At 39.7% G+C, this 288,358-nt stretch overlaps 2 protein-coding genes across 3 annotated transcripts; both read right to left on the minus strand.

Moving 5' to 3' along the window:
- Positions 1–888: 888 nt before the first annotated feature.
- On the minus strand, positions 889–31,861 carry MRPL3 (mitochondrial ribosomal protein L3). Of its 2 annotated transcripts, none has more exons than XM_086614837.1 (10): positions 31,797–31,861; positions 30,135–30,313; positions 29,036–29,127; positions 28,094–28,192; positions 24,163–24,262; positions 22,158–22,218; positions 13,362–13,470; positions 11,306–11,383; positions 10,177–10,254; positions 889–1,493 (listed from the first exon to the last, which is right to left on the minus strand). In XM_086614837.1, the coding sequence occupies exons 1-10, from the start codon at positions 31,859–31,861 to the stop codon at positions 1,344–1,346; spliced, it is 1,011 nt and encodes a 336-aa protein (XP_086470963.1). In that variant the 3' UTR covers positions 889–1,343. The 2 variants fall into 2 exon arrangements, with proteins under 2 accessions (XP_086470963.1, XP_086470962.1); XM_086614836.1 differs by having other exon boundaries at positions 31,761–31,861.
- Positions 31,862–38,552: 6,691 nt separating this feature from the next.
- CPNE4 (copine 4) lies at positions 38,553–239,619 on the minus strand. Its single transcript, XM_086615143.1, has 15 exons — positions 239,440–239,619; positions 162,103–162,282; positions 146,257–146,328; positions 142,640–142,714; positions 135,484–135,567; positions 134,499–134,588; positions 98,234–98,332; positions 89,160–89,246; positions 88,497–88,556; positions 81,818–81,951; positions 65,426–65,480; positions 52,249–52,300; positions 47,552–47,685; positions 45,158–45,394; positions 38,553–38,684 (listed from the first exon to the last, which is right to left on the minus strand). Exons 1-15 carry the CDS (start codon positions 239,617–239,619, stop codon positions 38,553–38,555), a joined length of 1,671 nt encoding a protein of 556 aa, XP_086471269.1.
- Between the last annotated feature and the right edge of the window lie 48,739 nt (positions 239,620–288,358).

Consider the following 288,358-nt stretch of genomic DNA (forward strand, 5'->3'; position numbering starts at 1 on the left):
CTACACATATGGGCTTTTTGCATCACATCCACTGTGTGTTTGTGGTATCTGCACTTGCAGTGCCAGTGTTACTGAAGGGGAAGCATGAAGGTAGCGCTTGTCAACCATATTGACAAGAATATCACCTTTTAAATTGGATAGTATTAGTAAGGTCTTTAGAAATCTCACCTTTACTTTAGATATTTGATGTCCTGTGATGAAGCTGCAAAGATGAGTAGACGGTACTGCTACAGTATCAACAGTAGCTCGGTATATGCAAACTCTTGAACTACAGCAGGGCTTGTAAGCAAGTGCTCTGATAGCACTGACAGTTATGCAGGTACTTTCTTCTGCACATGAAAGGATTTACAGCATTCAAAAGACCAGACTTACAAATAGTAAATCACATAAGATGAAAAAATAAAAGAAGTTTATTGATTACAGCTATTATTGAAAGGTGGGATAGAAGGAAAATAAGCATTGTCATAAAGACAAATCCTTCACATTTGGCCTGTTTTCCCTGCAATAGCTCTCCTGTAACAGCATAAGAATCTAGTATAGAGAGACCTGTAGATGCTCAGATATTGCTCTGGAGACCATGCAAAGGATCCTCTGTGAAGTTCAGAACAAGCTGTCAGAGAAGGCAACAAACAGGTGGCTCCTGTAGTCTTAGTGCTGCTTTGTTACTGAACATTTCCCATCCGAACACACTCTCACCGTACACGCTGCCAGAACTCTCTGAATAGACAAAGAGTGGTTGAGCATCATCTTTCCTCTAGAAAGTTTGTTGGGTATTTGCTGTGTTAAACTCAATACAACATTACAGCAAAAGGAGAGAAAGAGCTCTGGTGAAAAGAAAGAAACAAAACACGTTCATGCTGCTACAGAGAAACACATTTTCCTATTTTATTTTGGATTATTCTTCACAAAGTTGGACTCACATCTGATTTACCCATCCCTCCAGATGCCTAAGCAGATTTTAAAGTTTTTTTGATTAATGAGAGTTGGCCAGAATACTTTCCCCAAAAGAGAAACAGAGTTTGGCAGCATTCAAAAAATTAAATGGAACCATCTTCAAAACAACAGTTTTTCAGCAATGTGTAAGTTTTCACAGCCTGAGACAGAGGACAAAAGATCACTGAAGACAAACTGTTTGGTGTGCTTTACAACCTGCCCCTCAGACTCACCTGCTGCTTTAAATACAGGTTTGAAATTGACAGCGGTATATCTTATTACCTGACCAAAATGGCAGTATCTGAAGGGTGCAAGTCAGTTGGCCAAACTGCTATTCATAGGTTTACTCTTATGCAGCATTGCAAAATTTGTGAAAATAACATTGTGTTTTTTCAAAGATGTGAAGAAAGTTATGCATATGTGACAGATGGATCTGTGAACTGGAAAATCTCCTCATCATACAAGTCTTCTGGTAGGTTTTCATCTCCATCAGCAAAAAACGTAGGAAATGGAGGGTTTTTATTGCAGTCCTTGTAAGTAGGCAATTTGCTATCTTTAACCTAAAAAGCAGGAGGGGGAAGGGTGGGTTAATAAATCTTCTAGAAGACTTTCAGACAGTGATACAGGAGAAATTAAAGAAATCATCTCGCATGTACAAGAAACAACAGCATTCACGTTACACTTGTTTATCTGAAGAATTCTAGGTATAATCATCAGTTATTTTAATATCAGCCCTAGCTATTGAATTTAACATTTTGTACCTGTCATTAAGGAATTTTTTAAAAAAACAACAAAACAAACCAAAAAACCCGAAGAGACAATATGACTTGTGTGATAAATTTATCACTACTGTGACAGAATCAAAACCTACTCTCATGAATTCATTGCTCAGTATTATGAAATGTTATTAAAATAAATGTGTGTAAGTATGGCTTGTCTAAACCGTGTTTATATCCCACAGCACTTTCCTACATGACATACCAAGTTATATTATGCAGTTTAATCACCTCTTCAACAACCAAGACATGCTTTCGTGTTTACAATACAAATTCATTATGGCAACTAATTTCGCAGAGATATGTGTATGTGCTGTATCCAGTCCCTCTGGCTACTGCAGAGCTAATCAGTGACTGCAGAGTTAAGTATCTGAAATTCTTCACCCAGGAATCAGTACGCAAGTTTGCAGACCACGAGTCTTTAAGAAAGTTCATTTCCAAGAACTGTAGTGCCACAGAGAAATAACTTTACTGACCTCTCTACATGTGGAAAGATTTAAAAATCTAGCCTCTGAAACTCCAATCTCTGAAGAAAATTAGTAGTTAGAATTATCAGCAAAAAGCAGTTTGTCTGTGGTAGAAGATAGAAAGCTGGTATCTCTGAAGAAAAAAAAAAGAGCTACAAATTTCCCAAGTAATCAAATTTTATTTAAAATTAAATTCTTCATTTCTATATTGTTACATATGATCTTCCTCCTGAGCTGTAATAATCCCTTTCAGCCACTATACTCAACTGAATTTAAAAAATAAAGTACAAATAGATTAGATGAAATCTTAGTATAGAGAAGATAAGCCCTTCCTCTCCTTTTTTTGGTGGGCTTTTGAAGAACGGAAAGCTTGTTCTTACTTGGCTGGACAAAAACCTCACATACGACAATTGTGATTTATACCAGAAATTAAATAAAACAATATTGTGGCCAATGACAGTTCTGTTCTGACAGCACTATATTTACCAGACTCATATCTGCTATTACTTGAGCCTTTCCCAAAGTCCATGAGGATTCCTGCAGATGAAGTGCACAATAAATTTGACTTAAAATTCAGTTTCTGAAAAACTGTGTTTGCTTTTTTTTTTTTTTCTTTCTCTCTGAGGAAGTTCCAACAGTTTTCTAACTGTGGGTTTGATAAACAAAATAAAACCTTTTGCTAAGAACAAGACTGTGAAGTGCTCAACATGTTGTATTGGTTAGGATGGCTACTTAGCTTTTCAGGTAGATCACTCCTCTTCTACCAGACACCTCCCTATTAAAAATGTTCTCTACTCACTTGTAAACTGCCATGTATAACTACTGAAGTACCTGCAGTGCAGGCAGACAGCAATTTTCATGACATATCTACATGGAATAAATCAGGCAGAGCTCCAAGTCCAAAGACCTTTGCTGCCACAGTTCCAGCAGCAGCGAGTTCAGAGAAAACACAGTCAGATAGCTTCAACAGTGCCACTTGAACTACTGAGGCTGAGAAGTCATTCTTCCCTTTCAATATGTTGCTGTTTCTATGTGAAAACATGTTTTAATAACTTCACCGATTACCCATTATTTCCCTTGCCCCCTTCTCTTTTTTTCCCTAATCCTATTACACATCATAAGCCTTCTTTGTCAACAGCAGAAACCCCCATGGTCTCTACACAAGTTGCAATAATATTGGGAAGATAAGAATAAATAATTTTATTTCTGATAACTTATTAATTTCATCTGTATCTTATTAAAATGTTTTTCATGGCTACTTTTTTGTTATTTTGGATTATTCTCATAATGAAACAATATGTGCTGTTACATACAGTCTGTGTCATTACAGGCAGTTTTGGACATCTGGAAAGTGAAAGTAATTTATTTTTTTTTCCTTTTCTTAAAGCAACTTCTTATCGTAGGACTTCGTGGTAAGACATCTGCTCTTAACTGAAGGCAAACCCAACAGTCTAATCTTTGTCCTGTATTAGTTTATCTAAATAAATGTAAGATTTCTGTTCAGCCTTAACATTGCATTTTACATATTACTGTCAAGTGGCATTTTGCAGATAGTGCCTCTCATGCGATAAGGAGAATTCTTAAAGTAGATTCTTATGAAATATTTTCAACAGACCATCGTTGCTTTCAGAGGAGTACAATACTGTTTCATTTTGCCCCTCCCAAAATCCTCAGAAGCTTGACAGATCCCAGAAGCACGAGTCACATCTGATGTTAAAATTATTTTCTTCTGATATGCTCTTTCTTTTGACTGGTATAACTGACACAGTGTCTCTTTTGACTGGTGAAAACTAGTCAGTCTTTCCATCTTCTTCTACAGCGAATACTGCTTTCAAATGCAATTTAAGTTCTACTCTTCAAGAGAATTACTTCCTTTATATTTACGAAGGATGCAGCATACCAACGGTTTTCTGTATGTATTACCTCAGATTCCTGCACAGTAATTTCACAACATTATAAGGGAGCTAGATAGTGTGCAGCAGTAGTTACACTTGTCTGTATAAGCGTGTACATAAGACAAGAAGTACGTGTGACCCAGGGCAGCTGCTCTTGCTCTCCCCATAACCTTCTAAGAGCATCTCTAATAAGGAAAAAAACTGCCACTGAATGTCTTTCACCTTATTCCAAGTCAAAAACCCAAGGCTCCAAAACTCGATCCTTATAGGTCCCTTCCAACCTAAGATATTCCATGACTCTACGAAAACAAAGCAAAGAATACAAAACTGTACCAAACAATATTTCACTTTCCTCTTCCCCAATCATTCGAAGTTCACAAAGCATTTTTTACATTCTATGCTGAAACTGCATTATAAGCAATTGCTTTGGTAATCTTTTACAGTAAGGCTGTACAAATACTTAACCTACAAACTTCTCTCATAACTGCTTTTAGGCCCTAAGGAAAAAAAAATGATGTCTACAACTTAAAATCTTGGACAAGACATCGATAAACTTTAAACAAGTATTTTTCTGCAAGTTTCCTGCTAATATAAATCCAATGTGATCTCAAGGATAGCACTGATTCTATTCAATATATTAGTAAAAAAAAAAAGGAGGGAGGGGAAAGGAGAAAAAGAAGACGAAAAAGAAGAGAAAAAAGAAAAAAAGATTTATAAAAGAAAAAAGAGAAAAAAGAAAAGAGGAACCCCATGACATCAGAGTTAGTTTTAAAGCTCTGTGTTACTAAAATCTTGGTAATTTAGCTCTCACTCACAGAAGGAATCAGGCTGGGAGTCCAACTGGTTATTACAATCCATAAAAGCATTCACTGCATAACTCAATATTACACAAATGCTTGGCTTGCTTAACTACTATATTAATACTGCTATATATCATAGTACACTAGAATCATAGAATGGTTAGGGTTGGAAGGGAGCTCAAAGATCATCTAGTTCCAACCCCCCTGCCATGGGCAGGGAAATCCTCCACTACACCAGGTTGCCCAAAGCCTCATCCAACCTGGCCTTGAACACCTCCAGGGATGGGGCATCCACAATTTCTCTGGGCAACCTGTTCCAGTACCTCACTACCCTCAATGTAAAGAATTTCTTTCTTATATCTAACCTAAATCTGCTAATGTAGACAATATATATATTAGTAGTAGTATATAGACAATATATATATTAGTATTATTATATATATATTAGTAGTTTATATATACTACAGTATATTATCTGTGAAGATTTTATTTAGAAAAACACTAGAGAAAGCTGAAATTGGAGCTGGTCAGGATTTCATCACTAAATCTTTAAAACAGTCATAAAGGGTTTTGCAGACACTTAATGAACTGCACATATGCATGTCCCATACATTGATAGCATAAAAGGTAGCGTAAACAAATACAAATTCAGAAATCTATCAACACAAAATACTTAATACAGTCTTAAAAGGGCATGAAAACTTGATGCTTAAGCCACAACTCACATTTGCAGTAACGAACAGGGCTTTATTTATTTGCAGTTATAAACAGGGCTTCAGGCTGTGTTAGCAACCATAGCAAAGAATGCAAGTTGTTTGCTAAACAGGAAAATGTGTTTAAATATACAGAATGTTAGAAATTACCTCCTCAGGTATTATACATTACCTAGCTCAGCTTCTATGCTATTTTTGAAAGTAGACAGAAAATTGAGTTCAAGAACTATATCCATTTCTGATCAGTCTTATTTTGTCTTAAAAAAGCATAATACTATAATAAAGCAACCATATACTTAAACTTTAACAGAGTACAAAAAGTCCAGTTCAGTATCTACCTTGCTAAGCAACTCCTATGGGTTACAAGATTTGCCAGAATTTCTGCTTTCACTACTAGTGATGTATTCAAACTGATTAACATCGAATATCCTAAGAAAATCAGCTGCCTTAAAATTAGGACAGGTATAAAACACTAGCAAAGATAAACCATAACATCCGGAATTATAATATACCATATTAAGGTATCCTATCCATTATAAAGCATCTAATTAAAAAAGGAAATTAGTCTTGTGTTTGTCTCTTGAATGACAGAAGAGAGAACTTTTGGTAATATACTTGGGAGAGAAACTGAGAGCCATAAGCTTTCAAAAGAAAAAACTACTAGCATTTTTCCTAGAGGATCAACACTACAGATGGTAACTATAGGCCCTATGATCTAAGAAGATACACCAAGAGAAACAGGTATTACCTGAGGTAGGTTACCTCGACAGGCGCAACATACTAATTTACAAATGTGTACTCTGTGATGTTACTCTTGTAACAGAAAAATTCTATACACTTTAGCATGCTGCTGAAGTTTCTTAATTTTATTAGACCTTGTCATTGAGAAAGAAATCCATGCTAAAGTAATCTTTTTTGATTAGTTTTCCAGTTGGCTAGAAACATTACTTATGTCAGTTATTTACCTCCATGCTTCAGTGTGCAGTATCAAATGAAACTGATTTCTAATTAAACCAGGAATCCACCAATCCTATTATCCTGCACTTTTATTCTGCTGAAAATGAAACTTGAAAAATCCAAGTCCTTCATCACCGCCTGGATATGGTGCTGATGCACTAAGTTTCCAAAAATAGATCACGTACAGAATAAACATATGGTTTAAGGTGCACTATGGTTTTAATGGTTACCAAGCAACACAGAGTGGGTACTGAACACAAATGCCTTCCTCTCAGACACACAGACAAAAAAGTATTATGCGATAACCTCACTTTTTGAGCTCAAAGACAAACGGATTCAAATCCCCTAGACATTAGTCCTACCTCATTATAGGCAGGTATTTAGTGGAATGAACAGTAATTACAAATGCTAATATTCCATAATCTCTCTCCCCAACTACAGACCCAAACAAATATATAACAATGCATAGAAAGTCGAAATCAGGACATACATGAAAACAAGGAAACACCCTGGAAGAAAGGTGAAAGACATGAGCTAAAAACACCACAAATGAGTGCAGTATGATTAAACAGAGAAAGAAAAAAAAGAAATTAGGCAACACACACCAAATAGTATTGCTCTGCATGCTTTTTTAATTACAGCTTTCTCTACTTTTCAGAGATGTTATTTGAAAATATAAGGAAAAAAACTAATTAATACATGCAATTCACACAGCTTATGGAAGAAAAAAAACACAACAGAATGGATTCGCCAGCTCAAGGAACTGGAATGAACTGTTGCTGACTACCTACTCCCTCCAATCACCAAATACGTGAGTGGAGGCAATTTTCAAAAATCTACTTCTTAATAGTAGTAATACCGGCTACTGTGCCTTCATCTCACTGTTATTTATCACTAAAAAGCCATGAAAGTTTGAGTCTGGAGCACTTCTGTCAAGATCTTTCAAATATTGTACCATGTTAATCAAAGAGCTCTAAGGGACAAAATCTCTCACTCTTCCCATGGATCCTCAAGCCACATTAATGAAATTAGCTGCAACTCTGAAATACGTATGCCAAAATGCATACTTGAAGATACTTAGACTTCTAAATTGTAGGTAACTATGACTTGAAGCATTTTCTAATATAGCTAACTCACAAGTACAATTAATACAGATTCTGTATCTTGCAGACATCACGTACAAGGATTAGTAAAGCAGTCAGAAAAGTGCCTCGTGCCACTTAGTTAATACTGACGGATTAAGTTTACTTGAAAAAAACAACGGAGCCATTTTAACTTTTGGTCTTAGGATAAAGTTCCAATGATCATCCATAGTGAGCGAACGGAACAGAAATCACTCTGGGACATGGCAAGCATTAAATGGCATGCAGCAGACTGCCATGGCAATCAAAGTCCATGACCCTCTTCACATCACAGATGTCAACACGGCTGTTTTACAGTATGTGCTCAGATGGGTGGGCCCAGCAGCCTCCTCTTAACAAGGCTGTTGACTATGGCAGTACTGCTGCCTCAAGGGTTTTTTTAAGCTCACAGCAGGACTGCTTTCAGAACAAAACCAGTAAATCCAAGGTATTAAGGGGGATGCTTTCCCATCTAGGCAAGAGTAGTGTCTGAGTAAAGAAAAACAGAGGGTGGAAGAAAAAGGTGAGAGTGATCGACTCATGGGAGAAAGGGAAAAACACTTCCAGTAGGTTCTTCTCCAAGTGGAGGTGTGCAGTGTCTGATTGGCAAGGGAAAATTGATATGTTTAAATGAGATCTTCATGGTGCACATAAGAATGTGCGGTATTAACACACACAACTTTGCTTTTAAGAACAGTTTATATTACAGGTGTTTAATAAATGTTTGTTTTCTTAATTCACTTAAAACCAGAAATCAAAAAATGAATATTCTGAGTCGAGTTAGACTAAAAGTCATGAGCTGCTAAAATTAAGGACTGTATTCAGTCTCCACAGCTTCATAAAATGTTGTATCCTTGCAAGTAAGACATCTGAGATCTGTACATGCAGCTGCCACTGAATCATGCAAGTGTGGATTTCAACAGCATGACCAGGAGAACAAGATGCACGACCTTTTGCAACTATTAGCTCTTCCTTAAGAGTACCATTATGATCAAAGAGTAAAGCCTGGGCATCGTTTTTCAGCTACATTATGTTGCTTGTATACATATGTTATAACTTAAAAATAACATCCAACAACAAATTCACACTTAGTTAAAGCTCAGATTAACAAATAGCAACTAGGTTCATGGCTCAGGATCAGAAAAAATACTTAGAACACAGTTGAAGAAAAGGTCATTCAGTTCAATATATAGATGAAAAGCCAGTCAAACTAGTGCCTTAATTCTATGTCACTGATGTCACATCCAGTAATTTTGCAGAAGTTATCCTGAAAACTACTTCTCCGGGACATCTGTTAGCTGGTTTTCACTATCTCGGGAGAGAAATGGGTAATGTATTTTCTAGGCATGGGCTGGGCATTACAATCAAAGCAGTTTAGAGATACCACACTCAGAAAAAAAAAGCCAGTGAGAGAAACACAGCAACAAACTTCATTTTTCTGTGTGTAAAACACCTACTCGAAAGCTAGGACTGCTTTATTTAATGTCCAGTAACTGTGGAGTTCTGCTCCACAAAACAGAAACTGGATGCCCATAGTAAAATATGACAAGAACATTATGAACTAGTTGAAAACATCTGAACTTGATGAACTCTGTAACTTTTCAAGAACTGGATCATTTAAATCCCTACAATACTTCTGAGGATTCACAACTATACATCGGATATATAGGTATATGTACAACAAAATCTTTATAATCATTCATAATAAAGATGCCTGATACCCTGTACTCTATTAAGTCAGAAAGGAAACAACTTCCTACAGGTAATTTGTGCTTGCAGATGTGTAGAACATACCTAATTCGAAAGAAAAGTCTGTTTTGAAAATAATCTTTAAAAATACTTTGCTCACTTTGAATTGGATTATTTACATTGTAAGAACACATTCTAGACTTTTCATTGTTTCAGTTCTTCATAGACAATCCTGAAACAATTTCCATGAAATTTGAAATTAATTCTGTAGAATGCCCCAGAAAATAACACTGACACATTTATATTGATTGTAAAGGGAATCCATATCATTATTGTGCACTCCAGCTGTTGTCTCCTGGACATCAACTGCTCCTTGGAAGGGTAACTGCTAATGTGCATGGGAATGGTTTGAATAACCTCTAAAGCAGTGCTTGCTGTATATTTCTGTTTAAGAATACATCCCTTAAATAATATTCTGGAAATCTCACCACCATGCTATTGACTCAGGTTAGTGTTAACAGGGAATGGACCTAGCCGTAAGACACTTACCACAAGGTTACAGCGACTGTGTTGGTTCATAATCTGCTACATGGCTGCACAAACCCAGTGCAAAGCTACGAACGAGCCATTCAGAGTAAGTGGTGACCCACTGTCCCTATTAATTACTCTCTTTTACAGAACCGATACCACTGCCCCTTAATTTAAGAGTACAAGATGGGACTCTGAAGAAAAGAAGATTGCATTGAACCAATGTTTTTCCTTTTTTAAGAGCTGTAGAGAACTTAGGAATCACTAATACCAGTAAGTTGAAACTAGCAAACGTACCTTTACCAGACAATTTGTGTGACCTGGAACAGATCCATTTACATAAATAATGTTATGTTTTGTGTTGATCCTCCACACCTAGGAAACAGAAGAAAACAAGACATTGAGCTCATTTTAGAGACTATTCCCAGTTTTATAAACAGTAGTCCAGCAACGCACAAACTGATTAACTGGAGGTGGTACTCTGGGGAAGACAAATGTTCTGCACAGGCTTAAACTTGCCACAAAATTCAGTCACATGCTACTCTGAGGGTACAGTTTTCTAATGCAGGAGTCTGTTAAATGGTTTTAAAGGGCTTATGATCAGGCTATATTTGGTGGGGCAGATCTTTTGTTCAGCATAACATCAACCAAAGCTCCCAAGTCTCTTTTCCCTCTAACAGCAACAGCTGTTGAAAAACATCACTCGTGACAAATTTGAACAAATATGCTCAAGAAAATGTTACCACGACCATTTGTTAGTTTCTTAATTCTATGAGGTGCTCAACTGAACATGCACATTTTCTGTTACAAAACATTAGTAGCAGAGTTTTAGCTAGCAGAGAGCAGCAGCACACTTTTTGTCAACTAGAGGCTAACACGCCTTTTGTGCAAACTGCAGAGGTTGCCTTCAGAGACAAGAGAATAGTAGCTGTAACAGCCCAGGAACTGCTACAGCTACGTACACATCAGAATCTAGACAGAAACTATACTTCCCTTTTTGCACATAGAAGTGAAGGACCATGATAAAGTTGGGACTTCAGACAACTCAGACTTGGGTTAGGTTTGAACAAGCGGAATAAGCATTAAAACATTAACTGAATGTCACTAAGAGCCTGATTGTTTTCCCACTTCAAAGGCAGAAGACAAAGGACACAGTGAGAAACATACCAGATGTGGAAGAATCACCTGAAATCCCAGTCCCCAAGGACTGCACACACTCAAAGGGAGTTCAGATAATTTTGTAACCCACAAGAAGACAGGAGCACACATTTGCTGCTCTTGTCTTTCTAGCTTGCTTACTTCAAGATGCACCTGTCTGGATTCTGACAGAAATGAGAGACAGTTCGCCACCACAAGACTACACAACTGAGTCCATTGCTTGGCAATAAAACCACTTTATACACACTCTAGTACACTCAGAACTCACCTTTAATCCCAAAGACGTCCTATAGATGTTACCCATTTTACCAGGCATTTTCTTTCCGCGATAAACTTTGGAAGCTTTCTAGATAAAAATCAGGGCCAAAAAAATCATGTAACTGCAAGAGGTACATCTACAAACTCAAGAAAAGCAGGAAAGAAAATATGCTGGTATTTCCAAAGTCGAAAATATCTAATATTAAAAATATCTAATATTGATCAGCATTTTAAATACCTCCTGCTGGAGGTTAGGTATATTATCTGAAATACTTGTTCTCAATCATATGATTGCTATAAATACTCTTGTATCAACAAAGAGATTCTAGCTTTGCTTAATAAAAAAAATGTATCTAGATTCAGAGCAAAATCTTCACTCATTCTATATTTTCACTTAGTGAAAACCAAGAAATGTTTTTTTTTATAAAACTACTGTCAACGCAAAACTCTCACCTACACCACAGACTGCAGCAACTGGGAAACTTACCTTAACTACTTGTGGACGATACCACAGAGCTCCAGAGCAGTTCTGCCCCGGAAAGCTGCCAAAATTAAGACATACCATAGCTTATCCTCTCTCCCTAATCCATGAGTTTTACACTGATGTAAAACATATTTTTTTAAAGCATGTATTTTTGAGAACAGAATTTTTTATTACATTCCCTGCTATGCGTAGTTTCTGTATCTCATTTTTGTTTGGTTGAGTCTAACCTGGAGAAGAAAGGCGGCAATAAAAAGGCAGAAATAAGTGCAATAATTTTCAGTTTCACAGTATTATCCTGGGATTTGACTCAGTCTCCTGCACTACTCTGCTATTCATTAAGAATGTCTAGGTTTTTTTAACTTGTGAGAAAGTAATGATTTCAGGGAACCAACGGTAATAAAGTTCTGGGGACATGATTCTGTACTAAACAATGCAGGATTACTAAAATAACTGAGGTGGTCAATACTACACGGGAAAATAAAAATCAAAGCATTGTTCTTCCCCTGTTGCATCCTTTCACCTTGTTTCCTTTTCATCATACCTATTTCCAATAGTATTTCCCATTCTATATACTTTGTGAAATTATATGCAGTGTTACTGCTTAGGAGATTCTAATTTACAGAAAAGTAAAGGGGTTATTTTGTAATGATGAATACCATCTGCTAAAACAAAGTGTTGTATGTTCAAATATTTACATTCTTCGGTCTTCAGAGAAAACAGTGCCAGGTGTAGAATTCATTTTCCAGTTGAAATGAAGCACTACAAATCAGTACTGTATACTTTTACAGTCTCAATTACTTTAACTTTGTTGCCCAATATCTTTTTGCTTTTACTATTCTCTTAAGTTTTATTAATCTTTTTGATTTTTATTGTAATTTCTCCAGGAAAATTCAAGACAATTCAGGTTCAGTACTGTGACTCAGTTGCTCTTAATTCTGTTCAACAAAGCTAGTTGGCAAAAATCTTAGTTCTGCTTAAACGTTGTGCAACCTTTATAGGGAAAAATTTTAAACGCATCTGTACCAAAGATGGTACCAAAGAGCTTTTGAACTAGTATTGTTTATAGTTTGAAGTTTAAAAATATTACTATCTACTCTGCTTAAAAATGCTAAGAAGCCAACACTATTTTGGGAATGAAAGAGTTCATAAAGCAGCTGCATATCATACCAGGCAAGGGTAGTATGAACTAGGGTTCCAAAGAATAGTACAGTATCTGCAGCATAAAAATAATGAGTAAATCCTTTCCAAACTAATTTCCAATTCTTAGAACTCTCTTTGAAGCATTAAGACTATTTTTCTCAGCTATACTACAAAATACTGCAATTTGTTCAGCTAAAATATGTTTGCTCACTTACCACCAACATAGAATATTAATAAATTGAGGCATAAGAGAATAGCTATTTGCATTGCTCATTATACAGGTTTCCAAACTTCCTTTGAAACAACTGGGATCCTCTGCTACCAAAGAACAGATAGCAACATCTACCTATTGTGAAATTGTTCATTTCTAGTAAGCAGTTCTAAAAATTCTGAAGAATGTTTAAACAGATAAGAAGAAATAAGAAGAAATAAGAATACTCACATTGGTAGATAATGCTCCAGGACGTCTGTGAGTTTTTGTCTGGCCGTGGCTCGCGGGCTGGCCTTTAAATCCCCACCTTTTCATGACACCTTGAAACCCTTTACCAATTCTAGAAAGAAAAATAATTAAGAAACAAACCTGGGTTAGTCAGACTTAGGGTTTTTAGCAATAACCAGTAATTTCAGTCAGGCTCATCATCTTTTTACCTTTAGTAAAGCTCAGCAGAGAAGATTTTTTTTTTTTAAATAAAAATCTGTATTTTATACCATAAACATATTCTAGTCCAATACTTAAAGGTTGCTTTACAGAAGAAGCAGCACTAGAAGAGAGTAAAACAGGTAAAGAGAATAACATAGAATACTCCTTTCTGTGATGGTCCTCAATACATGGTACCATAATGAAGCTTTCATCAAGTGAACACCAGAACAAACAAAAAAAACAACCAAAAAACCTGATAAAAATCAACTGTATAACAAAACATACCAAAACTTAATGACAGGCTCCAAGCATCAAGGGAGGAAAGAAATGGCTGCTTAGACTACCATAAAAATAAATGAAGGAACATTTCTTTTCCAAGCTACAATAGACTCATCTCTTGAAAACAGTTTTATGTGAAGTAAAAACACTTAATTCTTTTCATCTGTGCTCATCTGACAAGTAAGGTCTAAAACACCGCAACAAACAAAACATATTTTCAGAGTCCATGCCTTAATCTTTGAGGCACATATTAGTATTACTGGTTTTGGAGTTCTCTGTTTACTGCAGGCACAGACTCAATAAGGAAAATTGCCTCACCACTGCATCGGAAAGCTGATTAAAGTGTGTGTTTAAACCAGCATAGTCTGTTTCCAACAGGAAAAGTCTGTCCACAGAGTTTATGGCTGCACTGATTATTTAATTAATTTAGCAAAATGATCTTTTCCTCCAATTTACAGAAATCTTTTCTCTACTAATGCACTTTGCAATGTCATTGTCCTATTAATTTGAGCATTAGAACATTGCGGCTAAACATAGAAAAATAAAACCAGGTACGAGCATCCATATGGCACGTTGTATAAATGGACCACCTTTTGCTGATTCCCCTGATCTGAAAAGTAATGCCATTAAAAACTAAAGAAAATATACAAATGGGGAAAACACCTACATTCACAAAAACTGGATTCTTTCCGCTTCCTCTTGAATAATTCTCCTCTGATTGCTGGCCTAGTTGCCTAGATCAAGTCCAACTACAGTCAAAACTAGCCACAAACGGACAGACTCCCTAAAGCTACAGAACTGTAAGGAAACAAGACTTGTGCAATTGTGGTGTCCATCTTTTGGGTTTCCCTTCCCTGCTCTGAACCCAGTGGTCAATAACAGTTAAATCTGGCACAGAAGACAGACAGCTAATTGTTTGAAATCAAAATCATTCATTAGAAAGTACTGAGAGTTTTTTTCTCCTTTCCTACAACTAAGGAAACGCTAGAACATAACTGAAGTAGTGATCTCTTCCTTTGGCTTGCCAGCTGGCCAGTTGGGCAAGTGCTTGCCACCAGCAAGAGAGTCTTTCCAGCCCAGTAGACATTGGTGCAACACAGTGATAAGGAGAGAGTCAGGGCTATGAGAAAGAGCTCAAGGCATCTGCGGAAGGGAGGACCAGGGTTATCTGGGATCAGAAACACAAGACAGAAATCTAAAGGAAGCAATGTTTTGTTACACCAGTTTCTCATGAATTAGCTTATTTTAAAAGCTTGCAGTAATGAACAGCGACAATTGTAAAAAAACGGTTTGAAAAACACGCTTTAAGAATGGCTCAAAATTTGTCTTTTTCTATGTCTGCAGATTGATGAGGGATTAGTAACTTTGAAATACGTAGCAGAAACTAAGCTACAGGAAAACTTGTATCTGTTCTCCCAAAATGCTATTTTTTCCTTAAAACTTTCTATTATTGTCCATGTTTTCCAAGCAGGCTTCTGGCGTCTCTAGCTGGAAGATGGAATTAGCAAACTCTCCAAAACCAAGGGCACGTGGGTCGCATAACAACAGCTGTGCAGTTACTAGAGCAAGCAGACTGGGGGCATGATTAACTCCTTAGCTGCAGAAATGTACTTGCAATTCAGAGAAAAACATCGAAAGCTGCCATTTCAAAAGAAAACAGTACTGTCAACTTTAATCAAGAAGCATAGATCCCTGATGTCATTAAACCACTTCAATATTTCATTCAGATTGTCCAGTTTTAGTCATGAACAATTCAGAATATTGTAAATGTAAGAAATTGTTAAGACACGCATTTTGAAAAAAAAAAAATGTTTACTTCATCAAATGCTGTAAGGTACCTTCAAAAGAAGTGATTATTTCACAAGAGAAGAGTTGCTAGTGTTTAATGATTTATGCAATAGACTACACTCATCTGCTTCTTGGTCTTTCAAATTACACACATATTTTCTGTGAACAAAGACTCAGACTTTACAATACCAAAGCCTTAGGAAATTCATAGAAAGTGTAGTCAGACTAAAAAAGAGCACTCTGATAAACCTGAAAATTCTCATGCATCAGTTGATCTGGAATATGGAAATAAATCTCCAACATCTGAAACATTCTGGCTAAAGTCAAGGAAAGATATCTCAATGCTGAAATTGAGTATTTCATAACGTGTGATGCTTCACTATGTATCAGGGTTCTTTCATCATATTAGTTCAATAATGTTTTAGAATAGTTTCATTTTTTATTTGTGAAAAATTGATTGAAGGCCTCTGAATACACTCTACAATCTCTACAAATACACTATATCTTACAACTTTTTAAACATTGATTTTCTATTCAACATGACTCAGTCACCATTATGATTGAACATAAAAACAAGTTTTTATTAATTAAATAAGAAGCTATAGTTTTATGTAATTTTGGAGGTTTTGATTTTTTTAAAAGAATAAACAATGTATAATATTCTTTAAACAGATGTCAAGATGAAAAACAATTACACAGACAGTGTATATTTCTTTGTAGACTCATGCTCTATCTGAAACAAAGCTGGAACCAGAATAAAAACTACAGGATTATCTAAATCAAACGCAAAGTTTAAAATAAAGTAAGGAACTACTAACATCTGTTTAAATGAAATTCAGGAAGGAGGACTGTTCAGCTAGACAGTTAGAAGCTCAGCCAATATACTTGAATCACACTAGAAGTGTTTTTCCAGCCTAAATTCACCTTGATGCAACTGAGATCTGTTCTCAGACAAGTCATGGATTTCTCTACTATATGCAAAAAATAAATACTATGAATAAATTTTCTATGACTCAAAATTTATCTGTATTTCTAATGCAAAGATTTCACGTTCTTCCAATTGTATGAAATACAAAGTGCTTTCGAACTAATATACATCTTATATAAACAAGGAAGAGAACATAAGATGCACACTGTTCAAGAAATACTATGGAAAATCAGAGAAGGATTTATAGGGTTTAGTTTTCTTAAAATTTAATTCGGCCAAAAAATTGACAAATATTTCTAAGAACGTATTCTTGTTGACTTCTGAACAGATGCCAGGGCCAGCTATTAGTATCAGTTACTAATTTCAAATTGTTTAATTGTCCTCTTTGTCCTTCTTAAAAATTACTAGGGGTGAATGCATTCAGCAAGTATCACCAATAAAATACAAGAAAAATAATTAGTGAAACCAAACATAAACCAGTATTTTGCAAAAGTGAACGAAACAGAAAAATCCCTCAAAAGAATACCGGATCTTTTATTACTCAGAAAGTCTCATGAGTTCATTTCCAACAAATATTTCACAACACTAAATTAGTGTGAGCCAAATCAAAAGATTAAAACATATAGTTATCAGGTCACAAATGTTTAAATACTGTTTTTGTATACTATACACTATTTTATGTAATTTCACATTAGTCAAGACATGCACAAAAGACATCAACCAAAAACATACCTCTCCTGGAGTTACTTTTCTTATGATGATCGGCATGACAATTTAATTTAAGAATGCATCAAAAGAATCCCCGATTCCCCCTCCTCCCCCAGAAGTCCTAACTACTGGCATCCCACTACATCTTGTTCATTAAAATCTGCGAAATCTTTAAAAAGAAACACAATGCAATTTTAATTTAGAACAAACTCAAGCATGCATAAGAAGAGGTACAACTCCAAAATCTCTTAATAGGCATAGTACTGACAGCTTCAAATATTTTCAAAAAACAGTAAGGTTTATCAAAGTGGGATCTTAATCCAGAACGACACAGTAACTAAACAGAATTAATATCTAGGTTCCAGTCTGAAAGAATCAAGTTGTGCGTGCAGTATCTGAGACACAATAATTGAGAACCTACATTGAAGCAGAATGTTTGTCATCCCACTCACGCTGTTGCGATTTCTTGATAAGACATCTTCTACCTGCTGACTTGGCTTGAATCAAGGACTATATATTTTTGTTTTGACAACTAACATTAAACACCATGTCTGATCAAAAAACCATGCACCAGACCTATCTATTAAGACTTGATATGCATAATGCCACTGCTCCTCAATACATGGAATTTAGGCACTTAATTTACTTAGCTTCACTGAAGTATGATTACCTGAGTCCCAGAAAGGAATCACAGGCAGCAATGATGATATGCAAAACTAAGACACACAAATGCTAAATGAAAAGAATATAATATTTCTGTAGAACTAAAGACAGAGTTTAATTACACACAGTTGTTCTAGTCTCACCTGCAGGAAAGCAGCTGTTCAGGTGAACCACCTAATATGGCACAAAATCTCATTTTCCAGGTTTGATACAAGTAAAGTGACAGTACCTAAAGAGTCAACTTTCATTTAGAAAGCTACTGGAACAAAGCACTCTAACTAAGCAACAATTTAGTTTGCTGCTAACTCTTCAAACTTAGCTAATTCAAAAGACATTTAGATACTGTAGATGTAAGGATTCCAACTACTTAGTCAAATAATTTCAGACAATTGTAGAGCATATTTTCAGGCTCAGATTACACTGTTCATTTAGCATAAACCATAATGCATCAGAATCACCACTTAATCCTGTTGTGCTTCAAACAAAACTACTGTTGGCTTTCTCTTCAGAGTGACAAAATTTCTGATGTTCCAAAGGTTTCCTGAAACGTTTGTGAAACAGGTTATGACGTGGCAGAAAAAGGAGGTATAATACAGCTCCACCTCCATATAGCATTGGGCTACCACGGTCAGGCATGGTCCCGCCTCTCCCCCTCCCCACATTTCAGTCATCTTTGTACTAGTGCAGAAGCGCACTCAGCTGATCAGCAAGCTGGGACATGCAACTGATCCCACTGAAACGTAACCCAGTGAAGAATACAGGTATCTCACACTGATCTTTTCCTTCATGCAACGCAGGACGCCAGTACCAGCGAGAGAAGGTTGATGGGAACTCCGTGGGAGCAAGCACCACCTTCCTTTGGGCAACAGCCTCTACTATGTCAGCTTAAAGTGGTCACAGAAATGCAGCCAGAGAGAGAAGCGCTTCTGGACAGTGCCATAGCATATGGCATATGGTATTTTACCCCAAAGCATATGAGGGCTAAACCAGACCATCAGGCCACAGGAATGATGAGGTTTTTAGTCCCCAAAAAGCGCACCAAGTCTTTACATATTTTTGAAACATACCTCAAACATCAAGGAAAAGTCTTGTCGGTAAAGGCAGCTATAAAACTTCAGGATTGAGCTTTTAAATTGCTGAAAATAAGTACTAAGGAAAAAACTCAGCACTAAAGGAATACTGACAGCATGGAGATGCAGTGCCTACTGTCAGTGCTCTAAAAGCTACTCATACTGTGCTGAACAAATGATGAGACTTGAAATAAAAACAAACTTCATACATCTTTAACCGAACCTTCTCGTATCTCTGAAAGTGTTTTTCTTCACAGATGTATAAATGAATCAAAACATTTCAAAAGACTTCGACAAAACCATTTGCAAGGAAAGTTTAAAAGTAGATAGTCATAAAAACCCAGCCTACACTTTGGTAACCAAATCGAGATGCTAACCAAGACTTCTGAAAAGTAGTGCAAGCCAGCTCAAACTGTGATAACTAAGAAAAGCTTGCTCATTTTTAAGGAGTGTATTTTTGATTTATGTCTTGGTAGAAGGAAGCATACAAAAGGATATCTGGCTCATCTGAATCATTAAGAGTTGGTAAAAAATTAAAATATCCTTTATATTCCTCTATATTATCTTGTCATTGAGGTGACAGTTTTATTTCCTTTTTAAAGGAATAATTAGAATTAATCACGCTATTAACAACAGCACTGTTATTTTCATCTATATGATTTCAAACATTGCACACTTCAGTGTTTCCTCCAGTTAAACAAAATTACTAACAATCTTAAAAATTTAAAGTACATGTTCATGTAAAAACATTTCTAAAAACTTCACAAGTGGTGACAGTAAGTTTTTGGCGATGACCATCTTTTAAGTCCAAAATGGTTTGAATCGGAAAGAGAGAAGTTGCAGGAGGAAGAAGAGGAAGTCAATCTGTGCTCCCTACTGTAACTTAGCATTAAATCCTTAAGTACCTTTCAAAACACCACTATAGTTTAGCATCTTCCAAGTACCTACATTATTTCTGAAATTGGGACTTTAGAGAGGAATGTACAAAGGCTCATTTCAGCCTGTGGACCAAACCTCCCCAGGTTCCCTCCTTGTTCAGTAGGGAGAAGCTGGCTCCTCTTGAGGGGGGGTTTAGAACACAAATATAACATGAAGTACATTTCCTTTTTTCCCCCCACAGTGCAGCTGAAATGCTATAGCTCAATGCTATAATCATTCCCAAAATAACATTTTTTGCCCTCACTGAAGCATTTCTTGGATATTTTTGTGACATTGTGAAATCTGTACTTCTAGGTACACTAACTAAGAATGACAGATAGACTATTCTGAAATATAATGAAAAAACAAACCCCACCCAAGTATGAGACTAAGCAACACTGAATGAAATTGCATGGATTAAAGTAAAAGACCCAAAGAAAAATGGAAACATAGTAAAATAATCTAATTCTTGCCCAAGAGTTAAGGGAGTATGATAAATGCAGTATTCCAGAAAAGTGGAAATTAAGAATAAAGAAATATTAAAAGTAGAAATCAGAATGCAAGTGAGCCACAGAGAAAAGTTAAAAAAATCCCTGGATACAGAAAGACTGGAATGATTAGAAAATCATATTGACAGAAAACTCCTGATAAAAAAATATAAATCTGATCTTTCTCTTTAGCTTAAGAATTTTTTCTTCTCCTTTTATATTTGGCACCTGTATAGTAGGATTTCACGTAATATGCCACCAAAATCAGCAGTACAAACAAAAAGCTAATATCTGAAATGGGATCATGCAAATATCAGGAGAAAATAAATTAGAAACACTGAATTAAAAGATAGGATGGATTCACTGAACACGACCAAGAACCCAGTCTATTTTTAGCTTGCTAGTATTTTTAAATACATATAACAAGATACAAATTGATATCCTGTGACTGCTTACCAGTATCTGTTACATTGCCAAAAAAACCTTCCCTAGTTCTTGAAATACTTCTAGAAAAACAAAGCTCTCCTGCATTAACAAAGCGTGACACTTAATCTACACGGAATGACTGTGTTCCTAATGACACTGTGCTTTGCTTTGCAAACCAGCTACTGTCTCTTATGGGCTGTTCACTGAATGCAATTTAGAAGCAGAACGAATAATACACCATATGTAAGCATCATGTAAGTAAGTTTGACATAGAAAAATACTAATTCCAGTGAACTCCTTGACTTCCTGTTCTCAATAGGGTGCTCTCATAGTGTAGTCAGGTGTAGCTATATTGGAACCGACTACTTGGCTGCACCAATACAGTTGGTTTCTCCATAAATATAGAGCCCTGTGAATAATACTAGACATTTAAGTATTACACATGTGAGACAACCACAATGGATGGTATTTCAACAAGGTCAGTTGGGTATAATCTCCATTACATAAAAAATTAAACATCAAATGGAAAATATTATTCTGGTATCACAACACAACAAAAATACACTTCACTGAAATATGGAGATAGGAGTTCTCTTGGGCAGTGGAAATCATGGATGTAATAGAAGAGGCATGACTAGTCTTCGCGGCAAGATGCCAGTTTTCCTTTTGACACCCTCTACCACTTAAGCTCTAATTTGGCATTCACAGTGGTCTGAGAGGAAATCATTCCTCCCACGTTAAGTAAAAGATCATTAGCCATTGCTGGCAGAGGAGATGAGCTGGAACATGAGAGAAAACAAAAAAGGAATTTGACAGCTCTGTTGTTCAGCTAAACGTATTCACTATCTTTTCTCTTTTTTTTAGTCTGTATGATACATCTCTCTCTGCATCTCTTCACCAAATCAAAATTAAGCTGTCTTTCTGGGAATTGATGTCTTTCGTAATTTATTTCCCACTTCTACATACCACAGATGCTGCATTATAGACCTCTTTGCCCACGCTAAGATTGAGCACCTCTTTCTCAAGCTATTTGTCAAGCCCTTCCATGCTAATCATGTACGTGTGACAGACAACACAAGCAGAACTATAGCACTAATAGTAGTATTTGTTTACCTATGCTCAAAATCAAAAACAAGCCTCAGAGAAAGATAATTTGATATTTTTGACCCAATGGCTGATTGGACTTCTATTTTCTGCCACTACCCTTGCAATTGTATTTCAGCTTTTGTGAGCCATGAGCTCAAGCTAACGTGGAGGGGGGGTGGGGGTGAGAAATTCAACCAGACTATTTAAAAGATGAACCATACGTGTTAAATCATTAGGAACCTACGTTTTTGCAGTAACGTCCACGAACTGCCCTGGGCGGAAGTGAGCAGCATACAAAGGAGTACCTTCAAAAGAAGAGGAGAGATCATGTTCAACTAAGTGCTGAAATCCTCAAGACACTATCCAGTCATTACCATCCAGGGTAGACTACAGTCATAGGAACGGAAACAAATCTTTGTTTTTATTCACATATTATTTGTTTTTCTTTATAAACCTCACTGACTAAAATAGATGCTTTGTAGTTACTACTTAAGCACATTTCTCAGTTCCTAGCCCAATTACAGATGAGCAGGAAGGGAGCGTCAGGGCCTTACTCAGATATGTTGCACTTTAGACACTGAAAGAGACAAAGCCCAAAATGCTTAATTAGTTAAGACTCACAATAAACGAACTTGCCAGGAAAACAGAACATGCTCCACTTATAACTACTAGCACTTCACAAGGTGAAGTTTGTTTGTTTTTTTTTTTTTTTTCAAAAAAAGCAAAGCAAACCCAAAACACTTCCTTTAATGAAGCTGAGAATAGAATAATATTTTCCAATGCTTCCTCTCCGTTAAGACACAGTGTTTCCAAACTAAAGACTGTGAGAAGTACAGCTTCATCCACTGGGGTATTACCTATACACTAGCCTTTAGTAGTAGTACTACTGTCAGACAGTGACATCACTCACCTGACTACAACTACACTCATTCCCCTAAGTGCCTGTAGTATCAAAGTTTTAATTTTAATTACAGATTTATTTTGTCTTCAGCAATTTTTTTCATTCAAGTGCAATATTCTTTTATTAGCAGCTTTTAAAAGAAAAACAGAATTGATAATTTTGTTCATTATAATGAACTTCAATCTGAAGATCCACACGGTTGCATCTTTAACAGTTTCCAGACTGTTTTAGATCAATTAAAAAAATGAAATGTTAATTGCTTCATGTCCACACTCATTTTCATGCTGTTTTCAAATCTGTAGGAATGCAACCTGAAATGATGTAAACCTCTTCTAAGCTTCAAGCATAAAAATCCTCATACTATTTCATGTTATATTTATATGATCCATACGTATCTGGGGTAAGATGTGTGTCAGCAGCAAGCAATGGATAGAATATTATGTACATGAAGTATGTTATATACAAAATACACATACTGCAAAATCAGTTTATTGAAAACTTGAAATTCTGCTTTAAGTTTTTGCTTGCACTTATCAGTCCAGACTTCCTCTTCATGACAGAAATAGTTTTTATCAGTTACTGCACTGTCTTAAAAAGGTCTTGCAAAAACCTTCTCTAATGGCGAATAAAGATGTAATATATTAGAATTTCCCACACCACATAATTCTTGGGAAAATACCTATAACTGTTAAAAAACACAAAATAAAAGCAACCTAAATATACTATCTAACAAAACCTTAAAAAGATAAAAACTTTTCCTTAAATCTCCAAATCTCTAATACTAATTTTTAGTGAGATCATTTGTTATAACATGTTTTAACACATTTTACTTTGTAAGTTGTAAGAAAAAAAATCATCTATGACAGCCATCAAGTCCTTCTTCTGAATGCAGCAAGAAGAAACAAACCTCAAACTGCAATTTTAGGCTCCTGAGAAACATTACCACAAACTTCTCAGTGCCTCTCTCATAAGGATAACTGGAGAACTTCTAGTATATGCATTCATATTTATTCCCAAGAAGTGAGTCAAGGTTAGACACATTTATTTCTTAACCTAACATTCATATTAACTAGTTTGGATCAGATTAATTTTCTAAGCTATGGAAACATACTACCAAGGAAAAAGGAAAAATCCTACTTCCCATGACCTTGAAAGTAAGCTTTCAAGCATTTTCCAGCTTCTCCCTAAGAAAAAGAGTTTGTTTGTGCTCAATGACAAAGAAATAAGAATTTCGCAATTTCCATGGAAAACAGAAACGAAATACACATCCTAACTTGGTTTAGATTGACAAGAAATGGTAGACCTTAAATGATTATGCAGTTAATACTCAGTAGCTCAAAAAGATTACCCGGTTTAATTATGGCATCATCTGTTACATTAAATGTTGTAACTTTCTGCTTCCGTGGTACTCCAGCTTCTTCAAAAATTTCCATTGCAGACTTTGATTTCTGTAACAAAGAGCAGCCATAAAAAGAAGTGATCTGAAAATACCCAAGGATCAACCTAGCACACAACACCATTAGACTGTCAACACCACTCAGAGAAACAAATATATCATACTACACTTTTATCTTGAGACTAGCATTTTAACTCTATAAAACTAATTTAAAACTCATGTCTGTATTTTGTCAACTAGTTACCCTCCAACTACATCATATAAACAAGAGATGTATGACGATTTCTAAGATCAGAAAAGGGAAAACAATCATTTTGAATGTATATAAAACATATTACTGCTTTTTCATGACTTTCAAAGAGTTTTATAGTAATTTAAAAGCATTTTCTCTTTTTCAAAGCTACTAATTACTTAGTTTCAGACCACTACAAATTGCATTTATTTGACTTAACTAACAAAACCAGAGAAATAAACCTGGTCTTCCAGAAACTTCTGGAAATGATTAATTTCCCACAGAACAGAATCTAGAGTCTCTGGACAAAAAAAGGAAAACTTAAGAACAAGTTTATGATTCATGTGTTTTTAAGATATACCAAGTACACTCAGTGTCAAACCACTACTGGCTTACTAAAGAAGGGCTCTTCTTTTTAGAGGATTCTGACAAAGTTTAAAAGACTTAAGATTGTTCTCAGCTGTTTTAAATAAGACAAACTCACAGAACAGCTGACCACTGAGATGACACCAAGCAATGGAAACAGTGATGTAAGAAAACTGCAGTCATAGGAAAAAAAGTAATGCAGTTGATTTTTCTTCAAATGAATTATCCTAGGAAGCAATTTAAGCATCTGACAATACTGTCACACTTGGATAGCCACATCTCTGAGCTTCACTTATCAAAAGTTCTGTAGAGTTCTCTCTCTTTCAAAACCAGTTTTTTGTATTTTTAGCCAAAGTAATGTGAATAACTTTAAAATCGTTACTTAGCTTATTTTGAAAATCTGCATGTTGCTCTTCCTTTTTTTTTAAAAAAAAAAAAAAAACAAAAATGAGAAAAAAATGTTTAAAAGTGTTAGGAGAACAGAGGAAGTTTTGTGAAGAATGAGGGAGCAAGACAATGAGGATCTCTGACACAAACCAGAAATTTTAACTTTATTAATCTGTCCTTATTTGAGGAGAAAGTGTGGACACAAAGTCTTTGAGAGTGAAAAGGTTTTTCAGAGTGATTAGTTAAACTGAGTTCATAGTACAAAACACTTCAAACACTCTTTTTTAAAAAAAAAAAAGTCATCAACTACATGTAAAATCTCCTGTAAGACCACAAAAACTTGAAGGATCAATGGAGCACAGGTGTATTAAACTGTAGTACCATGTGTAAGAACTAAAAATAAAGAAATTCCCTTTCTACTAAATGCCTGCGTATCGATCCTTTATTTTCACTGTTACGTCAAACCGCCTCCTCAGATGACAGCAAGGGGAGCTCTGTGCTCAGCATGGGTGCCCGGAAAGAGCCACCATAGCTGCAGAAAAGCACAGGGAAGTCCAAGAGTAAAGATCGCATACGCCTCAGGAGTCCTACAGTAGCCTTGCACTGTTCTACTTCAAATTTTCTTCAGTCAAGTCAGAGAGATGTATTTCTACGAATAAAACACTGAAGTCTTTACAAAGCCTTCCTAAAAAAGCGATACTGAAGAGAAGAACGCTGAGTAAATTCTCAGATGATAAAATATTTTTGACAAAAGATTTTTAGAACACTGACAGAATTGTACTTTTGAGAATAATTTTGCATTAAAAAAATAATGAAAAATCTGTTCACTTGTAATAGACTGACATACATCAAGCTAAAATGGAAAAAAAATCTGGCTAAAAATGCAATACCTTTTATCATTTTTTAAGCAACTTGACACTCAAAAGAAACACATGAAACTCTTTGTTAGTAAAATTACTGAAGGGATAATTAGATTAAATTCATTAAAAATCAGTAGCTGTGAGGAATCTGAGGAAGACAGATGTTCCTATGAGGAATTAGCAGAAGATAAACTGCTTATGCTAATACAATACAGTATAACTCAGCTTTCTTTTAATTCTCACTTTCAGACACTTCAGAGAGAAAAGTAAAACACAAAAAGATTGATAAATATAGGAGCTAAACCACAGAAAGACATAGAATTGTTAGTAACTTAACAATTAAAATTGCTTCAAATCAGCATGACATTCTTTTAGAAGTTACACAGTTTATACAATGATGATGATAACAAGAATAATAATACACAGCTCAGGCTCAGGCCAGGTCCTCACCACAGACTGGTCTAAGGATATTTAATTAATTTTTTTTACAATGAGTCTAAATTCAACCAAATTAATAGGAGCTAACTTGAAAAAAGTTATATCCAAGAGAATCTTTAACATAACTCAAACTACTAAAAAAATTCTTGAGTTGACTTTTTAGGTAGTTTGGCTTTGAAGAAATTTTCTTAATTTACAAGAGCTGGTTAAATAGAAATTTTCTATATCCCTCCTTGCTTCCTGCACATTTTTACTCTGACAACATATTGAATCACTGATGATGTTATCAGTTATCTTTATGGAAAGACCAACTGTAACGAGTCTAATGTGCATAATACAACTTGAAAATTATTATGCAAAGGATTCTTGCATGTCTTAAACCAAGGTAACAAGGAAGAAAAAACACAGCTGTAATTTCTCCAGGAAAAATGTCACACCTGGAAAGTGGAAATGGACTAAAGTGACAGGACAGACACCTGAAACGTACAAGCAATGACAGTGAAACATGGCATAAACCCACTGAATAAAAAGAAGGATACCTTAAAATACAAGCCTGTTCAAAATCAGTAGAATATACTATAAAAGCCAAGAGATTTATCAAATGAAAAAAGCTCCTTCTTCCCTCACCTCTGCTAAAGCAAAAACAAGTACACAGATAAATTTTGAGGCTCTGGGACAACCTTCTGTCTGAAAAGGGGAAACATATGCCCTCAAAAAGCCACAATCACCAACTGAGATAATCTGCTTAGTAATCACCAGTCTTATTTTTTTATATTTGCCTAAATCAGATAAATGAGTGTCAGGATACTGCAAGAAGTGAAAAGTGATATTTTATAGAAATAACAGGTCATAGAAACTGCAATCCTTTGAGGGAAAGCTTTGATCCTGCCTTGATCTAGAATTCAATTTTCCTCCTCAGGAATGACAGCTCTGCTAGACAACCTTAGCCACTGGTGTCTGGGAATTCCACATTAGGCATTTGGGATATCTAAACAAGCGAGTAGTTTTGACATTGCTGTTGATGAGCTATAATCACAAAGCTATCTTCCTGAAAATTTAAGTCTTAAACTTATTCATCAGCAAAACTACATGCAAATCAGACAATCTCAACAGACGTGTGGAAAAATTACAACTAAAGCTAATAAAATACTACGGAACAGCTAGAGAACAAAGTCTTCTTCTGAACAACCGATGAAGCTGGATAAGTTTACAACCAGCCACTAAAGCGTGTATCTTGCAGTCCTCGTCTCGTATTGCATCTCCACAGATTCGGCAAACGCAAATGTTTCTACACTGCTAATGGCCCTCCAGACCCTTCCATTGGCATGGGACACTGCACATCAAAGCAACTTCCTAAGCCCATACTTTCCTAGAGAATCAAGAGGGAAAACTTTCAAAAAGTTCTTCTTGCTAATTCTCTTAACCAAGAATTGACACTAGCATTAAGGAAATAAGCAAGGGTGAATGCAACAAAAGAACAGTTCCAAAGCACGCACATCTGCCAGTTAATCTTTTAGAGAAGTCTACCTGTGCTGCTTTTGTACTGTAATCACAACAGAAACAGCTACTCTAATAAAAACACTCAAAGTGGTTCACTTACAAAAAAAGGAGATGCGTTTTTGCCTCCAACAAGCAGCTTAGATGTTTTTCCACCCGACTCTTCCTTTGAAACATATCTTAAAACATGGCAATCTTGCACCTTAAGAAAAGAAAAATAGTGTTTGAGTATAAGCTGTTATGTATGCTTTGAGACCATAGTAACAGATTATCAAAACAAGGGAAACAAAGTCAGTCCCTGTTTTCGTTTATATCTATACAACAGGAGATACAGCCTACAAGTAGGGGAGTGTGTTACCTTTTTACCATTGACATTGTTTTTCCAATCAATTAAAGGCTTATGTTAGAAAAAAAATTTAGTAAAATATAAACTATATTTTCATAAATGCTCTAGAAATCAAATAAACTTTTGTAGTCATCTTCTGTGTGCAAGATCTGCAAAATCCCTACTGTATGCAGCCACAAAGCATACAGTAAGACCCTATATTTTAGAGTCCTGCTCCTTTGCCCTGCAAACCTGATGTCCCTCACAGCACTGGCTCATGATATGGCAGCAACAGGTCAGCGAACCACTTCATCACAGTCGTAGCTAGCTGCCAGAGAATACAAAGAAGCAGTTTCAGGGCTACAAAGGCTCAGAAACCAAGGGGAAACTAATCCCAAAGTGCCTGAAGGTGGCAAAATAAAAAAGTGAAGTGGGGTAGTGAACCCCAGCTTCATGTTGTCTCCCATCTTCCCTCACCTAGGTAATATTACGCACAGCTCTGCAGCACTTGAATAGCTAAGGCAGAAGGCAGACTGCTCCTAGAAAGTTCGGGATATAAACAGAGAATAGACATGGTGTACTAAGCAAGGCTGAAAGAAATCTTTCTTTTCCTTAGGGATTACCTACTCTGTACAAGTGGTAAGTTTCATTTTGCTTGAAACTTCTGGTTAACGATCTGAATACAGCATAGGAGATTAAATTCATTATGATTGATTTCACCTTAAGTAGCGTGACAGCATGTTTTTTTCCTGACTTGGTCCATATCGGCATCATTCCCAGTTTCACTGCAACAACACCAACTCTGACGGAATCTGTAGATCAAAGCAGAATATGGATGCAACTCCAAACTTAATATTTGAAAGAGCCCATCTCATCACCTGCAAAGTCCCATTAACTCTTATCTTTCCGAAGGACTTGAAGAAGGAGAGAAAACATCGCTGACTCCATGCAGGTAGGCTGGGACTAATCTGTTAATTGTTTTTAATCCCACTACTAGTAAAGTTCTATCTGTTCCAATTGTGTTTGATAGAACATACAAACTAGTTTTCCATTAAGATTAGAACAACCAATGCTTCAGACTCATTTTGTTTAGAAAATACAACACCCATGTAGAATATTAGAGCCAAACTATGGAAAAGTTTACTGTAGGAGGTTCCTCCCACCCCAACCTTTGCACATTTTTGTCACTGTAACTGTACAGCAAAGGCAACCTGTCATATCTGGCTTCTGACAGCCTATGGTGTGAAAAACAGAACACTTAAGATGAAGACGAAATGCTTTAAAGTTTGTAAAATGCTCTTTGTTCCAGTTTCCACTGTCATACCTGAGGATCTTCTCATGGATTTGCAGACTGTCAGGTGGCTGTTTGCTGTCAAATGATACAACCCTTTTGAAGGCTCAAAAACTTTATACTGTGTTCTAGTCCACAGGACTTTGGAATCACTGAATAAAAGTGGGATGTGTTATATACTACAGTTTTTCTTCAAAGTTCAATGATATTAGCAAGAACATTTGGAAGTTCACATACTTTATAATCTAGGGAGTCTTTTTGATGAATTCTTACTTTATTGTCTTGTCATTGTGCAGCAGTGGGACTGGCCAAGTGCTAATTTGGACTAAAACCAAAGCTCTTACAAGGTTCTTAGCACCCTGTAATATTTTAAATGCTTTTTAGAGAACTGATGCATTACATTTACTTTTTTAATAGGAGATGCATTGGATGATTGAGGTAAAAGCAAAAAGGAGAGTACTTTACAAGACACAACCCTGATGTTACTGAGTGCAACAACACAACAACAATAATTTCAGCATTTCTCACCTGGTTTCCACTCATTCAGTGGCCACGGCTCATCTTTCAGAGGGCACAGCTTGCTGGCTGTCTGAGCTTTGATTTCCTCCGCAGTTATCTTCTTGAGGAATTGCAAATTCTCTTCAGAGAGATGCTCATGCCACCACGTTGTACTGTTAACATGCCTGACTACAAAGCCCAGCTGTCCCCTTTCCAGTGGTGGGAAAAAGTTTTAAGCATCTTATCAGTTCAAATAATGCCTCGTAACACACATGTTCATAATGTAATACATACTACATAGTTATATCATTACATTAAACAGTCATAAAGACCTAAATTATACTAGCAAGCTATTTAGCACCATCACTCAAACTGGCCACCCTTGACCAACAACACCTGATTATTTGTCATGTTCTCATCCAACTTTTAAAGTATTCTAAAATACATCAAAGAGGGACAAGCAACAAGAAATCAACCAACCACTCCTTCTATGACAAAAAAAAAGCACTAGATCTCTGAATGAAGAAATAGCACGGGGTGTCGTTTACTTTGACTTTAGCAAGGCTTTCAACACAGTCTCCTGTGGCATCCTTCAATCCCAGCTAGGATGTTATGGCACGGATAGCAGGGCTATCAGATGGGCAAAAACCTGGCTGGATCATCAGGCTGAAAAAGTCATGGTTAATGGTTTGCACTCTACCAGAAGTAGAGTTCCCTCAAAAGTCTATTCGGGGACCTTCCCTGCTCACTATCTTTATCAGTGACCTGTGAGAGGGGATAAGTGCACCTTTCTTAAGTCTGCAAATAAAACTGAACTGAAGGGAGCAGTTGATAATGCTCAAGGGTGTCCATCTGCCAGAGAGACAGGCCAACAAGGAATCTGATGAAATTAATACAGGAAAGATGCAAAGTCCCACACCTGGGATAGAATAACCTCTTGCAAGGGTAGAGGCTGTGACTTCAGCAGAGCTGCTTCCCAGACAGGCAAAGGACCTGACGGGCAAAAGGTAAAAAAGGAGCCAGCAAGCTCCTTGCAGCAATGAAGACTAACAGCAGCCTGGCCTGTATCAACAGCAGCGCAGTCAGGAGATCAAGGGAAGCAGTTATCGTCCTTCCTTCAGCACTCCAAGCAGACGCCATCCACAATACTAACTTCCGGTTCGGATCCCCAGAACAACAGGGGCGTTTATAAACAAGCGAGTACAGCATTGTTACACAAAGACAGAAGGGCTGGAGTACTCGTCCTATGAGGAGGACTGAAGTAACCCGGCTTGTTTAGTCTGGAGAGGAGGATGCTTAGGGGAGGACCCGACAGCAGCTTTCTAATATCTGCGAGAAGGTCCCCAACCAGACAGGGCTAGGCTATGTTTACCGAGGTGGATGCCAGGAGAATGCGAGACTTGGGGCTATCACCGAGGCCCGAGTGCCGCGGCAGTACGCCGGGGCCCGACCGCCTTCGCACGGCCATGCTCCCCGGGCGCTGCCGACGGGCTGCGCCCAGACGCCTCTCCAAACAGCGGTGACCAGAGCGCAGGGGGCCGCCGCGGTGTCCCTCACCTCGGGGCCGCGGCAGGCTCCGAGCACGGGGGTCCTCGCCGCCCGCCGCGCCGCGCCCGTCTCCGCAGCAGCCCTTTCCCCTCCCGGGCCTCCTGCTACCTGTCGCCGAAAGCCGCCGCCGCCGCCACCAGGCACGGCCTCCCCGGCGCTGCCGCCCACAACCGGCCCCCGAGCCGAGCCAGCAGCCGCCAGCCCGCCATGCCGCGCCACTCTGCGAAGCCACCACCGCCTTCCGGCGCCGCCAGGTCCGGCGCTGAAAACCCTCCGTGCTGCCGCGGAAAGAAGGTTCCGGCCCGCGTCGCCGGCCGGGGGAGGAGGTTAACTGGAAAGTTAACGTAACAGCTCCCAGACCTACCCAAAGACGGGGCCGGGCGTCAGACTCTCTCCGCAGCGCTGACCCCAGCGGCTTCCCAAACCGGCCGGGGGGACAGGTCACCCCTCCCGGCACAGGCACCTGCGCTGCAGCACGACCCGCGCCCTGGCTGCTGGCCCGCTGGGCTCCTGCGTGCCCAGCGGCGAGTGCTGCCCGACGGCCCCGCGGGTCCGGGCTGCAGCGCTCGCGGCCGACGCGGCTCCTCTGGCACGGGGGGAAGACCTCACCCAAGGGGCCGGTGGGAGAGGATGTGCAGAAATAGCTGCGAGCCCCCTTTGCCCTGACCCCGCTGGCACTGCCATCGCTCCCGTGCCTCTGCTCCGGCTGCGAGTGGGCAAAACCCAACAAATAAGTGCCAGTAAGGGAGAGCGTCATGGGCGGGTGAAGTCTATCGTTGGCAAGTGCCGCAGGGGCACGTGGGGTTGCAGGACCCTCGTGCGGATTCAAAACCTTCCTGCACGGACCAGGCGTGAGCGGATGTCGAGGGAGGTTTGGGCACAAATCCCTGCTTTATCAAACACTGCGGGGCGTGGGGCTTGACTGCTTCAGGCGCTCCTGGTGAGTGGGTGGGCCGTGTGAGGGGAGAGGGCAGCGTTCCTTGTGTTATATTTAATGTTACAGCTAGCGACATCACAGGTAAAGCCAACACAGGTGGGCCAGGCAGAGGGTTTCTGGACAGCCTGGCACAGGGCTGGTACCTCTGCCTCTCTGGCTTCTGTGAGATCAGGCTTTCATCAGTATTCAGAAATAATTCACCCTTTTTTTCTGAGCAGGGCACTATCATGGCTGACAGTGCACTAAGTAGGATAGTGAATGAGTGTGAACCCAAGATTTCCTTTTGGTTTCAATGGAAATATTGTTTTTAAAGATATGTGACTGTCCAGTGTGTGGTCAGCTGAAGTCTGTCATTGCTTCTCCTCTTTACTCTGATGCTCTGTTTTCTTTCCCACTGTGTGTGTGGGAGTGTGTTGTCTTGCACTCAAGGCTTATGGCCAGCTAAACAGATCCAAGAGAGGCTGTAGGCACCTCAGAATGGGTAACAGCAAGCAGAATTCTGGTGTTCACACCCAAAACTGTGATCCAGAAAACTACTAACAGCTTTCACACACACACTTCTTGTCCTTGTGTTTACTTCTTGTCCTTTCAAGAAGTAAGCACATAGTGTGTTCAGAAATGCATCTCTCAAGCTCATAGTCCTACTTACATTCCCTCCCTGATGCTGGTTAGTCATCTCTGCTATCACAGTGACCACTGCATCTTTTTATTCTCTCCCTGGCATCAAGAACAGCAAGACCACACCAACATCCCTGTGGTGTTGCTAAATTTCATGTAGACTTGTTTTCTAGTGGGGACCATCTGTAGCTTATGCTGCTGCTCTGTCAGGGACTTCTATACCAGGAGGAAGAAAGGATCTAAAAATGTTACAAGTGATATCTCCAGATTTCTAAACACTGTATCAACTGTACTATGGTCCTTACCCTACCAAAGTCCCCAGGAAGTAGGAAAATGCTGTTTACCCCCATTTTAGCGATGTGGAACCAAGGCACACAGCAAGATTAAGTGACTTGCCAAGTCATGATGGATGTTCCCAGCTAGAGAAGAGGGCTCTTGATGCTAGCTCGCCTTCTTGCCACAGGATGATGCTTTTCTTATTTAGCATGCTGCACTGCTGAGGTGACGCAGGATTTCGCATACCAGTAACTTTACAGTAATACTTAGGAGTGCACACGTTTTGGAGAGGAAAGGTTTAATGTTGTACTTCTTTTCTCCTTCTTTTGAACATGATGATGCAGTACCGAAACATTTTTTTTTTTTAGAGCATGCAGCTTTTCATCATGCTAAAGAGGCATTGACTCATCAATTTGTGTGTGTGCTGGGGGCGGGGGGGGCATGTGGCAAGATGGCTGCAACTCTCAATGCAATCAGATTGCAAACGGCCTGCTCTGTAATCAGTGGGACAAGAATTCAAGTGCCTCCTGAATGCAGCAGTAAAAGGCTTTCTGCACAGCAGTAGAAATAACTAGCACTTTTTCGGAGAAAAGAGAAAGAAACAGTGCCCGTTATGATATAACCTGTGCCAGTCTGCTGCCTTGGGCGGTCCTCAGAAGTGCAGGAATGAGGAGAGGGAAACACTGCTTTTGAACTGGCAGCCTTCACAAGGCAGAAGCCATCTAGGTTTTACCTGGTCAATTTGGGGGATCTCCAGTGAAATGAGAAAAACAGGAAAGAGGAGCTGTGAGTGCAGCCAGCTGATGGTTTGCAGTGAATGTTGCAAGCAAACGTGCAGCTGGGCTGACCCAGTATCACTCACATAGCTCTCTTAATTGCTGAAATTGCCTCTAGTAACATGCAACTCCTCAGCCCAGGGCTGCAGGTACAAGTAAAACCTGTGAGTGAAAGAGGATGGATGGTGCTGTAGACTGTATTTTCCTTGTGGCAAAGTGGCACTTCCTGTAAATAAAGGGAAAAAACAAGAGAAGTGTAACCCTATCCTAGGAGTCGTCCTCCAGCTCACCCTTCGCATTCCAAAAAATATGAACATAAATGTACCTATACTTTGTTCCTGGAATGTCCATGCTGCTTAGGAGTGAAGGAAATTTGTCTAGTACCTCTTTCACTCTGGGAGGGTTGGGTATAGGTTTAGATTTACGTAGCAAGTGTGGCTGAAGACCTATAATCCCAAGTGAGAAAGGTCAATCTGAATAACCAGTTAGGTTCTTTCTGGGAGTAAGCTGTGTCCTGTTTTTGCAGCCAGAGAGCCAAGCTGAAGGACACAGCTGTGTTTAAGTTATCAGCAAAGATCTTACTGCAATAAGGTACTGAGGCTCACTAAGCCACACGCCCTTCCATCACAGTATTTGGTGTGTGGGTAAACCCAAGGGATGTAGGTGAGTGTTGCAGACCTGTAGGGCTCTGTCATGCAAATCTGCCCAGAGCAGGGGCCTCCCAGCTGTGCGTTTTTGAGTACCACCTCTGCAACCTGCAGCAAGCTTTGGCTTGGAACATTGTTCTCCATCGCACGCAGCAGGTCTCTAATGGATCAAACTGTAAACCTTTCAGTTGTCATCAGTTGTCTATGTTTGATATTGGAGACTAAAAGACATGTTTTAAAGCGATACTATTATTATAATTTCGTTTTCATTTCATACCTGTAGGCTCTTTCATCAAATGCTATAGAACACTATATTGCTTATCATGGTAAGAACTTTACACAGCTAGGTTTTACCTTAGAGTAATAAGCAGTGTATTAGTGCTTTTTTTAATTTTTGTAGACTTAGTTTCCCCTGTGCAACTAAAAATATAATTCATCTCAGTATCTGGCTCAAGAATTATGGATGTTAATGTATTTTGGGCTAATAGGGATCATGAATATCTTTGAGTATTCTGGGGCTTCTGGGTTTTTAATCGGATTTGCGAAACAGTAAAAAGAAAGGCAGGACTGCAGTATGCAGAGAAGATATTTTAGATCATCAGTTAGCTCAAAAGGACAAGATATAATTTATTTTAAAGGAGTTTTCAGAATTTAAAACGATCCATCAAAAAGGCAGTAGAAGTTTAAATTTGCATTAAAAAACCTACAAGAGAAATTGATGGCAGTTCAGCCTAAAGGCAGAATGGCCTCACTAAAGCCCTGAGTAGATAAGACAGTAGAAAAAAATGCCATTTTAGAGATATATTCATATACTTAATGATATTACTCTGCACAAAGCCCATGCTATCTTGTTGCACTGAGTAACTTAGAGAAATGAAAATAACATTCAAAGCCTCCTTAGAAAGCCTTTACCATATGGCTAGTTTTGTCTTCTGTGCATTCTCCTACATCAGCTCACCACACTATTACGTGTTCGTTTTACATGCTGGGATCTGTATAGATTGAAGGAGATTTCCATTTGATTTTTCAGTATCATGGAGGTGTCTTTTCAAATACCTTGAGGGCTGCTATGAAATTCCTGATCTACATTACCACCAACAATGATTTGTTTTTAAGTAGAAAACATTTATAACCTGGATTGTGTGAAGTAAACAGAAAGATCTCCAGCAACTGGGATTCTCTTGAGACACCTATATAGACCACCTACCTGCATGGAAATGAGTGATGATTTATATAACTCAGCATACAATAACCATTGAACAATCACCCGTTGATCTCTGCACTTTATGTGATGCTACATCATAGAAGCACCTTGTAACACCTCTGCTAGTGAAGAACTGTAACTGCTCAATTCCATGTAACCATAAACACGTCAAAAATCAGTTTAGCCAAAGATCATATGTACCAGAAGAACAATTCATTTGATTCCTAATTTTTCTTGCTGAAAGCTTTCTTTTACTTTCCTTCAGTCTGGCAAATAATAAAGAAAAGGCTTAACCCCTCCTCAGCTGTACATTACCTTCTTAAATCCATGCCCCAGGGTAAAGTAATATTCTTTATGTGGCAAGAGCACTATCATGCCTCTGAGGATCTCAAATAACTTTTCAAATATTAAAGTCTCCCAGTACCATTGTGAGATATTTATGAATACGTGGCAGCAACCTTCATTTTGCAGATCAGGAATCTGAGGTGCAGAAAAGTTAAACAACTTGGCCAAGATTACAAAATAAGATAGTGGAGGAGCAAAGAACATGGAGTCATTGACTTTCAGTCATGTGCTTTAAGAGGTAGAAGATGCTCCTTCTGAGAATAGGGAAGGAAAGAAAAAAAGAGGGGAAATGGGAATAAGAAACTAGAGATGTTTTAGGTAAGAATTAAGATACATTGGCAGAGTGGTGTATGAGATATAAGGGAAAATCACAGTAGCTTCCAGCTGAAATACATCCATAGAGGGAGAGATATGCAGCCTGCTGGAATAAGCTCTCAAATGATCAGTCAGCCTTCAAATGGAAATGTGGATTTGAGACCTATCAGTCGGGACATCTTCAGACAATTTATACCTATGACCAAGTAATACTGGCTGCTGTTCAATATCCGATCAGCTGAAGGAATCTTTACTAGCGAGCGTGAATGATTGCGCTGCGGGATATAGATGGAGCAGAACTGAATGTGCTGGGGAGACAGCCCCATGCATCTTAGCTATCTCATTGCCTTCGTTTTATGGTACAAAATCATCAATCAAAGCTGATCCCATGGAAGTTACTTCTAAAGGAGAATCAGGGAGCTAGAGTTCTACATTACCTGCAAACTCATTTAAAAATATATATTTCTAAACCCAAAACCCCTTGCTTACAGGTAAGCAACAAGAAGGTTTTCAATTCAGTGGGAGCACAACTTGTTCAAAGCTGTGCCCTTTGGACAATCCCACACAAATTATTTTTGGTCAAATTTTGTCCTTCTAACAAGTCACATCTTTCACTACTGTCTTTTAGCAAATGAAGAAGCCAAAATTCAAACACTAACAATGATCTAATTTCTTCATTTATATACATAAATATTTCAATCAAAAGATCGATTCACTGCCAATCTGTTCTTGTGTGTCCTCTTTAAAAAAAAAAAAAGATGGCTTGAATAGTCTTTCAGTACAAAACCAGTTTTTGTATCACATACCAGTGATCTGTGTGTGCGTGAAGTTAGAAATCACTGGTTGTCACAAAATCAGGCTGTGCAAAATTTCTTTCGGAAAACTCGTCACACAAACTGGGATATTGGGTGTGAGATTAAAAAATACAAATGAAACAAAATAAGAATTCCCAAACGTAAGAGATTATAAATTTGGGTAGCCAAAATACAACCCATTCAAAAGCCAGCCAGATCGTTTGGATTAAGTAGGCATATTTTAAGACATGCAATCCTGATGTGATGGATCATGCCCTCCACGCCAGATCTGTTTACAGCTACGGTCTGAACCCATCGTAACAGCTGGACCTGTCAGGCTTTTGAAAAATTGCTACTCAGGCCACAGACTGAGTGGGCATGTTCAGGTGCCCATGGTATAAGGTGCTAACATTAGAAGTGCCCATGCTTCAGGCCAGGTATCTCTTGAAACACTTGATTACCCTTTTTCTCAGAATATGGAAGTTGAAAGCAGGCAGCCTTGTGGCAGAGAGAGAAATAAAGACAACAACTGCAAAACCGTGTTGTTTTTATTTTAAACATGCAAAATACAGTTCATGCATCTGCCATTTTGAAAAATCTCTCAGTTCATAGCAGATTAAACCAAAGACATTTTGGCTATCGACTCTCAATAAATATTTCAAAATGCTTTACAGTGTAAAGATAAGAAATTTAGCAAAATTTCAACAAACCTGTATAAAAAACAGATACAGATAACTTTTTATTTCAAGGCGACATGCTGTAATGTAAAGAGTTCACTTTTTTTTTTCTGGATTTTTTTTCTCATAAAAAGTTTTCAACAATACAACTGCTTAATAGATTAAAGCCTTCAGGCTACACATGCAAAAAAAATGATTATTTTAGTTAAAAATCACCAAAACGTGCTATTTTTTTTGTTTCATTTTTAAGTACAGTAGTTGTGGACGGTAGCTTTTTTCGTCTTTAATTTTGTAAAAGAGTGCAGGCAGGTTCATGGAGCTAGTGTCCTGGAAGACTCGTACTCTGACATACATTTTGGTTTTATCCCTTTGCCATTGTAATAGTCCACGACTTGGTTTGGAACTTCAGCCAAAACGCTTTTTGCTAGAGCAGCTGGGGATGCCTGCAGGAAATGGTAGAAAACACAAGTGTTAACCTGTCTCTCTGCTAGAAGTGCCATGGGTTTTAGAGGCATTGGTGCCGTGAGATCAAGGTAGGAAGTATGGTACAGAAATGGAAGGCAAAGAAGACTCAAAGAGAGTGGCACTATTGCTGGAAACTCATTTTGTGAGTGAGTTTGGGCATGTAGTGGTAGCTGCATGAAAGTACACTAAACCCAGAAGTGCTCTGCATGTTTTCCAGGTCCGTTTGGACTATTTTAAGTTTAGGGTTAACTGAACTTCCCTGCACTAGAGCACTATATCACAATGAAAAGGGCTGCAAAGACTTCGTTAGTCAGGACTAGGTGAGGAACCCTGCAGAGCTTCAAGGTGAATATGAATGGATGTCACTGTAAAAGGGAGGCCTTCGTCACCCCTCTGCTCTTCAGGATCTGGCATGGTATTTTACTGGCTGGGGAAGTTTTTGGTTCAATAGAAATGGTAATGAGAAGACTTCAGTCCTAGGCTTTGTGGTGGCTTTAAACTTTTTCCTGCAACGTATAAATGGTGGCTGTCAACCAGACTTAAGAACTGATGACTCTGAAACGTAGAGATGGATATAGAGTTGGCCACTGGCTTTTGCCCCAGGCAGAGAGGAAGGCTACCTCTCAGTGCAGAGAGAAACCACGTCCTCCATCGACAACACACAGGTGCTGCCTCACCCCTGGCAATGCTTCACCTTAAACAGGGGGGCCTGTGTATGTTTTGTGGGCAGCCCTTACCTGCATGTGCTGCAGGGATTTTCCTCAGCCCCTGTGTACAGCAGTGGCAGAAAGGGGCTCCTGCTCTTCCACACAGCTCAATAGCACCTTCCTGCTCTCTGTTTTGCATTTGCTTGTTTCTAGGTATTTAGGTAGAGGTGATTCCAGCCTGCCGGACTATGTTCCCTCTGAGCCCACCATAAAAATGCAGTAAAAATGCAAATGCTTAAACTTCAGTTTGAGAATTTTAAACGAATGTATTTATCCCCAGATAGAGCACACATGGATCACACATTGCAGCTCAGCAGATGCACAGCAACTCCTCAACGGGTGGCTGGGTCACAATTCTTCTGCACACCAAGTACCTTTTCCCACACTAATGAACACCTTCCTTCTCACTATCTGTAACATTTTCAGCCAGGTTTGAAAACTATCATGTCACAAAGTATTTGTATTGACTATTTATTGCCCTACTCTATTTAATGGGGTAGGGTTCTTGTCTTTCCAGAGTCTTAAAATTAGGCTTACATAGGATGGTAAAGTCTTCATAGGCAAGCTAATCCAGGGGTGCAGAAAGCCCCTGGACCATTATAAATTCCAGTATCAGGTGTTACAATATTACAAATAAAAAGATAATGCTAGCAAAACTAGAAACAAAACTATTTTTTGTATTTTGGTATTTTAAGTCACTAATGTGATTAGTAATGAATAAAATGAACCCTTATTTCCCTACTTTGACATTTATACCAAAATATTTGTGCAGGCAAAAAAGCCTGGAACATTTCTGCATGAACAAAACAGCGCAGCAACTGTTCTCAGGTGTTACATGTAACAGAACCCATTTATTTTAATCCTTCAAACTTAAATGCGTGGGTTTCCACAGTTGTTGCCTAAACCATTTTTCACTGAAATCAGTAGAAAATACCTCTTGGAGTCTGGCAAATGGCTGATTTCTATGTTGCTACCGAGAATTACTGTTTTTTTGATCTCGTCCCGGTGTGCTAAAGCTGCATATACCTTAGCCTGCTGCTGTGCCCTCTTACCAAAACCACAACCCTACTTTATGTAAAATAAAGTAAAAATGGAGTGGTGGAAGACTCCTGGACCATCGCTGCACACTTAAGCCCTAGCAATCAGGAAACTTCCCTCTGCTCTATCTTTAAAAACGCTGGGCAGAAGCACTTGTCACCAGCTTCTCTGGATCACGTGTAGTCAACATGTTTGCACATCGGGCCAACACTCATCTCTCTGCATCACCCTCCAGTCACCACTTCTCTCTCTTCTGACACCACATCCATTCTTCCTGAGCGAAGGGTCAGTCCTTCAGAACAGGCTCTGTCAGGGCTCAGGTGCACGGCTGAATCACCACCACTTGAGGAATCAACTGTGCTACATGCTCCTCGCCCAGTGTCCACGTGCAGTAAAAAGCCTTTCTCTGAGGCTTAATCTAACATGTTTACTGTGCCCACAGGCTCGCAGGCTACGTGTGGCCCCACATAGGGTTGCCCCGGGCTAGCTCGCTTGACTCCCCGCTTCAGTCTGAACATGGACAACTGTTGCGTTACAGAGTTTCATCATTCCAAGAGATGTCTGTTGGTCCTGGGGCTCTGTCTAGTAGGGAGCATCCCAAAACCGGGGTAGGGGTGACTTCTGCCTGACGGTTCAGGCCACCTGCACCTTATGTGCTTTTGTGGTGGTAAAGCACTCTCACTTCTAGACCAGATAGTACAAAGCAGCATTTGTAGAAGTGAGAATCAGACCCAGTAACTTCTGAACTAAAAGGCAGTCCCAGCTCAGCTGCACTGTGTAAGGGTTACCTTCACTGGGTTTTTAATGCAGATGTTTTACTTAATACATTAATGTTTTACTTAATGTTTTCTCCACTGTTTAACTGCTATGCTTGAAGAGCATCCTATCAATAATCACCTCAAGACAAACAGTTCTTAACTTACGGCTAATACACAAAAATCAGATCAGCCAGCAGCAGGAAAATAATCCCTTATGATGATAATTGGTGTATATTACAATGACTGTTGATTCAGTTCTATAGCTTCACCGTGCTTAATCTTTAATTACAATGCATCATGCAAAACATCGCTCCTTGCAGTGCTTAAGAACTGCTTTCCACACTTATTTGTGACATATGTGCTATTAAGTCACAGTTGTTAGTCTTTATGATTAAATACAATGCAGAATGGAATACAATCTACCTGTGGCATCAGAGTTGGGCACAGGAAATATATCATGCATCCTAAAGGCAGAGAATGTCAGCTCTTAAAATATGACTGTCAATGGATTGAGACAGCTGATTTTCTTCAACTACATTTCAGTGATTGTGAGCATCACTGTTTTACAATTTCAGGTGAAACATTGCGGGGGTGGTGATAATTATAGAGAGAAGAAAGTCACTTGAGTTCAGGGAAAATATTTTTGCTTCGTTTGTTACGTTCCTCTGTAATGAATCATACATGTCACCCTCTATACAGTGGGACCTCTTTTTTAAGCAGTAATGGTTACCTTGATTTTATCAAGCTTCTGCAACTACAGGATTTGGCACGAATCACTACAATTATTATGATTATTTTGATGCCTTCAAAGATATTCCTTAAAGAGAGTCAAAAAGGTAAGATGTTTTACTGAAGTACTCCTGATACACTAAATCATGTAGGAGATTAAACCCCTATAATAAAGCTTTCTGTCTACATTGTGTCTTGAGCTAGTAAAACTTTGAAGTGAGTAGAGGTTTTAGGTATGTGAATAATTGTAACTAATTGAAATGTGCTAAATGCCTGTATGAGTGCCATGCAGGATCAGGACCTTCTTTGAAGCCAAGCTTATAAAAGATAAGGGATTCACTCTCTAGGTTATTTTTACAACTTCCTTCTCCCTCTTCTCAATTTTCTCACAGGAGCAGCTTTTGGATAGATTATTTTTGGTCTGTTTGGATAGATATGAGATTTTGAGTTCCAGGTTGACCTGAGAATTGAAGTAATGAAAAAAAATATTGTTTGGATTGACTGCAAATGCATTTTGGTTTACTGTTCCAGCAAAACAAAAAATAATTGCTCACAAATAACATCTTCCCTCCTTCCATCAGTAGTAGAGGTAATACGGATTTAGGCATAAATAAATACTCAGTTTACCAGAAAAACCTATAAGACTTGTACAACTTCATTTGTGGTCTTTCTAAAAAGCCCCTTCAACTTTTTTTTTTTTTCTATTTAATGGCTGAACAACCTAAATATCAAAACTAAACACAAGGTACATTGGCAAAAGGGATGTGACTTTTGACTAAATACATCTTTTACTTAAAGCTGTCAAATGTAACATGCTGATTTATGTCAATTTTCTTGTGTTTGATCAGAACTGTTCTGACAAAAATCTCCCAAATGTGTTAAATCCACATTTCTCTGTGGGGAAAATTAAGTTTGAATCAAAACATCACACTCATTTCTCGCACGAAAAATTATTTCACTAGTTGATGCAAAAGGCATGGTCTTTTGTTTGAGCTGAGGATAATTAAGCTAGATAGCTGTGAATGTCACTTTGTTCAGAAAGAGAGAGATTATTTGGGATATGACAATAAAGAAATTCAATCAGAAGTGGCTATTGTTATGGGCACTCATCCATTACACTGACATTTGTTGAAATGCTGAAAGATGACAATGAACAGACTAAATATCGAGTTGCATGATATATTGACATTTCTGATCTAGCAAATACATTATCTATCTCTATATCTATATTATCTCTGCTACTGAGAGAAAGGGGGAGAAAAATATCACTATTTAACAAGAGCAATAAATTTTTAAGATTGCTATCCTCTCCCATTACTGGGGAGGTTAATCTAAAACAGCTAAAAATAATATATGCTTGTCATTTAACCAATGCTAGCAATTAAAATTACACATAGACTCACTCACAAGTTAACACCAGAGGCACAATATATTCAGTGCCCAGAACTGCATCTGTCAGCGTTAATCTATTCAATCAAGGATGATTTCAACTTTGTTATAAAATCACAAAATGAAACTAAAAATAACAAATGCAGCTGGCTTTGTCAGTTCCTTGCAGAAACATGTTTTCGGCTAATTGAAAGTAGGTCTAGCACTAGCCCACAAATAACTTGCCTCTTGACACTTTTACAATAGACTACAGTGCCGCGCTACACACTTGTGATTATGTGATGAAGGAGAATCACAAGCTACGAGCAGGTCATCCTCATACTTCCTTCCAGCAGATACTTAATAGGTGACTGAGTGGCGCTGTCAGCGTAGCGTGTCATATGTATGTATGTATCTACAATTCAGTGGCAAATCTGCAGCCATTTGGCATGGTAACGTGGAGCTAATAGCATAAGGTGAGTTTTACACCATATCAGGACCCATTCTTTACATAAAGGTAGAAGGAAATGAGGAACAAGTCTGTTTCTCTTACTCCTTGGCAGAGTTTGTGAAGGTCTAGATCTAAGACAAGTACAGCGGAATTGTATTTTGAAGAGAGAAAAAAGAACAACTCTTGAGGAAAGGAAAATAAAATGAAGGTATTTTGGAACTGGCAAAAAGAAAAAAAAGTCTCCCGCGGTAACAAAAAGCCTAGAAAAACTAGAGAAATGTAAGCACTGCAAACCCATACGTGGACCAAAACCAACCCAGAATTGAAAACTTCTGTGTGACAAATCCAGATCTAAGGATCATGGGTGTATGAGAGCAGATTGGAAAGGGCAATCTCATGAGACGAATGAGTCAGTTATGCTGCGGGGTAAAGAAATTTTCAAATCAAATACCAGATATCCTTCCTTGAGACTCGGGTGAGCAAAAAAACAGCCTGGAGGACCACTTAAATATAACAGAAGGAATGTGGGAAAGGAAGGGAGAGAAAAATGGAAAAAGAGAGGGAAAGGGATGTGATCAGTATCACAGAGGAACACAACGGCCATTTCGTGCCTTCATATGCAGGAAAGGGGCCCTGAAAAACCTGTCTGTGAGTGGGAAAGCTCCTTCTGTGGGTGAACACTGTCTCTACCCAGCTGCCGAAAAAATCCCAGGGACAGATGCTGCAGTGTAGGGCAGGTGACTTAGGAGAAAAGTATATGGCCAACGGATTATTTCAAATTTGGCAATTTAATGCTGAATCCCTTCCTCTCCTACAGAGTGTCTCCTACACTATGCTGGGCTCAGACAGGAACAGCTGGCTGAGGGCACAGGGAAGCTCTTAGTATCAGCACTTCCTTGGATTTTTTCTTGTACAGAATTTGGAGAAAGGGTTTGGAGGCAACTAGGATGCGGGTTGAGAACGTAGGGACCTAAGTTTCAATAAGGAAACAGCCTCCTGGGGAACACCATGAGTGCAAATCCACAGCCATTTCAGCTGCCTATGGAAATGAAGGGATAGAAAGGAGAATACAGAAGTCCTAATAGAACAGATACAAAGAGAATGGAAAATAGACACCAGGAAAAATAAGTCAGGGAGGGCAACCAAACTAAAATTAGGGAGAAAATGGAGGTAAGGACTGGGACCACAAGAAGCACATGGATTCTACCCCATCTCTTCTTTCCCCACCCTCACCATCTCACTAATGGAGCACATTTCATTCTGTATTCATTTTTTCTTAATTTCTGACACGATAATGCCATAGGTTTACTAAACACTTCATGCTCAGCTAAAGTTAGGACCATTCACTATATGTTATATATGTTCACTCTTCTGCAGAATGGATGGAAAAGTCAGCTTACATGTTTGAAGTTCCTAAATGGCACAAACTGGACAATGTCTCGAAGCACAGGCTCGCCCTTGGGAGACCTCAGGATCCCATCATCACCGTCCAGCATCTGCATGTCACTAAAATCGGCGTTCCCCACCCCGACGATGATGACTGACATGGGAAGGTGAGAGGCGTGGACGATGGCCTCTCTGGTGTCAGCCATGTCTGTGATGACGCCATCCGTCAGAATCAGCAAGATGAAATATTGCTGAAGTTGTTGGACAAGAAGTGAAAAATTATGTCATTAGTTAATCTTCCAAAGGTGCTTGCCCTTTTCTAACTGTCACTCATGAACTTTTTAAATAGAAAAGACGCTTTATATTGACTCAAAGGTTAAGTGCATTTCCCATCCAAAACTCCTCAGCTACTAATTTCTCCTCTTCAGGAGTTCAGCTCTAGTTCAGGTAATTTCCAGGAGCTGGAGGAAGCCAAGGGATGCACAGTGTAGAAAAGGGGGTTTCTGGCTGCTAGGGCTAGGAGAGTCAGGACTTTGGCTGGGAAGTCTGGAATAGTCCTGAGATCCTCGCTAGCCCAATTTTCCATCTGCTGCACAATCACTTCTGCTGACAGTTTCCAATTACACTTTTTTTCCCTTTGGGAACCAGTGAGAAGCAGGGAGGAATGGGGTACTGAAGCGTTACAAGCCTGTAGCAGAGCTGTCAGGGAGGTTATGACAGCACTTTGCAGAGGAGCTTTGCTAACAGGCAAGTGGGATGAGTGTAGCCATCTGCAAACTGGAGGGTGACCCACTGGTGCCTGTGGGAGAAGCACCACACCATAGCAGGTCTACTGCATTCTGCAGAGTAATGAGGTCCTCAAGGAGAGCAAGGGCATGTGCAGGGAGGAATATGTGCATTTTCAAACACTTCATGCAGAGCCCTGAAGAGAGGTTTTGTCATTCTCTAAAGGAGAGTAAGCAATTTTGCACGCTTGTCATTTCTTCCCCAAAACTCCAAATCCTGCTGAACTGGGATCATGGGCTATGACATCTTCACTTGGTAACGGGGAAGAGTGACTCTCACTTGGATCCTTTATGAATTGTTAGGTAACTGGAGTCATTTAACAAATGCACATTAATAGGAAAAATGAACAGGTCATGGAATTTGGTCACTCCGCAATGCCAACACACAAAACATCATTAAAGTTTATGTATACACAGCTATATAAAGTCACACAGAATTCTGTTCATCATCTCCTGCCATGGAGAAAACAAAACATGCAGAGAGAAAACTTTATCTTGAAGACTCATGCTATAAATTAATTTGTTCTTCAAATGGAAAGAGGGGAAGCTTAGGTTTAGTAGAATGAATCAACTTACTCAATATGACATACTAGTTCACAGGCAGCACTGGGAACAGAGAAAGCCACCTCAGGATTAGATGGGTATGGAAATTCAAATGTAGCAATTCCCCATTTTAGGACTGGGACCCTAAATAGTAGCAAGATCCTGGAAATAGTAATGGAGTGACAATCCCAAGTCCGGATGCATGAACAGAAACGTTTGGGAACTGCTGCTTTAATAGGACTTAAAAAAAGGCTCAGCACATGAAGAAAGCTCAGAGAAAGCTCCAGGTCTGGCAATGAGATGTACAGCTCTATTCTGTTCCTATACATAGGCATTTTTCTTCCTGCAGTTTACAAGTCCTCTCTTACATCTTCGACTCCCATAGCACTGCTCTTGTAAACGTTTCAGACCTACTCGCTCACATACTTTCTCCAGTTCTCTCATTCTCCCTTTCTCCCATTCTGTCTGGAGGGCAGGAGAAAAATAAGCCTAATCCATTTCAAAGACATGTATTTAAAACACCAACTATGCTTAAGTCTTTTAGCCCAAGAATCTGTCACGGGTTTTGTCTCCTAATTTCTAAAAGGCACATAATACTCGGTGTCAGTAACAGCAAGTTGAAAACTCTATCACTGTAGTTTTCAAAGGAACGGTTGTAAAAATCCGCTAGTTGAACAAAAAAGTTTTAGTACAGCCTCTGCAAGAGACCTGAAATTGGGTAGTCTGTGTAGGGAATCATTTGAACTTATCTCCTTATATCATCAACACTTTTAGGGCTTGGCCTTTTGTAACCTTAGTGGTGCCATTTATGTTTCCACTGTGAAGAACTGGCTGTGTTACAGTAGAACAGCTCTAAAAGCAGGAAACAGAATAGTAGGGGAAGAGTTTAAAGTTGTGACTATTGAAGTTATAAAGGGTATACAGTGCTCCAGCTGACACAGACTCAGGTTGCCTTCTGTGAAGGCAGCTACTGAAAACTGTGAAGGCATGGTTCACATACATGAAAAGGCCTGTTCTGATGGCCTGCAAGAGATCCATCATAAGACAAGAAAAAAGCCAAACACAGCATTGTGCCCTTACCGAGGCTTCCTTGGTGTTGGTCTCCTCAGATGCTGATTTTGCCACCTTCTGGATGATGGGAGCGATGTTTGTGGGCCCATACAGCTGCAGCTTGGGAAGGCAGCTCTGATAAGCCTCCACAACACCCTGTATTCCTGGCATGAAAAGCCACACAAAAGGCAAATAAATGTGGAGCACATCACCGATATCATGGTTGTTTATAACGTAAATAAAAGGCACGTTGTTAATGAATAAATTAAAAGTATCACATGATTATCAAGGACTAACAACTTCAGATAATTTCCAAGAAGCTCTCTCTAGCTGCCTTGAATCTAGTTTGTAATATATAATTCATTATACCATGCTCGTCCTTCCCAGCAGTTTTTAATGTCTATTTATCACGTATCAGCCTGCAACGCAATAGCTTCCATCCTCCTCAGTTCAAGGTGTAAGTGACCACTCCCTGATCACCAGCTAAGATTCATGCTAGAAGGGTAGACACAAATTAAAAACACTTCAATGCTTTTCTCTCTTCCTATTCAGACAAATATTTCTTTCTGTTTATCATGGTAGTTACCAACAAATTTGACCTTCGTGCTTAGAATCTAGTACTGTCAAAGACTTCAAACATCTTTACAAATACCTGACTCCCCCGTGCTACGAGAATAATTTTTCAGGGTGAATTTGCATAATTGCTCACAGGTTGAGTTCGACTATGACCAAAAGCTGTGAAATCCTGGAAGAAACAGCAGGATGCTTTGCAGTCTACAGAAAAATGAGCTTTAGTCAAGAAGTTTTGATGGAGAACTAGCTATTTTGGCTTTTTCATTTCAGGACATATAGCCAGACCAGGGAGAACAGACTTCTGCTGACACACTTGACAGATCACAGGATGGAAATTGGCATTTTCAATCACTGAGAAGAAGGATTTCTTGAAGTGATGCACGTTAGCCTCTGCATTCAGAACTCCCAGCTTACCAGACCTAAAAGATTAGAGGTCTAAAGTTGGAAAGAAAGTGATAGACTAAAGAGCTTTGTAAAGGATGCTGAAGAACGAAATGACTTCAATAAGGTCCTAAGCCAGTTTCAGTTTGCTCTGAGACTAGCTCACTCGTGGGATTTTACTCAACCATGTTTATAGGATATATGGGTGCCGATCTGTTACTACCAAATCACAGGGAGTTGTAATTGCTTTACAACAATACACCTGAACCTCCTACAAAAAAATGGTGGAGAATGCAGTCTCTCTCTCTTTATAGATAGTTACAAACATATTTTTCCATTGCATTGCTCACAGGCAAAAGAACATGCACCAATTATATCTATAATTGGCTAAAATGTAGAGTAATGTTACAAAATTTCCCTTGGTAATTCCAGTCAGTAAATTACATATTGCAAAACTGACCTTTTGTTAACTCCCAGTTTTAAACCTGCTAAGGATTTCATTACATGTACTTACTGATCTTGCATGAAGGCCCCATAAATCTTCCCTAAGATGATGACAAGATACACTGTGAGTTTTTTTCTTATGCATTAAAATAGTATGAGATAAACCTTACTCCTTGCATTCCACACAGGTTTAGCACGGCTCATGTCAGAAAGTTGCTTTCATCTTAGAAAAAAACATGTTCTAGAAACATAAATTTCTTGTTCACTATCTCAGATTAATATATTTTAGAAATACCTACTGTCATTATGTATCCAAATCAAACAGGATATGCTAATGTTTTACTTTGTTGCTTACTTTTCTTGGACTCTTTTATTTTAGGGAGAGCCAATGTGCATTTTTCTGCACAATTCAACTCTTTATATTTTTATTTATAATCCATGTTCAATAGCTCTGATGAAATACAGTGTATGCATATATACATGTGTTTAAGATGCATGTAAAATGCATACATTTGTAGAAGCATTCGTTCAGATTAGAGGTTGTCACACTTTCTTCCTCAGACAATAAAGACTGAGTATGATGTATAAGATTATAAATATACTATACTATAAATACATGAAATACAAGGCTATAAATACTAAAATTTTCCACAATGGAAATGGTAATAGAGGACGAAAGGTGAGAATATCACTATGTTCTGGTAAACTTCATATCTTCACACAGTTCTTATGGAATGCAGAGTGATGCTTCACACTACCTTGTGCCAGCAAAAGCTCACTGCTTCCACAAAAAAAGGGATTTCATTCCTCAAAAGCAAATCAGACACATATTTTTTATATTGGATCCAACCTCTGTTTCTTGGTTTAAAGCAAGATACTCTTCAGCAATTCTTCAGCAATTTTCCTGGCAAGCATACTTGTTTTCTGGCAAGTATGCTAAATATTACAAGGAAGAATAGTGTGGTCACTTAAGCACTTAATCTCCCTCTCACTCTTGCATCCTGTCTTCACATGATATGCTGGTGTTACTGCTCTCTGTGTCACCTAATACAGTGAGAACACCTAGAAAACATCACAGAACAAATTTGCGGTAGGAACTAATCAAGTATCCATGACAGGCAGGTGATGGGCAAGCTGCAGCAGAGGATTAAACAACATGCTTTCTGATCTGTCTCTTCTTCTTGCTTTCATCCAGATGGATATTATTTTAAATGGTATCATTTAGGACAAAGAAGTGTTTTTTATACCTCATAGATGCATGTGCAAACACTGCAAAAGTTCTTCCCTGGCCGCCTTTTGTGCTGCAACCATCTTTTTATGTCTTAGCCCTGAAACTCCTTTTACGTGATGGGTTAACTTATTAGATAACTGAGTCTTACGCAAAGAACCAAATCAAGTTTAAATACATAAAGAATATTAAGTGACATAAACCAAGGCAAAGCTCATAGAGCAGCTCCTTCCTTTTTTTTTTAATCTTCTCTCATTTCCATTGTTACTTTTTTTTTTTTTTCATACATAGTGCAGGAGAGTAAGTTCTTCACTTGTAGAGGGTTTGTCTGTCCGACTCCTGTCCTGCTGCTGGCACTATATACACGTGACAGCCTTTTCAAGTACCAGTCAATCAATACAAATCATCATATAATGATGTCAGTGTGATAAAAGAATTAGCCTTGGACTCAAAAGAGGCAGCAAAGGGAGGATAAAAAAAAAAGGTGTTCTTTGCATGGACTGCTAGGGCTTTTTTCTGAGGTATGCAGAAGGTCACAAATGTCCTGCATTTAGACTGGGAAAGTTACATTTGAACACAGCATGCATAAACACGCTATCACCTAATGCTGACCATTGTTAACTGAGATGTTTTAAACAGATCAGCCCCTGTGTAGATGCCAATGTGTCTGTGTTCAGAAGCAGACAAGCTGACACATTTTATAATATGATGGTCCAGACAAAATTCTGAGGTCCGTTTTGCATCTCCACCTCATCCTCACAGTCTAAGTGTGACTAAAATCTCAACTTTAAGCTGGCACACAAACTTACAGGCACATCTAGATCCATACATGTAATTTCTGCTTCTTTTAACTCCTCAAAAGCAATGTGAAAAGCTGCATGAACACATCAAGCAGCTGTAGGACTTATGCCCAATTACATTTCAAGCACATGACCTACAGAGGCTGGGGCAGACAGTCCAACAATCCAAGCGCAACAACAAAGCAGGAAAGCCCACTGAACCGAAATCAGAGGTCTTGTATTTAAGATGCGTGAACTCTGAATTCTTTTAATGTCTCTTTCCTTTGAATTGCTTGTCCTCTCTTCTTTTCCTCACTTCATTTCTTGGCATCTTAACTCTCATCTTGAACATTTTCCACTGACTATGCCTGAATGCAAGCCACTAATAAGCCTGAGAAGGGCTGAATGGAGCAGCTAGAGAACTGAACAGGAAAAGCATTCTGAAACACCGATTTCAGTGTTTGGAAGGTAGTAGAAGGATAAGGAAGAATAATAACCTGTGGATTTTAGACAGCAATGATCATCTGACCAAGACTCTCAAATAAGTGTTAGTCTGGGATTACTTGTTGACTATTTAAAGATTATTGTCCTGTTATTTTCACCTTTTCCAAAATGTGTGAATTGTGGCAGGAGATTCTACGAAGACAGCATCAGTCACTGCAGACCTCACAAATACAAGACATCAGCAAGATCTGCTACTTGAATCTGACCTCCGACTACTGAGGATTAGTGACTGTTGCTAGAACACACCAATATTCTTACACTGTGTTAAAACAGCCTTCTGCTGCATTTGCTGTCATGAAAGTATGCTTCCTTCTACCACAGTAGTCCAGAGCTGCTGCCCTGACCCTTTGGTCTTGGACATCGCTGGGTGACTTGCAGCAGGCTACTGTTGCTATATGTCTGGCCAAAGAACTGGCTCTAAACCAAGGGAATCTTTGATCACAGAAGTGCACATCCTGCTTTTGCACATCCTGCCCTTCTTAGCTGCACAAGCTATGATGTTGCTGTAGCTGATGATCTGGAACAAATCTAAAAGACACGGCTTTAGTTTACAGAAATGCTAGTGATTTGAGGAAGTGCAAGTACTGAATGTCTAACATGGTGTACTTTCAAAAGGACATATTTTTCAGGAAATTAATGTGTGGCACTTTCTAAGGTTTCTAAAGCTAAGCGCAATGGCTTGGAGTCTGTCAGGTTTTGAAAATCCTGGCTGCTTTCTTTAAAATAATTTTGAATAATACTTAGGGGATACAATAAAAAATGCAAGCACATTTTGCACATAGCGAAAATATGGCAGTCTGTCCTAATGTGAGTGTTACCTGCACATTCTGGGTTGTCTTCATTGAAATTGATTGCAAAATCATGAGAGACCTGCAGATAAATGGAAAGAAGAGAAGACAACTGTAGTCATAAAAGTGATTTCAAGAGGACTTGCGGTTAAACACCCTTTACATTCTTTCTGTATTAAACCAGGGATCTTTCAAGCTTTCAGCCATTAAGTGTGAAGTACAGTCCCAGCTGGAACTCTCTGCAGAAACAAAGTAACAAAAGTGGAATCAAACTTGTCAATAACAACAACAAAATGAAGAAAAAATAGCACAAACACCCAAGTACACGAGAAATCACATAAATATGGTGTCAGGATTGGGCTACCAATGCCAGGCACAGAAGGGGGATCTATTGCTGAGGAGATTTAAAGGCCATTTCTCCCTAGCCCAACATCTCAGATGGCAGGAGAGAGAAAGCAGGTTGTGATATGGCACTGAAAGCACAAACTCAGCCCCCTTCTGAATCCTGCATTCCCATGGGTGAACGGTTCCTCATTTGAAGGCCATGGGAGTACTAGTAAAATAATCTCCAATGAGATCAAGGCAGTCATCCAGACTCACTGTGAAATAATAATATATGAAATGTAAGGAGTCTAAGCTGGTTAAGAAATTAGATCAGGCTTGAGGGGAAATGAGTAAGAAGAAACCTGAAGACTCTTGTTTTTCCTCAGATTTAGTGACTATCCCATTCTCTCTCACTCTCTCTAAATCCATCTGTAATAAAATACCACAGAGGTGTTTTCTATGAGAAATGACTGTGGTTACAAAAACATTGCTGATTTTCAAAAAAACAATGTATTGTATCTTTAATGGCTTGGGAAAATAATACAAGACTTCCATATGCACAAATAATGCAAGTCAACATAAGTTGCAGGTTCTAGACTTCCTCTGTCCGTCTGTCACTTACAGATGTGACAGATGGAACATGCCTTTCTCAGAGGGGAACCAGGGTCTTAGCTCAAAAGCTAGCAGGGCTCATTGGCAGGGCTTTAAACTAGATTTGAAGGGGGAGGGGGGGAATATCAAGAATGATAAAGATATGGTGGAAGTACCCGTAGAACAGAAGAAGGGAATTCCAGCCGCTCCAGCCAAGAAGTCAGATTCATACTGCTGTCAGCATGGCACCAGTGCCAGCACTGAGGGTCCAGAGGCTGGGGAAGGATCGCAGGTATGTTCAAACGAACTTACACTGCCGTCCAAGAGAACCCCTGTCGCTCCAGCCAGCGAGTCGGCTTTGTCGGAGGCCCAGCTGAAGTGTATGTACACCAACGCACGCAGCATGGGAAATAAACAGGATGAGCTGGAGATGCGTGCACATGAGCAGGGCTACGACCTTATTGGCATCACGGAGACGTGGTGGGACGACTCCTATGACTGGAGTGTCAACATGGAGGGGTATAAGCTTTTTAGAAAGGACAGGAAGGGGAGACGAGGAGGGGGTGTTGCTCTCTATGTCAGCAACCGGCTGGAATGCGTGGAGCTTCGCCTGGGGTCGGAGGAGGAGCTGACAGAGAGCTTATGGGTCAAGATTAGAGGACGGAGACGGATAGGGGATGTTACGGTAGGGGTCTGTTACAGGCCACCTGGCCAGGAGGACAGAGCAGATGAGGCGCTTTATAGCCAGATAGGAGCAGCCTCGCGGTCACAAGCCCTGGTCCTCATGGGGGACTTCAACCACCCTGACATCTGTTGGAGAGACAATACAGCAGGGCACAGGCAGTCCAGGAGGTTCCTGGAATGCGTGGATGACAACTTCCTCCTGCAGATGATAGAGGAGCCGACAAGGAGGGGTGCCATGCTCGACCTTGTGCTCACCAACAGGGAGGGACTGGTGGGTGAGGTGAAACTTAAGGACAGCCTTGGCTGCAGTGACCACGACACAGTGGAGTTCAAGATCCATGGGGCAGCAAGGAAACCATTCAGCAAGCTCTGTACCCTAGACTTCAAGAAGGCGGACTTCGGCCTCTTGAAGCACCTGATGGGCAAAGTGCCGTGGGAGGTGGTCCTGGAGGGACAAGGGGCCCAGGAAAGTTGGTCCACATTCAAGGAGCACCTTCTCCAAGCTCAGCAGAGGTGCATCCCGACGAAGAACAAGTCGGGCAAAAAGACCAGGAGGCCGGCGTGGATGAGCAAGGAGCTCCTGGACCAACTGAAAATGAAGAGGTTAGCCTACAGAGGGTGGAAGCGGAGACAGATAGCCTGGGAGGAATACAGAGAAGCTGTAAGAGTGACCAGGGATCAAGTGAGGAAGGCTAAAGCCCTGAAGGAATTGAATTTGGCAAGGGATATAAAAAGCAACAAGAAATGCTTCTATAGGTATGTAGGGGACAAAAGGAAGTCCAAAGAGAATGTAGGCCCCCTCCGGAAGGATACTGGTGCTCTAGTTACCCGGGACATAGAGAAGGCTGAGGTACTTAATGAATTTTTTGCCTCAGTCTTCAATGGTAAAGCCTCTTGTCTTACCACCCAAGCTGTGGAAAGAACTAGCAGGGACTGTGAGGATGAACCACCGCCCACTGTACTTGAAGACCAGGTTCGAGAACATCTGAGGAACTTGAAGGTGCACAAGTCCATGGGACCTGATGAGATCCATCCGCGGGTCCTGAAGGAACTGGCGGATGAAGTTGCCAAGCCACTGGCTATTGTATTCGAGAAGTCGTGGCGGTCTGGCGAGGTCCCCGATGACTGGAAGAGAGGGAACATAACCCCCATTTTTAAAAAGGGGAACAAGGAGGACCCGGGCAACTACAGACCGGTCAGCCTCACCTCTGTGCCTGGCAAGGTCATGGAGCAGATTCTCCTGGGAACCATGCTAAGGCACATGGAGAGCAAGGAGGTGGTGGGTGACAGCCAACATGGCTTCACCAAAGGCAGATCGTGCCTGACCAACTTGGTGGCCTTTTACGATGGGGTGACAGCATCGGTGGACAAGGGTCGACCAATGGATGTCATCTACCTGGACTTGTGCAAAGCTTTTGACACTGTCCCGCACGACATTCTTCTCTCTAAATTAGAGAGTCATGGGTTTGATGGATGGACCACTCGGTGGATAAGGAATTGGCTCAATGGCCGCACTCAGAGAGTAGTGGTCAACGGCTCAATGTCCAAGTGGAGACCGGTCACGAGTGGCGTCCCTCAGGGGTCCGTGTTGGGCCCGGCCCTCTTCAACATCTTTGTCGGTGACGTGGACAGTGGCATGGAGTGCACCCTCAGCAAGTTCGCCGATGACACCAAGCTGTGTGGTGCCGTTGACACACTGGAAAGGAGGGATGCCATCCAGAGGGACCTTGACAGGCTGGAGAGGTGGGCCCGTACCAACCTCATGAAGTTTAACCAGGCCAAATGCAAGGTCCTACATCTGGGTCGTGGCAATCCCAGGCATAAATACAGACTGGGTGGTGATTGGATCGAGAGCAGCCCTGAGGAGAAGGACTTGGGAGTACTGGTGGACGAGAAGCTCAATATGAGCCGGCAATGTGCTCTTGCGGCCCAGAAGGCCAACCGCGTCCTGGGCTGCATCAAGAGGAGCGTGGCCAGCAGGTCGAGGGAGGTGATTCTCCCCCTCTACTCTGTCCTCGTGAGACCTCACTTGGAGTACTGCGTCCAGTTCTGGAGCCCCCAACATAAGAAGGACATGGACCAGTTGGAGAGGGTCCAGAGGAGGGCCACGAAGATGATAAGAGGGCTGGAGCACCTTTCCTATGAGGACAGGCTGAAAGAGTTGGGGCTGTTCAGCCTGGAGAAGAGGAGGCTCCGGGGTGACCTTATAGCGGTCTTCCAGTACCTCAAGGGGGCCTACAGGAAAGATGGGGAGAGGCTGTTCAGGAGGGCCAGTTATGATAGGACAAGGGGTAATGGTTTTAAAATAGAGGGAGGTAGGTTCAGGTTGGATATTAGGAAAAAATTTTTTACTATGAGAGTGGTAGAACACTGGAACAGGTTGCCCAGAGAGGTGGTGGATGCTCCATCCCTGGAGACGTTCAAGGCCAGGTTGGACAAGGCCCTGAGCAACCTTGGATATCTCCAACCCTGATCTAGTTGGAGATATCCCTGTTCCTTGCAGGGGGGTTGGACTAGATGACCTTCGAAGGTCCCTTCCAGCCCTAACCATTCTATGATTCTATGATTCTATGATTCTATGTGCATCCACAGCACAAATCTGTGGGGACCAAAACTTTCTTCAGATACTCTTTTCTGGTTTTAAGGTTTGTTCTTGCCTGCATTTAATCCAAATTCCTTTTTACTCCTTTCTTTGATCACTGAGAAGGCTTGATTCCTTTTAATATCTTCATCTCTGAAGCTTAGTCTCTTAATTCTCCTGTCTGTCTTCAATTGTCTTGAATGAAGCCCAACTTCTCTCTTGCAAGGCACAACATATAGATATATATTTTGGTTTGCAAAAAGTGGATATGGCTGAGAGTTAGGCAGGTGATTTGCATAATTTAAAGTTGTATTTAAGTATATCATAGACATATGGAAAGTAGCCTGTTTACTTTCTATGCAATGGAACTTGGATTATTTGCAGAAAGAGATTTATTTGTTGGATGTCACTGTTATATTTCCTAGTTTAGATGACATCACGGCACAGCACAGATATTGGTCTATGACTAATAGACCCACAGATCAAATATGTGATTACAGAGAAGCTTCTGTAAAGGCAAAGTGGTATAAGTTGGCTAATTACTGCCAAAGAATTTCTCATAGAGAAATCCAATTTCCCCATTATATGCTGGCCTTGCTCACCACAGTGATGCCTACCATTACTTATTAAGGGGTTAAATACAGCAGGACTTCTACCATGATGGTAAAGGACTGAAGCAAAAACTCACTGAAGAATCTGCAGCCAGTTCAGCCCAGCCAGAAGTTTGCTGTGTCTACACCAAGCGTCAGTGGCCTCTTACAGAGGGTTTTACGTGGGCCGTTCAGGCTACCCTACTTGGCCATGCAAGATAACACAGAAAGCCACGATGTATGTTCCTCTCTGAGCAGGCACGGAAGAACAGTGCTGCCAAATACGCTTCAGAGGTGCTCCAGAGCTCTTCTGTCTGGCTGCTCTGTACATTTCTTGGCCCAGCTGGTATCTGCCAGTCTCATGACCAGCTGCAGGGCAAAGGTAATTGCAGCTGTCAAGAATGGTTATGCAAGTTTTCACTCACTGATGATTTTTTTGTTGCTCAATAGCCTTTCATCTTCCTTCAGGCTTTCTGTATTTTGTATTAACTGCATCTCAAAAGCAACAAGGATGGTGATGCATGCTTATGTATTACAGGCTGATTCGTCTAACATTGTGTTTCTTTGGTGATTTTATTTCTTTATTCCAAATGCATTTGAAATTATAGCAAAAGGAGTATCACAATTCTTTTCCAGAGCGATGAATACAGTATTCTAATCTCACAAGCAAGCATGGGCTGGATGCTTTTGTTGCTAGATGCTTTTGTTGCTACACCTCTTTCGGGATCACACTATACAAACAATTTACCTGGTTTAGAGCTATGGCACCCAGGCTATTTTTTAAGAAAAATGTAGGCAACGGTTCAGGCCAATAAGGAAAGCCCAAGTCTAGTAAGTGTACACATGATCTAAAAAAATAATGCTATCTGAGCAACCGCTGCTGTTCTCTCAAAACAAGTGGCCCTCATACATTGTTACCTTGATTCAACAAGAACAGTGTTAAAATTTATCCTGAAGGCAGGACAGGAAACAAAATGAATGTAGAAGTACTGGGTTGTTTCCTATGCTCTCTGAACAATATATCATGATTTAAACAAGATTAAAGTATAATGTGAAGGACAGAAGTTCTTCGAGCAGCTCAGTGATGGTTCACAAACAGGAAATCCTTACTCGAGGCAAACCAACAGCAGATATTTTTAAAGCAGAGTCTCTCCAAATGCTCAGAACTCATTCCACGCCCAGGTGAGTACACCCAGCTGTGCTTCAACCCGCCCCTGTGCTGTCTCCCATGTGGTAGCCAGAATCCAAGATGGTCCAAACCAGCAGAAACTTCAGGCACATGACATGTCCTGAAGGCCTTACTGAACTTGGGCTGCTACTTGATGGGATTCCATGTGAAGTCCACCCATGTCAAAAGGTGGTTTGGATCAAACATTCAATGCTTTTGTTTTTCAAAACCGATCAAGGTAATGAGCCTCCTTTGGTGTGGGGTTTTTTTTGGTTGTTTTTTTTTTAAATGAAACATGCAAGGGCCTTTGTGGCTGAAAGGCAAACCATGCTGATGACAGAGGACCAAAAGCTGGTATATTCTGGCATCTTTCTGATATTGAATGATACAGCCCTCATACACTCCCAGAACTGATAAACTAATGGGGAAAAAGAGGCAGTAGTGTGAACATCCAAAATGCTGAAGACTGGAAAATCCTCAGGGGAAACAAGACGACACTTGTCTGTTCAGAAGCAAGCATGTTTATATAATCTACTAGAAGTTTTTGTATGATGGATCAATCTAACAGACAGGAATTCCTGGAATATGTCAAGCTATGCAAACACAGAATGACTGCTTTACATTAGCACCTGACCCAGAGAACTTTGCAAAGACCTGCAGACCATGATTTGTGGTGGAAGTCAGCCTCACAAGGAATGTCCTCACAGAACCATGATTGTGTCACAGACTCTAGATTAAGTTTCAAATATGAAGCTGACCCTCTGCTCAGCCCTCCTCTCTCTTAACATCAATCCATAAAATCAGTCCATAAAAGGAACGGAGAGAGAAATTCAGGAGAGCAGAGGTGATTACATGTGATCAGCCTGGCATTACCTGGGCTGCTGCACAAAACACCACTCAAAGCCTCTATCTAAGGACATTTACTTGCACTTGGCTATGTACATCTTATCCCTCTGCAGGATTCCAGATAAATTATTTAGCAGATACCATCACAGATGTGGGATTATTAAAATACAGCTGTCCAGGAACTTCCTGCACCAGGAATATATTATTTCTTAGGTAATTCCTTCAAGGTTTTTAACAAGCAAAATAAGTATCTCTACCATACATCATGATGTAGATTACAATGACAGCACTTCTGAGGATACATGAAGTAAATAAGCAAGTCTAAAATATTTTTTCAAAGGCAGATTATAGTGATTTTTTTTAGCCACTGTACAACGCCTCCATTGCCTGCACATACACAGTGACAAGCACCTGCATACAGAAAGGCAGTTGTCCATCAATGTGATGATGCCCATGAGACTTCTGCAAGAATCACAATCATACTTCCACATTTTAGTAGAAAAGCCACCTTGATTTAAGGTAGCAGGTAACTTATTTCCCTAGTATTGGGACGTAATGAAATTCATCCTCATAGAATGGCCCTTGATAAACAGGTTTCCAGTTAAGGCTGAAAGGAAAGGACAATTTCTGAATTCATGAGAATTTTTGAGTTTTGATTAAAAAAAACCCAAAACGGTCTTCTAGACTAAGATAGAAAACTCAAAACACAAACAAAAACCCTACCTTGGAATCTGACAAATAATAAAACCCCATGAAAGTCATAAAACAAATTGCTGAAAAGCTTTTGGACTATGCAAAGGCATTTTATTTAAGTTACATCAAAACATGTTATTCTATTTTGGCCTCCACATTTTTTTAAACCCTTTTCACTCTAATGGAACTTCCATTTTTGAAATAAAAAGCTGTTTTGACTCAGAAACCATGTTTCATTTATTTTGCAAATGCTGGAATTGAATGCCTCAATTCTGAAAATCAGTAATCCTTTTCCTCCCCTCTAGATTGTTGAACTCATTTAAATTAACTTCCCTGTCCCAAACAGCTCCAGCTTTCTAGAAACTTTTATAGTGATGATACTGGGACTACTTGACAATCCATCTGACAAATTCAGGCATGTTTAGGAATGCTTTCTTACTAATTTAAATAGAGATTGTCAAAAATCCATGAACCATAGATGCATACAAGTGTAAATGCTGAGATGCGCAATGTTGAGCACTTATCTGTGAATAAATTGAACACTATTAAGCCGCGGCCAGTCTGAAAATGAAATATGGAATGTCTGTGTATTCTGCAAAAGCTTAGGACACTAACAAATTTAAAGAACCGTTGCTCAAAAGCTATTATTTTCAGGATGCTCATTAATCAAATAGTTTGGGAGCTGGACAGCTTGTGTCTCTGACTAAGACCACATTGTAGACATTTCTGCTTGGCAAAGCTTGGCCATTTATTTTCCTTTGTACTTGATTTTTGAGCATGCTGTCCAGTTTCCAAGCCTAAATTCAGGTTGCATGGATAACGTGATAAATTCCGGTTTTCCTCTTGGTCTGTTACACATCCTTCCATTGGTTCTTTCCTGTCAGGTTTGCATATATGTTTGCCCTTGAGCTCCTGAAAAGTGTAGGAATCACAAAGACCACAGCACTTTTCAAGTACCTTACCTGTCCAGCAAACCAGACAGTGCAGGTTAGGGTTGTAAAGGTACTGTACTTCCTGTAACTGCAGTGAGGTTCTCTCCAGTGACTCTTCCCAGCATAAGGAGTGAATGAAGCTTTCATTAAAAATGCAGAAATAAGCATTTCTGCAAAGTTAAAACAAACTGCGAGCTGTTTCGTACCTATTCAGGTGTCAGCTTGCAATTCTTCTTTAGGAAAGAACACTTCATTATTGACAATACACCTGTCATGGGACTGACACAATTCTAACTTTCTTTTCATTTCAACAGTAAGTTTTGTACTGCGGTGTGTTTTCAGCTCCTTTGAGTTCTGCCTGCTAAGAAATAAGTGTGTGAGGTTCAGCTTTCTTTCCTCCTCTTCACTGTGACCTTTCGCAGCAGTGTCTGAGTCCATATTACCTGCCACCTCTTCACTTTACATCAGACTTCTCAGATACTTCTTGGTGTTGCAAAAAAAAGTGATGGGTTGGAGACACTGCTGTGGAATAACTGGCATGTTCTGCAAGTTTCATGTGTTAGAAACTCCAGAGGGCAACATTGCTCTCAGAGGTTTACTTAGATCAAGGAGCAGGGTGAAGTATTTGTCAGGCCTTGGGGAAAAAGATCATATTGCTGAATATTAGATGAAAGATGTCTAGAGTGATGAGGAATGTTATATATGGCATGTCTTGCTTCCTTCACTCCCACAGATTCCTTATGCCACTAAGAAACTGCTGTTTTTCTGCTAACAGCTAAAGTGTTTCATTTAGAGTTGAAATGAGGGAAAATAAAGTCAGCGTAACTTAGCAGTGTGCACTTGAAATGGAAATTCTGTAGAAAGCATATATAAAAACATGTTTTTAAAGGGGTTCATCCTCAAGAGATTCATGAAGAACCTGCAGAGGTGGATATAAGCATTGTTCTGAAGTGCTAATGTAAAATGGAGGTGTATTTTTTCATGGGGACCAATAGTTGACATAGCAAACATCGCTTTTCCTATAGCATCTAGAAGGATGTGAGGATGATGGAATCTCCCTAAACGGACAGGTAGAAACTGCCCTCCAGCACCCAGCCCAGGCTACTGGCAGGAACTCAAGTCAGTATGAAAACAAGGCATTAGTGAGATGTAACACCACGAAATGAAAACCTTTCTCCCATGTGGTCTAGTGCACCAAGGTAGTCTTGGCAAAAACATTTAGAGCTTATGGCCAACCTTCAGCTGGTCCTTAAACAGTAATTGATCATTACATGGAGACTTGATACCATTGATTCATGCTGCATACTGAGTTACAGGCCTCATTTTTTGACAGCTTGTGACCAAGTATGACATAAATTAGACCTGAGTCCACTGGATCCACTTATTTTGCCTACTGTTTTTATCAGGCTGCTTACCTCTGGTGCTCCCTCACTGTGTTACTGCCATGCATACATTGGTCAGCTTTCATTTAGACTTTTAAGGAAGCTACGTTGTTTTAGTTGTGTGGAGGCTTTCATGGTTACTTAGAAATCCTTGGCAGTGAAGTCATTCCTTCCACAGCTCTAGCAATTTGTCATCTACTGGAAGAAATAAAAGGGCAGCTGCTGGTGTGCAGAGACCAACTTGCTATGAGCAGGCTAGATCACCTCATTAGGATTGAAGACTTGAAAGCAGGCACTCTAAATAAAAATTAAAAGCTGATTTATCCACATCATGGGGCCAGAACTTCGAAGTTCTTATAATGATTCAACCTAAATTTGAAGATGTGAATTATTAGTTATGACACTGCTGTCCTTTAATAAAACAAAGATATGTATGACTTGTAATACCTTTGACTGAAAGCATCAAAAGAACATTTGAAAAGCATGAGATCTCCATTGTTGCTATGGTGTCTATAGTGTTACCATATTTTTGCAGCAGAGGATAAGAAGTTAGAGGACACAAATTGGGAGCACTTTTTTCTACAGTCTTTGTTACTTTTAAGTATATAATTTTTTTCACTATTCCCTATGCATCTTGGCTATGTTCCACATCAAACACTAATCATCATTGGCTTTAAATTAACTTTAAATTAACTTTATAATAACAGTGTAGACTCAATTACTGAAGGACTTTCAGGTTTCTTGGCCTTGACTTATTAATACCTGACTCTTCACTCTCTTAGAGGATGTATCTTTCAATTCAGAAGTGCAGCCAAAGCCAAGCAGGGACTTGGAAGTGTTGATGCAGTTTATTTTAAGAAGCAGATACTTGTATGAACTGTGTAGAGTATCACAGGGAGAGACTGCACAATAGCACAGACGCCCATTAATTCCTAATCCAGTACCAGTTGGATGTGCCCATGATAGACACCAAGCTAATTATTTGTCCCCATCTGTTGCACAGAAGGACTAGTTCCCCCTGCAATGTGGTTCTCTTCTTCAAAGTTTTATTACATTAGTAAGCTGGTATGTCATTTTGTCTTGTTGTTTTCTGTTTCCATAGTGGAGATTAAAGATGTTCTGGCCCTCACTTGCATCTCCGTTTACTCACACATATGTAATTGGGGACATATTGGGACTTGCTTCGTTTACTCACACATATGTAATCCACATGCAAGTATCCTCATCTTCTTAAGTTTACCCTTACTTTTCTTGAACTTCTCAAAATTTGAAGGTCCAATTCATCCATTTTCTTGCTTTGTGGTTAGTAACATATAGACTCTTCGGGGCAACTCATGCTATTGGGCAAGACCCTACATCCACTCATGAGCTATTAAGTTCAATGCAAGTCTCCGACTTTCTTAAGAGTACTTGTCAGGAAATTTTCCATGCATCAGTTCTGCCAAAGCAGAAGATCAATTGGTGTGGTGATTGTAGGAATATCTGGTTATACAGTCCCCCTGAAATCACTTTCTGGCATGACATGTGTTTTTCAGCTGACACCTGAGATATGTTCTCACAGTCAGGTGAAGAGGCTGTTGCTTGGGACTAACAAAACTGGTAAGTTGCCAATATGCTCATGTGATCTGAAGCATCAATGACAGTAGCTGATTATTTTGGCTGAGAAAGAAGCAGTGTTGTGCTGTGAGTTCTACTTTAATGCCATCATCAGCAAACCACTGAAAAGACTTCAGCCAGCACAGTAACATCTTCCTTCCAGCAGTCCTTGGATAAGTAGGTCTCTCTGCAGCTGAAGGAATTGCAAGTTTTTCCTCATGCAATGACGGTCACCTTGCAGATGATGGAACAACCAGCCCCTGGCACACCACCAGGCTGGTACCTTTGTTTAGGACAATCACAATAGTACATGGCATTGTCAGTGATGGCAGGACTGGGTTTGAAAGATCAATCTGTTGTGATGTATAGTCCAGCTCATCCAGTCAACATTGCTATACAGCCATGGGTAGAGATGCACATATTGGTGGCAAAGGGATGGACATTTGAGGAGTAGCTATTGTGTTTCACTAGCGTGTCTGGAGGTAGAGGCTGCTCAGTATGTTTATTCTCCAAAACACTCCCCCTTACACAGCAGGGATCGTTGTCAGCTGCTGCAGTTGGAACAGATACACAACAGACACCGATGTTCTGTGTGCATTTACAACATTAAAATCTGTATCAAAGTTCTGGAAGCTGTCTCTGATTTTGGAAATCATTAACACTGGTGTTACTTTTCAGGAACAGAGCGCTGCAAAACACATTGTCAGGAACAGTCCACCTTTTTATAGCAGTGCTTTTTAGCTTAGAAAGCAACGTTTTAAGACATACGTTGACTTACCTTAGACACCTGTTTGCAAGACATTTATCAAATTTGCTGTACAACACTACTGTTATTCTTATGCAGGTATCAAACCTACAAGCCATCAGGAACACACTGGTACACCTTTTTTCACCTGCTGATTCATGCTTTACAATGCTGAGTGACACACGATCTCTCTCTGCACAGAACTGTCCTCACCTGGCCAGTGTTCACCTCCCTATCGCAGCCATAGCACACAACCCAGAGCAGAGGACATGAGGATACTGGATGAAGTCTGCATGATCAGAAGTCCAATGCTGCTCCTTTCCAGATTGAATCTGAGTTGCAGAATCCTCAGCTAGCTTTTGGTTATTTATTTGTGCAGAACTACTCTTCTGCCCACACTACCTCTGAGTGTGCAACGCAGGATTTGAACTTCTGTCTATCTTCTTGGCCCTTTCTCTGTTGAGTGCTTCTTCTTTTACTCCACTGTCTTCACTCCAGCCCTGCCAGACTGTGTATGTATGCTCACAATTGCACCACTACTGTGACCACTCTCATTTTGCTTTGTTTATAAATACCACTTCTCTCTAGCATGGATACATGCTCTTTTACTTCTCTTCCTGGTATTGCAGATGTCCACTGTGACACAGAAATTTGCCACAGAACAAAACTCTTCCAAGGTCTTTATTTTCAGGAAGATGTTCAATCTCTTCATCATTAAGCATAGACACTAGGCTGCTCACTGACCACATCTACCAAAAATGGATTCTGTCAAATCAGGGCTTGCAAAGCTTCAAAACATGCTTGTCAAGTACTGTTAAAAAAATTGTTCTCTTGCTAGACTAGCATTCGTTAACAAAGTTTTGCCAATATGATGAAATATTTTGGGTGCAACGCAACTATTTTAAGTCTAACCTTGATTTCTGGTTTCAGTGAGGTAGCACTGGGTGAGAATGCCAGATGAAAGAAAACAAGCAGTAGGATCTGCTCCCCTTAGCCTCAGCCCTGCACTGAACAATTTCTCCCTTATTTTGTGCCTCATAAACCATAAAATAGCAAATGTCATTTATGTACCTACTTTGTATTCTGGGGGTATCCTTGCTCCAAATCCAAAGGCTGGGAACATTTTGTCACTGGAAAAGAACAACAACAAAAAAAAGAGTTCCCACAGAGAAATGCATTTGGTTACAATAAACATTTCTTCTTCTGTTAAGTGTTCATCAAAAATGCGAAGCAGCACAACAGTACAGAAATGGCTTTTACGTCAAAAGTGTTACATGGCAGACTGGAAGGGTATCAGATTAGAGAAGACGGGGTGTGTGCTGACCAGATGGGGGAGTGATATGGGAGATTTTTCAGGCGAACTCCTGAAAAATTTCCGTTTTGGGAAGTTAGAATCATTTGGCGAATACCAAGGGATCAAGACACCTGGCGCTTCTCCTACAAATGCAATAACAGGTCTGTATTACCCACTTGTTTGCTCTACCTGGCTGCAGCATGAGAGTGGGTTGTCTTAACAGCCTGTAACAACACTGATTTCGTATAAATAAGATGTGCTTCCCCAGCTTAGAAAATGGGTGTAGTGAAGAGATGACTCTGTCATGAAAAGCGTTTGCAAATTTGGGTTCTTACAGTTGTTCACGTGCAAAAGAGACTTCCTAAAATATCTGAAAGGGGCAATTTCATGCCTCCAAACCTGCAGGCTCTGTCAAGTTTTCCACCTGCATCTTTAGTAGTTCCACTAAAACATGAGAGTATTTTAATCAGCATAGGTTGACTGATAACCTAGCAAATACTGTGGCATGGTCATTTTGCTTTCAAACACTACAGTGAGGTTGTTCTACCCTAGTTAGATCTGTAGAGACAAATATTCCTGATTCAGAGGACCTGGAAACTTCCAGGCTGTTAATACCCTTTCAGAAATGCAATAATGTCTCACACAGCCCACGTGCTGTCAAGCTGCTTCTTCCCAGATGGCAAAGTGGAAAACAACAAGCCGTAAGGAATGTCTCGTCCCTGAGTCAGCAAAGCACTTGAACACACACTCCAGGTTAACAATTCACCCAAACATATGCTTAACTCTAAACACATCCTGAAGCCCCGCTGAAGTCACTGAACCGTACTCCAGTGCTCTGATGAATCAAATCCCTCACAGGTTTGTCCCATTCTGCTTACAGGGTTTCAGGGCCCTTGGAAAAGTTGAGTTCCTACTACCATTATTGGCACTTTCAAAAATTCCCAAGAGAAGCCAGCAGCTTCAATTTTCTTTGTGTAGTTCAAGACATTGCCACTCCAAGTATCAACTGAATAATTCACTTCTCACACATACTCAAGAAAGATAATATCACCCATTAAACCTGCTGGGCTATTCTGTCTGGCATAGGCTGTGAAAGGCCCTGTGATATTTCTGATACAAACTAAAGAAAAATGGAAGGGTTTAAAAGAAAGCAGAAATAAGTGCCCTCCTCCCCGAAGTTAAAGTAACCATGAGATACAGAAATATTCACCAGCTCATTGGGAAACAGTGATGACTGTCATCTGACGGTCTAGCTCTCACGATTGTTGTTCTGCTATGAAATGTAGTTGCCGCATAAATCTTGGGAGCACAATTCTGTGTACCATATGTTACACTGTGTGACAATGGATGTTGGAAAGGAACACTAACATCATTTGCATGGTAATGAAACATTTTTTCAAAGAGATGTCAGAAATGAAGTAGCTGCTGACATTTGATGCTAACCATCTGCTGATAGCCTTCTCTTTGATTAAACACTCCTGGAAGCAGGGAAGCCCTTATAAGTAGATGCAGAGAATTCAGGCACACACTTAGAGGGCAAGAAATACAAAGCTATTAGAAAAGAATCTGAGGGGAGAAAAAGTCTTGTTTTACATCAATGATTAAGCTTGGTTAGATTAGAAAATCAAATCCTGTGGAGCTGCAAGTTATTCGATTGTGGGCAAGAACGAACGAAGACTAAAAAAGAATTTTACTTAGGTAGAACATAAGTGTCTAAGTTCAATAAAGCCATCAAAAAATCTGATGTTTCCAACAATTACCCATCCTGGGAGATCCTTAGACATACAGTGCCTGCGTTTGCACTGCAATGTTTCTCGAGTGTAAACGAGTGTGGGCACTCTTGTATCTGCAGCTCCATCTTCTGCTCTGCAGCAATTCAGAGACATCACTAAGTGATACCTCCAGCAGCCTGGATTCTTCTTCTGGTGGCAAGACTCCCACATTCCCAGTCACACAGTGGCACAGCTCCCACTGTTCTTCTGCACTCAGAATACCTTACCACCACAGTCAGGACACCTGCCTTTATGTCTCAATCTTCTATGTCTCCTTTTTGAGCAAGTGCTAGCTACTGTTACCATTGTCTTGTGAAAGAGTAAAAGCTTGATCACGCGCACCCTCAAGACAGGATTCCATGTGGGTGCTTTTTAGAGGGAAGTGCATGAACTCTACAGAGGAGGGGTATCCTGGGGTCTACACCTGTGTTTAGTACTTTCTCTTGCCTCACTCAGAATAGCTCCCCACTCTCCTTAGGAAGCTCCTAATTTTCCAGAATTTAGGTACATACCTTTGATATTCTGATTTAAGCTGCTAGGACCAAGGAATTAACATACGTGTGCTCCTGGAGTTTCATCTTTAAGGTAAGAAGAGAACCTTTTGATTATCACTTATGGCATCCCTTGCATAAAAAAGATAATCATGTTATTCCCTGACCACACTTCAAAATTTGTGGCTGACAGCTTTCAGAATTAAATAAAATTTTAACGTAAGCAGTCCTTTTCATCCTATCACACAAAACAAGGTGTTTGGCTAATATAAAGGTCTCGCTCTTTAGTAAGTATGGAGTTTAATGGCTTAGTGGTATTTTACAAAGTGACCCTCTCTAGTCTTCCCATCCATCCCTCACTTGTCATATGAGAAAAAGCTCAGCAGCTGAGCCTGCTGTCCTCATTCTGCTTATCCTGCACTACTGAGACACAGCAACAAAAAAGTGACGCAGAAGGGCAGCCAAGGATTCTCTCACTTCGAGGACAATCCCTTATGGTATAGAGGCGTGACCGAGCTGCTCTATCAGACCCAGGGCTATCACAGCAGCATGCAGCAGAAAGCAGAGCAGCTTTCCAGCTTCTTGAAGCTATGTCAAGTGTTAGGCCATCCAGAGACTGAAATTATGGACAGAAAATGAAAATAAGTTTTCCTCCTGCCTCAGGGGTGAATTGTATGCATCAGAGACTCCAGCCCTGTTTCCTAACCTGGCATTCCAGCAGGAAAGGCATCTGCTCTAATGACTTTTCTTCCTTTGTAATTTAAACTTATTCAAAAGAAGAAGAGTGAGAAAGTTTTATTTTCCTTTGTGCCCTTTGTGCAGGCATTTCAGTTTCATTTATACCAGGAAATAGGACTGAGACCCTGGCTGAAGCACTGGAGTGCCAATAGACATGGTCTGCTAGCACCCTCCCTGGCATAGTGCTGGCTCCTGTCAACCAGCAGCCCCCAGAGACTTCCCAGGGACAGTACTGGGCACAGATGTGCTTGAAACTGCTCCCAAATGGCAGTTTGGGTATCATCAGTTTGTGCTGGGAGGAAGAAAGCTGAGATACAAGGACATGGGCAGTGTCACGTCCTTGGCCTCAGGCCACATCAGGATCTTTGACTTGTTTTGTTCAAATCTAGCCAGAGAGTCCTTAGCATATGTGAGGAAACTGCCTGCACTGTCCTCCTGGAGACAGATTGCTGAAGAGACAGAAGAGAAACACATAACTGGAAAAACAAGCTGGTTCTATAAAACTTGAATTTTACAAAATCAAGTAAGAAAAAGAGGATTGTGGCTTGGCAGAATCTTTACAAAATTACTCCATCACGTCTACTTCACATCTTATATTGTTCTTTGGTTTACATAGGTTCCCTGGAAAATTAAAAATTGGCACAATTTTCAAAAAGCTGAAGTACTTGAAATGAAGATCAAAAAAGCAAAAGCATCAGACTTTGATTTTTATACCTGGTTATATACAGGCCATAGATGTACATGGCTTCTGGTACTTTTTCCAGTCAAACGGGCAGATATTACTGAAAAATACCAAAGACTGAGCAGATCTAGGTTATACCCTAAAAGTAAAATCAAGGAGATGGCTCAGGTTCAGTGTTCATATTGGTAAATGTAGATTAATGCACACAGAAAGGAATTGTCAGAACTCCAAGACTGCAATCTTCCAAACAGAAATACAACCAGTTAAAGTCCCTCAGTAACACCTCAGCTATAACATAACGCACGGCAGAAAATAAATTCTGAAAATATCTCATATTATCCTTTCGGAACATTGCTCAGGTTTAGTCACCCACCCTTCAAGCTATCTAGTGGAAACAGAGGAAGCGCAATGACAAATCAATACATTGATAGGGAGAGAGAGGAGAGAGATTTCAGCGAGCTGTACTGCACAGGCAGGAGACAAGATGAATAGAGGAAATAGTAAGGTTTTGTAAATCAGTAAGTAACACAGATAATGATACCTTTTTCTGTTTCACTAGAAAGCCTAGTGTTACTGGAAGCTAAGACATATATTTAAAATAAAGATAAGGAGATAAAATAACGAACATTTCAAAATCTTGTCTCATTAACCAGTGGTGCCCTCTGACATGTAGTATCACTGAAGCCTGGAGTTCAGCTTTACTCTGAGAAGGATTTGCTATTCCTAGGAGGAGAATTCAGACAAAAATGTTCCACCAGGTGAAATTAATTATTCATACATTAGAAAGTCTTTTGCAACTTCCTCTGAAGCTACTGGCAGAGACAATGCTAGAGATAGAGCTAGATTTTCACCCGTGTGGCATACCTGTATTCAGAAAGGAAAACATGAGCTGCCAGGACTATGTTCTCTGAAAATTAGTTCCTTTATAAAATCTAAATTAGGAATCTTAGTTCTTAAGTGTATGGAGTAACTGTAGGGGAAAAAAGGTCTAAGTCATTCCATATGCCATTTATTCCTTCTGAAAGATGAACTTCTAGCTGACCACTTACACAGGTTGTTTGAGACTCATTTTACTGGTGCTCATGAAAGCCCTTTGGTATGAGATGTGCTTACCTTTAAGCTTCTGAAGTCAATGCAGCAGTTTGTATGGATCCTACTGAACTGACCTTGGAGACCCTCAGCATGAAAACCTGCTCACTTTATGCTGGAGCAATACAGTAGCAGTCATGGTACTAATGATGCAGTGAATGGGGGAAAGCGAAAGAAACATGGGGTGAGAGGGCAGGGGAGGGGGAAGAAACACTAAGAACCCATTTCAGAATCTTAAATTTACAGCTCTTTGAAATTCTTGCAAGGAATATACCTGACTAGAATCCCTGGATATTAAGCTGTCACTTGTAATTTTGATTTTGGGTCAGATCGAATTACCAGGGAGTTATTTTTAAAGTACTATGCTGGACACAGCAAAATCAGTTACTGTGTCTTTCATTTTCAATTTCAATCTTAAAAGAATAAACTGTGAATCTGTTCTGCTTTACATACTTTTCTTGTGATAAAATCAGATATTTTCCCTGCAAAAATAAAAGGGGAATGTCCATTACACATGTAATTGAAAAAAGTGTGAACGTGAAGAGGGAGAGAAGGAAGAGGAGGGGGCAAGGGGAGAGGTCAAGGGAAATGAAAGAGGAGGAAGGAAAAGGATAAAACAGCAAATGCCACAAACAAAATAGAGTCATCTTTAAACTCAATTAAAATTGTAATCTTTCATGTTCAGAGAGTGTACTGGAAGAAAATGAGATGAATAAAGTGTTTCTTTTCTAAAGCATATGAAGGAATCATGTTCCTGAGTGTATATTATTTAGTACTTATCTGAGAAGGGCTTGATGCCAGTAAAATCTGAATCATAACAGCTTACAGAGATTAGCAGTGGTTCCAAAGAAAATACAGAAATCATCTGAAATATTTAAACATTTTCAGTTCCTTCTTTGCAAGCAGAGCTAGGTAAATAAAGGACATGATCTGTATTATCGAACAGGGATGAGTAAAACCATTGAAGTGAAAGGGATCGGAGTCCGTCCACTTCACCCCTTGCAGTCTTGCACAGCTACCTGTGCTCCTCCAAGATGGGCCGGGGGTAGAGCCAGGCTGTGGTCCAGTTCTCAGCCTGCTCCAGTGAGCAAGACTGCAAGAGTTCAGCAGCAGCATCATCTTCTCCCCCTAATCTATATTCTTCTCTGGGGGACCGCTATGCTGTCACCACGCATTCACTGTGCGGTTGTGCCTGGTTCAATACAACCACGTCTCTGGTTTTGGTGAGGTTACTGTGTGTTTAATCAAACCTGCGCTGTACCTAACAAGGCTTGGCATCTAGTCCGTTATGCGCAGCGATTTTTAATGGAGCAGCAGGAATGAACTGATTATCATACATCTTGGTTACAAAAGAGAGCTGGGAGCACGCAAATCCGTAGTAAATCACTGCAACAGCTACATTGTTTGGTCTGTCGCAGGCAGAGATGCTACACAATCATCTGCAAAATCCTGACATTAAAATTCATTCGCTATCTTTAATTACAGCTCTTAGTCACCTTAGGGGAGCTGGAATCTGCTGAATACTGAGGAATAGATAGTGTCATGTAATTGGGTTTCAAGAATATGAGGGAAATGCCTGCCTCACCTGCGAGGGAAATAATTAATGAAGCAGGGGAATACAAATTCCCTGAAGCTAACCACCAAAAGGCATCAACTCATGAAATAACTCACAAAGCCAAGTCCAGGTACAATAGATTTAAACTTCCTCTTGTCAATTAAAAGAACTGCAAAAGAAGCTCTGCTGAATAAAAATGTCAATTGAACTCAAAAATTCCTAGACTGGGGAAAAGTAAATACCCACAGAAAAAAAAAAGTCTTCAGAGCTTGGGGGAGGAGTAAGTTAAGCAGGATGAAATGGCAGTGAGATAAATCACTTGCTAGAAGGATAGCCTAATAAAATGGCATACTCAGGAAGGTAAGACAAAATGTCACGCTTCCTTGCAAGATGACAAATAAATCGCAATGATGTGATTTATACTTACATGAATGACCCAATTCAGTAAAATGTATCTTGAAAAAGAAATGGGACTTTATAACTGGGAATAAACTAGAGAAGGGAATGCTACAAGAGGCTACAGCAAGTTAAATATAATTTCTGAATTCAGGCAATTTCCAGACAGTCCTATGTATTTTAAGAGGTTGCACATATGTCCCTGTACCTTCCAAAACCTTAACTCTATGGTGAATTGGCATATCTGTGGGATCATATATAGAAAAGCGTACTATTGCTGAAAAAGTCATTCTCACATAGACTATAATCTCAGATATTTAAAACTTGACATGGCTTGAAGATGACACTGCAGGCAGCAGGCTGAATTCCATTAGATAACACGCAGATCATGAAGAACCCCAAAGTGAACAGCAGTGGGGTCCTGGCCTCTCGAAACACCAGTGTGGCTTTCAAGTTTCAGGGTGTACTCCACTAAGCAAGCACAAGAACAAAAGCTTTGCTACATATGCACATAATTTTGTCCTTTTTTTTACAAATTACAGTGGAAAGGGTTGGTCAGAGACCTTCCCCTGCAACAATTTTCTATCAGAAAAAATCTTTCTATAAGGGGTGTGCTGGGAAGAAGGGAATACAGGACTGTGTTGGCATATGTATGCAGAGGGGTGCTGGGAGAGGAATTTCTCATAAAATGATCTCAAGATAAACATGAGCTTTCTAGGATGAGCAAGATAAAACCATTACAGATACTATATTGTGATTTAATGTGACCAAATGAGCTGTTGATGTGATTTTACCAAAATCAGATGACATTAAGTCAAAATGATGAACACTATCAAAACAAGTTAGAGCAAAATTGTAAGTGAAATATACTGATGACTAAACATTCAGCTATGCATCACTGAATATGCAGGAGGAAATGGGCTACTATCCTCTGTTCATCTGCTGATTTGAAATCTCTGATCGAGGTTAATTTGACAATAATTTGGGGAAGATAGTAAGTGGAACCTAATTCACAAGAATTGCCTAGCTTTTCCTGAGAGCAATTTGACCCACAAATATCCTGTTAAGATCAACTCAGGCAAAAGGTGTCCACGTTCTGCGAAGGAGGAAACTTGCATGAGAAGATTTAGAACAAAGTGTTCACTTATGGATGGATGGATGGGTTTCTGAATGGAAATAATTTCCTTCTCAGCTATATGCTAATATAATGGAGTAGATAACTGGAATAGTAATATCCTTAACAAAGCAAGGAGGAAATTCATGCTTCTGAAATTGCGGAAATGGTTGGGTTGACTGAAGATACTGACCTGCTGTCACATTTGGCATTAGTGGCAAGATAAATTGCTGTCTCCTTTATTTATGCTTATTCACTTATTAATACTTATTTATTTACACAGATGTCTAGTCTCTACAGTAGTAGGTGGTATGCAATTTCAAATAAAGTTTGTAGGGTTTTGTACTTCAAGTCATTCTCTTCAGGAAGAAATGCTGACAGAAATCCCAACAGTATCAGTCTGCCAGAGAAACGTCAACTACTGCACAGAACAAAGCTCTTCCTCAGAGATTTCAAGCCAAATAATTGAAAAATAGTAAAGACTGCATAGAAGAGTCTTGCAGAAGGTTCAGATTTTGATGCATCTACCAGTTGACAGAATGCAGCAGAGGTCTCTGAAAAGCACGTGGAGAAAGCAGTTGTTTTGCTAAGAAACTTGGAAGGGATTGCTTGTGACTGCTCTACTGACATAGGAACTGAGTTACTGGAAGAGGAGGCAGCATAAAGAGGACACAAAGATGAAAACTTGGTAAGGAAAAAGGCAGAGCTATAAGAATTGATGCTATCTGCCCAGATAAAGGGCTTGCAGATATACACGTATATGTACAAATACATATACAGGTCTACACACCCACTCACACACATATATATGTTATGTATGATTTACACATGCAAAAGAAACTGCTATAAAATCACCTTCCCAACACAGTTCTTGTACTAGACTAATTCTCTTGTACTGATTCTTAGGATAAAGAGTGGTAGTTGTAGAAACCTCTGTGTGGCAGCAGTCTGCAAATGCAGGTTCTGCAAAGGCAAATATGAAATACCTGTATGTGTATATTATGCAATTAAGCCTAGGTCCTCAACCATTAAATCCAAGCATTTTCCATCCAGTTTGGTGATTAAAAGTATTAGCAATTCCATTTTCCCAGTGCAGATCTAGTCATGGGTTATCCAAACACTTCAGTATATGTTTACCCACACCTGAGCTTATTGATAAACATAAGCTACAAGTTTTTCTGTATAGGTTACTGTTTTTCTATTTTTGTCTATGCAAATTTGGTCCTATTAAAGTGCTAAATAAAGAGATTCGTGTCTTTTCCCCCATGGTTTTTAAACTTGTTTAGATATGCTAATCAGCTTTTTTGCTTAACACCCTCCAGAAAGGTTGTTTCTGTAATTAAAGTGATAAAGAGAGATGCTTAATAAATAAGCATATTTTTATTTATTGATCTGCATGGGTAGATTAAATTTTAACATCTGTATCTCTGTGTAGGGATGTCATGAAATATTTAATGTCGCATATAGTGCTAGTTATTCTAGACTTCATTCTTTCACCCCAGTTTTAAAGAGCTACTATTACACTACCATCTCAACTAAAGCAAGTTTCTGCTTTTCTACTTGTGTCTGGCAGAATCACCTCAAGGTATTTCATTCAGACTCCTCCAGCTAAGGTAGCCCTCTGAGCCTTCATCCACAAACCCAGAGGTAGCTTCAAGATGAATGATCTGTGAAGTAGTTCTTGGGGATGAGGCTCTGATTAATAAAGCAGACTGCAAAGTGTAAACTCTGGGATCTCTTTTCCGCTTGAAGTTGCAATCCAAACCAGAACATTTAAGCATGTACTGATCTTTGTATTTGGGACCGATTGCACTTATTTGTATATGACTTCCCATTACATGTACTGCACTATACACACCTTGTCCTCTTTCTCCTCCCTAATTGCCCTCTGCTGGGCACTTCAGGAAATGTGTTGCTGGGACAGATGGACCTTTCATCTGACTTAGTTTTTTTCCCTTCTTAGATCTACATTGAAAGTGATGTGTTGGACTGGGAACCCTGGTCTTTTTATTTTCTCCTTTCATTTTTTCCCTTCTTAATTTTCAAGTGCACTTTATTGCATGAGGGAAGGAAGGTTTTATATGCGGTTTTCAATCAGAGTGAGCACACTCGCTCAGGCCTGAAATACTGAAGAAGAAATCATAAAGAGGAATTTTTGCATCTAGTCAGCTACTGCTGCAATTCATTGATTGCAGAAGATAATGTTGAAACTCAAACTGACTTCAGGACTTTCATACTTTTTGTGGAATGTCACCCAGTTTTTAAATTTTCAAAATTTTCACTGTTAAGTATTTTTCAGAGCTCTATATATAAATAATTTCTGCACTTTGCAGGAATAATGTACTCTTTGCTCATTAGTGGCCTTTGGGGAGGTTGCTAGACAAGTGTGTTTCACACAAGCAGTTTATATGGTAACATATGATCTCAGCGTGAATGTCAGTTTTAAGTAGCTACTTGAGCATTTAGAGCTAAGGAGGCTATTTGCCTAAATGGAAAAGGACGTTAGTGTCAGGTAATGTAGTATTTTTCTTCTGTCTGCTTCAAGGGCTCTTGGAAATAACCACCACCCCTCCGCAGCATCTTTAAGAGTGAATAAACAGAGGTAGAAATTTAAAATAATTAAGAACTTGTTTTTTAAATAGCTTTGAATACAGATAAAATGAGATCGATTTTACGACATTATTTTACAAAACGATGTGATCAAACGCATGGAATCATGAGTTGTGTGTGTAAATCAGAGCGGGAACGGCCCATGAAGAACAGGAAGTTCCACAAATGTCCAATGCAACAAATACTTAAAAGTATTTCATAAAATACATCTAACCTTTGTCTTTTTCAAGGTATGAGTATTGATTTGACCACAGAAAAGTTGATTCTCACACATTTGTGTGCACTTTTTATTAATTGAGTGAAGAACTCTGAATGTATGCTACAAATAAAAAACTATGTGTAAAAATCAATCATAAAGATCATCCAGGTAAATGGGAGGCACTGAACATTTGAGTGTGGGGTGAACAATTAACAATGAAGTCCAAATTCCATAAAACTCTTAACTTCGTCTTAGTGCCGTCTATATTTTGCATAATACTTCAGTGTTTGCTTGAGTCAGACTGAATTCAATGGGATTAGATAATAAGCTTTAGTGTCTTGCTGAATCAGAACAGATGTTTTAAGGCAAAGATAAATATTTAATGTAATATAACGAGATTCTTAATAAGCAGAAGATAAAGGAAAGCTACTAACTGCAGAAATCAGATTTCAAACTGAGGAGCAGGTATGCAAGTCCTGCCATGGGCTTCACTCACAATGTCATCATTAAAACCTGTAATAATGTGAGATCGTTTAAGAAGTATTTCAGCCTTTAGCATTGTGTGCATGTAATAGCATTTATCCTTACAAACAAGCTATTTACAGACCCATTCCAGGCCTCCTTCCTTTGCCAGAGGCAGCAATCACCACAGAATGAAAGACGAGCTACGCTCATGGCTAGCTGGTTGTATTCCAGCACTGGTAAAACAAATCATTAAGGTCAAAGGACCAGCCATTTTAATAAACTGTGTGCACTGTTGTTATTGTGACTTATGGCTTTGCTCTGCAGAGAGGAAAGCTATAAAACAGCATAAAAGAGAAAGCAATTTTTCTACTGCATGGTTAAGTGTTAACCATATACATGATACATACATAAGTATATATAATACCTATATATTATATGCATACTTATATATTTATACACACATGAGTACAACTCTAGTGGTGTATATATATAATATATATGTGTGTCTAGATATATAGCTCCAGGTGCTTACATGAGAGATTGACAGCATACCTGCACCTACCTTGGGAAAAGTACTTGGTTTATCTATAGATACCAGTTTTCACAGATGTCTCCAGATTTTAATAATGGAAACAGACTTGTCAATGTGCATGCATGTGTGCTGAAGGCACATCCCAGTACTATTTGGGTGCTGGTTCTTACCCGCACAAGGCAGCTGTGCTGCTCTGTGAGTCTTGTAGGCGCAGTCTCCCTGCCGTTATTCAGATGGTACATCCTCCTGCAGAGCAGGGGAACTCCTCCCTATCCACATGCCTGTGTTTCCTTTTGATGGAAGCCAGGATGTATGAAGAGGAAGGGAGAAGAAGTAGGTCAGGTCCTGACTTGCACATGGCCAGACCTTATGTTGGGACACAGAGGAAAGGAAACAGTCCCTGATTCCCCAGTCTAGTCATAGGCTTCTCTGGCTTACAAAGTAGTGCTGATCTGTGCTGAGCAGGTGGTAATTTTGTAATACAAATGAAAAGTATTTGGGGAACAGGACACATTCAAAATTACTACTATATAACTTAAAGAGTTTCATGGCTTTTATAAGATCCTGGTTCACAGGTCTGATGTTTCAACTAATGAATGAGTTTCATAGATTTCATAGATTTCTAGGTTGGAAAAGACCTTAGAGATCATCCAGTCCAACCGTCCCTAATCTCCCATTAAACCATATCCTTAAGTAGTTCATCCACCCTTTTCTTAAACACATCCAGGGATGGGCACTTTGCCTTTCCTCATATCTGGGTATTCAACCAGCAAAACCACCTGCCATCTATCCTTTGAAAATTGCATTTTCTTGAAGGGATCTCCACCAGGCTCTAAAACAAGAGTGGCCAAAACCATTGTTCAGAGTTGCTGAAGAAGTCCTAAGCCAGCCACAGTGCACAGAGAGCTAGGTATAAACTCATCTGCCTTAAATATACTTGCTATCTCATTGTTCAAAACACGTAGAGGGAATATATGCACATTTGGTAGTGATGAAATGATTTTTCAGGATTCCAGCTAGGCTGATATTGCTGGTCATCAGAAACCACTTGACTTGACTTCTGATCCAGACAACTCAATACTGAAATTACTAAGGTAAAGAAGAAATATCATAGAATCATAGAGTGGTTTGGGTTGTAAGGGACCTTAAAGATCATCTAGTTCCAAACCCCCTGCCATTGGCAGGGACACCTTCTGCTAGATAAGTATATGGAATGATACAGAAGCAGGTCCTTTTAATATTAAATACTTTAGTGCCCAATGATTTTTCATCATTTTCATTTGCTTCTCTATGCTACAAAAAGGTGGAGTAGACTTGCTTAGTGATAGATTTTACTTAGTGGTAAAACTATACCAATGAATATAATTCTTAATATAAAAGAAAACTTGTGAAAATGTTTAAATGGAAGTATATATTTTACAATTGTTGCTTCATGAGGTCATCTTTAAACATTCATGAGACGTTTATCTTAAAATAAATTCTGCTCTATGGAACTGTCTGCTTATTTTACAAAATATTTTCAATAATAAGTTTTTAAAGTGTTTTCCCCTTTCCAGTATTTCTAACTACATTTTAGAGCCTAATTCCTTAAAACTAATGAAGGTTTCTCCTTCCTTTATGATCCATTGCTGTTGTTGCTTAGCCACTGATTATATCACATACAAACTTTATCTTCTCTCTTATGACAAATGTTGTTATACCCTGAAACAATTCCACCATACAGATACAGTATTAAGTCTTCTGTGCAAGTGAACAGCTCTTCTATTTCTCATACCATTATCAGATTGGCCTATTCCTACAGGACTGCAGCATTTCTACAATCAGGATAATAATCAAAGTCTATTTCTCATTCTCTGAATATTGCTGATGAAAGAATGAATCTTATTCTTTCATGCTTAGCTACGCAGAACAGCACTATTCATTTAACTGTGTAAAGAATCTCTGATCCATACAGATAAATGGGCTTTGGATGAGCAGGGATTATTCCACTGTATCAAGGGATGTGAGGGAGCACTTAATTTGGAGCATTAATTACTTAGGGATACATTAGGCTGATATGTATACAAACCTATATTATGAGAAGATTTGGCTTGATTGACAGAACTAGCTGGAGTATATAAACGAAAATTCTGGATTTTGAATGTAGTCTCTCTGTATATTACTTGCCAATCCAATTAATCCCAAATTACAAATAAATCTGAATGTTTCTAATTACAACATGGGCTTTCCCCGTCGCCCAAATATAAAAAAGTAGTCTTTCAGTATATAAGTGTAGCAAGAGTACTTAGCATTCAACAGCTGTGCTTTTGGAATGCAAAAAAAACATTCCAAACAACACATTTTACTTTACTCCAACTATTCTTTCATTTGATGTAAATACATTAATCTTGAGACTCAAAAGAAACCGCTCCACTTTCCTTGGTTTGGATCGAAATCAGCGGGTTCTGCCTATTTGGGATAACTGGTGGGCACAAACTATAAAACTTCAGGTAAGACAAATGCCGTCTTCATGGGCTCATATTTTAATCTTACTAAAGACATGCCCCTATGCAAGTGGTGACAGTCTGGCTCTAAATAGCCCTTAGGTTCAGAATGTCCTTCTCTTTTTAATTCTGGCTGATCTTAACCTGGAAACAGAAGTCCTGCTCCAGTATCTGGAGCACAACTGAGCTCATTGGACCAGTTACGGATCTGTGCCACATTTTGGATTTGTAACTGAATTTGAAGCTCTTTTTTTTTAGTGTATATACACAAAAGATTTTCTTTATAGGTCATATATACACATATGTCTCAAGGCTGCAAGTAATCACAAAAAGAACTCCTATATAGAACCTGCAGATTATTTTGTGCGAAAGTTTGCTCCTCATAATTTCTTTTATTCTTCAGAAAAATCATAAATTTTCATTTCCAGTTTGTTGGATTCAAATCGTGCAAGTATAAAGAAAGGTTCTCACTTGATATTTTGATCAGAAAGCATTGACCGTGCCGAATCAACTTGCCCATAGGAATGCATTTACAGTGTCAAAACTTGAGAGCATGTATAGGTCAAACATGCCAGAAAGGTGACATTTCCCTGAGAAAGAAATTCTGGCTTTTGCACAGCCTGAGTCCATAGCTCATACAACCTTAGTTGTGTTGATTAGCATCAATAGGCATTTTCTGCAGTACAAGAGAACTGAATGATGATGATGATTTCATTTAAAAAATGACTGGCCATCATTTTTTGTACTGATTGGAACATGCTATATTGAGAGGAGAATCCTGATTTGGGATTGATATCTCCATACAGAAGGGCTTGTGCCACTTAAGTATTTCATTTTCTTAAAAAAAATACATCTTAAGTGACAAAAAAAATCTGTGTGCATAAACTAGCCCTTTTTATTCCTTTCTCTATTTGGAAGGATATTTACCCGAATTATTGCTGGTAATTATTAAATTACTGGATAATCACTGCAGAATTATCAGCTCACTTAAAATAAAATATTGATTTTCTCAGACTCATTGACTAAGTTTGACCATCAAATTCTTACAGAAATTGTATCAGGGCAGTATTTTCCTCATTCTTCTCAAAGAAGACATTTCATTACCATGCAAATGGAAGTGCCTCTGAGCAGGCTAATTGGTGTATGTGACATGTAACAGGCAAACCACAGTATTAAGTCACTCCACAATTTATACAGAAAGTATAATTCAAATTTGACTGAAAATACCATTGTTTTTTTTGAGATCTGGTATTTACATATGGCAAAGTGGTGGGTGGATGTCTATTGCATGTGCAAAGATTAGAAAGAATAATTGTGTAAGATACTATGCCTCACCAACAAAAAAAGAACATTTAAAGGAAATGCACTTGGTAATTAGATTAATAACGGGCAATTAATTTGATAGAAGCAGGCAGCCTATTTGAAAGCAACAGAATTACATAATGTAATCAAAGCATATTTCGTCCAACTACTTGCATTTGTTTATTTATTTAAAGGCATGTTGCATGCACGCCTTATCACTATCTTTTAATATTTATTTTAGAAGAGATGGTAATATTCAATGGGTCAGGAGAACACTCAAAAAAAAGTACACATTTACTTCTAAGAATAGACACAGCCACTAAGCAGTTTAGGCAACCACAAATTCAGTTTCAAACACATCTTGGGAACGCTTTTCTGTAGGAAGGGACAGAATCAGACTCAAAGCGTATCAGAAAGGGATGCTATCAGCATCTGCAAAACAAGCTTCAAGTTTAACACAAATGAAAAATCCACTCAAAAATGCAGTTTTGGCATGTGAATACAAACCTGAAACTTAACACACTTATCTGCCAAACCGTCAAGAACCAGGCCTTTCATTCCCATGAGGCTAATATAAACTGTCACTCTCAAAAGCACGTTAAGGTACACTAATCTTTCTGATGCGCAGTCGTTTCTCTTAAGTGACTAAACATGGAGCTACTGCAGCTGGCAGCAGGCAGTCATTGACTTCACACTGTGAAAACACTTTCTAAAGACAACTCTGTTATGAAATGTGGTTATTTACCTGTCATAGTCTTGGCAAATCTCCCCAACAGCTACCAATGCTTTCAAGTACTCATTGGGTTGGTAAGGGTGGATGTAGTGCAGTGAGCAGCTGTTCCTAGGATCACCATTTGACGCAGTGAAATCTATAGCTACCTGGAAAAGGAGAAAAGTCAATGTGTTGTGGAGCTCTTCTGGGCATGAGTATACCCACACCAACCATGTATCATTACCAGAAACAGTTTTCTGCAGAGATTGCAGCATTAAAGTAAAGGTCATTTTACAGCATACTTAATCAAATTTGAATTAGGGTAGTATAGATAAATATGTCTAAAAGTAAATGACAGCTTATAAAATAAGAGATAATAAAAGTAAAATGGCATAATTAGGAAAAAAAATCAACTGCATTATTATTCTATGTTGAAAATCATGTTCTAATACAGATGAATCAAATTAACTATCTCTAGGTTCTCATAATTAAATTATTCCAGCTGAGGTGATGTTCAGGACATAAGAGATGTGCAGCAAAAACGTCCCCAGAGAGTTAAAAGTCCTACTAAAACTATAAATTAAAACTCCAGTTAGGGACATTTCTTAGGTATTTTAAACATTACTGTGGCTGTAGTAATAGTAGATACTGCCTGTCTGGTATTTTTTATCTTCAAAACATCTAAGCATGAAATAATTAACCCTTTCAATTTCATAGATGACAGCAAGCTTAAAGGTGAGCTGCACAGTAAAAATAAAGCTTGATCCTGCAAAGATTTTTGTGTTGAAAAGTCTTAGAGAGGATTGTGGGAAGCATTCAATGTAAAAGCAAATATTAATGAATCCTCTTAAAATTCATTTCGCCCTTTTAAAATGCTCTTTGTACTTCTCACTGAAGATATCCTCTGGCATGCATCTTCCTGTGATATGACTGTCATGGACCAGAAAGCCCTCTTCTGAATTTTTGATGCTGCTTTCTAGCAATTCCTAAAAGGTGCAACAAGAAACACAAAAGGTCTCATAGAGGGAACAAAGTCATTTATAAAATTCCTTATGATTTTGCCCAATGACCTCTTCCTCCAAAATACCCTTTGTCCTGGTTTTAGCTGGGACAGAGTTAGCTCTTCTTTTTAGCAGCTAGAAGAGCTCCGTGTTTTGGTTTTACTCAGAGGCTCGCTCTGAGAAGAATGTCGATAGCACACTGATGTTTGTAGTTGGCACTGAGGTCTCAAGGACTTTTCAGCTTGCCGGGTTCTTGCCAGTGTGCAGGAGCACAACAGGATAAGGGGGGAGCATAGCCGGGACAAGGGGTCCACGACTCTCCTTACGATTTGTACTTGAATTTAAGATTGAGGGCCAAACTGGCCAATTAGTATTCCATATCATGCAGCGTCATGCCCAGTATAAGAGTGAGGGTCAGTCAGAAAGAAGGGCTTTTGCCCTTCCGGGACTCTCACTTTCGGACTCTCAGAGTGCTTTCTCTCTCTCTCTTGCTCTCTGTCTCGGGGCCTCCCGTTCATCCGGGATTGTGGTATCGAGTTTTATCTGTTTCGGGATTGCAGCTTTGGAATGAGATGGGCCTTGGTCAAGGGGTGGTGAGAAATTACACCGCACATCACTCGTTTGTATATGTTTATCCTTGTACATATCTGTATATATATACATTGGTAGCGGTAGTAGTAAATTGTTCTTATCTCAACCCATGGGTCTCTTTTCTTTTTCTTCTTTGATTCTCTCCCTCATCCCTGGGGTAGGGGAGGGTGAGAGAGGGACTGTGTAGGGTTTAGTTGCCAGAGCGGCCTAACCCACGACACCCTTATATCTGGATCTTCAATAGATACAAATGCACAGAGTTCAATTTCAGTTTTACAGTGCAGTTGACAGGTAAGAGCCTTGCTGAACGCGGCTAAAAGAACTTCAAAATCCCAGCTTGCCTCTGCAAATGTGCAGCTTCCCCAGATGGAGCCTTTGCTTGGCACAGGGAAGACTATTTTACACAGCTATAAAATGAAAATGAAACATGCTATTTTCATTTTCCCTTAAAAAAGGACACAGTTCTCCTGAAACTTATTTTTTATTGCTAAAAACTAAAAGAGAAAAATCCTACTGGGTCAACCCAACATGGCTTTTCCCCACTGTTTCTGATTTTCCACCTCTAACTCTCAGCTGAGAAAAAATATTTTTCACTGGGCTCTAGTTAGCTTGGAAATCTCTTCATCACCTTGATCGACTATGAATCTCCTTACACCTCATCACATTTCAGTCAGGAGATATGAGCTTGATTTGGCTTGCAAATAAAGTAATCTTTCACCTCCATTCCCTACTTGCTGTTCATGCACTAAAGCAGCGAGTCTGTTTTCCACATAGATGTTTTTCTGAAACTGATAGCTTGATTTAACTTGATTAAATTAATGGCATATCTCTCATCTTCTCACTTGCATGCACGTGCATAACTGAGGAAGAAAGAAACACCAGTGGTTGTGAAATTCGAGGTAAATCCATAGACACTTGTATGGATTAGCTTAGTTTTGGGACACTTATTTTTCAAAAATCTTGGCCAAGGTGTGCATATTTTCTTAAAAAGATGCATATTTTCTCTGATACTAATTTAACTTTAGTTTTTTGTTCTGATTATAGAAAGTGCAAACATTCCACTGTATGACAGGGAAACATTCCTCTAAAATTGTTAAAAGCAAGTGTTTTCATCGATAACCTCAAAACAGACATTAATGAAGCTGAAGCAACACACCAGAAAAAACTGGAGAAATCTTCCTTCATGTCTGTTAGTCACAGCAAAATGCTTTTAAACTGAAAACAAGAGCACAGTGTAGGAATAAGCAGTGGGTTTCATGAGCTTGGAAAAAAGTCTGTGGCTAATGTTTGGGAAAGAACACCCCCCCCCCAACCCCCGCCAAAACAAGCCTCCTTTTTTGAAATGGTCCTTGCAGTAGAGATCTACTGATAAGTAAAACATACCCTAATTTTCTATGATGAAGTCTTTATGAGTATTTGTACTTGGATGCACTGTACTTGACTTTGATCCAAATCTCTCTTTGATTCCCAAGGGAAGGACTTTTAAGAAAAACGTTTGCTGTTACTTGCCATGATTTCAAAACAACAATGCAGAGCTCTGCTCTTTTAGCACTACCTGGCAGTACCAAGATCTTGTGCAAACAAGTAGGATAAGGGTTTGTAAAACTAACATATCACAGAAGCTAGGCTAATATCACAACTGAGCTAATCTTGCGGGCAGCAAGTAGGAATCTTTCTTACAGTGTGTACATTTGATTTTTATCAGTGTATCTTTAAATGTATCAGTTTGAATGTACCAGTCATCTTCCCATAGCTAAATAAGAACATAACACAGCAATAACTACACTCTTAGTACTTTTTTTCCTCAACCTTGTAAAAGGGCAATTTTCATTGCACCAAAAACATCTTGCATAGGTTGGAGCTCCTGCTAGATCTGTCAGCAACAAATCAACCTGTCCAATACTGTGACCTGCCTAAAACAGAATCTGTCCAATATATCTTTCTATTACAGTTCCTTTTATGCATGTTACCCATCCTTTCCGCTGTATTTCCTAAAGTGACGAAAATGTCTTCTGACTACAGACCCATTTGCACTGCCAACTTCTGAACATTTCTTCTGCAGCAGGGAACAGTCTGATAAGAGACAGAGCGTTTTGCAATAAGCAGTGCATAAAAGTAGCGGACTGGAATCAGCACTATTGATCTCTATAGATGAAAGCTTCTTAATAAATGGGTTTTGAGGTAAAAGTTTACCATTGTTTTCCAGAGACGAACTATGTTCCTACAATAGATACACAACGCATCCCAAGAACACACAGCATGATGTTACCAAAGCCTTCATTAGTGACTTAAATTAGCAGGTACATCATACTACAGCTTTTTGTTGTCAAATGTATGCTTAGCATCCCAGTTTCCCTCCCCCAGTGGGGGCTCTTTCAAATCGCAGTTGTATTGTACTGCCTGTACACAGCACGAACTCAATAGAAATGTCATTAGCATTAAGACAACAACAACCATACAGGTACCGCAAGAGTTTCAAACAATGCCAGATCCATTCCAGTTAAAAGAAATGGAAGTCTGGGAAGGTGGAAGGAATAGGCCTCCTCTATTTCAGTGGTCTGAACTAACCAGTTTAGGACTATGTGAAAAGAAGATTCTATGATGTGTGCAGACAGTAAGGGAGCATTGAATATCTCTCCTGTAGCCTGCACTCTTTTGCTTCAGAGCCCACTGGAGAATCTCTGATATGTTTCTGGAAACAGCAGCACAGCTCACAACCAGTCTGTGCTATCAGCACTGGGGACTGGTGCAACTGAGGCAGGAGGAAGTAAATACGTGGTCAGCTTGTGACGATGTTTAAGTTGAACACCTGGGTTATGCATGAACAGAGCTATAGGCACAGAGACATCCACAATGACTTCCCCTGAGTCCATGTAGGTTGAAAATTGACAGTGATGAGTTTACACAATTCTGAAGCTGGTGGATTTACCACTGAAGTCAGCAGTAATTTAGGGATCTCTATAGTTCACAGTATAATGGATCTTTCATTTCCTTTATGTCGTCACTGCCCATCCTTGCAGATGAGTATACCTAAGTTTCCTATTATCAATGGTTTTGTTTCATTTCAGCAAAATGAAATATTAAAATAGGAAAATAGAAGAATAGAAAATAGTAGAAGCAATACCACCCATTTTAGCACATTTTAACATGGCAGTTTCCAATTTGTGGTTCACAGCCTACTAATAGGAAATCTGTGACTAGTAAACAGAAGGCAAGCAGATTGCCATGACCCTTCAGTGCACTGTGGAAGGACTTGTTCTTCCATTGGAAAACATTTAGGAGGAATCAAAAAGAGTTTGAAAAGCACAGCTGTACATAATAATATGTATATCCCTAGACACTTTCTAAGGGTTACAGTGCACTCGTGCTTGTGCTAGAGTTGTGGGAAATACGTATTAACCAGTGTTTGCATGTGCTTAAGCATCTGCCCTGATTAGAAAAGATTTTAAAATATTACTTGAAGACATTACTGTCTTTCAGCTAATGACCTTGAACACACTTGATAATTGAGTTCTTCCAGTCAGATTTTTAGGGAGAAAATGTCAGGAAACAGATTAAAGGGGTTTTGAGAGATTGGCGAGCTTCAGATTTGGAGGAGAAATGGGCATTCCAGGTATGTGAGGATAACAGAAGAAGCAGCCAGGTAAGGCAGAGAGTAATTACAAAGGATGCTTTGCTTCAGAGAAGACAACTATAAAAATCTTTGTCCCCTACATTAGGTATTTCCTTCAAAACCAGAAACACGGTCCTCAGTTCTGGCTATTATTCAACGAGTTTGCGAGGTGTACTGACAAAGTGCATGTGTACACCTCAAAAAGCTGCTTCATACATCAGAAGACAATCCACTACTGTCTATAGCTGCTGCTGTTGCTGGAACTTTCTGCTGGGACAAAAAAAAATCTTTCTTTTTTATGTTAAAACTTTTTGGAAAATGAAGGCTTATCTGGAAAAAGTAAAATGGAACATTTCAGTAGCATCCAATGTCTGATACTTGATATCTGGAAGCAGAAACAGGGCAGGGTGCTACAGGAAAAGAAGAGAACTCCAGAAAAAGACTATTACCTTGGAGCGTTAGATTTTACCCCTGTAATTGGCATGAAATTAGAAGTCACATAAACCAGACTGGAACTAAGCTACAATCTGTATTCCTATGCTACGGGAAATACCGATATTTTATTTATATTATTTTATTTTATTTTATATTATTTATTTTATTTTATTTCCCAGATTCAAAATCAGAAAAAGAAAAAGAGAAAAAGAAAAAGAAAAAGAAAAAGAAAAAGAAAAAGAAAAAGAAAAAGAAAAAGAAAAAGAAAAAGAAAGAAAAAAGATCAAACTATGCAGAATTAAATGTTTCCAAAAATTATTATTTGGAAACGCAAGGTGTTGTATTTCTGTTTATGAAGCACTTTGCAAATAATTTTACCCCCTTTTCCTTGAAATTAATAGTGCCATCTTACTGTTGGCAGCTATGTCTAAGGTATGAAACATCAATATTTTCCCTAGCATTTACCCCTGACTGACAGAGAGGTCCCTGGCTGGACTATCTGCCTATGACTTTCGTATGGCACCATTAGATGGGAAACAACTTGCTTTAATGGAGGACTCATTCTGGAAAGCAAGACTGGCCCATAGGATTGATGAACAGGACATCTAACATTTAAGCAGCTAAAGACAGATGAGATGAGCTTCACCCCTGTGACAGTCGCAGCAAGGGGAGTTATTAGAAATTCTTGTGAGAAAACTGAGGCTCAAAAGCCAAAGGCCATTCAGGACTGTCACAGGGGCTTATTCATTTCTCCACCTTTTGGGACTGGGTATAGCTCAGATGAAATCAGTGGGACTACACCAGCTTAGCTTCTCATCCCTCTATGAAGTTGTCTCTACTTTTTGCAACATGATTGTCATTGCTGCAAAAAATAAAAAGTAAATCAGCATGTCCAAGAAAAATCTTACTGCATTAGCATAGTTTTATTTTCTGAGCTTAATACATTTTACAAGAAGACCTTAATAATTTACCAAGGAATGGCATGTAAGAATCATTTCACGATGTAAGTAATGAATCAGTATCTAAAGGGATTCTCTTCCTTTAAAACCAGTTAGAGAAATAAGACACTTACTGTAAACTGTATTTGGCAGCCTCCCATGATATAATCTAGGAAAGAATGCATCTTGTGGATCTGCAGACAAGAAAGCAAGGCATTTAAATTAGCTGTGTACTGATAAAACATCAGAGAACTGCCTGAAAACAGTAAATTGGAAGGAGAGAGAGGACTAATTGAAAATAAGGTAAAGGAAGAGAGCATTAAATATAGTCTGAGACAGAAACAAAAATGTAAACAGAGAAAATAACAAAATTCTAAAACTACAGAAAGGAAAATTCACACCAAAAGTAGAACTGAACTCTGCTCGTTCTCAGTGGGAAGTCAGTGGAAATTTTGCTCTTGGTTTCGGAGTAACAAGAGCAATTTTGTAGAAATGATAGGAGGGTTAGAAAGGAAACACACAGAAGGCCAATAGGCAAGCCTGTAGGTGTAAGAGTTTAGTACTGCCTACTCCATTGCACAACAGCAGGGATACGGCAAGAGAAATCAAAGAAGAGAGTTGGGGACAGTCAGCTTACTTTTGGGACCGAAGTCCTTGTCTTTACTTTTTGTAGTGGATCAGCTTCCATTGCTATTCTACAGGCAGTTTCACTTTGTTGTGGATTTGTTTCACGTCATTGAAATATTTTGGTGACAGCTTAGTAAAGAAACAGCCAAAGAGCAAAAACATGTATTTACCTTGCACTGGTTAAGGATGACAATGCCTGAGTTCTTGTAATTCTTCTTCTTTGCTTTGTACTTGGGGTTAATGCATTCCCATTGTACCTACGAGAAATAGCAGTCACTGCTTGAAGGAAAATTTATGTACAAATTGAATAATTAACAAAAATGGCACTGATTTCCACGGTTGACTAAATCCTATAAAATAATGGTGCAAATAGAAGAAAAAATGAAAACCATGAACTATGCAGAGAATGATCTTAACAGAAAAAGGCCCAGGGCAAACATCTGTCTTCAAACGTATACGTGTGGAGAGGGATATCTAGATTCGTGTGTTGTAGTCTTCCAGTCTTGTAGGTTCAGGTGTTACATAAGTGAGATTGAGAATCTTTTGAGATCATTTAAGACGAGAAAAAAAGAGAGAATTTAATACAAATGAAAATACTTGAGAGAGCAACCTGATGCATTGTATTAACTGCAAAATTACCTATGCAGTGACACTGGTGTTTTGTATTAAAGTCATGATCAGAGAAATTCTGACCAGAGATCATTTCACTCTCTCTTGAAAGACAGCAATAGTTTTTCCTTTAAGTCTAATAGTAAAATAAAAAGTTAAGAAAATCATTAGAAGTGCACAAAGATGCAGTTAACTAATTATTGATAAATTTGAAAATTATCCTTAGGAATATATTAAAACCCTTTTTTTGAAAATGTTCTGGTTATTTTTATTTACAAATAGTCAATTTTACAGCAAAGTAGTCCTACCTTGTTACTAAAATACGTTGTCTTGTTCCCATCTGTCCTGGTTTTGCCTAACCACAACACCATCATAACATCTCCCTGAGTCTTACTAATTTCTGCTTCAAGTGTTCTGCCCTCCTCTGGTTCATGCATATTGATAAGGCCAAGCTTTCAGACACTGACCTCTAATGACTACATATTATTGATGCCTCTTACTGCAAGACTAAAATATACGCTTGTATATGCAAGTATCTATTGGCATTTGTAAATTCAGATTTGTAAAGGTAATATGTTATTAAATATGGTTAAGAACATTACTATTTTCTTTCAGGGCATTATTTGCAAACTCTAGGAGAAAACACGGGAACTGCTAATGTTATGTTGGATAACATAAAGAATATACCTCCAAACTAGGATGGTCCATTATCTAAAAATCCCTATTAGATATTTTGAAACAAAACATATCTGTCTTAAGTGTTCCAATAATTTGTGTATAGTGAAGACCTGCACAGAGGATCTGTCTGAGCAAAGTGTTTGAGCACATAAAATCATTTTTACCTTATGAACAGTCCCAGCGATTTCATTGAGCTTCAAACTATTGCCTAACTGCAACTATTTGGATGTCTCTGAAGTATTTTAAACTTAGAGCTTTTGTCAAAAGTCAAAAAAGGGGAGGCAAAACATATAGCTTTGGAGCAATATGAGACCTCATATGCTCAAGGGAGAGGGAGTATTTTCATCACTGTGCTACTGGAGACAAGTGACAGTGAAGAATGGGAAAAGACAGAAAAACGTTCCAGCCACAGGAAGCACTTCTGCTTGCTCTCCCAGTTAGCCTACAGCTCAATTATTTGTCTTGTGAAATGAATTTTCCAACTGAGAAGACAGGCAGATGCAAGCCCACATGTTCAGGGGAAATCCTCCATAAACATTTTTCCTCTACTCAAGAGAAGCAGTCAGGCTTAAGAAATAAAAGCCGTTCTCTCTCATTAAAGAGAGCACTCTGTGACACAACGCCAGAGTGCAATAAGCTCATATTTGGGAAAGCAATCTGACAGCAAGGCAAAAGCACTGCCCACTTGCATCTTGATACATTGCTGTCTGGCAAAATGGTTTAGTATACACTTGTCTCCAAACTTATTGGAAGCATTCCTATAGAGAAATTGTGCTGTTTGTATATTATAAAGAAACTGTAGTATATTGAATAGAGGGAAAAAAAAGGAGTCAGGATTTGTGTTCCTCCCTTTGACACTGAACTACACTAGAGAGACCTTATTGCTTTCCTCTGAATGTCCAATGTGCACTTCCTTAATTTTATCATCCTCCAACATGAACACTTTTCAATGTGCATGTTTAAACAAGGCCTGACCTATATGAACCCTTACACTACGCACATAATTCTCCTCCTTGGGAAAAGGATTGTTTAAGCCTGATAAACGTTAAGTTCATGTAATTGGTTTCTGGGAGAAGTTTACACTATATAAAGACCAAAGTGGCAGAAAACACTATTTAAGGGGAGAAGAATCTGTGCCTGTGGCCAGTCTCTCAGCTTCTCTGTGCTAACTATAAAATGCAACAACGAATGTTCACCTACCTTTGCAATGGATTTTAAGATGTAAGGATAACAATTCTCAGCAACTACCTAAAGCTCATTAAAATATTCCATGTGCAAGTCACTAACATGTCATTGGCTTATGCAGATAATAAAGCAAAGACCAGACTAGCAGATTCCTACAAAGCAGGGAAACAGAAAGAATTTTGCACCTATTAAATATGTTGATGTGATAGTACAAAGAAGGGAAGGGAATAGGAGAGGAGGGGAGGGAGAAGTCCTTTCCTAGTTCACAGGTAGGAGTAAAAAAACAGTAAGACAGTTTTACATTAAACTTTCAATTTTCACTTACCCATCAAGATCCAGTTCTGACCTCGGCAATTCCCAAAGTTCGAGCTGAAGATGTGACAAGCATCATTTAAGGAAATTCCCTATACAGGCCTTGTCATATCTCCAGCTCTTCTAAAAGGAACAGAGTTCTGAATATAGCTCTAAGCAGGTAAGTAACAAGAAACAATTTTCAAATATTTTGCTTGCACTGTGAGGCCAAGCTTAATTTTCAGTCTGTTCCTGCATTCCCAATATTGATTGGGTATCTGACATTGGTTTTTATCGATTCATTTTTGTCTCTTAAATTAACTTTTCAGTTGAAACTAGTGAACAGTCTGCAATCTAACGCTAATGGTAAACATTGTGAAGTTTGCATTCATCATTCTGAAAGTCACTTAGCATTTCCTTCAAATGTCTGGCAGCTCTGGGCTATGCAAGCTCTTTCCCTGTCAAACACCACAGTGAATATGAAACAGAAAGCAACCTGGTTTTATCTATCTCCTGTTAAGTTAATATAATTACTGTTGCAAATGTTGGTGATGAACCCCCAGACTGTACTGCTTCGGTGTTTCTTTCATATCCCAAAATTTAAACCACCATGTGGAGAATTTCTGAATGTAAACCAAACTCCATCCAGATATTTTTCAATGACAGTCAAGGAAATAATGCTGACACTTGCAAGGTCCTAATCCTCTCGTTACTGTAGTGAGGAGCAGAGATCCCTCAATGGGAGATATTACTCTCTGCAGAGAAGGATTCTGCCTTTCCAAACATCCTTACCCCTTCTTTTACCAAACCTTTAGAAGAGAAGAGTGAACAGTGCGACCAGCCATGCCACACATCAGTAAAGAGAAGCAGAGGTGACTAAGTGCAGGTAACCATCATAGAACCAAACTTTGAACAGCATGTGGCTACCAATAGCACAAGCTATTCAGAGAAGGAAATGAAGGTGTCAGGAGAGTCTCATGTATGCTAAGGCAAGAGAAATCATGATACAGAGGAGTTGCTTTCTCTGGAACACTGTGCTTGCACACCAGGACATTGAGTAGTCCCGTGAGGAAAGGTGTAGAGAGCTATGGCAAAGCTTGAGTTATCACGTTCTCTTGCCTCCTCCCCTGCAATTCTTTTGTTTCTCTCTTGTTCCTTCATGAACAGCTGCTGCAACAAATCGCGTAATTTGTAAATGACACAGGAGCCATCACGGTCTAATGGACAGGGTGAAAAAACCCAGTCGATAGCAGGCAGCATTATATCCTGCGTTATCTCTTTCTGATGCCTCAAGAAAAGCAAGGCACTTCTAAGCGAACTGCGACTCCTCCAGCCTGAAAGGCCAGTTTATTCCTGCCATCCCTTTAGGCAAGTGGACAGGATAGTGGTTTTTTTTTTTGTTCTCCTTCTGTCCCAGAAAGATATCCACCATGAGAGAAGAGCTGCTTTTAATCACTAGCAGAGGTTTCCTCTGGAAACTTGCACCTGGGGAATGAAGTGAAAATCAAAGCACTTCTTGTTTCCTCAGCCAAGGCCCCCAGCTTCACCTGCGTTCCCGAGGTTGGACCACTGGTTGCCTAATCACACGGATGCGGCAGGTGCCCGACATGGCTGCACACTCCTCTGAGGCCTCTGTTGCCCTCTCCAGGGCCAACAATAAACTCCTTGGCCCGTTACCAAAGGCTTAAAGGTCTCATCCATGCTTCAGTTATCTGAATAGCTACCTGATACAAAGGCCCTGAGTTAGGATCATAGTCAGATATCTGGACAAATGGGAGAACCCAACTCACATGCCCTCAGGACTCCATCCAATCTTGTGCACCTCAGCAGCCCTCCCTACCCCTCCTAATAACACCCCAGACTTGTGGGAATGTCAGTGGAGCTGGTAAGCATAGTAGGGTTTCTCCGTCCCCTTCCGTGTATGTGCATATACACACATGCTCATTTATATGTAATACAGGAACAGATTTTTCCCTTACGTAACTCCTGTGCTGCACGCCGATCCAGGTGGTTTATGTTTCTATGACTTTTTTTTTCCCCCAAATCCCTCTGGTTTTCTTGCTTCCATTTAGAAAAAAATTTGTAACTTTTTTCCTCATTAGTGGAGGATTTCTCCTTTCAACTATGAAAAGCCTTAATAGTCTTTAAATTTTTATCAAGCTTTTCTAACCTTGTTTTAAAATATTTGATAGATTAATATCAGTAAAACCTTACAAAACTGCCACTATACAGACATATTAAAATATATATATTATACATATATTTGGAACAAACCCTAAGCATACAATAAACTCAATGTATTTACTAGTAATTCACTAAAAAAAACCCAATTGTCACAAGTAGGGATGGTCTTGTTCTTACTGTGTTTTCTTGTGTCAAGATTATGGTGAAGGAGTAAATGATTAATTTTGGAAGAGCAGGAAATGTTACAAAGAAGGTTTAGAAATATCTGCTTCTGATGTGCATTTGAACAACAGGATGCCTTTGTGCCATTTTTTATCTGTGGTCAGGATGAAAACGGGCTAGGTGTCAGAATATAACAGTCTCTGACAACACGGTAGTTGTGGAACAGAAACACACACCAAGCTATTATTCTGAGGTTTTCCATGATCAGGAAGTCTTCTTAAACAGCATGAATTAATTTCATCTGTACCATCAACCAAAGACCAAGCAGCTTTCCCAGAATTCAGTTATTTCAGTCACGGAGAAGCAACCGTCACTCTGAAGGAGTCATAATCAAGACTTGCGAATCTCACCCAGGACCTGTCACATTTAGGAAATAAATTCATAAACTACTCATGCCATTCCTGATTGAAACAGGTGATCAATCACTCGGAAAACGAATCTTCTCTCCTTCCTTCACATACTACTGGTTCAATCACTAGTAAGCTGCCAGTGCTAGATTCACATTTATCTAAATGATGCTTGGCCTTAAACACAAATTCCCAAGAAATCTCACAGCAGAGGCAAGCCAGCAAGCCAACTATGCACCCATCTGATCAGAGGCTGACACTCAAAATTTGAGATAGTCAGCACCCAGCCCAGGGATGGAAATGAAACAGTCCTAAAAGCACCATCACCTCCTTTAAGTAAGTAGGTGACACATGACCATTCTGACCATCTCAAGTCGTTCTGTAACAGTCGAAGGCGAGGCTGAAGAATGCGTCAGAATATTCTGTGTTTTCTGGAGGATGAACTGCGCACAATTAAAAGGCAACTTCAAGATCCTTGTCAACTCCTCCAGAGATGAGGTGAGCTGATGAAATAGTGAGAAGTGATAGGAGTTCACAGATGACACACAGTTCTTCCTGCTCACCAGTACAAACTACTAGGTCATTACCCACCCTTACCACCTAATGCTCTTCTAACAACTTATGGAACTGATAACATCTAATACAGATGTTGCTGATGGTCAGAGAGGGAGAGTTGTGCCATTGGTGTAGCCTCCTTTAACACTGCACAGATTTGCAGATGGTACTTAAGGAGAGTTCCTGGATCCCTCATCAATGATAAATGTTCCCTCCTATTCTCTCCAGTTGCCTGTGAGAGTGAAAAACCCTGGCTGACAATCGTTAGGGTGTTTTGATTATCTTTTGACAGAACTATAGCAATGTACTGTAGCTGGCCATAAAGTCTACTGCACAAAAGAAAATATAGCCAGAATAAAAAGTTTCACTGTGTCTCCTTAACAACTCAAATAGGTATGTCAGATCTGAGTTCTGCTCCTTACATTGGCTTCCACAGCATCTGAGATGAAATTTCAGGTTTTGGTCCTCATATTCGACACTCACTGTTGTGATGCTATGTGAAAGAATGCTTAATGCCATGGGATGAAGGATGTAGCTGGAAGTTTTATTCCTCTGATTGAAAGGAGTACTACATGGAAAACAGAACATTTTCTGGTCTGAGGCTATGAAAAAGTCTCCTGTAGGAACAAAGGACTATGTCTAACTTACTCGTCTCCTCACCCACATATAATTACATTTCTCTGATGTGGCCTTCCTTATTAGAAATACTTAGCAACACATCCACTTGAAGGCAAAACCCCCTCCTTCTCTTCTGCCATTCCCTCAAGTTTTACTAAATCCCTTTTATTCAAGGTAAACACTCCACTGCACATGCTTGTTTCTTTGGGGAGAATAAAACTAAAGAAAAAACAGACAAACACTAATCACATTGCTTAATGTTGCCCAAAGCATATTGAGATAAACTATGCACTAAGATGTATTTATGGGGTCCAAAGATAGTGGCCTATATTGCCTTTAGCAGCAATAGTTATTTCTGGAGAACAGAGAAAAAGGTAAGAGGATAAGGGAGGGAGGGAGAGAGAGAGAAAGAGAAAGGGAAATTGTCCTCTGGCTCCAGCCAAGTGTCAAGTGATATAGTCTCCCACATAAGCAACCTCTCCTATATAACATGTGATCTCTCACTTTTTCCATAATAACGAAATTGTTTTCACCAGGATCTGCTCAAACTGTGTACTGCTTGTTCTTGCTTATCACGCTGTTAGGGTTCACCAAAGCGTGCTTTCATCAGGTGCAAGGGCCATCTAGCTTGTGCATGTATATTTTTGGGGCAATATTTATTAGTCACTTAAATGAGTATTACCTGCTTTCTTATCCACTAAATCTTGTTTTCATCTAGAATAGGCTACAAAACAAGGATTAGAAAAGAGGAGGGGAAGAAGGACTGATTCTCACACTGGTGGCAATTGCGTCTCATGAGAACTGGCTATAACAACAGCATTGGGTTTTGCAGGTACAAGCCCACAGAATAACTGCACAGTAACAACACAATGAGAGCGGCAAGGGAGAAATAACACTACCAAGGGAGAAGAAAAGCTGCACTTTTGCAGTGAAAAGCACATTGCAAAGTTACCGGTGAAAGACAGCCTGCCGAATGGCAAATGGCAGGCCCTTAGCAAGACAAAGGTTTAGGCACTTGAAGCATTGTGTAACATGAAAAACTTTCCTGGATGGCACTCTGATACTGCAGTGTCAACCTAGAACAAGAATTGACAAGTGGCTGTACAAACTTCTTATGCCTCTGAAGGAGTAACCATCATTTTCACTAGCAGAGAATGAAAAGAGCACACTGTTTCTCCATCATAATAAAGAATACATAATTTATCCTTCACAGCCATGCCTGGCACGCTGGACTGCAAGTCTCTTGTCTTGGCCAACAAGCTGTTTGGGAAGGACTGGGATGCTCTTTTGGAGACATTTACATTGGAAAAACACACCCTTTACGATTCTCATACAGCCCTTTCCCCAGCCACAGCTGTATATATACAAAATTGGAGTGTTGTTGTAACAACACAATACAATGTTACAACTGTAACATCAACAATACCAGTCTTGTTGATGTTATTCACTCTGGAATCTGTTTACCTTTTTAGGTAGGTTTTATTTCCACTCAAATTCACTTTGGTTTAAGTTTTGATCCTCTGACTTAATTTGAGAGAACAAAACAAGTTCTGTTCAGAAGTTACTTATAATGGGTTAACATATAACTGCTATATATCAACAGTATTTTACACACATAAGCAACATTTGCTAAACTCTAGGTTGTTCTAAGAATGTCAACAGAAAATATCTAGAAGAATCATAAAAACTTCTTGACCTATGGAATAGTCTGTCTGCTTACTGTTTATTAAACACCTTTTGACTCTTTGTTTGCTATTAACACATCACAAACAGAATCTTAATATAAAGCCCAAATAAAGCCTATGAGTGAAGCAGTGTAGCAGTGAATCCAAATTATCAGGACATTAGTAAGTCAACATTTTTAAATCCCCCTCAGAGAATTTATCAAAACTAACACTTTCAGGAATAAGTTATAATAAAATAATAAAATGACAATTTATGGAATTAGACATGCAAAATTATTGATCATATTCAATAATTACCATCAACTTCAATTTGAAAAGATCAGACTGACATAAAGAAGTGAAATTATTAATAATCTAACAATTTCGTTTTTCCACAGGGCAGTAATTCATGAGATATTTCGGAAACTGATTAGTTTCATCGTGATGGGTTCAAGTTAGAGCTGGCAGCAATGGACGCAGCACATGAGAAATCGAGGAAGACAGAGAATGACCCAATAAAGGCCTTCAGGCCAGAAGGAAAATGCTTTGAGCACCCAGACTGCGCATCTGCTTTGCCATAACAGCACAGTATCTCATAGAAACTATGTGCTTGGCCTCAAGGGAAATAAATCTTAGCAGAAAGAAATGCCTGTAGAATGTGAACTAGAAAAAGACCCAGAATATTTCAGGCATGGAAGTACAGGAAAGGCTGCTTTTTGCATTTTCAGATTATCATGTCCAGGTAACAGTAAAACCTATGAGAGAGATCAATAGAGCAACTAACTTCTGAGAGATGATAAGGCAACATCACCTGCTCTATTCCAGGATTGTCTGAGGAACACTGCTCTACAAAGCTTACATACTGAGACTGCTTGGGTGGTTTCCACTTACCTGTCTTCCTTCCATAGCTCCTCGCATTTCCTTGAAAGTCGAGCTAAATTCTCCAATGAAGTCATGCTTTCCATTGGAATCCCAGTCCCAAACTATGCACTGGGGAGGCAAAGGGCAAAAGAACAAAAGAGGACATTTTTCTTCAGATAGAAAACAAGTTTTATTGAAAAATACTCCAGGATAAATTATGATATGTATTGAGTGGAGTGTTTTATCTAGAAGGAAATCACAAGACATATAACATATTCTTGTCCAGATCAAAATGAAATGACAAGTGGAATCTCAACACAGATTGCTACTGACAGCTGTGTGTTATGGAGTTGGCTGATGAAATAAAGTTCATGGATTTTAGAAAGAAAGGATTCCTTTACTGCATCTTTTTGCTAGGTGTAAAAATACAGGATTATGTATATATACACATGCTCAAATGGTGTCCTGAATTAAGAGTAACTTACCTCATTGAAGTGCTTTACAAATACGAATTAATATTCGAAACACTAGTTGCCGTGGGCAAATGTTACCATTCTCATTTTTACAGTCAGTGAAGGTGAGACAATAGTTATAGAGATCATTTTCTGAAATGGCTTTGAATTTATACAGGTCGGTGTTTGTGCTCATATCTCGGCTGTTTTCCAGTGTTGCTCAACAGTGACTATTCAAACTAAAACCCACCAGAAGTCATTCCTAAATTCATGCATAAACATGGATATCTCAATGAGTTTGAGCTGCGAGAGTTTTATTTTACAGACATGGCTAAATAAAAATCAGCTAGCCGAGACTGAAGCACATAGCAGTAACTACATGCTTTGCTAAATATCAATTTTAAAACTTGCCAAAAGACAACAAAGTGGCTCACAACTTTAAACAAATTCCCAAATCTAGCCTCATGGTCTCCCTAGATAAAGTTTGCTTACATTGGCAGAATCAGGAGGCCTTTACTGAAAATGTCCTGCTACCAAACATCTGTCCCACATGACATCCTTGTCTCTAAACTGGAAAGACATGGTTTTGATGGATGGACCACTCGGTGGATAAGGAATTGGCTGGACTGTCGCACTCAAAGAGTTGTGGTTCAATGTCCACGTGGAGGCCTGTGACGAGTGGTGTTCCTCAGGGGTCAGTACTGGGACCAGGGCTATTTAACGTCTCTGTTGGAGACATGGACAGTGGGATTGAGTGCACCCTCAGCAAGTCTGCAGATGACACCAACTTGTGTGGTGTTGTGGACATGCTGGAGGGAAGGGATGCCATCCAGAGGGACCTTGACAGGCTGGAGACGTGGGCCTGTGAGAACCTCATGAAGTTCAACAAGGCCAAGTGCAAGGTCCTGCACGTGGGTCGGGGCAATCTCAAGCACAAGTACAGGCTGGGTGGAAAATGGATTGAGAGCAGCCCTGAGGAAAAGGACTTGGGAGTGCTGGTGGATGAGAAGCTCAATATGAGCCGGCAATGTGCACTGGCAGCCCAAAAACCAAATCGTATTCCTGGGCTGTATCAAAAGAAGTGTGGCCAGCAGGTCGAGGGAGGTGATTCTGCCCCTCTACTCAGCTCTTGTGAGACCCCACCTGGAATACCGTGTTCAGCTCTGGAGTCCCCGACACAAGAAGGACATGGAGCTACTGGAGTGAGTCCAGAGGAGGGCCACGAAGATGATCCAAGGGCTGGAGCACCTCTGCTATGAAGACAGGCTGAGAGAGTTGGGGCTGTTCAGCCTGGAGAAGAGAAGGCTCCGCGGTGATCTTATAGCAGCTTTCCAGTACCTAAAGGGGGCCTACAGGAAAGCTGGAGAGGGACTTTTTACAAGGGCGTGTAGTGATAGGACAAGGGGCAATGGATTTAAACTGAAAGAGGGGAGATTTTGAGATATAAGGAAGAAATTTTTTACATTGAGGGTGATGAGGCACTGGAACAGGTTGCCCAGAGAAGTTGGATGCCCCATCCCTGGAAGTGTTCAAGGCCAGGTTGGATGACGCTTTGGGCAACCTGGTGTAGTGGAGAATTTCTCTGCCCGTGGCAGTGGGGTTGGAACTAGATGATCTTTAAGGTCCCTTCCAACCCAAACCATTCTATGATTCAATGATTCTATGATCTCTTTTTCTTATTTTTTTTTTAAGCAGAAATGCCTCAATGCACTGTCAAATGAGGAGTGCACTAACATTTGGCTATCAGGTGGCTTTGAGGGTAATTTTGACTCCCTCCTGAGGGTCAGAGTCCTCTAGGTCTATGCATGGGTGTGAGGTGAGGACTGGACCAGTGAGAGTAGTAGAGGAGCAACCTGCTGAGAAAGGCAGGAATGGCACATAACGGGAGGTGGTGGGGCAGCAACAGTGGGGTACCAGGCTCAACAACAGCTGTTTCTATCAGGCCACTTCATCTCAACGAGGCTCAGTGCTTTTAACCCAGCACTGGTGGTCAGACAACACAAGAGGAAGAGCAAGGATTGCTCCTCAGAGAGTCATCAAGCCAATTGAAGTTTGCTTGGTCCAAAGGAGCACGTTGAGTTCACTCCGAAGGGAAGTGGAATCACTGGATCTCAACTGGATCTTAGGTGTTAAATATTTCCAGAAAAACATTTTATTGAAACAGACTTCCATGTCCACTGGCTACGCTTTCTAACCAGCCTGAATAATGCAGTCAAAGCTGGTATGTGAACACTGTGGCCAATCCCTTTTCAGTGGACCACTAAACCAGTGGTTTGTAAATTCACTTCGAGGGTAGGGGGAAAGACTCTATAGGAAGCTTGAGATATGGGCAAATTGACTGGATTCTTTGAGTGAGAGCAAATGGACAAAAAAACATTCAGGAAAAAGACTATCTAAAACAACTTAACTCACTACAAGAGAGGTCTCTCACAAAGTCAGCCTTAATGGATGTTCATCCCCTAACATTCTCCCAACACAGCTGTAGGTAGATGGTCTCTCCCACATGAATGTTTGTCCATGTGAGGTCCACTGACTTGAAACATAGGTAGGAAGGTATTTGATCTTTATGTCTAAGCCAGTTACCCAAACTTATTATGCTATTAGGTGCCCAGGCACCTTATTTACCTTTGTAGAAGCAACACAGGTGGTGATTTCACTACATTCATACTCAAGACTCCTCCAGGCAGTATACCACCGTCCACATTATCATTTAGATTCCTTTTTTAATAATGACTCTAGTTTTCTTTTGAACTTTTAACACTGTTCCACTTAGGCTCAGGAAGAGATCTGGTTTGATGCAGAGGGAATTTCTCTGATCCATATAGAAAATATGCAGTAGAGGTACATAGGGCTGCCCACAGTGAGAGAGTACAAGCTTCTCTCTTATTGCTGCAGACGTTATTCCGTTGAAACAGCTCACTGGTCAGGCAAAGACGTGATTCTTGAGCCCTCTTACTTTTCCATACTATCACTTGCAATTTTGTTTACTTTTTTAATGCAGGGATCCCAGACAAAAAACGAATATATTTTGCTCTCAGACATGGAGATCCTTTTCAGCATCTTTGACATTAGGGGTGGTGGTGGAGGGTAGAGGGAAAGTGGTGGGGAGTTCCTATATGTGTTTGTTTATAGGCTAAATTTTATACAACAGTAATCCAACAGGAGTGGGTTTCTGGTTCTAATAGTAGTAATGTTGCCTGGAACAAAACTAGACACAATATTTTCATCACTAACAGCCCTGTTGAATTCTTTCTAATGAAATCTTCACTAATAATTACTCTACACTGTCAACTGCAATTTTTAGATGAATAGGTAATTAAAAAAATCCAAGAAAAATAATTTAATTTACAAAAACCCCTGAAATTGTTTGTTTCATAGAGCTCAAAAAAACTTCATTTTATTTTTCTGTGAAATTTCTGGTTAATATAAATTAATCAATTTTTATTTAAATTAATTCCTAAATATTTCATGAAAAAATGGATTGCACAGATGAAGCATGAATTAAAAAGATATTTTTTCTGTAATGATTGTGAAAATTATTTAAGATTCTAAAAGTAACATTAAGTAAAAAGATTTGTCAAAATGTCATAGTAAAATTGATATAAATGTGAAAAAAGTATAGTTCTAGTAATGCTGGCAACTTTTAAAAAATGTTTTTGAAAAAATGGCAATTTCACAAAGAAAAAACCCAATCTTTATTGTGAAATTGTTCAACCAGATATACTTTTCAGGTTCTGTCTTTAAACTCTATTGGAGCATAAATACAAGAACAAATCCAAAGTTATCAGAAACCTCCAGGAAAAAGTACTTTGAAAAATTTTTGCTAGGATCTTAGCTCTTATGAAAAGGGAAAAGCTCTGAGTGCTGATTTGTGGTTAGAATTTTAACTTGAGACGAGCAAATTTAAATTACATTTAAAATGTCCACCCAACAAGGATCTAAGTGCTTGTTTCTTTCAAGCCAGAGGTTTTCTAACTTTAGCTTTCAAAAAGCCAGATGGTACTTTAATCTTCATATTAGCTTCACAGAAAAGACAAACAATTATAGCATTATCTCAGTGCCATTTGCACAATTAGAGCTAAGGGAGAAAGGGGGTTCCTGCAAGTACATCCATTACGACTTCTTTTTTTTTCAGAGTTTCACATCTGGCCATCTAAACTAATTGTTACTCTCTGACAAACATGTTGCGCACAGTAATGATTCTGCATTTCAGCTGTATGTCAAAAGTATTTCTGAAACTTATAAATACTGGAGTCCAGAAGTTTTTCTAAAAACCCACTCAGACGAAATAAGCAAGGGAAGGACCTTTGTAAATAATCCAGAATCAGGCAAAGACCAGAAGTGATAATCAAAGGATTATTTCCCTATGAAATACTTTAAAGTTGTTTGGTTTTGTTTTTTTTTTGTTTGTTTGTTTGGTTGTTTTTTTTTAAAGAAGGCCCTATATGCTCTTCAAATCAAATCCTCCATAAACCATCCTTTATCTTTAGGCAAACCTTACTGCATTCTTTGGGTCTGTACTCTTACAGGTTTCTTAAACAGATGATTAACAGTATACTTATGCTCTATTTAAAGTCTCATTAATTTAAAGAAGCTTTCCATATGCTTAATTTTAAACACCAGTAAATCAGTGTTCAGATAACTGATGAAAGAATTCAGTCTCCTACCTATTGGTTACAAGCTTAAATGCAGGGAATAAAACCTTCTGTCTAATGCTGCATGGTGATGGAATAGTGCTGACTGGAATGATGGAGAACGTCTTCCACTCCTGCATGGTCCTTCCTCCCTCCCCAAGGTACCTGCTGACTGCAGGGAGAGAGAACACTGCTTCAGGCCCTCTCAAGGAAAGGCTATGCCTGATACAGCTAACCAGTAGACTCAGCTAAAAGGACATAAGAGGATCACTTCTGGGTATGCACATCTTCATTCCTTCAGCTTTTCTTGTAAATGTCACAAAATGAAACATTTCCTTTCAGGCTCAAATGGAACTTTTCACTGGAGAAAGCAGAGAAAAAGGTTCATTTTAAAAAGGAAAAAGTATCTCAGGTGGATGCAGATGGAAATTTTCCCTGGTTTTATTTCTGTTTAGCTTTTTCACCAAGTATAGATTTTGACAATACTCTCACTACAAAGGCAACTTCTGAGCAGCATGCAAGAAAAATTGCATTGACATTGGAGCTACAACAGCACAGGCTTCTCTGCCTGACTTTCCTAATGCTAATCTTTCCTAATCTTTCCTAATTTTGCTACCTCTGCGTAAGCAAAAAAACCTCACTTGCACAACTTCTGATTTTAATTATGTTTCAGAAAAATATAACCTGGACCGTCCTTCAGCTCCAGCCAACACTGATGTTCTGTGACGTGATGACGCCTAGATAAGAAATAAACCAATTTTTCCAGTGTCTCCCACAGAGTCAGACAGTTTTCCTGTTTGATAATTCAACAGCAAAAAAAGAATTCCTACCTCAGATCCAGACCATATGATCCAAATTCAAGCACTATTTTTTAAAAGTTTAATTTCAGTGATCTGACTTGGCACAAGAAAGTGATGTTCCAAGTCTCAATATGAGAGTCAGACTATGTTTTCACTGAGCAAAATTCTTGTACAATTGCCATAAAATAATTCTTCCCATGCTTACCACCCTATCTAGCTTTAACCACAAGGAGAACTAAGTAAAAGACTTACTACTGTGAGTATGTATTTGTGGGTGGATGTCTATAGGCTATTTTTCCTATTTTTCCTATATACCTTTAGAGAAATGCTTCCAGCGATTTATCCCCATTAGATTGTCACGATGAGAGAACTATTATATACAGTATCTTTGGGCAGGGGTAATGGAGAGACTTGTAATTTAACCTTGCAATTTATGAACCAGCCCAAAACTTGCTTCAAAGTTTAGTTTTTAAGAGACTGGCAGTGAGTCTCATGACAAAATCCTATCTGGAGGCAGCTGACAGCCAGACCATGGAAATGTACTTCTTAAAAGTAATCCATTTAAGTTCCTCTCAGCTGGCCAGACACTGCAGATTATAGCATGCACAAAGCCAGCAAAAACTAGAAAATTCCCAGTCATGCCAGCCTGAGTTTCTCTAACTCTGCATATGCTCAAAGTCCAATTTTGAAATGTTAGTATGGCTTGTGTTGGTACTACCTTGCCACCCAGTTGGAGAGGTACAGCGTTGGACAGCCCTCCTGGCAACATAAGAACTAACTTAAAACTCTTCACTAACTTCTGACCAAAAGATGTCAGCTTGGATGGGAGAGAAGACCAAATCCTTGGTCCACTCTCCAGCTGCTCTGTGCTAGTAGAAGAGCAAAAGAGCCAGAAAGGAAGCAGCCTCTGGCAGACAGAATAGTCCCTTGAATAGGGAAGAGTTTATGTGACATTTACTATCTTTCAAAGAGACAAAGTCTTGAGGCAAATGTCAGCGACCTGCTCTACTTCTAGAATCACTCAGCTACAGGAGGTATGAGGTGGTGAAAGGTTACAAACGGAAACTCCTATTTGGCTCATTTTCTAGGATCAGTGACAACACTTAAAGAAAAAAAAAAAAAGGCTTCAAAAAGCCAAACAGAGAAGGTGAAAAAAAATTCAGAAAAAAAATTTACTTGATCATCAAAGTGATTTTTCTGGAACAGTCTGTCTCTCATAAGGATTATTATTACTTGATAATGAAGTAAACCTCCTACTGTACCTCCCTGAAGTCTATGTACCTCACTTGGAACACTTCAAAGAAGGTTTTTTTATGGGAAGGCCTTTATCCACTACATACCCATCCTCCCCACTCGGGTATGAGAAAAGCTATGCAAAACCTTCAGTACAAAAGCTAAACCACTTCAAGTTATCCTGTTTCAGCAGTCATGATGTTCCAAGGCCAAATTCTGTGTTATAAACACCACAACCCTGAGTTACATGCTGGAGAATAACTGTACAGGAATTTGGTCTTTCCTGCTGTATATGAAATTCTTCACTGTGTTTTTTTTTTTTCATCCAAGCTGGTCATCACAGTTTTCTCTTTTCAGTAGCTGTGCTTCTCCAGAAATTTAAAATTAACTTTTTATGGCTTATTTCGGATTTCCTCTGAAGTTGGGTTCCAGTGAGAATAGAAAGAACCAGCTGAAATGAACCAATGTTTCTTGCAAGCCTCTCACTGGCAGAAGTAAAGCCTTCTTCAGAGCACTGTAGATAACATATTTGAACTTCTTCCTCTCAGAAAGATTAACTCAATTCTTCAAACTAAACTACCCCCCAAAAAAATGGAATAATGGACGAAAGAGCTTATACCCTACACTATTAGGCTCTGTGCAGCCTCTGTGAAGCCAACTTAGAAACAATTTTCCAAGTTTTTTTTTCTTGACTACAGAGCCTTATTCTTTTTGAAAACGACATCTCTTCTGCTGAATTTGAAAGGACTGATGCTCATCAGTCCACCAGCAAAGCTGAGTTTGCTCCATAAGCACTAGGTGAAATCTTGGCTCCACTGCAGGCAATGAGACTTTTCCTATTAACTTCAACAACTGCCAGAATTTCATCAATGCCTTTGTGCCTCCTATACATAGATGGTGGTAACTGATACACTAAAAGTTGACAGGGTTGTATTGGATTCAGATCCTTTGCCTATTGAAGGAGACTTGAGACAGACACTCATTGATAGCTTCCTCTTGGTTAATGGCAAGTGATTCATCACTCCCTTCGACATGCCGCAGTAGGTTTAGCACCCAAGACACAAACAAAATAGAAAAAAATCATCTTCCTGTGGATCTAAACACATGGGAAGTTTCTTTTCAAAATTATCTGCCTGGGAGAGAAGAAGAGTGAAGGGAAGGAGAATTCTTATTTTTCTACAAAAAGTGGCAGGTCCTCTGATCAAAGATCAGAGTGAGTGAGTCGTATTTTATTGACGGCTGTGATATGACATCAGCCTGAGCCTATTTCACTTCTTGCCAAATGAAAACAGGGACTGTTTACAGAACCATCATCACGAAGGTAGTCTCTCTACACCACCACTAGAGATTTGAGCACATCAGTAGTGGCTCAGCAATGACGGGAAGCCTCTCAGTTGGACGTTGCCTCTTCTTGACAGCTCACGGCACATAAGAACCATCAGGGTCATTTCAAAACTAACTAATTACAGCTGTACCTTGTTGATTATCCTTATTTGTATTACAAGGGTGCCTAGGAGCCTCAGACATAGATCCTTCACCCTGTTCAGTGCTGACAAAGGAATCTCAGAGATATTCCTCTGAAAGAGAGAAATATGCTATAATAAGAGACATCATTTGAGGGACAACTTATAACCGGATTTTCAATGACTCTGTAGGTTTTGATGGTGACAACACAAATAAGCTTCTACTTTGCAGTCACAGGTAGGTTTATACAACAAAATCCTCAGTGTTGGATTTATGCAACAAAATCCTCAGTATAGAAGAAACTGCGCAGTTACTCATCAGGTTCAGTATGGATATGAATGCACACTTTCATTTGTGCACTGGCCTAAAACAAAAGGTCTGTGTAGTTGCAATGCATGCCTATAAATTTATTAGAAACTGCACTTTTTTTTTTTTTTATGTTAAGGGCAAATAATTCCGTGTTAATTACATTTCTTTTTTTTTTGTATTTCTTCATCCAAAACACCTTTAGCAACTCTTAGCAACTTAATATGCAACACAGAAACAAGATAATTTTTCAGTATCCTGCTTGTGCTCATGAAGACTTAGTTGTCTGACAAATGAGTCAGCAGGCTGGAAAATTCTTAAAGCAAATATAAAATGGTGACTTTCCATCTGAACCCATGAGATTCTAATTTTTGAGATGATGTCTTTGATCTAGTAGTCCATAACATAATGTGCAATCTTTTCCACACATGATATGGTAAACACAAAACCAACAGCAAAACATAATAATAGCAAAACCTTCTGCAAACACTGCCCTAAAGCTCCTTTGGTGCTTCATCAGTGAGATTATCAACCAAAAACCAGGTAGTTTTCCCCATAAGTATCCTTCTCTCTAGTTCACAATCTGTTCTGTCCCTGTGCAAAAGAACTTGTCTTCTGAAACTTTTGTGAGAAGTGATAAACTAGTGTCCTGACCCAGTAGTACCTCCTCTTGTTACCAACATGTATCTGAGATTTGTGCTCATCTACTAACAAACAATTCCTTTCATACCAAAAAAAGGCATTGCTCATCAGCAGGCCTCTCTGGTGTACCTATTGGAGAAGATGCAGGCACAGCAGTGAAGTTTATCATAAATAATGTCTCAGACAGAACAAGACTCTATCCAGTTCCCACTGTCTACTCTCAGTTCCTAAAAAAAAGCTCAAGCTAGCTTTATCTCGCACTCTGAAAGTCAGCAGATAAAAATCAACCATTGCCTTATATCTCAAGCAGGAAAGGAAGATTATGATACTTGGCAGAAAGAATACAAAATGCTCTTCCCCACCAGAGCAGAACGAATCTGTCCCCAAACACCACTTGTAAAAATGATGAGTGTTTATACAAAGTGACTGATTACACTCCTTCTGTTGTCAATCAGTGGGGGAGTTAATTACACATTCCAAAAGAATGACCTGGCAAGCAGCATCGGGTTTAATGGCTCTGAACTCTATTCAGTGGATGATACCACAGCATAAACATCAGTGGAGGTGATCTTCCCAATTATGGGTAATTCATAAACCTAAAACCAGTAAGGGTTTCAAACATAGAAAGCTTTTAGTATGACTTAGACAAGAAATCAATTAAGAAATGTGAAGCAATTCTAAATGTTTATTAAAACAATATTCTAAACTATGTTTCCTAAGGTAAATGAAAAGATGAAATAGATTTCTAGATTAAGTAGACACCCTGTACATAGGCCACTATAACTGAAATTGCTAAACTAACACAAAAGGTCAAGGTTAAAGGTTAAACCTAAGTTTATCTTAAGGGTAAAGGTCTGAGAATAAATGCCACAATTCCTTATCTCATATTCACATATGGGATTTTTTAAATCCATCCTCATGAAACTTCTACTGAATATTTTGCACTTGTTATAGCAGTCATCAGTGGGTGTAAATGGTCTCACTTCTGTGGGTTGTTTTCTTCTGAGCTTCAGTTAGGGCCTTCGCATAGACACACTGTTGCTTCAAGTTGAAGCCTCCATATATCTCCTCTCGATAATTGCACAGATCGTGTTTAAAAACAAAACCTCCAGCCTCTTTCAGTACTGCTTTTAAGTTAGTTTTCTGGCCAGAGTCTTATTTTATCTCCTACGTTGTATTTAGTGTTGAATTCATCTCCTGCATGGACGCTGAAAGCATCTCCATGAAGAATCTAAAACCCCGTACTGCCACAAGCTCCTGCGGCAATGTATTGTCAAAGATTTCCAGTAAGAGTTAAATTAAGATCATGACATGGTGTCTGGATCTTTCAAAAAAGATTACACATCAGCTAAATAGCAGATATTTTCCTGTTTCTTGGAAGCTTACAAACAAGTTTAAACTGTGAAATAGTAACACTGTTGACATATACCATATTTTTTACTTAACTGCTCAGATCTTTGGGTTTTTTTTGTACACGTACAGTAACCTAGTTTTGGTTTCCTTGAACTCAGTAGAAAATAAGACTTTAACAGATTACATTAACTGCCTGTCTAAATCTATACAGAATTCCTTTCCTATTTGTATTCCCCTTGTATCCATTCAAGTGTTTAATACATGTTCTCCATAATTATGAGTTCTCAGACACTGCTCTATATTTTCCAGGTTTACCTCTTTCCATAACAACAGATGTGACACTTTGTATAAGCAAACATGTTTTATGATGGGGTGGAAACTTGAGCTCACTGAGAAAACTGGCACATGAACAGGGAGCTCCTGCGTTTGCTGATCGGGCTTGTTTCCAACATCTCTTGAAAATCAGGAAGGAACAGACTGGTTCCCAAGGTGTCCAGCTGGACCCCAAGGTGTCCAGCACCACAGTTACCCTAGATGACTGGTAAACCTGAAGGTATTGGCATATATATGGATGAGTTGAACACAGCAGCCTCTTCTGAAAGAACATTTTGTAAAGATAAGGGCATGGAAGGAAGGGAGAAAAACTATGGCAGAAAATACGTTGAGGAAAATAAAGCCAACTGAGGTATCCATATGGGTGAAATGATCCAGAAACCAGATGAAAGCCTAAGCCTAATGAGGTAATTGAGGGCTTTGCTACAGCATCTAGCAAGGCCAGATTCTTGCCCTATGGAGAAGATGAGATACTGTGGAATATACATATATATTATAATGTAGTATATTATAATTCTGTATTAATGTAGATAATATAGAATAAATTTATAAAATACAGTATATATAGTATCATATCTATTATATAATGCATATATAGAGTCCAAATCAACCTTGTTTCTTGAGCAAGGAAACATGAGGCTGTGTAAACATTGACTCATAAGGAAACTCAGCTACATGTACTGGAATTAAGGAATCTGACAGCTTTCTGTGAGTATAACAATATTTCTAAGACAGAAATAGTCTGCTGCACACAGAATGCTCTAGAAACGCACGTTAAATCACTATTGTGACCGTTTTTTTGCCAAATATGCAAAACAAAGCATGGGCAAACAGTAATTTGATTAATTTTGTCTCCCTCCCTCTTCTGAACCATCTAAGAACAGATGATGACTTTTATGAAATGATATATTTATTTTGAGAAGTTTCTGTGCTTATCCTGTTTCTCACTTGTGAGCAGTTTGTTGTGACGAAGTGAAGGTTTGAAGTTTGGTACTAAACAACCTCAACAAAATTCTGACATATTCACAACGTAGCAAAATTAAGAGCCCAAAGTGCCCACCATCAGTGGTGAGAAGCCCAATATTAAGATTTTCAGGAAGGAAATACCCATTCAAATTCTATTTCTTGGCATGTTTTCCAGTGACAATAAAAGGTAATGTTGTTTAGTATCAAGTTTATCTTTGGGATTTCTCTGTTTCCATTGACCTATCACATTTCTAACAGATACTTAGCAGTTTTGAAAAGAATCCTGCATCCAAACACCTTTCCTCCTTCAAAATAATCAAATAAAGATTAACACCAAACGAAGAAACTGCCACATAGCTATCACCAGTGGCATATGAATGAGGTGGCAGAGATACACCTTCACCCTACCCCAAAGAGCCACGATTTTGGCAAGAGATACTAGTGATGACAGACAATTTGAGCTGGACTGTGGCTGGCACTGATGTTGTGTGAGTGAAGCCTTAGGTAACAGGGTTACAAGGTGGGTTTTTCAGTATAGGGATCGCCTTCCAGATTCAGGATGGGATCGAAGCTTGCTGCAACACATTTCTGCTGCAACTCCAAGTGCTGCTGCTGCATCTGAAATGTGCTAAAATCATTCTTCAAAGGACAAGAGAGCTGACCCTGTTTACTGGCCTGATTCCAGCACAAGCAATTAAATTTCTACCATCTCAACAACCCCTGCAGTTCCGACTGGAACAGTGTTATTTGCTGCTTCCTGCCCTGAACTGTCACAGAGCGTTTCTGCATCCTCTTGAGCAGTTGCTGCAGGTCACCCCCAGAGATGGCTGCCTAACAGCAGTAGATGAAGCCTCGCTCACATGCAAGACTTTGCAATTACTGTGGTGAAAGCAATTAAGGGCCAAGACCTTCCCTGCTTATTGTTTCATCATCAGCTCTCATAAGCTGAAGAAAATCTAGGTCTAGCCCCTTGTTATTGAAGATGACTAAGTTGTGAAGAGCAACTTAAAATACTTTCACTTCCATGTTAAAACAGCACAGAAGAATTGCATGAAAACATTTGTACATATCTGCCCATTTTCTCTTTCCTTCTCTGCACTTCAAATCAGTTGCCACGGTGTATAGGAGCAATGAGATTAAATGAAAGAAAATGGCTGATTGCCTGTGAACTTTCTGTAAAAATAAACTCCATACATTTTAGTATGCCTCCTCTCAAGTTCAGACTACCCACTAACACACCCCAGAATGAAGAACACTGCAAAGCAGAATGATGATTATCATGCTGGAGTATTCTATAGCATACAAAACTAGCCAACAGTTTCAGAAAAAAAGCAGCAATGTTTGTTACTGCTCGGTTTAGCAGAGGATTCGAGTGATTTCAGAACGCAAAGACACACAGTGTTTTGGAAAAATGAGAATTTCAGAAAGGAGTGTAGCTAGTACTCTAAAAACCAGACTTTCAAAAAGCGAGCTCCGTGGTTCTACTCCAAATAAATTGTAGAAAGTAACAGTGCACAGGTATCCAAATACCTTCTCTGAATATGCAATCAGGTACTTTGATTGCATAAATGACCAAAATTATGTCACAAGTAACCAGAGGTGAATAAAAAGAGGCCTGGTTAAAACTGAGCTGATGCTTCATTCTCCAATGTCAACATTTTGTCAGATTAATGTGCAATTTCCTTTGCATTCATGAAAATGATGTAGGTGTGGACATTCTTTCACTACTCTGCTAGGTGAATTACGAAGCTATCATTAAAATAATTACCAGTGGAAGAAGAAGGAGAATCAAACATTTAATTCAATGCAATTATAACCCCTATTTCCTCCTAATGTGGGTGGTTTATCTCACTATGATTAAAGGAAGTAAGGACACTTAAGTAAAACACGTGCCTGTATCAGTAGGCTAGCTATTAAACAACGATTGCATTTCAGCAAAAAAGAGACCCTACAGAGAGAAGAACATTCAGGTAGAATAAAGTGATTATTCTAACTGGTCAGCAGATATTCTCTGAAGACTACCCACAAAGAAAAGTAATTGAAAAAAAATCCAAGTAATAAATACCAAGTTCATCCTATTAAACAACTGCAACTGGAACTAACAGGATTTGGGAATATCTTCTCTATTCCATCATGTTCCTTCTAGTTTCCCAAACCATGTGGTATGTTTGCATATTGTCTCTGTATAGGTCACCACTTTTCAGAGATATATTTTCATACATTTATGTAAAGCACAAATGTAGTGTATATTTAACAACTCTGAAAAGGAGATGGAAGAAAAAGCACTGAAAAACGTGCCAAAATCCACAAATTAAAAGTAATAATAATAAAGAATTCATAGCAGAATACTCAGTAGTTGGGCATCCTTTGGGAACCCCTATTAAAAAAATTGAAGAAAAAGCCCCACCAGACAGATGAGAAAGACACAAAGAAAAATATTAATCAGTTAGTCATTCTGATTTTACCCTGCTAATAAAAAGAAAAAAACTCTCTTTTGTTCAAACAGTTTACAAGGTACAGGCTTTCTTTATTTGGGATGCATGCACAGAGGCTGACATTTGGAAAGAAGTGTTTTAGCAGGTTCCAGAACACTTAGTATCATAAAGAGCTACAGAGAATCACATTACTGAGCTTTTTCGGATAACCCTGACAAGTCACCAGTGCAAAGATTTTGGTTTCATTAACTTAATTTTCAAGGAAAATAGTGAGAAATTTAAGCTCTTACTACAGTAACAGAAATAAAGTAGCTCTTCCTAAAATTCAGTGACTTCTACAAATGACTGATTATTGTTATCCTTCCCATTACTGCGTTCAATGCTTTTATTATTGTGAACCACGTTATCTGAAACCTCTTGTATAAGGCTCCGGACTGCAGGTGGCACCATTATGTCATTATGAAATAAAACAACATTATTCATGAGAGAAGTAGGCAGCACAGAGGAGTTTAACCTACTTAGAGAATACTCTATGAATATAAAGTATGCAATCTAATACTAGTCACATATAGGAAAAACAATTCTCTGAGGCAAAGATCAGGAGGCATCACCTGATACACACTGTCAACATTAGCTGAAGTAAATGGAGCTGTTATCAGTTACACCTGCTGAGAATGTCCCATTGACCTTCAATGGCCTTTGAATAGGGCCCTCAGAAGGAGCACCTGAGAAAAAAATTTCTGCAAGCATAATAGTGTGAGGTCTCTTTAAAAACTGCTAGCCAGGAGTAAAGTAGATGCCACAGTACAGTTAATTCTCCTATAGATTGTGATTAAATGAAAAGCAGATATAATGATGAAAAAATCAAGCTGTGACTTTTTCAGCAATGTTATAAAGTGACAACATTGCTTACAAAGTACTGATGAAATTGGAGAAATATAATATTCAGGTTTCACAAAATGAGCAAGCAGTGTACCAGGAACCCATCTTGTACACACCTACCATCCTCCCAAAAGCTGACTCTATCCTAGTACATACAGATAATAATCAAAACTTTGTGGTGGAGCTGGCAGGAACGGGATGCTGGCTTTGCAGAGCTACTTGGAAAAAGAGGGAACTCTAACACCGCATACCTTATTTTGAGCAATGATGTATATGAAACATGCGTTAGACCTGTGTCTAAATCTGAATCACTCAAGGTAGCTCGCTAACCGTATAAGCTCTGCAGTCAGCACAGACTTGTCTCAACTTTTCACTTACATACACAGAAATATTTCCAATTTGTGAAGACTCTGCTGTGTACAGAAACACTGATCCCCGGGAGACTGCTGTGGAGTGCTTGAGAGGTGCCTTTTGCTGGCAAGGAGACCAGCACGCAAGATGTACAGCACCCGAAAGCATTCACTTCCACTCAGTCGCACCAGCACGTCAGCAATTAGCTTCGCTGTCTTTCAGGTTTCCGCAGAATCATCGGGAGGAGTTCTGTAAGTCCGTTAGAGCTGTCGATCTGCCTGTAAGCTAGCTCTTACCTACCAGTTTGATCAATTGTTCCAGAGCTACATAAACTTTCCCAGGGAGACCTCCTCTGGATGTAGGAAAAATATTGTTGCTTAGCAGTCAGTCAGTTAACAGTCAAGATATTAAGGTGAGGCTGAGTAGTCAGTGGGGACTCAAAAGTGGAAAGATGAAATCCAGGGTAGAATCTCTCAGGAAATATAAAGAGAAATAGGTAAATATCCTTTTATATGAATGGCCCTAAGAGTATTCCAGACACGATAACATCATATAGGATAGAAATTTCTTCAATATTTGTCATACACTTTGCTTTGTGACTGCCCACAGAGCAGGCTTTAATTTCGATAGTCTATAAAGAGCTGGAACTGTCCTTAGTGGAGATTTGAATCACTGAAAGCAGATCTCGGACTGGAAGCAGATTGCTCATTTTGAAGTCATAATTTGTTTCAGTATTGCACTATGCAAGTATGAGCTGAAATAAACTATGAAATTCACACAAAGATGTCAACTTGTTACATATAATTAAATTCTCACTGTCTTAACTGCTGCATTCAATCAGAAAATGTATGTAAAAAATGCTTCATATTCTGAAATGACCTGTAGGTACGTGCACAAGACACGGTGTCTGGAACTCCTAGAATAATTTGGGTCCAGGAGTTAATTTCTGAACATTTTTTTACTCGTCTATTAAAAGGAAGCACTAATAACCAAGCTAGTTAAGTACTTTTTTCAGATATGCTAATGAAGAAATCTCCAAGAAGGAGCTGTTGCTTGTTTTGAAGGGAATAGCTTTTATTAAGCATTGTTGGCTCCTCATGATATATTCTAATTCCCTTACTTAGTGACCAGCCTGGCTATCTTGTTTATCTCTAAGATCCTGCCTGATATACATCCTTGATGGCATTTGTAAATAAAAAACCTTGTACTAATGAGAACATGGGGGAAAAAGTTTTCCTCTCCCTGGAGGACTTTGTGGATTTCAGAAGCTTCCATCCTCCTGTATCAGGAGACTGTTCACATTTTTCTTAGGGACTGAGGGAGGGAACAGAAAATAGTGTTTCTGCCCTGTGTGTAGGGTACCTTTTGCTTTGACTTCCTGCTCCACTATTTTCTCTGCTTTGCAGCAATGGGCTTTATCCACCAAGAGAGGAGCTATTCCAGGCTTCTGCTCGGTGCCTCTCTCTTATTCTTCTCTGTTGGAGCTGCTTTGCTTTGCATAAATCTTTAAATATTTATTAAGGCAAGATTTTGAACCTGAGCATCCCACATCAAAGGCAAGCATTTAAATATCGGATAATAGCATCAGCCTTTCTCTTGTTCAGTCCCCCCCAGTCCAATTACATACAATGTAGACCTGCTTCAATAGAAAAGGCTGGGAAAATCAGCTTGCAATTAGCCAATATGCGAATGACTTGTATTCAAATGGATTTTCCACATCTCAGCCAGCTGTTCTGGGCCATGGGCTCTTACAGTGCTAATCGCTCTCCCTCTTTCTTTTGCTCTGTCATTCTAAGCAGAATTTTTAATCCTGCTTAAAATATTTCTCTAGGAAAATTTTTGTCAGAATAGGTGTATTTCCATGAATTTTCAGATGCAGTTAGAACAACCACTTCTGGTGAACAATCATTGATGAAAAACATCTATTGATGCTTAACAGCAATGTTACAGCACTGCTGAGTGTCAAGAACAAGTGGCAGTGCTCCCTAGTTCTAGCACTGATGAACTATACGATCTGAATCAAATTGTTTATGTATGTGTTATCACTATTCCCATCCAATGGCACTAGTTAAAAATGGACTTAAGGTGCAGAATTTCTTGGCTATGCTGCCTCTGTGATGATGTTCCTGTATTAAACCAGAAGTGTGCTGTGTATTGTTCCAGGTATCACAATATTCTTAAGCTTGACCTCCTGGAGTCTCATAACTACATCTCAACTCATATATAAAAAAGAGTGAGTCTTTGTACATATGAAAAAAGTTGAAAATCTGAACAGAAGGTAAGCAATAGTATATAAAAATGTTATGCTTTCATTTCAGTTCTGTGACTCGCTGAGATCTGACTCATTATTTTGAACAACGGTGCTTGGCAGTATTATCTGAGGTAATAGCAGGGTCGAGACTTTACTTTCTGTAGTTCTCTCCAGGGTGGGTGTATTGTTACTAACCAGCTTCATGTCACAATTATACACATTAATTAATTATAAAGTATTGCAAAATCCTTGAAGGAAATGCTCTGAATAAATACAGAATATTAAACATATTCAGTAAATATATTAAGGAAAGATATATTAGTTCAACATATTGAAATTGTGAAATAAAGGTATTTAATAAATGCACAAGAAAACAGGAAAGAAAAGGAATAGCTCCTTTCAGCGGTTATGACTCTAATCCTACATTCACTTACATTAAAATGGCTATTTATTAACACAGCAAAATAGCTGAAGTTACAAAACCAAATGCAGTTAGCAGGTGTCTTTTAGTGATGCCCTCTCACTGTGTTAGAAGATTCTGTCTTTCAGAAGTACTGAAAAACACTACAGAAATTCATCAAACACGACAATTAACTGGCCGCTACCAGGAACAATGATTCCTGTCTCTGTTTTTCAAAATTTAACAAGTCAGTTAATTTAACAGACAGATTAGTACAGAGGGGGCCTAGATGTATATCTAGACAAAATAATAAAGATGAGACAGAAATAACTTCATAAACCAAAATTTTTGATAGGAGACTTGGGATTTTGATTTCTCCAGCTTAAGATCCTTCAAGAGATTTTTCAGAAAGTGCTGAGAACATACCCCTTTGACAACTCAAATCTTCCTAGACTGCCTCAGGTTAGGTGCACAAAAATAATTGGTGCTTTTTTAAAATCCTAGCCAAAAAATCTCCAGTGTATTTCAGTTAAAAGTACTTGAATCAGACTTAGGTCACATGGCTTCAGCTTACTTCCAGTGCAGGGATAGGGCTTGGAAATAAAAATATCTTTCATATTTATTCTTTAGTTCTACATGTTCATCTAAGAGAAATACTGTTAACAAGGTCATTTGAATTCAAAATGTTAAAGTCCCTTCCAGGCTAAATTAGTCTATAATTCTGTAATCATCTATGGGTATCTAGATCTAAAATACCAGCAACAGGCATGTAATTACTCTCATTTTACCCAAGGGATGACTCCTGAAACTTAAGGAGGTCTATTATCCAATGTCTCAGTACAGACCCAGGCCTGAAGAACACCTGCAATCTCAACCCAGCTCAGAAAGCCTTTCTATGGTTTAAGTCACTTCACTGATATGCTTTATTTATGCTATGAATATACTGGATATAATAAAATATTTAAGCACTTCCGAGGGGGCTTAGGAAGTAAATGTAACATTAATAAAATCTGTAGAAAAAAAACACACTTTGGAAGTGCTGATATTATGTTGACTAACCATGATGTCAGAACTGCAACAGAAACAGCTAGAAAAGAGTCAAGGTACCATTCCTGAATATTACTGTTACTGTCTTCCTTCAGTTATCAGTGGAGAGGGAAAAACAGAAAAAAAACAACAAAGAAGTGATACTCAGATCTGTATTTGCTTTAAAGCAGGTTTGATATAAAATTCAAGGTAATGTAGGAATAAGATCAGATATGGATATTAAAATCAAATACTTCTTGACAGATTGGGATTCACCTGTCATTATCTGAGATGTAGCAGACATTCTCAACCACTGAGAAATGGATGAAACAATTAAGCCTCTTTTTGGAAATCACTAAGAAGCAATAGAGACACCAAATGAAAAGGAGATTCACATCACCTCTCAAAAAAAAAATCTTGAAAAAAACTAGTCTCACTGAAATGTCTCTTGTAGACATTTCTGTCTCTCCATGAGATAAGTAGGGACAGCAGAGGAGAAGCTGAGATGAAAAGCACTGGAAAGGCAAAAACAAAGCAGGAAAATCGTTTTGGCTCAGCAGAAAAGAACTTGAAAAGTATGAGCAAAGAAACTGCCTGCTGCTTTACTACTGTGTTCAGGGTAACAGGACTTTACGCATTTTCTATTTAAAAAAAACCCACCAAACTTCATCAGAAACACTCCTGTGTTCTGAAACCCCTCTCTAAAATGCTTAGGTGTAGCATGGGTCAACAAGAACAACTTTTAATTAACTGCAATGCACTGGAAATCGGTCATAAGCAAGAAAGAAAGTAGAAAGCAAGCTAGTGACCATTTTATTTCAGAGCAATTTTTTTAATTGGAGCAGAAAGGAAAGAGAGAAAATCAGCTGATAGGCTTTTTTTCCCAGCTACTACTACTTCTTTTTTATAGATATAATCACTGAGGCCCGGAACAGGAAAAGGCACTAAGGAATTATTACTAGTATGGCAATGCCACATGAAAAATTGATTTTCAAGGAGGAAAAGCTTTAGGCAGCTTGTTCTATGTTTAAGAAATGAAAGTGGAGTATAAAAGAATTCATGTACCTGAACAGCAAAGACGCTGACTAAGCACAGCCTGTCCCCCAGGGACATCACCCTGAGCCCGCCCCTATCCAGTTTCCTTGCACAGAAGCAGAACTATGTGAAACACTATCTTTACTGGAGGTTGCAAAACATATTACATGAACTTGTCTTGTTTAATCCAAACAAATTTGAAAAAAAAAAATAAAAAAAACAGAAAAAGTCAAGGGCTTTAATTTCCCAGTTTTTAATGTTAAAGGAAGAGAAGTAAATTTCTCTACAAAATGCTATCTTGAGTAGTAAAAAATCAACGCATTCAGTTTTGGAAGGATTTTTTTTGATGAAATAGTCTGGTAAAACTGTCATAGATTCAAATTGTTTCGGCTGAACCAAACAGGAAGTTTTAGTGAAAAAAGCTGGGATGAAAATCATGACAAACTTTGTTTGGCCCTTTGTATTTATGCTGGTTTTGGGAGAAGTACGTTAAGCATAAAGATGGTATAAGCAGAGGGATGGATGAAAAAATGAGTGAATACACTGCTGTCCCGAGGCTCTCCTTCAGCACAGCATTGTGTGGGCATAAATAGGCTATTCACTACATGCTCTTGTGGGATTGCTATTGTAGGACTCTATTGGGGACTTGTGCAGGTATTTTTCTCTAGAAAATTAACACGTTTAAAAGTCACAAAAGGATCCTGCATCACTGCATTTTGTGCAAACTTTCCTAAAAGATACAGGACAGTATTTTTGAAAAATTATCAATAACTCTGGATGTTTCTGGCAAGCAAAACTTGCACAAGATATGAGATATACTGAGATATTATAGCAACGGATATCCAGTAAGTAGCATAAATTGATGGACAGGTAAAATATGGAAGGCGAAGGAAGGAGGTCTTTCTTGGCAACTATTAACAGAATAATTCTTATGAAAAGTGCATCTTTTCAGTTCTCTCAGTCCTGGCAAAAAAAAAAAAAAAAAAAAAGGGAAGGTTTCAGTACTAAAAATATGCCTATGTTTTGCAGAATTCACTGGAATCTCTAGCGCTTGGGGTTGTGAGAGATCACTGCATCTGCAGCTGCAACTGAGGGACACATATTCTATGTCCACAATATCACAAGCAGAACTGATTCCAGTACCAGCCTCTGCTAATGCTGTACTCCTTGAAACATAAATAAAAAGAAAAATAAAAAATTAACCACTGACAAACCTCTGCATGCCTTTTGAGATGAAGAGTGCTTAAAAGTAATACCCTGTAGAGAAAACACTCAGCTTTACAGAAAATCTCAGCTCTTTGCCTATAAATGAAAGCTCACCTGTACAAGACTAACAAAGGAGTATCTTCTTTGGCTTATTCCTCTTCCCCAAAATTCATCTTTACCTTCTAAGCTCCTCTGAATATCTGTCTTTTAACTGATTTTGATCTTAAACTCAGTGGCAAGTCTGTCCCTGAGAGCACAGCAATGACAGTTACATAGCGGTGATCGGAATGATGTGCTGCTTTTTGTAGGAAGGCAGGAAATTAACATCCAATGAAACCAGCACAAGAAGTTGTATATTGGCTTAAAGGCAGATCAGGCCCTTATTCCTGTACCATTAAAGATCGAAGGAAAGAACTCAAATGTCAACAACTTTACAAGTACACGCTTAATGCTCTGAACAGCCAGGAAAATGGGAGCGAGTCAGTCTAGGAAAGCATTCAATGAACATCACACTACCAGGATACTGCATTTTACTTCTGCAGGTCACCTTAAAGCTATGTAGTGTTGAGGATTTAAAGCTCTTAAGGAGATTAAGGGTTCAAGTGCTGTGAACAAACAAATTTAGGCTACTAAAATCACAATTCTAAATTTTAAAACATGCATGAGATGATTAAAGGTATGAGTTAGTGATTTTTAATTATTTTGTGTGAGTTTTACATATTCATAAGTCTGCTTGGAGAAGCACACGCTGCATTCTGATGAGGAATGCCATTATCTCGCACTCCAACACAGCTTCAGTACAGCACGAGACAAGGTTTCAGCGACAGGACATAAAATAACATTGCAGCAGACTCACAGTTTCAAATGTTCACAGTATCACTGGTGGCTGGATATATGGCAACCCCAATTCTAACCACACGTGGCACCTTCTGCTGCCCAACTCTGGCCCATCCCCTCTGCTGCACCTCTGCCCTCCTCAGGGCTGGTAGGCTGTAATCTCCATGAATCACCCGTACCCAGATTGGCACAGGGAACAACCAGAGCCAGTCTGCTTCCTCCATCTCAGCCAGCCACTGCTGAGTATCAGAGTCGGGGCCATGCAGCACTCCCAGGAGGGGGACTAGGGATGGAGGAAAGGCTGAACTGTAGCAGAAGGATGCCATACTCCAAAGAAAGTGGGAAGGCATACAGTTTTTTTTACTATGCCCAAGATGACTACAATGTGAATTCCCCCATGGCCGGACCCTGACTCTTCCCAGACAGCTCAGACTGGTTGGAGAGTGGGCACCTCGGGAGGAAGGAGACACCTCCCCCACAGGAACCTCCGTCAGGTAATCTGGTTGTGTCCTGCTACCTTTCTTTTTTAGTGACAGTATCATGAAACATTTAAGTGATAACTTTCAGCACTGCTTGGATCAACATAACTCATTTATTAATAACATTTACCACCCGTGTGCCGCAATGTTCCCCCTTCCCCTCAGGTTCCCTTTTATACATGAATGCTCGCTTGCAGTACTATGAAAAAAATATCTTTGAAATTACAATAGGCAAATTTTTCACTCCCCCATTTTAGCTGGTCATGAGTTGAAGACTCATTTTTGGCACAACTCCAACAGAGTACTTTTTTCAATATTTTGAAGAGCAGGAGTCTGAAACACTGTTGTCTGTCTAAGAGAGGAATTGTGACTGCCTAATGTGAGTAGCTTATTTTTTAATTAGCCTGTAAAAATGAGCCTGCCTTTCCAGACATCTAGTCATCAGATTTTCAGATGTTTTACTTGCAACTAGAAACTGATTCATTAAAAACCAGAAATAGCTGATATTGAACAGGGATTCTGTTGAAGGTTAATATTTTTCTGAAAAAATATATAAGCTAACATATACAAGAAAGAAATGTAGCAGAGGGCTGTGCATATGTAACCAGGGGTAGAATGAGTATTTGAAGGCATCCAGCAGAATTCCATATGCTCTACTGCAGCTGCCACAGAAAAGCAAAGGACCAGCCTGGCTTAGCTATGTGTTTATACACAGCAAACTGGACACACTTCAGCTCTAAATAATCCATTTACCTTTCACCTTTTCATTAAGTTGTACTGGAGGAGAAGAAACCTTGCGCAATGACCCACTAGCAGTATGTGCATACCCTTGCTATGAATATGCACAATTTCTCAAATAATTAAACCCTAACTATTTAGATCTTTTTCAGATGAAAATCAATGCTTAAGTTTAACCTTGAAAGCTACAAGCCCAGTCACGCAACAGCATTCACCATAAGAAAACATTAGGAGTACATGACATCAGTATTGTGTTTCTATCAGATGTTACTGAATACTTAAACTATCTAAGACAAGGAAAGATACATTCGTCTTTGACTTCACCATATTCTCCCAGTTACTGGCAATCAACAAATTGACACTCTCCTAAAGCTGGAGAGAACATCTGATACATGGCTGTTATTAGCCAGCCAATGCAATAATAATTCATTACTTTCTCTAGTCTCATTTTTAGCATATTCACAGTTTTTGGCCTCCCAATATCCTTTGACAACACGTTCCACCATTTAACTGTGTTGTATGGAAATTGAACTTCTTTTTGTTTTAAGCATTGTGCCTAGTCACAGTGCTTATCAGCTTAATGTACCCTGAGGACAAATAATCAAACCATTCTTTTGTCATTTCCCCCAAGTCATTTATGACTTCAGAACTACCTCTTTAAGATTATCTTTCTTTCCAGTCTGAATTTAGTCTCTTTGCAGAAAGACTTGGCAATAAGATCCTTTTGTGAGATTTTGAAGTCAAAATAACCCCAGACGATTCTGTCACCTACAAATTTTGTCATCCTATTTTTTTGTTTCTCCAAGTCATGTATGACTATCTTAAACAATATCTAGTCCCAGCAGAAATAGTCAGAAAAACCTTTCTGATAACTTCCTCCATTTCTTCATATCCTGTGTTTCTTTTCTTTTATTCCAGGAAAAGCTGTCAACAGAAACTATGTCACTGCACAAATGTATGAATGGACCCAGCACTTCCCTCTTTCAGGACCCTATACAATGGTCTCGTCTCTTAGCTTCTGCAGTTACTTCATTTCCATTAAACTACAAATGATACTCACTTTTCAGATCTCTGAGATGCTGTTCTGTAAAATGCTGTGTTATTAACTTCAGAGATGGGTATGAATGGCAGGGCTTGTCCTACTGTTGTCATTGTTTAAGTACCACAAAGTGTCTGTCTGTCCAATACTCCTCCTCTACTGCCGAAACACTTGTTAAGTATCGGCAAGAGTGTGGAAAAGCATGTGAGACTAAACAGATCTTGCTGGCATCCCATACAATTTCCTAGTATGGAAAAGAAACTGGCATCAGTAAATCCTAGAATTTCTGAGAAATAAAATAATTGTGAGAAGTCTATAGGAACTCTAAGCTAACAATGCGATGATTAACAATGTAATAGGTGATTAGTTCATTTGAACAAATCTTAGGCAATTGATCTAAAGAGTTGTCTAAGAGATCAAATGCTGATGCTGTTCCTGTTCCTATATTGTAATTTCAGATCAAAGCAATTCTGAGTGTAGGGAGCAGGCCAGCCATAGCCTCTTTTATGATCTTTTCTGCAAGCAGACTAGAAGACTCGACTGGTAATACTAAGAAATTATTTCTAACATTACTTGCCTTCTCTTTTACTTAAGAATTTACAGACAATCCATGCACTTTTCAGAAGGGGAAGGATTAGTGTGTTTGTGATAGGAAATACTATCCTTTTGTTAATCTCAGGCAACGCAGGCACAACGGCTGCCCTGCTCAGGACATAAATCTGCTCCACAGTCACAGAGAAGTCCTACCTCCAAAACAGCTTGCACATCCTTTGAGGTGCTCAGTAGCAGCAATGAACTGGATATGCTAAACTCGCAGCCGCTTTGAACAATTCTGTTCAGCAAGACTTCATGAATGGTAAAGTGGAGATCATCACACGAAAGGGGGAAAGGATTGCTGCAGCTGGCTGGAGTCAGGGAGGAGCTCTGAGGACTGTAACAGCTGGGGCTGCTGTACTGGCAGCTCAGAGCAGAGGAGGACAAGAGAACGCCTTCTTCCTAGGCTTCCTGAAAATGCACTGGCGGCATTGCTCTTGGTGAGCAGACCATTACAATATTCCACTGTCGCTAATGAACAAGCAAGTCCTAATTTCTCATTGATTGAGGGCAACTGGGATGAAGGTGTGGCAACCAGGTTTTATCCTAACACCGAATCCTGCCCAAAGCTTAGAGTAAGTGGTGATCAACCCTATGCTAAAACTTCCCTGGCATATTTTAGCAGCTGTAACACATACACAGAACAACAACTATCCACAGACACACTGAAGTCGCTGATAGCAAGAGCCTTGGTTTCTTCTGGTATTACCATAAGGAGGGCTGTGATCAGCTAAATGCTTTTTCTGGGCAGTCCTGCAGCATACAGCTAACAAGCATTTTCAAAATCATTTGGAGACTGAACGTACATGATAAGCATGATTACTTTTGATTTGGTAAGGCAGATGAAACATTTTTATTAAAAACACAGATTCATTCATTATGCAAGGTGCATATACATTATACACATGTATGTACACATCACAAAATGTATGTGTCATCTAGCTGGGAGAAAACATGTTTCTGGCAAATGCAAAATGCAGATGTAAATTATTTTAACAGAATGTGTGGTGGGTGAGATCACTGTGTACAGAAGGGCTAAATACATAATTCTAGTGTGAGATAAAGTTCACACTATTCAAGTGATCGCTATGTACTGAGACATCTTCTAAAATATTAAAGTTTAGACACACTCAATAGCTATTTCTGCCCTAATGCTGCCTAGAGTATCACAAACATTAATTTATAATTAGGTCCCTGAAGATACTTACTGTAATTTTTTTAAACAGATATATTATTTTGCCTTAAATTTGACTCTGCTATGTTCCCTGAGAATACTACCATTTAAAATACACCTATTTTATTATCTGCAATGTGTAACCATTTTTGTGTGGTCATATGTTAGCATATAAACTATAAAGATACGATTTATGATTTGAATTTCAAGGTAAGCTTTCTATTTAAGTAGCAAAAATGTATCATTTATAGCAAAGAATACATATATTACAAGATCTAACAACAAGAGAAGAACTTCCATAAGTGTGTAATTTTCAATTTACACGGTAAAAAGATCTCTGAATAGAAACCAAGGGTCTTTATAAGTTGGTTATATGTCAGCCAATGCGAGGCTTTGCTACTTTATGAGAGTCTGAAATGAGATTGTCTGGAAATTGCCTTCACTATTCTTTCCAGTCTCAACTGAAAGAAATGAAAAAAGAATATGAAAAACTGGTTACACTTTCATCTTCTCTCATTTTTAATATCAGGAGATACTGTAAGTCACATAGCAAAATGTCCTGTAGACACAAAGGTATGAGACTGACGGATTTTCTTTAAGATATGCGACACTTCAAAATTCTCTCACTACAGCATTCAGCTGCTTTACAGTGTTACAGCTAAGCCTTAATCCTGATCTGTTCTAGTGAAAGGAGAGCTTCATGTTATTGTTTTAACTCAAAATGGTAGCACTGGTTTCTAAACTTCTAGAGTAAGCAGCATTGCAGCTAACACCAGGGTCTGTAGGGTGTTCAGTGATCATCAACACAGTGATCTGAAAATCAGCGATAATGTAGAGGTCATTTAATTCATCATCATCCCCTATGCTCCACCCTCCAGTGTGGAACTGATCCTCATTACCAGAGCTTTGCTTTGTCTCATTTTAAATGGTCCCAGGGATGGGATTTAGTACTTTATCAGCTATTGTCCTGTGAAGGAACAACCTCTGATTTGGATTACAGTCAGCAGCACTTAAAGGAGCTTCTGTTTCATTTCAGGGGATTAAAACTCACTTTCAAAGACAGCTCAAGAGAGGCAAGAGCGAACCTTTCAAAAACGTTTCTCATCTTGGTGGTGACTTGCATACCAAAACTGAGGAAGGCTATATTTATTTGTCTTGGGATGGAACCATGGGGGCAGTAAGCAATTGGAAGACAGCTCACAATAAATGCAATGTATGAATTATTTGGAAGCAATCCTCTCTTATTTGCAAAAGAGAAAGAGAGAAAACACTCCTCAGATCCCCTAATCCAGACAAACAAATTCATATACCACATTTTTGCTTGTTTGTTGTCCTCTCTTTGCCCTTGTTTCACATAATGAATGTTCCTTGCAACATCAGAGGTAAGTTTCTAAATTTCTGAATTTCTGTCCCAGGACTCATGGAACCAGGTGCTCTGGCAAGGAATGGGAAGTAAAAATCTCCTGAAATTATGTCTGTCAGTCACGCGGTGGAGGAGAGGAAGGCTCCTGTCTCTCGCTGCCCTGCCTATTTTCATATGTACCAGCTCTTCAGCCTTCTACCACCAATTTTATCAGCAGCTCAAGCATTTAGAGGTCTGAATATCAGCTCTTCATTTTAACCACTGTACATCAAATGATCTCTCCCTTGTGCAATCCACTGCACCCCCTAATTGTTGTGACAACACTTGTCATTTAAATAGCTCTTTCATCTTCAAAGCACTTCACAAACATCAATTAACCCAAATCTAGATTAATTAATCTGACAATTAATTTGCCATATATCCAGCAGTGGCAATAATGGAAAACAAACTAGTGCCTTTTAAAATCAGAACGAGTTCCCTTGACTCTAACAAAAATGGGATCAAGCTCATTTCTTGAGTCTATTTCTCTCTCTTAAATCTTCACTGCAATCTGGTATTTTCTTCCCTGATGTCTTCAGCTGCTCTATCATGTATACAGTCAAGGGAAGGAGAGAAAGAAAAAGGAATCTGTGGGCTGAGATCACACACACCAGGACTTAATCAGTTTTATTTTAAGAAGGATCTTAAATCTTGCACCCCACCTGGACAGAATTTATGAAGATTGATTGGATCAGTCCTTGACATGCTCAGATAAATCAGGGTCCCAAACATACTGCTGTGATTAATGAATTCAGGAGGCACTCATATTATAAACTGATTGCTAAATTATAGATTAACCCAGACTGACAAAACAGGGTGAGTAGTTGCAGCAACTTCCCCACAATCACTATAGACCTTGTGAAGTATGCCACTTGAGTTTTCAATAATCAGTGTAGTGCCTGCAACCACAGGGGAATATGAGAGAGAAAGCAAGAGAAATATAGAAGAACTGTAGTATTCTGCTGAATCATTTACTGGAAAAGTAGGTCCAATGGCATTTATGCAAGGCTCAGAAATTGGCTTTTACAGTGTGTGATTTACTTTAATTTTATAATAATTCTCAAAATAATGTATCATCCTCTCAGAAGACTGTTCTAAAACTCCTCTGGTTAAGCAGTACACACTTACACAAATATTTCTATTAGCTTATCAAATATACATCACATCTCAATGTTTAAGCCCAATTTTTTGTGTTTCTTTTGACTACAAAGAAGGAACTTTTTATTGTCTATAATTATCAGCTGCACAGTTAGTTTTACAAGAACTTATCCAGAAATTCACACCATCATAACATCCTTAAAATGACTAATAAATAAAAACTATTCAGATTATAAAGAACGATCTGCACCCTCCAAGAGTAAGGCAATTATTACAAAGACTCCAGGAAAATGCCCTGACCTAATGAAATGACTTACTGAAAAAGTCATTTGAAGGCATCTTTTGATTCATATTAAAGGCACGTAAAGGTTGAGTCCCCCTTTCTTGTTCTTGAAGGCTTTCCACAAGAAGGACTCCATATGCAAATATCTCTTCAGCAACATCAGGGTAAGCAAGCAGGGAATGATTGGCTTCACTGGCATTAATTTCATGAGTAAATTGAAGGGGAAAACGTAGCACTGCCTAGTTAGGTTCAGGTATGACTGAAATCACCCAATCAAGTAAATAAACAGCAAGTCTAGCCTATGCTGTAATTGGTTCTTGGTGCCAGTCTCTTTTTATGTAGAATTAAAAGCCCTAAGAAAGCAGCAACAACAAATGAGCCTTTCCTTATAGAACAGTGTGAAATCCTTCAGTTCATGCTTTTCTAGTTATCATTTGCCACTGCTTGAATTGCCTTTTGTGCCATATGCTTTTTTAAAATCCTTCACAAATTATTGCTGTTGACTGTAAACCATATCTTTACACATTAGTGCTTGAAACACTCAATGACAGCTAAACTGTGAAAGAATAAAGGCACTAATGGATTTGTCGGAATGTATTACTTCTTGCTTGTCTCTTAAGCTTTACTTGGCCTTCTTCACAGGTTCTGCTCAGTTACTGTCACCACTGGCTTTCAGAGATACTGAGGGCTTATTGAAGGATTACAGTTCATAATATACCTGTATAAGCAGAGCTGTAGTCAAGTATTAAAGGTCACTGAAACCTTATTGATCTAGAGAACCCTGCAGCAATAACTCAGAGAATATCAAAATAACCACTGCTATTTGCTTTTCCTTAACTCAGAATGGAGCAGCCAATACACTTACAGACCTTTAGGAAACCTTTTCCCTAACGGTCCATCATTTTGCATGAAAAATTCAACACAGAAGAAATCAGAAGGAAACATGGTTACAACTATTTGAGGAAGACCAAACCTTCCACTGCCCAAAATGCCGTAACAGACCCTGGGGAAGTGATTGAGCTTGAAACAAAGTGATTGCCTATTTCCATCCAGCATAACATAAGAATCTTTCTTGTAGGCTGTGGAGCTTCTTATTAATATTGTAAGCAAGGATCACATTATATAACAGTATCAACAAGGCAGAAGAGGCACTGCATATTTTATTAATTTAAGCAAAGCGTAGACTTCTCAAGATCTCGTTAATAGTGATCTACCACAAAAATGTAGAAAATTCATGGCCTGTGAAAATTCACATTGGAAAGGCCAATGTATTGCTATTTATAAAGGTCTTGGTACTGAAATTAATTGAAAATCACACCTAGTGCATCTCACTAGCACTAGAGCATCACAGATATACTGAGGCCTACAAGCATATGCAGAAAATCCAACATACAATCCATATGCTAAGACACAGCTACTCCAACTGATCGGACGGACAGATCCAAGGAACTCAACTGGACATAAGAGAGAATGAGAAAGAATGGCAGAATCAGGTTTTGACCTCATCAGAAGTGTACAGTAAGAGGCAACCTTCTCATGGCTACACAAAGGCAAGCAATCTTTTCTATTCAGTAATGTGTCGGGGGTTCAGCTGCAAAGAGCCATTTATACACACAGAGGCAATATAACCTGATGTACGTAATACAATACGTACAATATCTGGTAACCACAGCTGTGGGTCCTACTCATAAACTAACTGTACATGCATAAATGTCATCAGGATTGTCATCTGTTATCTGGGCTAGGCAAGGATGAAACAATAAACAAACTGACAACAATGATACAGTTGCTACATACAGATTTTTGAAAGGCAGAAAAACATCTAATGGACATTCTCCTTTCGAAAATTTCCCCTATGTGGGTGGAAGATGGAAAGGACTTTCTATACAGATATGACACATGCTTCCCCCTCTCCTTGCAGCTTTTTGCTTCACCTGCAGCGTTTGTCTTCCAGATTTTTTTGCCTCTTTTCCTACTTTTCCTTATGAACTGAATTTCTTTCAGTGGTGTTCTCTGTACAAACTCGGCAGAAGTTACTCTGTGCCACGTGCACTATTCGGCTTGTGCCTCTACAGCACCTTGTTAAATGTTTATTTCCCAAGTATTACAATATTACCAAACCAAAAAGGGATTATTTTCAGCGTGCATTACCAGGACTCCTCTAGAAAAAGAGCAACCTGCAACTACTAGAATGGATGGACAGTATATGATCTCTACCAGAAGATACTCACAGTGCAAGCCTGTATTTCAGATAAACCTTTGATGGCAACATACCTCACATGCTGAAACCAAACCTGAATTCAGCACAGCAGAATAGCATAAAAACTACTCTCAGAAGGATTGTATCTTTCACTTACATTTGTCAGTAATTACTGTTGTGAACCAAACCTCTTTACATATTAGGAAAGCAAGGCATTACTTTTGGATCAAAGAAGTATTTTGTTCACTTCAACGCATACACAAATTGTCTTTACTGTTAGCATTAAAAGAAGTTATGACTGGCACTGAAGTGAGACCAGACTTCTCAGATGGTTTCAATGTCTGGGAAGAAAAGCTCAGTAGGTTCATAAATCCAATATATCTTTTTCATAATAAAACCTAGAGCAGCAATAATTGCAATATAGTTTTACAAGGCACCCTGAGAGGAATAAAAAAATAACTGCTCTATGCACCACAGCTAAATAAAGCAAAATTAGGTGTTTTTTTTTTAAAAAGCCCATAAGGAATTCAAATTAACAGACTTTGTAAAGGATGCTAGCCAAAGACTTTTGAGGGAGACCCTAATTATTGGTTGCTTTGATTTCAGTGACCTTGCTTATCTTATCTTTCTAAGCACACATTTTACATGAGAAGGTTTCAAATGCCCAGACAGCGTAAAGGCTGCTTTGGGTGCAAGACTTAAAAAGAGCAAACTTCTGTAAGTTAAACTGAGTTGTTTTAGTGTATTTTTGCCGTGTTACTCCCCATTCCTCATAACACAAATCAGATCATTAAGCTCAGTACCTGTGTGATTTCAGTGGCAGAGACGAAAGGCCAAGACTTCAGAGCTCCAAATAGCCTACAGAGGCAAGCCAAAGGTAGTGACGGTCGCAATGTGTCTGCTGCTGTTATGAAGTCTCCCTCCATTTACATAATTTCTACAATCTGACATTTCCCTCCAAGCATTTCTGGTGCCTCTTAAAGCTTTAAATTAGATTATGCCTTCCAGAGTATGCAAAACAGAAACAGTAGGTACAGGTACCAAACTACCCAGCCTTATGTAATTACTGTTCACAGTGATCAAGCAATCCCGGCAAGAAGCTGATGCTCAGCAAGGCAGCTGGAATCCACTAAATATGGTACAGGGAATTCTTCCAATACTTAGCAGTTACATATTGCTATATACTTTATGAAATGAAACAAAGCAACAAAAGTCAAATGTTTCAAAATATGGTAGGGTGAAGACTGAAATGTTTAGTCAATGTAAATCAAAGTATAAACATTCATATAGTGTTAAATGTCACAGACACTTCACCTCTCTAATTATTGCAATTTCCGCTCTTCTGTCCTTGCTGCCATCAAACTCCTAAGTTATATTTTGCATACAAAGCAAACAGAAAAGTCATCTGACAAGTACTATATGCTGTCAAATACAAGTGATTTTGGGGGCTGCTCCACCATAGCAGCCTTATCTTGCACCCACCAAAAGGTTTAAAGAGCCTGAATTTTAAAAAATCTTCAAGCATTTTTCTTAATTTACAGCCATGATTAATTTCAAAATATTTCTGCACTCATGAGTGATCTGGTGCAAATCTTACTACTTTTAGCTTTTCTGTAGAAGTCTGAACTGCAGCCTCCAGCAAATACTCAGATGTCTAAATCAGGGCCTGCAAAAACTTGCATACATGAATAAAAAAATGTATTCTCCAAAAAAAAGAAAAAAATACCCTGCAGAATCAAGACTATTTGGAAAATAGTCAATAGGTTTGTAAGATCCATCCTGCCCCGGTTCTCTTCTTTACCCTTCCTTCACTGACTTTCTCCTCATCTTTTCTACAGGCAGTCCTAATTCGACTACTGTCTCTCTGCTCATGGCTCAAAGATCCCCTTTATTCCCAGACCCATCATCTTCTGCCAAAGCTGAAATCTCAGTCTTCGTCCTACCTTTTCACCCCAATTTCAAAGAGATTAAAGCATGTTTCTCCCTCCAGAACCACATTTCTCTACCCTGAAGGACTTGCCACTTGCTCTGACGCTCCAGGCATCACATTTTGTTTGCATTTCTTTCTAGGTTTTCTCATCTAAGTGATTTAAAGGCCACATATACACAACATGGTGAACGCAGTGCTATGCTAATTCTGCTTTTCATTGGAGCAGCAGCAATCTGATCCATCTCTTTTCTTAAACCCATATAGTTGCATTGTTATGGAATGTTACCTATTTCAATTTAAGCTACCTCAAGAAGCAGATCCTATAAGGGCAGGCACAACTGATTGCTTTAAGTGACTGTCAGACACAAGCTGGACTAGGTGACCTGGGACCCTGTGCCAAGGAAGAGGCAGAGCGCAACCTTCTGCATCTGGTTGTCGAAGGTGCACCCTCAGAGAAGCTGCATAACACAGATAATCTGTCACATTACATCTCTTCTTCAGCCTCTCAGCATCTCACATTTGGAGTATACCATGTTCTCTAGCACTGCCCCCAGTTCTGCTCCCTTTCACCTTCACAGAATGCTGCAGCAGCTGCAGTACTCCTGCCTGCTCTAACCATGTCACCTCTGTCTATATGTCCCACCAGTGGCTTGCCCTTCTCTAGTACATCAAAGAACGGCTCACCCTCCTTTTCCAAGCCTTTCATAGCTCACTCCATTCAAAAGCAAAAGCTTGGCTCCCAGCTCTGCCTGTGCTGTGATGGGAGCTCATTGTTCAAACAAGCACTTTCTGTGTTTTTTTCCAGTGCTTCCCTTTTGTCATGAAGTAGCAGCCCAGGCATGAGAGGCTTCAATGGAGGCCCCAGCCATGGCAGTGCTCCTTGTCCTTGACTGTCCTTTGAGCCAGTCATGTTACTATCTCTGGAGGGTAGCTGCTCTTTTTTTTTTTTTCTTTTCCTCTCCTGGAGATCTATATTGCTTATACAACACAGAGTAATTTGCTTGTCTTCTGTGTTTCAGGCAACTAACTTACAGATATTTAATCTACCCAGGAAATTTATAAAATTGCAGCCTCCCAAGAAAACAAAGTCATTATCCTGACACTTCATATTACTGTCATTCTACACATACTGCAACAAATAACTCCTCTACGTTTCCTCATTTGCATTAGAAATCCTCTTTAGCCAATACTGTTAATTTTGCTGGCAGTTTAAAATGGAAGCTGTTCTTTCCCTACACATCATTCTCTATTTTATCTGCTACAACTCTCTTTCAATCCCATTGGACATACCAAACACAACTGGTTTGATCATTTACCAACTAAGGGGTAGGTGGAAAGATCTTTCACAACTGCTCCCCTGTACCACCTGAAGTGCTGAGCTTCCTTCCAACATCTCAGACGCACCCATCACAAACATGTTGGTGTGGCCTACTAAGTATCCTGTACTCCATCTACTTCATCCTTCGCTTTTCCTTGCTGCATCTCTCATTGTTTTCTCAAACTTCCTCCATCTTTTGGTATTTCTTTTTCCCTTGGCCTCATTTGGTTGCCCAACAGTGCCCCAAGGGACACAAACAATATATAAAGATAACCATCCATTCCTGTGTGTTCCTCTTGCAACCCCAATATCATACAAACATATATCTACAAACATTGCGTCGGTATCACTGCTGTTCCATAACAACAGTGCGGATTTTGTGAAGTCATAAATCACAATCAGCATGAGGAGTATAAATCCAAGCATTCATAAGACTCCTTTTTACCTTTTCCACCCATTTGTGGCATGCATTGTAACATAGATTCATAGATTCATCGATTTCTAGGTTGGAAAAGACCTTATAGATCATCGAGTCCAACCATCCCTAATCCCCATTAAACCATATCCCCAAGTAGACACCAGGCATTTTATTTTTTCTATCTGCACAGCACATCCTGCAGTACGTAACGAGTGAAAAGTAACAATAATGCTTCTGCAGGGTTGTGCAGCTATAATGATGAAAGAAGAAAGGTTTACAGGGACAAGGAAAAAATTTTTATAGACAATTTTGGTATGGTAAAAAAAAAAAAAAAAAAGACATACTTTTGGGTCCAATGTCCTTTCATCAGGTCCAAGAGGCTGAATAGACACTAGGGACCGTGCACTCCATTTAACATTTTTTAACTTAGTGTTAACCTTAAACCTGATTAGCGGATATGAACAACTAGATTCAACCTTGATTTAACCCAGATTAGCCACAAGAAGATGAATTTTTCTACACACAGCTCCAAGTTTCCAACCATCAGTCTTTCTGCTGACTAGTAACTGTCATTACTATAGCACATGTCTTTTTGTGGACACCTCATTCTTCATATATAATAACAAATCTCACAATTCAGTGTTTCTTTTATAGAGGGTCTCCACACATACAAGTGAGGAAATAGCAGTTAAAATGGTGACAGGGCTACCACTTTCCTTGAGCATACTTTCACCAGTTAAATGATGCTGGGTTCAAATTATCCAACTGATTAGCAAAAACAGTCCCATAAGTTTTCGAGGTTACTGTAGGAAGTATAGAGCATAATCTACTGATTACAGTGGATTACCATTTCTCTGCATCCTTAATTTGACTGTGGTAATCATAAAGCAGCTCTGCGATCATCTTTTTCATCAAAGAAGAGGGCAATGCAGAGTAGAAATCTTCAATTGAAAAAGGGAGACAAAGTTTTGTTTTCTATGAGTAAATCTATTTAAACAGTAGGAATGACTTCTGACCTTTAGCCTGCGGTCCTGGTCTCCACTGCACAGAGAATTTACAGATACTTTAAAGGTCTTCCAAGCGGGATTTAAGTTATTCATCACAACCTGTGAGTGAAAAGAAAGGAAGGGAACCCTTAACATTTGCACATCTCCAAAGAGAATGCTAACAAGAGCCACAGTTTTCAATACAGTACGTTCACCAGAAAGAGAAGAAAGCAGAGCTCAGCTGGAGGTTTGCAGAACAACGTGCATGGAGTACGTGCCCTTGAGCAACGAGCAGTTTGCAACACTCCTCCTCTGGAAAGCTCCAAAAAGGAGCACAGGTGGGAAATGGACCTGTACACAGAACATGGTACAGAGATTGCCCCAGAACTGACATGCCTCAGCAGTGGCATAACTCACAAGAGAAAGGTTGTGGAATACATCCCTGAACTGGAAGCCATGAACGAGATGCAGGACTAGGCAATGGGGATGGGCAGAACCAATTTACAGACACTGCCTTGCCAGGAAGACTTTAAGGGATCCATAGCAGACAGGCTCATAACCCGAAATACCTGCCACAGCCCCACCCTGTACACCTAAATGCTGCTTTTAAAGACAGCTCCAGTCATTACCATGGAAGCAGTAATGACACTGGGTCATATGAAACAAATGTAAAGCACCCAGATTACAAATATTTTTAGCACCAGCAACCTGGGAGGAGGTGGAGAAGATGCAACATAGTATTAACAGGAAAATATGATACTGTCTGTAGCATGGTTTGGGCTAAATATAGGACATATGACTCCTGACTTTCAAACAGAATATCTGCCAGTTCAATTAAATTTGGATCTTTGGCTTCAGTCAAGACCTGATACCCATTAGTCAATAATTACACAAGAGAAAGAAGTGTTTTTAAATGTGGGTGCTTGCGATACCCTTTGTGACACGAGAAGCATAAACTATTCCTCTTGACAGCCCACCTGTGTCCTTAGAAAGCAAATCCAACCCTACTCCTTACCTCAGTTCTGTGAACAAGTTGTTGGGTTGCATCATCATTCATCCGGAAAATCTCCAGAAAAGGATCAGATTTGCTGAAAAAATCCTAAAATAAAATATAGGACAGGTTACTCTTGAGAATACTTTTTCTTTGAGCTTTTCAGCCACAGTGCACTGGTGCTTCCCTGACTGCTAATGAAAAAGGAGAGCTACTGTGGATTTAGTGAGACCTCTTGGTGTCTCTCAGCAATATTTCATTCTTTTTCTTGTTCCACAAGGACTTCCACAGCACTGCTGTTGTTCTCAGTTTGACTATTCGATCACAGCAGGCAGAACTGTGAAATGTCATTTTACAGCCTTTTCCCTTCTTACATCCAGTCCAGATTTCTGAGCTTTAGCTCCTTTGAGCACCTAGCTTGTTTTGTTCTGTCTCCATAACTGTTTGGTCTTTTGACATCAGTGTTATCACACAAAGCCCTTTGCAGCATATTCCTCAGTGGGGTTGAATTTCACACTAATCGCCCACCCTCTCAAAACAGAAGTTAATCAGCCAAGACATTGTGCTGCTACCAGCTAACACAAGTATTGGCAAGATGGATTAGAGAAGGTCAGAAAAGTGAGTCCTCTTTAGGATGTGATAACACGGCCCATGTTAAGATGACAAATATAGCAGGAAATGCAGAAAATTGCTTGATATCTCTAAGTACAAGGAAATGTGACAGACATTGAGGTCCACATACTGCACCACAGAACAATTTCTGCTAGTCTTGCACCCAGCTAACAACCCTCAGCGTTCTTACACAAACCTAAATTAAGTTGCTTTTTATAGCGTTGCTGAAGTCTGCCACAGCCTCTCTTGTTTCAACATCTCATTTCTTCTGGACATGCTGGCTGGGGGTTGGAAGAGTAGCTGGGTATTAGCCCTCCACAGATGGAGGGGGAAAGCAGGCTAATTCAAATTTCTAACTGTGCAATGCTGCAAGAGCAGATTCAAATGGACTCAGCCCATTTTCTGTAGTTCCAACTCCCTTCCTCATTTTCCTCTTCAAAAGAATCACATGATTAACTTTACGCATACAAATACTATTTTTCTCTATAGGCTGTATCCAAAACCATAGACCTCCAGATCAATTTGGGGAAGTGAGGAATTCTGTTTTCTCTCCTGGTTTTCTATAAGAGTGTTAGTGTAAAAATGAGTGTAATATGCCTAGTTCTACAGTTTTCTCCTGACCGAATGCCCACTCTACTTACTTTTGACTAGCTGGATGGGATGAGAATGGCTTTGCATAAGATGTTAGCCAAAGTCTGGGCACATCAAAATTGGTAAAATTTGTCTTTAGGGCATTTTTACAATTCTATAACTGCAAAACAAGCAAAGAAATCAGGGCTTTGAAAAGGTATACCTGAATTTGAATGTCTAGAGAAGGGAGTCCCTAGGGACCACAAAGCCCTGGGCAAGGCTCAAGCAACCTAAAGTCTTTTCCATGCCCTAAAGATGACACCTATCAATGTTGTGTTCAGAGTGCGGTTCTGTGAATGATCTGTTTCTTTTCCTACTAGATAAAAGGTAATGATATGTTTAGAAACTGATGCAAAGCACATACTTATATATTTGTTTAATCTCATCATGTGGAGCTTTAAACAACAAAGCTGTATGTTTGCCTATTTGTTCCAATTACATGGTTACAGGACATTCAACGTAAAAGTATGCAGAACCAGCACGAAACCCAACAAAGTCTATAACCAGTTTGCCTGAAGGCCCTGATGTAGATTTACTATCTGGACTCCATTCAGCACTTGAAACTGCTAGTATATGGATGCTTTCGTGGTCAAATTCTGCCAGATTACTACTGCATAGCAAAGAGAACAAGCAGAGAGTGAGGGTGCTGGTTTAATCATAACGACACTAAAATCCAGAGTGCATAGGGTTAAAAAAGATTGAGCTGCCTCTTTGCACATGTAAGTACACTGATTGAAGCTGAGTAAAAGCTTAATGTTAACAGATTCTTTATCAAACACAAGTGTGATGAGAAAAGTTATCTGAAAGAAAACACCTCAAAATGATACATTCAAAGAACGCACCTTGGAGTGCAGAAAAATTCAGAAGGGAAATCAGGATTGTGTGTAAGGCTCAAAATATCGTACCATTCCCAGCTGAGTATCATGAAAGCTGAGACGGCAAATCAGCACAAGGGAAGTAATTTTTAACATTTGTTTCCAACTACCAAGTCATCTAAAGAGAAAGATTTTAATGCTGGATGATAGCTTGTATCGCCTGTGGTGGTTTTGGCTGGGATAGAGTTAATTTTCTTCACAGTAGCTGGTATGGAGCTGTGTTTTGGATTTGTGCTGAAAACAGTGTTGGTAATGCAGAGATGTTTTCGTTACTGCCAAGCAGAGTTTTCACAGAGTCAAGGCCTTTGCTTCTTCTCATCCCACCCCACCAGCGAGTAGGCTGGTGGTGCACAAGATGTTGGGAGGGGACACAGCCAGGACAGCTGACCCCAACTGAACAAAGGGATATTCCATACCATAAGATGTCATGCTCGGCATATAAAGCTGGGGGAAGAAGAAGGAAAGGGAAGAATATTTGGAGTGATGGCGTTTGTCTTCCCAAGTAACTGTTACATGTGATGGAGCCCTGCTTTCCTGGAGATGGTTGAACACCTGCCTGCCCATGGGAAGCAGTGAATGAATTCCTTGCTTTGCTTTGCTTGCGTGCGTGGCTTTTGCTTTACCTATTAAACTGTCTTTATCTCAACCCATGAGTTTTCTCACTTTTTCTCTTCCGATTCTCTCCCCATCCCACTGAGGGGGGAGTGAGCAAGCGGCTGTGTGGGGCTGAGTTGCTGGCTGGGGTTAAACCATGACACCCACCCCCTTCAATGCAAAACCAAAGCCTAATTTCTTTCAGAATGAAAGTACAAACAAAAAGTCCTTCTATACCAAAGACGCTTCATAACAACTGAAAAATGATATGCTGAAGAAACATTTTATAGCTATTAACATTTTCAAAGCTTTTTGGTTGTTATGCTGAATCTAACAGCTTTGCATTATCTCACAAGAACAACCTCTGAAAGAAGAATGGCAGCAATAAAGGTTTAATGTTTTGATATATTAATAATGTTTAAATGATTAATGTAATGCATTTGCTAGTGGTATAATGCACACTGTTCTTTCAGCATGTGCAGCGGTTACACAGTAATAACACAAGTACATGGCTTAAACTTTAAAAAATTAACTACCTCCATTTCTGAGCACCAAGTTCGACACATCTTTTCGTACATTAATTTTCAGAGCATGACACTTTTTAAAATTCAGGTTTGGGGGTCAAGTCAAAGGTCCCTCAAAAAAGGACTGAAGTAGTCAAAAGACAGTAATAATTTTGAAAATTCTTCAATAGAAGACCGGGCATTTAAGAATTATTTTTTTTAGTAGTTTAGTATCAAAGAAATATATAAAAAAGCAATATTAGCTTGCATTTTGCAGATATTTGCTGGAAAATCTTTCCCAAGCAATGATAACTGCCTCTCTCAGAACAGGAAAAGCAGTTTGCCTGCCTCAGTGCTCATAATTTATTATAGCTATCATAAAAACGTAGCTGCTTGTTATGGTAATTGTGACACAGCTATTAATGCAATAGAACCTTTCCAAAAGTTATTGTTCCACTGTGAAGTGTTCTCAGTGGATCTCTTGAAACAAAGATATGCCATCTGAGCTGACTGAGCTTCAATAAAACATGAAAATGCAGTTATACCTTCCCAACAAGCACTGCAATAAAAAACATAACCTTTATCTCTGCAAAGTCAGTTAACTAAAGGAAACTTTCATATCTGTGACTTTCCTATAATTTTTTACTGAATGTTTCAGCCACTGCTCCAGAAAAAATTGAGTAGGCTTTACTTATTTTACGGTCTCTCTAAAACTCTTGCAGTTTTATGTGGGGGGAGTAAAAAAACCCAACAAACATATACTGCCTGTTAAATCAGACCAACAAATTTTGTTTAATCTGCTAAAAATGTGTTGTTCACACCTTTGTCCCTAGTGGAGGAAAATCCTATGTTTGAGGACCACAATCTGGATGCTTTTTCAAGGAATTTTCCTTTAAAGGGTGAAGGAAGAAAGTTCTTGTCCATTCAAGATATCACTGATGGTAATGGATGGAAAGAATTATTTTTTATCCTTGAAGCACATCCTGAACCTTTTCAACAACTTCCTTTGTTCCCAAGTTGTGAGACATTTGGATTCAACTTGTCATCTGCCACCCCCACAGCTATCAGTGCAGGAACCCCTGGGTCTACTAAAGCGACCCCGTGTAGCAGAAGTGGGAGCAATTGCTCCCGCAAGCTTCCTCTGTCTTTCAGAAGACTCTCAGGACTGCCCTCAGTTCCAGCCCTCAGTCTGCTCCTCTGATGTTACATCTCTACTCAGGTCTTCCCTCCTCTGAGTAGGGAGATGCGTGCAAAACCATGCTTGGGATTTAACAAGACAGGCACTTCTCAATTCTCTGATCATTCTGCTGGACCTGTATGTGACACCAGGGCACCCATGCTTTTTCACCAATGGCTGAACTATACAATTTAAGTAATTTCAAACCTTAATAACAATAATTACTAATAGCACCTTGCATCTACTGATGTCCAAGTTCATTGTAAGCCATACCAAAAGCCCTAGCCTTTTCTTATAAATGTAGTAAGCCAAGGTTCAGCCAGATTTAGAGCTACATCTCTAGCTGGAGGAAATTGAAAGACTTCTTTCAACTCTAACAGGCTTCCAGTGATTTTCATCAGCTGAAGACAGAAGCTGAATGACAATGAGTCATTGCCTGAGTTGCACACTGCACTATCCTGGAATTTTTTATTAGATGAAGCCCACCTTGACTGGACATACTAAAATGCTAAGAATGACAATGTTCTTGTAATATTTCAGAATGATCCTCCTTAATTTATCTCCATAAAGTGTTTCAACCACTGTCTAAAGCTATTGCCCAGACAACATTGACCTGGCTCAGAAGCACACTCTGGCAGTATCCTTTTAATTTATACCAACGAAAGCCATTAGCAATCATAATATCTATACCAGAGAACATTTTACATTTGTGAAAAAGGAATGACCAAGTGAAGTCTTATTCTGTTGTACATTTCCTTTCCTTTTCTAGATGTGATAGCATGTGGAACAGGAAAAAACTTGTGTTTAATTTTGCAAATCAGGCCTAAGGATGTCTGTCTAAAGAGAGGCTGTTAAATCTACATTTTGACACCTAAATAAATTACATGATTCAGAAACACTAAGACTCCAGCAACTCTGAAGGAAGAGGTAATTCATCTTTTAGATGAGAAGCAAATTAAGATCCTGATCGTTTACAATTGTTAATGATCCTGAGTACAGTTATGTTATTTACCTGTATGTTCTAACTAAATTCTGGTACCATTAATCTTTCTGGGTACTTTCTGCTTGTCTGAGTTTTCCTGGCAGTTTCAACTGAAAATATTACTCATCAGTTATGGCCTGATTTTGAAAATCTGATGTATGTATCCAAAGTACTCTCACCGATTTGGTTTTAAACTGTTGTCCTGGCTTTGCTGGGATAGAATCATAGAATCGATTTTCTGTTCAGAGAAGCTACATTTCTCAAGTAAGCTGCATTTTTAAAAAGACTGCAGCAGCCAATTCAGTGAGAACAAAATTTGTAAGACACTTTGTTTTAGTTTGTAGCTAGACGTGGTATGCAGGTATCTGTAATGCTTACGGACTTTTCAACTTGTCTTTTCCTAACAACCCAGATGTCCAAGAACCTGGAAGGAGTGTGGCCAGGGTGACTGATACTTAAACTGGTAAATGGGTATTCCATACCACGTAACGTCATGTTCACTATAAATTGAGAAGTTGTCTGGGGACGGGCTGCTGCCTTCTCTCTCTTGCTCTTCTTTCCTCAACGGTCACTGTCTCTGGAGGGTCTCGCCTGTCATTCTGCTCCTGATGCCTACTCTCCCTCCCTTCTGAGACTGAGGTTTCTGGACTTTCCTGTTCTGGGATTGTCAGCTGGGAATGGGCTGGACATTGGCCAAGGGGTGGTGAGCAGCTGCACTGTGCATCACTTGTCTGCATATATTATTATTTTTGTAATTATTATTTTTCTATTTTCTTTTATTTCAATTATTAAATACTTCTTGTCTCAACCCAGGGGTCTTCCTTCCTTTTCCCAATGCCCCTCTTCGAGTGGGGAGGGGTCATTGGGTAATAGAACAGCTGGCAATTGTTTAGCCCCAGATACAGGCTAAAGGTAGACAACTACTCATATGTCAAATGTTTACAAGCACATGCTTAGAGCATTAGAATCATAAACTTTTGTATAGTGTTACCACATGGTTCTAATTAAAAGCAGCTTTATATATAGGAAGTGGCTATAAAGTAATGGTAGACAATGTGATGGAGTACAATTGTAATCATCTGTTCTTCAATTATATGTAAAGCCCTATTATCTAAACAGGGTCATAGTCTTATGACATCTATTAATTAAAAAGATATTCCACAGATTACCTCAAATAATTATGTGTCTTCTATTACCCTGAAATAAAAGAGAGTGCCTTACAAGCAGTCATCTGGATTTCTTGGGCTGTGTACTGCTTGAGGTGCTAATAAGCATATGTGTATTGCTGAACAACACAGATATTTTCAGAAAGAAGTAGTCTTTATAATGAAGAGCAGTGTTTGAGTCGGTGGACAGTTTTCTTATTAAGGCAGGAAAAAGCTTTTAACAAAAATATAAGAGTCTTTTTCTCACATTCAAGCTACATTTTGTTGGACAAAACATGTATCATGACTGAGCTGTTATGAAGTTTTCTAGCTTTATTTTAAGACGCTTACTTCAACTATAACATCTTCTACTACTTATAGAAAGCTCACTTCCCTAAGCACTTCTGATCTCTGGCATTTTAAATAATTAAATCGTCTTGGTTATAGCGTAATTAAATTGTCTTGGATTTAATTAGATTCCCTTGAGGTTTGTTTTTTTAATTACTTCGCAACTTGAGGAAAGCCTCATAGTGAACATTCATCTGAAATCTCTGATGTGTTTAATAATATAAGGCAAAAAATATCCATCGAGGAAAATCTCATCAAGTTATATTTGCAGGCATTCTTCTGCCTTTCAGTAAGGTTAATATCAAGCAGCTTACCTTGTCATCCAATTTCCGCGCACTGAATGAAAGTTCAACGTAGTCGTCATTGCCAGACAACTCCTCAGCAATCACCTAAATAGAAAGCTACATTTGAGTTTTGCACGGTGTAATGAAAGTGGAGAAAGATGCCATTTTCCACTGTGAAGACTGTGGACCTTATTAGCAAACTGAAGTGTGGTACAAGTTAATCTGTTTCTCTTTGCAATCAGGGAGGGCTAAGAGTATTCAGTTAATCCCTTTGCTCAGTTGATGGGTGGCACTTTGTGAAGTCTACAAACCTGAATCACTTTGTATCATGCAACTATGCCTTGTGAATCACCTGTCAATGGACAGACCTCAACATCCATCAGGGATCCCTTTCCTCTGACCAAGTACTTTTCCTAAGACAGGACAATGGAGAATTCCACAGTCTCACAGTGTCCAAGGGGACAAAAAAGCTATACAAGAGTTGTATTATTTGAGTCTAAATCTTAGATTATTTTTATGCTGCTTCAGCATAATTTGGCAAGCTAAATGGAAAAAGAAGTGACGTCATCTGTCATTAGTTGCCATGAAAGGCACATTTACAGTAGGTGACTTCTGGGATAGTTTTTCTGCAGCAGCTACATTGGCAAAACCATTCATTTACTGTATGTAGACTGAGTCAGAAGAAAGTAACACTAAAATAATGTAGTGTGATTCTTCCATCTTCAGATGGTGTAAACTATGCTGATAATGATGCCTGTTACTGTGCTGTGCAATGTTGTTAGGAAAAAAACCAACAAAACCAATCAAAACAGCCTTCCCGACTAGGCCATTAAAATGCTTCAGTGGAGAGAAGGTATTAACCAAACGTGGGATATTTCATTGAAAAACGTTGTTTGAAACAAACCACATTATATTCTGTTTGACGGTTATAAAATCTTTCCCTATTGTAACTATTCTCCCCAAAGATTAAATCACCCAAAAGAACCTATTTCTTAGTTTCATGCCCACAGCCACCCACTTGGCAGCCATGCCAGCTTCCCGGCCAGGCTCAGACTGTCTCCACCGCAGGGACTGCAGGCCCTCGGGGAGCTGCTGGGACACCTCAACTATTCTTCAAATCAGCTGAAGGTTGCTGAGGTTGGAGCTGCAGTCAGAGCCCTGCAGTGCAGGATGCTTTTACTGCCCACGTATGCAGCTCCTAGGAATTATCCAGTCTGTCTATAGCCGCAATAAACTTCAGCATCATCAGGATTTTTTAAGACCTTTTTTCTTTCTTTGACAGAAGCTAACGGATTCTGCATGGGGCATAACTGGTAGGGTTTTGGTAGCAAGGGCTGCAGGAGTGACCTGTGTGGGGAGGCTGTGAACTGCTCCATGCAGATCACAGCTAGTTTGGCAGTGGGCAGCGACTACCAACTGCATCCCAAAACATCAACCCATCAGAGGTGCTTATGGCACCTCTGTATGAACATATTTAAGAAAGGGTGGCAGCTGCTAGACACAGGAGACCCAAAGGGAGATGTAGTAAGAAGTCTGAGAGGCCACTCTAAAGAAGATTCAGGAGGAGGCATGGGGAAGGGGATGTTGTTGAGGACACTGGAGATACGCTCTTGGAGAAGGTGCTTCATGCCAGAGGAGGAAGCTCTGAGGGCCTGCAGCCTGCAGGTAAGCCTACATTGGAGGAAGGATGCCTCCAAAGGGACTATGAGGTGTTAAGACTATTGTGGCTGTGACACTTCACAGTATTCCCTCATGCAAAATACTCATACACAGCCATGTAGGTGCACAGATGCTTAACCATGCATGAAAGCACTATTGCACAAGCATGTATGTGGTGTTTCAGATGTTCCAGGCAAATGAGACCTTGCTGGAAATTCAGCTCATAGAGTCTGACACAACAGATCTCTTCCATGTAGTTTGATGATTTAAAAGGTCATAAGCTGTATACAACCAATAGTGCTCTTGGAATTGCACACCAAAATTCACAAATATTTGAAAATAATAAACTCTCTCTATATATAAAGTTTGACAGACATCCCACTGGAGAAGCTGATCGAGGTTCTGTTTTGATCCCATAATCATATAATAAAACTGTATTGATGAGACATTACACATTCAAAGGACTAATAAAATTCCAGTAAAACATGGTGAGGCAGGAATTTTCAAAATCTTACAAAAAACCTCATAATTCACTACACTGAACAAGTCAGGAAACTAGTATTTGTATACTTGACAGACACCTGGTATATACCTCAGGTCCAAAAATAAACATATTGATTTTGACTTATTCTGTTGAGATAGAAAATTTCTCACACAACAATTTTTGTTTGAGTTCAGTTTTTGCCCATTTGAGTAAAATTGACTTGCTCTTTAGTACCACTGGCCAGAAGCCAAAGCAAGTAACTAAGGTCTATGGTTCATGGTTATCATCCAGTGCTAGGTCAGCAGGGACTATTAACTCATTTACTCTCATCTTCTGTATTTCAAAGAGCATTAATTTTTGCCAGAACATTCTACTAGCAAGCCTAATAATTTTAGTTGAGCTAGAGCCTTTGTGTCTTCACAAGACTAAACTCCTTCATGTCCCTCATAGAGCAGGAGAGGGGCCCAGAACACCATGAGGATGGACAAATGAAGTATGCCCAGTGGGCAAAACATACTGTTATTTAGGGAGTAAAACTCTCTCCTGGTTCTATTCAGCCAGAAGAGTGAGGAATTCCTTTCCAATCCAAGACATAAAATGGGTTTCACTTTATGAATTTAAGCAAATCCCTTTCCAGCCAGGCACCAAAGAAGATACCTAAGAAGGAAAATTCCCTGGGCTCTCAGAAAGCATTATTTCTCACAGTCTGCTCTCCCTTCTGTGGCTGAAGGCAGAAAAAATATCCAAACAATCAAGCCAGAAGAAACCCATCTGGCTAATTGCACATCAAGGGAAAAAATCCTTCTCAACCCCATGAGGCAGTGGAGCAGAGATCTCCAAAGCAGAATATTTTATTATAGTCTTCGTCTTAATGTAGAGCAGCAAACGTCACAAGCATGCCAGGTTCAGCCCAGACAAGCTTGATCTCCCAAACAAGCCAAGAGAGAAAGATGAATGAGATGTAATACATTGATTTGCAGATTTCAAGATACACATGGGGCTGCTATAACTATCCAGTCCATAATTGCATTACAACACAGCTAAAATACCTAATCTCATCAAACTTCTGCATTTGGTGTTGCTGGGTGCATGTGTCTGTGTTTTCTGAGTTGGTTTTTTTTTTAGAACTGGAGAAAACCCAAAGGCCAAGAAACATCAGACTGCTTTGTGTGTCAAAGTAGGTCAAAATGAATTTCTGAAGGTTCTAGAGCTTCAAATAAAGTAATCAAGTAGCACAACTTTCTTGCTGTTATCCAAGTAGCTTAAAAGTAGAAGTAGTAAATATCGTGGCTTTTGTACAAATCATACACTATTTGTTGTCATTTTCTTACAACAAGCATTGTCAGAAACAGCACAGGTAATCTGTTTATTAAATAAAGAATTTAAATACATTTCCCAATCAAAGGTTGTTCTGGTTACTTAGAAGGCTGTTTTTAGGGAGAATTAGTCACATTAGATGTTTCTAAACAACAAGAAAATAAGAGTGTATTTAAGACAGACTTACTGTTATAGATGACTTTCCTGCTGTGTTTCCATGTTTGAGTAAGGACTTGGAGAGTTTCCTCTGAGAAACAATCTGCACAGAAATAAAAACACAAGGAAAAAGATTAGAAACTGTAGTAAATACACAGCTTATTGTGATTTCGTTTTCATGTTGCCTTTTTTTTCTGTATCAAAGTAGTGTCTCAATCCACGATCTGAGCTAGCACAGTAAGACCACGACTGAGAAGAAAGGTTTCCCAGGAAGCCAGCAGACAGGATGCAATGGACGGACAAAGCAAGCAGATGGGGTCAAGCAGAATGGGAAGAACACAATTCACTGAGCCGTCCTATGAGGAGTGGCTAAGGGAGCTGGGACTGTTTAGTCCGGAGAAGAGGAGGCTCAGGGGGGACCTTATCGCTCTCTACAATTACCTGAAAGGAAGTTGTAGGGAGACGGGGGTCAGTCTTTTCTCCCATGTTATGAATGACGGGATGAGAGGGAATGGCCTCAAGTTACACCAGGGGAAATTTAGGTTATATATCAGGAAAAATTTCTTTACAGAGAGGGTTGTGAAGTATTGGAACAGGCTACCCAGGGACGTGGTGGAGTCCCCATCCCTGGAGGTGTTTAAAAACTGTGTGGATTTGGTGTTGAGGAACATGGTTTAGGGACCCTGACAGTGCAGGGTGAATGGTTGGACTGGATGATCTTGAGGGTCTCTTCCAACCAGATGATTCTATGATTCTATGAAAACAATAGTGAAAATTGCACTTTCAGACTTTCCTCTACTGACATGATGGCAACAGTAGGACAGAAGCAAGCTTTAAATGGACTTAGAATACAATAAGGGGGGAGTTGTACACAGCAAATCTATCAGAGATGCCTCCAAAACCCATTTATTTTTATAGGAAGTTGAAGTCCATTTTAAAGAGAAGGTATTTATTTTATTTCAAAATATCGGCAACTCTGAACTCAGAACAGAAGCAAGCAATCTGCCCCATAGTTTTACTTCCAAAATTGTCTCCTTTGCTTACCAGGTACCAGACCTCTCCTGGAACTCAGCATTGCAAATGAACTTGTCCATTAACCAATTTATAAATGTAATTCAAATAAATGTTATCAGAGTCACACTGACAAAAGCTGTTATTTCTTATACCAACAATCATTAAATCTCCCTAACAATCTTGAAACATTTAAAACCAGACCAGTAAAAATATTAGAAAAGGAAAAACCCTTGCAATAATGCATAATTAGTAAGCAACAGTGGTGTTCCAGTATATTAGGTCCCTCCTCTCTGTAAAGTAAATGCCGTATTAATTTATTTATTTTTTAATTGGAAAATTTCAACACGTAGACAGATGCAGAGGTAACTCCAAACACAGCTTAGGAATCACAATATTATTTTTAATGTGACAATATTGCAGCAGGATTGCGTTGTGTCAGGTGCTGTGCAGATCCTGAGCAAAAGATTGCTTCTGCCCTGGGAAAAACTCTAACCTGTGGACTGTGGCTTTCATACAAGAAACAGTTCGTTCCCCCATCCAACATTACTCAGACAATTTGATCTGGATGGCTAATCTGTAACACTTCAAATAAAATGACCCAAATAGACATCTTTGGCAAAATACACAGAAGTATTAGTTGTAAAAGAGAGGCAATCATCAAGGGAGAAGAATAGTTCCAGGTCCTTCATTAGCGTCCTGGGCATCATACACATTTCAGCAATAAATCACATCAGTAGGTAATAGCCGGAGCTGGAGAAGTGTGAGTAATGCAAAGTCATAGCCAGGCAAAAAGCTGCTGTGAGACACGAGCGAACAGGATGTAAATTTTAGCCTAACATCACCATGGGGAAATATGTTTGTCCTGCCCATCAGTGTGCTGAACTGAACAGAAAAGCAAAAGCAGCACCTCCAGTTATCCTCAGCTACTGTCATGATGGAGGCAGGAGGACAGAAGGAAGTTTTAAATGGTCTTTAAATGTGAGATAGAAGAGCCATGACAGAGCTGGATCACAGGCTTGCCACAGGGCTGGCCAGGACATCCAGAATCAGTTTGTCCAGCTTTGTTATCTTAATGCAGGACCAGTAACACCTTAGTCAGCTACACCTGTCAGATGTGTGTCTAATCAGTTCTTAAAGATATCCAGAGGTAGAGGGAAACACCCTCCTCTGGCAATTTATTATGGTATTCATTATCCTTACTGTAAATACATTTTCCTAACAGATAATCCAATTATCTGCAGTTTAAGCCCATTATTTCTGTCCAATGCACCATGAAAAAGTAAGACAGTCTTTTTCCCTTCCTATTTCAGGCAATTTTTATATCTGAAGGCTAATATTAACTCTTCACAGTCTTTTTTAGACTACAGAACCTAAGTGTGTCCTATCTTTCCTTTTTGATCAAATTTTCTAGCTCTCAAACCATTCTCACTGCTCTCTGCTGAGCCCTCATGGACTGGCTCATATCCTACTCTTAGAATAACACTCAAAATCAGACATAATACTCCAGGTCTTTCTTAGAAGAAGAGCTTCTCATGCCTTGCAAGCTATGCTGCTGATACACTCCAGAATAGCATTTGACTTATTTTAGGAACACCATGATAATGTTAATTAATGTTTGTTTCACAACCAGTTCAGCTTGACAGCTGTTTCTCACCCTGTGTTTTTGCAGCTGGCTATTACTTAAGTGAATAATTTAACATTCATCCTTTTTAGACTGCCTTCCATAAACCAGCCTGCTGCCATCATCTCACTTTTCCAAATTAACTTTTGAATTTCACCACTAGTATTGGTCAGTGGTAGCAACAGACAGGAGAACAGGTAAGATGACCAGTACTGCCAGGATTCAGATGTGCTGCTTCTTCCATAGGATCTTGGAAAGAGTGTTTGCTATGACCCCTTAAGTCATCCATATCTCTGTTTTCTTGCCACCTAAACAGGTTCAAGAAAAAGTCATTGTGCTCCTGTGAACTGTGAGACGCGATTTAAAAAAACCTTGTTTGAAATTCTGAGCTGAGAGGTAATACAGAAATACAACAGATTATTCTTAACATATCATTAAACTATGGGTTCTGCATCAACCAGACAATGAATTATGGCAGCTGGGGAGCAGGGCCCATTTATCTCTATGAGCTCTCCCACTTCCCCAAGATGCATAGACAACTTTGTAAAATACATTAAGCTCTTCCACTGAAAGCTGTGGGTATCGTGTACCAGAAACATTTTCAGATATGTTACATACATATAACTCCAGTATTGAGGCAGAACTTGGATAGAAACGTGTCCTTCAGATAGCCTACTATAGAAACAATAGAACTTCTTCCTCTGAACTACCCAAATTCCTACAGCTCCCTTTGCTGCTTTGGAAAGCGTTCCAGCTTTCAATAGGCATTGGACAGACAGAAACCTGAAACTTGGGAACTCCCATGCAGGTGGCAGATAGACGGCTCACAGTTCCAGACAAGATAATTTATTCTGACATTCCCATTAGTAGATCACATTAATAAGACTCGCTCTCTAAGCCATTAGCATCATTGTGACACAGTAAGCCCTCTGCATATGCAAATATATGTATTTGGGAGCAACCGTTTACCAGTTGTTAATTAAGTGGCCAGCAAAATGAATCTTCCATCTGGCAGCAATGTGCCAACATCATTGTCTCAAACTGTAATTAGTGATTTAGGATCAGCAGACTATCATTGCAATAATTGTCAAGGAATCTATTCTCCTTAGCAGCAAATTGACCTTTTTGTTCATGCACTGTACAAACTAGCTCTCATTGGTTGAAAGAACCACTTCTAAAGACGCTGCCATCAATAATATACCATATTTATTGTTTATGTATCAGTTTAAATAAACTTCTGAACATCATCATAAAAAGCGTTTGCTGAGTTGATTGTCAGACAGTAAGTCTTAAACAGCAATAACCTGGGGGCCTAGGAAGCATTTGTCTAAGTTCAGAGCTACAGAGATGGCTGAACTTGCAAAATGGCTTACAAGAAGTTAAGGATCTACAAGTCTTCCATTTGCCAGAAGTCTTTGGTTTGACTCCTACTTCAAAAACTTGCAATTTAAAACTTCAATTTCAGAGAAAAAGATGTTTTGTCCAAAACTGATGTGAAGAAGTGCAGAGAGTAAATCTCTCTCATCTTTCTAAAACATAGATAGTAGAATCCAGTTCAGCCTTAGTAAACTTCATTACATTTCCAGAACATGTTTTTTCATGAACATTTTATTAGAAGCATGACCTACCAGTGAACAAATGGATATAGAAACCTCAGAGATTTAAGAGGTGAGGCTAAAAGAGCCTTAGGAAGTGAAGTTTATTTGCAGCTACAGCCACATACAAAATGCTACCCAGTTCTGGTCTGAGACAGTCATATGCCCAATAACGCATATCACACTGAGTATGTTTGCCAGAGGTGGGAATAGGAACTGAATGTAAAAGCTGCTGCTCTGTTTCAGAGAGAGAGGATACGCACACGAAGTGATTCCTATTTATGAAATATGCAATCATCTCAATAGAACATCATCTCGACTAGATTTCTGGTCTGTGGTGCTAAAGGCTATCAGCTCCGTGGTAAGATGGGGGTGGGAGAGCCCCTTGAGGATGATCTTAATTTGCCTTATTACATACAGGCACAAATAGGTTAATGACGGATCTGAACAGATGCTCTATATTGCTGTAAATAAATCTGGATTCACATGTTGCCCTTTGATCCTATTCCAACTTAAAATATATAAAAGGTGCTTTGCTTTTTTTTATTTTAGAAGTATGAACAGATGCAACACTTTGGGTAAAAGCACTGAGGCACTGACACTAGCTGTGTACAGTGCGTTGCTCAGCAGTCACTCAGAGACAAGGACTCTGATGAAGGTTTGCTCTCTCCTATGTCTGAGTCGTGACTAATCAGGTCCGTGTAAGATGAGCTGTGAAATATAATCACACATTTTACCTTGTGTAAGAACCTTTTGCAATGTATTTCTCTGTGTGGTCCTTCCTTAACCAAATATAGGGATAACTTTCAATAATATCATATAGAATTCCTAGTGCTTATAAATCAAACTAATGAGAACATTTCAATATGCCTTTTTAACCTCATGATTTAGCACTGGCAGGAACAGATAAATCCCATATATCATACCAAGAAGTCCTGTTTACCTTGACAGCTGGGGCTGATCCAAGTTCTTTCAACAGCATTAACTCCATTTTGCACCCTGAGACGAAGGCCTGATGGTTACACTCCACATTTCCTCTGGGACTAGAAAGCTGTGTGGTTTCTGTTTATTTACTTGCTTCAATTACATTGACCTGTACAATATCTAGCTCTGGACAAAACATCAATATTCTTCTGTTAAAGGCTTCTTGAAATATCCGTGAATAATGGCCCTATCTTCTTTTCTATTTATGTGCTACACCACTTGGCTTTCGTTAACTCTTGTGACATACAAACTACTGGTCTCTGATTTTGACAGAACCAAGGACTGAGCAGATACTCTGCTTAGTGACACGTAAGAGTGTGCGCAACATAGCTTTGTGGTTACAAAACTAGAACGTTAGGATCAACTTAAATAACTCCTTCAATGTCTCAAATTCTTTATTCAGACTGGCCTCTTCTGCCCGTTGGACTCTCTCACAGGAACCCCACATTCAGGCACAAATTTCCCTCCACGGTACACAACTCCAAGAAGTCTTTGTATCTCTTCCTTGCCAGCTGGGATAGTGAGACAAACAGCTTTAGTTGAACAATCATTTCCCAGCACCTCTATATTAATTCTCCCAGATGCGTTAATCCTGTTATACAGACTTGCACAGTTGCCTAACTTTCTTCTAGCAGACTCAATGCTTTTCTGTGTTGAGGACTGCAAAGAGCACCTAGTCACATTTTACCAGCATTTTTCCCTTGACTCAAATGCCTTTTACACAGGCTGAATATTCACCATCAAATGCATTCACTTGCCCAGCACAGAGCCCTTGGTGCCACCCACAATACAACCTCAAGCCTGGAGAAGCAATCTCCAACCAAAACAGCAGTGACACATGTAGAAACAGAGTTTTTCTGACAGCTTTCACTAGAATTCTCTTGATATATCAAGCAAAGAAAAGTAGCTATCATAATCTTTCCAAAAAGGTCGCTCTTGAACCTTTCACCAGCCCTTGAAAAAATCCGCAAATTCTTTTCTAGACATCTACCTACCCTCCAGTGGATGTTCATCCCTGATCAGCTCCATGGCTTGATAGGACTTCTAACTCAACAAGCATTACTTTCTCCTCCTCCCCTAGACACTACTTCAATTTTGTGTCTTTCCAAATTGCAGTCGAACTACCTCTCTAGCTGCAGAATGACCACAGTAATCTCTCAGGCTTGTCCATGGTTTTGGCATCGTGTTAGCTCACACACCGGTGTCAGGCTTAAACCTCATGAACATTACAGTTGCTTTTGGATGCTAACCCACACACCTTCAGCTGTGATACTACCTACTGATCCTCTGCAGAACCTCTTGGAGCTAATCTTCTTTTCTTTTTGCTCACACTATGCACGTGCTTCCCAAGTGGCATATTTCACTCAGCTATCAGCATCTGTTTTTAAACATGGCACTACTTTGTTTACAGCCACGTGTACACCTCCCTGTGGCAGTGGTTGCGAGGCAAGCTAGGAGGCATTCTGCCCAAACTGCATTTCTCTGTGATATAACGATATACATTTCACAGTACCACAGCTCTGCTCCCTCCTCCTTCTTTAAACTTCAGCAAGGGCTAATTCTGTGCCCTACAGTTGCCTTTTCCAAGCATTTTGCCTCAGTTATAAGTTATGATTTAGTGTCTTAAGATGGGCTCAGTTAATACCCAAAACTGACAAGACTGAATCTTCAGCCTTATATTAGCCTTCCATATTTACATTTTGGTTTTCTCAATTTAGAAGAGTGAACAAACATGTTCCTTTTCACAGGGGATTCTTCAAATTCCTGTAGTACAGCGTCATAGTTGTCCGTGTCCAGTTAAATTAACTAATAGCTACTAAAACATCAAATGCTTTCAACTCACTTTATAAGAAATCTATCTCTGTCTTACAGTCATCCTCTTTGGTTGCATGCCACTGCTTGCACAGAGAGGATGAATGCTATTTAAGCTTTCTTGGGCTGCCTTGAACCAGTCTGTTGGGTCTTTCAATTGCTCTGTTCTTCCACTGGAAGTGACAGTTTGGGTTTTTGCTGGCATCATGTTGTGATCAGCACTGCTTGGATTCAAGAAGTGAGACAAGTCCTTGTGAAATTTCAGCCTCCAAGTTCAGGCTGCTCAGCACTGTACAGTGACCGGCCTTTCTAAAGCAACAGTTGACTTCATTGTTTTTCAGAGTCTTCTGAAGTTACAGCTTTTTTAATTGTTCACTACCAAATGTGCTAAAATGCTAAGGCTAAATGTGGCCTAATCTAAAACATCTTTTATCTGAGTTCTGTTCCTTCCTTGACAAGCAATTGCTACCTTGTCAAGTTGGGGCAACGATTTGAACATATACAATTAAAATGACTTGATCGTGTTTCCAAAATCATTTTCATCTTTGATGTGGAGCAAGAGAAGGATTCTGTGATATGTAAAACTCAGGACATAATCATATCAAAAGTATTTACTAGTTACGATATACCCTCTTGAGCTCTCCCCTTCTTGCATAAAAATAAGTACAACTCTTAAAGCACCTTTTTCAGAGCTACAAAGTCTCCCAAATGAAGGACTGTAATACTTCCATGATATTGCTGTAAGTAGAATGATACAACCAGAGTGGCTAGACAAATGATTGGAGATTTAACATCTGTAAAGTGTATCTTGAAGGTTGTCACTGAAAGTGTTAGTGAGCTCTTGCTCTAATCCATCAAAGTCAACTACTGTAAACTTCTAAACACCCACAAGTAAAACAACAGAGTTCACTGAAATTTCACCTGTGTGGGTAAATGACCCGTTTAACCAAGGGCAGAACAACTCGGGTAGCTCTGATTCACAGTGTAAGAACTGTCTCCCTTTCTTCACGCATTCATCTTTAGACTGGCTTTTGACAAAGCAAGATTTATACAACTCTGATGCACTTGTGTCTGTATTGCTATCTATCCCTCAGCTGCTTTTGAACCCACCAAATAACTTCCATGAGCGGAACATGAAAATAGACCAGACAGCAGGTAGATGCCAGTGACATTACTCTGCTCTCATGAAAAAAGAATTCTGAGGATGAGGTCACACCTCCACAGATACCAAGAAATCCCCACAAAAGAACAAGTTCAGATGTTTATATCCATAACAAAGGAAGTTTCATTCTGTCTAACTGCTCACAGAATTCTTGTTTCTTGGAAGAGCTGCTTTTATTGCTGTAATCATCCTCTCTGTATACATGATACTTTCTGTACTGTACTCACTACTTTTCAAAATTTCTTTTGTTCCCTATAGTATTGATCAGCTCACAGTCTATTTACAGCTGAATTACACCTCTCCCTGTCTTTGTTAAAGATCCGTATGTGAAAATAGTCAATCAAAACAGAACACTGAGAAAAAAAGATATCCCTATCACAAGAGGCAATAACGTTATTACAGGAAATAACTTATCAATAGCATTTATGGTCTTTGAATTTAATTAGTACGTAGTGTAGCAGTCTTTTTCTAATTAGTCATAATAATAACTCACTATAAGAGCAAACTAAATTTTAAATTACGTTTCTAAAGACTGCTAGAGTAATTAATACAAAAAGATAAAGTATACAAAAACAAAGCAGTACGAACTGTACAAGCAATTCCTTTAATTTTGACTGGTAAAATTAATCTAGAACTGAAAATCTTACAGCTTCAGAGATCATGCTGCAATGTCAAACTAAGAGCTTCCTGGGGATATCCGAGATATTTAAATAGTTAGGTAAAGTTAGGGAGAGTGCTGCGTTGATGATTTGCTTGCAATCTGAGTCAGCCGTGGCAGCAAATAACATTCATATCTAATAAAGTCCATTATTCATCCCAGTAATGAATTGAGCAATTTCATTTGGATGAGATCAAAGGCCAAGTATTTAAAGGTATTTAGACGCCTAAGGAAGCATACAGACACCTAATGAGATTTAGGAATTCAAATACTTTGAAAAAACTGGCCCTATGTGTTTTGTATCACAGAAGCAGTCACCAGTCTATTAAACAAATATTCTCATACAGACTATTTCAATTTAATTAAATCAGGTGCAATTATGACTCCTCTAGCCTTTCTCCAATTCAAAAACACGGAGATTTGCAATAGCTGAAGCTGAACTAATAATCAGTCAGCATTTTTAAGTGCATAATCTGCTAATGGCATATATTATTAAAAGGACACAAGAAACAATAATAGCCATTACTGAGAAGGAAGATTTTCAATATAATTTGTACACAAATGCATGTATGGGAAATATTAAATCTCTAAATAATAGAATCATAGAATCATAGAATCATAGAATGGTTAGGGCTGGAAGGGACCTTCAAAGGTCATCTAGTCCAACCCCCCTGCAAGGAACAGGGATATCTCCAACTAGATCAGGTTGCTCAGGGCCTCGTCCAACCTGGCCTTGAACGTCTCCAGGGATGGAGCATCCACCACCTCTCTGGGCAACCTGTTCCAGTGTTCTACAACTCTCATGGTAAAAAATTTTTTCCTAATATCCAATCTGAATCTACCTCCCTCTATTTTAAAACCATTACCCCTTGTCTTATCACAACTGGCCCTCCTGAATAGCCTCTCCCCATCTTTCCTGTAGGCCCCCTTGAGGTACTGGAAGACCGCTATAAGGTCACCCCGGAGCCTCCTCTTCTCCAGGCTGAACAGCCCCAACTGTTTCAGCCTGTCCTCATAGGAAAGGTGCTCCAGCCCTCTTATCATCTTCGTGGCCCTCCTCTGGACCCTCTCCAACTGGTCCATGTCCTTCTTATGTTGGGGGCTCCAGAACTGGACGCAGTACTCCAGGTGAGGTCTCACGAGGGCAGAGTAGAGGGGAAGAATCACCTCTCTCGACCTGCTGGCCACGCTCCTCTTGATGCAGCCCAGGACGCGGTTGGCCTTCTGGGCTGCAAGAGCACATTGCCGGCTCATATTGAGCTTCTCGTCCACCAGTACTCCCAAGTCCTTCTCCTCAGGGCTGCTCTCGATCCATTCTCCGCCCAGTCTGTATTTGTGCCTGGGATTGCCATGACCCAGATGTAGGACCTTGCATTTGGCCTGGTTGAACTTCATGAGGTTGGTACGGGCCCACCTGTCCAGCCTAATACTTGAAAATGTTTTTGGCAGAAAAAGATGTACATCTCTGCAGTTTTCTTTACTTGTGCTACTAGTTGAGCAAGTAAGGGAGTTGTGAATTGTAACACTATTTTAACACTTCCATAAATGAAAAGAAACAGAACACAAAAGAAAGGAATGGAATCACAAATTTGAAAATGGCAAAGACCAGCCATGGTAAGTAGTGAAAGAAAAGCCACAAAGGCTATTCTCAAACTGCAGAGCTAGGATGGTTCAGAGCATTTTAGAAATAACAATTTTACTGGTTTCTATAATTTAATGATGTTGGAGGCACAGCTGAGCAGTAATCAAGAACGTCTTGGCAATGTAAATTTGTTTAGTTCTTGTCAGAAAATGATTATTCATTGAAATAATTTTTGTGAGTTCTGGGTGAAACTTCAGAGAAAAAAGTGTTCCTAAGCCATCTCTCCAATGGTTAATTCCTGCGTGGTTAAGAAGTTAATTTTGGCTATTAAAAAGTTTAAACCCTTATTGTACTAAATCATGCAATTGCAATGCTTTATAAAGATTATGGAGTATAAAACAGAATAATTCCAATAAGAGAGATTTAGAGAGTCTCAGAACACATGAAGGCACTAACACATAAACACAAAAGGACTTGGGTTTGAGGTTTCGCCATCCCAGCTGAAAACCATGAAAATTAGGCAAATTTATGACAGTGTTTGTCCCTCTTTTTTTTCTCATTGTTTTTTGATGGACAAAAAAAAACCCAAAATCACTAAATAAAAAAAAATAATTAATCTGTCTCCTGCCCCTCAAAACAATCACAGGTTTTATGACCAACTAGAAAGTAACAGACATACAAAACCCTCAGTGATTAGATGAGGATTCAGTTGGAAGTGATTAGTCTGAATGAGTGCCTCAACATTATTCCTAGGGATGGGGAAGGGGAAAGGGAAAAGCAATAGGGAAAGAGAAGGGGAAGAATTTACTCTCCTTAGTTACAGACATCTGTAAAACCACAACAAAGGTTGAACTGATTCATAGCACCTAAAGCAGCTGTATGAAAGCAAGAGGTCACCTTTATACAGTGGTACCTCAAAACAGAAGTTAAAATATTACTGCTTGTGATTTCACTGCTTATCACTACAAAGATACACGGGTGCCTCTGCTTGCCAGTGTTTATACAAAAGACACAACTATTAAGAGTGAATCAAAAAGCTAGAAGACTAGTGAGCGGATGCAGAGCCTGACTGAGCGTCCCAAGCCATTTCTGTTGTAGTGGAAAGCACAGTGTCAAACCATTGCTCTACCCCAACACTCCCACCCCAAAGGATGAGAGCTGCCATCTACAGCAGAAGCTTAAGAAGGCTCATATTATTCCTTTCCTCCCAAAGCAAGACCAGCTATGGTTAAGTCATCCCTGCTTTGTTTACTTTCGATTTACCAATTCAGACTTTCTTTTGCCACTTAAAGGCTACCACAAGTATTTGTAATTGTTTCCACACGACATAGGAGTGAGGGTTCATCATGCCTCCACTTTTTTCTGGTCTTTCCAGAGGTAGCAAACCCTAGGGACAGGAAGCCATTGCTATTGTGAGGGTGACAAAGCCCAGAGAGGCTGTGAGAACCCCATCCATGGAGACATTCAAAATGGGACTGGACAAGGCTCTGAGCAGCCTGCTGTAATCTGTTTTGAGCAGCAGATAGAACTAGAGACTCCAGAGGTCCTTTCTGACTTAAATCAGTTAATGATTTGAACAGAAAGAGCACATATTCCCAAATGTCTATGCTACCTCATTGCATGGCATTTCAAGTAAATTGCACTAAACTTTCCGTCCGATTTCAGCTTTTCATTAGGCTCAGCTGAAATACACCCTCTATTCTGTCACAGTTTAGTCTCCACTTCCAGCCTCACACAGGTTTCTCAATCATATCTTCCTCAAAGCTTTTTCGTGTGGGTTGAAATTTTCCAGACTCAGCCTTGAACTCAAGAATTAACAGATTTTGTCAGAGCAAGCTGGTTGCATGCTCAAATTCTGATAAGAAATGTCTTCCAGGTAGGAATTCTGTGCACAGATCCTAAAATTAGAGCAAAAGTTAGAAATGTTAACTTTGCTAGAATCCATCTCCTCTTTCTATAGATCTATTCTTTGGCCAAGCCAAAGTCAAAAGTAAAACCCAGAAAACTTACTTCACAAAGAAATCCGGATAAAGGATGTTTCATTCTCTGCTGTGTTTTAGAGGACAACATTAAAAAAAAAAAAAAAAAAGTGTCCCATAATTTCACAAATGTGCTTCAGATTCAGAATAATCTTTGAGGTTATAAGCACAACACAGTATAGTTTCCTTGCACAAGTATCTACTATATGACTGTACAGCTTATATGTTAAAAAATGGTACTATTAGATATTAGTTTAATGGAATTGCTTAGAAATGAACTGTAAAATGAATGATAATAATAACATATTTTTAAAATGCATAGTTTTTTAATCATGCACCTTAACCTACCATTTAAAAATACCACTTTATTTAAGTAATACAGCATGGACAGCTTAATTGGTTGGAGGATGGTACATTCTCCTGATGTAAAGTTCCTTAAGAAACTTCATTTTATAAATTATATGTAATTGCAGATCATATTTTAAGATGATGTTTCTAATCAAGGCAAATTTGTTTCAACCTTCAACTTTAGTCCTTTCTCTAATATTTTAGGGCTTTTTTGATCTGACTATCATTCCAATTGTACACAACATATTTGTTAATGTTCTGCAAATCTGCATGTTACCAGGACACTTGAAGAAGCTGGGAAACTGGGATGTAAAAAGAGCCTTTCTGAGTGGAAGGAACAAACTTTTAGCATTTAAAAACACATAAAAAAATCCCGTCTCCAAAACCCTGCACTAAACCTCCTCCCCCTCAAACCCTTCAAGAGATAAACTGCTATTGTTTTATTTAAAAGGGCAACTCTTGAGCATGATGGACAAAACAAACCACTCAAGGAAATGTCTCTATCTAGCACGTTGACTTTTTCTTAATTACACTCAGCAGGTATCTATCCACGACCATTAGTTCTACTGAGTTTAAATATTGTGGTATTTGAAATCCCTGTTGATGTATCTACTCTTCACATCCAGGTATAACTCACTGCATGCCAGGGTGCTGCTAACCACAGTATTCACCAGTGGAGGCACAGAAGTGGCTTGTCCTGGCCAGAGCAGTAGAAATGAGTCTTGCTGAAAATCCAGTGGGTTTTCACCAGATGATGTACATTGAGGATCTAACAGCCTACAAGTCACTGCCCTTATCACTCTCTTGGGACACAGAAGTATTACAGTATTTGGGAGGAGACTATTAATACTGGCACCTTCCGAATGCATTTCTCCATCATTCACATTCAAGATCCCAAATTTCCAGTAAGCTTGTCTCTATTGGGTAGGCTGCATGTAAGATTTAGATACGTCAGAAGAAAGAGAAACTCACTTCTCTCAGCTTACTGTATAACCATGCCATTGCCTTTCCCAGCATTTATTATTCCTACTATTTTTGTTTTAGGTAGGAGTGTTACATGATTCAGGCAAAAATGCAGGTTTACTACACATCTACTACATGATCTACAAACAGGAACAGGTGGCAGTGAATCTCATAGATCAACTATTACCTAGAAGAGAGCAATAGAAGTTGGCACATTTTGGGGGGACAGGGAGGGAATCAGTCTTTCAGACCATGCCTAAAAATCTACAGCCTTCCTGGATGTCTCAGATAAGACGTACTTGCAATGGGAAAGTGAATTGACAGGCAGGCAAACACTCTCATACAAAATCATGTTTTATTCAGGCATTAAAGTGATGTAGAGCAACAAATTCATATCAGAATTATCTCAAGAAAAGCCACAGCTCTATTATAATCATTTAAAAAAATGCAGTAATTACACCAAATAGCTAAGCATGAGTGTAAGCTCCATATGTACAGCTTGTGCTGCAGGATTTTCAATGCTGGACTCCTCATAATGGCTTTGTTTTGATGACAATTCCAGTGCTAACATTTCAGGGTTTCAAATCAATTGAGGAATTATGTAAAGTTAAAAAACTAGAAAGAGATGAGGGAAAAAAAACCCACCAAAAAAGTCTAAATATGAGACCAGAGTCTCAAGGATACATTACTGTGAACAGATTTCATACTGTTATTATTTTTGCTTGGTTACCATTAAAATCACACTGCAACCACCCAGCTGTGTGCTATTTATAGAGATCAAATCATTATAAAGACATTTATGCTACAGGCAGTAGAAGCAATGACATTTTTTCCCTTCAAGTCAATTAAGCAAGAAGAACATTGTAATAACTTTTTTCTTTGTTTCTCATTCTCCTTAGTGTTATAAGATAGCTTATTTTCATTGATTAAGGCCACAAGAAGTCTGTCGAAAAGAACAGACTTTGTTGTGCACTGTAGATATCCTAAACACCAATAATTTCATGTTGAGCTTTCAAGCTAAAATACATATATTTCATATTCATTCTCTCACTGAGAGGACTTCCTCTTTCAGCATGTTTTGTTCAATGGCAAAGAAAAACGAAGGGATTCCTGTGTGATGGGGCTGAGGGAGCAACAACAAAAGGTGAGAAAACAGGAAGCAAAAGCTTTACAGCATCTTCCATTCCAAGCTACCGTGTTCAGGTTACAAAACTGAGGTGGAAGCACTGCAAAGGATAATCTTAATAAAAGCACTGCCTAGTCTTGTCACACAAGCTACCACAGAGTGGAGCACAAATTTACACTCAGGTCGGTGAAACTGAGAGCATCTTTGGCCTTGCCATTGTGGACGGAGGTGAGATCTGTGTTATGAGATCCTGCATAACAAAAAGTCTGCCAGTTAGAAATAAACTGTGATACCTGGAACACTGTAGTGTGCTACCATTCAGCAACATAGGAATTCGCTGCAAACCTGCCTCTGACAACCTCTAGATATCGATCTTGTGGGTAGGACTCATCACTCTTAAATTTAGTCATCTGAAAACTTAGGTATCTACTCTAAGACAGCTGTCTAGACTCTCCTGATAACTGATGGGAAAGACAGGTATCTCCTGAAGGCAATTTATCCTAATCTATGATGGGTGTCTCAGGTGGAACAAATCAACTGCTGGAACTGTCCAAAAGATGGAAATCAGAAGAGTAACTTAGTCTAGACAACTAGCTTTTGGATGACTGAGAGTCAGGGGAATGAATCCAACCCTATCTCTCTATTTACCACATCACCAGGCACTACCCTGTGTGAGTAAAGCGTATTTGTAAGCATTCCTTGAACTTGGAACTTGCTTTATATATTATATAATGTTAGGAACAAGAACTTTCTTCCAAATCAGTCTGTTTCTCAACACTGGTGCAATAAGCCTGGGCTCTTACTGTACAAGGCCAATCATTGATGTTCAGTTTCCTATAGCACTGGCTGACTTGAAGCTATACTACAGCAGTAAATCAAATCAGTAGAAGTTCTTAATTATCCTGTTCAAAGCATCAGCTAAGAATTTTGTCATAAATGACAAATCTCACCCATCAGACATTTAACAAAGTGACATACTTCACATACATATAAACGATGAGAGACATGGGGGAAAAATGGCAGAGATACCTACTTGTCCAAGAGTGCACTCCATGCCTCCAAGAAAATCTGCTTCCTTCAGCCCATTGTGATTGCTGCTAATGTCATGGACTTCAAACCGCAACCGCTGCACCTCTTCAAAATAGAAGTCCACCGTGAACAGCTTGGAGAAGACGGGATTTATACAGGTTCGAATCACTTCTGTCCTGTCAACCTGCCAAATGGAAAAGAGGTCATACGAGTGGTTTCTTTTTCTACCAATGATGGACTACAATGAGCTCCTCAAATACAGTTGACTCATTTATCAGGGCTGACAGCTGTGTCTGTGGCCACGAGACTACGATTTGTACGGGCAGCAGCAGCAGCTGCCACTTCTGTGCAGGGCTGGCCACATGCACGAGGTAAGGCCAACTCCCCTTGCTTTTCTCCCTTCTAACAAGTCTTTGGCAGATATTGGTAGGACCATGGGGCACAGCCTCTGCAAGGTGAGCAATGACTGTCCCCCTGTTGGGCACTCTAGATCAGCCAGGCGGCAGTCTTAGGAGCTGTGTATAGGCAAAATGACTGTCTTGTGCTAGACTAATAACTGCAAAATTAACTATAGAATAACTATAGAATTTACATCTCCAGAAGTACCCATCTGTCACTACAAAACAGCAGCAGAGACACAGTTTTATCAAACTAAGTGGGAAAGCAAGCAAAACCCACAGTAATTACTCATTTTTGACAACTTGCATGATTAAGGAGTGGAGAACTGGATCCACAGCAAACAACTTTTCTTAAAAATATAGCAATTTTTCCACCTTACTAAGTTGCATTACAAGAATCTGATGGATTATAGGCTGCTCATGCCTACCCCTGAGCCTTACAACTACTAAAGAAACACCATCAAATCTAAACTTCTATTTCTTCAAAAAAGTGCTCATAGAATACTTTCAAGTTCTCTTAAAATGTAGTACTTGGGTTTCCTATTTTTGAAGTAGGCCTTTGCGACTTTTCATTATGATGCATTATTGGTGACACCGTTAAGCAATGAAGCAATTTCCTTTTTTCCACTCTCCTTGCTCTGGTAACGAAAAAAACCTAATAATTCTGTAAGATTAAAGGAAATGATCCTAAAATGAAGTAGGACTCGGGCACGTCAGTCACTAGACAGGAGGTGGCTGGTGTACCCATGGAACAGACAAATTAAATTGCGCAGAGGAAGTGATGAGATCCTTTATCTGATTCCTGATCAGGAACATCTGTTGTGCAAAAAATTACAGCCGCTTGCTTCACTTTTCAGAGTTTATAATGCATTAGACTTGCTAGTAGTTATCAGCAAGGACACAAAGAGTCAAGTAAATCAAAAGCTGGAGAAAAAAAACCACGAGCAGTTCCTGGTAGCAGATTTATTTTAGTGCTCATCAAAGGTGTCAGATTGACAGCTCTAACAGCTGAAATCCTTTAGCTAATCATCAAACAGATGCTACCAGTCATCCAACAGATGCAAACCAGTGCTACCACTGCTGTCTTCTCACACAGCTGTGTCAATGCGATCTGTCTATGTCAAGACGAGACCATCACAAAAAGGAAAGCAGCCTTACTTACAAATTCAATTCTTAATCTCTTTGCCTAGACTAGTTAAAAATGATGGTTCTGATAACAGTGATGCAAAGCATAAGAATAACATAAGTGAGAAAGGCTAAGCACCTGAATGAAGGTAGCTGGTCTCCTATCTCAAAAATGTTTTCAACTCCACTTGCAATCAATGTGACTTGAAATCACCATTACTGCAACAACATGAAATATTCCCTATGTCAGTTCAATGGGATGACCCTGAGATCTCTTCTAAGTGGAAAATGATTTGATCCACTTGCAGAAGAGCAGCCATCTCATGAAATAGTGCATCCGCAGATCCAATAATCTAAACATTTAAATGATCAGTTTTAAATCTTTCTTCATAGCCACAGCAATCTTCTAAAATAATTCATTATAAGTTTATAAACTGCTAATTTAATGGCATAATTTTAATCGCTTCAACGGTACGGCAGATCTCCTCAGGCAGTAACTGAAGTTTCTCTGTTATTGTTTCTCCTCACCTCTTACTTTGCTGATGGAATGTAGCGAAATGGTTCTCCACTGTGAAATGCAGTAAGATTTACACTTGTGCTCAACACAGGTTAAATATGTGACTGTTCAAGGGAGTGAAGTGCCTGAAAATTGAGGCACAGGGACATTAATAATTTTAGTCTCACATAGCGATAAGACGCTGTTTGCTTTTTCCAGCCTGTGATTGACTGACATCCTTCCCGTGACAAACACAGTACTGAAATATAGTCATTTCACTGAATTTCCCCAATCTTCCCACATTATTGAGACGATACATCAAGCCAGTATGTCAGAGCATGGGATTACGTGAGAAAAATCTATATGGAAAGAAGCAATGCTAACAGCTCCAGAAGCAATATAAAATTCTTCACGCGCCTCTCAGCAGCCGGCAGTGTGCAATAGCATTAGTCCTGTTAGTCTACCTTGTCCCCAGTCTGCTTTGTCAGCGTGTTTCACAGTTACCCTACTCTTTGGCTAGAAAGTCTGGCAGGGTCCTCAGCATGGGAAGCCCCACTCCATCCCCTCGCGTTGATTACTGTGCAGCAGGGCTGAGCACTGATAACCAGCTGGAGTGACTCATGATGAAGAAGCACGGATGAACAGAACAATTCAATAAATTCACTAACTCTCATGGAACACTCTAGGTTAAAAGATGCTATATAAACACAAGCTATAATCTCCATTCGACTTCTGTCACTTACTAGAGGCTGTTCTTTCCTGATTATTCCTGCTCTCACATTCAACTGTAAAGCCTTAACACTCCCTTTAGAAATGCTGGATGAACATGAAACTTTGATGAAAACTGGTGAGAATATACTATTGCTAGGTGCAATTTCATGCTGATATCATCAAGGCAGTCATGATCTACAGTGCTGCAGACGCTTCAGAAAAAAAGGCTGAATTGGTTTTGACCACAACAACTCATCCCAATATCTGCAGGACCTGTTTCATTTCAAGCAGAATCTGCCGAGAAGACATCGACCTCATGCCATATGTCCTTAATCCTGTTGCCACTCAAAATCAGTAACAGTACTTCCACTTGCATGGATGATGAAGGCTCAAATGCTTAAAGAAAACACAGCTTTGCCCAGCCTCATTAACTGAACATTCAGGAAGTTAGAACTTCTCAGCTTGAACGCTCTCTAAAACACAGTGAAGAACACCAGCAACCACATTGAATCTCCATTACTTTTGCAGAAGAGAGCAGTTAAGTCCAACAACGGCATGTTATAAGCGAGAGGAACTTATGCTTTTGGTCTTGTTACAGAAAACACCAATTTCTTGGGCAACCTAATCCTGAAGGCAGGTAGAATTCTCAACAGAACATGGACAGAGGTCACGCCCACAGCTTTAAGATTTGCTGATGCCTGACATATGAGCCATCTGTTATTTTTGGACTTTGCTAGAACAAGGAATTTCTCCAATTTATTAAAGCAGAATGAATTTTCAAAAGAAACAGTTGACAGCTACATCCACCTTTGGGTTGTGTCAACAGTTAAAACTGACCTTAAAAAGAGCAGTGCTTCAGCTGACACCATGATCTGAACATCTGCTTCATGGTACAGCTTTACCTGCACTTTCCCTTCAAGGACAATTTATATAGAGAAAAGGACTTGCATCTTCACCTCCTGGGATGGACTCACGCTGTTTTCCCTCTTCATCTCTTTAGGCCCTTGTCACTCCACAGAAGGTGGCATCCTGCTGAGCAGCGAGGATTACTTGGCAGGCCCATCTGGATGCGGCCACCCTGCCAGCTTCCCTTTGGGGAACTATGAATGACATACAAACACCAAAGTAGGCCTCTGCAGCATCAAGCATTCTCTCAACAGCAGGAATTAAAATACAGAAAAGAAAAGGACTTCTTGCTTTGGGCCTCCTGAATGCTCTCGTCAAACCCGGAGGAAGCTGGAAGCTGAGTTTGGAAGTTGTTTTCTCTTTGTACCGCTCACTGTGGATGACAGTTAGCAGAAATGTTTGCCTGCTTTCCTGTTGACCCACCATCACTGCTGAAGAACGGCAAAACCATCTTTGCAGTTAGATAGCATCAAATTAAAGGAAGCTCAAAAGACAGATGAACAAATACTAAAATTCAGACTTCCTATGCCATTTGCATCTTTTATCTGTGAGCTACTGAAAAGCAGTGAGCTTTGCAGAACTGTCATAAAGATGGCAATTTCAGTGAGGAAACAATTCCTCATTCTAGCTTAAATTTCACTGACAAGTAATTCAACAGTTCAAGTACGGGCTGAGGATCTCCTCTCCATCTTCCACCGTTAGTTGAAAAGCGGAGTTGAGGAAAAAGAACGAACCCAAGGGGGATTTTTATTTCTTCTTCTATCAAAATTAGATGGAAGTATAAGCTATTACATATACAAAGATGAACAAGGATTAGGTAGAAGCTCACTGTCACCTGGTATCTAGGGCTTTCATGTGATCATGAACACAGCTTTCTCAGCATGTCCTTGGGAACCAGGGAAACAGAGAATTACCCACAGGACCTGAAGCTCTGCAATCTCAAGGCCACACTTCAGTGTTCAGCACAGTTCAGCTGTGTGGAGAACACAGTGTCCCGCACAGACAACTGGTACCTATCTGCTCTCCACTGTTTTTCTAGCAAACATGTAACTAGCACAAAAGCAACACATTTTCAGTGGTTGTTAACTGACATCTCTGAGGTGAAGAGCAGCCAAGAGTCAAAGGGCCATGGAGAATTCACTGTCTTCTCACCAAAAGGACAATTCTTTAGGGGAAATTTTAACCAGGCTCATGAAATATCATGACAATGCTATAGTCAATAACAATATAGCTGTCTCACAAACTAAGGAATATCTTTGGTCTAGAGAACTACTGTCTGAAAATTTATACTGGTGCTGCATTTCCTCAAATGTTTTTTAAAAAAGTAGTTGAAAAGCCATAAAGGTGCAAATTCCATTCAATAGAGAGCAGGTGCCACTATTCAGCCAAAAGCATGCTTTTGGTAGATGTTACATTCTTAGTAATTTCTTAGATCTACAAATAAATCCACTGTTCCCTATACATTTTACAGGCCAACAAGGGAAAACCAACAGGCTGTATTTTCAGTAGAAGTCATTATAAAATGCTGGTTAAATCTAGAAAAATCACATTTGTCAGCTGAGATGACAAAATGTTCAGAGGTGATGGGGTAGCATTATTTTTAGGTCATCTGAATTTTAAGAAGACTAAAAATTTCCATGATACAGTACCTTACATGAAAATTTGATTGCAAGTAGAAAGCAATTTACACTTTGCTTGGTGGCTCCTGAGAAAGTTATTACTATTTTTTTATTATTAACAGTGCTTTCACACCATCACATCTCTATCTCACAAATGAAAAGTCATTGCAAAGGTCACCATAATTTATAGCCCTTGTTTTCAGTTTAATCGATGTTTGAAAACAGTGAAAAGAAACCGATAGGTCTTTAACTCTTTTTAGGCTGTAGAGCTCGAAGTTAAGCACAATCTTGTCAATGTCAGCAAAAACCTTTTGGCCGCAGGTTGGCTGGGAGGGAAGCGTTGAACGTGAACGGTCTGGGGATTATCTGTAAGTAGTTTCTTTTATTTATGTGACATAAATATTAGATAGTTTGTAAACTTCTAAGTCACAACCATGAAGGCCTGCTTTCAAGCACTGGAAAAACTAATACATAGAAGCAGCCCAGGCCTCCAGCCTAAACAACTGGAATTACAGGAAAAAAAGCATTATTATATCTTAGTAGAAAACTTCTTCATTAAGAAAGTCCACTTCTCTGTTCAGGGCCACTGACTGCTTAATTACTTTTACTTTCTCAGTTACTTTCATTGCTCTGAAGCAGGAAACAGATAATTTATAATATATAGTATGTATAAAATCTTTAAGAAGTTCCTAGATGGAGTTTGCCTTATATGCTCATAGCTTTTAAAAGAAGAGAGAAATATGATTGTTGATAGCTATTTGCATACACTTTATCTCATCCACTCAGAAACAAAATATAATATAGTTAGGATAGCCACCACTTGGACTGGCACTCAATATTTACTCTCAAGGACCTATGCTAGTACAGATTTCAGAGTCTCATCTGAGCAACCGCAAGCTCTCACAATTAGAAAACCTGCAAAAAACCTGCAGGTGCAATACAGCCTAACTACTAGTGGCAGGCAAATCTTGGTAACGTTATTCAGGAGCTGAACAGGGAGATCGTTTCAGCTGAGATGGGAGAGTGATGCTCAATCACCAGTATGAAGAAAGCAGGACCTAAAGTGGTTGGGAACTCTTGTGCCAAAGGAATCCTCAGTTTTCTGGATCAAAAGACATCTCTTGGGAAGCTACAACTTTCCTCTTCAGCATTAAGGCCATGTACAGTTGTCATCATGAACCTCCTTGGTAAGTCTAGGAGGTCTAGGTTGCATAAAGATACTGGAAAGTACAAAGGTATCCCTCCCCCTCACTGTCAATTAGTAAGCTTTCGCTTACTGCCTGACCAGACCAGGCTCAGGGATGGTGAGGAAAACATGCATGCCGATTTTAATTTGCCTCCTGTGAGTTGAGATTTGGCATAAAACATAAAATAGCAAAGAACTGCAGCCCTGAAATTTTAACTGAGGACAAACATAAATGCTGCAGCTTTCGAGCCTAATTGCAGAACTTCTTCTGTACGTAAAAACTGTAAAACGTGAGGCTTTTTCCTATCTATTGGACAGGACCTTGGGTTATGAAGGACAATACTTGCACCAGCCACTGCACTGTGAATATTCAAGCCAGTTTTGAAGAGTCAGTTGTAGAACATTTCAGTGAACCTGAAAAGCATAATGTCTCTTTAAAGCACATCATCAACACAGTGTAAATTACAGTCTTTCCAATGAACAATGATTAAGTGGGCTGAGCAGTGAGAGGATCATGATAACGTAGTGAGATAGCAATAACTGTCTTTTCTAGAAGGTATTTTACATTTTCTTACATTCAATATGGGAAGAGTTGTAATTCTGAATTTTTGTGTGTAATATTTTGAGTCCTGCTAGAGACCAAAACAAATCTGAAGAGAGAACATCACTTCAGGTACGCATAAAAGTCTTGGGCAACTTCTTGACGAGCAACCGAACTTCCTGCAAAGTGGCACAAGGATTTCATCTCACCTGGAGCCTCCAGGACAGGTTCCCTCTTGGTGCTCAAGGATTTTACATCTTTTGGCCCCTGCTATCACTGCCCTGGGTAATGTTCATGCCTCAGCAGAGAGGATTGTGCAAGCCCTTTCATCTATATTCCTACTTAAGCCACGAAGTGGTCCTCATAACTAGCTACAAGCTATCACTCAGAGGTGACCTAACACAATACCCGCTTGGGCGCCCAAGAATTTAGGCTTACATTTCCAAATAACTAGTTGCTTTTAGTTGCCTTAACTTTTATAACAATGTTTCTTAATTTACCTAACTTGCGGTAGGCCTAGCACTTTGGAGTGTAATATCAGCCGGTGAGAGGGAGCCAGCACTCCCCAACGGGAACTGCCGCTTAGTGTAAACACTATGCCAGACCTCTGATGCCCTTCATCAGCTGAGGGAACTGTACGGCTCCGTCCTCATACAGGAGCCTCTGTGCCGATGACATGCTGTGATCATAGTGTCATTGGCAGGAGATTTTCCAAAGGTGCCTGAGAACCCCTCCATTTTTACCTCCAAAATCTGTTTGCCCTCCTTCCAGAATTGTTTTGAGCACATTTCTGTCTCTCTGATTTTACGGCCAGCTGCCATATACAGCAAATTACAACAGCTCAGGAGGTAACTTTCTGCATTAACACCTGGCTGAAATGGATGAGCATGAGTGAAAGTTTCAGAAAAAGATTGAGCAGCCTCCCACACACTCTCCTCGTGAGGAAGCCAGCAAATTCCCAGAGGCTCTCTTTGCACAAGGCCAGCAGCTGCAGGAGACAATATTCTGGAGGCCAACCCTTCCAGCATGACTGTGGCCATGAACTGAGTTGTGTTTCAGAGCATGCAAGAATAAGAGTGCTGCTCTCTCATCTGCACCAGCTTACCTCCCGTAGAGTCATTAAACAGAGGCAAGCAATGATTATGCTTCTTCTGCTAGAGGGTTCAGACAGTAAATGGAATTATTCACGTCAAAGCCCTTTATCTTATTCTGGTAAGACCTTCAGAGCCTGAACAACCATACAAAATTGGCAGCTATAGAAACTTCGATATTAAAGAGTCCTTCTGTGGTAGTCAACACATCCTGACCCAGCCATAAGTACCACACAAGAATCTCATAGAAATCCCTTGGTAGCAGGAGATACCCATGTGCTGTGCTCCCTGCATGTTTAACAAGCATTCAGCAAACATCAAACAACACAAGAGGATAATGACCCACATCAAGTCATGGGTTAAGGCGCTGTTACCCACAAAGATGTGACTACACTGGCATAAGAAGAGAGATTCATTTTTTCACTAAAAACTCTTGAATGCTACCTCAAAGCTGAGCTCTAAAGCCTGGATGCTAAATCTTCCTTTACTTTATATCCCAAATATAGCCTAGATGTTCTAAGACTGATGACTGCCATGTATTATTCCTCAATCTTCATTTGATATTGAGAGCTTCAATCCAATCTTCTTAATTTACATGTCCCTGAGGACACAGGCTTTTTGTAGAGGACAAGACTGGTCCTTCGAAGCGGCAACAAAAATATTCACGTTATTCCATTTAGCTCCACTCTCAACTAGCCACAAAATACTAGTAAGCAGTGCAGGGCCTGGCAGAAGTCTGAAAGAGCACGATGCAGCCACTTGAAAGCTCTTCAGCCATATATTCTCCACACAGTTTCCCCCACAGATTAGAAAGTGAGCCTTGGGAATATGGGTCTTCACTGTGGGAGTTTCAATTGCATCATTATTTGGTTGCTTAATTTTAGTCTGCTTGTAGGGAGAAGCAGCTTTGTTGGTTATTTTTGTGCAAGAAGTGACAGGTTTTTATCAGGGTATGTATCAATTACTTGACTGCTTTTCCCCATTTATATTTTAATGTCTTCTAATGAGCTAAATTTAAAGCTTTTTACCTTCAAAGAAAATTCTGTTTTGAATATTCTTTTGATTCACAATGCAATGCATGACCTTTGCTGCATGACAGCAACAAAAAATACTACAACATGACTAGGTTTTGAAATATGATTTAAAATGTACCAGGTACCCAAAGGTCTCTTTTTTTAAATGTCATTGCTCAGAAATCCTCAGTTCATTGCTAGAATACTGTACTCACACGATTAGATTATGCTGCAGCATTAGGCTACAAAGAAATGAATTCAAACTTACTCTAATCTGGATTCAAAGAATTTATTTGCTAATTCCACCTTCCATTATTCCAAACTGACTTCCAGAATTAATTTTTAATATTGCCATCTTTAAGTAATCTCACATCCTGGGCAACAGGCTTCCACAGCAATTACATACTCTTTGCCTGCTGTCCTGGAGGACAAGAGATTTAGAAGTTGGACAAATGTGTTGTAGTGTCAACTCATTCCAAAAAACATGCAGATGTTTGCTGTGGAGCAGCAACTCAGCCTGCAAAGAGGCCTTTAGAAGACTTCAGTGTGGCACAGGATTGATCAGAAGGAGAGAAATCTGGCCTCATACCATTTCTCAGGAACTTACATGTCATTGAGAACAGAAAAAACGAAGTGATGGGATGATCCTTTGCTCACTGAATATTAGTGGGACTACATTATACTAAGTAGGAAATCTACACTGCTTCAGTAATTTGCTCTTTAATTAACTGACTATAAATAGTGATCTGATAATTTATTTATACTGAGAAAGATCTCCTGCCTCATACAGTCAGGTAGGTTAAGCATAACTAATACGGATTCTCATATGGGTTAATTAATCATGTCAATTGGTACAGGCCCAGTCAAGTTGTTAGTTTAAGAAATTCATTTGCTAACGAAGTGCTCATAATTAAAGATTTATTAATTTACTTTTAACGTTGTAATTCAAATGTGAAATCAATTATACCATTGAGGCAATAGCAACAGGAAGGCAATGCACTATTTTGCGAGATATACACTGCTTTACCAGGCTTTCCTGAATTCTTATACTAGTGGTAACAATTTACAAGGCCCATTTAAACCAACTCCAATCTTCCCACACAACTGGGGAATTTGGATCATGTGTTGAAATGACTGCCTAGAAAAATAACAGATTTCTTGTGACTCAAGTCCATTACAAGCAACTTGCATTCTTTATTTTCTTTTACACATGCATCTTATTAAGCTTGTCAATGGGGTTGCCATTTCCTGAAACCATAGCAGCCCAACCACTACTCAGAAACAGCAGTGGAAGTCTTTCTAGGAACTACCACACAAAACAGGAAAATATAATATGACACTGCTTGTTTTTCAGCCCAGTTACACCCACAAGCCCACATTCTGGCATTGAACAGTACACAACTAACTGATTAGAAATGGAGAGCAAGTTCAGCTGAGCTGTGTTACAGTTTTGCAGACAGCATACTATCAGATTCCCAACTTGGGGGCTGTTCAGTTTGCACTACTCTTAAAGGATCTCAGTGAGTTATGGTTCCTGTATATATCTATGCCAAAATTATTTCTGGAAAACAAAATCCTTATCATCTAGCCTGATATACATGCATGCTACCAAACGATATACAAGCTTAGCGTGAGATGACCATAATTTTCCCTTCCCTGAGAATGACTGCAGCCAGGGATATGCTACATGCAGTGACCATTTGTTACTAAATCTGACTTGCTCACACGACCACTTTGGGCAGTAAGCAGCTTCCTGTAACAACTGCAAGCTCTCCTGGAAAGTGTTATGCCTTTCAGTTGCTGGCAAACAATATGCTGGACATGTCCACATACATCAGATATATACAGCACACGTATACATCAGTCCCTCTTACGTTCAAGGGATTTATAAAATTGGTTGGTATATGCATAGCTGTGAAGCAGGTTCAAATGCGCAGAGCACACCAAATCCACGTCTTGCACACCTCTCAGCAACAGCAGGAATGCTAAGAGTTGACTTTTTCAACTAGCGAGCATAAGATCTGATCATGAAAGACAAGTGTTAGTCTTGCGGGTACTTCCTTTAAGTGAAAGTAGTCCACGTATCTGCTCCTATTTCCTACTATCATGTTCTATACATTGTAAATACAGGCTTATCAGTGTAAGCCATACATGCTTCATAATGATTCAATTTTATATTGCTGATTGTATTACTTGAGAGATGGAATTTTCAAGGGAGTTGGGTGCCTAAATCCTCTAAGTTTCTCAAAAGTTTTAGAACCTTGTTATCTGAGGCCATAGGGACAGGAAAACTAGGAAGCTTCCTTGTGCACAGGAGAGCTCTGAGCTCAGAAAGGAGGTTTTCCTCATCTGTGATATGTACTTTTAAATAGCAGATTTGCTACTTTGTCAGGTGCCTTACCAGCAAGACAGTACACAGACTTATGTCATGTCTCAGCAAAATAACTTTGAATTCCATCAAAAGTTTATTCGCTGTAAACAAAAAAAGAAATCAGCACTTACACCTGTATTTGCAGGAGCACACTAATTATATCAATTAATTAAATCATAGAATCATATGATACATATCATATGATAATGATACATATCATATCATAATGATACATCATTACATTTCAGAGGGTGTTTTCAATATTCTTGATTCAAGAGATAAGGGTCTAACAGTATTCAGCAATGTTTTTACAGTGGTCCCTCAATTTTTTTTTTTCCAAACTTCATTTTACTTCTATGTCATTATAATTAACCAATTCCCATCACTGCACATTCTCTCTTTATTTCCCAACTAATCTCATTGCCCTTCAGATCCTGTCAGTCAGAGCTATTATTACGTCCCACTTTATAGCACCAACTTCAGATGTGTAATGCAGAGGCAAATCAGGCCCCAGATCAGCAATGAGCTAATTAAACCTTTACTTACTAACTCAATCTGAAAAGGTGGTAATAATTCCATGACTTGAACAGAATTCATTTCAAGGCTTTCCTGTCTTATTTAGACAGCAAGCTTAAGAAAACACAAGTCTAATAGAATCATAGAATTCACAGAATCCACAGAATGGTTTGGGTTGGAAGGGACCTCAAAGATCACCTAGTTCCAACTCCCCTGCCATGGGCAGGGACACCTTCCACTAGATCAGGTTGCTCGAAGCCCCATCCAACCTGGCCTTGAACACTTCCAGGGATGGGACATCCACAACTTCTCTGGGAAACCTGGTCCAGTGCTTCACTACCTTCAGAGTGAAGAATTTCTTCCTTATATCTAATCTAAATCTCCCCTCTTTCAGTTTAAAGCTATTGTCCCTTGTCCTATCACTATACACCCTTGTAAAAAGTCCTTCTCCAGTCTGAACAACTCCAACTCTCTCAGCCTGTCTTCACAGGAGAGGTGCTCCAGCCCTCGGATCATCTTCATGGCCCTCCTCTGGACCCATTACAACAGCTCCATGTCCTTCTTACGCTGGAGATCACAGAGCTGAACACAGTACTCCAGGTGAGGTCTCACGAGAGCAGAGCTGAGGGGCAGAATCACCTCCCTTGACCTTCTGGCCACACTCTTTTTGATGCAGCCCAGGATACGGCTGGCTCTCTGGGCTGCCAGTGCACATTGCTGGCTCATGTTTTGCTTCTCATCACCCAATATGCCCAAGTACTTATCCTCAGGGCTGCTCTCTGTCCAGTCTGTATTTGTGCTTAGGATTGCCCCAACCCATGTGCATGACCTTGCACTTGGCCTTGCTGAACTTCATGAGGTTTTCACAGGCCCACCTGTCCAGGTCCCTCTGGATGGCATCCTTTCCCTCCAGCATGTTGACCACACCAAACAGGTTGGTGTCATCAGCAAACTTGCTGAGGGCGCACTCAATCCCATTCTCCATGTCTCTGACAAAGATCTTAAACAACACTGGCCCCGGTACCAACCCCTGAGGAACACCACTCATCACTGGCCTTCACTTGGACATCAAGCTGTTGACCGCAACTCTCTGAGTGCGACCATCCAGTCAATTCGTTATCCACAGAGTGGTCCATCTGTCAAATCATTGTTTCTCCAATTTAGAGACAAGGATGTCGTGCAGGACAGTGTGAAATGCTTTGGACAAGTCCAGGCAGTTGATGTCAGTTGCTCTTCCCTTATCCACCAACACTGTAACCCTACTGCAGAAGGCCACAGCATGAAGAGCTATTCAAGGCTATTCAATCACAGTGAAATTATACCTTTCAATTTCTTTCTTCATCTCCTTAAAGCACACCATAAGAGGAAGGGAGTTTGGTGTTTTTACACTGCAGTATGGACGATACGTAAAAGGTTGCTGACCACTTTAAAGAACCATGAGCTGCTATGAGCTGCCTTTGGGATGAAACGCACCACCTGAGAGACATTTTGGCTAAAATGTCCTGAATTTTATCCACTTTTAAAAAAGCAGAAGAAAAATGAATGCAAATAAATATGATCAAATATCAAACAGCAGAAGAAAAATGAATGCAAATAAATATGATCAAATATCTTGTTGTTCCAAGAGGCTGCCATGCTGGACTCTCACAGAAGTCCCATATTTGGCAGTAAGGCTCTCCTGTCTTCACTCTTCAGTGACTGTACTCCTGTTATAAACCAAAGAAAGCTTTGAGTGGACTTCAGTTCTCTGTTTATCCTAGGTCTTTGCCTGATATCAGTAATTTTGAAGTCAACAAAACTCAAATATGCATTTTCAAGTCTTGCTACACAATCAAAACAGAAAACAATGGAAACCAGTAGCACTGGTATTATGTACCTGCAATGTGAAATGTGTTCAAGTTTTTCTGTGTAAAACAGAATATGTTTACTAAACTGGCCTTTCAGCATAGTAATATGCTAATATATTGCACACATGCTGTTTTTCAATTGATATATTCAGAAAGTTTATTCAATGCTTCAATCCAAAAAAATTAATTTTAATATCTGCTTTCCACATATCTCCTCTAAAATTCCCTTTCACAAGACTTCTTTTTAATACCTTCTCTGTGCATCATGGCATTTTCTATTAACAAACTGAGGTGAAAATGAGAAATGTAAATAATGCTTAATGGAAGTTTACCTTTAGACCTGGAATACTCTAGAAAATTGTTCCTGCTGTGCAGGTTTGGGCAGAAGAGAAAACACAATCCTTGCATTCTGTTTCAATTTAAGAGACTTACAGCAACATACTTATTCTCTTCCTCTCCAACCCCAAAACACTTAACAGTTGAGAAAGGATGCTCTCAGTAGTAGGTTCAGCTCAGATCCTTGTACTGACCACACACTGGGCTCATTAGGGTTGAATTTAAACAGGAAAAGATGGGTTCAGGCACACTGCACGTATCGTCATTGAGGTGCTTTTTTGTGAAAACCTCCATCAGGCTGCCACCTATCCAATCAACCCTGGTGTTAGGTACCCTGAGGAATGGTGTGGCAAATCCTTCAAGCACCTTCCAATGATTGACAAAGTTAAAAGTAAACTCTCCCTGTAGCGACTGAGTACAAGAGGGATCTTGGCTGAACCACACAGTGGAAACCAGAAAGAGCACATGAGGGCACAACTTGCAGTGATACAATCACTGTTAAGAGTATTGCCTGTGCTTAGATATCACTGATAGAGCCTTTAGGTCATTTGATCACTGATTCTGTCACTGGTAGGTTGCTCTAAATGTGTAAGAAATCCTGTAATTCATTCCCTATCTGTCTGTTGTGTGCTTGGAACTCCAGTTGCCAACCCTGAAACACACTTAAACATACTGCACTAAATGACTCATCCCATCGTGTCACTTCAGCCCAGGACATCGAGCTGACTTTCCTTGCATAATGAGATACAAAACCAGGACCTGCTTGCTGCCAGGCTGAAGTAGTGGCTAGTGGTCTAGCAGAGTGACATACCATGAAGCGGGGAGAAGACAGGTGAGTTCCTAGCATGGCTAGAGGGAAATAAAGGCTAGAGAAAAGCAACAGCAGTAGGAGGAAGCTCCCATGATACAATCAGGAGTGGAATACTGTTCACCCTGCTATCTTATGGCCATTCCTGAAGAATAAAAAGACAGCGGTATGCAAGAATAGTTATCATAAACACACTTTTCCCTCCAGCTTCAAATGGATAGAACCAGGTGAAGTAGATACCAACCACGACAAAACATGTCAATATTGAGATACAATAGAGACATAACTGCTCTTTAAACAATCTGCATCTCCAGAAGGCCAGCCTATTTTGAATTGAGCTACTCCTGCTGTTCTTATTTGATAGGACAATCCTTCTATTTAATCAGAAAAAAGCAGCTCAAGGAGAATGCCTTTCTTCATCTAGATGTGTTGAAAAACCAGAAGAAAATACTACAATCAATTAATTATTCATTAAGATTGAGTCCTAGGGTCTTTAGTCCTCTTTTTTTTTTGGTCTACTTCAATTTTCTACTTTTGCTTTTATTTTATTGATAGTAAAGGATGGCTTCATATTTCTATCAGTTAGCAGATTTTATTCTGTCTCTAACATCACTTCCTGCATTTGCACAAAGCAAATCTCTTCGGACTAAATGTACTCAACAGTGGCCTTTCATTTCAAGCATCTTTGTTTCAGAGTCTATCCATCGAGATATGTACAGTCTGAATTTTAAGGCTGCTGTGCTTCCAGTGCTCCAACCGATTCCAGAGAGGACTGTAAGTGACTTAGCACTTTTGAAGGTCACATCTAAACAAGTGAGTAGCGGGACTGCCACAACCCAGCTTGGAGGTTTTGCACAAGAAAATTCAGCTCCTCTGAGGTGTGGGGGAGCACAGAGTAAAGAAAAGCAAAGAGGATTGCATGGAATTTATCCCGGGAGTTACACAAAGTTGTGCTGGGATGCTGCTGAGAGTGAGTATTGGCACCTCTTGTAAAGATAACAAATGACAAAATACCAGTTTTGTTAACTAAAGTTCTTTTCTTCATGTTTTCTGGAAAAGTTCTGAAATACAAAGAGAATTATCAGTAATTTGAAAACTGGATGACGGCAGACAACTAAAATGGATGTAACACTGATTTTTCTTAATTTATTTCTTTTTTAATGATCTCACAAGCTGGGAGAGCTGATGTGATGTCCTGAAACATGTGAAGTTAGCCTTGTCAACCTTTGTAATCCCTGCTGTAATGATATGATTGGTTGGGTCACATGTAGGGAATGAGTCCAGGATTTCATGCTTTTAAATTTTGATATCCTCGGTTTGAAACTCTGGCATAAACTGCCAAAGCACAGCAACCCACTTGGTCTTGTGAGCAACATATCTAGGACGAGCATGAAACCATTAGTGAAAATTAAAATACAGCGCTGGTAGACATTACAGCTACAGAGTCCTGCTAATAAATGTTTATGTATTAGCGCCTCCTCATTATAATTCAAATGCATTTAATGCTAGCTACCAACAAATCTGCTGGAAGTTGCATGCAACCATCAGGATGCCATTAGTGATCTAATCTGTACCAGTTTGATGGTTAATGAGCCTTTTGGAATGTAAATCACTTAACTCAATTTTGGAATCAGTTTTGGTGCAGGGAAGGGCAATCTTCTGCTAATCCAGCTCAGCATTAGAAAAAGCTGAGGTTTTTTCCATTACTGCAGAGAAACCTAAATGTTAATCTAATATGTGAAAACATGGCTGTACCGACTGCTGCCACAAAATTTTTAAGAGACAGGTGTACCAAAACACAGAGGACAGCTCAGAAGAGAACATTTCAGCCATGAGCCCATTAGGGATAATGAGCTGTGATCTTCATGAAGCTAACTGATTTGATGAATCAGATACAGACGGCCCCCAACTTTGCAGAATGAATATGGGTATATGTACTGTTTATGCAAAAAAAACCCCAAAACAACCGACTTTCAATTGAAAACCACAAAACAAGACACATGAATGATAAACTCAAGCAATCCACTTCTCCATCTCTCCCCATTGTCCCAGTTTAACCTCTATTTTGTCTTCCTAATCAGACTCTTCTAGGTAAGAACTAGCTCTTCTAAGGTATGGTGGGGATGTTCTTATAATCTAATTTAGCAGCAGACTATTTCACCACAGGCTCTGATATAATTGAGGGTGGGAATATTAAGAAGGACATCTGTGCAGCTGCATCCATGTCAGCTGATGTGGAAGTGTAGATCACACACATCATTGATAACATGACCTAAACTGTTTAATATTGCTTCCTTGCCAGTAAATCCATGCTTGATATATCAATATTCAGAACCTATGTCAATGCACAATGCAGAAAGATGTTTTTCAATCATTGCTAAACTTTTCAGTGTTTCTACAAATACTAAAAGAACAGATTTGCTGTCACATCTTTTTGCCAAAAAATGTCCTTTTTTTTTTTTTAATTCGTGTGCTGCCCTATTTATTCTAGGAAAACTGTTTATCGGTGTATATATGAAATCTTCCAGACTTTGCAAAGCTCATCAGAAACTAAGTTTTCATGAAATAGTAGGTAGTGCTGCTAGTTTAACCTCGATTCAATAAAGCATTTACGTCTCCTTTTATGCAGGGGCAGAATTCTCCCCAGTTTTAATGGATGGACCAGACTGTAAAAAGGTAATGAAGCACCTAAGTGTTTTGTGAATTGGAGCACTTCATAACACTTTAATTATGTAGCAATGTAACACTTAAAAGTCATCTCTGCTAACAGTTACAATATTGCTGTTTAAATTGCACATGGGTCTTGTTTTAATTAGTTGTTGCCAGGTGGAATTTTAAAAACCTCTCTGAAATGACAAAGACCTAACAATTATCTCAATAGTTCAAATCAAGTTGGGTTTTTTTTGCTTGCTACACTTGTAATTGGGCCTTCAGTTAATAACGCTACACACAACGGCACAAATATTTTCCTAAATGTTCGAGCATTGTTCAGTCTAACAGGAAAGCTTTGCTGTTGCTTATTTCCACACATCACATTTGGGGGGAAAACAACTGCAGAGAGGGTGTGTGAACCCTGGCTTCGGCACTCCAACTGGTATGATCTGTGAGGCAGAGAAACTCAAAAAGACCTGGGCACCCCTGAGAGATAGCAGGCCTGCTTTTTGTGGCATTTCTTTGAAGGACTGCCGTAAACATTCTCAGTTGTACAAGAAAAAAACACAGAAAAACCACTACGGATTTCCTCAGCAACAGAAAGGTACGGTTCTTGACATCTGCTCTTACTCCATTTGGAGGCAACAGCATTTTTAATCTCAATCTTTGAAAAAAATTTAAAAAAAACTTTAAAAACTTCTCACCTGTATTCTAGAAATACTGTAACATCCTACATGGAATTGTCATGCAGCAGAACATCTTTCAGCATCTGTCTTAATCATGACACCCACCTTAAAGAAAAAGGGCAACGATTTCATTCCTTTATCTTCTGCAGAGAACACTTGTATTTTTAAATGTAATTTCTTAATCGCAATGCGGCATGGAATTACTGCAAGGCAAAGGCAAAAAACCCCACCTAATTATAAATTCCTCAGAGCATCATCTAGGTTTTTTTCCCTCTGCAATATAAACCCACTGCACCGTACACCCAAACTCTTAATATATCACTGATCTTTTCACAACATGACATAGCTATATAAACAGTCTCAGAAAAAGAATTTGGAAGGCTAGGGTCAAGCTATTTTTTAGAAGATAACTTATGTAAAAAGCTCCAAATGAAAGTGTACTTTGCACAGTTTTCCTCAGCTATGAAACCAATCACAGAGTGAAAAAAAGAAAGGAAAAAAAAGCAAACATCTCTAGAAATAATCAGCAAGTTTCTGGAGTGGGTGTTTTTTTCATGCTACTCAATTGCTGAGATGTTCCTGGGCTAAAAACTGAAATCCAAACTTGTGCTGGTGATGCTTGAATGAAGCCCCAGATACATTAGGGAAAATTGGACAGGGTCTGTCCACTCCAGATTTCAAAACTTAAGTTGAAACTGTGCTTAAATTCCAATTTCTGTGGAGAAAATGCCACATAGGTGATAGCTATGGTGAATCATCCAGAGGCTTGAGATTCAGAGGGAAGGGATCAATTTGATGTTACCTGTGGAGATGTAGTCTCTAGAGTCGCAACAACAAAAAATGAGAATCTAATACAGTCTCCATGTTATATACCACATAGTCTCTTCTGAGAGACTTCTTTGCTTCTGTAGTTACCTATGGAGACAGCGATATCAAAAACAGTATGGAAAAATGCTGCCAGAATTTATAAGGGGCAAAAAGAACAGAATGTATTGTTGGCTTGTGATAGTGGCAGACTATTTACTGTCTGCTCGAGTAATCTCAAAGCCTAAATCTTTCTGGAAAGGCACAAGAAGGTCTGAAGTCTTTGTGAAATATTCTGAAGGGCAAAATATTCCCACATGGCACATTTCATTACAAGAAGTGGGAGTTTTTTCAAGGTGGTATAAGGTGCCACGGAAAGCTTGTCAGGTGGCATATGGAAAATTTAAGCAGAATGTGCAGGAGTGCACATATGGTTGGGAGGCTCTCAGCAGCACTAGGAGAAGTGGCCAACAAGCAGCAAGATGATATCTCTGACACTGCACTGATCAGTTACAAGAAAAGACTTGTTGAACCTGATTTTAGGTACCTCCTGTGACAAACAGCAAAACAAACCATCAGGATCGTGCAGCATTCTCTTGTTCGCAGCAGATGCACGTTACAACAAGGGTAGCTCAGCGAATGCATATCCAATCCAGTATGCGCCCTCCTGCACGTACAGTCCTGCTGGCTGAAAGGACGAAGGTGCTTTTCAAGCACACACTGAGTTTGACAGTGCTTCATAAAACTCCTGAAGAGCAGGGGGGCTAAACACTCTCCTCCTGAGTACTAACCAGCTACCCACACCTTCTGTCAAGTACATCTGTTGTTGCCAACCGTATCGTCAACACCTCTATTTACAACTTAACACATTTTTAATTCGTATCACTTCCAAACTGTGTGCACACACTACTATTCCCACCTGCTTCCCCAAAACTCAACCACATGCAACTCATGGAAGAGTTTCATGTCAAACAGAGAACCATATTCTTGGGCAGCCTGCAATGGAGGGCACAAAGACCTGGACTCCTTTACCTGTGCTCTGAGCTAGGTAGCTGTAAACCAGTTTTCATCAAGAAATCCAGCCTCTACCCTAAGGGGTCTGTGAGTCTCTGACTGACAAATGCTGAGAAGCTAAACAAAAGAAAGCATTAGCCAGTATTTGCCTTGTTTCCAGTACCTTTCTCCATGAACCCACCATTGGCCACTGTAGGAGACAAACAGCTGAACTAGGTAGACATTTGGTCATACACAGGTCATTTTTTGAAGGATCTGTCAGTGGCATAAGGCTATGGTAGCCAACCGTAGCTAACTCTCTTTGGAGAAAGGAAGGCAGAATTCAAGCATGTCCCATCCCATAAAATTGTGACTGCTCCGTAGGGCTCCAGGCAGCTCAGAGCCAGAAGGACGTGCACTGACACTAGGGAAGAAGACTGTCCAACCCATCCCTCTAAGCTGTAGGCTTATGCAGAACACGCTTTAACCACAGGCTTTACTTCTCACAAAGAAGTAACAGCAGCGAGAAGTCAGGAGAGGCAAAAGAGCTGCTGTAAATCCATATGCACATGGAAGCATATTTAGATGTGTCTCTAGATTTTCACACATGTAGAATCTGCTCTGAAATCTGTTTTCCTGAACAACTGCTAACGGTAGTGATATTAGCCATCCAATAAAACACTTGCTAATTATACACACTGTTTACTAACATTGCATCTAAACATCGAAATTTTCTTCCCATTTTTTCTTTACAGTTGGATCATCCTATTGCCTGGATACACATGTACACCAGTAAGCGTCCACATAATATGAAGCAATTACAAGAGAGGAAGGGTGGCATTGTAAGATACCAAAATAAAACCACATCACTGCTCCATAACATGCTCAAGAGCAGATGACGACTACCCTAAAGAAGTGGTAGTAAACCATAAACTTCCCCAGTGTTCAGTGGATGTGTAGCCCACTTGTACTTAAGACAAGAGCGTTCAGATTATATTTTAAATAGCTGTTTCTGTGTTAACTTTGCGAACACAAGGACCTTTCTATTCAATCTTTTCTGCTTTAAGAGTAATGTCTTGTCTCACAGTGGTAAGTGGAAAATAAGCCCATCATGCACATATTAAGCATATAATCATAAAGTTCATGTCAACAAATTACAAAATATTGCTCTTTGCTCTCACTAATCTTCAAGGAAGATGATAAAAAAAAAATATTTGCAGAAGTCATCTAGCCATAATAATTTACCTAGATGCATATCATCAGTTAGGGAAAGAAATGGACCTAAATCTAGATGTGAAGATGAACATCCTGGGCATCGAGAGAAAGCAGCATAATTAAATGCAGTGTTTAGCTTTGGATGAGGTAATTCAAACAAAAGCCAGAAGTGCTCTAGGGCTATAAAACGTTCCTGGAAAAGCTACACTTCAGGAAATGTGTGCCTTTCTTCTGACTCCAAATACTATTCCTATAAGAACTTTTTCCCTTGGACTGCTCCTAGTAAATGAGAAGGAAATGCTATGTGATGCAATACTACGCAGGAAACAAAATGCTCATCATTTTAAGGGAAAAAATCCTCCACTACTTAGCCTAATAGAAATAAAAAACCTGAATCTCTTGGGAAGCTTTAAGAAAATGGAATATAGAATACAAGCCTGTTTTCAGAAAAATGAGGACAGCCTCAGCGTAACTCAGGTTTACACGATTACTGGGCTAGAGAGCTACTGAAAGTGTCTGATCTTTTCTAGTCTGTATTTATCAGATGACAACTGAAAGGTTTTTTTACACAACTTCTTAAAAAATATATGTACATATATTTTATACATATATATATGCTCTTAGAAATAGGTACTTCAAATTTATTTGCAAAGGACTTGAGAACTTCAGTCAGAGGTGGAAGTTTTCAGTATCTTAACCAGATCATCCTCATATAGTTTTTTCCTTCTTTAACATTTCTATCCAAATCTACATTGTTTCTTACAGGGATAAAGCTCACTGCAGTGCCCTTACACAGTGCAAGTTGTCAGCTCTTCCCAGGCTCAATTCACCCAACACATTCGCATTTCAGTCAGAAACATATTTGAGATGCCAACAGAGCTCCAGACACTGGTCTTTGTCATTCAAGTGCGCTACTACTATCCTGCCTTTAAAGATTTTAAGGAATTTTCAAAATCATTCAGAGAAGCATACACAATAACTAAGAAGTAACCAAAACACGAAGGAGGCCAAAGCCAAGCTTTTCCAGGGGGCTCAAAACATTTCACATATTGTTTTCCATGCAATTATTCATCTCTTGGTGCTATTCTCATCTTACTCATCCCATGCTAAGGGGGGAGAAACACACAGCAAGCTGCCCACTCAACCGTCACCACCCACCTGTGCACACCCATGTCTGAAGCAAGACTATGGCTCCATAGGATTCTCCTCTTCTCCCACCCTATCGCATCTGAACACAAAAGACAGCAAGGTAACAAAATATATATAAAGCTCTTTAGCTTCAAGGAATCAAAGGCTGGGTGACAGCGAGAGGAAGGGAGAGGCATTTTTCCTCACTCATCCAATCTAGCAAAGGTACTACCTGACTCCCACAGTGTTTCCACTAGCTGTCAAAAATATCTCACATATCTGACAGTTATAAGAGATATTAAATATCAGTGTGTTACCAAACTTCTAAGGACTGATTATTGATTTTTCCATAACAGTAACAGGGATTTAATGCAAAAGAAATATTCTTGGCATTTAGGTTCTTGATAAGTCAGTGTTTTATTTGTTACTACAGATTGCAAGAGGATTTTGTGTCAAAGACAAAAGATTTCCCAGTTTTGAAAATATGAATGACTGAGAGAAACTAAAATGGGAAATATAATTAAAAGTTTTGTAAATAAAACTACTTTTCTCTGAGAGCTAAAGGGAGAAATATTATTCCTTCTCCTTCTGTCCCCCTCCCATTGCAGGAGGAAATTGGTTTAACCTCATTTACCACTCTCTAGGAAGAAATCATTCAGCCAGAAGCCTCCCAGGGAGCTTCCGTTTGCTGTACAAAAGCTCAAAATGTCACCACATTTACAAATGAACAGAGCCTCTTACTCAAAAGGTTTCAGTGGAGTCACCAGGAAGAGTAGTGGCCCGCAGGTTTCTCCCTCTCAGGGTGAATACTTTATTGGCAGGATAATACACGTTTCCATCAGCGAGAAGAGGTGCCATGGGCTTGGCAGATAAAGTAGTTCCTGGCCTCGGTTCAAATACATTTATAGTCAGGTGTGGCCTTTCATTTCTACCAGTGTGAGCTGGTTCAAGGAGCACTCTAATGCACATCACGTGCACGATGTGTCCATGAGGCTATGTGTCGTGGGTTAGGCTGCTCCGGCAACTAAACCCTACACAGTCCCTTTCTCACCCTCCCCCACCCCCAGGGATGAGGAAGAGAATCAAAGAAGAAAAAGAAAAGAGACCCGTGGGTTGAGATAAGAACAATTTACTACTACCGCTACCAATATATATGTATGTACAGATACGTACAAGGATAAATATATACAAACGAGTGATGTACGGTGCAATTGCTCACCACCCCTTCACCAAGGCCCGTCTCTTCCCAAAGCTGCAATCCCGAAACAGATAAATCCCAATACCGCAATCCCGGATGAACTCGAGGCCCGAAATAGAGAGAGAGAGAGAGACAGACAGAAAGCACTCAGAGTCCGAAAGTGAGAGTCCCAGAAGAGCAAAAAGCCCTTCTTTCCGACTGATCCTCATTGTTATATTGGGCATGACGCTGCATGATATGGAACACTAACTGGCCAGTTCGGCCTCAATCCTAAGTCCAAGTACAAATCACAAGGGGAATCGTGGTCCCCTTGTCCTGGCTATGCTCCCCCCTTATCCTGTTGTGCTCCTGCACACCGGCAAGAACACGGCAAGCTGAAAAGTCCTTGAGACCGCAGTGCCAACTACAAACATCAGTGTGCTATCAACATTCTTCTCAGAGCGAGCCTCTGAGTAAAACCAAAACACGGAGCTCTGCTAGCTGCTAAAAAGAAGAGCTAACTCTGTCCCAGCTAAAACCAGGACAGTATGCAAGATCAAGTGTATTCGGTCTCAGTTTCATTTGAGATATTTCCAACAGTTTGAGCCTTTTCCTAAAACTGTGCAACAGTTTATTCTCAGTTCCCTGCAGTAATGGTGTGGTGGGACCAGGTCACCCAAGAAATCAGGACACCAAAAGGTGCTGAGCATACAAATCTTCTCCTGGCTTTGAAAATCTGTTCCAGTGTCTGTATTACCATGTTATCCACCCACGGAGCTGACAAGGATGGGTGAGCTATAGCAGTGTCACACACGCACCCGTCTCTTGCACATGTATTGCCTCCAGGCAACATTTGGACTTTATTATCTATAGTGCCTCATAAATGTATGATTGCAAGCAATTGTCAGACTCAGTTACTGACAGCCATCTTTTTCACCACTAAGCAGCTCTGTCTTTGTTATCACTGCCTTCCCCATGCACGCAGTTTTTTCTTGCCTCTGGAAGAGCACATACAACGGTGTCACAAAGTGCAACCACTGGATGCTGCTGGTAGCTGTTTCCAGCTTGGTCTGGATTCCTACATAGCTGTTTATTTTGTTAGGGGGACAACAATGTTAGTGTACTTAGATTTGAGAGACATACTTAAAGAGCTACTCAAATCTTTCTGGGAAAAAAAAAAATAATCTGCCTTTCTAAAAATTTTAGTTCCTTTCTTAGACTTTGCTCTCTTGACCTTTTGGTGACAGCTCTCTGCCCCAAGCTTGTGCTGATTTAGCCATATCAGGTTGTCCTGGTTTCAGCTGGGATGGAGTTAGTACTTTTTAGCAGTTAGAAGAGCTCTGTGTTCTGGTTTTAGTCTGAGATTCACTATGAGGAGAATGTTGATAGTGCAGTGATGTTCATAGTTGGCACTGAGACCTCAAGACTTTCTAGTTTCTCATGTTTGGCCAGTGTGCAGGTGCACAACACGCTCAGGGGGAGCATGGCCAGGACAAAGGGCCCACAACTCCCCTTGTGATTTGAACTTAGACTTAGGATTGAGAGCTAAACTGGAGAATGGAGTATTCCATATCATGCAGCATCATGCCCAGTATAAAGATGAGACTTAGCCAGAAAGAAGTGTCTTTGCTCTTCCGGCAGCTTTCACTCTCTGACTCTTGGAGTGCTCTCTCTGTCTCGTTCTCTTTTTGGGCCTTTCACTCATCCAGGATCGCGGTGTCAGGACTTACCTGTTTCAGGATCGTTAGTCCAGGACAGAATGGCCCTTGGTTGAGGGGTGGTGAGCAGTTACACTGTGCATCACTTGTTTGTGTATATTATTATAATTACATATATATATATTGATGTGTTATTATATATTATTAGTAGTAATATTAAATTGTTCTTATCTCAACCCACAGGTCTCTTTCCCTTTACCCCTTTAATTCTCTTCCCCATCCCCGGGGTGGAGGAGGGTGAGCAAGCGGCTGGGTGGCATTTAGTTGCCGGCTGGGCTAAACCGCGACACAGGTGACACTCCTGAGTACGACAGATTGGATCACCAAGTCTCACCAAACAAACTTCTACTGATAAAACAGTTCTTTGCCAATAAGTTACGTCCCTTAGGACGTAAGTCCCCATTAGTCCCTTGGCTTTGCCATCCAAGGGGCAGTGTTAGCTGTACCCCTAGGAGCTGTTTGGTGGCAGAGCTATCCAGGCAAAACATTGATTACGCGAATCTGGCCTGTGTTCATTCCCTACTGACACTGCTTTGCCTTGAAATGGTTTCACTGGGGTTGAAGAGCAAACATATGTTATAGCAATATCACTTGCAGTGCTACACAGGTGGCTAAATTCATCATCATATGGCATCCACTGCAGGCAAACTATCTATGAAAAGGCACAATGCCAGCCAAATACAGACAGGAATAGACAGAATGAAAAACACTCACAACAACCCTCTATATATTTCAAGGCAAGGGAATACACGATTCATGAACAGTATATTTATAGTACGTAAATTCAAGGAAGGAGTTGAAGGAGGAGGGGCAGGGAGATGGGGATATAAAATTCGGAAGGTGCTTTTCACCACTCCCTGTGGCAAACTCCCACTGCACAAAAATAAATGTCCTGCCTTAATGGTGCCTATTTCATTATTATTATTTTTTTTACCATGTGTACAGATGGATGGATAGTTATACAGGGCACGTACATGTGGCCATTTAGCATTGAAACACTTGGCAATTTAACTATGAATTCTCCACAAACATGTGCACATATGTGTGTATACACATTAATAGTGTGTGTATGCTCATGGATAATTCACACTTCGGTTACCCGTGGCTTTAACATCTCGGAAGTCATGTATACCCGGTGCTGGGCTGAAAGGAAGTGCAACTGCCAAAAGGAAATGATTTACAAAAAAGACAATGAAAAAGGTTATAAAAAATCCTTACCATGGTCTAACAAAGTCTCACATGACAGTACTGCTTCATTCTTTTTCAGGAGAATAAACAGAAGATTAAAAATTCAATAGAAACATAATAGAAAACAAAATGAAGCTTTGTAGCCTCTTCTGTTTAAGTGATTTCTCAGTCAGCTGAGATACATACATAAACACAGTCTTCTCTTCACGTTCTTCTCCATGAAGTTCCTCTGTACCTGCACAATGCCATTTTAAAGAGAGTCTCACTTCTTAACCAAAAAAAGATGGCCACAGCAGAAACACACACCTAAGAGACGCTTCCCACTGAACTGAGACATTTGCTGAAAACCTGCAGAATAGCAAGTGCCAGTCACGAAGAGAAATGCAAAATGGTTACATTTTCTTTTGTAAATGATCTAGTTTAACAAGAAGAGGACATTTCTAAATTGCCTGCTTTCTTACTCTTAACACGGATAGTAATTGTGTGTACATTTTAAGAACACTCATGGATATTTTCCAACTGACAGACAAGAAGATAACGCACTACAGGAGTTTGTGAACAGCTTTGGTTTTCTGATGTTAAAAATGCCTCCTGACAACACTACTGACCAACAGGAAGATTGTCAAAAAAGTAGCAAAAACTCCTTCTGACAGGTCTTCTGAGCCGAGTCTTCAACATGTAACACAACAAGGAGAAAAATTCATCTAAATTGTATTTGTTCTAACTTACTTTTATGTCCTTTCTTTAAAATGGAGAACCATTTTTCTTCCTACCTCTCAATTAAAAAAAAAGACAAAACATCACACAACAGTGTGAGGATCATTTCCTTCCCTTACTTATACTTAGTAGAGTATTTGCTGCATGTAATTTAAGCACTGAAGGTGTAATTCAGATGAATACATGAACTACTCATAGAGACTTTAGTGTAATGACGAGAATATTCACAACACCCAAACTAGCTGATCCTATATTAGCATTCTTCAATTTCTGCAAGTGAGCCCTCAGTGTTTCTGTATGAACAAAGTCTATTAGGCTTATCGTATCACCTTCCTTTCACAAAAATTAAACTGCAGTTTGATTTACTAGAATAGACCCCAAATCCACTAGAACCCTTATGCCCATACCACAGTATAAAAAACGGTATAGGATTGCATCATGCAAGGACTTTATTCAAGCAAGTTCAGTCTCAAGCACAGCCTTAAGTCTATCCTGATTCTGCACAGTATATATTCAAGCCCAACTGATATCCAGGAGGTTTAAATACATACTTAAATTCTTTCTGAAAAGAAGCTGAGGGAAAAAGCGTTATTTAAATCTAAGATGAATTATTCTTCAGTTTGGCCTGTGTTCCCAGGCATTTGGTTGGGATAGTTGCCAGCTCCATGTTGAAAAAATGACACTACTTTTAAACCCAAAAAGCCTCTTCTAGGTATATTCAAGGAAGAGCTGTTGTCACCTTAGTACACACCCTGGGAAGAGGAAGTGTGCACACTCTAGCAGAAAAACACCTTTGGTAGGCCTGCTTTGCACCGCTGCTAAGGGACGGAGCTCACAAAGCTCTGCTGCCCTAGTTAGAGAACACGGGCTCCACAGGAGCAGACAAAGCATGGCATTTGACTTGGCTTTAGCAAAAAGAAGGGGAGAGATGCATCTGCTAAGTCCTGAAGAAATTTTAGTCAATGCTGGAAAAAAGAAAGCCACAATTATAAAGAGAAAAAATCAGTCCCATTCAAACTGCGTAATGAAAATTTGGATTAGTGCTTTATACAGGAAGACAGACTTTAGCATCTTCGCTCTCAAAGCACTACTGAGTACAAATGAGATCAAACTATAAAAGGTTCAGCCAGGTCACATTTTGAATTTAAATTGATTTTGTTTGGTTGGCTTTAATAATAATTGTCTCTGAGGTATCCCAGAATGATACTACCTCAAAGATTTAATGTGTATTCATTCCCTCATCATTTCACTTTTCCAGTTTTCTTAAAGGAAACTCACTTGTAAAATTTATGCTGTGTAACTCATCTGCTAGGCTTTCACAGCATGCACTTCCCAAAAGCCTTCAAGCACTTGAATCAAAGATTATGTAAAAACGAGCAAGTAACTGTAGCTTTCAGTTGCTTAGATTTTGTTAAAATTGTAGCCTGAAATCAAGAAAGAACCACTCTAAAAACCCATATAAATATAAATCAGCCTCTGCTTAAGTCCCAGTTAAACCAGGCTTCTAAGTTGTTTTTTAGTGACTCTTTCCTCAGCAAAGCAGTCAGCTACATGCTCAATAATATAAATAAGTCCTGGTTATTACCTGGTTATATACTTAAGTCCAAACAAAGTAATACTGAAGTCCAAATGAAATCAGTGTGGCTTAAAACCCAGCATTTAAAATGTTGTGCATATTACAGCATTTTACTAAATATAGCTGACTAGCTGAAACAGATTTATCTTCTAAACAAATACAGTTTGGCTTATATGTTATGTACAGGCAGTTCACATAACCAGTAGCTACAAACCCCCCTATTTCTATTAATATCACTAGCAATGAGTTAAATAGTTAAAAACCTGCATTATATAAACATGAAGTATTGTCATTCAGATATAAATTAAATCAATTTCATAATTTTATAGTTTTTTACAAGCTTTTTCCCTTCAAATAACCACCACCCTAAGAACTTGGTAAAACTGTCCTTGCGGGGATGCCATAAATGAAACACTGGAGAAAGCTGGAGCAGTGATGTATCAAACAATGCATACCATAAAAGAGTTCTCTGATCCCAAACAAAAACCTCAAACATTTCTGGAGTGTGAGTTTTGGTCAGATGTGCAGAACAGATGTTCATAGTCTTCTCTGACCTCCTCTCCTCTCAAAAGCCAAATCAAACTGATCAAAAAGTCTTATTTGGAATCACAGATTTGATTCAGGCATGGCTGAGCACCTGCCAGAACCCTGTTACAAACTACATTACTTTTTAATAAATGAAAGATGAAATATTTATTCCATATTTTCCTAGAGCTGTCAGTTCAACTGGATACCTGCTGGATGACCCGAAACTCAAAGAGATGGTGATATCATATTCTCAGACCTGAAGGGAAAAGAAGGCAGAGAGGTGGAGCTGCAGAAATTGTAGTCTTGCCACAGAAATAAAACGCAGAAAAGCCTGAACAATATTTCCAACCAAATGGACCTTATGCATTATTCTGTGTGGCACCTGCTGTTCCATTAAAGTCTAATAAAGTCGGTTCAGAGAAGCTTCTGTCTCATGTCACGGAGGCTCTCTGAGTTGGTACTTTTTAGTATTCAATAATTTAAATACTGTATTAGCACATTTAGTGGATGTTCCCTGATTGGTAGCACGCTATAGAACAGGCCAGCCTAAATGGTTGCAACTTTGTTTTAAGACAAAGTATCTACAGGACAGGGAAGGATTCACAACTCCTACAGCAAATGCAGCACACCTCAAGAGCCAAACCTCTTATACTACTTAGGCTCTCAAAGATTACTTTGATTTAAAAGACTCGGTCAGGAGATCTTTGCTAGCCCATTAACTGCAGCACTGAGTATTCAAAGAAAGCCTGCAATGATCACATAAGGTTCATTACCATTAAAGAGTTTCCAAGTGCCCAAAGGGTCAGAGAAGCTATGGAGAACTTGAGTAGCCTGTGCAGGAGACTGATTTCCACAAGCTTGCACAGCGTGAGATCCTACCAGTTCCTTTCCCCTCTCTTTCAGGTCGCAGAGTTCAGCGAGCCAAGGCAGGTGGACAAGGGCCAGTTCGCTGTCCGAGCCGAAGAGAGGGCAGACCTGACCGTAGTGGAGCGAGCTGCACCGTAAGCCACAACCAGCACAATGGAGAAGAGATTCAAGGCCATGTCTGAGCTGCCAGCGCGTGCTTAAGTCTCTGTCATCTCTCACAGATTAAAGCTATTGCTGCTAAGCCAGAAGTGGTGTCAGAGACAGCAGGATTGAAAAATGGTTCTCATTTACACCGGAAAATGAGTGCAGTACAGAGGTTCACCCCCACCCACCCAATCTGAGATGTCCATGGATACACCAGCTCAGATCTGAACTCTATAGTGTCATGCTGATGCAATGGGGCTTATTGGCTTGGGTGGGTACATTGCTTCTTAATCCAATCTGTTTTAAACCTGTATGTCTCCGCATTTTGGGTTAGTTGGACAGAAATGGTAGCTGTTGCTATGTATCAGAAGACAGGGAAAAGGAGCAAATTATCCCAGCTCTTATAGTTGGCTAGTGGCAAAATAAGATGGGAAGCCAAATCCCAGTGGAGGTCCACTCCCTGCACTGTTCTTTCGCCAATATAACATTTAAGTCCATCTGGCATGACTCTTACAAAAAGAAATGCTTTTTCTGCAACTGCTACTAGGAGCGTAAGAGCTAATAAACAAACTGGTGGGTAGCTAACTATGACACAGATGATAAGTGGAGCTATAGAGCATCAGGAGACATTTGGAGAGTTCAGAAAAAAAAAAGTTAAAGGAGGTCTGATTACAGCAATATTTGGAAACAATAAAAACAGTAAGAAAGCAATCCAGAAAATGTTGGAATGTCCTGTAGATGGATTATGTGGGGACGCCTCTGAATGTCACAGTACAATCCAAGTAGAGTGAGGAAAGGTCCAGCATGGTCTTTCTGCACTGGAAATTGCCATATTAGTTTCTCTTTGAACATAAATAAAAACCAAAGCATCTATCTGAAACCAAATTTCTATCCTGAAATTACTTTAGAAACCAGGTGTACTGCCAGCCACAATACTATGGACCTGAAGGCCTCCAAGTGGGGACCTACCATCCCAGCTCAGAGCTCAAAAAAAGCCTGGGATTTCCAAGGTTCAAAGCTCATGTCAAATTCCTTCTGAGGAAAATGTCAATCTGAATCTTAACTTTTTAATGTGATTTATAACTCATTCACTTCGAAAGAAGCAAAAAGTTTCTCCGAAACAGGACTACCTTTCTCAGCTCCACCAGTCTAATTCCATGCAGTTCTAATGGCAGCATTATTCCAAATACTGTGATCTTGTGCCATAATTTATATGATGCTTAGAGCACTGCACAAAAAAAACCCAAAAAACAACATACAAAGCTATGTGATTCCCTTTGGAGAGATATGGTTTACTATCTGCGGTGCCTATTTTAATCAAGAACTTCAAGACTGTTTATCATCTGCAGTGTCTTTTTTAATCAGTAAAGGCTTCCAGCCAACTAACACTAGGGCAAGGGAGAGAAAAGTAGGAAGAAAGAAAAGTTGCACAGGGTAGCACAACCCGTCGTTGCTGTATAACTTTGCCCTTCTGCAATACTTTTCACACAAAGATTTCCCTTTACAAATGTTAATCAGCAGGATTTACTCTTGCTTTTAAGTGTACGGAACTGGAGGGAAATTAGAAGACTGTGATGTAATTTTAATTGCATTAATATGCTATAAAAGTATGTTCTTGGCAGAAAATGTATTACTATACTACTTACGGGTTTAAATATTAAATACAACTCTTCTTCAGAGCTCCTCTTCTAATTACACATTTTATTTTCTTCCATACATTTATCTTCCTAAAAGCATTTTGGAAACTAATGACAACTTTCAGGTTGGCTGGATTACATTCTTTTTAATACAGTCAAGTGAGATTTAATTTGAAATCTGACATCACCTTAAAATATTAATAAGATCAGGGTAGTTTTACAGTGATATTCATCTCTATGATTGAAAGGAGCTCAGTAAAGTTGGTGCAGGCTTTAGGTATCTTAAAGTGTGAAAAAATTACGTGCAAGAATCATATCAATATGCAGATGCATCTAAATCCCCTGTTAGTAGAGAAATAAAGAGTAAAGATATAGAAATAAGAGTAAAGAATAACTCAGCTCAATCTGAGGAGCTAACGTGCAGATTTTGCTGCCAATTACCATCAAAGTCAGCAACTCCTTGAAATCTACCCAAAGGGAGACAGTTCCTGGAACTCCCTATGAGAGAAAGAGGATGTTATATCCTCCCGTAGGGACGTTGTGCCCTACTACCTAACTCCTGCAGCAGCTCCACGCACACAGCTACTGCCATACCACACCTTCAATGCCCACTTCCTCGCTGGCAAGAATTAGAGCTGGCCAAGGGCAGCCTCGTTAGGCACATGGTCTGTAATCAGTTGAACTGTTGGCAGTTCTCTTCCTGGAGATACAGGGACATTTCCAAATCGCCCTCCTATTTGAACCCTGCCATTTTCATTAAAATTCGTTTCAGAGGCTTGCACTGTGGTGGACCAGCAGTTGCGAAGAACATTGTTAAAGCGGTGGCACAACAGCTGTTAAGTCTGAGGAGAGTTAAGCTTCTTTTGAACAGCACAAGTTTGAACAATAGGAGCCACCATACAAAAGCAGAGCTTGCATGCAGGAGCAGCAATGTGGGGGTGGATGAAGCTTCTCTGAATGTCTGAAAGGAAAGGCAAAAAATGGGTATTGCTTTGGTGGAATCATGTACAGGAACACCTACTGCCAGGAAAAAAGAAAAAAAGGCAAGACAAAAAAAAAACACTAAACCTGAAACCCAGAATGGGCAGAAAGCCTGGGACATCCATGGAAACACATAACATGACCCCAAGAGGGAAGAAGAGCTGAAACACAGCTTTATTCCTAGAGTGCCAATACAGAGAGAACAGAGTTTTGGAATCTGAAAGAAGGAAAGTGCCTGCTATTAAACAATCCCTAGTGTGTCTCATGAAACCAACCTTGTCATATACTTTTTCAGAGAAACAAAACCAGATTGAAAATGTGCAACTCTCTCACAGTTGTTTTTTTTTTTTTTTAGGACAAATAACAACAATGCATGACCTTCGAACTACAACAGCGGCAGATAGTGCAATGCACTCAGTGCAAGATGAGAGGGATGGCAATGGCAAGAGAAGAGAAATCCTGAGACCAGTAGCATCAAAACCCAGTTCTATGTTAATTATTTTAACCACATTCTGTGGTGATCCAAACCATCTTTGGAGACAATGGTGCTACTTACTGTTTATAAAGCAGAATAAAAGTTGTGGTTTGAACAGGATAACAAGATTAGTAGGGACTTGCAGGGTCTTCCCTCAACTTCTGGAGGGTGGATATAGATTCTTTGCCTGAGCCAAACAGAACATTTTGTTTCCCAGGAGCTCATGAGTTATCAGTAAAACTGTAGCAGTGCCCATCATCATGCCTAATTTCAGTATCATACACAGTAGTACTGAAGTTTCATCTCCCCAGTCCTACTGTCCTTCCAATAAGAAGATGAAACATAATCCAAACTAACTCACAAAGGAAAATGGTAATGCTTCCCATGTTACATGTCCTACTCCTACAGGAACCTTCATAATGAAGCACTCTGTTGTAACCAGCTTTATTCTCTAATCATTATTCCTACTTCTGATTCTGCCTCAAGCTTGTCACTCAAAGAATAGATAGCAAATTAGTCTGTTGTGAAAAAGACTATGGAAAGTATAGCATGGTGCCCATTAATACCACTGAAAACTGCTAATAGCACAACAGTTCAGAAGGGAAATTATTTTAAATGTCAGATTTACAAAAAGTAACCAAATCCAGACTCTGGGCTGGCTGAAATTCCAAGTACCATCATGTGCAGTCATGACACAAAGTACCAGAAATTCCAATGGAAAAGTAAAGAATGGATTATTCAGCCAACAGAAAATGATCAGCAATCTTGTTTTTTCTTGAGTCTCATTTTTTCTTTTTTTTTTTTCAATAGGAAGCTATAAGAAAAAAAAACAAACAAAAACCACATGAACAGCTGGTTGCCAACTGCCAAAAATTGCTGCTTCAAACACCTGAATTAATGGTGTTACCTTAAAGGTACTAATTGCCTAATTTATTACACATTTATTAACTTTTTTCCTCTTGAAAAAAATTTAAAAAAAAACATTTTCATGCAAACTTGTAAGCATCCTTCAGAATTTTTCCTGCATCACTACTTCATTCTTGACATTTTTACCTACATTACTGTCAACATTTTTTGCCTGCCAGAAAAAGGGAAAAGAAAACATGTCTTGGTATATTAAAATGCTTCAGTGGTACCCAATCCTTCTTTGCAAGAGTAAAATCAACTCGGAAAATAATACCACAATACTGCATTACTTCCTCCTTGCACCCTGTTGCACACAAGCAAGAGACCTGAACTTAGAAATCTTGCTGGTAACCTTTCTCTCCAACTTCTTCTGTTATCTGCTCAGCTGAAGTTCATACACGGTCTATTGCCTTAACATTTGATAATGTAGCTATCTGACTTACTGTTTTAAAAGTGGGAAAGTAAAGGTACTTGGTCTTAAGAAAATCATTGCAATAAGCATTCTATTGCCACTGGACACATAAGGAAGGACAGCCCAGATCTCATTAATTTCAACTAGATATACACCAATAGAATGTGCAAGAGTGAGGCTGTATAGAAAGAGACAGTTACTTATGCAACCTCCACATTATGAGTTTTTGCATTAAAAAAAGCACAGCTCAGCTGATCAGTCTTAGAAAACAGAATATACTGTAGATGGATGAGAGAACACCAGTGATTTAACACCTCACCCTTTCTAGTTAACAACAGTGATACTTAATTGCTGCTAGCTGTTCAGTTTTCACAAAAGCTTTCTATAGATGTTTATCATACAGAAGCAGGTAATTCATCTGTTTTATCTAGGATGATTCTCAGTTTAGCTCATCAAAGCCAAAGACAATAGTATCCATCCTAGAAAGTGATTTATTATCAAAAAAAAAAAAATCTATCGCTAAGCATCAGATTCTTTTCCATGTAGAACTTGGAAAGGCTAGATCAGCTGAAATAAAGACAGCAAGGATTCTCACCCTTCTCTCCTCCTCCTGCGTTTGTCATTTAAATAACTTTTCTTTGAAGATAAATGCAACTATATATGTGAAGGAGAAAACAGGTTCAGCATTGAATGCCTCCTTCACAATGAACAATTTGGCATCAAGTACACTAGATCAGTTTCTAGAACCACAAGACGGTTATAGGCAAAATTGGATGATCCCCAGAAATTGTAGTGCGAACACTACTTTAGCTTAGGTGTGTGTTTTATAATAAAAACTGCTTGCAGTCAGAACCAACTATTTTAACTGTATCATAAAATGTATTTCCATGGGGGGCTGTCGAGACTGTCTGCACAGAGGTGCTCAGGAAGGTAACAGTGACTCTCAAAGAGTCAGGAAACTCTCTGCGTAAGCCAAAGCGTCTCTAATAGCTTGCCTGCAGGGAAGAATGGTCTACGCCCAATGCCACCATTTTTGATGCCCATCAGTGAACTACCACTCAGGACAGCACTGAAGAACATGCTCAGCAGAAACAGATCTTCTTGAGCAGAGATGCCTTCCTGCACAGAGACCCAAAGCCAAAGTCCCACTGAAATTAAGATCTAGGTTTGTGAATCTTTATGCTGAGGGCTGTTCTGGTTTGTGAAGCTAGAAAGCGCCAAGTACAAAAGCTCTGCAAGGCTAGAAGTGCACGACACACTCGTTGCAGACATCCCAGGCCCACATCCATAATCAGTATCCATTAATTTAGCTGCCCTAAAGACAACAGAGCAAGGACTGCTGAACATCGGGGCCAAAGATCTGTAGTCCTGTTTTGCCTGAGGAAAAAAAAAGTGTATGCTGTTCTACGTACTCATCCACATGTAAGTTCATTTAAACTTTTAGTACTTTAAAAGTAAATGCCTGTTACCCATTGAATGTAAATATTCATAATACAAGGAGTTTATTTTAAGATAATATTTACATCTACAAATTTTGTTATCCTAGGAAACAATTAAAAACGCTGGGGAAAAAGTGCTATAAGATTATGCATTTAACAGACCCCATCTAGTTCCAAAAGTATGTATATACAGTATTAAAACCAATATTTTCTCCCTCAGGAATGCCAAACACCATTCTTCATGAATATGTATAATTAGATGTTCTCTGTGAGTGAGAAGTAGTAATTAATTCAGCGTTAAACATCACAACCTATTACTTGAACTCCATGGCAACCAACATTGCCAAAAGAGAAAATGAAATTTCAAAGCCTATTTTTAAATTATTACAGTTACACATTTCCCAAAATTTCAAAGCAAGTTTGTACTATTTTTGGATAAAGACAATTTAAGTTAACTTCTCTAATTGGTAAAAGATCGAAGAGACAACTAATGATTTTTGCTTTATTTTAAAAAGTCTTGATAGTAGTGAATTACTGCTTCTGTGATACTCAGAGGTTTGAAGGCAGAGAAGAGGAAAGGTAGCTGACATTCACAGTAGTCACTCTGTGGTACGCCTGGCACTCCTAGGGATGTAGTCCCAGGAGTTTTCACAGTTTCAGACACATTGCTCTCACTGACTGCTCTGACCCACTGGGCCACCACACAAGGGATTTTAGTTTATGACTTTAATGCTCAAACCAGTGATTTTTACCCTTGGACTCACTAAAGATGAAGGTAGGCTGAGGAAATCCATTGCTAATCAGCATATCTCCAAAATCTGAATACCCTGGTTTAAACATAGACTTTTGTATCATTTTCTTCCTACCCAAAGTCAACAGGAACTAGATGATCTTTGAGGTCCCTTCCAACCCTAACCATTCTATAATTCTATGATTCTATACAACAGAGTTCATGATCTTCGGCTTAGGAAAGTGCGAAGAGCAAAACAAAAATCAATGGCATTCAGGAAGGCAAATTCCAGCACACACAGAGATGTGATTATAGATCCCTAGGAATGCTGGTCTAAAGGAAAAGGGTAATAAAGAGCAACATTTCCTTAAAGAAAAAACAGTAATGGTGGAAATACAAATCATCCTGTGGGTGGAGGTAAGATGGCAAATGTAGCTAGAGGATGGATTTGATTATATTCAGTTTAAAAGCACAGGGTCAGTCTGTTAAGGACAGTTAAAAAGTACAGTATAAGCTGATACTTTCAAAGTCAGGAAAAACAATGCCATAGATGCAATTAACAAAAAACATGAAGAACAACAAGAAACTGTCCTATAAGTATTTTAATAGAAGAAGAAAAGCAAAAAAGTGTCAGTCCACTACTCAGTGAAACTAAGACCTTCCTTAGGAATGTCACCTGGAAAGCTGAAATTTAGAATGCCTTTTTTTGCATCATCATTTCATTAAACATCAATTAGCTCTCATAATTAATACCAGCAACAGATGGTGAGACATCAATCTCTAATCAGGAAAGAAAAGGATTAGAGAATACCTTCATAAATCAGACATTTTCAGTTTGGTCTGACTGTTCTTGAAGAGCTGCTGTATGAGCTATTGGCATTTATCTTGGAGATCCCCTGGGATATAGTGAGTTACCAGAAGACTGTAAAATGGCAAACAATAAAAAGGAGGAGCCACAGACCTATAAACCCAAGAGCTTAGCTTCAATTCCCAGAACTGTAACAGAATAAATAATCAAACTACTTTTAAATACCTAAAAAAAAAACCAAGAAGATGAATAACAGACTGCAAGGATTTGCCAGGAAGGAGCCCCATCAAACCAATCTAATTTCCTTCTATGCAGGATAATGGCCTTTAGGGATAGAGAAAAAACAGTAGCTGTCATATTGCTTTACTTAAGTAAGTTTGACTTTGATTTTATGTGAAATTGTCTTAAATGAGGTGGAAACATCAGGAGGCTCTAGAAATGGTTGGAAAAAGCTACTCAAAAAGAAAGCATACATGGCTCACCATAATTAAAGAGAATTGCATGCATTCAGTGATATTCCATAACAAAATGTCCTAGGTGTGGCATTATTGAATATTTTCCTTAATGAACTGAAGGATGGGGGAAAAAAAGTTCATTAAATAGCACTTAGCTGGGAGGGACTTTAAATGTATTGGATAGCAGGACTTCAAACTATCTTGGCAAACTGGAGAATAGGCTGAAAATAGTCAGTGAATGTTCTGCTTGAGGGAAGTACAATGTTCTATACCTCAGCAGGAACAATTAGGTATACCAGTGCAAGTCAGGGAATACCTGGCCACAGGGAAGACAATTTGTAGATCAGCAATGCACACATGACAACTGTTCCATGACGCTGTTGGGAAGATGATAATCTTTTTACAGCAATGTACGAGGAGAGGTACAGCTTGTGAAACACACGAAGTAAATCTTTCTACTTGACTTTACCCCGCTGGAGTATCTGCTCAGTTTGGCGCACTGCATTTCAAAACAGGAATGAACACCTGAAGCATGCCCACAGGCAGAACAGTGAAGAATGATCACAGGTTTGGAAAAAAATGACTTATGAGGAAAGACCGAACAAACTAGGCTTGCTGTCTTGAAGAGACTGACAAAAATTTACAAATGGCTACTTCAAAAGAGAAGGAAAAAGTCTGTTGTTCATGCTCAGAGGATTTAAGTGCTGAAACTGCAAAAAACAAAACTAAGGTTAGACACAATGGAAAATATAATGAAACAAGCTTAAAGAGTAACACAGTGCTAGAAAAAGATGCCTGGGGCAGCTCTGGAGCCTCTATCACTGCAGGTCTTGAGGGAGAGGCGAGACATACATCTGCTTTTAGAGTATGGAAAACAGACGAGATCCTGGGCCCGTCCCAGCATTGTGAAGGACAAAGGATCCTTTGCGAGGGGAAATAATGGGGAGAGGTAATCAGAAAAGAACCAATTCTGGATGACCTTTTGAGACTACTCAGTATCAGACATACCCCCGTCCTTACCAGAACGTGGAAGGAACAGGCACAGTGGTACTGCGAAGAGAAGAGCTTTCTTTAACATGCAACTAGGGTTGAACCAGGCAGTGCTGGGCACCTTAGTGACGCTTTCTGCCACAGTCAAAGCACGTTTTGTGTGTCAGAGATTGCCAGATTAGGTTTCACTTCAGAGTCAGACACGGTCAGAGAGAGGAATTTCATTAGATACAGGCAACAGGTGAGTATCGTAAGGAGGGAAGAGCTCAGTTACCAGGGAGCTCACCCCACCTGCTGGATTGCTCATCCTGCTTTCTGCACGAGTGCTGCCCAACAGAGGCAGAAGCCTGCAGCGATGTGAAAGTATTAACAATCCACTCTCAGCCCCAAAAAGCAGCTCTTAGGTCAAGTTCTCATTGCATTTCTGTTCTTTCTATAATATTTCTCAATAAAGTTTAAAGGACAATTTTCCCTTTCATATTACAACTTCCTTTTTCTCAAAGAAGAAAAGAGCTGAACATAATTGGACAACAGTCTGAGTTCTCCCAAGCAGGCTACTGGATGGGATGAGAAATCATGGAGCTAGGCAAAACTTCTGCGAATTTCCCTCTCAAGCAAATCTAAAAATAACAAGTTGCAGTAATTAGTCAGGTATTTGCATTCTGCTCAAAAGTAAGACTTCACAAATAAATCTTACCAGCCGAGGTTTAAAAGAGTCATCAGCATTCTCTCCTTTTTCTGAGATGAAGTCATTTGTGGAACCTGGGGTTGCAAGTAATTACATGCACTTCATATACTAGTGAAACAACAAAGCATACTGATCTGCAGCTTCCTGATCCTCCAAGGCTGCTCTTCAGTTGATAGAGAACGGCCTGGCTCTGCTCGCTGCAGGGAGCTATACAAGTTTACACTGCTCCTGATGTGCATTTACATTTTCATTAGACTACTGAGGAAAGGAATCTCCGAAGTCTTTATGGGAGTAATCAATCAAAGAGCAGACCTGCTGAAAATGCTAAGACACTGCAGTAGTTGATACTGTACTGAAAAGGAGCGAATGAGAAACTCATTCACATGTCATTTGTGCCGCGATCAGCATTTTTTATGCTTTTGTATCTAATCTTCTCTCAGAGTTTATAGAGTAGGCAACACCTCCAAAGTGGCTAGTCTCTTGATGGTTAATCGTGTTGAAAATATCTTCATATGAACGAAATGCATTGCATCCACTGGGAAATACCATTAAAATTTACCACCCAAAATTTCAGTTATTGTTACTCATTGAGGTATCTTGGGGAAAGAGAAATAATACCACTGTCATAAAGTGTTTTTAAAAAACCACCAAATAAAACAGGAGAAGCAAATGGGTGCAGAGTCTAGCACACTGCTGGCAGTGCTGGGGAGAGACAAGCACGGCAACATGAGAACATCATCAGATGAAGGTAGATATATGATATATCGTGGGATATATCATGAAGATTTTAACATCACTACTTCTGATGCTTATTCTTCCATACTTGTGACTGGCTAAATAACAACAACCATACTTCTTTCCCAAAGCACAAAGAAGAAAGCCTTAAGTACATAACTGGAGAGTAAGTGCTGCATGCAATAAATACTCCAGTTTGAGAGTGATACTCAAAGGTAATGTCTTTTTTACGGTCCCTGAGCTGCAATATTTCTGATCAAAGAGCAGTGCACTCTCTACGAGAGGCTGCCACTTCTATGACATAAACCTTCGCTTTCTTAAGTGGATCCTAGTTTTCAGTTACCCACTGCTACATGAGCATTTAATTAGTATGACTCAAGTTAACTTTAAGAAAAGATCTTATAACACTAATAAGATGTCCTATAATAAAATGTCATTAAATCAAAATTATGATCAAAAACACACTGAATGTTTTGCTGTCATATCCTTGGCCCTCAAGAATTCTTTCCCCTAAATGCTACTTCAACTCTTACTGCTTGATTTTTCACTCACCTGGGTAGTTTGGGTGCTTAGGAAGCCTGAGCTATGCAGTTTGAGCAGCTGAGCCTTTAAATCAAGGAGAAACCATTGCATGTACCACAAAGGCAGTCAGATCATACAGCTGAAAGCGTAAGTGCCTAATTTTTCTAGTCTCAAGATTTATTCTGTTTATACCATTCTTTCCAGTTTTGGGCCCCTCGCTTTAAGAGAGATATTGAGCTCCTGGAACAAGTCCAAAGAAGGGCGACTAAACTGGTCAAGGGGCTGGAAGATAAAATTTATGAGGAGTGGCTGAGGGAGTTAGGGCTGTTTAGCCTGGAGAAGAGGAGGCTGAGGGGAGACCTGATTACAGCCTACAAATACTTGAGAAGGGATGGTGGGGAGGTAGGGGAAGGGCTCTTTACATTAGTGATGGGTGATAGGACAAGAGGAAATGGGTATAAGCTTAGTCAGGGGAGATTCAGTTTGGATGTTAGGAAGTATTTCTTCTCTGAAAGGATTGTCAGCCACTGGAATAGGCTGCCCAGGGAGGTGGTTGAGTCCCCATCGCTGGATGTGTTTAAGAATAGGGTGGATGAACTACTTAGGGATATGGTTTAATGGGGATTAGGGACAGTTGGACTCGATGATGTTTAAGGTCTTTTACAACCTAGAAATCTATGAATCTATGAATCTTTCTTTTACGGTGTTGAAGAAGTAACTCCAAATAATCAAAACAAAAAGAGTTTGTAAACATTGTACACATAAAAGATACAGATTAAAAAAATCAGAAAAGCCAGGGCAGGTTTAAAAATCTTACTAAAAGTCTCACCAAGAACATATTCTCTTGAGATATTATTTCTGTCTAAAATTCACAAGGGGCCTGCATTTTAATGCATGGCTCTCAAACGGTTCCCAATTCCCTAAATCAGTTTGAGGGCTATTTTAAGGTTAATTTGATATTCTGCTGCTATTTAATGACTACCTGGCAATTTGGCAGGAGTGCCTGAAGCAATAAAGCCATTTCTAAGTCAGGGGGAAAAAAAAAGGAAATTTTTTTTTTGAGAAAATACTCCTCAGAAGAAAGATAAAAATCATGCTAAGTTTCTGTTTTCTCCCTGAAACTGAAGGATGTTTGCTGATGGTGTGAGGTATATAATAAAAACCCATACCACTATCATACCACACGTTCTTCAGGTTCTGCCTTTTTTTGTTCTGAAATACCATGCTACAAGGTGTAGAAATAAGTGACATTTGTGTAAAAGAAAATACTTGCGGCTGAAAAAAGTACTGAGAGTATCACAGACGGGAAAAAAATACACCAATTTAAACATGTTTGGAAACTAATGTTTCAGTTCTTTGTTCCAAAGATGATGCCTCAATGTACAGAAGGCTGGAATCCTGTGTCTGCAGCGGTGGGATTTATCCTGAGATATAAGATAGCTCAGTTTAATGTCTACATGTGAGGTAAGTGTCTAACCCTCCCATAATGGCCAATGGAGACTAACAGAGCCAGAAAGGCCAGAGAGCCATCACTTCAGCTGAGCAGCTATCAGGCATCTCTCCTTTAGGATGAGCTTCCAGGTTTGGAGAAGGCCGGGGAGGAACACAGCTAAGCACAGTCAGAAAAAAATAAACCCAGTCAGCAGTAACACAGGAACCTCATGGATGTTCAAAATCACCTGCTGTCAACAGCCTTGTCCCTTTCTGCAAGCAGCTCATGATCAACTTTGGAGGACTTTGGTCAGTTTTAACCAAATAGAAGATACTTCCTACAAGTTTGATGAAAAAAAAAAAAAAAAAAGACTTGGATTAGCACTCTGAAGTCCAGAGTAGCAGGGACCTAAGTATTCCATTTTCTTTTTGTTAGTGTTACCATTTTACCATTTGACATGATCCAGAATTAATATCTGCCCTCATGTAGCATGAAAAAATTTAAATGGGAGATCAGCAGATAAAACGCTCAGCATTTTCTGATGTGCAATAGTGTTATTTCATATTATCTATGTTTATGTAACACTGTCATATAGTTTAAATACACATACCTTCCTTGCATTAGAAAAGCATTATTGAAGTTACTACATGAAATACAATTCTCTGCTGCTCAGAGTTGCTGTAAAACCCTCATTTTGGCTCTTTGGTTCATATGCATTATGATACAGTTATTAATTACATGTTCCCATCCTTATTTTTTTTTTCTACATAGCCTTTGCCTCACACAGAACAGATGATGCTTACCTAATGAGCAGCTATTCGTCTTCTTCCTTTCTTCTCATTGTTCAATGTGGGACCCCTTATCTTAGTCATTGTACAGGATTCAAACAGGGCTCTCAAAGCAGCATTAACAACTTCAAGGGATTTTCTGAGCCGTGTATCAGTGGTATCTAAGTTCTCTACAATCAGTGACAAGTTTATCCTCTAAATTCTATGAAATCTTGATTAAACATAAGCTTACGGTTTAAAACATGCTTATTAGTTTGCTGAATACGTGCAGATTTTCTTGGAGACAGCAATAGGCATCCCCTTCACCAAACTGCAGGTGGGAGGCACTGCCTCTACTCAAAAAAGTGAATGCATCTTTGAATACAGGCAGTACAACATACTGCATCGTTAATTCCCCCTAATGGAAGGTGTGATGAGAGCAGAGATGCAGGCAAAGTCACTATGTTTAGTCTGGTGCAGGTTACTTCATGGGTATGCGGCTCAAGTTGGATTCTGAACACTGGTTTCCTAACAACGCTATTTTGCCCTAGTCTAGTCATTAAATGGCTGAGCTTTTTTGGCCCAAATTTTCACAAGAAATAATTCACCAGGAGGCTTATACCTGTCTTGCAATACGTCAACCCAAACAGAAGAAGTTTGGCAAAATCATAACCAACTGAAAACAAGTTTTTAGCATGGAAGCATCAAAAGGTGTTTACAGTCCTAGTGGTACTTTCGTTAATACAGGAGTGTGCTGTATAGTACTACCTCAAAGCCCTGTGGTGGACTGAACTGTGAAGCTTTCTTGGCACAGAAGCACTGATATCTAACTCAAGGGATGTTCATCTTGTCAAATTAGAAATTGAATAGCTGCGACTGAGGACAGCAAAGGCTAAGGGAAGAGCAGACCACAGGAAAGCATGACCCTCAGAGAGCTGAGAACAAAAAGGCAAAGCAAAATTCATTTCGGGGTAAAGATGCCAGCTATTACCAGATCTTGCTTGACTGGAACATCAGAAAAGTGTAGAGCTGAAATTTGCTGATCCTTTGCCTCACTAAGCTGAAGCCTATTAAAAATTGCAAGTCAGTCCTCAACATCTGAAACAGTAATGCTGGCTTCAAAAATCATGAGTTGTTGATTTTGCCATTGTTTTAAAATAGGTACATATTCAACAGTTCTAAATTTACACTCTTTTTTGTGACTTTATGGATATACTCTCTCCTGCTTTCTCTGCACAGAGCAACTCACTCATTTTTTCTGGGGAAAAAAAAAAAAAAGGTGGAGAGTCATTATGCCAGGAGGTCTGGCATTAAGCAAAGCAACATATTTTCTGAGACCTTTTCCTGTGGAGCACAACACATGCTTTTTCCTAATTAGCTGCCCCTTGTTATTAAGTTGGCCTTTGCTGTTCCATACTATTAGATACGACAGAGATGAGGTTGAAGAACTCTATTGAAAGAAGATTTAGTAGTCCATTTCTTCTGGCCTCTGGCCTGTTGTCATAAAAATCTGAACTACGTGTTACAGAGTAATTTGGAAAAGAAGGACAGGCACTGAGGTTCAGCCATTGAGCTTCTGAGACTGAAGTGGATGCATTAATCTAGAAACACGGATGAATTTGAATCCGAACCACTAAAACTCAGCCCACAGCAGGAATCTCCTGTAGCAGGAAGCATAATCTAGGAGAATTTTATTTCATATTCATTTAGATTTTAGTACTTGCAGCATTGTACAATGAACTGGCTGTTTTCCAGATAATATATCCTGGAGGACTATTCAAGAAGGAATGATAGATCAGTGAACTGATATTTCCATGTCAGTAGGAGGAAGACAAGCGAGACACAAGGCTGACTGTTGCTGGGGTGATAAAAGGATATTTAATAGTAACCAAGTATAAACCTCAAATTAAGGATTTGAAAGCAAAACAGGAGTTAGTTTGACAAAGACCAAGATAGCAATGTAAGTGTAAATCATCCATTACTGTCATTTGTTAGGCAAGTGAGAGCTTATCTGATTTATGCATCCTCTTGCTAAGACACTGTTCCAAACAGCAAGATTTAGGATTTCTAAGCAGCCAGAGCTGTGCACTGTGTGAGTAATGGCAACAAGGCACTGGACCAGCAGCCCAAAAGTTTGCCACTCACATTGCTGCAGCCTGCTTGGTTAAATCCAGGCTCAGACTGGCAGGTCAGTGCAGCAGTCCCCCTTCGTAAAGCACAAGTAGCTGACTTCATGCTACACAGATTATGGGTCTCTGACAAACTGTGATTTCTCAAGCTCTTTCAGCACAAAAGATGCAGCTGTAGCACTCCGGATTTGCACTGAATTTGGCAACTGCACAGTGCTGTGCTGGGGTGAGCATGGGCAGCTCACCGCACCTCTGCTGCCTCTGGTGCCAGAGCCACCTCAAGACACAGCCAAGCCAGGAGCCCCCGTGGCACACAGTGCTCCCCAAAGGAGACCACTTCTCAGCTGCCTGGACCCCAGCTCATCAGAGTTCTCATTTCCGGCCATAACACATGAAGAAGTGGGCAAGCACCTGGCACCACGGTACAAGGGATGTGAGGTTGCAAACAGAGGACTTTCAAGAACATTTGAAACTGTTTGTTCATTTGTCTCCATCCTCAAACAAAGTTTTTTGCAGAGATACAAGCACACACAGGGGAGGGAAGGATCTCCCTTCTCAGATAATTGAAGTAAAGTAAGCAAGAAGTATCAGAAACTGCTCTATGGGTATTAATATTAGTGGTTATCAAAGATATAAGATATTAATCTATCATAATCGATGTGGTGTAGATTTTCATGTGTTTAGTATTTTGGATACATATTCAACGAATAGCATATGTTATTTTTACATTGCACACATCTATGTTTTTATCAGCCTGCTGTGTGAACTAGTATACTCAATACAAAAACACTTGGCTTAATGGGTAGTCCAGGTCATGAGTGTGAGACACTAATGCAAAGGATGATCAGCCCACATTCCCTTGTTTGAGACCAGAGATGAATATGGATATGAGAAGGGAACTTCAGAACTTTGTTCCAGGATAACCATTTTTTTCTGCCATGCCTGGTTCCTGAAGCAGATGTACTGGGAACAAAATGCTCAGCTCCTTCCCTGCTCTCCTCTCTCCCTTCCTGTCTCTCCTCCCAGCATCTCTAGTCTGTTAACAGTGGCAGTTGCTACCCAAGGGTTTTAAATATTACACATGATAAAGAAAAAGTTGAATGTCTGGGAAGATGGAAGGCCAACAAAGATAAGAGTAGTGTGAAAGAAAGTGCTATTAGGAGGGAACAGAAAACTGAGCATTTTCCACTATTTGCTTCCCACCCAAACCCACTTGTTTTCATAGAATCATAAAATAGTTTGGGTTGGAAGGGACCTTTAAAGGTCAGCTAGTCCAACCCCACCCTGCAATGAGCAGGAACATATTCAACTAGATCAGGTTTCTCAGAGCCCCGTCCAACCTGACTTTGAATGTTTCCAGGGATGAGGCATCTACCACTTATCTGGGCAACCTGTTCCAGTGTTTCACCACCCTCATTGTAAAAAATTATACCTAGTCTGAACCAACACTCTTTTAGTTTAAAACCATTACCCCTTATCCTATCAGAACAGGCCCTACTAAAAAGTCTGTCCTCATCTTTCTTATAGGTCTCCTTTAGTTATTGAAAGGCTACAATGAGGTCTCCCTGGAGTCTTCTCTAGACTAAACCACTCCAACTCTCTCAGCCTTTCCTCGTAAGAGAAGTGTTCCACCTTCCTGATCATTTTGTGGCCCTCCTCTGGACCCACTCCAACAGGTCTGTCTCCTTCCTGAACTGAGGATTCCAGAGCTGGACACAGTACTCCAGGTGGGGTCTCATAAGAGTGGAGTAGAGGGGGAGGATCATCTCCCTCAACCTGTTGGCCATGCTTCTTTTGATGCAGCCCAGGATACAGCTGGCTTTCTGGGCTGTGAGCACACATTGCCCACTCATGTCCAGCTTTTCATCTATCAGTACTCCCAGGTCCTTCTCCTCAGGGCTGTTCTCAATCCCTTCATCCTCCAGCTTGTATTGATACCGGGGGTTTCTCCAGCTCGGGTGCAGGACCTGGCATTGTTGAACCTCATGAAGTTTACACAGGTCCACCTCTCGAGTTTGTGTATTTTCCCTCATATTGGTTTAAATGGGTATTTATTTGAAAAAAAAACCAAACCCTGACATTTTACAAGGCTACAGAATCATCTGAATTCCAACTGACAGGTATGAAATCATGGCAGTGTACATACAGTATAATAAAAGGGCAGGAAGCCCAAGCTTTCTACAATTAGCTTTTCCAATCAACAGCTTCACTGACCATAGCCCTTTCCAATCTCCGGGCCACTTCAGCCCTTCCTTATACTATCTGTACACTTACAAGCTCTCAGCTGTATGGAGGCTTCAGTAGAGCAGAAGCCACTAGGTGACCACTACAATATTGCTACCTGCTGACCAGCATACCTCCAGACAGCGCTGATAGGCCAAAACCTACACTCCTGACAGCACCTGATGGATATCTTTCTATAGAGAATTCCCTTGCAGCAGGAAGACAGGTTATTACCTGACACAGGTGACATTTCATAGCCTCCGTTCCCCGGTTATCTGGCCTTGAAGATCCTCCCTGTCACCAGGACCTAGAACCATCCTGCATCACTGTTCAGTCACAAGACCTCTGAGCAAAAGAGAATCTTGACCATGGCTGCATGCCCGCCTGTCCTGCAAGGGGCAAGCTGGCTGGCACTTCAGCAACTCCCAACTCTCTCACTGACAGGAGAGTACAAAGCTTTCCAAAATGACAACAGCAGAGCAGTAGGAGAGCACCCTCCTCCTAAGCCAAATGTCACTCTGCATTGCAAGTTTTTTCCGAACAAACCCTACTAAATTCAGATCCCGCCCTTTAACTGGCCTTGCAAAACATCCAGTCCCTCTCCGCTCAGCAGGCACCAGGAATCATAACTTAATGTTTGATTACTTTTCCTCTGCTGTCGAGGGAGGGAGGTAGCCAAAAAACTAGTGCTTTTGTATTTATCCAGAATACATTTTTATCTATTCGAATGGATGATTAGGAGACTTGACTAGCACAAAGCCTTAAAATGGAGAAAACACAGAAAGTGAGCAAACTTGATAAAGACACAATTACCTTGCATTTTTAAACCCCCCCCCATACACACCAATTTTAATTCTGCTTTTTTTTTTTAAGATAAAATTCTAATCAGTATTCATGTATGCTGTATTTTTGCAGAAAAACTCATGAAAGGAATTAGAGACACAAGTAGTAGTTCATTGCTCAGAAATCCATCCCATAATTCAGAAAACTAAATTTTACTCTTTTCCATACTTATTTAACGCCTTCAGGAGAGAAGTTCCTAGTTGCATATTTGGAGAGCATCATTTCCTTGCTGCTTGTTTTGCTGTCTCTCTTGATAAGGTAATATGGAATAAGGGGAAAAAATCATCATGAATTATTTCCATTTCAGTCTGTTTAGTGATTCCCAACTGGGGATTAGATCTACAACACTCTGCTCTAAAGACCGCATGTCTTTACTCAAGCAGCATGGTAACGAAAATGTGTGGAGCAATGGGCATCTTGGTTTCCCCAATAAGTTAAATCACGAAACTGCTCATGTCATTGCAGAGAGCTTTATAGGCATCATAAGGGACTGTTATTTTTGACAAGAAGTGTCCTTCATCGTTAAGGCCTATGTATGAGGAGGAAGCAAATCTTACTTGTTGCTTTCGCCTGGTGCTCCTTCTGCTTGTGAGTCTCTTTAGCATGGGAGTGGGAAGGGAGAAACAACACTACCTCCAAAGACTTCCCACCCCTGTAAGACAGGATATTAGCATTTTTTATGACCTTCATACAAGAGAGCTGGATTTTGAAAAACTTTACTTATACCAGAAGAAAACCCTGACAAAATAAATCTCCTCCTCTAATATTCGCTCAGACTAAACCTGGCTGAACTGCCTCCAAAAACCAATGGGATCTTTTTTCTCCTCCCTGGGATTCAGCCTAGGACCCAGAGACAGTACACATGGGTCGAGGACCTATAAAAATAGGTGTTCAGGATACACATTGAACTCTTTCTTTCTTCTCTCCATGCTGTATAAAGAGAGGACACAACTACAGGGAACGTGCCTCATGATACTGCAGCAGACACCTGACATACACCGGAGGTAAAACGAAGGCCCACACCAGTCAGGACTGCAATGTCACAGGAACTCTTCCGTCAAGGCTTCATTTTGTGCCAGAAGAACAGCTCATTGAAGCAGATTTCTTGAACTGCTGCCTTTGAGTAAAAACTCTTTAATTCAGCTGTATCTCTACCCATATCACAACAAACTTCAGGCACTGCTATTAATTTCAGGGGCCCAATGGCACTTTTTCATTCAGCACTTGCCTGAAATACTCATGTCTAAGATAGAGTTTAAGAAAAAAAAATAAAAAGAAAAAAGGCAGGGAAATAGAGAAGAGACAGAAGTTTTACAGTAATTTTAGGTAAGTCCATGTTTAAAAACAAACAAACAAAAAATCACGAACCCACAAACTCTAGTAGAATTTGGATCCAAAATCGGATTCAAACCTCATGGGTTTGTCTCACTATAGAACTCATTTTTGACCCAGGTCAGAACCAGTTCCTGAAATGCTGGGCTGGGTTTAGTAGCAGCAATAGGGCCCATAAAGCAGTTTCTCCAGGTACTGGAAACCAACCTGCAAATTGGCAACCTGCCTATATAGCCCACAAGTAGAGGCAGATAACGGTGTTAGATCATAGCAAAGTTACTCCAGAGCATACAACAACGGAGCTCAGGTCTATTGAACCAGCACAGCGGTCCATGGTTACCTATTCACAAAAGCATTGGGTGTCTCAACAAAAAACAGATGCCAACTTAAGCTTTTTCCACACAGAAACCTCATCTGCCCTGTGTCTTTTCTCTGTGCTATCCCTCACAATCTCTCTTCCATTTTTGTCTTCCCCCTGCTTATGAGAGGCAAGTCCCCATGGCAGTTTGGGACTGGATTTTATATCCCATGAAATCTCTCACTGATTGTGAAGCTGAGCACTCACAAGCTTCCCTGAATGACATCCCACAGTATCTCTTCCACTTTCTGCCTATTTAGAGTCATTCTGGTTCTTGTACACAGAAGGATATGCACACGTACAGAATCCATACCGAAAGTTCTAGAAGAAACTCAACATCTGGCCTTCTGTGGCACACACGCTTTCTTTGTAGCCACACGTTTATTTAGGTCTAGCTTTTCAGGGTGAAGGTCATCTGTCCGTTTGGGCCTAAGCACACTTAGCTGACCATTCCCAGGCATGACTCCAACTACAGTGTCAAAATGAACCCATTTCACACAGTCAGTTCCTAGAATGACTGGAACAAACACCAGTGACTATAAAAAATATTCTTAAACTATCCTCTGGTTTTATGTCACATTGCAAAGGCAAACAACTATGGATACTTGGGTCCCTCAGCATCTTAATATTAATCTGTGCACTCAGCTTAGATCATTTACAGGTCAAAGAGATATAAATTCATCTTAAAATAATTTGTATTTCCAACTCATGGGTGTGATAAAAACATCACCTAAAATACGTCTTCTTGCTCATACTGTATATTTGATTTATCTAGCCAAACTGACATATCTGCCTTCACTTTGCAAAGAAACAAGGACACGTACAAACTTCAGCACAAAGCTAAACCACTGCAGGATGTCTATTCTAGCAAGCGAACTTCAACTAAGAAATCTTATCTTTAAGGCTAGTAAAAGACTATTATTTTTAAGATATCGGTTGGTAAGAAGCCACAGAATCTGCAATTAAAATATGCAAAATCAGAGTGGAATAGTGCTGTGTAAATTATGCATGTTTCTTATTAAATCAAATCCCTTTAACTCCTCTTCTTCTCCCTCCCTCCACTTATTACACAACTTGTCATCTCTTATTTACATGCCATATTATACACAACCCAAATAGAGAGGGCAAACATCCACAATACATGCAGCAAAGGGAGATATTCATTAAGACATGAATACGCACTAGCAGGCAACACATTCCAGATATATATTTTAAAAGTGAGACTGCTTATTTTGACAAGCTTATTGCTAGAAATGCAACTACATGCTCCCCCATGCCTCACAGCATGGAGTTGGTGCTCTGACTGAATACACTACATCCACTTTAGAAAGAGGTAAGATCATAGAATCATAGAATGGCATAGGCTGGAAGGGACCTTAGAGATCATCTAATCCAACCTCCCTGTCATGGGCAGGGACACCTCTCAACTAGATCAGGCTACTCAAGGCTCTGTCCAACCTGGCCTTGAACACCTCCAGGGAGGAGGCATCCAAAACTTCTCTGGGCAATTTATTCCAAAGTCTTACCACCCTTGTACTGAAGAATTTCTTCCTAAGATCTAATCTAAATCTGTTCTCCTTCAACTTAAACCCATTTCCCCTTGTCCTATGACACTCTTGTAAAAAGTCCCTCCCCAGCCTTCCTGTAGGTTCCCTTCAGGTATTGGAAGGCAGCTATTAGGTCCCCCCGAAGTCTTCTCTTTTCAAGGCTGAACAATCCCAGCTCCCGCAACCTGTCCTTGTAGCAGAGGTGCTCCAGCCCCTGGATCATCTTTGTGGCCCTCCTCTGAACACGCTCCAACAGATCTATGTCTCTCTTATGGTGGGGACACCAGAACTGGATGCAGTATTCAAGGTGGGGTCTCACAAGAGCAGAGTAGAGGGGGAGAATCACCTCTCTTGACCTGCTGACCATGCTTCTCTTGATACATCCCAGGATGCGGTTGGCCTTCCGGGCTGCATGAGCGCACTGCCGGCTCATGTTGAGCTTCTCATCTATAAACACCCCCAAATCCTTCTCTTCAGGGCTACTCTCAACCCACTCTGTGCCCAGTTTGTATTTGTGCCTAGGATTGGCCCGACCCAGGTGAAGAATCTTGCATTTTGACTTGTTGAAGCTCATACAGTTTGCACTGGCTCATTTCTCAAGCCTATCAAGGTCCCTCTGGATGGCATCTCTTCCCTCAAGTGAGTCCATGGCACCACACAGCTTGGTGTCATCGGCAGACTTACTGAGGGTGCACTCAATGCCATCATCCATGTCACTGACAAAGATGTTGAACAGCACTGGACCCAGAACAGACCCCTGAGGAACACCGCTTGACACTGGTCTCCATGTAGACATTGAACCATTGGCCACAACTCTTTGAGTGCGACCATTCAGCCAGTTCTTTATCCACCGAGTGGTCCATCTGTCAAATCCGTGTCTCTCCATTTTAGAGACAAGGATGTCATGCAGGACAGTGTCAAACGCCTTGCACAAGTCCAGGAAAATGACATCCATTGCTTTACCCATGTCAACCAATGCTGTAGCTTTGTTGTAGAAGGCCACTAAATTAGTCAGGCACGACCTGCCCCTAGTGAAGCCATGTTGGCTGTCACCAACCACTTGGTTATTTTTTATGTGCTTTAGTACAGCTACCTCCTAAGATCCTCCTCCTAAGACAGTTTCAAAGGCATGAACTGAAAAAGAAGTCACAACACTGGCAGGTGGAAACAGGGAAGTCTTAAGACAGAGGAAGACCATCTGTTCATAGCATTTTTTTCTTTCCTCCTTCTTTATTTTCTTCCTCTTCTCTTTGCTTACTGTAACCTCTCTGTGAAATTGGAGAATTTGTCAGAAAAACTGACATCTGCTGGTTTTGTTTCTGAAATCAAAATAGGAAAGCAATCTTCAAGGGAAAGAAGATAACCTCCCCCCTTTCTTTTTTTCTCCTCCTCCTTTTTATCTCTACTCTTCTCTCAAGCAAATGAATAAGGCCCAAAAAGATAAGGTTATTGTTTGGAATTTAAGCAAGCTTTATTCAGTCCCTTCTATTCCACAGATTTCTCGTGTAACCCTGGGCACTCACTTAGATCCCCTATTCTTGGATTCTACATCTATACAAAGATCACAAGAGTACTTTCACTCTCACAGAGGTGATACAAGCATAAATGAACTGGTAAACAAATGTTATGTGAGTGAGGCGGATAAGCCAGACGGATGAACAGAAAGATCAGCCTTCTGGTCAAGGCACTGAACTTTAGAATCCAGGCTCTGCCACAATTCTCAGTCCTGTTTAATTCTTAATTCCTCATCCACTGATGGAAAGGAACAGTGCTTACCTTCCTCTCTAAAATGCCTGAAGGTATTAGAGAGTTTGGGACATAGTTGGCCAAAGCTTAGACAGGAGATGGCTTGCTTTGTTGCTGTAAAAAAGAAATGTCAATTTTCCCACCACGTTTTTCAAGCTTTTATATAATAATATAAAAAAAACAAACAAACACACACATACTTCTCTTTCAGCCAAAATGTTGTAACATATGGCTGCTTGAAAGGCACTCAGTAGTTTTCAACTTAAAAGTATGAGGGGAAGTGTTTTCCTCTCAAATCTTTTTAGATAGCAGCTTTCTCACAAGTCCCCAGCTCCCCCTGCTCACACACTTTGCTAACGCTTTGTGAAATGCATGAAAAAAACTGTTTTCCACTCCTCTATTTGTTTTTTCTTCTACTTTCAGCTGATATACACTTAGAGCTCCCACTCCTCTTTCTCTTTCCTCTCTCCTTTCTACACATCTACATGATTTTTGCAGTCTTGTCCTGAGTTTCTGAGCAGCTGTCTAGAAACAAAGTGAGTTAACAACAGTTATTGCAGTCAGATACACTAGGCTTTGAGAAAGGGGACTTGTAACATTCACCAGAATTAAGTAACTGAAGAGGTTATTCTGGACTACTGTACAAGCTGGGCTGTGCAACATGTAGTAATTTTTCTTGTGACAACCCTAGAGAACTTGTCAGATGTACTAGAATTTTATGAGGTTTTGATGTTATTGTTGATTTTAACATAAAACATCATAGAAGTCCATGGTGTTTTATGGAAACAAACTGACTCTATACCGCATGAGGTTCACCATATGAGTTTCTTGTTTGGTTGGTTTTGTTTATTTCATGCAAGGACAACAAAGATGAGATTTAGAGAAGGGACTGGAATAGGAAAGACATGGTTTGCAAAGGAATGAAATTGAATGGTTATTTGAAACATAAGCAACATTGTGTTCATTCTTTTTTAAAATGTAAATTCTGCTAGGTTTATTGCCTGATCAGAATCCAAAAGTTGATACAGAAGTTCAGATAATTCAAGGCCAGTCAAATAAGTAACTTAAACTAATGATCTCTTTTACTCTTTCCAGTTTCTAGTGTCTCAAAGCAACTTTGATTCTTCAGATGTGGCTTTTCAAAGCCACAAGTTTTCAGTTGAAGCAACAGCCCCTCAACCGGAACTCCACCAGATCTCAGTGGAAGAGATGTGGTTATTTAAGAACAGTGACAGCAAGATCTTCCACATCTGTGACCTTCATTATCAGAAAGCGCTACCGTGTCATCTTCACCTGGCTTACCCCCGGATATACCGTGCTGATAGGGGAAGCTACATTGATAAGGCACAAAACCCCAAATACAGACCTTCATCGTAGCCGTAACTTCAGCATGCAGGAAACCAGCATCTTACTGGGAGAGCATGGTATGGTACTCAGACAGGCTTGTGGTACTCTGCTCCTCAAAAGAGGCAAAACCCACTAATTTGAATTATTTAAACTTTCCAGCCACCAAGGGAGAAATGTTGTGCTATCAACTGTTAAGGACCTTTAAGAGAATAGCTGGGCTTCAGAAAATTTGGGTCATGCCACTGATTTCACATACATCTTATTGTGTCTTTTGTCGTTCAACTTCAGGAATTTCAAACCAAGCCTGACACTAGTTATAAACCCATCTTGGATTCACTGATATTTGTTTGCTAAATTCATGACCCAGAATAAAAAGTATGCAAAGCAGTCAATACCAGGAGACTTCCGAATATATCAAGACACAAAAGCCAATAACACCTATCAAACCAGAAGACAACATAATGATTCAGGAACATTTTCTCTCTGTACGTTATGAATTCATAGTTATTAGTAACAATATCATAGTAGGAAGACTTGCATTTTTAACACTTTTAGGTGAATGAATATGCAGTGCAGCTGACAAGGGGCTACAGTACGACCCTCCCAGACAAGGAAGAGTCATTAAATATATCTTACTAGCATGCACAGAAGCAAACAAGCATTTGTGGTTGAGGTGATCCAGTTTAACTGTTGGTGCATTTATGTTAGTGCTTTAATTCAGTCAGGACTGCAATTTTTAAGCCAATCGCTCGGTCATCTACTCTTACAGTGCATTGGCTGACATCATGATGTGCATGGATCCACATTCCTTTCACTTCAAATTAAACCAGAAGATACACTCCAGGAACGCACCTAACACAATGAAGCCACTAACAAGACATCCTGTGTCTGGGACCAGATGAGAAAAACTAGAGCTACAGCTAAATAAATTTTAAAAAAAAGATGTCAAAAATACATAAAGGAGTGTGGATGTCAGGTTCTTAGCAGAAACTATTTTGCTTTGCAGATCCACTCTTATTGGCCTGTGTCATATACTAATACCAATATAGCCTGAGGGGTCAATAAAGTCAGCAAAAGCAACTTAAATCAGAAAGAATCCAGATTTCGAAGATAATTTCTGAGCTAGAGAGGAAAAGTCCTGGGTCAGCCCAGCTGAAACAGACTTTTGTGATAACAAAAGCACAGAAGATGAAATCTGTTTTAGTTTTTTTCTGCGATAGAGTAAGGAGAGACTGTGCTTCACAATTCTGTCCATCCGCAAAGTCCTCGAGCTATGTCACTTTAGATCCAAATCACTGCTCTGGTCTCGTGGTGCTGCTCACGTCACTGACACTGGAACCAGGAATGGGACGAAAAGGTAAGGATGGCTTCTGTGGATTGAGTGTCATGCTGAAGAGACAAGAGATACCAAATACTGAATAGGCAAGATCAGTCCTTGGGAAATAACAGGTCCTGAGCTGAACTAATGAGAAAGTCACCTGAGGCTGGGCTCCTGATATTGGTGAAGGAGAGATGAAATTTTATTAATCAGGGGATTTCTGCTTTTCTGGATAGGAAAGGGTACCTGATGTGGCTTCCCTAGGGTTTCTAATGCATACAGAATACTCAAGGGAACATCAGAATTAGTTTTGTGAACTGGTAAGTAAGGCCACAGGGGGACACAGTCCTACCCTGCAGATACACCATACTCCCTTCTTTTTATTTCAGTCTGTTTCTCAGTACCTGCAGTCTGTACACAACAGTAACAGAAATCTTTCCACAGCTTTTGCTGAATCATGTGGTTTTATATTAAACACTGTACCGCATATCAAAAAAGAGAAATGGAATTAACTGAAGTACCATAAAAACAGTAAGAAACTCCATAAGCTTTCAACTATTCTTTGTGGTTGAAGATAATGAAAACTGTAAATTTTCTTACATAGTTCATGTATAGAATCTACTGTTATTAGTCCATTAGACTGTCAAACTAGACCAAAGCACATAAGCATATGCTACAAGCAGAAAATCCTGTGCATATAGCAGGACTGCCTAAAAACCTTTACAGGACATCTTTGGCACTAAATTTACTACTGTCATTAAACTGTTATGTAATCTCAGGGTGAGAAATAATTTTGACATAAAAACCAAATGAGGTAAGGAGAATAAGTCTCTTAATGTTACTTTCTCGGAAGACTCAGGGAACTTAAAACTGGTATAATTAGAGAATATGCAATTGAGACAAGATGAATTGACATTTTACGTGTTTCTAGACCAAAATATCTCCTGTCCACCTAAGCATTCTGTTATCACACTGAATGGGATGCCAAAAGGAATGCAATTTCAGACTCTTGTCAGCAGAAATTCAAAATCCAGGTAAACAGTAGCTAGGAAATATATTAGCAGTAGCACTTCTTATATAGTTCCTTTCCTTCAGCTTACAATAACCTCATATCAGTCTAAAACTTGCAAACACAAGTTAAAATACTTCACTGTGCTATGAAGAGTAAACCCACTGACTTGGATGGGACTATTCACAGTAATAACACGGACATCAGTGATCCAAGCTTGCAAAAATCAAAGACACATCATTCAGTCATACAATTTATAATAAATATAGACACTTAAATGATGTAACACAACAAAACAACCACCAGTAAAACCCATGATAAAAAAAAAAAAATCTCTTCTTAGGAAGGAAAAAGGGATCAAATGGCAGCACTTGTCAATATCTATAACAATTGCTCTATTTTTTCAAGTTTTTCCACAGGAAAAAGCAAAACAAGCTAAACCCAGACAAGCCTAACCCACTCCAGGCCCATTCTCACACACAACACCAGCAACTGCCCATCCTCACTTCACTTCTCCGGAGCTTCACAGGATCAGGTGTGTGCACGGCCACAAGCTGCACCGGATCCAGGAAATGATCCAGCAGAGCCCACAGAAAACAAGAACATACCCTTCCCCAGTTACTACTCAACTGGGTCACCCCAGGACGATCCACCACAGTGGTGCCAAAATAACCTCACAGACAGGATACAGGAGGAGCAACCCTGAAGAGACCAAGATACAAACCGAGCGACAGGGGACGTGCCATCATCTGGTCACTCAAAGTCACTGTTCTGCAATCACCAGTATTTGTTTAAGGGTGAAAACAGTCCCCTACTGAAGGCATCCCTAAAAGAGTGGGCCAGCCACAAATCACATGGTCACAGGAAAATGCAGCCCATTGATGAAGCTCAGCTTGAGAAAGGCCTTAGCTAAAGGGAAGTTCACTTTTCGCAGTCAGTGGGACATCACTGTACACACACTGATTCATCCACACTGAGCTAAGAGCGTGCGTAAATGTTTGCAGGATCAGTATCAAATAACCACATTCCTCTTCAAAAGCTCTCTATATAATCTGCAGGAAGATTCAGACCAATTATATATTACATGACTAATTATTCTAATTAAACTGACTGGTAGCACATTAGTGATTCAGACAGAAAACAAAATATTCAGACTTTACATTCTCCTCCTCCACACTCCAGCAAAACCTCTAACATATCTTACAATGTTTTATTTATCTGAACCCAATCACAAAAATACACTGAGCTTTTCCCCAAATAAATCATAACAGCTTCCCTCAGACTCTTGTAAGCAATCCATCTTGTACAGGGAGATGCTGATGCTGTTTAATGTCATCCTCACTGTTTCAGAGTTCCAGTTTATAAAACATTTCTACACTGGCATACACTTCCCCACACCATCTCTGAGTACTACTGCAAGTAGTTGCGAACTGTTACCATGAGGTGCCCGTTGGCAGTTTCCTGTTGTGTCGCAGCTGTTGTATTAGATAGGGTTCCTGCTGGTGGTTCACATCCCAGTGAATTTCCAGTGACTTACTGCCTCACCGCTAGAGCCCCAGCTGCTCACAATCCCATCTGTGTATGTCTGCAAGGGACTGACCGCTCTACAGAGAACAGAAAAAAAAAATCCCTGTATTTAGGACAGCTGCTACCTCTTTCTCCGAATGGATGTCCCCACGTTTTTGTATTTTTGAAAGTAAAGCTGAGAAAGGAAATTACTGTCTTGTGTCACTTTATACAAGTAAAGCATCATTATATCCCTGTATTTGCATAGGGCAGTCCAAAAACATCCAGAAGGTCTTCATTAAAGTGAAGACTTATGGTTCAAAGCCAAGTGCTCAGAGTAGTAATTTCCAGAACAGAGACTATCTGTGCAGCCCCAGTTTCTCTTTTTGCCTGTGCATAATGATAACCCTTAGTTACATGATCATTCCCTCCTTTCCTGCACCTTATTCCCACTGGTCTGTTGTCTCACACGGGGCACTGGACAGACCACATTCCCAAATGGAGCACTGAATACAACTACAGGATTGTTTCTTCCCCAGACCCCCTTTTACCATGGACAAATCAATACATACTATTAACTGCCGTGTTTATGAACATTTTACTGACGAAAACACTTTCTTCAAATACTGAACTGATATGGTACAATTGGCTACTTTTACATGCCTGTACTTTCTTTACTTTTTTTTGGAAACTTTTAAATGTCTTCCTGTTGACCTAAGGAATTTCTTCTATGCATAAGCAAAAGGGAAGAAATGCATGAAATAAAACGTTTCAGAAATCAAAAGAGCCTAGATTGATTTCTTTCTTTGTGTGATATTCTTAAGATGGCTGGCCTTGTAAGACCAAGAGGAGAAGATCATGATCTGCAGCTAAATGTGATTTGGAACTGGAAGTACTTCAAAATCTGAAGAGCTCAGCACTGCGCTGTTCAAATCAATTCCTCGCCACGTACTCAAAAAAAAAAAAAGAATTTAAATTACTCTACAAGGTGCTGGCCCAGAGTTCCAATTGCTTCTAAAATAAGATCCAGGTGCTCTTAAAAGTCTAAAGCAGCCTTTTAATTTTAAATTGCTCTTCACTGCATGTGCCATGAATGCTGATCTTTAAAAAGCGTGTCTATATCAAAACACTCCATATTGCAGAATAATTCTTTTTTTAAAAAAAAAAAAAGTTGCAACAAGATAGCCCTGGTGAAATTAAGTAACATGCCATGTTTAATTTTTTCTCTAAGCAAAAGATAACAAAAAAATAATCCATGTACATTTTGCTCTCTTTTCTCCGCACTTCAAAGAAAAACTTTCACTCCAGGGTAAGCTACTACTTCACTTCAGCTATATCAGACTTATTACTACTCAGGGGCCTATCGTTATGACTATTTATATTGTGACAGCACCTAGAGACCTGGGTAAGGTTGTTACTATCCTTTGTAAATAAAACATTAGAGATATTTCCTGCCCCTGAGAGCTTATATTTAAAGAGTTTGTAAACACAGAAAACAGCATGGCAAGCAATTGGGAAAAAAAAAAGTCACCAGAGTAAAAGGACTATTTTAGGTCTGAGTTTGTATTCATATATTTTTAGAATAAAAAGCTGTAGGGTTTTAAGATATCACCTTTAGCAGTGATGGTTAAGAATGTGTCCATCACACCTACTGGAATCTGCCACATGAAACATCACTCTGCAGACACACCATGATCAATCACTTTCATACAGAGATACTGCAACTGCTGCAAAAAGACAAGAGTATTCAAAGAGTACAAAGAGTATCCATGCTAGTATAAACCTCAGTGAAGTATGGTCCCACTGGAAATATAGCAAGATTTGGGTGCTGTAAGATTATTCCACTGAAAATGAAAATGGGTTAGAATCACAAAATTATTTAGGTTGGAAAAGACCTTTAAGATCACCAAGTCAGATCATTAACCTAACGTTGCCAAGTCCACCACTAAACCATGTCCCTAAGCGCAACATCTACAGGTCTTTTAAACTCCTCCAGGGATGGTGACTCAACCACTTCCCTGGGCAGCCTATTCCAATACTTGACAACTCTCCCAATGAAGAAATTTTTCCTAATATCCAATCTAAACCTCCCCTGGCAGAACTTGAGGCCATTTCCTCTTGTCCTCTCGCTTGTTACCTGGGAGAAGAGACTGACAGCCACCGCCTCACTACAACGTCCTTTCAGGTTGTTGTTGAGAGTGATAAGGTCTCTCCTGAGCCTCCTTTTCTCTAGGCTAAACAACCTCAGTTCCCTCAGCCGCTACTCACAGGACTTGTTCTCTAGAACAAAGTAGCTTTCTAGAGTTCTATAGAGTCAAGTAGCTTTGATGCGGCTATTTCAAAAACAATAATAAAGTCAAATAATCAAAGTTTTCCTTCCTCACAACAAGAGATGCCCTTTAGACAAATAGAATCGTAGAATGGTTTGGGTTAGAAGGGAACTTAAAGACCATCTAATTCCAACTCCCCTGCCATGGCCAGGGATACCTTCCACCAGATCAGGTTGCTTGAAGCCTCATCCAACGTGGCCTTGAACACTTCCAGGGATGGGGCATCCACAACTTCTCTGGGCAACCTGTTCCAGTGCTTCATCACCTTCAGAGTGAAGAATTTCTTCCCGATATCTAATCTCAGATTCAAAAGCCTCTTCTCTAGGCTTGGAACCACCACCCACTGCTCTCCAGTCTGTATTAAATTTTCCATGCTTATTGTTTTTTAGATACAGTCTTATTTTGATTCTGTTTTAGTGTCTCTTCCATCTTATCTTGCTTTCCTCTTTATCCCATTCACACATACATACAATCTCCAAATAAAATTAGCTTGAGCCCTTCCCGTCAGATCATTCAGGACTTTCAGTAGCTCACTGTTTGGGCACAACAAGGTTTCCCAGAGCTGCCATAGAAGAATGCTGGTCACAAAGTAAGATGTAGCCTGGGATTTAGAACACTGGCTGAAGGTAATATAGAGCTGTAAGGAAACCAACAATTGCATTATGAAAAAGCTCGAACAACTGCTTTTGGAACAAACTAATCCATCCTAAATATTTCATCCTAAACATACGTTCAGCTCGGGGCCCCCAACGTAAGAACGACATGGACCTGTTAATGCAGGTCTCAAGGAGAGCCACAAAGATGATCTGAGGCCTGGAGCACCTCTCCTATGAGACAGGCTGAGAGAGTTGGGGCTGTTCAGACTGGAGAAGACTCTGGGGACACCTTCTAGCAGCCTTCCAATACCTAAAGGGGGCCTACAGGAAAGCTGGAGAGGGACTTTTGACAAGGGCATGTAGTGATAGGACAAGGGCCAATGGCTTTAAACTGAAAGAGGGCAGATTTTGATTAGATATAAGGAAGAAATTCTTCACTCTGAAGGCAGTGAAGCACTGGAACAGGTTGTCCAGAGAAGTTGTGGATGCCCCTTTCCTGGAGTTGTTCAAGGCCAGGTGGGATGGGGCTTTGAGCAACCTGATCTGGTGGAAGGTGTCCCTTCCTGTGGCAGGGAGGTTTGAACTAGATGATCTTTAAGTTCCCTTCCAACCCAAACCATTCTATGATTTCTCTTCAGTACTGTGAGGCACACCAGCCTTTCTTTGTATTTCATGTAGTAACAGCAACCACTGGCACAAAGCTGACTTTGAACGACACAGTATGTAACTTGGTCAGCAGTTTACCAGCCAGTTCTGCATACATGTTATACGGCTGTCTCCTTTTCAGCTTTTCCTCCTCACATCTGTAACGAAAGGAAGAGGCAGGCAGATGGTCAGTAAATTATGTATTCTCACTGCAAAGATTCCCAGGAGTAGCCAAATTATACGACAGTTCGCAAGAGGCATCAAGATAGAAATGTGTGCTCTTTAAATAGAACGACCTCCAACTCCAGCTGAAATCTGCAGAAAAAGTAGACTAATACAATGAAGAGGAGGAAAAAAATAATTAGCCCACATCAGCTGTGCTCCAGTTAAATGGATATGAGCACGTGGTTGCTTTGTAAGAGGATATACCCATGGAAGGAGGCATACTATGACAACGTAAACTGTGAACTCTATCATTGTGCCAGAATCTTATTTTAAAATATTCCCAACTGGTACAATTAAAATGTATTCAAAAATACAGACATCCTTGGTTTCAAAGTTTATTAAAGATGCATGTATTCCTTGAGGTTCTTAGTATTATCCTTCCAAAAATAACACAAACTGCTGACGCCCAGCTTAGCAGAGAATACCTACAGCTCTTCTGCATTATAAAGAAAAACTTCAGGATTTTGAATGGTTCCTTAAAGTGCAATAATGATTCCTTTCATTATTTACCTCCAAACTATGTGAATTAGAAAAGTTTCCATCATAAAAGAAAAGTTCAGGGATAAAAATATTCTCTAGTTGAAAGAGCTACACTGAGTGTGTTGTTTCCCATTAAAACCGCAACTTGCAACCACCTTCTCTCCCACAGAAAGCAGGAGAACCTGAAGGTCAGGACATGGCTACTTCAAATCACGACAACATTAGATCACTCCCGAAAAGCAAAGTCTACAGAATAAATCTAAAAAACAAGCATGCAAGCCCTCCAAGCACTTTATTTTTGTTGTCAAAACTGCAATTTGATATTGAGCAGGAAAACCAAAACCAATCAAAATCTGGGCCAAAATCTCTGGAATGTCAAAAACAGCATCACATATAAGTTGAACTGAAAAATAACACTTCTGTGAGGAATTGGAGTTACATGTAGAACTTTAATTTTTTTTAAGTATGAGTCTCATTCTCTACTATAGGGTTAGTTATGATCCACAATTTCCAATATTACTAGAGAGACTCACCACATTTCCAGTGAAAAATGTAAGTTATACATACAATGATTGAATTATCGAATGGTAACTGACAATAGAAAGGCAATAACTTCAAATAGAGAAACTAAGGCACAGGAATTTATATTGTATATTCCTGTGCAGAACAGGAAAGACACACCCATGGCAGCTGGCATGCCCAACATAAGTTGGAGAAGTGCAAATACGGTTTTAAAGCAGCAAATGTCACTGTCAGTAAAACAGTTCCTGCAGCCAGCCAGAGGAATAAGGCTGCTGAAATTAGTCCAGTTCGTGTGGCACAGCATAAGCTTTTAAGTTTACACAAATAACAAGGCTACAGCAGACTAATCAGCCCTCAAACAGCATTTAAAGTTAAATACAACAAGTGCAGTGATCATCATCATGTTTCTCTGAAGAAGCGTACAGAAGTGATGTAGTGCGCTTGGTTATACATCAGCAACTGGTTCAACACCAAGGGCACGCGTCAGCTGGCTGAGGCAATAGTAAGGCAATGAGTTTTTCCAAATGTTTGAAAAACAAAAGCCTCGAAGTTCTTATTTTTCCCTTTGATTAAGTATATCACAACAAATTCGAATTACCACAATGGATAGTTTTCTGCTTCAAAAACACCACACATCTGCTTCAAAAACACCCACATTGGGTTGGTGATGTGGAATAAAACCAGAGCATCTCACAAAATGATGAGATTTATCTCAGATAGTTGCAGTTAATATTTTATGATGAATTTCAACATAAGTTATAAAGAAACTGGCTGAACAATATACTGTGTATCTTTGAACTTAGAAATTATTGATACGGAGCTACAGCAGCAATTCCAGTTCCAATGACTTATATGCTTTTCTAGAGGAGACTTTAAACCAAGATTTGGCTTATGACATACTTTAATTTGTCATCTTTAAATGTAATATTTTGAACAAAAAGCAGACAAATTCAGAAAGCGAGACCACCAAAGTAACCTACCCCCAAATAGTACAGACTTTGTATAGTCTGGGCATAGTGCCCTGAACTTTTCTTAGCAAGTAAGCATCTTTGTAGAGCCAGGATTGGTAAAAACTGTTTGCTGTGCTGTCAGCAGCACTGGCATGATGGTGGTTGCAGCCATTCCAAGCCCTCGGCCAGGAATAAGGGATTTTTCCAGCCCTGCTGCTTTACTCCTGGGGCAATCTCTTACTAGTTTACACACGCCACCATATGAGATCTTCTTTTGGAGAACACAAAGGGCAGCAAAAGAAACAAAAGCAGAAATCACGATTCCGATGTTTTCCTTAGACACAGTCTTAGCTTCCAAAGAGAAAACGTGAAACACCTAAAGCAAAGCTGCAACAAAAGCATAACACCACCATTTCAGTCAGTGAGGTGGTCTGCAAGCTGTGAACTGATGGGCAAAAAGCCCCTTTGTTTGACAAGTAAGATTCAAGACAGTAATCAGGATGGGAGGGCGTGATTTATATAGAAATACAGCATGGCTCTGTATTCTGCTTTGTGTATGCTCTGAGCACCCACCAACAACACATACAAGATTAATACCACAAACTTTATAAGAAACCTCCCTGCAGAGCTATGCAGGTAATTGATGCAACATGGCTCTGCGTGGATTGCATGAGTTTTACATGCAAAAATGTAAAGTTTTCAAGAGGAGAAGGAAAAAAACAAGTCAATCCATTTCATCTTTTAAAAATGGAAAAAAAAAAAAAAAAATCAGGCAAAGACTGAAAATATCTGTTAACAGATAAGGTCAGCACATCTCTATGGAAATGTAGAGTTTGGACACTTCGGTTCTCAGTTAGATTTCTTGGAACCTATCTTCTGGCCTGATCACAACATAACTAATGCAAAATATTTTTAAGCTACTACCAAACATGAGGGAAGATGAAAAACAACAGTTCCAGTGAAATTGCTTTTACTTTCCTTTGCATAAACTTAAACTCCGTCAATTCATATCAACAGCATGTTATCTTGTTATGCACTGGTTTTAAACCAAACTAGCTTAATGAATTTGGTATCCATGGTCAATCAACAGTGGAATAGAAGAATTTTCAAAGAACGTTCTCAGTAATTCAGACCGTTTTTCTAAATCAGTTATTCTCAGAGTTTCATAACTGCTCTTTCCCTTCAGGAAACAATTCATATTAGGCCCTATCTGCTCCCCTCAGTAAAGGCACAAGAAGTTCAAGCTGCTGACATTCTCTCAGACCCATTCTGATGTTATAGGTCAAGAATTAGTGTACCAAATCAATCAAGTGAATTATCTACTTACAAACCAGCTCCAAAGATTCCTGTTTAGTGTAGGTTTATCACAATCTGTCAGACTACTGAACTCAAGTCAGGCTTAAAATCTGTCCTGGAGATGTGTGAAGTTTGTGCATCTGTAATAAATAGTTCATGAGAGGCAGGCGTATCACTGAGCTAATCTGAAACGTGCATCTGCCTGCCCGTGATAAAAGCAGCCTTAGACTCCTCATCGAAGTTTAAAATATTACACACATATCTGATGGATAGATAATTACACTTCAGGGAAAGAGGGCAAAAGAATAGAAAATGTATTTGTTTTAAAGTTAGGCTGCTGGTGGCAGTATGGCAATACCTCCCATGTAGAACTGTTAACATTTTTCCTTTTGGTTGATGCCAAAGAATAGTCAACACAGTCAAGATATGCGTGATGCTAAACGTAGGGATAATGCAACCCCTCACTTCACAGACTGAGGCTGGATTTCTGCAAAGTTCTCCCAAAGGCTGTTCAGTCACATGAGCTACTGGTATTCTGTGCTACCTCTTAATCAGGAATCAAAACTTCCCCCCCCCCCCAAAGTAGCAGTAGCATTTCTCTAATTATTTCTCATATTTTTATCAGCTCTTTGGTTTCCTCTACTTGCTGAATGCCTCTGAAAAACTCTTTTGAGGATCTATATCTGCAAAAACCTAGTCAGTATTGCACGAGAAAATATATCCCAGCTTTTATTTTACAATCTCTGTTTGAATTCCTGAGTGAAAGGGAGACAAAGAGAGAAGGCAAGCTCTTTCTAAAGCTCATCCTTCATGGCTGTCAATTCTTTTATCTTGACCTGCAAGGGAGCCACAACTGAAGGTTTCCCACCACCTGTACATTCTCAGTCCACGTTACCTTTTCTCGGTCTTGTCCCCACAGGGACACATGAAAACAATGATATCTCTCCCCTTTAAGCACCTCTACCTCTACGATACCTCTACGAGGCCATCGTTCTGCTTAAAGGCTATCCTTACACACCGTGTACAGAAAAGCTCAAGTGTCCTTTTTTGTGCAGTCCGGGATTACTTCTACAGATTTTGGAGAAAGGCTGGTTTCTTTCTGCATTAGAAGAAAATAATCACTTTCAGCTAGCCATAGAAAGGAAGGTATTTGCTGGCCCTCAGATCTATTCCTGACCCTCTGGATAATATGAAGAGTACTACTAATAAATAGCATACACCAATATTCAGTCTTACAGGTGACAGACAACTTCATATCTCTTTTATAAATATATAAACTGTGACAGATTACTAAACCAGTTATCCAGTGTTAACAAAGCAGTGGGAGCACTGTAAAGCCTTCCATTTCCTGATATCTTCCTTACATAATTTTGAATAGTCTCTTTTTTTATTTTTTTTTTTTACCCTATTCATACAACAAAACTAGAAGGCTTGATCTGTTTTAGAAAGTAAATATAAGAAAACTGGTTTTATTAATATGACTGAGAACACTGTCGAAGAGTCACAGCTTTCATGGCAAGCTATCCTGAGAAAAAATTTGCAAAAAGTTAGAGGTATGAATTGAGAACCATCAAATAGCATGGCTACAGGCAGTATTTGCAAGCAATTTTAGGATCATTAGAAACACCGATGAAAGTGCAATAATAACAAAGAAATATTCACAACTGGGGGGGAAGAAGTAATTCAAGTGCCCTGTTTCTAAGGAAAAAAAAAGCTTTATTAATAAAAGTCATATATTTTGTCAGCCATAGTATTTTGACCAAATTTCATAAATACAAGAATAAATGAGAACTCTTCCCAGTTGTTTCTTGATATTTCATGTCTGCAATCGAATTACTCAACAGTTAAGATGACAGCAACATTTTTAGGCAGCTTAAAACCATTCAAGACATTTCTACCAGCAATAAGACACAAATGTTTGTGAAGGCACAGAGAAATCTGACAACTGAGCACCCAGCCCAGTTCCCTCCTCTACAGGTACAAATGGGAAGATACGTGAATAGTGCTGCTTGCAAAAACAGTGATGTGCACTAATTGAAGATAGCAGCTGGAGTATGGTTATACAGAAATTGTTCACAAGAAACAGAGCTCTTCAATCATTTCCACAATCTCTGAATAACTGGAAACTGAAACAGGATGTAAACAAGCACAGGTCATTTGGATTTTCATCTAAGCTAGTACAGTATTAAACTGATTTATAAGCAGGTAACTATTTCCTAACATGGAAAACTGACTATGTGATCCCACAAGTCTTTTAATTCTTTCATTTCCATAGCTGTCCCAGAGGTAGGTTTACTAGGCAGAAGGCTTCTGGAAATTGGTCCCAATGGTGGATCTTTCCAGTGGAGGATGCTCCAGGCCACAGGATCAGGGAGAGACCATGGAGCTTTTACCACCTCTCTATATAAGTGCTCCCTCCTGAATTCCCAAGAGTATACTTAGTTTTATTAATTTATGTAAACTATGAGAAAAATCTCTTCGTTCTGCCATGACTTGAAGACAGGGGACCTGAAGAGATTTAGTTGGACAGATGAAGCCAGAAGCCAGCCTCCTGCAGCTGCTGTGGCAGAGAATCCCACGGCTCTGGTAGAGAAGCAGCAGCCAGCCCAAACACGACCACTCTCAGTAAGAAAACAGACTTCTATGACAAGTTTTCTTTCTCTCCTTTGCACATCCATTACATTTCACAAACAGCACTACAGAGGCAGAAACTGCTGTTTGAGGTAGTGGAACATTATGACAGTTCATGTGTATTGACTCAAAGCGACAGCATTTAACTTCAGTTGAGACAATCTGATTCGAATGAGTTCAAGTTTAAAGACTAGTTGATTTAAAAAGACGGGGAAAAAGCACTGTGGCTATGTTTAAATGCTGAGACAAGGAGAAGGCTCAAGAGAAAGCAGCAATGATGGATGAGATAAACGCAAAAAAGTTATTATAAAAAGGATTTAAAATAAATAGTCACTTATTACTACCTGGGGTGTAAAGAGAAAAATCTCATCAAAACCTAATGACGTTCATGTTTGTGAACTAGGCACAGGAGGCGAAAATTCCCAGTACCAGCTTCTAATCAAATATTTGCCAACACAAAAGATTTACAGCCTTTAGTTTTCAGATTTCTGACTTTGCATAAGTAGTTCGAAAAGACCTGGGAGAAGCAGAGGGTTTTTCTTTTTAAGAAGAAGGGTAATATAAAACGCAATTCCAGGTTTTGAGTTTATGCATATATGTTTGCAAAAATGTATTCAGTGCAGTAGGAGTTGAACTGACTGTTATGAAAGATGTTCTGTAGGACATGGAGGAAAACTTCACAGTAGATTCCCTCCTGCTTTGATTATAATGAAATGGTCTTTCAAAAAGCATGTACTTTTTAAATAGACATTTAAGGCTAAGAATTTATGACAAAAGATACCAAGTCTGTTTTTCTCAGAAGACAGGTGGTTATTCGCTGTCAGCATCAGGGCTTTCCTCTGTTTAAATCGTTGTAGAGAGAATGTGGAGAACTTTTCTTTTTCCTGAAAGTTTATGTCAGGAGCTCCTCAACAGGCAAACCTTTGGAGCAGAGACATTCTTCCAAAATATTAAGGCTTGAAAAGTAAAATATCCAATTAGATGAATTCAGGCTGAGAATGGACCAAGCTAAAATATTCAATTAGCCTGCAGCCTGACCCTGCAGACTTCCAGCCGTGATCGAAAAAGATGAGCTGTCTTTGTCATTCTCACCATACAGAAAAACTTCAGGGAAATTCACTAGCAGCAGAAGCTAAAAATCAAATGCTGGCAGCAACAGAGGTTACCAAACGGTCTTGAGAAAAGAAGCATTCATTAGCATCAACATACACTTAATGAAAAAGGAGAAAGAAAAATACAGTATTGAATTATGACGATACAATAGGCTATAAAGCCATATACACAGGCACATTGCTGTGGTGCAAATAAGATCACAGCTTTCTGTTTGACGAGTTAGAACAAGAGGGCTCTAAGGGCACCTGAAAAATTCCTAAGCATCATCTTCTAGGAATATTCCTTGGGAAATGAATGCAGTAGGACTGCTCCCATTTCTTCTCAGGTCCAAAGGTCAGCAATCAGCACTTTTGCTAATATATCACCAGCAAGACATGCAGGGCACAGATCTGTTCACAAGCCCAAGCAGTCTAAAGACGTGAGAGATCTGGGTAGTAGGGACCAAGCAGCTAGACTGCCAACTCCGAGCAAGGAATGGTAGGACCTTGGCCTCATGGTGGCTTAATTAAAAAGAATCTCATTGCCTATCTTTTCTGATGAAGGTCTTGATCATTTCAATTAAAGACTCATTTCTTCCCTGTTGGCTTTCATGAGCCAAGATTCGCAGGAATCCAAAGGTATCTTCAATAAATCTAGTATTTCATCAAAGACTTTGTCCTAAGCTTTGGCCAGAGAAAAATCAGGTAGCATTTCCAATTATCAGCCCCATTCTACATCCAGAAGAGAAGAAATCTCAAATCTGCAAATGAATCAGAAGTTTCTTCACAATGAGAGGAGCTCATTTCATAATAGCTGTTCAGTGAAAGCATCTCCCTGCCACCAAATTGTGCATAATCTGATACAAAACATCTCATCAGAACTTTGTAACTCCCTTTCTTTGTCAGAGAAAAAAAAAATCTTTGTAAGACAGTATGTTCATCTTACTGCTACCTCATTAGTTAAAATTAATTTTGTGCAGGATGCCTGTTCACCAAGTTGAAATCTTACAGTGAAATCAGAAAAAGAACATGTAGAATCTGCTCTAACATTGACAAGTATTTCAAAAAAATAATAAAAAAAAGCCTACAAACATCCAACAAACCAGCCCATTGCGAAGCCTTGAAGCTCTTTAAAGCAAAGAATAAATCCCAAATCACTGCTTGAAAACTTCTATGGGAATACAGCAATAGCTTTTGGTGGTGTATCCCTAAAATGTTCTGAAATAAACAGGGTTCAAATAACCATCCAAACTAACCTATGTTCCTTGATGGGATAGATATGCTTAATCTTCAAAATATAGGACCTAACAGTTGCCGCCTTATACAGTCATAGACAAATCATAAGACTAAAATTCCTAAAGGCATTGAGAAAATCAATAGTGTCTCCTCCAATGCAGGAACAAGGGATTTAAAACAAATTGGCAAGTGGCAAGTTCAAAAAATAGAAGTAATATTACTTTATTCAACAGCTACTTAAGATGCAGAATTCTGTCCCAGGATATCATGAAAATTGGGGTTTTTTTTTAAATACAGAAACTTTTCAAATTATTTGAACAAAGTTATGGAAGATAAATCTACCAACACTTTTTAATTATAAAGACATAAACTGTTGTTTAAGATCTCCCTGAGCTGCAGATCACTGAGGGCTGTCAAAGCAAGCTGGAAAGACACTTTTATATTTCTCTGATCTCACACTTCTTCACTGTCGCCAACTAGCAGACGCAAGATGAGGTTAGACTGCCCTTGAGCCTGATTCGGTATGGCTGCTGGTGGTGGTAGTTCTTGTTTCTGATCATTAAACTTTCAGTGCCATCCAAATGCTTCCTCTATTACTCTGTTCATTTACATGAACTGAAAAAGATGTATTTATTTGTGTTTCCTTATATATGCTTTTTTTTTTTTCTCTTCACAGGGCTTTTGTAGTTATTTTGAAACAGTTTGGTAGAGTCATGGAACAGAGTCAATCCACAGACTCCCCTATTTCATGGCTTGTTGGCTTCTGCGGTGGGCTGTAACAGCCACAGATGGATAACATGAGAGAAGCTTTTGGGTATCTATGGAAACAAGTAGATAAAGTCTGCCTCAAGGTCTTCTCTTCAGATCCTTTCTCCATGCTAGGAAGGGGCAGGGAATCTTCCCTACTCTCCAACATGCAGAGGAGCAAGATGAGGCAGCAAGTGCTGGGAATCGAAATGGGGAGCTGAGGCAGGAGAGGAGGCAGAGAAGGAAGAAGGAGAAGGATGCTGGAATTAATTCAGAAATAAAGCAAAAGAGAGAGCAAGAGTAAGGGGAAAAGCAAATAGAGACAAAAAGCGAGACCGTGTCCTTCCTGTAGCTTGATTCCCAGGCAGGCGGTTTAGTAGGCTACACCAGTATTCTACACATTAACTAGCTCAACGCATTTCCAAGCTAACTGGTCTCTACTGTCTGTTTTCATGAAGGTCTGTGTGGATGCGCAGGGTTAGTGCTCAAAGCAAAAGCAAAAAAAAAAGAAAACTCAGTTTTGGTTTTTTAATCACACCAAGCTGATCCTTGAAATCAAATGTCACACTAAGTAAGAAGCGAATGCCTTTTATTTTAAAAACACCAAAATGAAAAGTTGTGGGTTTGCCCAACAGACTTTTATCAAGACTCACTGAGTTTCACCAAATTTGCGATCTCAGTCAACATTTTAATGACAAAACCTATTTCAGCAAACAAAGCTATTCAACCAAAAAATTCACCTAGTTCCATCAACATGAATTTTAGCAACTGCATGTTGTCTTTGGGTGCTGCTTTATTTGCTCTGCAGTTAGTTTAAGTTTAATAAAAGCTTAGAGGAAAAAGCAAAAAGTCTGTCTGGCTGTTCAAAACCACAAGGTGGAAGATATTCTCTGTCCTGCTGCAGAAAGCTGTGAGTACAGCTAAAGGAAATCCTCTCTGATTTCCAAACATGGCTACTATCTTTTTAAGCTCCTCTTCTCTTTTCATAGTTATAGACATCACGTTCTATTTGGCTACTTCAGGCTATTTTACACCTCCTGATCTCATGTAAATCTTGTATGACCAGACACAGCTCAGCAACTTACCCGACTTTCAAAATAACATGTGTACTTGCCATATGCAGACAACAACCTTTGAACAGGCCCAAGCTGCTTTCTTAGGAATAAGAAGTTAATGGGAATTTCAGCGCTAGCAAATCTCGGCTGAAGACTGCAGTGCTATATGCAATTAACATTTATTACACAAGGACATTCACACTGCAGGTGGGCAAAATAATCATTGGAGTAAAGGAATTTATCATCAGGTACCTTTGCCTGCTTCTACTATGCCATTCGACCACTCACCATCTGAAGCTTAGTTCAGTAATTGAACTCCTTGAATACATTCAAATCAATATGGAAAAAACAGCCATCAAATTATCTTAAACAAACAATTAAAACAATCCAAAACATTTGGCCCCCCTGCAAGTGTACCCGCCTAAAACTAAGGCCAGAAAGGCTAAAATTAAGTCCTGGGTCAGCAAATTGTCTTTTAGTACATATGGATAGCGTAATCTTAAATTCTGCTATACCACACACTGTCATCTCAGGCTGAAAACGCAAACTTCATGTGAGGGAAAGAGTAAACTGCCAATTTTCCTGGGAGACACAAGATATTTTAATTCTAGATTGATGCAGATCGTGCCTTTCAGACAGCATCAACATATACACACAGAGAAAAGGCGTAGGAGGCTTGTGTGCATATGTGCGTGCAGGTTTGTTTATAGGGAAACATATACCCAGACAGGAAGAGAAAAAACAGCAAGCGTAGTTGGGCCAGACCTGAGACTTAATTGAGTACTTCTCCATGTCCTGCCGGTGCTCCTAAGGGTTTCACATCTGAGGAGTAACGTGGCTATCCTCAAATGACCCAGGGAGCTACAGGGCAGTCAATCTCACCTCAATTGCTGGAAACGTGATGGAGCAGTTAATCCTGGAAACCACTTCCAGGGACATTAAGGATGAGAAAATTATCAGGAGTAGTTAACATGGTTTCACCAAGGGGAAGTCATGCTTGGCCAACTTGACAAACTTCTATGATGAAGTGACTGGCTTGGTAGATGAGGGGAGAGCAGCGGACACTGTCTACCCAAATTTCAGTAAGGCCTTTGTCACTGTCTTCCATAAGATCCTCATAGAGAAGCCTGCTGATGCATGGAATGGATGAGCAGAGAGAGAAAGAGATTGAAAACTGGCTGAATGGTCAGGCCCAGAGGCTGGTCATCAGCAATGCAAAATCTAGTTGGAGGTCAGTGATTAGCCATGTACCCCAGGGATGAATACTGGGTCCAGACCTGCTTAACATCTTCATTAATGATCTGGATGATGAAGCAGAGCGTACCCTCAGCAACTTTGTAGACAACACAAAACTGGGAGGAGTGGCTGATACTCTAGAGGGTTATGTTGCCATCCAGAGACCTTGGACAGGCTGGAGGAACAAGCCAACAGGAACCTCATCAAGTTCAACAAGAAGTGCAAATTCCTGCCCTTGCAGAGGAATAACCCCATGCACCAGTACATGCTGAGAGGCATGACCAGCTGGAAAGTAGCTTTGCAGAAAAGAAATTAAGGGTCCTGGTGGACACTGAACTGAACATGAGCCAGCAACGTGCCCTTGTTGCAAAGAAGGCACATGGTATCCTTGGCTGCATTAGACAACGTATTGCCAACAGTTAGAAGGAAATGATCTTTCCTCTCTACTCAGGACGGGTGAGGCCACACATGAAGTGATGGGTCCCGTTCTAGTCTCCTCAGTAAAAGAGCAATATGGACATAACGGAGAGAATCCAGCAAAGGGCCACAAGGATGATGAAGGGTGTGGAGCACTTCAACACAGGAGGAAAGGCTAAGAGAGTTGGGACTGTTCAGCCTGGAGAAGAAAAGGTTCCAGGGAGATCTTATCAATGTATATAAATATCTGAAGGGAGAGTGCGAAGAAGACAGAGCCAGGCTTCTTTTCAGTGATGGCCAGTGCCAGGACCAGAGGCAATGGACACCAGCTGAAACACAGGAGGTTCCCTCTGAACATTAGGAAACACTTTTTCACTGTGAGGGTGATCAAGGACTGGTTGAGGTTGCCCAGAGAGGTTGCGGAGTCTCCCTCCTTAGATATATTCAAAAAACATCTCACATGGTCCTGGGCAACTGGCTCTAGGCATCCCTCCTTGAGTAGTTGGGTCAGACTAGATCACCTCAAGAGGTACCTTCCAACTTCAGCCATTTTGTGATTCTGTGACTGTTCTTTTTATTATTTTTTTTAAAGAACAAAAAAAAAGAAAAACTATCACATTAAAAAAATAAAATAAAAAATACATATGTATGCCATTTCCAGTCTCCAGAAACAGCACCTACCCACTCTACAACAGCATGGATATTTTCATTCTATGTTTATATATGCGGGTGGCATAATTTACACAAACACACATATATGCACACACAGTATTGCAGAACTGAAAAACAAAAAAATAAAAAACCTTTTTCTCCTCAGTTACAAGCTGACATGTTTTATCAAAATTTTCCCAGAGGCAAATATGCACAGATTCCTCACTTTCAGGGATTGTCTGCATCTGTAGAGTGAATCCATCACATCCTAGCATCTCTAATTGCATGCACAATGGAATCCCATCAGCCTAAGCCCACCAGCTCCAGCTGCATCTGGCCCAGAAGGGGCTGTGCAGCCAGCCTTCAGTACCTTCCATACATTTCAACAGCACCTATTTGCAAGAGCACCATCATATACAGACCGCAACCCGTATTTCAGACACCTTCAAACCAGCTGCTCCCTGTTGATAAATCCTCCACACAACCAGAATATGTGATCACTATGCATGTTTCAGTAATACAGAATTTTGCTACAGTCTGTTTGGAGACATCCAATCTACAAGGAGTTTAAGGTATCTGGAAATTCCAGACAAGTTTGTGAAGTCACTAAATCCATAGATGCAAAACTCTAAGTTTCACTTCTCTTTGGGTTTTCATTTAGTGATTTCTATGTTGAATACGCTCACTTCACGGGGAATTAGATCTTTTTAAAAAATTATAAGTTTGTCTGCTGTCTCAGGTCTAACTGGATCATTGATTGTCATCAGCTGAAGATTCTTCCAGCCAAATTATGTCTTCAGCTATACCTGAGTGACTCTGCTCAATTTAAGTCAGCAGTTGGAACTTAATTAAAAATTCTGTTGAGAATGTGTGGGCCAGAATAGGAAAAGGCTCATCATGTCAGAGCTCTATTAGCTCTGCAGCACTGAAAGGAATATGAGCTAATAAAACTTTTTTGTTCATACTAAAATGAACACCCTGGACTTTCATGAGACAGTAGGAGCAACCGACGTAAAGTGACAATCATATCAGTGATTAGATCTGTTCTGCAAGAATTACTTTATTCAGACAATCACTCTCCAAATTAAAAAACACATTAAATAAAGGGAATCTCGGTTACAACATACGAATATATATTTTAAAGCTACTTATCCTGCTCATAACTAGCCACAGACAAACCTTGTGAAATGTACTCAAAGTTATCCAGAGAACTGAGATGGCCCAAAGGATCTCAGTTTGTCCTTTCCAGACAGGGACATTTCACTTATTTTGACCTTTAATCCATTGCTTGGTTAATTTCTAGTATTTGAGTGATTACATACAGTGCAGCTAAACATTCCTTTCCACATGGTTACCTAGAATTACATTTTTTTAGGCTATTGTATCATCTTAAATTTCAATTACATGAAGACACTGATTTTTTAACACTAGGATGATTGTGAGATTTTTATTTCTCCTTATAGACACATTTTCTACCAGATACCAGCAATCTGAGAAATGAGGAAGACTACCACCAAAAAGCCTTAATTTTGCTATGCAGGTGCTGACCCTGCACTGGAAAAATTTCAGAGGTCCGTAGGTCAAAAATCACACAATTGGAATTACCGGAACAAAACCTCCAAATCTGACAGACTTGGCTGAAAATGCTAAATTAAAAACCCATCAATTTAGGATTTTGCCTTCTGCATATGCTCGTAGCTATTATTATGTTTTGATAGATAACTGTCATAGTTTAGGCAATCTTATTCTGAATACTGAAACTGCTGAAAAGAGAACACTCACTCAAAACAAAAACTGCATTTAATACACTAATTTTTTCATGCATCCTTTCAATTAAAACTCACACCTTGTAGCTTGATTAATCACGCTCAAGTGTTAACTTTTAAGTAAAATAACTACCAAGATTTCACTTAAAATATTACATTCCATCCTAATGTTCTTTATTTACAATTTGCATGTCTCTAAGACATCCTGTTTCCATTTATCAATCAAATGGTTTCTAAGACTAGGCAAAAAAACACCAAGTGGGATTTTAACCATACATGCAATCTCCAATTCAAGGCAAATTGATAAGGCAAATGCATTAGAGTTACCAACTTCAACTGTGATTCCAACTGTAATGCTCAATATTTGCAAATCAAACTACTCTGTCACCAAATTCCTTGCCAACTAGTAATAAATACTCCTCTCTCCCACAGCATTATTCTTCTTTAGATTGAAAAGCATGATGGTCACTATAATTATCTCTGCTATTATATGGCTTTTATGAAACAAGAGGGCCTAAAGGGAAAAGTTTTATTATGCTTCATTCTTTAATCATCTTAGTTTTAATCTAGACTCCAAAGAGAAGTTCAAAGTATCATTAAAGGTCTGATTCAAAGCGTGTTAGAGTTAATGGAAAGTCTCCCTGTGCTCTATAAGATTATGCCACAGGCTTCAAATTGCTTCTTCTCTTTATTCTTGTTATTTGAGTTTTTCCTCAGTTTGTCTATGCCATCCTAAAGCATGAGAAGAATAATTTTCATTTTATTAAACACTCACCTCAAACCACTGGCCATGTGACTGCATTTTAAGGATGACACAAGGATCTGGTTTTGAGAGGGCATCCCTGTCTGATATGCCTTTGCACGCAACTCGCAGCTCCACTTTAGTCAGGCATGGGCTGTTAAAAATTCCCAGGGTATTGGCTGCTGATTCGTAGATGTTGCTCATTTTCTTCATTCCTTTTTCTGAAAGAGATAAAAGGTCCATTAAGAACAGTGCACACACAGTGCAGTCCTCCTTTCCATGCAGAAGCCAATGCGATGTTCTTCTAGGCAATGGGACCTCATAGCTGTGAACGAGATCCTGAGCAAGAAGGGAAAAAATAAACTCAAAGGAATACCTATGGAAGAAAAAAATACATCATCTTGTATGCATTCTGAAGTCAACTTCAGAATAAAACTTTCCACCATGCCTCTGAACACTGGAGTTGAACTGTGACCTCAACTTCCAGCTCTGTTCCTGCTTATAGAGACACATTTCCCCAAGCCAAAGGACACAGAGGATGCTAATTCTGAATTTCTCCTGATAACACCTTATTCCAGTGACAAGGCTAACTTAAATTTGTTCAGCACTCCTTCAATCTGCTTTTATTTCTCCATACTCCATTTAGAAAGAATTCACTTCATCTTACACAAACTTTTTGTGTTAACACCCTAGAAAATCCCTTTCATATCAACTTTAACTTCCAAAATACATTCCACTCTTTATTTCCACACTCGCTGTAGAAGATTACCTCCCCCTATTCCTAAGCAAGTAGTCAAGACTGATGTCCTAAGCAGAAGGGCAGGATATTTATGCTGGCAAATCTTGTTGTTATACAGTGTTTGCTCTTTTGGGTCAGGAATCACAGTTACATGAACACCGACAGCTGGAACAGTGGGAACCTCTGGCCCTTAGTTCATTATAAACCCCACCATCAATCTTGTAGCTCAAGCCTTTGCCTTCAACAGAAGCAACAAAAAAACCCACATTTTTAACACAGAGCTTAGCAAAAATCCCTGTACGATCGTTTTTGCATCAGTAAAGAATATGGGAACACTTTAATTTGCTCACTTGTTTTGAGTTTCACAGCCTTACCCCTAAAAATCTGTCTTCTAATACAGGATTAGTGCCTTCACCCCTCTTACCCCTACATAAGAGCTGCAAAAAAATAATTTGACACTATTAGAGGGTGGATTTATCTTACCAGATCATCCACAGAATTTTTGTGGTCTGTTTCAAACCTCTTCACTGTCTCTTCCACAACACTCTAGTCTCAGAGGTTAATGATTTTTGAGAACTGTTTCGATAAAAGTTAAATTTTGGCAATACAGAAAAAAAAGTGAAGTTTTCTTTCCCCAACTCTGCAAAGGTAAAAATAAAACTAAAACCCATTAAGCAACACCATCAGAATATCCATTTTTCCTATGAATTATAAAGGCAAAATTAGAAAGGTATTTCTAAATTTAGAGTAAGAAGAGTTGGCAATACAGTGTGGATCTCTAATACATACAGATAAACATCAGGATTGTGAGTCTGAACGTTGAGGCAGATGATTGCTTTCCTTGCACATGAAAAGCTTGTTAACCATTTACAATTCCTCAAATCTATTCAAATCAATACAAAAACTTACTATATGACCACTGATTGGCTGTGAAAACCCCAGCCTGCTGGGTTCAGTAAGTTTGTAAGTGAAGTGGGTGTGGATGGACTCTAACCATCTTCTCTAGCTCAGGCTCTACAGGCATATTTCCTCATGGTAAAACAGGCTTCTTGAAATGGGAACCACACTACATCTATAGTGCCTGACATCCTAAGATCAAAACACCCTCCTTCAGCCCTTCCCAGTTAGCTGTAAATGCTGACACCTAAACCATGCTCCCTTGGATTTACCACTAGGAAAGAAATATGACTGGGAAAAAAAGCAAAGCTAAACAAAAACCGAAAAAGGCTACATCATAAAGCCCAAAGCATATTCAACTTCTACACAGTTTATTCATATAGTTTAGCTTCTGACACATTTTTAGCTAAGACTCCTGACACTGAAAAGACCACCATCTCTCTAATCTCTAAGTCTTTTGCAGGGTAGGAAACAACATTTTTTGCTGAGTCAATTCACATCAGTGATGGCAAGACCACAGTCCTAGCTTGAAAGCAACAGCAAGCAGAGGGAACTGGCTCTAGCCTAATCAGAACTACTCTGATAAAATCGTAATTTGAGAAGCAATGATTTGCATGCAAGAGAGACTTAACATCTGATACCTCAACTAAGCATGACAGTAAATGTTTGGAAAAAGTGCTACCAAAACCAATGGTTCAAAATGATGTTTGGGAGACTGGTTTCGTATTTTTGGTGGGGTTTTTTTGGGTTTTGGTTGGTTTTTCCCCCCCCACCCCCAAAAAAGAGAACAGTTAAGGTGGTGATAACTTTGACAAAGCCACTGAAGGTTACCATTTAGCTAAAAATTAAAAAGAAAATTATATGTATTTATATGTATTTTGCTAGCAGTCATCGCAAGTCTGTCTTTTCATCCTATTTCTAGTATATCCCTGATACATGATGTCAGGTACATAAGTTTCCATCAACTGGGATTACAAAAAGACTGTTAGAAACTGAGGTGGGAGGAGGGACTGTTGTCTAGTTATTCATCATTTTATAATCCCATCTCCTTCAGAAAGCTGCTCAGCAAGCTCATCCCACACATTTACAAGACATTTTTACATGTTGCCCTTTCCAAATTGAAATTCATTTGAAAATTGGGTTAATTCTGTCTCATGCACATCTTATATCACTAATGAAATGTCATCCTTTGTGCAGAAATAGGTTGGTGATTTAATTAAACCAGATGATTTCAACACTAAAGAGAAGAGGAAAAAGTAGCAGAGTGAGGGGGAGAGATGTATTTTTCTTCCTCCCACAATAATTATACACTGGTTTTTTTAGAACAGCGGGTAAGTATAAAATTATATTTCTTTTTATCACTACAACTATTACTTCACCTTTTACAAGTTCTAAATTTATCAATGGAAATCATCAAGCCACACTCTTATTCTTTTGTCCCATTATATTGTTCTTTTAATATAATGACCAGGTTGGGCTGTTGTACTGATGTCATGTTACCAGGAAGCTGGGGGGGTTGGAAAATAGCTTTTGAGCCTACTGGAAGCAGCTAAAAAAAGCATTATTTTACGTAAACATAGACAAGTTAGACTGCATAAGAAGTTTTTTGTCAATTAACTACATACATTATTGATGGCAAAATAAATCGTTCATTTTTCCTTGCTACAAACTCTTCCCCTTCATTAGAAGCTCATTATTCCTTCACTGTTCACATGGCTTTAATATTCACTGAAAAATCGGTGAGAGGAAAGTGATAGCGTAGATATGAAAGAGAACTAAGTGATAAGTCACGTATTACTGAAATTTCCAGCTCATTGCTGAATACATTCTCTTTGATTTCCTCTAGAAAAGAGTAAAACAGTGTATCTGTGCTAGACTGCAGAGAACGAGCACACAAGACCAGGTCTTACGGTTTTGTCTCTCCATGGTAAACAGCAAGGAAGAAGGAAGCATCAACTGCAAAAAAACCTATTTTGCCACCTTGAAGTACACTTTGCTAAAATCAAAACACGTACTATGTTAACAAAAACACCCCAAACCACCCCAAAACATGAAAGACCTTGATAGCAGCACCATACATCCTATGGAATACCACAAAAACGCGAGGACCTTGGAAGACAGTACCACTCTCCCAAAAATATTCTACATCTGGCATACTGAGAGCTCATTTAGTAGAAAATAAAGTGCTCTTTTGACTTTTCTTAAGAGATTCATGGCTCAGAGGGATCTTATTGATGCGTATAAATTCCTGATGGGAGGGGAATAAAGAACATGAAGCCAAATTCCTCTCAGCAGTGCCAAGTGACAGGACAAGAGGCAACTGCACAAATTGAAATACAGACAATTCTGATTAAAGGAAAATTTTTACTTTAAGACTGGTTGAACACTGTAACAAGCTTGTGGAGTCTCCATCCTTGGAGATACTCGAAACTCATCTGGACAGGGCCCTGAGCAACCTGCTTTGAGCAGAGCTTTAGAATAGATGACCTGCAGAGGTCCTTTCCAACCTCTACTACTCTGAGTAAACAGGAGACAATCAAATTGTAAACTTTTCAAGGTACAGATTGCCTCTGTGATCTGTTATTTTTCCTGTGCTTAGTACAAGTGGGTACTAATCTACGATTTGGGCCTCTTGGCTCCAAAACCATGCAGAAAATTCAAAGACAGACACGTGCCCAGCGTTTCTGGTAACTAGTGCTACAAAAGCTCCTATGCGCAGATATTTCATTAAAAGCACACAAGTCGAGAAGTTTGTGGCTGGCTAGATAACCAGATTACATGAAAACCAGTATTACATGTTTGCCAGCAACGTCTTTTTCCCCTGGGAGGGACTGAATGGCTTAAAAGCATTTAGTCATCTAGCGCCTACAAAGGTAAGGATTTCTGTAACATGAAATACAAACAATACATGCCTCTCAGAGATCTAAAAGCCTCGAATTCAGCTCACACAAACAATCAGACCCACCTTGTTACAAAATGGTGATCCACATAGGGATTAGAGAACCTCACCACAAAATTATAACCAGGCTGCTTAGATTCAACATGAAATAAATCTAAGCTGTTATCTGAAGTCAGATTCCAAGTTTTCTCCACACAACCTCCCAATCCTTTTCTGCAAGTTGTCCGAGTGAAGTACAAAGAAACTGCTTCTTTACAGCGCCTTGCAAAGAATCAGGGAAACACACACTCTCAGCTTCACTTTCAGTTCAGGTAATGAGTAGGGAATGAAAAAGATACTGAGATTAAAGGCAGTAACTGGTGTGCTCTGCATTTGCAAACAGGGCTTATTACTCAGAAACCTGTACTCCAGACCAAAGTACACATAAATGGATTTTGAGGTTTCAGGTTTCCCATCATCATATGTTGATGGCTGTGTCCGAATCATTTGTTTTACTGGCATCCTGGTCATGAAATGAAAATGAGCCAATAGCATCTGTCTGCTTCTGCAAAAGTAAACAGCAAGACTCTGCTCCTGGAAAGGTAAATGGTGTTTACGGTATGTGCACGTGGTGAGAAATTCTAATGGCAGAGTAATGTGAAATAAGAGCTGTGAATAAGCGCCTTCAAAAGAGGGCAAGACCTAAAAGCACTGGATGTTGTTGCACTAGCTGCTCCCTACTTCTTTATACTTATAACTTGTATACAGGAAAGACATTTAGCATTCAAAACACAGGATCAGCTGAACTCTCTAGACAGAAAGCTTTGAAGGTACAGTTTGTGGATCTTCCAGGGTTTACAGTCTAATGAAAGTAAACATGAAAGCCGAGTCTACGGCTAGCAGCTTAAAATCTGTAAAACTGAGACTACTAGCTTCTGCTGGAAACCAGTGCTCCACAGTTTGAATGAGGTGGAAAAAATCACTTTTCTACATTGCTAAGGAACAATCTTGTAGCACTAGGAAAGTTGTTTCCTCTAGCTCTGTTCTAGATTCTTGATTTATGTTACAACTCTGGCAAAATCAAAATCTAAGTAGCCATGTTCATTTTTAGGTGAAATCACTAGCTTTAAGTGACAAGGAGATTCCAATTAAATAAAATGCCATTTTGAAAGTATACTAAACTTTTAATAGGATCTGATCTGAGATTCACAGAAGTCAGTGAGAAGATAACCCATTGATTTCAATAAAGTGAGCGGCTGAGTAATATAGTGCCCTGAGCAATCCTGTCTTCTCAGTGTATTTTACCATTTGGCAACATAGTAATGAAAAATAATAACGAGGCACAGAGGGTTCAAGTGCTTCAGAACCGTCTCTTGGGGCTTGACCCAACTGCCACTGAATTTATTCATTGGTTTCAAATGTGCTTTTCTCAGGCCTTGAAGATTTTATGTGCTTCTATCCTATCTCCCATTATGATGTGAGACCAAGTTACATAAAATACAATAAGATTTATAGAACAGGATGAAATTGTGCTGGGTGTTCAGGAAGAAAAGTTTTAAAAGGTTCCTCTGTTTAGTTACCTGTTCAACTCTAGCAGAATGTAGGCCATGGACTCCTTCAGGGCACGATACTAATTGAGATAAGCAATTATTTTTCTTTAAGAAACATTATATGATTGGGAATTCCCAGTCTCATTGGATTACTCTATCAGTTGTTGGCATCAATGCTTCCTTGGTTGTGAAAAGCAAACCCATTCCTTCTTACTCAGCTGTGTGGTGGACAAATAAGCTTTGTGTAAATGAGGAAAGATGGGAATTCATCAAGAGGTCCTGATTCAGCAAGTTGATTAAATTAATATTCCACGTGCTTAATAAGGAACTTGCTAAGACAGCTGGATGGCCCAGGACTGAAAACAGGAGCAAGAGCCCAGAGTGATAGAAAAAGCAGACCTATCTTTATAGCAAATGTATTTCAATTATTGGGAACCAGGGATCACCACAGAATCTGGTGTGTTTAATGCAATGTTCATTGCCCTTCATTTTCTCTGTAAAGCAACCTTTTTATTCACTATAGCATTTTCATAGCATTGAGTTTTCTGTAACCCCTGTTACATTGTTTGACCAACCTCACTATGAACTATTTTTTCCTTATGTCTAATCTTTGTTGCAGTTGTGGGCATTGCCTCTTGGCCTTTGTCTGTGCATCTCTGGAAACTTACTTCTCATGAAAAATCAGTACTATCTTAAAAGATGGTCATTCAACTACTTAACTTTGACCGTACTCACAGATGCCTGATTATCAGCCATATCTCTAATCACTGCACAAGACTCTCCTATCAGTATTAAAAAAGATATTCTGGTCAACATCAACTACGTCACAAATCGTTACAGAAGTTTAAATGATCACAGCTAATACAGACAAAATGCCAGCTGTCAAAATTAATCTGAATATAAATTAGTCTATAACAAGAAGTCAATAGGTTAGTTAGATAGTTTGTGCAATTAAAAATGCGATTTTTCCTCCTTCCCTTTGATTCTCTGACTCATACAACAATCAACAAGGATTATTTCAAGTTACACCTATCAAAGTTTGAAAGAGTCTTTTGCAAAACGAGCAATAAGCCCAGCAAGCAAGAAGGATCTGGAGAATGCACAGCAGTGCTATTGTGAACAATGAGACAGATCTGATAGTGTAAGTAATTTATTTGGACAGAAGGGGAAAAGGTTCAGAACAAAGTGCCAGCAGTGTAAATGGAAATATACACACACTGACAGTTCAAAAGGACTCATTACCACAGAACCAGCTGGTTCAATTATAAGGGGAGAGGGAAAGTCACTGTAAAAAAAAAAAAGAGAGATATCTAGTGTATTACAGAACACTGTACAAAGGCATGCTGCATCGATACAAATAACTCCGTTTCAGTTAAGACAGGAGAAAAACCCCACAATAACTGGAGCACCAGGAGATGCTTGAACGTGCTCAGTTCTGGATGTTCTGAGTAGTCCCTGCCGAAGTCAGACACACTTGATGCAATGCAAAGCACCTGTAAGAGTCAGCAGCTAAAACAGATATATTCTATTACCTTCTCTTAGAAGTGCAAATCTAAGATTCTCCCTTGTTCCTTTTGTATGTAGTTAATGCCATCAGTCACCGCTTTCTTCTCAAAGGTCACACTGTCTTCCTGCTTACTATGCTGTAATATGCAGCAGAAGAGAAATCTAAAAATCATTAATACAGAAGATGGGAAACTGAACAGGTAAGAGATCAAAATAACTTCCATAGGGATAAATGCAGACAAGAGGGCCCTCCGCTACTGGAAAGCAGTACTGATGCTTCTTAGTGGACAAGCAGCAGATATTTTTTGCAAAATTGACCAAAGTCTGCTTTATTTACATTCACTGGATTTGTACCCATCACAAGGAGTCTGTCTCTCCCACGGCAAGGCTAGCTTCTAGGCTTTTGTACAGAGGGTGCATATTTTGTATTGTTTACAAAATGACATCTTCTAAGATGGCATGGTGTCTCAACAGGATAACAGAGCACATTTATTCGGAACAGCACAGAAGCCAGAAAGAAGAGAGACTGACGCATCTATATACTGACACAGTGTAACAGCCAGCCCCCAAGTTGTCCTCTTATCCACAGTCCTGTTTCCTAAAATATGCCTGTCCAAATCCTTCACTTACAAGTCAATGTTGCCAAGCAAAAACATTAAACAGTCCCAGTGTTCCTCTTCCAAATCATGAAACTAGCACATTTTATCTTAGAAAACATTAAATAAAGTGGATTCTTTGTTGATTTCACTTCCATTTGGAATGCTATTAGCACTAATGTTCTAGAGCCCTTTCTCAAAACTATAAAAGTTAAAAATGTATTTAAAAGGCAAAGGAAAAAAATGCCAGCAGAGTTCAAGCTGTCCTATAACCTGACTCCATGAGCTGAGGATTTATGAACAGGACCGAATAACATGAAGCCTCAGTAAAATTCAGGATGCCAAATAAGCACATGATTCAGTCAATGGTTTGACTATTAGGTCTTGAGAGTCCGCTGTATTACTGTTGAGATGATACCTGAAGCACAGATAGGTGAAAACACAAGGACTAGGCACAGATACATGGAAAAGCTCAGGACCATTGGAACCACTTCAAAAACCATACTGAGGAGTTTAAACCAAAAAACAACCTATTCTACACAAACCATGTGTGGTTTGTGAATGGAAGTGACATGTAAACATAGTAAATCACAAAAGTGTAATTGAATCTGTCTCTCTACTCAACAACTTCAAAGCTACTAGCATATGATACTTATTTGACTGCTTATCACTAAAAGCCATTACAATTTTCTTAGCTTTGCCGTTTTAGTTTGCTGCTTGTACTAAGCAAGATATCAAATGAAACATGGGGAAAAAAAGGTTTATTCACTCTGAGGATATGTTTGCTGCTTTTTTAAAATCAGTTCTCCCAATCAGGTATTAGAGGAAAAATAAAACAATGTTTGTCTTAACAAGAATTCTGAAGCCTTGCAATATAGTTACTTATCCAAGACTCTTAAATAATTGAAGTTGAATTGATATTCCACTGTACTTCAGGGAAAGATAAGCCTGGAACAAGATCAAATAATCACAGCACTCCAAGGTGCAGCAATCACAATTCTGCTATCAAATATACCCAGCTCAGAGCCTTCAGAACACATTTGAGCCAAATTAATTGTTTAAATAATTAGCTAATTCTGAACAAAAAAGATTAAGATTCTCCTATGTTAATCCTTGCGTTATCTACACATACCTAAAAAACATTTGAAATTACAATTACCCACCTTGCAGAAACACATTGGCTACCAACTACAGGGAAACGAAGCAGCAAGTTGTGTTCCTCAGTTATGCTCAATTACACTGAAGTATGTATATAAACACACGTAATGCTTGGAAGACTTTACCCATTTACAGATGTAACATATTGCAAACTGCTCATTTTCCTCAACAGATGGCCATAACGGCTTTTCCTGCAGCATAAAAACGATCCTACAAGAGAAGCTGCTTTCTGCTGCTAATCCAAGGATAGGCACCATCAAGAACAACAGTGAGGAAGAACTTCCCATTCAACATTCAGCTCCTGCATTTGCAACGCAATCAGAAGGTATACTTACTACAAGTTGGCTCAGGGCTTCTTACTAGTGCGAGAAAAATTGAATTTATCTACTACACGGGAATGTTCTTGGGGCCATCTTGAGCACAAAACTGGGACAGACTTTTAAAGTCAAGCTGTTCTGTCAGGTAGGACAGGAGCAGAAAAAAAGGGAGCAACTGATACTTCCACAAGCAGTTGCTCTCTCACTTCATAGGTGCTCCCCCAACAAGCTTGATCCCTTTCTCAACAACAAACAGAACTTCTACAACCTCCCAGGACTCTGACATACAAGAAGCAGCCTGCTCACCCTCTGGGGGCTGCTGGGCTATGGCTGGCTTTGCCTGCTGAGTAGAGCCAGTCCTGAGCTCACTTCCTTTGCAACAGAGGCTCAATGACAATAGATTGGGCTTGTACCACTTTCTCACCTTCTTGTCATTTACTTACTTTCTGTTTTCTTTTCAAGATCCTTGATCAAATGACTGAGGAGTCACCCATGTGACTTAGGCCAAGCACACTTTGCCACTGTCTCAGCTAAATCATCATGGGATACGATCACATTGCAGCTCCAACTGCGGGCACCAGAAAATCCCCATTCCTCTGCTGGCATGTCCATGCTCTACAGGAACAGTGCTCCACTGCTCTACCAAAGCTGAGCCCTAACACATCAAGACACAGCACAGCCTCACACAGAACCTAACCTGGACCCCGGAAGCAATGCAGCTTTGTCAGCAATGTTATAGTGGAGCTACTTCGTCCTGACACAGTGCCAAGGCTTTGGCTTACCCTCACTTTTGAAAACAAGCTCTAGGAATCCAAGCCACCAAGAGTTTTCAAATGTTTCTGTCCCTCAAGAATCCTTGGGACATGAGAAACATCTTTGTGGTCAACTACTAATACAGGTGAGAAGCAAGATACTTGAAGTGTCTTTTACAAAACTTTCTCTGACACAAGATTGTCTCTTAAGCTCTTCTAAAAGGAACCTATGAGTACACACTGGAGTTATGTATTCCTCATGAAATCTGCAAGTCACCATCAGTCTTTGTTAGCATTTACTGACAACAAAAGGGTAAAATAATTTGGCTCTGCTAGTTATCACAGAGTTTGGTGGTAGAGGGAAGGGGTTCTAGTTCCTAAATAACGCACACAAAATAAAAAGGACTTGTATCATCAGTATTGATGGAAGTTCTACTGCCAACTACCACACAGAAAGGAACAGCATAACAACTGCTGATATTGACAGCATATTGCCTGGTAGGTGAGCATTTCATGAAGTTCACATTAGGCAGGCAATACCCCTAAGATTTGGGCACATATTGCAGAGGGCTTCACCTACATTCATCCATCTTTAAAGGACAAATTTATACAAAGCACAATAAAGCGAATGAACCACCCACTGCAGTTGCTAGATAAAAAGATAGAGAGAAAATAATGCCAATAAGCCAGCAGTGATGGCACTAAGCAGAGAAGAGATACAAGAGCCTGGTATTGAAGTCCCAGGCAGATGTTTCCACTTCTCAATTGCAATAGCTCTGGTCAGATGATCTAAGGCACAGTGCTATACAAATTGAAAGTTTAAAGGCATTCCTGGGCTTCCTCTCCAAACCTGCAAAACTGAAAACTCCCTCTCCCACCTGCCCTCTGCTGAATATAATTACTCTCCAAACAGAAATTTATCAACTGTCTTGCACTATTTATTAAGAGACAGCTGCAAAGAATCAGAGAGATTACATAGATAAGGAATAGCAAAGCAGGGACACCATGATGGAACAGTCCAATTTACATGGTGGTGGAAGACTTCAAAAGATGACAATCTTCACCCTAAGGATAAATTGCAGCAGTGTAAGCAAAGCATGGAGAAAAGAAAACAAGAGTTTCCCTTGAGCATAGCTTAGGTAGATGTCCAAGTTGCTGGTTTGTCTGAAATACCAAAATAGTTGCAAGCTTTATAAGCCTAAATAAAAAAAGCTGTCAGCACTTCACTCAAAAGTGATGCGTAAGAGTTCTGGTAGAAATAAAGGTGTGAAGTCAAACTGCAACATCTGGTTGTGCCCGTCATTCCCTCCACACTAGCTGCACACTCTGTACTTGACTGACAAGAACTTGCACTGTCATGTTCTTGGCCTCATCACCAAGAGACAGAAACATCAAGATGAGCCTGCTGAAACTCCTTACGCTCATGGAGAGTGATATTTCCTAAGAACCTAGAAGAGAAGAAGCCCACAGAGAAGCCTCAGTAGATACTCCGTGAAGCCAAACGAAGTGGCGATAACTAAACTGGGTTCCAAGTATCCACAAGAGTTGCGAAAAACTAAAGAAAACACAAAATTGAAAACATACTACAACCTGACCATTGCGCAGAGCACAAGCAATGTTTTACCTGTTCAAGTATTTATATCTGGATTTTAACTTTAAAAGGATAGCCAGACTTGACAGCTACATATTTTTACAACTAGGAATACACATGTTGACAGTAACCAAAATGCAACTGTACCAACAGACCATACTCAAATTGGTCTTTGAATACTTCAACTATAGAGGGCATTTAATATACTCCGTGTTTATCCATGTCATCCCTGATCTGCACTGATTCAATGCAAATAGGTCCAACAGTGAGAGAGATTTTTTTCCTAACTTTTTAAAAACGATGTCATCAGAATGTCATGTAACTACTTGTCTAACGCATGAACATGCTTCAGTCTACACAAGCACAAGGGAACTTCGGACTGAAGAAATCTGAAAGGCTTTTATGAGTATGGAATCTAAGATCTTACTTTTTGTTACTCTTAACTAGCAGAAGACTCGTTTTTTATTTTCTTCTCTAGTGCCAGCAGTCTGCATAGGTAAAGGTTCTTGGAGAGGAAAAGAAAAACCGAAACATCCCCACAAATGAACATTAGAGAATACGTCTTAGAGTAAATGCATGTCCTCACAATAGCAAAGTCTCAGTGACAGATCTTTAAATGCTTCTTCATAGAGATCTGTGGCATCAAATCCAGCCCTCAATACTTATGGAAAAGAGATACTAAAAAGTTCTAAAACATTCTTTAAAGATAGGCCCTCTTAAAAGCATCGTGCTGATTCAGTCATAAGCACTGCCTGCCAATTACAAACGTAGCAATTCAGATCTTTCTCGGTGAAAGATATGTGACATTCTTTATGCTCTGGAGCCAAAATGAAAATTTTACCCATAATTTCTGCCCTCTACAGAAATTGGGTTATACAATAACCAGGTGCTTGACTGCTGTTGCACTAAGTCTGTAATGAGATAGAACACACAGCCATATCATTTAGTGCTCTAAATTGCTTCAACTTTGGAGTAAACACATCAACAAAGTCTGAGCTGGAATGTTAAACTAGAGTAATACATCAAAGTGAGATGTTAATTTGCTGATGCTACATGAAAATTATTTCTATATTTCACTGAAGAATTCTTCAAATGATTCACTTGTGTAATATATTATTAAATGAAGCACATAAAGAAAGACATCTTAAACATTAACCTAATTGAAGGTAGAAATAGCACGGGCAAAGATTTAATACTCACTGGAGGAAAACTCCAATTCTTCTCATGAGATTTTTACCATAAGCTAGAAAGCCTGGCATGAAAGTACATTTCCTATCTGAATTACCCTTTGTACTGGCTCTTAATTTTCCCCTTTTCAGGAACATAGGCATTTTGGAACATGTTAAGAAAACTAGTTCAGTTAAGTGATTACTGCAGCATTTCTTATTTGCTGCTACTTCAGATATGAAGTTTCAGCTTGCTTTTTCCATTTCTCCTCTTTTTCAGTCTCTGAGCAGCTATGTTCTTTCCATCTATGGTAAGTATTCCATGACCATCTTTTCCAACTCAGGCTTCTGAGAAGATTATGCTTCCAAGTGACATAGGTTGCCTAAGAGAAATCTCAGAGCAGTTTGAATATACCTACGTCATGTTAAACAATGATACCGCAAAGGAGCTCTTTAATTCTCAGTTACTGACACTGTGACATCTGACAAGATACTATATTGTTAACGTCAATTTGCAGTAGGTCTTCAATACAGTTAATGCAGGCAAATTGCCTGATAAGAGTAATTTAGGCTGAAAGGGACCTCTGAGGGTCTCTATTCCAATTCCTAGCTCAAAGCATGCCCAGTCTAGGTGAGTTCTGAGTATCTCCAAGAACTGATATCCCACAGTCTCTCTGGGCCTCTATTCCACAGTTTGACTGTCATCTTTGTGAACAGTTTATCGTAATTTTCCTTGTTGTAACTTGTGCCTGCTGCCACTCATCCCACCACTGTCCCCTCAAGAAGAACCTGACTCCATCTTCTCTGATGACAGCACTAAGATGATGTGCCCTCCGCCTTCTCTTAACATTGAGAAAAGCTTGTTCTCAGATCCTTCCAGGACTCCCTGTGGCTTCACTGACTGACTTAGCTGGCATATATCAGCTCTGGTTAACTCAGTTAAAGCAATTTAGGGCAAGGAAGGAAAAAGATCCCTGCCATTTCCTGCATGTTATGGGCAGAAGACAGGCTTTAAAAGACTGTAGTTACATTAAACAAACAGCATATCCCAACTGGGAGCTGCATCCATAAATGACTTTACAGGAAGCCATTTGCAATGCGTGACAACTTTGGCTGGTCAAACCCTATGAAGAAAATTGCAAGCTCTTGAACATCTCATTAACACACTGCCTACAGAGTAACTATTAATATAGAGACAAACATCTTTTATGGGGGTGTAGTACTTCCCATGCATTCCTTAGAGGGACACTCAAGAAAGGTAAAACAAATTAATGCAAGTTTAGTCTGGGTTGTTACAACAATGTTTCTGAGTAGAAAGGCGGCTTAGGAGAATACAGTGATAAACAGGCAGGACTGTTTAAAACCTTATCTTTTACTCCTTGGTATTGTTGAATTCCTGAATAACTCCTTTCAGTCAGCAAACACGTTTGAACTCAGACATATGGTATCTGGAGATTTTTTTTCCCCTCAGAAATTTGTTCAATCAAAGATTGCACTGAGAAAATTAAATATTTAAAGTTGCTTTTACCTTCTGATTGTTCAAAAATTGTTTTAAAATTAAACTTTTATTAAAACTGCACAGCAATTTTAATGGTATTAGTATTTCTTGTTTCCACAGCTAATCTGCTGCCCTTTACAATTAGTATTTTTTATTGCATGAAACTTAGCAGTTTTCTAAAAAAATTACTGGTTTAGCTTTAACTTGATGTCCAAAATGAAAACATTGCAAATTTTCCCATTATATAAAATTGTTTTGGAAATCCAAAATAAGGTTGGAAACAAACTTATTGATACAGACTCTAATAAAGGCTCTTAGTTTGTTAACAATATCATGGTTTTATTTGCCATGTAGGTTGTAAGTTTTAACTTTGCTGGAACTTGCATGTCTGATAGATGCTGGTCTTGCCTTTCCTTAGTAGTTAACGCAATAACCAAAAAGTCCGCTCACAGCAAAAGTTGTATTTTCTATAGCCTTATCTCCAGTATTCTCATCTTTGATTTCTTATCTTTGAAATTTCTTCTTTGTTTTGTATTCTTTTGGAAACAATAGCCTCAAACTCCCCTAACAGCAAGATAAAAGCTCCAAGACATCAAAACTTAATTTTGTTCTCCCAATCTACAAAGAGAGAAGTAATACTATACTTAGAACTAGATAGAAGGTCACACAGAAGTTTCCTGCCAAAAAAAAAGTGGAAAACACTTCCTCAAAAGTAGCTTTAAGTTAAAAAAAAACAAAAACAAACACAACCCAACCAAACACACCATCATTTTCTGAATACATTAAGTTTAGTCTAACAAAGTTAAAAGACCACAAAATCATCTTATTAATCTGACTGCATGAAAACTTAAAATATTTTACCCAAATATCACTCCATTTCTCACCCACTTCTCAGGCATTTCAATTTTTGCCATGAAAAAATATTTTTATTTAAACCATGCTGTTTGCAGTGGTATATTTCAGGAAATGATAATCCTTCATTTATAATGACCTAAAGACAAGAGACCTTTGGTATTGTCCCTCAAGCACCCATAGGCTGAAAACTCCTAAGCTGACACACCAGAGACCCCAAGCAGGAGGAACTCAGCCCTATTCTATCATTCCAATGTATTTTTCATTTGCAATACAAAAACACAGTAGTGCACACAAATATCAAACAATGTGTAAAACTCCATTAATTAACTAACAACCAGCAGTCAGTCAGCTTACATGAGAACAAGCTGAAGTGTTTACAGGAAAAGAGAAACCATTTCAATCCAGCCAGTTGTCTGACCTTATCTTAGCTGGTGCTGAACTGGCAAGTACTTACTACTGCATCAGCCAAAGCAGGACCCGCCATCAAGAGAAACTGAGCACTTCTTTGTATTTCAGTAGTACAATACATTTTGTTCTAAGAGGCTGAAAGAGTGTACACTGATATAAACTACCCCAATACAGAATGCCAAACTGCACCTCAGCTTCTCAACCACGCATCTCTGCATGTCCTAGAACCTGACATCCCCGAACAGTAAATAACTCAGACCACGCTGTTCCTCTGCATCCTCATTAACCCCGTCTGTTAATGAGGATGGAGTGGTCCTGCTTCTATCCTCGTCTGGTGCTGTTGGAAGACTAGGCTGGGGAAACCATTGATGTATTATTCACTGTTACACTTTTTTACATCGTTTTAGTCTCTGCCCACAATACACTTTCTCGTTGCAAGGTTTCTGCTTATTTTCTTTTACCACTCACCTCTGTAAGAAAGTTCCATCATACACAGCTGTCATTCAAGGTCAAACCACACAGAGGCAAGTGAATCCCTTAGATAATTAAGTTTGCCTTGCTATAGCACTATGACTATCGAAACTCAAATGTTGGGTAATGCAATTTGCGGTGGAAAGGGTGTGGAAAATGGGAACTACATATTAGTTAATAGCTTGTTACATTTCAAAACTATTAGCACTTACTTGCATCTGTCCAGTTCATTCCTACCACCAGTCCAACAAGCAAGATTAGAAATGCTTATACACCCCTGTCTGCTTACAAGCAGACCACAACACCTGTGAGTATGGGGTTTATCACTGACACAGAGGGAGAAAGCAGCACCTCTGTTTAGCTGTCTCCCTATTGATCATGGGTAGTCAAGACAGACATCTGTTCTACAAACTACATTTTAAAATAAGAGAAAGTATCTTCAGCTAGAGGGCAAATTTCACAAGGCACTTCCTTCTGCCATAGGACGTTGACCTTCACATAGTTTGTGCTTACCCAAACAGCAACCTTTAGGATTTCCTATACTCCTCCACCTTAGATCAACAAATTCTTAGGTATCAATTACTGCACTGGCTCCTGTTTCACTAATTCCAAGAAAAAACACAATCTCCACACTGAGCAATAAAGCTATTATCAACCTGTTGCCTGCAGGATTCAAAGATGAACTCCAAGTAATCACCAAGACAGCTAATGAGCCTGCCTATTCAAAAAAGAATGACTGTCTTTCCAAACCACAGAAGATAAGACTAAAGCCTTTCTCCCCTGTTTGCCTCAAAAAAAAAAGCCCGAACCAAAACCACACGTAACTCCTATCTTCAAAGCAGATATTATGGGGCCTAAACGCACAGTTGCTGTGACCGAACAGAGTTCCTGTGAAATTGGGGAGAAACTACTTTTTCCAGTAGACAATGTTCTGTCCCAAGGGTAAGATTAGGGGTACTCATTTTGTCCTCTACTGCCAACACAATAGCTGTACCCACATGTTCTTTGGTTAGAAAAGAGGTATATGGCACAACCTATAGCTCATCTTGCCGATAATCGAAACAGACCAACTGCTTCCCTTTTGGAGTGACAGTGAGGTTTGCAGTGAAGTTTGAGTGGTTGAGAGTTCCACAACCAACCCACAGCCAGACTGATCGCAAACAAAATCCTGTCACCTCTAGAGCCAGAGCTTAGATCTGATATAGGCAGTATTTTTCCAAAAGAATTTTGCGCAAGAAAAGCACAAAACATCCAAAATGCACCTTTTAATGCCCTTAGCTCAACTATTCTACAGTGTATAGAGGGACAGCTACTGTCACTGTGGCAACAGCACAGTCAAGGAGGAACACAAAAGATGAGAGAGGAAAGAAAAGGACATAGACAGCAAGAGATTGGTTATGAACATAGCAAGGTGTTCCTGCCCCTGAACATCCCCTTAGTGGGACTTCACATGCTGCAGGATTGAGACTTTTGAGAAGACAGAAGCCAGCATTCCCCCTCAGAAAACGCAGCAGTTCTCTTGAAACCCTTTTCAAAATTGTCTACCTCTGACTTTCCCTTTGTATTTATTTTTCTTTGTCAAACTTAGCATGGCCCTTCTGTCCCGTCTTCACTTTGGCCAGCTTCCCAACTTTTTTTGGCAGCGCTGCAATGTCACTCCTATTGCCAGCCATGGACAGCTGAGTCTGCTGCTCTAGAACGAGATTTTATAGATGACAGGTGGAACGCAGAGGATGCACAGATCATGACATTAACATTCTCTGTCTCTAACACAAACAGATGCTTTTCAGTTGGGACAGGATTCATTCAGCTGGCAGGAGAAAGAAGAAAGTAGATCTGGACTGCTGAGTCAAATGTATCCAGCAAACTTCCTGTGCAAAACCTGCAGCTGCTCCAAAAAGGGTGATGATTGCTACAGTTGATCATAGTTACACCAGGCCCACCTATCATCACTCAGAAAAGGGAAGAAATCTCTCTGCACTTCCCCTTCAGAGTATCAAGGAAGAAAACTTTATTAAAGGAGGCGTTTTCTACGCCAGTCAAAGAGAAAATCCTCTTTCCTTGAGATTTTGGTCATATAAAGTCAAATCAGAAAGAAGAAATATCACCTGCCGGCCAGTCACAAGTATGTAATAAAAATGGAAATCACTATTTATTGAAGAATGTTGTTTGCTACTTAAATTTTATTGAACAGCAAATACACTAAGCACACTACCACCTTCATGGACATTCTGCCAATACAAGGCGAGAGACAAATACCCACTACATAAAGTATCCATTCAAAACTATCTGCTCAGTTAAAAATCATTTTATGGCTAAAGAGTGGCATTTCCCCAGCATTTCTGCAGGATTCCAGTGGCTCTCCAAACCACAGCCTCTCATTTACCAAGGCGTTCCAGCAACTTATATGAGAGTATTACCCTTAGCAGAGCTGCTGCACACTGAGAAAGTAGATCAGACCCCTACAGTAAAATTGCAACATACATATGGAAGTAGCAACCACATGTCAGAGGAAAGACTTGCCTTCAGTAACTGTTTTTCAACCAGATCAAAATAACTTTATGGGTTTTTTAATATTAACATTCTTTGATTAAAAGATAAGCAATACAGCTATGCAGATTTCCAAGACCCTTAAAATGCTCTCCAGTGATATCGTAAGGATGAAGTATTGTTCATCTTCCATCACAATTACACACCGCTTGCACTACCAACTGCTTCGTTCTTGCAGTTCCCTTGATTATAAAAGGAATTGATTTTTCACCTTATTTTAGATCTTTTACAACACTGTAAATTGCCTTACTAGATTGGAACATAAATCTTTACTGTTCAGGATGTTTTTACACCTAAGGAGAAGTCTAATGAATCACATTGAGGATCAGACTTGAACAGTGAAGCATTCAGACAGATATTTTAAAAAGAGAAAAAACAACTTTTACATTGTTTAGTGTCTGGAAAAAAAAAAAAAAACAAACATGCTTGTAAAAGTCACGGAGCAGCACTGAAGCAGGTCTGCATGTCTTACCTTCAATTAAGTCATTGGAGAAGGAAGAAATTCCCATCCAAGTTTTGTCTCAATTTGAACCTACTTTAAAGCCTACTGAACTCAATGTAAAGATGCCATTTACTTCAAAGGGCTGTGGAGTCCCCGTAGTCACTTACTTTCACAGCATTTGATCTCTGGTGCAGGAAAGCTTTGGAATGAGTCATCTACAAACCCATATGCTCTCAAAGAGAGTGGTAAAATTGCCGCTTAAGACTGCAAAGGCGCTCCTGTTGCAGGATTGTCACAGAAAAATAGGCATATGATCACTTCATAAAAGACAGCGTCATAACAGAAAAACTAGAAGGCTCAAAAAAGTCCAACTGGCATATTTTGTTCTGGCATTTCCTGATCCTCAAGTGCTTGGCTTTGCTTTTAAAAGCAGGGGGAGCTACATGAAATATGTCAGTTACTTAGAAATCAAACCATATGCAGACAATCCATTCCCACAAACACATGGTGGTACCAAACATAGACATCCCTAAGACTGAGGGTTTTTTTTCTGCATAGATATCTGCCTTTCAAGCTGAAGTGGGATGTCACAGCAGCAGTAGACTTTCCTGTCTACTGTAGGCCACAGCAAAGTAAAGGCTGTGACAAAACACAACCTGTGGCAGTGGGCTTGTCTGCACGAAGGAGCTTTGCTCATCCACTTTCAGTTCATGTAATTACTCCCTATGATAGTTGCTGGCATAGGCAAACAATACTCAGATCTTTGTAGCGAGTACACTAAACACAGAAGTTCTTGTGCCGAAAGCACAGCAAGAGCAGCAGAAGTGATGGAAAGCAAGCACTTGGTTAACGAAGGTTTTTTTTCATTGGGAGCCTGGCTATAAATTATAGATGTAGAACAATTAAAAAGAAAAAAAAAAAGAAACCTTGAGTCCCATTCCAGCCTGTAGCACAGACACCACTCTTTATTCATCCTTCCTGTTTTCTGCCACCTCTACCTACTCTGTTTCTTTCCTACCCTTAGCTCAATCTCAATTTCTGCTCTTCATTTGGGCTAATATCACCAGTTTTCTACCAAATTTCCTTGTTCCAGTAGCTACTGGCCTAGAGAACTTCTCAACCCGCTTTGCTCTCCCTGCCCCAACAGTTCATTTGTTTTGGATTTTTTGGGTTTTTTTTTTGTTTGCGGGTGTTTTTTTTTGGGGGGGTGGAAGCTGGTTGGTTTATTAAAAAAGAAAACCTTCCTTGCCTTTTGCTTCCCCCATCCAGCTCTTCTTGCTCAGGAGGCTTCCTATCATCCTCCTAACCAATCCTTTAACCCTGTATTTCTTGTATCTGATCAGTTCAGTCCTCCTCCTTACCACAGCACCAGCCTCTTCCCTGATCTCACTTCCTCATCCGGGCTCTTTCCAAATCCAACCAAATTGTTGCCTAGCCCATCCAATTTCCTTGCCTGGTCTATAGCCCTCCTTCCCTTCCACCAGAGGCTAATCTGTTTGTTTCTCTTCTCAAGCACAGCTCTTACTCCATTTTGCCAGCCGAGGAAAGACCAGCTTGAAGAAGTAGAGAGGCTGGACGCTAAGGAAGCAGCCATCACACAGAAAACCTAACCTGACCCTGCAGCTCTTGGCTGAAGCATTTTGAGCAGCTCTGAAGTAAAGACACATAAGTAGCCTCGTGAGCAGTCAGAGCTATGAGACACCCTGGCATACTTGACAAAGGTTCAGATTTGATGGGTTTCAGTGTAGTCCATAGCAGTTCTTATATACCCCTACTTCTAGCTGATCTCTTCGGAACGAAACATTGAAACTGCCAAATTTCAATTCTCAATTCATCTACAACACAGAAAACCTATTTTTGTTCAAAGAAAAGACAACTGTATTTTATTTTAAAAATACAAAAATGTCACTTTCTTTGAACCTTACTTGAGGAATATTTTGCTTTCCTTTGCAGTTAGGAGATTGCACATTGTATGAAAGACAAATTCCAGCATAAAAGTTTATCAAAGTCAGCAAGCAATTCACAATGGAGTATTGTAGTGTGAACTGTCAGATGACCTTAATAACTGGCACTATGCTCTTCACTTTAGTGTAAAGGGATGAAAAGCAGTGCCTCAGCTTCCTCAAGATATAGGAAGTGAAGACAAAGTGGAGCGAAATCTGCAGCAAGAAAAGTGTACATTCTGAAGAAAGCAAATTAAGTTTAAGGTAAACATCAGATTATGCCTACATTAAGAGAGACATTTCTCTCCCCCACTCAACATATCAGAAGATAATCAACCGCTTGGAGCTTGTCAGTACTTTCACTCTTAAAATAACATTTAAACTCACTTTCAGCATCTACCAAGATGAACTTCTGCTGGCATTACTGCCTGAAATAATTTCATGTGACTCATCAATTTGCACAGGACACTGTGAAAGGCTCTCCACATTCTGAAGAAATTACGTGCTTAATTTAATCCACCTGTCTTTCTCTGGGTTTTCTTAATTACTCGTTTATCCATGAGAACAGAAGGTCGCAGGTCTGGAGTTATACATAGACACAGAAGTGGAGAACAGGACTTGTTAAGTTACTTGCCACATTGGTTTATTTTGCTGGGCAAACTCAACGCTTGGATGAAGTGAGAAGGGTGTCAAGACACTAACTCTTTTCACCCTCTCTTGACTCAAAAAAACCCACAACCCTACAAAAAAATAATCACCAACTCAGTCAAGCAATCACATTATATAAGAGCACAGCATCACCTAATGCTGGAATTGTCACAAGTTTCTGTCATGGCACCTGGCAGCTCAATCAGTACCTCTCAGTCCCATTCACACACTTATCCACTGAGAAGCACTGAGTGATCAATCAGTCCCAGTAGGGCACATACCAGATCAAAGGGTGGTGACAGGAGCTATCTAAACCCTTCACAACTGTGGCATAACTCAATAAATCTTTTTAGTGTTAAGGTATTTGACAGTTTGGCTTCTTTACAAAAGTAAAAAGAAGCAAGCTCGTCCAAACAGCTTCATCATGGAGGTTTGGCCCTGGCAACATCCTCCCTGTTAAAGAGCTGGCCAAGAGGACAGAAATCTTACTCATTCACAAATACTCAGTGAGCTGTAATATTAGTTCTCAAAGATATGTTGCAGCATTCTTCAAACAGACCATGACAAGAGGAGATTTAAAAGAAAATCGTGATTTGTTTCTTAGATGCTGTGTGATTTTTTTTACCCTTAATATTACACTTCACCCATTGCATTCATCAATAAACTTAGCAGGACTCTGCCTGACATTTTAAAAAATGCAATCAATTATGAAAAGTCATGCTGTTTGAGAAGAATTTATCCCATACTGAAAATATGAATTTAGTGACTTCCTCCAAGCTTTTAAGCTAATCTTATTATCCACATAATAACATCCAGGGGCATAATAGTGTCCAGAGCCACCAGACTATTGCATTTGTCACAGTGGAGTAAGTCTGTAGCAAAAAAATAATTGCCTTGACCTTATCTAAAGTTTTCTGATTGAAACATCTGAAACCCAGTTTTTCAGCCACAGGTGTTTTTTCAGTACCTTCCTTTTACAGTAACTGAAGGACAAGCAGGATTCTGGCCTCTGGTCTCAAGTCCACTCCCACCACAACTGCTATCCCACAGAGCTCACTTAGAATACCACAGGGCAATCTTCTCACACATAAATCAAAGCAAGCATATTCTTGGATAATCTGGATCCTCTTCCTAACTGCTGGGAGGGATTCTCCAATTCCAGCTCTCCAGGGACTGCACCGACTGAAATTAAGAGCAAATCCCAAGCAAAGACATGAAGAGGGAAATGGAAAGGACAGATACCATTCTCAGAAATCATGTAAAAATCCCTTTTCCTTTGGAAACCTTGGTGAAGTTGTCTATTCACACTTACACTAAGAGAAGATTATTTCTTCTTTAATTGTGTACAAAGAGCAGACTGTGAAGTGAAAGAAATTACAGCTAGAAGTATAGCCCTGCATCCACATGCACCATTACTTACTATATCTTATTTCATAAGATCAGCTGTTTTATATGTGAAAGTATTAGCAGCTCCTTTCACCTGAAGTGAAAGGAGCCTTATCAGCACAACTGTGGCCAGGTTTAAACCTTTAGGCAAACAAGCCTTGCTTAGAAGAATCTAATTCCAGTCTCTTTATTGCTCCCCTAAGGCATTTATTGCACTTGATAGGCTATGAAGAAAGGCAGCCAGATTGATCCTAAGATTATAGGATTGGAACTAATGGGAACTGCTATAAAATTTTAATATATGCCATCTTCCAAACAAAAGGAGACTCCAGGAAGAACTGACCTTTGAGTGCAGAAGCCTTAATTACGGTGAGGTTACATTTTCAATACAAAAACGAGTTACAAAATTAGGGAGGTTTCACTACGGTGGTACTGTATAGAAATAATTCTTGAAGGAGAGATTTCTGCTAGACTTAAGTAAATTTATGAGTTATATAAAAGACCAAAAAAACATAGGGGCAAAAAAATGCTGATACAGTTGCCATCGATTTCAAGCAAATCTGTGCCAAACAACAGAACTCTTCACATAGCTGATGCAAGTGTCATCTCATCTTAGCTTCCGATTATACACCCACAGTATTGTCATTCTTTTTAGCAGCACAGTCCTCCTTCAATTTGTACCTTTCCATTCACAATCACTATTAAGGAAAGGGAAGCAACCGCCTGGTCTAAATAAGCAGTATATTCTTCAAAAATAGAATTTAATGGAAAACAAAATTATTTGAAATTAAATTTACCAAATAGTTTTGGACAGAGGAAAAAAGGTGGAGAGTCAGACTATCTTAAAATTGCAATGAACCTCTGGAGGTTGTCTGGTTAAACCAAATGAGGGAATATTCAAAAAGTCTACAAGGTTAATTTTAAAATTTCAGAACTGTTTTGCAGTTGAAGTAGTCTGTGATTGATGACATCTTTGTTTTCCAAATTTGGCTTTAAAAACATGCATAGAAAGTTGGTACTTCCAAATTGATCCTGCCCTATTTTATCCCAATTACTCTGTTCAGGAAACATGCGGCAGCATCAGTCCTCATTTCTCATAATCTCTTGACTATATGGCTCTAAGTAGACTTACATTCCCAATAGCTTTAACTCTTTCCACAGCAAAGTTAAATCCTCTTATGCATCTGATGATAGGAATGGCATTTAAAAAAACACAAAACCAATCAAACAATCACACATCATGATTCTCAAAAACATCCTTCAAGAAGTAACTCAGTGCTGTGCGGGGTTTATGCAGTGAGGTTCTGGTAGTAGTGGAGAGGCTACAGAAATAGCCCCTGGAAGACTAAACAGCTGGAAGATTCCCAAACTCCAAGTCAGACTGGTCTCTGGCCAGGGCTGAGCACTGTGAATAACATACTTCAGAACGGACAAAGAAACCTGCACCATGCAGGACCTGCAGAGAGGTGGAAGGCACTGGTGGCTGTTCGCACTGGGCCATGCCCTCCACGCCTCCCCTGGTGGGGTTGGGCTTGGAACCCTTGGAAGCTGCTTGCTCCTGGAGCATCTGCAGAGCAGAGTTGGTCCCACCATGTCTGCCAGAGTTCGCCATGCCTGGCACAGCGGAGAGTGGAGTGAGATCTGAGAGAAAAAACTCTGCAGACACCCAGGTCAGCGAGGAAGGAGCAGGAGGAGGTGTGCCAGAGCCCAGGCTCCCCTGCAGCCTGTGGCGTGACTCTGTGGGAAGCCCACGCTGGAGCTGGAAATTAATGGTGGGGCAGTACATGAAGACCTGCAGCTGTGGACAAGCCTACAGCAGAGTAGGTGGCTGCATCCAAAGCAGCCAGGACTCTGCGAGAAGCCCACACTGGGACAATCTGTTGGTGAAGGACTGCACCTATAGCAGAGACCCATGTCAGAGAAGTTCATGAAGAACTGTCTCCTCTGGGAAGGGACCCCGCGTTGCAGCAGGGGAAGAACATGGGGAGTCCTCCGCATGAGGAGGAAGGAGCAGCAGAAACATGTGACGCACTGACCACAACCCCCATTCCCTGTCCCCCTGTGCTGCTGGTGGGGGAGGAAGTAGAGTTGAGAAGAAGGGAGGGGTGGTGGAAGGTGGTTTTAAGATCTGGCTTTGTTTCTCATAATCCTCTCCGATGCGATTTGTAATTAATTAAATTGATTTTTTTTTTCCCTAAATTGAGTCTGTTTTGCCTGTGACCATAATTGGCAAGTGACCCCTCCCTGTCCTTGTCTTGACCCTCAAGCCTTCTGTTATATTTTCTCCTCTCCATCCCACTGCAGGGCAGGAGTGAGCAAGCAGCTGCGTGGTGCGTAGTTGCCACTTGGGCTAAACCATGACAAGCATCTTCAGAGGAACAGCATTCAAGAAATGAATAAGCTTCAGAAAAATCAATAGTTCTTTTCACATTAAGAATATTTCTTACCTAGCTGCTATACAGAATATGCTCCATAGCATTCTGCAGTACTCCCAACAGCTTTAATTAAAAATTCAGAGTATAATATGGAAAATTTATGGATTCTTTTTCTGCTGTTTCAATCTGCTATGATTATAAGTGTCTGGCACTCGCCAAGGAGGAGCCTATAACTGACCTGTGATAATAAGTGAATTACACAACCCTATATAAAGCATAGGCTGTTACCCATAACCACCATACATTTAAATTAATACTGACCTGGAAAATATTTAGTGTATTAGACCTAATAATAACAATAACTGGAATACTCAGCCTTTTACTAAAGTCACATCAAGACAACAGTACCGAAAAAAAGTGCTTTCGCCTTACAGTCACACTTAAAAACATTCCTGGAAAAGCACTGGAAAGAAAAGGTGTATAGTTATACACAGCTTTGGCGTAAAGCCATGAGCTTCCCTGCTCTTACCAGCTTTGCACTGGTTTTCATGTATAAGATGACAATGATCCTATACGAAGTCTGTATAGCAGACATATTTCCGTGTTTGCATTGTGCGATACCATTTGCTGAGGTTTCCTGTTTACTTTCCAGATCAATTATTCAGCCACATGTGCCTGTGAAATATGACAGTTTTTAAAGCACACAAGGCCTAATTATTGTCCTAGGTTAAATAACTAAGCTAGGCTTACCAAAATGCTTATCCAGGCATTCGCATTCAAGAAAGGCTGCTGGAAAACAAGCAAAACCCAAATATTTTCCAAATAAAAGCATCTTCAGGAAATGACAATGGAATTAAGTTTGAGGAGCTTACATCCTCTCTGTTCTGCCAGCTCTATCCTGCCAGACCTCAGAGTCACTGTGAAAATTGAGAAAATCGTGAAAAGGCCCTTGTCGCACAATGGGCAGCAGGAAGATCAGTTCTCTGTCAGCTATATTTAAGGCACTCTAGAGAGGGATGTGGTATTGTGCTGCTCATACTTAAACATGGGGGAATGGTGAGAACTAGGGGTTAGGCAGGCATAGACAAAAATACTAATATAGATGCCTTTATTCATTAAATTCTTCTAAAAATGTTAATTTAACAGAATGATCTCTTAAGATCACAGGGCTAAGGCTGAAGTCTCCATAGCCAGTTTAATTAGAGTTCCTCCATGTTTTACATGTTCTTTAATGAGAGGTTGCTAAATGGATTTTTGTATTCAGTAACTCAACATAATATCCTGGCATAATTAATTTCATTTGCCCATTCTGATCTGGGACTTTTGGAAGTTCTAGACAATATTAAACCTTCCAGCATGCTAGCACCAGTACAGTCCCCCAAAAGAATGGCAGTCTTCAAGATGGCTAAACAGCTGAAGCAATTCTAAGAAGTCCACAGAATCAAACTTCACGTTCTTCCCCCAAGCTAAACAAGAAAAAACTTCTGTAGCAGAATATCACAGTTACAGTTGAGCTACTTTGTTCCTATACCCAGCACATTCCTCCTTTTACAGCCACAGCATAAGGTGCAGTGCTGTGTGACTCAGTTTTGGTCTAGATAGAACTTTGATGCAATTAGCTTAGGGCGACTGCTAAATTAAAAAAAAAAAAATTAAAGACACTAAATATAGAGGTAGGGACAGCTCCACACCATTTTGGTGCCTAGCTTCTCACTGACTTCCACCAATGCAGATACAGGAACCAGGAAAGTATCTAATGCCATAGATGTTTGCTGTTAGCTTTTCTCTTGGCATTAGCTTAGATCACGGAAGGTTCTTCTGAATGATTGGTCAGTGGAACAGGATTTGGGAAAGTCAAATTCAAATTTCCAGCACAACTTCCCAACAGAGCTTCAGCAAATCACCCTGTCCTATTTGTGGTTTGGTTTTGGTGGGTTGGGTTTTGGGTTTTTTTGTAATTGTTGGTTTGGAGGTTTGGGTTTTGTTTTTAATCACTCTGATGATTAAAACCAGTGGCGAGGAATAAGAAACATCCTCCAAATGACATGATGAAAAGATGGTTCTTGATTTTTTTCCCCTCAACTTTGGAGGCTACATATGAATTTACCACTTGACCTCTCAGTAATGTGGCATTGTCAACCCGATATTGTAACACAGCAATAATTTTAGCCACAGTAAGCAACTCTCCAGTCAGTTTTCAACATGTATCTATGAAAGGGTGTTAACACAGGCAGTAACTCAGAGACCTTATAGTGTTTTGCAGTGTCTTTTTATTGTGTGGTTTATATTCATAGTTATCTTTTTTTAATCCTAGACATCCATTTTATATCTCATCTAGGAGTTTCAGCAAGAATTTTTTCCATTCTTCACAGTACTGAGCAAACAACACAGTCCCTTTCCCTGCAAAAGGGTGCACAGCCTCTGTATTACAGAGCCTATTGGGCTAAGAGTACAGTCTCAAATAACCACAACAAATAACCTTCACAGGATGACTTTTGCACTTTATTCTAGAGAATAAAGCAGAACTGTAAAATCAGCCATATAAATCAAAACCTTGAAAACTGCATTACCTTAATACCTGAATTTGTCATGAAAAATTGCTAAAGCATATTTGCAGCCCTAGTAATTCCTTTAAAAATTAGTTTCTCATTATCTACTTACCTAAACAGCAATTTTACCCTTTTCTGAACATAGATTATTAAATTAGAACAGATTTAACATTTTCTTCCTCCTGCAACCAAGTTCCTTGAGCCTCAGGAGACCAGACCATGCCTGATGGAACAGAGCAATTCAGTAACTTGATTAAAAAGACTGGGCTGCTCAACAAATAGGCCCAGCAAAGGTCCTGTGCTGAAGCTTTCATGCGCCAGCCTTTTAATTTCAGAATGACATTCAATAAGGGCAATGAATTAACTAATCAAAAGGACTTGCACGAGTGAGTTAGAGGTGCCTGAACCTGAACTGAGAAAGCATGAACACAGATTGAATAGAAAGGCTGATAACCATACACTCGCTCTCCTTTAAAAAGACAGTACCTGCTGGGATGGATACCTACTATACCAGCACTTCAGAGGTACACTGGCACCTCTTGTGGAGGGAAACAGAGTAAAACAATGACTTTCTGGGAATTTCCCTCCACTAACACTTTCAAGTATTCATACCAGTATTTCCAGAACCCCATTTTCAAACCCCTCACATTTCCAACTTATATTCAAGATGCCCTGATAATAGGACTGCGAAGCAAGCAATGCACTGCCAGTACCAAAAAAAAAAAAAAAAGGTCAATTCAGGCATGACCATACTGAGAATCCTATTACTGTGTTAATTAGAAGCAATTCTCCCCACTGTTACTCTAGAGGCATAGCAATTCAAAAGTATTAGGAACAGTGCATTAGTAACAACAGTTACAGCACCAGTCACATAATATTCTGTGATCGTTACCTAGATGTGCTTTGCACGAGAAGAGAGGGGATTCCAGCACTAGAGGCACTCGAAGCATGCCATTCAAGTACTGCACAGAGCTGAGAAGGTGGTATTTGACACATAACAGGGTGCCCATTTGACAGAGCTATCAAGGGCACCCACTGGTCTTTTGCACCCATCTCTTCTGCCAAGAAAGGGGAACTGCAGACTTTCTAGAGCCGAGGCCAAAGCAAGAACCAGGGAGAAAGGGAGATGCAAACAATTCAGAGGAAATGTGGACATTTTTCAGGTTTGGGGAAGGGTTTTTTTTATTTGGCTGGTGTTTGTTTTTTTTTTTTAATTAAATAGCAAATCCCTACACTCTCATTCCATCCTGGAGTGAGTTACTTTGTTTCACTCAAGGATTACAGAATGGCATGTTCTTTGCATGCCACCCCTAGCAGCTGTCCCACTGTACGCCACCAGCCACAGCACACACAGACTTCAGCACAAAGCTCCTGGGGCAGGGGAGCTGACAGCTGACCTCCCTTCTGCAGCCTGTTAACACAAACACAGAACGAGCTCCTGGCACCAGCAAATTCACTCCAGTGCACAACACTGATGAGCCTTCACACAAGCACCAGTGACCTGAAGCAGAGCTCTATGTCATCATTGAAAATACGTCTTGCACGTATTCTGTCTTTTAGAATTTACCCTTTTAAAAGCTCCCTCATCTCATTTTCTGATTCATGAGCAGCATCTGACCGGTCTACGGTACTCACAGACTGACAAACTATAATCTTGCAAATCAAAATCAGCCCTTCTAAAACCGCTTTTTCTTTTCAAGACACCCACCACTCATCACATTTCTTCAGCTACTACAGTCTGCACGCTGTTTGTATTTTACTTGCACCCATTACCATAAAGAGACTCAAATAATGTGCAAGAGAGGCTGGGAAAACATTCTTCAGGCTCCATGAACTATAAAACAGCCTTTTCTTACAGATGACAGATTCAGGTCAGGGAAAAGAAGTCTAAAATGGGACATTGCCAGGCGTAACACAGTGAGCCAATAGATAGTGCCCTGCCCCCCTACCCCAACACACCCTCAAAGAGACCTGACTTAAACACATTTGTTTTCATGATGTTTCAGAAACCCTTGATGGCAACGTATAGAGAGATTTCTTTGGCACTCTTATCTTCCTCATAGCCCTGTGCGGCAAAGTCCCAAAAGCAGAATGCTGACTCTGAAGTAGGCTCACTTGACTTTACTGTAATCAGCAAAGCACAAGGAGTGGGGAACAGAGTTGCAGAAACACTTATGGAATAAAGTGTCAAAACAATAGGGATGAAATATACATACATACATATGTATATCCACAAATCTCTTGTTACTTCACAAACTAGTAGTTTAAAGGGAAGCCTGTTTTCACATTTTATTATCCAATTTACTGTAGACACAGTAACAGAGTAGGAACTAGAAATACAGGCTCTCAGATCTGTTTCTATGGCTGCCAGAGATTAGAAAATGAATCATTGCAGAAGCCGTTTGCTGGTTTCTTACATCATTGTTGCTAAACCATCAGATCTCCCCTAGTCTAACACCTAAGCAGTGCGATGTACTGAGCTTTCCCTTCCTCAACTTCATTCTCCTCCAAGAGCTGGAAGAGACTGCTTTTACTGTGGAAAACCAGTAGGCATATTAATTACACCAAAACCCAGATATGATTCAACTAGGTGAGTGCATTATAACAACTGAAGAATACCACATAAATAGACTACCCAACCCCTAACAAAGACAGCAATGTGAAGTCCTGATTCCGCAACCAGATCCTTATCTTAACAGCAGACAGGATCACTGTGAACAGGAAGTTTGATATTCTGCATCAGAAAGCGAATATTTCATCTAATTTTTAAAGCAAGCCTACGATATATCTTTGAGTGGCAGGACAAACTTTTTTTAAAAAGATAGAAATTATGACTAAGACTTACAATAACAATGAATTCACTACATCCATAATAAGTGCTTCCAAAAGTTAAATGCTCTTATAATTAAAACAAACACCTTACTACAAGACTCTGGTTTATTGAATACGCTCAGCTGTTCATTATTGGTTTACAGCATTAGTTCAGTATTTTCCTCTTCTTGATATATGAGCTTGAAATTGTTTTGCTGAGAGATCTGCTACCTCTTGCTGTAAATCTACTTTTTAATAACATACTTCAGGTATAGAAATATGAAAATATGAAAGAAACCGGAATTTTAATAAATTATTTGGAAAAAACTTCCAGATTGCTGCTACTTTAACGTGTGCTTGCAGTACTTTGTAAGGGAGAAGAGGGAGAACAAGAAAAAAAAAGAAAAAAACTTTTACAGCTATGCTCCTATGTGGCATTAAATACTGTGCCATCAATTCCTGTTGAGAAAAAAATTGACTTTTAGCTGGGAAAATATGGTTCCTAGGGTTCAATTTGAGTATTTTACAAATAAAGATAGCAAAAGTGTCATGTGAGAAAACAATAAGTAGAAAATAAAATTAAATCTGCATTTTGAACTGTGAACTGCAGTTTGACTGTCAAAATACTTCCACTACAGTATAGTACACAGCATGGAGAAAAAAAAAAAAAAGACACCAGCAATTAGCCATTTTGGGACCCTGGCTTAAGAAGATGCTTGGCTGGGCTTGTTGGATGTTTACAGAGATAAATCTTACTTACACAGGTCTGCCTGCTTGAAAATAGCTTAAAACTTGTTAAGCTGCACTCAGAATTATAGCAAGTCAATGCTGCATTACCTGACAAGGATGGATTCTTATTAAGCAGAGATTTTTAAAATAATCAACGCTAGAGGAGGTGGAGGAATCAACACTGTGCTTTGTCTACACTCAAAAGACATTGCTGAGACACCAAAAGGTAAGAACCCTTCTACCATGGTCATAACAGGTATAAATCAAACCAAACCTGCTAGTATAGTTTGGACCTCCTTGAGCACTTTTTAAACACTTTAACCTGTATTGATGTTAAATATATGAACTGGCGACAAACCACAGGCTCTACCAAGACATCTTCTGCAGGCAGCTGTGCTACCTGTCATTGTCCCTTCCCTATGGCTCTGGTTGTAGAAAGTACTCTCTAATCTCCTTTTAGCAAAGCCAGTGGGCTAACTCAAACCCAGTCCCACAGGTAGAGCAGGTTAAACTAGTCTCTGATTTAGTCTGAAGCACACTAGAATAGCCTTTATTCTGCTTGCAGGGCTGTAAAGGAACTATCTCTGGCAACATGGCACTGGCAGGTACCAGGAGGTGACATCAAATAGTCAGATAGTGCAGCAAAATGAATACCTGTTTGCAGCCAAAGACTTCCCTCCCCCCCCCCCTATATTCAGCTAAAGTAGTCTAATGGAGATGCACAGTAGTTAAGAGTTCAGAGCACAAGCATGAAGAGTTAGCATGACTCAGTAACTTGTAAGCCTTCCGTGACTAAGAGTTCAGAGCCTGGTATTGGTAACTTGAATTCCTTTCTTAAGCTTGGAAATAGCTGACAGTGTATCAGTATCTGCTCCCTGGCAGGGCATGGGGAGAAGATTCACTAAATTACAAGTAAATATTACCTTTACTGGACAACTGCAGCAACATAATCAACATTACCAACTACTAACAGGCTACTGGTATTCCCCTACCCTCTTGCAATGTTGAATAATTTAAAGTTGAATTAACACATTTAAAGGAACAAAGAATCTTTGCACAAAGTCCCAGAATGGTATTTTTGGTTTTGTCTCTTTCAAATATCCTGGTAAAAAAAAAAAGTGTTAGGACATTGCACAGGAATCATAGAATGGTTAGGGTTGGAAGAGACCTCAAAAATCATCTAGTCCTAACCCCCCTGCCATGGGCAGGGACATCCTCCACTACACCAGGTTGCCCAAAGCTCATCCAACCTGGCCTTGAACACTTCCAGGGATGGGGCATCCACAACTTCTCTGGGCAACCTGTTTCAGTGCCTCACCACCCTCAGAGTGAAGAATTTCTTCCTTAGATCTAATCTCAATCTACCCTCATTCAGCTTAAAGTCATTACCCCTTGTCTTATCACTACATGCCCTTGTAAAAAGTCCCTCTCCAACTTTCTTGTAGACCCTCATTAAGTACTGGAAGGCTGCAATAAGATCACCCTGGAGCCTTCTCTTCTCCAGGCTGAACAGCCCCAACTCTCTCAGTCTGTCTTCACAGGGGAGGTGCTCCAGCAATCAGATCATCTTTGTGGCCCTCCTCTGGACTCACTCCAGTAGCTCCATGTCCTTCTTGTGTTGAGGACTCCAGAGCTGAACACAGTACTCCAGGGAGGGTCTCACAAGAGCTGAGTAGAGGGGCAGAATCACCTCCCTTGACCTGCTGGACACGCATCTTTTGATGCGGCCCAGGATGCAGTTGGCTTTCTGGGTTGCCAGCGCACATTGCCGGCTCATGTTGAGCTTCTCATCCACCAGCACTCCCAAGTCCTCTTCCTCAGGGCTGCTCTCAATCCATTCTCTGCCTAGCCTGTACTTGAGCTTGGGATTGCCCCGACCCACGTGCAGGACCTTGCACTTGGCCCTGCTGAACTTCATTAGGTTCTCACAGGCCCACCTCTCCAGCCTGTCAAGGTCCCTCTGGATGGCATCCCTTCCCTCCAGCGTGTCCACAACACCACACAACTTGGTGTCATCAGCAAACTTGCTGAGGGTGCACTCGATCTCACTCTCCATGTTGCCAACAAAGATGTTAAATAGCACTGGCAGGAATACCCAGTATGTTAAAACCTTTGTATATACCCACCAAAAACATACTAGAGACTAAAGAAAAATCATTCCCTGACTTCAGTGGGCTGTGGTCCCATCCCTTAACGATACCGCCTCAAATTTGATGTGCACCAGTTCCTTGTGCCACTTATGACCTACCCCTTAGCAGCTGGGTCTTAAACACCTACTAACAGTGACTGCAGCATAAAGCTGAACCCCTGAGATTAGAGTGACACTGGTATCAGGGTAAGTCTAGGAGACAGCAAACCCTCACCAACCACCACCCAACCCAGAACATGAGCTGAATCTTTCCAGTTTCCCAGCAGGGTTCACACCTGTATGCAAGTCTCACCTGGATCAGTCCTCCCCTCCCGGCTCCTCAAGCTCCCAGCTCAGGAAGCTGCATAGTTCTGCAGCATCTTGTTCCTTACCTCCAGCACAACGCAGCTGCTTGTCTTCTCAAATAGTAATGAACAGTGATGCTAATTCTCAAATATCGTCCACTGCTGCATGCATGTGGTTTTAAAAATACCACGTTATTAGAAGTAAGGGACAGGCTAACTGCATATTACAACATGATTTAAGTCACTGCCTTCAACATTCTTCCATACATTCATTTGGTCACCAGGCTGGAAAATGCCAAAGCTCTAAAGGTTATTAGACTATTGTTTATGACAATGGGAGTGTGAAAGTTTGCAGTCATGATAACAATACTCAACTTGAGAAGAAAATTAAAGACATGATTAAAAAAAACCCTTACACACAAAAGCTCTGACTGTCCCTTTATGCAGCTGACAAAGGAGCTTTCTTCCCTCCTTCCCTTCTCTCTCATAAAAAAATAAAATTTAATCTCAACGTATAATAAAGACTGAAGAGGAACAGAAAAATTAATTTAATGGATTTTTCTACGTGCATTACGCAAAGCAATTTTTAGTCTAGAAAGAGGTACTGCAGTTTACCTAAATTGACTCTTGAGGGCATTTTACTCAGAATGAATGTTTAATAGATGTTAGCTCAGCTGAAGAAGTAAATAGCTTATGGAAGAGAAATAGCTCTAAATCTCTTCATAAATAGTAATTTTCCACAAGGGCTTCTACATGGGCCAAAAGCATTCTTGCACTACTGAACTATCACAAGCAACTATTTATGTCTGTCACTTAATTTGTTTGAATAGAAATTAATTAGAATTTTGGGATCAAAGCTCCGCTCTTTTTCTCCAATACACATAGAATATTGCAAAAATGCTTTTTTTAGAGGAAACGCGTATAATTGTGTGCAGGACTGGAAGTCCAAACATCCTTCTTCTGGTGCCTCACTGCCACTGATCCCTAGAACAATCACATAACCCTGCTCTCCCTCAGTCTCCAGTCAGTAGACCTGGAGTAGCATTATGTCCCCTCTTTACATGGGATTTGGAAAAGCACAGCAGCAATGTTTGTGACTCATTTACCAGGGCACAGAGGAGCAACACTTTTCTATATCTGTAAGAATTCATCAGCTGGTTAGACTGTGACTTCAAAGGCAGTTGTTCTTTTTAATCTTCCCTTCCTTTTCTTCCTGCTTCAAACTTTCATATTGCCTCTTCCTTCCCAGGGGGTTAAAACCTGCTCCCAAATACACACCTCACGTAAGAGAGACTGTGACAGGGAGTGAAGGTAGATCTGTCACTCTGCATTGCTGCCCAGCTGTCCCTCACACCTGAACCCTGCTTTCCCCAGAATACCTGTCCCTCCCTACAGAAACAAGAGCAGAAAAAGCTGACAGTCATCACTTTCCCTGACAGCTAGTAACACCCTGTGCAATAGCAATACTGTTCGGAGTTTCCAGCCAAGCTGAATTGGACGGGGGCAGAGCTATCAAAAATGTTTATTAGAAAAAAAATAACCCCAAAACGCCAGAGTTTCAGTCTTTCTGTCATACCAAGTTATTCGTCATCTCTGCTCACTTTGCTAAGTGCTTTCAAACAAAACTGAATGACAATCTACAGTGAAGAGTCATTACCAGCCCCTTCTTTTGTCCAAAGGATATGGGCCCCGGAGGAGAAAGATTCAAGTCCTCCCTCTAACCAAGAAGATTCAAAGGCTTTCCTCTCTCCTTCCAAACATTAGTGCTATTAATCCAGTTCACTGATGCTGCCTTGGTCTTTCCCACAGTGTGCCCCTGCAAGAGATGTACTCCAATATGACATGAAACCAGGCAGCCAGAGGCACTGCACCTCCTCTCCCTACCACAGCTGGCTGAGCAGGGAAGCCAGACAGTTCTCTTGTCTTCCAGCCCAGCTCCAGAATAAATATTTTACAGAAAAAGGAAAGTTTCAATCTACCCACAGAAAGCACTCTAACCGCTGGCCTATGCACAAAGGACTGGCAACTCTTGCTGTTGATTTTGTTCAAGGGCACATATGTGTTCTGCTGACATGAAAACGACTTCAGATGAAAACAAAATTTTGTTTTCAGGAAACAAATATTTCATTTGACCTTCTCAAATCTTTAAGAAAAATCTTTCCTTTTTCATTCAAAATGAAAAACAAGTTAGAGGAAGATTTGTATCAGAAGAAACCAAACAAGCATTTATGGTTACTTGGTTCAGTGGCCAAACAAATAAAATAATGTATTTGCCTAATCTTGCAAGCAAAGACAAATGTTTCCTGATACATAAAAGTCAGAAAGCAAGTCTGCTTCAATCCTGGTCAATGGATTAGAAGTGTAAATCTAGAATTAGAAAAATAAAGAGTTATTGTACAAATTCAAAGTAATTAGAAGTAAGTTTGTTTTTTAAAAAGCTGTTTCAATCTTAACACAGTTAGAGAATCATATAGCCATTAAATTCTACTTTAAAATACACTAGCAGTAAGAGTTGAGTAGAACTGAGAGCTAGATATTAAATGAGTGCTAAAACCTGACCTTTTTTCTCTGAAAAACACCAAAAAAAATTACTTAGTTGAAAACCTTTATAAATTATTCGTTTAAATAGAACAAAAGAAATCTTCATTTTTTAGATGTTTACTTTAAGACTGCTCATAACTTTCTTTTTTATTTCCACTTCTAAGAAAAAATCAAGATGACAATATCATTATATTGTTAAGCTGTGTCACATTCGTTTGGTTTTTTTACTCATTTTCTACCCAGCTCAGTGTTGTTTGATGCTTTGTGAGTATTTTTTATGAAAGAAAAAACCCAATAAAGACCCAAAACTGGGCCCTGCAAATGCTGTAATACTGCACTGAGTTAGGTACCTGTTGTTCAAAGAAATAACTAGAAGCCAATAGAGTTTATGGCTCACAAGTTACACTAACAGACTTTTTATCCTAGAACAGTCAGGAAAACCAGCTATGCTTTTGGAGTCAAATTCCCAAACTATGCATTACATAATAAACTCCCAGAGAAAAAACATATCAAAAAATTCTGTTTCCTGTCTCACTTTCTGTTTTCAAAGCACTCTACATGCATGAAATACTTAAACCTCATAAAAGCCCTACAAGAAAGAATTAAGGAGTAAGCCCTCATTTGCCTCATGTTTCTTGTTCAGGAGATGACATGAAAACATGGAGTGGGGCTAATGCTGAAAATGCAAGGACTTCTGGGTACAGACTACTAAGTCAACAAAAACACTGTCAGCAGTGGAATAAGAACTAAAAGTCTTAGTCTCCTGTTTCCTTGAGATCATTTAGTTTGATTTTTAAGTATCTTTGTCCTTGCTTCTTTCTTGCAAGAGGTAATTGTTTGATCATCTCCTCTCTACTAATTAGGAAAAGTCACCAAATCCTTTAGACCCCACAGCCTCTCTCTGTGTACCCTTAATACCTGTGTAGTGACTAGTGCAGCACAGAGACATGGCCAAGTCAGTTGGAGAAACCTATGTTGTTAAATCATACTCATGCTCAAAGCTTTTTAATCTTTTCTGTTTAAGGTCTGAGTGCATCTTTGGAAACATAGCTGGATGGTTGCAAGCATCAAATATGATCTAGCAAACTATTTAAAACAGGTGTGGTCAGCCTTCCTAGTCCTAAGAGCCTCACACCAGTATCCTCACATAGCTTCCAGACATTTACCCAAGATCCTTGAAGAGAAACCCCAGAGATGATTTAACAGGAAAGGGTTGACAAGAATCACAAATCACACCTTGGTAACACAAAGGATTTCACTGTGGGAGCTGTCACAAGGGGCCCTTTCAGACACTCACCATCTATATGTAGCCCAAGCCCAAACGTAGCAAGTAGGCATTAACAGACAATTCAGGTAGGACTTGCTGCAAGGAGCTCAGCAGCTCCATCCATCTCCACTCCTATCAACACCTTTGAGTCTCCCTGCTCCAAAGCTTCTGTTGCTCATGGGTCACTCTGCTGCAGGCATCCTGGCAACCCACTCTCCATGGCAGATTACGAACCAAACAAACTGAATGTAACCCCCTTGCTCTTTACAAGGCTCACAAGACATTTTATGCTGACAGCTAGTGCATTACCTTTCCCACAGAGGTCAGCTCCTGTGTTTTTCTCCCAACACATGGCTATTAAGAACATTTAATAGCAATCCTTCACTTACTTATAAGCTTTTAGATGCATACTAATTCTTCCTCCACTTTAATGCATGAGTGACTTGAACTTCTACCTTATTTTCCAACTGCAATTCCACTGGGTAGTTTCCATATGCTTACGGTATCCATAACCAGTTAAAAAAAAAAATCAAAAAACAAACAGCACAAAATCTACACTACACAAGTTCTTTGCTAGCAGAGCCAGGAATAGGTCACATCAGAATCAGTTTAAAGAAACTGAATTTGTGGTCTAACTTATATCATCACTAAGCCACAGAAACCACAATCTAAGAGATTACATTCAACTGAAGTTTCTTGGCAACAGCTGCATTAAAAAAATGTTAGGGCTACTATCTCCTTTGGTTTTTTTTACATCTTTCAGAAACCACTGGGCACAGGCACTGCCACTTTCGCAGATCTCATGCATTCTGCGGGCAACCTGCACAGCGGTAATTTGTGAACATTGCTTGAGTGCAGCTCATATTTTGTCAGTGAAGTTAAGGAGATCAGCTACGTTGCAAGTCACTTGCTGCATTTATCTTCTGATTCCCTTGAACTGCAGGAGAAATGGACCATTTCAAATTGATCAAACCCTCAACATTCTCTCTTTGCTATTTCAACTCCAGTTTAGCCTCTGGTCACAGATATAAAACTGCACCCTTTGAAAAAATTAGAATCTGACAAGTCATGGATGGTCAGTGGGAAATGGATACAACAGCATGAAAGAATTACCTTCTAAATGGGTTGTTAAACATTACTTCCACAATAAAACACCACCAAGACATAAGTACAAATGAGTAAATTAACTCTAGGTGCTCACTAAAGAGAGTGATTATATAGTAACTATTTGCCCACAGTGAAATACATACATCTAAGGTGGTAATAGAATTCCAAGTCACATAAAAATCTGCTTTTTGCCAATCCTGATCTTAAACGCCTAGAGAAAACATTTGGCTTCGTCATCATCACTTGAAAAAGTCATGCTTCACCTTATACTCACTCAGTACAGATCAGGTTTAGACTTTCTTAATACTATGTAAGTTGTATTTATGTAAGAAAATTGTCAGGACCACATTTATTTCAGTAAAAGAGGCTAAATATAGCTGAATAGGACAGGAAAGGAAACTAATACATTAACATCACAAGTAGCAAGGCATAGAAATTAACGATTTGTTTAAAGCAGGAAACAAGCAGCTTCACAGTGAAACTACTTTCTGTGAACACTAGTTAAACTATGGTTCAATCCAAAGCCATTTCCACTGCAGACTAGAATAGACAATTTTACAAACTCCCCCTGAGAATCACTGCTAACCTTCAAATATGCCTCTTTGACTAGTTAATTCCAAACAGTTAGAAGGATGCTTCCTCAAAAAAGTATCTACTGAACTTTGAAACAACTGGTCTCAAAAAAAAAAAAAAAAGGAATATCAAACAAATCCATCTACCTAGGCAGCAAATGCAACCCATACTTAGATGAACAGTCGGAAAGAACATTGCTGTAAGAAGTTTCAACTAAATGTAAGAACCATTGCAAGTTATTGTTTTGCTACAGCAGGAAGTAAAGATCACAGATGGATAGAAGGCAGGCCTTCATCTGCATCACATCATGATAAAAATGAGGATTTCAGAAATTACAGTCTCGTCATCCACTCAGTTGATTGTTTCCAAAAACAAAAGTAACAGGAATTGTCCTCTAAAGACTGCTACAATTTAATTGCTCTTGAACTGAATACTTCATATTAAAAAAAAAAAAAACACAATAAAGTAAAACAACAAACCACACAACGTACCGCACACCAAATAAACCCACACACAAACACCACCACTCCAGTGTGTAAAATATTCCTTAACCATCCGATTACTTACATTTTACAGCAGAAATGTAGCTGATACAGCAAATGCAGAAAATTACTGCTGTGCCAGTCACTTTGATAACACCTGATGAACACTTACGCCACTATGTCTGAAGCTTTAAGTGGCATCTCGTAGATAACACCACCACTGCCTCTGTCCTTATTCATAAGAAGTAGCAGGAAGTCACTCACATCACACTTTACGTATCTCTAGTAGCACAAGAGGAGTGGGACTTTTCAAAGATGTTAGACTAATGCTTGCATGTAATAGCAACCACTTCTGGTTGTCTAAATAGATAAATAATTATCTACATTGTAACAGCAAAAATATCAAAGAGCCTTAATAAATAGTCGGTTTACAAATTAGTACCATTGCCTGCTGCACATTATCAGAAATCTTAGTTTTAAAAAAACAACCAAACAAAATAAACACAACAAACCAACCACAAACCAACCACATTATTTTCACAATTTGTTAATTCTTGTGATTTTATGTCAGAAACACATGGGCTTCCTTAAAGTGCTGCATAGAGATCTACAATTTAAGAAAGCTTTGCCTCCTGTGTAGAAAGGATTAAACATATTTGAAAGTCTACTTTTTAGAAAAATTTTATAAAAATCACAAAGGGTGTGGCTGAACTATTGCTTTCCTCCAAAACTGAAATAACTGTATCTCAAAACCTCATGGCAGACACATGGTAATGTGATGACTGAAATCTCACTTCCTTCAGAACTGTTTTCCAGTGAGAAAGTTTTTCCCAGTGTTTGACCTGTTTTTCCATTGCACATAACAAACATTCCGAGTACATAAACTTACAAATACCAAAAAAAACATTTAGTTTCTTTCCTGACATTCAAGATAGGAATAATGTCAGCACCAGTTAAGGCAATGGAAGTTTTGCTTTGCATTTCACAACAGTCAGAATCTTACCCACTGTTTTTTCATTAAAATCCACTTTTAATTTTCGATCCTTCTACCCCTCAGGAAATACCAAAAGTATCTTCTCCCCTCTTCATAAAACCTGTTCTTATTTTTCTGTCTCTCCAATTTTACCTACTTTCCCACTCTTCCATAGCTATCAAATAGCATACAATATAGCAGGCCAGCGTACTGGTTTTTATCCTCAGCCAATTGCTCCTTTACGACTCTTGTCAACATCTTGAGCTTCATCTTCCTCTACTTCTTTCAATGGATTTTGTGCTTTTTTTTTTTTTTTTTTTTTTTTAAGTTTTCCTTACCATAGGCAATCCATATCAGCATCACTTGTGACTGTCTCAGACCAGGCAAAGAGCCAATTAAAACCACATCAGTGTCAGAAATACATACAAAAACACTGATAGGTTAAAGTCCAGTGCAGAGAAGGTTTCAGTTACAAGGCTTCTCCTGCAGGTATCCAGTTATTTTGAAAGTAGTTCAAATAACCTTGCAGCTACTATTCACTGTGAGTCCTCCTAAGGGAATTGGCATAGCATAGCTCATGCTGATTTCACACCTCTGCTTTGTGTGAATCCTTCTCCTAGGGGTTCAGCTGTCTGTGATCCAAGGCCTAGTTTTGACACAGCAGAACTGCATAACCTTGGACAAAACTTCTCAGGAAACCGCCAGCTTGCAAGAAAGTTGTGTGACAATACTTAGACTAAAGTCATGATAGATAAAACCAGTAAATTTGCAGCAGATCCTTGAAACGTAGCTTGTTAACAGTTCAGAGACTCAAGAAAATACAAAATGGTTGGGTGGAGAACGGAACAAGAACAGACCTGAGGAGAACAACTTGGGTGTATTGGCTGATGAGAAGCTCAACATGAGCCGGCAATGTGTGCTTGCAGCCCAGAAAGCCAACCGCATCCTGGGCCGCATCAAAAGATGCGTGTCCAGTAGGTCAAGGGAGGTAATTCTGCCCCTCTACTCTACTCTCATGAGACTCCACCTGGAGTACTGTGGCCCCTAACACAAGGAGGACATGGAGCTGTCGAAGCAAGTCCAGAGAAGGGCCACAAAGATGATCTGAGGGCTGGAGCACCTCTGCTATGAAGACAGACTGAGAGAGTTGGGGCTGTTCAGCCTGGAGAAGAGAAGGCTCCAGGGTGATCTTATTGCAGCCTTCCAGTACTTAATGAGGGTCTACAAGAAAGTTGGAGAGGGACTTTTTACAAGGGCATGTAGTGATAGGACAAGGCATAATAGCTTTAAACTGAAAAAGGGCAGATTGAGATTAGATCTAAGGAAGAAATTCTTCACTCTGAGGGTGGTGAGGCACTGGAACAGGTTGCCCAGAGAAGTTGTGGATGCCCCATCCCCGAAATTGTTCAAGACAAGGTTGGATGAGGCTTTGAGCAGCTTGATCTAGTGCAAAGTGTCCCTGCCTATGTCAAGGGGGTTGGAACTAGATGATCTTTAAGGTCCCTTCCAACCCAAACCATTCTATGATCTTATCAATATATACAAATACCTGAAGGGAAGGCACAAAGAGGACGGAGAAAGGCTCTTTCCAGTGGAGCTCAGCAACAAGACCAGAGGCAATGGGCACAAATTGAAATACAGGAGGTTCCTTCTGAACATCAGGAAACACCTTCTTCACTGTGAGGGTGACCGAGTACTGGGTTGCCCAGGGAAGTCGTGATGTCTCCGTTCCTTGGAGAAATTCAGAAACCATCTAGACACAGACCTGGGCAAGTAGCTCTAGGCAGCCTTGCTTGAGAAGGGGATTGGACCAAATGACTTCCAGAGGTCCCTTCCAACCTCAACTATTCTGTGACTCTGTGAACCAGGTCTCTTACCTGGAGGTGATATGTTAATGCTTTGCCTGGTTGCTCACTAATCCTAGTTATCTACCACACATCTTGGTCAATAACCAACTAGTTTAAAGTTAATCTTGCTTTCATACTCCCTTTGTGCACAGTAGAGAGTGAACAAAGTGACCAAGTGACAGCATTACAGCTAACTGCATTAGCTTTTCCACATCGAGGGGTTAATAGGATCTGGATCTATCTGACAGGATCTATGCTGTTGACCAAATACACCGAATAGTTCTTAAAATTCTACTGTTACAAATGCACTGACGAAATAATAAAGTCTTTGATCATAATAAGTCTCTACAAACTAGACATTTTACCTTTGTGTGCAAAAAGTGGAATACCATCTCTCTTACCAGTCCACGATATTTTAGAAGTAATCACCTATAGACTACTTCTCCAACAAAATTATCCTTGCAATCCATTTTATTCAGCATTGCAGTTATACTTATTTTTCAAACTAGTTTGAGTCGATGGGGAACCATTACATCAGTTTATTCATGTCTGTCTTGTGGTATCTCTTCCTTGGATCCACAGCTGAACATAGTCCATCTATAAACAAGACTAATAAAATTCCACCTAGAAAAATATTTTCTTGTATAATCAGTTGACTTCATATCATTCCTGACATTTATAATAATTACAGACGTGAGACAATATTTAATTAAATACTAAGGGATAATCTCAAAAACGTTTAAACGTTTTTCTATGCCTTTTTGTGTACACTTTGTTCTAAATCAGTCATTCATTACAAATCCATGTTTAGAGAGATGGTTTTAGTTTCTTGTTTCCAATCATAAGCTACCTCTGACATTTTAAACCGCAGTTACAAATGCATATGACAAACATTTATGTTGAAGGTTCATCTCCTAGCCCTTCAACAGACACACAAGGCAGCTGAGCTTGTGAAGAGAAAGTGACTTTCAAATATAGTTCACCAGCTTCCCTAGTTCTGTCTAGTCTACAGTCCCATGGCAAATTCTTTCTTTTGGAAGATAAGATTGTGATGGATAGGAAGAAGAAAGAGTGATGCTGTTATTTTTCATATAAGTTGCATGTGAGCTTTCATGATATCAAAACAAAGCTGACATATTTATTTGGAATGTCTATCAAAGTTAGCATAGCTAACAATTAGAAGTGAAATTAAAATTAAAGTTACTCAAACAGCATTTAGTCTAGATGAAAAGACAAAAGGACTTTACACGTGCCTTAAAAGCTTCTGCTTGCTTTTCCTATGCTTGTTTATGGCCATCTACCACATGTACTGTCAGCCTCAACACATGGGAGCTGACGTTGTATTTTATACATCTGCAAAGTAACCAAAACCCGAGCTGTAGCACAGCAAACCTTCTTCCGTTTCTTCCATGCAAGTGAAGCTGAAGGCTCAGCCTAGACCATTAACACAGGCTTAAGACTGAAAGCCTTTCTGCAAGTTCAGAAAGAACATATCCAAGTGGTTCAGAAGCTGCCTGCAATCCCTCACAAGGAACTGGACCCTACTTAAACCACTCTGACAAACAGGCTAGTCCAATTTGCTATTTCCCCTTCCCTTCACTCTTCTCCTCATCTACACACTAATTCCATACAAATAATTTCAGATTCCCCACTCAAATTCTTTGATCACTATGCAAAGCTGAGCCTATCTGGCCAAATGTCTGGCAAGAAATCCAAGTCATTTTCAATCTTTCTCAGTGAACTTTAACGATCCCATAAAACTTTCACCATAAATTAACAGCCAAGTAAAAGCATCTGCTTATATCTGTTACCAACCCATGATGTGCCAAGGCAGCATTTGCACCAGGAGTATACAAACGATGTACAGCTCCATCAACTCACAAACGCAATGTTAACAGCAGCAGCAACTAGCATAAAGCCAAATATGAAACAGCTGTCTACATTACTTAGCACACTGTTAGCAATGGGTTATTCATTTGTCCACATTTCCAAGCATTTTATCAAAGTACCACTTACAGCCCTCACATAACTCTACAGATATTCCCTTACTGCAGATATTTTACACGATATTTTTTAATTCAACAATCCAGTTCTGCATGTGTCAGAATATCAAGTCGCTTATTGACAGAATCCTAGGTAGCAACTAACGTATCCTAGTCTGTCACATTATGCTGAGCCACAACGACAAAGCGTTACTAAAGATGATCGTCTTGCCTGTAGGCACTGGACAACATAATGCAAGAGGAAAAACACCCTGAAGCAAACAGACAACCGAAAAAGAGCTAGAAATTCATTCCAAATACCACCCGTGTCCAAGCCGCAGCCCATAGCCAAACGATTCACTTTTGCCACCTGTGAGAAGGATGTCTTGCCCTCTCCAGATGTCCCGTCAATGTCTGTCCTGCTGCCTGGTGACTGGCGAGCCACGTAACATTTAGTGATCAATTTGCGGTAAATATTTTACCAGAGGAAATTACAGCAGGCAGTAGATTAGGAAAGCACAGATTAAACGCACAGGTGTCATGCCAGAGTAGTTCCATAGCTTAAAATTCATTCCACCAACAAAACTCTTCTTGCTTAGGGCACATTTGCTTTACATTTGTCTGCTGTTCAGCTGAAGGGAATCTTATTCCGTACTCCCCCAACTCTCAGTAACAGCCCCTTACAGACTTTGCTGATCCACGAATGACACTCATGAGCAAATCAAACGCTGTAGGGAATCCCCCTGTGTCAATCACGCATTTACTGGAAATTCACTGCGACACCAGGCTGCTTTGCGCTGGGGTGCACCGCAAAGTTCGCCCGGACACAACTGCGAAGCAGATCACTCCCATTTCCCCCACCACCCCGGCCCCGCGCGGAGCCCCGACACGGGCCGCGCTCGGAGCGGCTGCATTCCGGCCGCCCCCCCCTCGCGGTCGGCAGCGACCGAAGACCAACGCAAGTTGCGCAGCCCCTCACTGCGCACAGGAGCGCGCCCAGGCAGGAGGTGTAGTTCACCCGAGGAACGGATCGGGTTAATCGGGATTAATTTCCCCGCTCCCGCAAACTCGCCGGGATCCCCGGGAGGAGAGGCGGGAGCCGCCCGCGCCCGCCCTGCCCGCCGCCCTCCGCCGGTGCTCGCGCGCCCCCTGGCGGCGCCGCCCCGCTCCCGGCGGGGAAGGGGACACCCGCCCCGCCGCCCCCCGCCCGGCCGATGCCCGACAGCTCCCTTCCCGCGGCGTCGCCGCTGCCCTCGGAGGTCCCGGGCAGATTAACGGAAAGAAGAGGGCGGCAGGCAGGGGAGTCGGTACCGGGACTGCCCGTCCCCGCGGGCTGCCGTATTTAGCCGTAGTCCCACTCATCAAATCAGTATCGCAGGTTGCCCCAAAAATGTTAATATCAGGCAAATCCCACAGTTTCTGCAGGCCACTGGTGGCACTCCCAAGGCAGTTTACTTGGACACACCCTTTGTATAGTCATTTTCTTAAGGAAACCACTGGGAATCGAGGCACTTACTGCATCAGTTTTCACCTGGTATTTGAGTATCAGAGAGAAAGGGACAAGTTCTGGTAAAATTTCCCAGCAAAGCCTAAATTAAGCCACTTGCAATGTTACGTTTCCGTTCTTGTCTGGTAGCATGTATGACCCCTCTCCTAATTCAGTTTTGCAGTTCGGATGGTCTCCAAAACTGCTCTGCAATACATTACGAGTACTGTACTCAGCTGCAGCAGACTTTGCAGGTACAGCGTTTCTGCCAGCTCACAGCTGTGATTCAGCAAAGCTTATTCACCAAAACACTTGGGCATGTGCTAGTTTTTAAGCATGCATGTAGCTCCCCTTCTCTCTCTGTAGCTTTTTCTAGGGCACAAATGCTACTTTCAAACTTACCTTTCTTTGAGAATCAAGGCTGTTTAAGGACATGCACACCACCTTGAAGAACATGCTCCTAAACCAGAACTAGAAAGAAACTTCACAGCTGTGTAGTGTTTGCAGCATAAAAGGGCAAGCAGAAGCAAATTAACACCACCTCTTTCTGTTAATTTGCAGTAAACACAGAAACTACAACTGGCTGATTAGTAGGAGACAACATGAGGGTCTTCAGCTACTCAAATCTGAGTTTACACAGAATAAATGCCTCTCTGCCAGCAGCTAGCAGCAGCGGCGCGTGCAACTGAACCAGCAAAAGACACTTCAGTTCCAAGTGCAGGCAAAACCAGAGCTCCTCAGAGTAGCGTGCCTTGCTACGTGGAGGTTTTGCTGTCAGGCATCTTGTAAAAAACTAAAACTATTTAGCCACCCTTTAAAATTGCATGTTGCAGTTTTTAAGAGCAAAAATTGGCTTAAACTTTGAATCACAAACACTCAAACCCTAAAGTTACCATTTTCACAGCAACCTCAGCACAGCTCTTTGTAGGCTTCTATTCTTCATCCTCAAGTTAGAACTTCCTGCTTGCTTAAAGTCACCTTTCCGAGCAAGTACACTACAGCGGATGATATAAAATTTTAGTTTGGATATTTATGTGAAGTGTTGCTGACTAATGGTTGCATTGGGAACCATAATGCTGACCACTGGCGCTCTCACATTCAAATTCCCCACTCTTAACAATCCATTAACAGAGTGTTGTTTTTTGCATGGCGTCTACTAGATGACTTTAAAACATTAAAATAACAAACGTAGGAAAAGGGAAGCTATGACAGCATAATAAAATGCCAATGCCTACCAAATACCATGTGCATGCAAAAATACAGAAAGCCACGTAACAGAAAAACACTTTTTAAACTTTGAACGTTGTCAGCCAACCATTGGATGAAATATCTAGAAATATCTTTATTTTATAGCATAGTTCAAACAATTACAGCAAATAAGGCAGACAATCCAGGTAGGATTGCCAGTCTAGACCTTTTTCCATCTGGCTTCAACTTCTTGCTCTTTCAGACTTCCCAAGTGACTTGGAAAGGCATTTAGTCTCTCCACATCCATCCATGGTGCTTTCCTATCCCACCCCTATGAAGACAAATCAGCAATTGTGATGTATCAGTGATAACTGCCATATAAATATCTCCTGAAAACCAGCACTGAATACTTAATGCCACAATGTGTACTCCATTAGCTTTTCTGCTCGTGGAGAGCTCCAAGCTTTGGCATGCTGCTAAGAAGATAGTTTTTCTTGTCCGAGGTACAAACATCCAGTCTTTTGAGTAGAACTAGTTCACCATAATTTGCCTCTCTTCAATATTTTAAACTGGGGTATGTTTAAGCACCCTATTTTAGAAAAATCCCTCCCTAAGGATTAGGAGATGGACCAATAGGCACGATAGCCCAGCCACATGCTGGCTACTGAGCTACACAAACTGACAATGCTCTTCACATGTATCTTAAGAATCTCTTTTTTGAATGTTATTAACATCTTTCCTAAATACTTCTAACTTCAGTGATACACAATTTGTTTTCTATCATCCTAGCCCAGGAAAGCTGTTCAGCACATGCCTGAGTTTTTCCATAGACTTATCCTTAAGGATATTAGGTATTCAAGCCTCCAACATGGCCACGAGGTTAGCATACCAACGTTATGAGGTTAGCATACCAACACACCTATCTACAGACATCAAATTTACATGCATGTATTCATACTGGATTGCGGTCTCAGTTCGGGAACACCAGTACTGAAGTACCAAAGCTAACAGAGTTACACTGGCGTGCCCTACTTCAGAAACACTACCTGTTCTTTTATAAACAAATCCAATTGCTGCAAACATAGTAAATACACCTGCCCCACTAAGGATTATTTCAAGGCTATTTGAAACTTCCCAGTAACGTGCATTCGAACTCCATGAACTGCAATACGATGCCTTTTTCTCACTCAAAGAGCTAGATCAATCAGACTTTTCCCACCTGAAACTCCAAAGACCCAAGAACGAACTTGGGAAATGC

Source organism: Tauraco erythrolophus, chromosome 7 (assembly GCF_009769465.1).
Source record: "Tauraco erythrolophus isolate bTauEry1 chromosome 7, bTauEry1.pri, whole genome shotgun sequence".
NCBI lineage: Eukaryota > Metazoa > Chordata > Aves > Musophagiformes > Musophagidae > Tauraco > Tauraco erythrolophus.

What these genes read in the sequence shown, in the direction of transcription:
- MRPL3 (XM_086614836.1), bottom strand. Translation starts at nt 31,861, where the DNA reads ATGGCGGGCTGGCGGCTGCTGGCTCGGCTCGGGGGCCGGTTGTGGGCG. An exon ending in ACTGAATGAGTGGAAACCAG is followed by an intron (nt 29,128 to 30,134) that starts GTGAGAAATGCT and finishes TTTGATCTACAG; the next exon opens with ATTCCGTCAGAGTTGGTGTT. An exon ending in CTGGAGCATTATCTACCAAT is followed by an intron (nt 11,384 to 13,361) that starts GTGAGTATTCTT and finishes ATTTTTATCTAG; the next exon opens with AAAGCTTCCAAAGTTTATCG.
- CPNE4 (XM_086615143.1), bottom strand. Translation starts at nt 239,619, where the DNA reads ATGAAGAAAATGAGCAACATCTACGAATCAGCAGCCAATACCCTGGGA. An exon ending in AACTTGTTCACAGAACTGAG is followed by an intron (nt 134,589 to 135,483) that starts GTAAGGAGTAGG and finishes TTTCACTCACAG; the next exon opens with GTTGTGATGAATAACTTAAA. An exon ending in GCTGCCAAATACAGTTTACA is followed by an intron (nt 81,952 to 88,496) that starts GTAAGTGTCTTA and finishes CTCCTTTTCCAG; the next exon opens with GTAGCTATAGATTTCACTGC.